General features: G+C 37.0%; 7 protein-coding genes and 1 long non-coding RNA gene across 12 annotated transcripts; 6 read left to right on the top strand and 2 right to left on the bottom strand.

Annotated features, from left to right (window-relative positions):
- Positions 1 to 4,039: 4,039 nt before the first annotated feature.
- On the bottom strand, positions 4,040 to 32,007 carry LOC140152549 (serologically defined colon cancer antigen 8 homolog). 2 transcript variants are annotated; one of them, XM_072174936.1, is made up of 17 exons: positions 31,852 to 32,007; positions 23,971 to 24,287; positions 23,248 to 23,394; positions 21,825 to 21,944; positions 21,234 to 21,314; positions 20,453 to 20,517; positions 19,724 to 19,918; positions 16,909 to 17,047; positions 16,343 to 16,495; positions 15,192 to 15,326; positions 14,640 to 14,756; positions 12,877 to 13,005; positions 12,279 to 12,411; positions 11,624 to 11,741; positions 10,291 to 10,465; positions 8,659 to 8,712; positions 8,092 to 8,186 (listed from the first exon to the last, which is right to left on the bottom strand). In XM_072174936.1, the coding sequence occupies exons 1-16, from the start codon at positions 31,916 to 31,918 to the stop codon at positions 8,701 to 8,703; spliced, it is 2,103 nt and encodes a 700-aa protein (XP_072031037.1). In that variant the 5' UTR covers positions 31,919 to 32,007; the 3' UTR covers positions 8,092 to 8,186; positions 8,659 to 8,700. The 2 variants fall into 2 exon arrangements, with proteins under 2 accessions (XP_072031036.1, XP_072031037.1); XM_072174935.1 differs by lacking the exon at positions 8,659 to 8,712 and having other exon boundaries at positions 4,040 to 8,186.
- A 44,856-nt stretch (positions 32,008 to 76,863) lies between these two features.
- On the top strand, positions 76,864 to 136,762 carry LOC140152548 (uncharacterized). 3 transcript variants are annotated; one of them, XM_072174932.1, is made up of 20 exons: positions 76,864 to 77,003; positions 91,013 to 91,352; positions 93,815 to 93,904; positions 102,224 to 102,304; positions 103,420 to 103,497; positions 107,466 to 107,510; positions 110,236 to 110,271; positions 111,694 to 111,793; positions 114,898 to 115,029; positions 115,800 to 116,170; positions 116,890 to 116,926; positions 118,226 to 118,572; positions 120,758 to 120,896; positions 121,779 to 123,466; positions 125,378 to 125,395; positions 128,858 to 128,996; positions 129,677 to 129,771; positions 130,604 to 130,689; positions 131,259 to 131,398; positions 132,322 to 136,762. In XM_072174932.1, exons 2-20 carry the CDS (start codon positions 91,257 to 91,259, stop codon positions 132,570 to 132,572), a joined length of 3,969 nt encoding a protein of 1,322 aa, XP_072031033.1. In that variant the 5' UTR covers positions 76,864 to 77,003; positions 91,013 to 91,256; the 3' UTR covers positions 132,573 to 136,762. The 3 variants fall into 3 exon arrangements, with proteins under 3 accessions (XP_072031033.1, XP_072031032.1, XP_072031035.1); XM_072174931.1 differs by lacking the exon at positions 125,378 to 125,395 and adding an exon at positions 124,600 to 124,662; XM_072174934.1 differs by lacking the exon at positions 125,378 to 125,395.
- An 11,430-nt stretch (positions 136,763 to 148,192) lies between these two features.
- Positions 148,193 to 164,633, top strand: LOC140152551 (uncharacterized). The gene is made up of 2 exons (XR_011859030.1): positions 148,193 to 148,328; positions 158,668 to 164,633. It is a non-coding gene; the product is annotated as an uncharacterized lncRNA (long non-coding RNA).
- Positions 150,794 to 188,775, bottom strand: LOC140152550 (codanin-1-like). The gene is made up of 21 exons (XM_072174937.1): positions 188,676 to 188,775; positions 179,757 to 180,993; positions 179,187 to 179,370; positions 178,384 to 178,617; positions 177,770 to 177,859; positions 177,452 to 177,527; positions 176,608 to 176,702; positions 175,610 to 175,726; positions 174,685 to 174,736; positions 174,310 to 174,375; positions 173,245 to 173,388; positions 172,255 to 172,421; positions 171,885 to 171,966; positions 170,754 to 170,919; positions 170,208 to 170,335; positions 169,294 to 169,577; positions 168,495 to 168,789; positions 167,905 to 168,009; positions 167,014 to 167,571; positions 153,730 to 153,919; positions 150,794 to 152,817 (listed from the first exon to the last, which is right to left on the bottom strand). The coding sequence occupies exons 1-21, from the start codon at positions 188,757 to 188,759 to the stop codon at positions 152,696 to 152,698; spliced, it is 4,476 nt and encodes a 1,491-aa protein (XP_072031038.1). The 5' UTR covers positions 188,760 to 188,775; the 3' UTR covers positions 150,794 to 152,695.
- Positions 188,776 to 189,021: 246 nt separating this feature from the next.
- LOC140152547 (uncharacterized) lies at positions 189,022 to 201,616 on the top strand. 2 transcript variants are annotated; one of them, XM_072174929.1, is made up of 4 exons: positions 189,022 to 189,271; positions 194,389 to 194,790; positions 197,203 to 197,368; positions 201,477 to 201,616. In XM_072174929.1, the coding sequence occupies exons 1-4, from the start codon at positions 189,154 to 189,156 to the stop codon at positions 201,565 to 201,567; spliced, it is 777 nt and encodes a 258-aa protein (XP_072031030.1). In that variant the 5' UTR covers positions 189,022 to 189,153; the 3' UTR covers positions 201,568 to 201,616. The 2 variants fall into 2 exon arrangements, with proteins under 2 accessions (XP_072031030.1, XP_072031031.1); XM_072174930.1 differs by lacking the exon at positions 201,477 to 201,616 and adding an exon at positions 199,390 to 200,201 and having other exon boundaries at positions 189,023 to 189,271.
- A 14,023-nt stretch (positions 201,617 to 215,639) lies between these two features.
- On the top strand, positions 215,640 to 220,864 carry LOC140152546 (uncharacterized). The gene is made up of 3 exons (XM_072174928.1): positions 215,640 to 215,797; positions 216,129 to 216,329; positions 216,955 to 220,864. Exons 2-3 carry the CDS (start codon positions 216,132 to 216,134, stop codon positions 218,647 to 218,649), a joined length of 1,893 nt encoding a protein of 630 aa, XP_072031029.1. The 5' UTR covers positions 215,640 to 215,797; positions 216,129 to 216,131; the 3' UTR covers positions 218,650 to 220,864.
- A 12,657-nt stretch (positions 220,865 to 233,521) lies between these two features.
- On the top strand, positions 233,522 to 237,861 carry LOC140151762 (uncharacterized). The gene is made up of 3 exons (XM_072174099.1): positions 233,522 to 235,071; positions 235,315 to 235,648; positions 237,778 to 237,861. The coding sequence occupies exons 1-3, from the start codon at positions 233,522 to 233,524 to the stop codon at positions 237,859 to 237,861; spliced, it is 1,968 nt and encodes a 655-aa protein (XP_072030200.1).
- A 22,111-nt stretch (positions 237,862 to 259,972) lies between these two features.
- LOC140151761 (uncharacterized) lies at positions 259,973 to 260,560 on the top strand. The gene has a single exon (XM_072174098.1). It carries the CDS (start codon positions 259,973 to 259,975, stop codon positions 260,558 to 260,560), a length of 588 nt encoding a protein of 195 aa, XP_072030199.1.
- The last annotated feature ends 17,591 nt before the right edge of the window (positions 260,561 to 278,151 follow it).

Below are 278,151 nucleotides of genomic sequence, written 5' to 3'. Positions count from 1 at the left end.
GAAACACACTACAACAAAATTAAAAACATGTTGTGAAAACGTTATTGTAGACATATATTATTTTGGCAACATTGTTCCAACTTAGAATATGTTTTGCAGCAAGTGTTCAATGCTTTTGATTGTTATTTTTAAAATGTTTTAAAACATTTAAATGTTTAAAGCATTTTGTGTTATTGGGTAAAGACCTACTACGTGCACTGAATTCATAATGCATGCGATATAGACAACACCATCAAAACTATTCAGTTTAAAAACAAATGTGTCATACATTTACAAAAATGATATCATAATTGGCCAAATGTTTTTCTACAGCTATAGGCAACCCAGCGCTTAACTTTGCTTTAATTGAATTGCAACAATTGATGATATGAATCCACCTCGAGATAATTCCGTGAGGCCTATAGTTTTGTGACCAAAAGTTTTCCTCTCGGTAAATGGCACTAAGCATGCTAAGTAGGCCTATGGCTATAATAATTGTAGGCCTATTATAGTCAAACACTTCCGCCCATGTCAAACGCTTCGCTTTAACATGTTTAATAAATCTTCTTTTTGGTCATTCGAGTCAGGTGAACATAAAGCTGAAAATAACTCACTTTGTGTAACTTGATACCTCTTTGGCCCAATAGGCTATCTTTGCAGATGACCAAAATACACCAAATTAGAATTAGGCTAAGAATTTTTTAATATTTTTAGCCTTAATAGCTGACATCATTGTTCCTAATTATGGACACTTCTTAGCCTAAGTATTTTAGGTAACTTTTTTACAGTGAAAACTTTCCTGCGTAAACAAACAATTCCTTTTTTGTGGCCATATGCGTAAATGAACGCTGATCCGCATCAGATCGCGCTTCATACCAGCGCTGGCACGCACCAAAATATCCACGCACGCAATTAACTACGCATGGTGTCGCAGAAAAAATGCATTTTTGACCTATTTTGGTCAATTTACGCGAAAACTAGGTCCGGTACCCCCAATTTTTTTTTATATATAATATATAAAATTAAAAAAATTTGTCTCGACAATTTTTTTATACAACGCAAAAGGTGGTATATTTTGGACAAATTGCTGATTTTGCCATTGAAGTGTACAGAGATTTTTGGAAATGTACACCTCTTAAAACGGCTGTAGCTCAAAAGTGAGGTCCGGCACTCCCTGTTTTTTTTCCTGATTTATTATCTACACATATTAATGTACAAAATATGTCAATTTAAAAAAATTTTGTCAATAGGTTTAGTAACGACGGTAAAACCTTAAATAGAGTGGTCAGTTTTGGGGATAAAATTGGGGGTATTTGGGTCCTTGCCAATGGTATGTGGAAACAAACAAAAACTAATTCTGTGTGATAATCATACTATAACACATTGTGTTGTTCTTTGATGCAGTCAGTGCATCGCGCCATGCAGTGTTTGAATTATGTGGTTTCTACAAATCTTAAGGGGAGTCGGAGCCTTCAGGTCATATTTTTCCAGTTTTAGTTATTTTGCTTTTAAAATAATAGCTTATTATTATATCTCTGCAGAATATTGAATTTATAGGAAATGAGTCAAGTCACTGGTCACATTATTATTTCCATATGCATTGCAGTTATTGAGTTAGGACAAATAATAGGTCAAAACAAATGTTTTTGCTATTGCCCCCCCTTCCCATACTTTTCCTAGTGTGTAGGCTTTATTTTTAACTCGGGCACAGCCCCGACTCAGGTCCACTCATCGCGTCCTCGGTGCTTTGCTGAATTCCGGCTTCAGCAACCCCACAATAAAATCACTTTGCTGATGCAATAATACCAAGCTGCTTGTTCCCCTCACACCAGCATCATATCCCAATTGTAATATGGAAGTGAAAAATAAACTGCAGTTTAAAAACACCTATTGAAAAAATGTCCTTGATTGACTGGTACTCAAGAAGATTTATTCAATCTGACAGATGAATATTATCTTTATCAGTCAGGAAACTCACCGATAGAACCACACACTGATACAAAAAGCATATGCCATGCTAAAATAAAAGCCCAAATCTAAACATGGTTGCTAACATCAAAACAAAGTGGACAGGAGAAAACTGGCGATGGAAACAAGTGTTTAACACCATCTACAACAGGGCTAAAAGTGAGTGCCAAGAGTGGTTCACCCTCAAATATTTCCTGTGGATACAAGTGTTACTTTTCATCTAGATGTTTTAAATACATGTTGTCTTCCTTTTCAGAAGAAATGAGTGTAAGCTTTAAAAGTGACCACTGGCCATGGTGACCACTGGCCACATGTGCTTTAGAATATGAAATGTTTTTGACAACAGCAATATGAAACAACATCTGATGTTCAGACCCAGGTGAACAGTCAGGATTCAATTAGAAATCATAAAATCAAAGAAAGTGGTGTTTTTCAAAATGAAATTTAAATATGATTACAAAACGGACAAATTATGGCTCTGGAAATTACATGTGTTGACAAAACCTAAAAACCTTTTAGGGATTGAGTGAAGCTGTAAACCTTACATGTATGCACTTGACATAAGTGACTCACGGCGAGTCTGTTTGTTGCTAGATAACAAAACATTACTGACAACAGCCTTATTTATTCCAGTTGGTTCAAATTCACCATAGAAGTGACGTAATAATCAGATTAACTACCATAGCAATAGAGGAATACAATCTTGGATTGGAATATATTGCCCTGCACTATAAGCAGGTTGCACTCTTCACCTGTGTATGTCTGCAATCATAGATTGAATACAATACCACTCTTTTCAAAGATACTTATCTTTCAGGTGGGAGTGATCAGCATTTCTTTGACATCTATGATTCAATGCATAGGTACCAAGCGTGAACATTGTAGTGCAGGGCTATATATTCAAAAATTGTATTCATCTATTGCTATGGTAGATTATTCAATCAATCGATCAATCAATCATATTTATTTCCATCAAAATTAAAACAAATAACAAAACATGATAAAAAAAACGATGGAGGAAACGAAATGAGAAGCAGAAGCCTGTAAATTGTTATGCTCCCCTGAAACACTCAAATAGTAGGGCCTAAATGTATAATAACAGATACACAAAATGAAAAGATACAATACACCAAACCTATTATTACGTCACTTCTACGGCGAATAGGTACAAACACTAAGCACCAATGAAAATCAATACTTCAGCCTTTCAAACATTTCACCTCTTAGATAAACAGAACACTTACACATTTGACAGCGTTATTGACTGTGTAATATGTATACATCTGCTTTTTTCAAGCAAGTAACAGTGTGACTCATCTCTTTCATTTTGATATCAAATTTAAACAAAATGAAATTATTATCTGTTCCAACTTTGATGACACCTTTCAAAGAGGTATCAGAGTGGTTTGATGAGACAGGTGCCCTGTTCAATTCTAAGCCTGTATTGATTGCATGTTTATTTACTCCATCGCATTTACACCCACAAACCTCCTGACAGTGCATGGAACTTGTCCAGTGTGACGTCACAAGATGTCACCGTAGCTGGAATGTATTATAATTTCTACATAATTTGCAAAGAATGAATGCTCATTTAGAAAAAATCATAAAACATTTTTGAAACCTTAATGCAAAACATTCAAACATCGGGTTAGTTGCTGAAAGGCAAGTCAAGATATTTTTTGCCTGATGGGTGGACAGTGCACGTAACTAGTTAGAAGCCATCACTGACTGTTCCCATATGAATTAAAATTAATATCAATCACTTATGTCACACTCCTCTCAACTGAACCATAAACATTCACTCATCTGAAACAGATAAACAATCACAAAGCAAATTGTATTTTTTTTTCATGGAATAGTTTATTGCTTGAAATATATGACAAATACTTCTTTTCTACAAAAATATATAATAATACTTTCATTATAAATGTTTTCCACAAGGAATGTACATTTCATCAAAAAATTCTTGGGCCAAATTTTTTTTTTATTAATTTTAAAACTAGATAAAAATATCTAGGAGCCATTTTTAAATTTTTTTAATTTTGACAAACTTCACCAAAAATATTTGAAATTTAAAAAAAAATCAGGCTTTTTTATGATTTTTTTGAAAATTTAGCATTTTTTTTACCATTTTAGGTGCAAATTTCGAAAGTTGGTTGAAATTCAAAAAAATGAAAAAGTTTTTTGGGATTTTGGGCCAAAAATTAGCATTTTGGCCCAAATTTGACCTCATAGATGAACTTATCAAGTCTTTGCCATTCTAAATATGTATACTTTTATATACTTTAGACCAACAATTTAGCAGTTGTGAGGCCCGAAAGTTTCCATCATTCCAGGGTTCAGACCAACCTTAAGACATTGGTATTTTCCACAGAATTAAAACCAGAGAACCAGTGGTCAGTTTTGGGGAAACAATTGGGGGTATTTGGGTCCTTGCCAATGGTATGTGGAAACAAACAAAAACTAATTCTGTGTGATAATCATACTATAACACATTGCGTTGTTCTTTGATGCAGTCAGTGCATCGTGCCATGCAGCGTTTGAATTATGTGGTTTCTACAAATCTTAAGGTGAGTCGGAGCCTTCAATCATATTTTTCCAGTTTTAGTTATTTTGCTTAACTAATAGCTTATTATTATATCTCTGCAGAATATTGAACTTATAGGAAATGAGTCAAGCCACGGGTCACATTATTATTTCCATATGCATTGCAGTTATTGAGTTATGACAAGTAATAGGTCAAAACAAATGTTTTTGCTATTCCCCCCTTCCCATACTTTTCCTAGTGTGTAGGCTTTATTTTTAACTCGGGCACAGCCCCGACTCAGGTCCACTCATCGCGTCATTTGTGCTTTGCTGAATTCAGGCTTCAGCAACCCCACAATAAAATCACTTTGCTGATGCAATAATACCAAGCTGCTTGTTCCCCTCACACCAGCATCATATCCCAATTGTGATATGGAAGTGAAAAATAAACTGAAGTTTAAAATCACCTATTGAAAAAATTTCCTTGATTGACTGGTACTCAAGAAGATTTATTCAATCTGATAGATGAATATTATCTTTATCAGTCAGGAAACTCACCGATAGAACCACACACTGATACAAAAAGCCTATGCCATGCTAAAATAAAAGCCCAAATCTAAACATGGTTGCTAACATCAAAACAAAGTGGACAGGAGAAAACTGGCGATGGAAACAAGTGTTTAACACCATCTACAACAGGGCTAAAAGTGAGTGCCAAGAGTGGTTCACCCTCAAATATTTCCTGTGGATACAAGTGTTACTTTTCATCTAGATGTTTTAAATACATGTTGTCTTCCTTTTCAGAAGAAATGAGTGTAAGCTTTAAAAGTGACCACTGGCCATGGTGACCACTGGCCACATGTGCTTTAGAATATGAAATGTTTTTGACAACAGCAATATGGAACGACATCTGATGTTCAGACCCAGGTGAACAGTCAGGATTCAATTAGAAATCATAAAATCAAAGAAAGTGATGTTTTTTCAAAATGAAATTTAAATATGATTACAAAACGGACAAATTATGGCTCTGGAAATTACATGTGTTGACAAAACCTAAAAACCTTTCAGGGATTGAGTGAAGCTGTAAACCTTACATGTATGCACTTGACATAAGTGACTCATGGCGAGTCTGTTTGTTGCTAGATAACAAAACATTACTGACAACAGCCTTATTTACTCAAGTTGGTTCAAATTCGCCGTAGAAGTGACGTAATAATCAGATTAACTACCATAGCAATAGAGGAATACAATCTTGGAATATATTGCCCTGCACTACAAGCAGGTTGTACTCTTCACCTGTGTATGTCTGCAATCATAGATTGAATACAATACCGCTCTTTTCAAAGATACTTATCTTTCAGGTGGGAGTGATCAGCATTTCTTTGACATCTATGATTCAATGCATAGGTACCGCGTGAACATTGTAGTGCAGGGCTATATATTCAAAAATTGTATTCATCTATTGCTATGGTAGATTATTCAATCAATCGATCAATCAATCATATTTATTTCCATCAAAATTAAAACAAATAACAAAACATGATAAAAAACGATGGAGGAAACGAAATGAGAAGCAGAAGCCTGTAAATTGTTATGCTCCCTGAAACACTCAAATAGTAGGGCCTAAATGTATAATAACAGATACACAAAATGAAAAGATACAATACACCAAACCTATTATTACGTCACTTCTACGGCGAATAGGTACAAACACTAAGCACCAATGAAAATCAATACTTCAGCCTTTCAAACATTTCACCTCTTAGATAAACTGAGAACACTTACATTTGACAGCGTTATTGACTGTGTAATATGTATACATCTGCTTTTTTCAAGCAAGTAACAGTGTGACTCATCTCTTTCATTTTGATATCAAATTTAAACAAAATGAAATTATTATCTGTTCCAACTTTGATGACACCTTTCAAAGAGGTATCAGAGTGGTTTGATGAGACAGGTGCCCTGTTCAATTCTAAGCTGTATTGATATCAGATTTATTTGCTCCATTGCATTCACACCCACGAACCTCTGACAGTGAATGGAACTTGTCCAGTGTGACGTCACAAGATGTCACCTTAGCTGGAATGTATTATAATTTCTACATAATTTGCTAAGAATGAATGCTCATTCTTTCACTTCCTTGCACCTCGCTAGCACTACTTTGTGTATATAATATGTAGCTAAGTTAAATTAGAACAAGTAATAAATAAATTAGAAGGAAATAAAAAATAAATTAGAACTAAGCAATATATAAATTTAATAAATAATACTTTTGGCTGCATAACAGCACACATATTTTCTGACCAAAACAAAAATATAAAAATAATAATTACTACAGTGCTTGTTTACCACAGTAAAATTTGAGGTATAAATTCACTGCAGTAATGAGTAATTAATGCCGAAGAATGTGACGGAGAGAACCAGGACTCGTATAGCCCCATGCTATGGGGTATGTGCAATATTGATTTGTAAAGCATGGTGACCATAAGTGTACATTCAGCATTGTTTGGGTCAATTGGCATCTCTAATGGATGTCTTCAAACCTAACCACCAGTTGACCGATCTAACCCTGGCGGTTTAAATTGGATATCAATTATCAGTACAGATTACAAACAAGTATGTATTCACAATCTTTGTAAGCTGGGTGCATTGAGAAACAATGAAAGGACACTACCCCTCCCCCCAATGAATGACACACAAACATGGCAGACACAGAGTCTGGATTCTCCCAGTCAAATTCTCTGATGAATACATATCTGGTTACATCTTACATCAATGGATATCAAGCAGGATTGACATCACTATACCTCAATTTATACTTACTGTTTTAGTAGCAACATGTGGTATCATGCACTTCACATACCTTATTTTTCAGCAGCATCAGCCTGCTACATGTAGATCCATGACCCAAAACACATTTGTCCCTTTTTTTGATTTTGTTCTTCCTTCATATAATTCTTACACAAAGTCAACCTACGTTCAAGACATCTACTGATGAATCATACAGCTTTATTCCATAAGCTGTATAATCCCTTGCTAAAAATCTTGACACTTGGCTAGCTCTGTGTATAACTACATGAAGTCACCCATGAAGTCCAAACCCTTGAGTGACCAAACAAGTCAGTCACACAGTCCACATTGACCAATCAATGTCTACCAAGTTGTGATAATGTTGTAACAATTCTTTCACCTAAGATGGATCTGTTTGTTGTGTGAATTCATACATACTAGTCATAATTATCAATTTGGTAAATTGATAGAAACACCAGATGTCATTATGCTCATATGTGGTAGGTATAATTCTAATTTGAAAGCATCATATGTGCCAGAATTTCTTTCCACATTATAATAGTCCTGGAAGAGAAATTCTGGTACATATTTGTAGAATAATAACATCACTTAACTTGATACCAATTTGCCAATTCTGCCTTACCCTGCTGCAATCACTACACATGAATCACAAGGTAGATATTCTAATGCTGATCAAACTGTAGGATCTTTGTTTGTCTTCCATCACCCTGAAGACCTCTCAAGCTTTTTTTGGGTGTAATATCTAATTCTTCTGTTTGCATCCGTCCTGTGGATCTGATCCCTCTAGAAGCACCGTCTTTAATTGGGGTGTTGTGCAATTGTATCTGTAAAAAATCAACTTCTTTTGCAAGAGTTTGTTTTTCCTGTAGTAGTTCAGTTTGCTTCTGTAATAAACTATGTACCTATGGAAAGATAAGAACCAATAAAAGAATAATTATTATATAAGTCTACTTTATAAATAATGGGTGTAGTTTTAAACCCGAGCATGGGTACCTCCACCGGGTGGGGCAGTGGCCAGATAATACACAGGGCATCCCAACCATCCCTGTGGGCATAGGGTTTATTGCATTGGTTAGTAATGAGGCACAACACAATGGTAATTACAAAGTTGATTAATCACACTTTTAACAAAATATGTAAATAAGCTCATACTTATTAATATGCAGGATTACGACACAAAACTACACAGCTCAAAAAATTGTCATGTTTTATCACATGCCTAAATTTGTAGATACTACATTATTGCATAATAGAATGTTAGCATAGATTAGTCACAATTGTCAAAATATGCAAATGAGCTCATTAATATTCATCAGTGTGCAGACAATCTGACATAAAACTAGAGAACAACCAGAAATAATCATGTATTATCACCTGGACAAGACCATCCATCAGTGCATTAAGGTGGTAGATGGATTAATCACATTTCTGAAAATATGCAAATGAGCTTATCAATAGAAATATAAAGCACAGCGAGCAGTGAATATGCTGTACAAAAATAAGTGGAGTGATACCGCCTCCTCTGCACTGAAAGCTGATGTCCCCTACATCCACAAACACATTTATATTGGTGAATTTTAAGTAGACTGGCCCAAGATTGACACCTTATGTTAAAAAAAGATCACTTTTCTTGCATGTATTGAAACAGACTCTTTTGGAGAAATACTTTCCAATTACATTACACCTAAGGGAACAAACAAGCAGATCAATGATGCCCTTTGCAGGTAACATGTTTCATAACAAAGCTGAGTTAGCTGACCACTCCCTTCCCATTTGAAACAAAGCACAACACACATGCAGGGTTCGATTTACCTTGTGTCGCATCGCAAAATGCGACACAGTTTTCAAAACTTACGAAGCAATTACACAAATGCATCATATAAAAATGCGATGCAACAAAATACCTAGATTTCATAGGCTCAAAAGCCCCGCCAAAAGCTGCCTCAAATTGTATTATGCATATCATTTTCGAAGCAACTGAACCCCTGAAATGTTGAATTATGGCCTAATTCACTTCAATAATTAATATAATGCACAGTAATACTGATTTTTGAAGTGAAATTTTAACAGCAAACACGACCTTAATTATATCGAGAAACTGGCGTGAATCGTGTGTTTCCACCATGTCAAACGTCTTGTTGACATATTCATAGAGGCCGTAGAGGGCAGTATTTGTAAAATATTAAATTAATTATTGACCAGCAGGCGCCGGGTGGTAAATTTCAAACAATTTGATTGAAATAAAATAAAATTAATTACCGTAATTAAAAAAAAAAAAAGAAAAAAAAAAAAAAAGAAAGAAAGAAATAAGAAAAGAAGGGAGAAAAGAATGAAAAAAAAAAAAAAGAAGAAATATAATAAACCCTTCCCCAAACAAAAAAAATAAGATAAATAAGATAAACATTTTGATTTTTTTTTAAATACAATTTTGGGTTGGCATGTATGACTATAGGCCTACAGTATAAGAGCACATTGGTATTTTCATGACTATCTAGATTGATATTTTGTTTTTAATTTTATTTGTGCAATTAAAACAGACTTAAAAAACACCACACACCAGTACTACTCCTCTGAAGTGTTTAATGTTTATGGTTGTTTTTTTTGGGTTTTTTTTTGCAGCTGTTAAATTTGACATTCCATATTTTAATAGTTTAAAAACTCATTAAAACTCAATTCTCATTATCAATATACATTGACTCAATCAACATTCAAGTGACACCATTGCATTAATAATGGATGTAAAAAACATGTTGGTACTGCGGTACTACTGCAAAATGCTATGCAAAGTTTGGAAATTGCTATACAAAGCAAATGTTGCATAGCAATTTTTGCTATGCAAAAAAAATGAGTTAAGGCAAACCCTGCACACATGCCCATCTCCATTTTTGGCTAAAATGAGATTGTGGGCTTCCCAGTGATAACAAAGTTTTATGTCCATTTATAACCCTAATCAAGCCACACACCAGTGAAACATAGCCTGATATCCAAAGACCTAATGATACCTACCTGTCTACTACTCCTTTGTGCATGGCCCTCTAGTTGTTGTAATCTACTTCTCATTTTATGATGTGTCTTCCCATGCTCAATAACTTGTGCTTCCATTTCAGAATTCTGTATTGCTAATCGTTCTGTTTTGCTGCTCAACTCTGCATTATCATGACGCAGGCGTCTCACTTCACCCCTTGAAAGTAAATTGAACAAATAACCCATCTTAAAATGATTTCAATTTCTTAATTTCTTTGTCAGCTATACTTCAAAACAACATCAAGTATAGGTAGTGAAACCTTACATTTGTAGCAGACCTCAAATGTAATTTTCTAATCAACTAACCCATTGGCCCAAATTAGACCAGTTGCTGTGGTCCACGACTGACTCACAACCATTTCAACTTGATTGATTATTTTTGCTGAGTAAAAGAGCCACTCTAAATCATGTTATTCAATTCCAGTGACACCTCATGCATAATTTCCTGGGTAGGATTAGGCCAATGTTCACTGGAGGAGCATGAAAGCTAGCACTACAATCCTGTTATATTGTTTTTTCAAAGTAAAATGCTAATACCTATTCCAATACATCAGAAGGTCCAGTACAATTAATGAGGTGTCATTGGAGCTGGAATAGATAGTAAAATTTGTTGATGTATCTTATGAATCATTATATTATGAATGTTAGGATTGCATCCACAAAAGTTTACAGAAAAACATGCTGGATGTGATGCAAAAAAGATTGTAAAACAAAACAAAATTAAATTATAAAAAATCTCATTCGAATTCAAAATACTCATTGCTGACAATTGAAATGACTCAGCTTTATAGTAAACTCCACTCCAAAATGGTGGCATTGTTAAAATGATGTATTGGACATTTTAATTCTTGAATGGGTGATTTAAATTCACAGACCCGTCAGTGAATTATACACTTCATTTTAGCTAGTTTTATTTGCAAGGGTAATACATTGCTTAGTGGTTTCAACATTGACTATGTGCTACACCACCATAACATCTTGAAAAAAAAAACAATAATGAAAGCTTTTGGACAAGCTCTTTAGCAGCATTTTGCTGTGCTAAAAACAATTCCACAGATGAATTTGAAGGCAAAGCATGTTAACTCACATGAGTGTAAAATCCTTTATTTGCTGCCAAAACTGAAATAAGTGAAAGAGTATGTGACATTACTTACTCAGAGTATGTGATTTTTCAGCCAGGTCTGTGAATTCACAGAAGTCTTGTAAATTCATGGTACCCCCAGAATTCACAGAAGTCTTATGAATTCACAGATACCCCAGACTGTATTACAATGATCATACAAACTGTTCTATATAGTATCTTATTATAATTTACCTGTATTTCTCACTGACTCTGTCCAGTTGTCCAGTCAGCACCTTCCCCTCATCCCTCAAACGATGAAGTAGTGAATTCTGACTAGCCATCATATCTTCCAATTCTGTTACTGTCATTGCTGCATGGTGAGTCAAAAGAAACAAATCACATGATACACCATTAACCTCAGCAACTATTAATATACCATGGGTGTTTAAGTCAGTCATCTGAAGGCTGGGGCATTTAATAGTAACCATATTTTAAAGTCACTCTGGATATTATAATGCAAAACAATGTTGCAATTCAGAAAAATAGAAACAACATAAAGAGAATAAATGTGAGATATTGCAGCTCACTAATGATTTTGCTGGATTCAACTACTGTAGTAGTAGTTAAGCTAATAGAAAAGGTGTATTGAAAGGCAGGCACTTACACAGATGCTGCAAACTAATAACTTTTACCGTCAAAACTTACTTTACTATAAAAACAATATATTTTGCTACAATAGTCCATCTGGCTTCCTCGAGCCAGTGACATCAGTGCATGCTCCAGTGTACATAGTATTAAATCAGGTTTGTTGACTCATAGAGGTATGATAGAGTACATATACTGATGTCACTGCCTCACAGAAGCCAAATGGACTATAAGCATCAATTTCAAATCTGGAAGCACTCACAGTTTTTGTTTTCTACTTCATACAGAGTCTGTTGCAGTTCTTCTTCCCTTTGTTTGGCTCTGCGACTCACTGATCTGATTTCTTCTTTCTTTCCTTTTTCTATTGTATCTCTGGCTATTCTGAGAGCACTTGCCTGTAATAGAATAATGTATCACATCACATTATGGATAAAACAATAATACAACTATGCAAGGGCAAACGTTTATCACTGCCAAGATGTAAGAAAACCCCAACATATAAACAAAGAAATAAGTTAACACCACTTCTGACATGCTACTGCCTAGTGCCTATAGCCATTGCCTTCATGTTTGTGTCTAGTGTCTATTTGTAGTAAATGTAAGTTGACCAAAGAAAATGTTTAAAAAGCCATAACTGAATCACATGAGAGTAATCAACAAATCTTTCAACTCAAAACATAATCAGTATTAAAGGCGTTGCAATTAGTATTAAGACCTTGCAATTGCTTCTATAATTATCCTTCATTTTGGTCCTTCATTTTAGACCACTTATCTTATAAATGTTCATTTGTACATTTATTTATGTGTGAGCTGATTTCCACAGAGATGAGGGTACTAAAAGCTTATTCACTCAGACTAACCTCTTTTTCTACAGCATTGAGCTGCTCTGTTAATCTAATGCATTCCTCTTTACTGCCTGTTGCATCTCTTTCTGCTTCTCCAAGCCGTCTTCTTACATCCCGAACCTCTTTACTTAATCTTGATACCTCCTGAGAAAAAACAATTTGAAATAACATTGGAAAATAATTGCTGGGCATTGGTCCAACATTCCTGGAGGGTTCATGATCTCAATGTTGTCTTTTTTTGTAGACATATATGTAAAATCAGTATCCTGGCACTTTGAGGCTCATTCAAATTATTCAGACAAGTTATCTGTTATCTGTGGGAATTTTGAGGCAAAGTAATGTGTAATACATTAAAGGTGGGTAACCTGATTGACAGCCTCATTCCCCCCACTTTACCCCATCAAAATGCAGATTTTGGTATCAGGTGAAAGCCCATATTTTTCCCATTAACATAATGAAATTAGGTGTTCCAAATTGGTATATTTTTGGAGAAATCATCAAAAAACTGTCAAATTAGTCTCAACTGTGGTATACCACATTTGAGACTAATTCAACAGTTTTTGGATTCAACAATTTATTACATGATCATGATGATTATCATTAATAACTAGAATTTCGCGGTTCTCGACCTGCGCGGTTCTCGACGCAAAGCGTCGGCCGCAATGCCTCCACCTTGACGCCCATCATTCTAACTGGTGCAATTTCACTTGACCTCAAAATGACCTTAACATTATTTGCCTCACTAAGGTGGCGTTCCACCAAATTTCATGAACCTGCAGTAGTCTATGGCAATTTGACCCCAGATGACCTCGAATGACCCCAAAATGACCTTGACATTTTTGCCTTGTTTCAGTGATCGTCCCCACAAAATTTCATGAACCTGCGACAATCTATGGCGATTTGACCTCAGATGACCTTGGATGACCCCAAAATGACCTTGACATTTTTTTCTTCCTACAGTAGTCGTTCCCACCAAATTTCATGAACCTGCAACAATATATGGCGATTTGACCCTGGATGACCCCAAATGACCTCACAATGACCTTGCGATTAGCAAATTTTGCGCTGAAAAGCAAATCAGGTCAAGAACCTCTGGCTGTGCTACTCTCCGCCAAGTTTCATCACTGTAACTCGTACAGATCTCCAGATAATCTGTGCACAAGGTTATTTTGCTTGATATGCATAAATTATGCAAATTAGGTACTTAATTACCATATTTTGTGACGAAAACCTGCTAAAATTTGGAGACCACCAATTGCCACCCCTCCACCAAATTGCATCACAATACGCCTTACCAGTTCCGAGAAATTGCACTCGCAAGCTCGGACGGACAGATGGACGGACGGACAACCAGGAAACATAATACCTCCGGTGGAGGCATAAAAACACTGTAGACTACCAGTATCACGCTGAATAAATGTCAGTAATTAGCTATAATTCCATAAGGAATTAGTCACATTTACAAGGAACATTTACGTGTTCTTTTTGCATGAATGTTTGAAAGGGACAACACATCTTTATGTTATACGTAAATTTTAAAGAATTTGATTTTCAAAATATATCAAGTCACCTTCCTTTAAATTAGTTATTATAAAGCAATACTCAAAATCATTGAAACTTGAAATCCAGACCATTATATTTAGATTTTGACCCAATTATATGATACAAGTGCAAAAAAGTACTGGTGCTGGGCAGAGTGAGTTAACATTAATAACTTGTCTCCTTCCAACTACCATTCATTTGGCCTACAAACATAGACACCTGAATTTTATTCTGACCTGTTCTTTGTCTCTGACTTGTTGTTCTGTAGTATGTCTTAATCTATCCATCTGTCGGAAGGCTTCATCTCGCTGCACTTTGGCAGTAGCTGTCGATAACTTAATGTCCTGGGCCACCTGTGGAGTGTGGATAGATAATCACATTTCAATCAAAGCTAAACATTGATAACAATATACTGTCCATCAGCTTGATTGAAGTCAGAATTTTGGTATCCCCATATGGTATACTAGGAACTGGATTGTTAAAAGCATACCATGACAATATGTCTTTTGGAGGAGACTTGTATCCATGCACAAAAAGTAGACACATCTGTGCGCATAATCAATCCAAGTTACCGGCCTCCCAGGAAATATTACCTATCCAATGTACTAAACATTATCAAGCAGGGTAAATTGGTGCCAGCCAATCAGCTGGGTACGTATTCCATTTTGACCAGCCTAATAACAAGGTTACCAGTCATTGAGGGTCAGGCCTGCGTTAAAATACAGCTTTGTTGCCTACTATCATTGCTATTTGAGGTACAGATTTTTAAAACAGAAACTGTTGCTTACCTGTCCTACTTCCTGTTCATGCTTCATGATCTGGTTCTTGGCCTGCTCCAATTCTGTCATCAGTGCTACCTTTTCTCTACTCACTTTATCAACAATACCTTGTGAACTTACTAAATCTTGGGACAATTCGGCAATCTGTAGACATATTGGAACAAAGAATATAATACATGTCAAAACATGCAATATTGTAACAATTTCAAAAAAATAGATTTTTATTATAGTTCTACCCACATGTCAGTTTTCACTTGATACATCGTCGTCTGTATTCCATAGTGGTGTATAGTGGGCGCCATGAATAAACAACTTTTCGAGAAAATCGGGTTTGAAGAAATGCCAATTTAAAATCGAGTTGTGTAAATCAGACATTCATTATATTTTGTAAATGATGTGAAATTTCTGTAGTAAACTAAATAGATTTTATTGTTATATATTTTTCAAAAGAAATAAATACATACTATTGCTGGCAAACTGAAAATAAAACTATACGTCACTATGGAAAACAAACAAAACGCAATACCCTAACCTAACGTTAACCTTACGCCACCTCGGTCGCCGTGTAATCCCTATGGCGTTACTTTTTCGTCGTTTGTATTCCATAGTGGCGTATAGGTCCGATACGTGTACGCCACTATGACATACAATGTTTTTCATTTTTGCTGATATTTCATAATTATAAAATGTGTATAAAAAGTGGCGTATGTTCGATACGCCACTATGGAATACAAAAAATGTCACTTTGTAACTATACGCCACATTTAATTAATTAATTACAAATTAATTAGCTAAGTATGACTGATGAGACTTAGAAAAAATGAAAGAGAACATCATTAAAAACATATGTGCCAATTTTCAAAAAAATGACCAAAAATCACTATACGCCAATATGGAATACAGCCGACGACATGCCCTTTTAATTTAGAGCTTACATCATCAATTCATGATGTCAATCTGATATACCTTGATGTTTTATGTCAGACTTTGCCCTAATATTTGACTTCATTCACATTGGCCATAGCATAGTTAATTTGCACATTTTTGCTTGTTCTAAAAATGCCAACATTTGAATTTTAATGATATGTAGTGTTCTGGTCCAGCAAATCATTGTCCCTGTAAACTTGCAAGCATTATCCATGCTAATATTGCTATCATACCTTTTGATTGAGTTGTTCAATTTGGCCATCACATTCTTTTCTTGTTAATTGTCTTTCCTTAATCAGTTTCTCTTGATGTTCAGCTATCAGTTCTGTCATTCTCTGCTCAAGCTTCTCCACATCTTCACTAACTTGTTCCTTCTGCACAAGAGCCTACATTATGAAATGCAGTTAAGAAATACACCAGTTACAACGACAACACAACTACAAAGGGATCATCATACAGACCAAAGCTTTGTGATTTTTGGAGACTAGATAGGCTATGGACGACTTGCTCTTAGATTCACAGGTACTTTTAATAATTTGAGTTACGGTTGATTTGTGTAGGAGTAGGTTTTTTTTTTCTCCTTCATTATTTTGCACTCTATTGTATTTCACATCAGGGGCATGTTCAAGTTTGTATATTTTTTTTTTTGCAGTAATAATTTGGGAAATATCACAACAAACATCAGCCTTGGATATGGTATTGGCTGTATGATGGAATCAGGGAAGCCCTTGTTTTGCATTTTGACATATTGCTGCAAAAGTAATACTAAAAGTATAATAATCTATAATAGCTGGCTCACCTGTGTTTTCTCTAATTGTGCTTGCTCAACCATATTAATACTGTTTTTGACTTGTTCATATGCATCAGCCTCTCTGTGTTTTAAGTCATCCATTGTGGTTTTCATTGTAGTTAATGTATTCATCAGATCATCCCGCTCCCTTTATAAATACAAAGTCAAAACATACATGCAATCACATCAGTATTCATTCAAATCTTCAGTGTTTTGCCAAGCTATGCATTGCTGTTGTTCCCTTTAAAGCTCTGTTTGAGCTAAAATATTAATGAAAACAATAAATATCATTCAAATGTTCCATTTCCCAGCGTATTCAATGTGTATGCTTGAAGCAAAAAACAATGCTGAATACAGATAATTTGTTGTATGTAGTTTTTTATAGTTACTTTGCAATTTCTTTTTTCTTATTCTTTTGAGATGGTAAATACATGAATGTATTAAAATTCCATTCTTATATTACATCTGATGTACTATTATTAATTATCTATGCCCGTGTAACGGGCATAGATATTGTATTTGTTCTGTTTAGTCTTCTCCTTCTTCTCCTTCTCCTTCTCCTTCTTAAGACCACTTCTTTGCACTCCTCTAGCTCAAGAACCAAAGAAGCCTCGGGGTCCATACTTGGTACAATGATGGCCCATGACCCTTAGATACATCCTAGGGTACTCCCGACCCCAAAGGTCAAAGGTCATGGGCTACAGGGGGCAATATGTGTAAAATTTCAAACAGCTCTAGCTCAAAAACTATAGCGCCCTCAGGGTTCATACTTGGTACAATGATGGCCTATGACCCTAGAAGTATGCTATGCTAGCCACAACCCCAGAGGTCAAAGGTCACAGGCTACAGGGGGCAATATGTGTAAATTTTAAAACCGCTTTAGCTGAAGATCTATAGCGCCCTCAGCGTTCATACTTAGTACAATGATGACCCATGACCCTTAGATATTTTTTGCAGTAACATCGACCCCAGAGGTCAAAAGTCATGGGCTACAGGGAGCAATATGTGTAAAATTTCAAACATCTCCAGCTCAAGAACTACAGCGCCCTCAGGGTTCATACTTGGTACAATGATGGCCCATAACCGTAGATGTATTATGTGGTAGCCGCAACCCCAGAGGTCAAAGTTCAAAGGCTTTAGACTGCAAATTAGGTACTGAACTATTAACACAGTGTAGCTTAATAGGCCGCATTTTGTTAGCTACCTGTATTTGCAATGATAACGGCCTGAATCAATACGTCAAGGAAACTGATCACTTGACAAAAACTCCCTTAAAAGGGAATGTGTAGGCATTTTGATTTTGGTTCCTTGGACCACCTCAATAGGTTGTCATGATGGGACAAGGAGTGTGGTTGGTTAAGGGGTGGGGTATAAGAGAGAGTGTGGTCAAGTCTGGTGGTGTTTAAGAGAGAGTGAGGGTCTGATGGGGTATAAGAGAGAGTGAAGGCTTAGTAGTGTATTAGAGAGAGTGTGGGCCAGTCTGGTGGTGTTTTAGAGAGATTGATGGTCTAATGGGGTATAAGAGAGAGTGAAGGCTTGGTAGGGTATAAGAGAGAGTGTGGGCCAGTCTGGTGGTGTTTTAGAGAAAGTGCGTGTATAGTGGAGTATAAGAGAGAGTTAAGGCTTGGTGGGGTATTAGAGAGAGTATGGGTCAGCCTGGTGGTGTTTTAGAGCGAGTGAGTGTCTGGTGGAGTATAAGAGAGAGTGAGGGTCTGGTGGGGTATTAGAGAGAGTGTGGTCCAGTCTGGTGGTGTTTTAGAGAGATTGATGGTCTAATGGGGTATAAGAGAGAGTGAAGGCTTGGTAGGGTATAAGAGAGTGTGGAGCAGTCTGTGTGTGTTTTAGAGAGAGTGCGTGTATAGTGGAGTATAAGAGAGAGTTAAGGCTTGGTGGGGTATTAGAGAGAGTATGGGTCAGCCTGGTGGTGTTTTAGAGCGAGTGAGTGTCTAGTGGAGTATAAGAGAGAGTAAGGGTCTGGTGGGGTATTAGAGAGTGTTTGGTCCAGTCTGGTGGTGTTTTAGAGAGAGTGATGGTCTGGTTGAGTATAAGAGAGACTGGGGGTCTGGTGGGGTATTAGAGAGAGTGTGGGCCAGTCTGGTGGTGTTTTAGAGCGAGTGAGTGTCTGGTGGAGTATAAATGAGCGTGAGGGTCTGGTGGGGTATTAGAGGGAGTGAAGGCTTGGTAGGGTATAAGAGAGAGTATGGGTCAGTCTGGTGGTGTTTTAGAGAGAGTGAGTGTATAGTGGAGTATAAGAGAGAGTGAAGGCTTGGTGGGGTATTAGAGAGAGTATGGGTCAGCCTGGTGGTGTTTTAGAGCGAGTGAGTTTCTGGTGGAGTATAAGAGAGAGTGAGGGTCTGGTGGGGTATCAGAGAGAGTGTGGTCCAGTCTGATGGTGTTTTAGAGAGAGTTAGGGTCTGGTGGGGTATAAATGAGAGTGAAGGCTTGGTAGGGTATTAGAGAGAGTGTGGGCCAGTCTAGTGTTATGAGCATTACATGTATATCAAATGAAAGTTTAAAACAAGGGGTTTCACATGGTGCTCACCAAGTTTTCGTTGGTGAATAGGGGATGGGGGTTAGGTGTGGTCATCACGGGCATAGATATTCGTGTTTGGTCAAACACAACTGTGGTTTCTAGTCTCTATTGTCACTCATTAAAAACTGATAATAAACCAAATAAAAAAAATAACAACAACAACATCTCACCACTACACCTGCAACATAAAACTAAATGAGTAATCAAATGAAAATAATAAATACACATGCATATTTATGAAAACTTAAAAGGCCTTCATCTTATGAACACAATATTTAAAACTTGTCTTACTTTGTGATTCTCTCCATTGCTTTGACATTAGGACTGGCATGTGTATTAGCTATAACAGCATCATATTGAGCACATTTAATACAAAGTCCATCCTGGATAATACTATCTTCTCTGGACAATAGATTTGCTGACTCGGCCATTCTTAATTTGCCTCGCAGATCATCACACTCTTTCTCAAATTTATCCAGTTGTTCCCTGAAAGATAAATCACAAATTCAAAGTTGGTTATTATTAGCTATAGATGCAAGTTCAATAGTGAATCATATCTTGACAAAAAAGTTGATAATATCCAAAATCAGTATTTTTAACCATATTCCCTGATGACCAATTTCCTAAAATGTTAATCCCTGTATTTGGAACTCAAGAAAAGGTGATTTTTGAATTGAAAATAACTCTAGTTTTTAAAATGATGGTAAAATATTATTGGAAACCTCAAACGAAATTAGCCCTGTTTACGAGGATATCAGTAATCATTTGGTTTCTTCCCTACAACTACTGTTTATCCTTCATCTGTGTCAAATGCTAGTATACCTTTTATAATCATACGTCATCACCTGAACAATGTTCAAAGGCCCAACATTATCAATTAAAGCCAAACACACATTATGAACTATTTTGCCTTCCTGGGCAAAGGAGTATACAATGGTGGAATCAATTGAGCACACATGATATGATGACTCAATAATTTGTTGTAATACATAATATTAAATGTAGACATCTTCAAAATACCTGGAGTGTGACAGCTGACCCTCAAGTCTTTTAGTTTTGGCATCATGCAGGGCTTTCATTTTTTCCTGAAACATAATTGATAATAAATATATATGAATAAAGTAGTCAAGTCAGCTTCTGAATTCATATACAGAAGAAATAAAAAAAATAATCACTCAAAGAGGCAAGTCTCATCCGTTGATCTGTGATAAAATCAGTACCATGCTTTGACTTGGCAAGCAAGAGCAACCACTACCCTTAATTCTCCTAAACTCTCCTTAGGAGATGGATGTGTAGTAGCCCACATGCAATTGTAAAACTCAATCATATGGTCATTTGTCATCACTCTCCTCATAGCTCTCCCACACATCCACAGGAGAGTATTTGCCCAAATCCCAAATTTCTTTCCATTTCACAAAGAATTATAATTTATCGATTGATAATGATGGAAGCCTATAAGTACAGAATACAACTTGTTTGTGATGAGTCACTTCCGTTCCACCTCTCCGATTGTGTTACACTGTTATAGCTCTCACTTTTTTGCAAATATTTGGCATTTTAAAATTCAGTTTTGTGTAAAATTTTATGGTTACAAATTTGATGCAAAACACAGGAAAGTTAGTTGCTGTTAATCTTCTATTATCCACTTAACAATAGAAAGATGTGGACAATGGACATGTTACGTCGCACTACTTCAAGGTGAGTAATCTTCTACCATAGGAGCAAAGTTTATTCAACATAAAGAAAGATTGTTCAGCACAAACTGTAACACGCTGTATAACTTCTTTTTCTTTCCACTCACCAATTCTTGACCAAATCTCCCAAACACCTGTTTATCCATCAGCATTTTATCAGCACTAGATTCTGCAGCATTTTCTAGATCCTGTAAAAAAAAAAAAATAAAACGACAGTATAGCATTAGAATATCGAGACAGGGAAAACTGCAAAGTTAAAGTCTTTAATTACTTTTACCAATAATCAAAAGCTTACTTACTTTACAAAACAAAATTAACCCTAACACCAGTAAATACAACAAAAAACTACAAGGATAACCACTATGTGCATGCATGCATCCCACAAGATGCCATGACACAATCACCCCAAGTCCTATACGCACAGAATAGCTGGCTGGGCCAGTGAAACACCCTTGGCTACCGGTCGGTGATCATGTGCTTGGCACTGTAACCCGAGGGGTCTAAGAGTCTAATCCGCTTATCCAGGAGGTACCAAGTGACTTCTTTGTTTGCCTTCTCTCCTTTATTCGGTTCTTCTTTAAATTCGATAACAAAAACCCATGGTCAGTGTTAGGGTTAATGCTCACAGTACAAAATTTCCCATTTATTTTGGGTATTTGTTGTTTTACACAGAAATGATATGCAAAGCAAGCATCTACCTGCGTAAAGTGTTCTTGCTGTAACACAGCTTTCACTACAGCCTCCTTCAGTTCTTCATGCAATCTGCCATTCTCCTCCGTCACATTGTAAAGACGGCTCTTCAATAATGCAAGTTCCTCCTGGACATCAAACAAGTCATGTTATATATTTGGACACTTAAAAAAACTACTTGCTTCTGCAGGGCATAATATAGCCAATATCGAATAACATTTTGCTACAAATTGCTATGCAACAACAGAAGTATGCCATATTGCTATGCATGTACAATACAAATGAAAACATTGTTGCGGTTTTGCTATGTAAAATTCTGACACTAAATTATGCCTCTGCAACAAGAATTTATGTTTTATTATCTTTTCCCAAAATAACAGACAATCAAATACCCAAATACATGTAGTACCAATTATCCTGTGTGTAATCTGTAATGCTAGGGCAAATCCACAATTGTGGTTTGTCAGTCATGGAGGGCAAAGTGTACTTCCGACTTTTATTGGGCAAAGTCCAAACTGGAATGATTATTGGAATCTTTTTAAAGCTTTGGGAGCACTTAGGTTTGCGCATGTAGCACTTAGCACCTGTTTTTGGCATTTGAACACATTACACACATAATGCAAACAACCACACACTGTCAGTCTGCCGGGCACAAAGCCACACAATCTGGAGGTACACTATTATAAACCTCATACATATTTTTCTGTCATCTGATTGGTTAAAATGGGGGTCACATGACAGCTGTGAACCACCACAATCACCCAGGAGAGGGTGTCAATAGTGCATACATGGTTCATATTGGTATGAATTAATGATCTTTCAGACCTAGATAGTGACTCGACCACTACATGCAACTACTAGAGAGTGATTTGACCACTTGCCTAGCATCATGCTAGCAAGTGATGATCACCGCCTTTAAAATCTAGACGGCAAATCCTGTTCTTTAATCGGAGATGGTGAGAACTGTTTCCCCTTGGTGATCTTGAGAACATGGGTCTATTTCCCTTCAAAAAATAACTAGACCCATGGTCTCAAGATCACCTTGGGGAAACAGTTCTCACCATCTCCCGAATATAGAATATAATTTGTATATTATGGCCTCAATGAACAAAACACAAACATGGCAGAGTGGGTACTCTTTGGTGCTACTTTAATGCAACACACATTGGAAAAATGTTCAGGGTAAGAATGCTAATTATTTCTCATTGAAGATTCTTAAAAAAAGATTTATGTGCTTCCTGTAAATTGTCACATATCTACATAGTACATGTACATGGATATTTGTGAGCAAGTTCAATCAAGATTGATTCTTGCATTGTGTAACAAACTTCTAACCCTGAATGTAATTAAAAAAAATAATAGCCCCTTTAATCACTGGGAATTATGAATCAAAATTATATGGTATTGATCTTTTTCCTGGTATAGACATACCTTGCAAAATTTGTTTTCCCCTTCCAGTTGTTGGATGTATGTACTCTGGCTATTGATGACTGGAAGTAGGTCCTCTACATGAGGCCCAGGCATGTCCATATTAGCATCATATGGTAAGCCTGACCTATTGGCTGGACTACTCATTACCTGTAAAGTACCAGTAACACAAAATAACATTATAAAGATTAGAGGACAGGATAACATTATAAGAAACACAAATATTTTAAAAACTACATATATGTAAAAGCAATACAACTTACTTTTAAAGCAAATATCATAATGAGCGTGAGCACTGATTTTACCCCGGGCTATAGACCTTTTCATATCGAAGTTTTCCGAAGTAATGACCCAGTTTTTTAAAACGGGTCATTATAACTTTATAAGCAGTCCTTGGGTGCGCACTTACGCCAGTTGTACGTTGCATGAATGTACACAGTTGAGGAGCGTTTATGAGTATTTACACAGGTGTGTAAAGACGCTCGCATCCATGTGATTATTTTGCGAACATTTCCGATGCCGATTCACAAACAGTTTTTTTAGAAAATACAGGAGTGGGTTGCACTGTATTCTTTGAACCCAAAGTATCGCATACTTCCATGTAGTTTCACCTCAAGTTTGGTGGAGATATTCGTTCTTTTACGTGTTCCTATACGCTCGGTGGGATTGGGTTAACATGGTACTGCAACCAATGCACCTACATCACTACCAAACTCTTCTACTTACCCCATATGATGGTATTCTGCTTCTTGAGCTTGGTAAGGAAGCGGCACGAAGCCCTGTTGATAGGCCACTTGGAGTCCTTGGAAGCCCTGGTGATAGACCACTTGGAGTCCTCGGAGACCCAGCAATTGCTCCGTGATCTAGTAAAGTTTTCAGTCTGGAGGCGGCGCTTTTCTCTGAGCTATAACTGGATTGCCGCTGCATACCACTTCTAGGTGTTGTTGACTTTGGAAATGGACTACTGGTTTTTAATGGAGCAGCAACTGGATATGGACTGGTAAAGGTGTGGTGTAAATCATGGAGAGATTCATTTGCTCTATCTGGGGATGAATGGGAAATGTAGGTTACAACTTGCAGGAGATTTAACATTTGTCTACAGTAGCAAAGTCAATTAAGGTGGTACTAAACCCCTTGATAAATTTGTGACTGTTTTTGCATTTTTCTCAAAAAATAATAATACACTGGTAACGAAAGTTATGTATATTATAGGGCAAGGAATCCAGTTACTACACTGGAATTTCAGTGACGCAAGACGAGCGGTACGTTATTTAAGATAAGAAGAGGTACCGTGCATCGCTAGAATGTACCTCATTTCTTAACATATAATGAACCACTTGTCTTGAATTCACTGACATTTCAGTGAAGTAATTGGACTCTTTGCCCCTATCATATACATAACTTTTGTTACAAGTGTGTAGTTATTTTTTGAGAAATATGCAAAATTAGTCAGGGTGTGTAGTCCCACCTTAATATAGCCCTAATGTAAGACCAAATAAAAAAAATAGATTTGTCTCATGTCCCCTGGGTGCATTAGATTTATGCTGCACGTTTGCTCATGAAAAATTGCAGAAGTTTAATTTTATTTGTTTTATTTTTCAATTTAACAAAAATTTATAATATTAATGTTCAGTTTCAACTTTGCTTCCAATTGAATCGTCAACTTCAAAAATGTATTACATACCTGTGTTTTCGCGGAAGGTGTAAAACGGGTGATGGAATGCAGTTCCGCCAAGGCCGAATCATTTCACATTTTGGATGCATTGTAGCCGACGGGGACCCAACTAAAGGCTGCTAGTCAGGTGTAGGAATGCGTGTATTTGGATTCGTCTATAGCTCTCCTTAAAGCCATATTATAACATTTGCTGAGGAGGACGCCCTCACTGATTTTTTTTAAATTCATTTTTTACATGATTATATTGTACTTTATTAAACCAATATACCATGCAAAAATCAAGACTCTAGGTGCTGTAGTTTTGTCAAAATCCGAGATTTTAAATAAAACGACGGAACCGGCGTTTTATTATTCGAACGCATATATACGATGTTCATAACACACAGTACGTACACGGCGTGCAGGACGGTGATCTACACAACAAAGGATCGTATACCATAACATGACCGAAGGAGTGGTACGTATTGGCAACATATGCGCTGGTAGTAAATTCCAATTTTCTTTGCTTTGCCGTAGTAAAAAAAAAAAAAAATAAAAGGGGATATATCTGACAGTAAAAACTAACATTTTATGGCAAAGAAATGCTAATCTATTTTGTATGAAAATGTTATAATATGGCTTTAAGGGGTACTACACCCTGGCCAATTTTAGGCCTATTTTTGCATTTTCTCAAAAATTATAGCACATTGGTGACAAGTAAGATATATATATTATAGGGGCAAGGACTGCAACTAAGTACTGAAAATTCAGCAACTCAAAGCAAGTAGTTATTGATTTATTGATCAAATATTGGTTTTCCCTCATTTTTGACTGTAACTCCACAACTGTTGTCTGTGCTGAAATAAAAATTTCCAGTGCAGTAGTTGTAGTCCTTGCCCCTATAATATACATATCTTACTTGTCCCCAATGCGCTATAATTTTTGAGAAAAATGCACAAATAGGCACAAAATTGGGCAGGGGTGTAGTACCCCCTTAACAACATTTTGAGTATGATTTACAGAGCTCCTGACTACTTGAATCCCTATGTTTTGATACAGATATTAAAAGATTGAGCTCCTTGTTGAGCAGCTAAGTAAACTCAGGAGAGTGATTAACAGAGCTCCTGCAATTTTCAAAAATGAAGGCCTGCAACAAGGCTCCGCTAGCCTAGATTTTGTTAAAATGCACATCAAATTATTCCTCTGGTAATAACGATTGAGAAAAAGTATAGTTTAATCTGTCTGCGACATTCCGTTTTTGAGTTATAGGCCAAAACGTTAAACCAAGGGACGGTCACTATTTTTTTTGCTCCATTGGGGTCAAAATTAAAAATACTCCGATTTTGACGAAAGTGGTCTCAAATTGCTCGTCATGCAATAAAAAGCCAAATCAGAAATTGTTTGCAGTGTCTAGAATGCTTTGTTACCCCAGTAAAATTGGAAAATATGTCACCGTTAATACTTCACAATAGGATTCAATGGGGGTCAACCTTTATTGCCAGATTTTGGTACTAACAAAGCATTCTAGACCCTATAAACTATTTCTGATTTGGCTTTATATTGCATGACGAGCAATTTGAGACAATTTTCGTCAAAATCGGAGCATTTTTAATTTTTGACCCCTATGGAGCCAAAAGAATAGTGACCGCCCCTTGCTTTCATGTTTTGGCCTATAACTCAAGAACGGTATGTCACAGATAGGTTAAACTATACTTTTGCTGAATCGTTATGACCAGAGGAATAATTTGATGTCCATTTTACCAAAATCTGAGCAATTTTGAATTTTGCCCACCTTACTTTAAACATGACCCCCATTTGATCCCCGTGCGCCATTTCTTTTCACTGGTAACATCAAAATTCCTAACTGTGATGTCCTAGAGGTGCTAAAACTCATGTTAGAATTTAGTTATAAGGGGGGTGTTCGTGAACCCCTCCTGGCTATTAGACTACAGCATTTTATTGCCAGCAGACTGTTCTTCCTTGTGTGTGAAAGATGAGCCAAAATCCACTCTCTAAATAGTCTTCCACCTACACTTAATCATGGTTTTCATGGAAGAAAGGCCCAACTCCATGGAGTTGGGCCCTTCTTCCACAAATATTGGGTTAAAGAGAAATTTTGTTCATCCATGAAATCTGCTTTTCACAACAATAAACTTTCTTGCTAACATATTTCATGCTTCATTCTATTTGTGCAAGTAATGGATAATTACCAAATTTCTGTCATGTCTGTAGCTATTTATAACACATCTGCTTATGGGCTATTTCACGATAAGCGTACACTTACAGTCCCACAGAGGGTCAAAATTAGAAGTCCTTAAATTCATAAAAATTCTATGATTTTTAGAACTTCATGATGTACCAAATTCAATTCCAAAATATCAGAGCGTGGGATCATCAATAACATTGTTAAATTCATCACTAAAGTTTCAATGGGAAAATGCATGGCGTCTGGAGAGGACATTTTGTTTAACAAAACAACATTAACCACTTCAGTGCTATCTAGTTCAAATAATGTATGGGTCAAAATTATTTGCATTTGTTTACATTGTTCATCAGATGATAATACACATTTTTAAATCATTCTACATGACATTTTTGTTTAAAAATAAAAGTGCGGGCTTCTGCAAATCCAGAAGCAAGTTAAACGATTGTTGAAAAAACATGAAACTCTTACTTTATTATAACAGTGGGCCTATATCCTCTTGTGTATCATTTTTCTTATCATAAATGTTAGTTCTGATGTGTTTTAATTAAATATTGTCAAGTTCCCATACTTTTTAGTAGAACTTGTGTTTTCTGAGCTTTCCAACGTATGGGTGTCTGGAGAGGACATTTTGTTTAACAATCAGTTTTGCACTTTTTTCACTGATATTCAAGCAGCATACTTATCTTCATCAGTCTAAAAGTTTTCATCAGATGTTATTACACACAAATACTGCTAGAAAAGCATACCATCTCTTGTATTTTACTTTTAATGAAGGCTCCTGTAAATCCAGACACAGGTCACAGCTATTTGGTGAGGCATGAAATCCACACTTTCACCATCAAAACATATCTTGAAAATAGATGTATCTGACTACAAATGTTCACTTTAGATTTGTTGTCAATATCTAGATGAAACATTCACTTGAAATAAAAAATGCTTTTTGTGAGCTGTTACGGACCACAGTTTTTGGTTGTTCTGGAGAGGACATTCTGTTTAACAACATGATATCATCAGATATTGGCTACTTTGAGTATTGTGATTAAAACTAATGCCTTGTCTTGTTAGAGGGAAGGAGAAGGTTAATTTTGTTAAAATAAAGTGAAACATTTACCCTTGATTTTGTGTCAATTGCCGATTTACCCCTGTTCTGGAGAGGACACACTTTTAACGCGGAATCAAGACACCAAAACTGGCAGGTTGTGATATTTTATACAAATATCCTCAGATAGGCTAGCTCACATCACACACTATAGGTGGCATTATTCGTCCACAGGGAAGTGGAATGTGCATGTATGGTCCAAAAATGGCTTTACTGTGGGGCTCAATGGAGAAAATCACTAAAAATTTATTTTGACAACCAAAACCTAAGTGATGTTGACTTATGTTGGTACTGGCATGATACTGGATTCATAAACTATCATAGTGCAATCCATGTTCCACCAAGTTGACACTCGATTTAGCTCAAAAGCAATTTGTGTGTAAATCAAGACCATCCAAAACAGCTTTCTTACAGTAAAGAATAGGAGGTCATCTGGGGTCACATACAGTAGTGTGCATTGTACATGTGCCTGCTGTCACAATTTCACACACAAAATTTTGGGCAATTTGATGACACTATTTTTGTCTGTAACTTCAAAAGTATATGCACTAGAAACATGCAAGGCTCCCGCTGGACGCGAATTCTTGCGTCCAGACGCATTTTTGTATTACTGGACGCAATGTTCAACAAATTTCATCAACCCGTTGCGTCCAGTCGGACGCAAGTTGATTCAGCCCAAAAATGAGTGATTATAAGCTTACCAACTTCATCATCAAAAAAATCGCGAAAATTATGTTGACTGATCACTCCTAATTCTCCTAATAAATTCATAACCAATGGACCAATCAGTAAACGAGTTATTGACCTTTCACATTTAACCACTCCCATTTTGCAACACTTCCGGTCACAGTCAATGTCTGAATGAAAATTGGACAATTCTTACGGCAGCGAGATGTGATAAGCTTTCAAACACGAGAGCAAAAATACAACTTTTTAAACTATCGTACATTGTCAGCAAGTTTGCATTCACGTAATTTGTTATTGACAATAATATTTACATAAATCCTTAAAATCTCATCAGGAATCTGAAAGGAAATAGTCAAATATTTGCATCAAACTGCGATGCAATACCGGCAATCGGGGCTTTGTAAAATTGTATTCCCTGTTGTCCAACACATTAACATACATGTACGGACGCACAAAAATTTTGTGGGATGCACATTTCCCGACCAGGTTTTACAGTTGTGCGTCCGATCGGACGCAGAGTTTTTGAAGGCTAGCGGGAGCCTTGGAAACATGATTGACCCCTTATTGTTTAGGTAATTTATTTCTCTTTCAAATGAAAGAACTTTCAGCTAAAAATATTGAATTTCAAAATTTTATGAACATCCCTACCTCAGAACTAATTGTCCTGTTTTATGATTGCGGAACACCCTGAAGATTCTACAGATGCAAGTTTTGGCAGGAACTACCAATTTAGTTTCAATTTTGATAGTACTTGTTTTGGAGAGGACATCGCTTTTTTTGTTTAACGCAGAATCTACATAATTACAAAAATGGTCATAATTTTCGCAATACTGGACCAATTTATGCCAAATAACTTGCATTGCATTGTGTATGCTTCATACTTTGTTACCAAAGCAATAGCTACAAAGGAGGCTTATTTATATTCCTAAGAAATCATTCACAAGACATGCAAAATATGAAGTGGGACTCCAGAAATTTGTTGAAAATGCATGTAAATGCAAAAATCTGATATACAAAGTTGTCAGAATTTAATGGAAATGCTCCTGTAGCTTCTTCTCCATAACACCCATCTAATAAAATCACCCACATTATATAATGTTCCAAATTCAGGTAACCAGAAATGCTGAAGCACCATTTTGAAAAGTGCACACTTAACGTGAAATAGCCCTTATGGAACTGACACTTGCAGTATATTAGTGGAAGAAGGGCCCAACTCCAGCTCGTTTAAAGGAGTATTTCGTGATCCTAGCATCTACTTTTTATGACATTTTTCAGTACATATCCACGAAAAAAGCATATTCCCAAAATGTCAGTTGATTCCGATTTTATGCTTATGCGAGTTATGCATGATTATGTGTATTACACTGCTCCATAGACAATACGTTGTAATTTCGTTCTGGTGCACCAGAACGAAATTCAAATTTCGCGATATCTTTGCTAAACGAATTAATCTGCAAGAAATATTTTGTACATAAACATTATGTAGCCAGAGTATTCCAGTGATATAAAAATCTCAACTTTTTTGAGAAAAGTGGGGGATGAGGCTGTGGTAGCCATGGTCACATTTTAACATGTGAGGGCGGGCTTCATTAAGCTTCATGTGCACCAAGATCCTGCCTTAACTGTGTAATCCAATAGGAAAATGACGAAAATTTGGATTTTGACCCTCAAAACTCCAACCTAGCATGATTTTTAGAAAAAATGCATTTGTGGAATACTACCGTACTTACTTACTATCAAGTAGTGAAAGCCACATTTCATGAAACATTAGCACATTTTTGTAAAATGGCCCTGCGTGCTCAAAAATGTGGCCCTAAAATACGTACACACATGTTAAGACATAGGAAGCCATTGATAATGCTGGGACACACAATTTGGGAATTTTAGGCGAGCTACTTTTCCTCATAACATTGCCAATTGTAGGCCTACATACATGATTGACCCCTCATTTTTAAGTTAAATGATTCTCTTTTAATGAAAGCAATTTTAGATGAATTTATTAAATTTCAAAATTTTATGAACATGCCCGGGGGTCACTCCCATTGTGGCCTGTACACCATCCATGATAATGAAAAACGCGTAAAAGGGTCGATTTTTTCAGTTGGGTAGGCACGATCACACGCCAGATCGCGTTTAGGGTGTCAAACACATGAAAAATTTGAAAAAAGGGTAGCAAAATTGCAATTTCTAAATACGCGGAAATTAAATTTAGGGTATGAAATTTGATGTTAGGAATGAAATCCTTGTTTAGGGTGTCGTTTTAGCCAAGGGTTAAATCCTTGTTTAGGGTGCTTTTCAAAAGTTGATTATCGCGGATGGTGTACAGGCCACAATGGGAGTGACCCCGGGAACATGCCTAGCTGTGGATCACGAAATGCCCTTTTAAGACGTGTACCGTTGCCATGGAAACATCGTATTTTTCGAATGTATGTTCATGTAGTAATTTGTATGTTATTCAGTTATTCTTAATACCGAATAAAATCAATCAATCAATGTATTAAAGGTCCCCTGAAGATGAAAACATTCTGTCTGTAAAGTGTAAAACTTTTCCCAATATTAAGTTTTTTCTTAATATCTCAAAAACAGTTTTGATGGAGTTGGGCCCTTCTTCCACTCAGTCAGGTATTCAATTTTACAAAGCCCCCAAATTGCCGGTATTTCATTTTGACATGCATTGCCATGCCATTGGCATGTTGGTATTGCATTTGCAAGTCATCAAATGAATCGGCGTCGCATCGTTCGGATGTTGAATGAGATTTCTCCTACTTCCAATTAAGCAACATCGTTTTTGCCTCAGCAATTTGATTTGATTGAGATTTAAGATTATGCCCCTTTATCATGTGACATGTTTTTACCCGATGTAAACAAATGCATTTGGGCAATCCTTCCGAATTTTGCACCTATCCATGTATCATCAGATAAAAATTATTCGAAAACTGACAAATTTGCCTGCAAGTTTACCTCTTACTGTCGACTTATATTCATCAGATGGATCGGTTATCCTCCCGATTGCATCTGATGCCTGCATCTTATTACAAAATCGGGGGAAAAGATTAAGCTTAACCAAAAAGGAGAATTCAGCAGCCTATGAATTCGACGCGCTGAACAAATTTGCATAAATGATTGGAGATGAACCAATCAGAATCAAGCAAACTCATTTTCGTCGTGTCAATTTTCCTAGAAGGGAGGGATACTGCTGAACCTGCTGCTGAGCGCTGACATTCATTCAGTACGCCAGCGACCAGCGACCATCCTCTATTGTTAGGCGGTAGGCCTATAAAAGTCGGTTGATAGGCCTACATGTTGAAATCAGAAATTCAGAAAAATACATCCTTTTGCTTTGAAATTAATTTTCTCGGTCAAATAAAAAACAATAATTTTATTTTTTTCAGTAATGTCGGATAAAAACATAAATAGGCCTATTCCTTTAAAAAAATCCTGTGTGTTAAAATGGAATTGTGAGATTTTTTTATATTTTTATAGGCCTCAACTTCGCCCTTGACCTATTTTGTGGTGTTACCTATAGGCCTATAGCAAAACATCCAAAACAATGCAACTTTTACCATTTCGATTTATTTTTGCCAAAGTAGGCCTACCGGTAACAATTTGAGACCAGTTGGATCAAAATTGGACCATAGGCCCTATGTCAATTCGGCCTACCGGTATAAATGCCCGTGGGCCCAAAATTTGACCTTTGACCTTTTTGCCTGTAACTCAAGAACATATGTCAGATATTGGTCAAACTATAGGCCTACTTTTTCTGAATCCTTGTGCTGATAGGCCTACGGGCCTACATTAGTATCGGATGTTAACAGCTGTTAACAAGATTTTACTAACTTTGAAATTCCACCCCTGCATTAGCGGCCAGTTTGGATTTATGCAAATTATGCACTGTTCCACTGCTTGGATTTTACTTTTGATGGGTTATTAGATATGCTTTTCTGAAATGAATGGTGATTAGGCCCCCTAAATGGATTCTGTTGCCTTATTTTTCTTAAAAACTAGCCCATTTCACCTTTTTTCACTTGCGACTGCCAACTTGAATGTCCAACTCACATCTAGGCCTACTATTTCCATGAACTCAGTAACCTACGGTAGGCCTACTTCATTTCTAAGAATAACCAGCAGAAATAATCGATGTCTATTGTGGATTGTAAAATCATCCATCCATGGGTAGGCCTACATTTTGACAAAATTGGTAGTCGTAGGCCTAATTGAACTAGAGCGATAACCGCACCATAGCTGAACCATGTGGCTTCAGCAGTATATTGTGGTAGGCCTATACCACTGTCACCCGGAGTCTGTAATGGACATAATCTCGAAATGCAGGTATGACCACCCGAGTGGTGTTAATGAAAGACGAAAAGTAAAGAATATAAAATAAACTAGAGCAACTGTGCCCTTTGCAAGGGCACGAAGTAAGTTAGGCGGATGACTGTGACGATCTGATCAAGCAGCAATAGGCCCTACTGTGCAGGATAGTATTACTTTTAATAAGACTGTTTCATTAATAGCCTAGCTATTAATTGCCGTCTTGATCGTGAGAAGCTGGCATTTTGAAAACTTGACTTTTGACCTCTGTATGACCCCCTTAATGACCTTAAATGAATTTTAAAATATTTTTTAAATGTTTAGAATGTCATAAGGATCATTGCATTTAAATTTCAGGTCAATTGAAGCATTTTTGTAAACTTGACCTTTGACCCCTTTATTGCCCCTTAATGACCTTAAATGAATTTTAAAATATTTTCAACATGTTTAGAATGTCATAAGGATCATTGCATTTAAATTTCAGCTCAATCGTAGCATTTTGGAAAACTTGACCTTTGACCCCTTTATTGACCACTTAATGACCTTAAATGGTTAGAATGTCATAAGGATCATTGCATTTAAATTTCAGCTCAATTGGAGCATTTTGAGAACCTTGACCTTTGACCCCTTTATGACCCCTTAATGACCTTAAATAAATGTTTAAAACATGTTTAGAATGTCACAAGGATCATTGCATTTAAATTTAAGCTCAATCGGAGCATTTTCAGTTAAAATGACCTTTTTTGACCCCTATGACCCCTGGATGACCTCCAGCATTTGGAAATATTTTTATTATATTCTTTATGTTTTACTCTTTCATATGACACCACTCATGGGGTCATACCTTCGTGGCATTTAGAGATATGTCCATTTCAGACCAAATGGTTAGTCAGTTAGTAAGCTAGTAACTTAGTAAGTAAGCTAGTAAGTAAGCTAGTAAGTAAGCTAGTAACATTCACTCTTATATATAGGCTGATACCATTTCATGGTTCAGCAAAAATAATGCAATCAAAACCGAAATTCTGACAAAACCTATAGGCCTATATGATGTGCTTTAGAAAGTTGGGAAATATCTTTCATTTATAGCGAATTATGTTACTTTGAAAAGCAAAAACGTTGACTCCAAAGCTCATGGGGCAAGTTGAAGCCTGTGAAAATCGAAACTATCTAACACTAGAAGCCTATTTTTTTTCATACCTAAGTTTAACACCAGGGTTTATAAAACTAGAGCGGTTACCGCACCATAGCTGAACCATGGGGCTTTGGCAGTATATTGTGGTACATGTATATATCATCCCTTTGTGACCCCTTAATGACCTTAAATGAATTTTAAAATATTTAAACATGTTTAGAATGTCGTAAGGGATCATTGCATTTAAATATCAGCTCAATTGGAGCATTTTCGGAAACTTGACCTTTGACCCCTTAATGACCTTAAATGAATATTAAATTATTTTAAACATGTTTAGAATGTCATAAGGATCATTGCATTTAAATTTCAGTTCAATTGAACCATTTTAAAAAACTTGACCTTTGACCCCTTTATTGGTCCCTTAATGACCTTAAATGAATTTTAAAATATTGTAAACATGTTTAGAATGTCTTAAAGATCATTGCATTTAAATATCAGCATAATTGGAGCATTTTTGAAAACTTGACCTTTGACCCCTTTCTGACCCCTTAATGACCTTAAATGAATATTAAAATATTTTAAACATGTTTAGAATGTCATAAGGATCATTGCATATAAATTTCAGCTTGATTGGAGCATTTTTGGTTAAAATGACCTTTTTTGACCCCTAGCTGTGACCCCTTGGATGACCTCTGACGTTACATAGGAAATATTTTTATCATATTCTTTACTTCTTTCCCTTTCATTTGACACCACTTGGGGGTTCATACCTTCGTGGCATTTAAAGATATGTCCATTTCAGACCAAATGGTTGGTAAGTAAGTAGGCCTAAGTTAAAGTAAGTAAGTAAGCAAGTAAGTAAGCAAGTAAGTAAGTAACATACACTCATATAGGCTGATACCATTTCATGGTTCAGCAAAAATATACATTACCAATAGTTTTTTGCCTGACATTTTAAGAAAAAAATCAGGTTTGAAAAAAATTAACCAATTTCATATTATAAGATCGTACATTATGGCACACTTATAATGTCGAACCATATAGGCCTACTAGCGTCACTATAGAATGAGCAATGGTCAATTCTCTTTAAAATTTGCAAATCTTGTGCAAAAAGTTACTATTTTTGCCTGAAGTTTGCCAATGGGACATGTTAGACATTGCATTGTTTTGTATGTATCTTTAAAAGTAGGCCTATAAGTATAGCTTAATAGGCCTATTGCCCTAAAACTATTTTCAGAAAGGATAGCCTACTGATGCAAACCAACTAGCACGGCAGATTTCTGCAAAAATTAATTAATTAAAAATTCTCAGGCCTATTTAAATCTTTACGGTTCTTAGAACTTTTTAAGGTTCTATAGAACCTTGGCATTAGGGTAACGACTGAGTGCAAGAAATGTTATAGGCTGAGACCAGGTATTATGGTCTCAGGTTTAAAGGAGGATTTCGTGATCCTAGCATCCTCTTTTTATGAAATTTTTCAGCAGATAGGGGAAGGTGGGGCATAACGGAACACTTAACTTTGAGGATGCTCTGTGACGTCACCATAAGTAATATGACTGTAAAAATTATATGTTCAGTTGAAGTTTGTATTTACCTTTAATATACCATTAACCAATATAACTTGAATCTTACAATTTTTTATAAAAATGAAGAAATATTTTCAAAAAAAATAAACCGTTTTGCCCCACTATCGGGGCAAAACGGAACCCCCCTATGGGGCAAAACGGCACACTGGGTGTAAACTTATATCAGTTGTTCCATCGGTAGGCCCTAGGCCTAGTTATATGTAGGCCTATATTCAGTTACAATATTAAGTGGGCCTACCATCTCTGTGGAGTGAGTGGTTAACTTCTTATAGGCCTATATAGGCCTATAATATGTATGACCAATATTTGATCAGAAAGAAATATTCAGTAGGCCTACCATCTCTGTGGAGTAAGTGCTTAACTTTTAATCATTAATTCTATCTGTAGGTCTAGTTATATGTCTATGTTTCAGCGAAGTGTTTACCATGTTCGAGTAGGCCCCTAGATAACGCCTACATTTCCTTGAGTGAAGACAAGTTATGTCCAATTGGGGCAAAACGGAACCCATCTGTGGGACAAAACGTCCGGGGCAAAACGGAACCCTGTTCCGTTATGCCCCACACCTAGGGTTCCGTTTTGCCCCATACCCAATTTTTTAGAAATAGGTTGCATGCATAATACATCGTAGCATATAGGCCATGCACTTAATACAGCTCATGGCTAGTACCTTCGTGTTTACAATATACACAATTATTTGGGAATCCGATATTAATGAAGTAAAATTTCAGCCCATTAAACATCTGTATATCTTACACCAGACGGGTAGTAATTTTTTGACTCGATCTTGCTCGAATGTCAGTGGATTGTTTCAGATAAAATTTTTGTTGTAAATCCTCGTAGCCATACTTGTGTTCCTCAATATAATTTGCATAGACGGCAGTATTGCGAAGGCCTATTTTTCCAGGTGGTTCCGTTTTGCCCCGGGGGTCCGTTATGCCCCACCTTCCCCTATCCACGAAAAAAGCTTATTCCAAAATTTCAGTTGATTCCGATTTTGCGTTTGCGAGTTATGCATGATTATGTGTGTATTCAGGCCCGTATACGCAGGCTTTATGGGGGGGTACGGGCCTGTGTGTAGGCCTATTAGGCCTACACTGCTCCATAGACAATGTGTTGTAATTTCGTTCACCTGGTGCACCAGAACGAAATTCCAAATTTGGCGATATTTTTGCTAAACGAATTAATCTGCAAGAAATATTTGGTAGGCCTAGGGCCTACATAAATGTAGCCAGAGGTAGGCCTAGGTCTATCCAGTGGTGAAAAATCTCAACTTTAAGTTGGGAAAAGTGGGGGGATGAGGCTGTGGATCACGAAATGCCCTTTAAAGGCCTACTTAATACATATGTGCATAGCCCCCGGGGGCACTTAACACACATGACCATATGGGTTAGTTCCCCCGGAAAGACCCCCTTTTTGGATTTCGCAGCTCCGCAAAGACCCGGCCCGGAATGAAGCGCCGCGCTTTCAGACCCCAAAATTGCTCATTCCTCGTATTTCTGGGTTTTTTCAGGCGATTTTCAAGCAGAAAGTCAAGAAAGACCCTTGATTTTGACTGTTCGCAGCTCCAAAAGTCCCCAGTCACCCCGGGGCATTTCACCCCTGGCATTTTACTTCTTCAAACATTTTGATGTGCCCCCCGGCAGACTGCGAATGGTCGACACTCAACAGGAACTTTACCCTTTGAAACACTGTGAAAACTGTGTTTATTTCTCAATAAGAAGTAGTTAGTTACGTAGCTGTGGGTTTAAAGAAAATATTACAAGATTTATCAATAGTGGTTGCCTTTTCCATAGTATATATTTAATATCTAAGACTTACGTATCAATTTGTATTACCCAATCAATGAGTAAATTTGATATACCATCTTTTAATTTCCAGAAACACTGTATTGTCATCTACCGCTGATTTCCAACCGCCGGACCGACTTCATGAATAATTAATCCAATGACGTACATAACAGGTTTTCGAGTATCAAATACCTGTTTCACACATAATAATAATACATGCAGTGTGCTCGGTGGTATTACTCAGGTATTACATGGTGCATGGTTATCAAATTGCAATCATGCCGAGGCCCTTGACCTACATTTATTTATTTGGCCTATGTATCTATCAACTAATTAATGTTTATTTATGTATTTATTATTCAATAGCTTATCAATGAATGAATTATTTTATCTATTTATTTATTCATTCATTTTAGCTTCATTTATTTTTCCCGGGCCTATTTCGTGATCCTAGTAGGCCTATACTCTTTTTATGACATTTTCCCAGAAGATATCCCCGATAAAAGCTTACCGTAGGCTATTCATTTTTTTCAGGGGCAAAGTTTCAGGGGTAAATTTTTGTAATTTTTGGTTTTTCGGGGGGGCAAGAGTTCTGACTGGGGGGCATCCCCACCTGAGTTTCCAGTGATACAAAAATCTCAACTTTTTTTGAGAAAAGTGGGGATCATGAAATGCCCTTTTAATTTACAAATAAATAAATTTATCTATTTATTTATCTATTTATTTATTTAGGCCCTTCACGTCCAAAATTGAAAATCTCAAAATAATTAATAAATTTATTTTTATTTCTAATTTTCTCCTTTAAAATAACTTTCAACTACTTCTACTTGCCATTTTCTGACTTTAATAATAGGCTATCAACAATAATGATGAATGAACAAAGAGTAGGCCTACAACTCCACCTTCACTTAGGCCCTATTTATAAAATTAAATATTGTTGTGAAATAATTAAATGCCCGCTCTAGTCAAAACGAGTCAATAGTTGCTTGTAATAGTTCAAACGTGAAACTAAATAAAGAAAATAAAAGATAATTAAAAGTCACCTTGCCCCTTTTTTCAAAATCTTTAACAGGAAACTAATAATCAAGTGCAAAGGGCCTTATCTATTTTTATTTTAAGGTAAAGGATCTTATCCTACATTTATTTATTCATTTTTATTTGTTTATTTTATTTCTATTTATTTATTTACTTATTTATTTATTTGAACAGTTATATTTTTCTTTAATCACCTATCACATCTCAAACTCGGCCTATATGAATCAAGCAAGCAAGCAATCAAAAGTATTGAAGCGGATTTAATCAATCGATCAATCATATTGAAGAGGACTACTCACTCATCCATCACTCTTAGGCCTACTAACCCCTCTCATTACTCACCCCTCTCATCACTCACTCACCTATAGTACTCACCCCCTCTAAACATCACCCACTCATCCCTCCCTCCCTTATTCAATCACTCACACACTCGCTTGCTCACTGCGCTTCGCATCACTTACTCATTCACTTACTCCCTCCTCCTTTCATTCACCCACTCCTCACTCATCCACCAGTCGATCCCTCCCTCACTCACCTCTTATTCACCTAAATACTCTCTTACTCACTAGCTCATTCCTTATGACTCACAAGTTCACACTTGAAGTTGATGCACTCAACACTCACTCATCAACTCACCACTCACTTAGGGGCTGTGCAATAATTATGAGCCTGGGGGGTAAAATTGGGGGGGGGGCAAGATATTTCCAAACGGCTCGCCAAAATCGCTTGCCCCCCTCTCGGCCCGCCAAAATCGCTTGCCCCCCCTCTCGGACCGCCAAAAATTCTTTGCCCCCCCCTTGAACATGCCAAATTTTTGGGATCCCAATTTGCAAACCTTAATGGTGTAGGCCTAGATGTATGGTGTGAGTGCAGAGAGCAGGAAAAATTGCATTTGAAAAAAATTAACCAAATTCATATTATAAGATCGTACATTATGACTTTAAGCGTTTCCTGTTTTCCTACGCCTTTTAGAGCATTTTATTAAAAAGGTGCCCCATGAATGTGTGCCAAAATTGCTTGCCCCCCTCTCAGCTTGCCAAAATGTCTTCCCCCCCCCCTCAAACTCTTCTTGCCCCCCCCACCCCCCGTTACCCCCCCCCAGGGCTCATAATTATTGCACAGCCCCTTATGCAATCAATCGACCAATCACTTCAATCAAATCCTCCATAACTTCCATGATCAAGATAAATTATACTTGCTCACCCATTTACTCGCCCACCTATTCAATCAAAATTTTAATCATACAATCAAGCAATCATCATCCAATCATTAATACTCACTTGCTCACTACTCATTCATTCACTCGATCATGTCAAGCAACCGCTAATCAATAAATACTCAATCACTCACTCAGCCAATCAATCATGATTCCAACATATTCTGTGCAGAGATCCGGGACCGAGCACCAGTGCATGCACTACATGGGCAATTGGTTTATCTGTTTGTCTGTTTATCTGTTTGTTCTGAAAAATACCGGGAAAAATACCAGTCATGACAGTTTAAATGGGAGTTTAAATTATAAAAAAAATATTGTCTGATGGAGCGGGACCCCGAGGAGGGGCCCGCCCCATGAAAAAACATAGGGCCTAGGCATATATTTGATGCTATGTCTACGTTAAATTCTCTGACCTACCTCATAGAGTTTACTCCGGCAACACAATGCAATCATTATACCATGGATTGTAATATTGATACACAATCGAGCACCACTTGTGATTATCAGTTTGAAAATCTGTGAACACACAGGGCAGATTTACGTAATTCCAATATTGAGCAGTGGGGAGGCAAACTGAAGAAAAAAGGTGGGGTGGGGGAAGAGTGCTCCCTGTTAAAGTGTCAAGCGGAAAATTCAGGAAGAGAAGAGAGGGAAAAGAGAAGGGAAAAAGAACAAATGCAAAAAAAAGCCTGAAAGTTATTTATTTTAAATCAGATAAAACTCATCACCCATTCATCACTCAGTCATATGAAAATTCATTGAACTTGGTAACATCACACACAAGAGAGAACCACAATCAGTAATATAAAATTTTCACTGTTAAAACATTGTGTTTATTGAAATGCATTAACACTTTACTTATTTCTGATATTTGCGAGAATTTTGTGTGAACAGATCTGATCAGACTTAGCATCGTAAGTTTGGGTTTGACTAAAATCCTCTTTTTTGTGAATGATCATGAATGATACATATAAAATGTATATATTTCAGAAATATAACTGGCAAGAATGACTAACCATGCCTTTAATTACTATCTGCATGATGTACACACTGAGATCTGAAAGTCTTTTTGCACATATAATTAGACATAATCAGTGACGTATCCAGGGGTGTGCTGAAGCCTTTGTTTAAAATCATGTAAAATCAGCAGTTTTGTTGGCAATTTCAGCCATAAAGTAGATAATATAGATGATAATATTCAACATGTCTGATCCACATCTAAGGGGTGGTGCAAAATTATGTGTTGAATTATAGGGGGTGCAGGCCAAAAGGGGGGTGGGGGTGGGCAAGCATTTTTTGGCAGGTTGAAAGGGGAGGGGTCAAGCGATTTTTAAAAGGTCGAAAGAGTGGGGGACAAGCGATTTTTGGCACAGATATTTGGAGCCGTTTCTATATTACGCCCTGTTTCTATATTTTTTAAAATTTTAAATCGCTGGGGTGGGGGGGTAGATTTGTTGGCACATCAAAGGGGGGCAAGCGATCTTTGGCAGACCACTTTGAGAATTCACTGGCCACCCCGGGGTACACATAACTATTGCACAACCCTTAATATATCAGATATACTGAACAAAAAAAAATTCCTGGTGCCGCCACTGACCATAGGTCTCATACATTAGCTTCACCATATAGCCAAAAAAAAAAAAAAAAACCTTGTTTTTACGTGTGGGCTGGACAGACTTTCTATGTAGAGTCAATTGGTTATATAATTGATCTTTTCTTTTATGGAGGCTAAAATAGCACCAAAATCGAAAATGAGGAAAGCGGTTTTTACAAACACTGAGAAAATAATAAGCCAAAATTGATCAATTGAGGCCAAATAAAGCAGCTGATTTAACATGATTTTGGCAAAACATATTCTCCCGAAACGCACAATCTGGGTCGGTTGGCCCGCAAAACAATGTTTTTTTTTGCCGCCTTAGGTGTATGTTTATTTTTATAAAATAAAGTAACAAAATATATGATCTCACACAATCATATATCTGAAGCCTAATACAGATTCAGCATCACAATATTTTAGCGTGCAGTTTCTATGACCTCACCATTACACAGACTATTCACATATAGGTCTGGTGTCGATGCCTTTTGCATTCTGCATAATATTTTAACCATTTCTGATGCCTTCACAATGAGACACATTTTGTTGGGTTCAAGAGGCTTTCCTATTTCATATTTCAGCCTAGGCACAAGGCAGCACATATTATTTAGATTCCAAAACAAACGCTAATTAACTTGTACTTGTACATACACACTTCCTTCAATGCCCTTACAATAAAGTTACACAGAAATGAATAGTACGTACAGTGGTGAAAAATATTGGCCTCCCTTGCCAAATTTTCACAAGGTTTTACTTAATTAATTTTACTTTGCCTCAAAACAGATAATTTTGCAGCCTTATCCCCAGTGTCACACATGTGATTCCCTCAAGAATATAAAAAGGTCCAGCAGCCTGAGAAAAAAATAACTAGATACATTAGGCCAAAAAAAAAGAAAGTCGGTCTCAGACACATTTAGTAAAAAACCTAAGTGACGTGCGTTTTTTTTAAATTTTGTTAAGACCATGCGATATGCAGTTACAGTCAAGGCACAATATTTATGTACTTTTTGATATTTTAATACAGAAACATAGTAACATACACAATGAATAGTTTTGTTTGCCAACTGCAAAAAAAAAATTGAATACATGGGTAAATAAAAAAAAAACCCATTACAGTCAACGCATAGCGCTAAGCGCTAAATTGGATTTCACATAGTAATGTGCGGTGGTGTCTGAGACATAGTCTTTCTTTTTTTTGGCCTAAAAATAGTGTATGATAAAATAGAATCATTCACACAATATTTACCACAGGTCCAATGGCTTTTCACCATTAGCCAAAACATTTTGCCACATGTCTGATGGCTTCACACACAATATTTTACCACAGATCCAGTGGCTTCACCATTAGGAACAACATTTTACCACAGGTCCAATGGCTTCACCAGTTTTAGGCACAATATTTTACCACAGGTCCGATCTGATGCCATCACCATTAGGCACAATATTTTACCACAGGTCAATTATGGCTTCACCATTAGGCACAATATTTACCACAGGCCCAGTGGCTTTACCATTAAGCACAATATTTTACCAGAGGTCCGATGCCATCACCATTAGGCACAATATTTTACCACAGTTCTGATGCCATCACCATTAGGGCACAATATTTTACATCAGGGTCCATTATGACTTCACCATTAGGCACAATATTTACCACAGGCCCAGTGGCACAATATTTTACCACAATTCCGATGCCATCACCATTAGGCACAATGCCATTACCATTAGGCACAATATTTTACCACAGGTCTAATGGCTTCATCATTTTTAGGCACAATATTTTACCACAGGTCCAATAGCTTCACCATTTTAGGCACAATATACAGGTCCGATGGCTTCACAGTTAAGCACAGTATTTTACTACAGGTCCAATGGCCTCCCCTTACCACAGGCCCGATACCATCGACATTAGGCACAATATTTTACCACAGGTCCGATGGCTTCACCATTAGGCACAAGATTTATCACAGGTCCAATGGCTTCACCATTTGGCACAATATTTTACCAGAGGTCCGATGCCATCACCATTAGGCACAATATTTTACCACGGTTCTGATGCCATAACCATTAGGCAAGATATTTTACCACAGTTCTGATGCCATCACCATTGGGCACAATATTTTACCACATGTCCAATATGGCTTCACCATTAGGCACAATATTTTCCACAGGCCCAGTGGCTTTACCATTAGACACAATATATACAACAGGCCCAGTGGCTTCACCATAAGGCACAATATTTTACCACAGTTCTGATGCCATCACCTAATAGGCACAATATTTTACCACAGGTCCAATGGCTACACCATTAGGCGCAATATTTCTACACAGTTCTGATGCCATCACCATTAGGCACAATATTTTACCACAGGTCCAATGGCTTCACCATTACGCACAATATTTACCACAGGCCCAGTGGCTTTTACCATTAGGCACAATATTTTTACCACAGTTCCGATGCCATCACCACTAGGCACAATATTTTACCACAGTTGATGCCATCACCATTAGGCACAATATTTTACCACAGGTCCAATGGCTTCACCATAAGGCACAATATATTACCACAGTTCTGATGCCATCACCTAATAAGAACAATATTTTACAACAGGTAAAATGGCTACACCATTAGGCGCAATATTTTACCACAGTTCTGATGCCATCACCATTAGGCACAATATTTTACCACAGGTCCAATGGCTTCACCATTAGGCACAATATTTTACCACAGGTCCAATGGCTTCACCATTAGGCACAATATTTACCACAGGTCCAATGGCTTCACAGTTAAGCACAGTATTTTACTACAGGTCCAATGGCTTCACCTTACCACAGGCCCGATACCATCGCCATTAGGCACAATATTTTACCACAGGCCTGTAATATTAGTGGAATGAATGTATACGGAGACACATAAATATAATATTAATATCAGACTTTCAGTTTAGTTTTATTCATCTTGGCGGCCATGCTCCAATCTGCCCCGACTGTTGCCAGTTGATTGCATACGAGTGTGAGTGTTGCTGTTGCTATGTTGATACAAGCATGTACTAGATTCAGAGGATATTACAAGGCCCGATACCATCGCCATTAGGCACAATATTTTCTACAGGCCCAGTGGCTTTACCATTAGACACACTATATACCACAGGCCCAGTGGCTTCACCATAAGGCACAATATTTTACCACAGTTCTGATGCCATCACCTTAAAGGCACAATATTTTACAACAGGTCCAATGGCTACACCATTAGGCGCAATATTTTACCACAGTTCTGATGCCATCACCATTAGGCACAATATTTTACCACAGGTCCAATGGCTTCACCATTAGGCACAATATTTACCACAGGCCCAGTGGCTTTACCATTAGGCACAATATTTTACCACAGCTCTGATGCCATCACCATTAGGCACAATATTTTACCACAGTTGATGCCATCACCATAGGCACAATATTTTACCACAGTTCTGATGCCATTACCATTAGGCACAATATTTTATCACAGTTCTGATGCCATCACCATTAGGCACAATATTTTATCACAGTTCTGATGCCATCACCATTAGACACAATATTTTACCACAGTTCTGATGCCATCACCATTAGGCACAATATTTTACCACAGGTCTAATGGCTTCACCATTTTTTGGCACAATATTTTACCACAGGTCCAATGGCTTCACCATTTTTAGGCACAATATTTTACCACAGGTCCGATGGCTTCACAGTTAAGCACAGTATTTTACTACAGGTCCAATGGCTTCACCTTACCACAGGCCCGATACCATCGACATTAGGCACAATATTTTACCACAGTTCTGATGCCATCACCATTGAGCACAATATTTTACCACAGGTCCAATATGGCTTCACCATTAAGCACAATATTTACCACAGGCCCAGTGGCTTCACCATTAGACACAATATATACCACAGGCCCAGTGGCTTCACCATAAGGCACAATATTTTACCACAGTTCCGATGCCATTACCATTAGGCACAATATTTTACCAAAGGTACAATGGCTTCACCATTGGGCACGATATTTAACCACAGTTCTGATGCCATCACCACTAGGCACAATATTTTACCACAGGTCCGATACCATCACCATTAGCAGGCATGAGACTGCACTTTCCTAAAAAAAACTGAAAAAACTGAAAATGCGCGTGAAATTGGGCAAAAAGTACCAAAAACAGGCTGAAATTAAATAAAGTTGCGGAAATTTTGACTATAAAAAAAACTGAATTCAGTTTTTAAACTGAAAATTCTCATGCCTGCATTAGGCACACTATTTTAGCACAGGTCCAATGGCTTCACCATTGGGCACAATATTTTACCACAGGTCCAATGGCTTCACCAAATAGGCACAATATTTTACCACAGGTCCAATGGCTTCACCATATGGCACAATTTTTACCACAGGTCCGATACCATCACCATTAGGCACAATATTTTACTTCTACATAAGATCATATTAAGAAGTTATGAGACCAAAAGAAATTTTCATTATTTCCTGGGTCTCCACAATCCTAAATGTAACCTTTTTTGGGGTCATTTGATACCACAGTACGGCACACCAGAGCACACTAAGGGAGTGATCATAAACACTTTGTAGGGAAGGGTTAGGCAAAATGGAGGGTTTAAAAAGTTGCAGGTCTTCAAAGGGGACAAAAAAGTTTTACTCCTTATATATACCTTTGGGGTACCAAACATTACACATCTAATTTCAAGTGTCAAAAACAGGGGGGGGGGGCAAAGAAGTTTTAGGTTCTCAAGAAGGAGGTCAAAAAAGTTCAGTCCCCAACCTGTCACCAAAGTATTTATGAACACTCCTAAACTGTTACAAAAGACTCCTAAACATGAGTGGTATAACTAGGCGACTTAAAAAAGGCAAGTTAAAGAAAAGGCAAGTTAAACACAGCCCTGCAATGTTATAAGGTTTTTAAAGTTGTGGTCGTTGTGTTTCAACTCCACGAACAGGCATATATTATGCCTACATGTAGGCTTATCATGTTCGTTTCAATCTAGCAATCAATGACCCAGCTTTGTGCGGCACAAGCTCATCCACATGTGATTCTTTGATGCCGATGCATAGTTGCATACAATAGAAACTATGTTTAGCTTGCTGAAGTGACAAATTATTGTACATGTGTATCATAATTTTTGCCTATGTTATTGCCATGTAAATCATAGAAAGCGAAATGCTAATTAAAATGCCTAAAAATGTGCATAGCTGTTTACATAATAAAAATAATTAGGGCCTATACAGAAGTAACCAATACCATTTATAAAGCTGTATTTTAGGAAAGCGATTGGACTGATGCCAGGTACTGATGCCTAAATCTCGTCAAGGTAGCTCAAATATGAAATAAAGAAACATATTTCTAATTGATTTTGAGCATTAAATTAAATGTTTCAAAATTTAAAAAAGCATAAAATGTGAGTAACTAACATGTCAATAACATGACAGCAATAATTCAAGTTGCATAAACTATTGCTTTCTAAAGAACAAAATGGTTGATAAAATGGTTTGGATTCATCGCACGACCTTCCAGTAAATGTATCCACAGAAATTGCATGGTGCCAAGTTTCTCACAGCTGGGGTTATTTTTGCCGGGAAAGAGCTTTTTCATATGGTTACTCGCAGCTTATTAGGGCAGTTCATCAGACCATGGTGACAATCATTACAACAGGTTTACTGCCAGGGCTTCAAACTCTGGTATACCTCAAACTCTTGTTAAGGCGATCAACGAATGCAGGGCCGTGTAAAAAGGCATTAAGTTACAGAGTTTATGTGTTTTGTCTATTACCCCCACAAAGTAAGCTAAAGATAAGTTATAACAAAGCTTTCATGTCCCATCAGCGAGTTATAATAAAGCCATAATAAAGCGACAGCAAAGCTATCAAGTCCCGCCGATGAGTTGTGACAAATTCATCTAGCGAGTGTACAATGTTGGCGACTGAGTTACAGCAAATGAGCAAATGCACAATAAGGATGCGGTAACTCACTGGGACTTATGGTGAATCTTAAGCTGATGATGAGACTGGCTGTTACTCACTGATAGGACTTGTCGTGCAATTCTTGGCATAAAAGTCTTATAACTCGCCGGTGGTACTTGCCAAAAAAATCCCAACTCACCGATTGGATTTGCTATAAAAATTGAACTTGTCAATGGGACTTGCTGCATTTTCAGCATGCAGGGGTCACTTTTAATATCTGCCGGTGCTGGAGGTAATTTTCTAACTCACCATTTTAACTCGCTTTACATCGCCCATTTTTAAGTCGCCATTTACCTGTCCCCTACTAAACCCAAAAGAGCCTAGTATGCATCCCACTTACCCTTCTTTATTGCTTTCACAATAGGTTTACATACTTTGCAGTACCATTCATTCATCTTGCCCGCAGCACTGGATGGAGGTTCCTCACAGCATGGATAGTGGAACCATTCAAAGCAGTGGGAACACTCCATCATCTTGACACCCTTGAACTTGTTCCATGAGATTCTGCAGTGACAATACACCATGATATTTACGAGTGTTCCAACTTTTCTCCGTGTCGAGCCATTCATTGGAAACGGGCTGACTGTAGCCGATTCTAAGCAAGATTGGAGATGCTGCCGCATGCTTGCTGTATTGTACCTTATCTCACGTGGATCGCGTTCCTTCGCACAGAGGTCAGTTGCGTATGCTAGTGCATACAACCCACAGCTGCTTCCATCCCTTTGCTTCTCCATGCGCTCTAAGCTAACCAAGAAGTGGTCCTTAGTAGTACTCATTAGACATGACAGCACTTCTTTGATGTCAGTGGACAAGGAGGTGGTGTTATAAGAGTCATATACCTTGATCGTGTCATATGGTGGGGATAAACAGGCTACTGTTATCCAGTGACTTCCCCCTACATTTAGGACCTGTACAAATGGAGGTCTGGTATTAAACCCCAATTTCTTTGCAAGCTGGGTATTTTGCAAACCATTTATTGATGGATACTTCCTTTGAAGCAGAATTTGCATGGCATTAACGATATTGTCATTAATCCATTTGCAGGTAGAATTTAAAATGGCTCGATCTTCACTTGTGAGGATGATTTTTTCTACCTCAAGCCATTTCTCATCTTCACCACTGTCATCACTCTCTCCATCATCTACAAGAATAGCTGCTTCAGTTGTAGAGTTGACACTTGTTTTTCCATACTGTGCATACAGCTTTTGACTATCCTTTATAAGTGTCCCTCTTTCTGTTAAAACAGCATCCCCTTTTCCATCTTCTGTTCCACTATCTTTCTCATCGTCTTCCTCGTCCATCAACTCGACGTCTTCTTCCTCTGGCTCTGCTTCCTCATCTGCTTCTGCTTCTTCCTCCACTTCTTGATCTTCCTCTACATGGTCTACAAATATTTCTTCTCCCTCTATCTGTATGGAGGGAGCCACTCTCACATCTTTGTTGGATACAGACAGACGATTCATCTCATCAATGGAGGCACTGGACATGTAATTTGCTCTCATTACCATTGCCTTCTGTCCACATCTCCCTGTGTATGGATGTGCTCGTCTCTTGCGTCTCAATTTGTTAAGAGGGTCTTTGATATGACCAATGTATGGCTTTCTGGTTGTGTTGCTTGTTTGCTTCTTGGGTGATGGAATTAGGGGTAATCCATCCTCTTGTGGAACTTGTTGATGTAATTTTCTGAGGCATGTTGCTAGTGTGCCCTTTAACTCTGCTAGTACCTCGGTGTCATGCATCAGGAACGTCATCTCTCTGATCTCCCGGAGCGTCTCTCTACATTGCTGCTGTAGTTTCTCACTACTGTCATTGGAACCACTAGGCAAATCTTCATTGATGACATCATGACTGTCATCATCATCACATTCTTGATCCATGAAACCTGAATTCGCTGCCATCATGGTGAAATCATCATCATCTTCATTATTGTCATCATTGACTTCAGCACCTGCCACATCCAGGATCAGGAATGGAGACCTTCTATATGCTTCAGGTAGGTCCTGCCACACTGCTGCAGTGTGTGAAAATACAGCAAAAATGTGTTTGCATGGCAATCCATTCCTTCTCCATGTAAAGCAGTCACATGAAGGCTGACCAAGGTCTATACAGTAAAACTCTGTTGGCCTACTTACACTGCGAACCTTGTACTGGTTGTTAGTACATTCTTCAACATCACTGGGCTTCAAAGATTTGCTCTTATCCAGCTGTTTGAGGCAAAACTTGATGACAGCGGGAGGTCTATTGTGGAGGTAGGCTGGTACATCTTTGCTGTATTTTCTGGCTTGTGATGAGGATTTCAAGTTGTTCTTCCTGTACCTGTAGTGTTAGAACAAGAGACATGTTTACAAATTAATTCAGGTTTTAATAAATGCAATTTGTTGGCAATTAGTGTTTTTCTTACTAAATGCAATTTGTTGGTAATTGGTGTTTTTCTTACGCAATGTCTCAGGGCACAGTTAATATTAGGTTAAGGAGAATAACCCCATCATGCTTTTTAGCTGGGTAACCTACAGACCCCTCTTTTTGCATTTTCTATTGCGGGTATTCTTTGCCTGGTAGTATGTGCGTGCATTATGTATTTTGTTCGGCACCCATGCATTTAAATTTACTGGCAAATTTCAAATAGCATGGGATGGCCATTGAACAGTGTTTATTCAAGTATATTGATAGACCAATGATAAATATTGAAGTCATCTATAGATATTTTGTCTTTATATAATATTAGTCATCATGTGACATGGAAGTGTCCAGGAAATCATTGAGGGCATGATGATTCCCCTTAGGGATGCACCATTGGAAGCTATTGGATATCAACTTCCACCATTAGTGAGATGAAACACTTCCCCACCAAAATCTGGATAATTATATGAAATAACAAAAATTAATCCTGTCGATAGAATGGCGAATTCTGTCAAACTTTGCACAGTTATTGGCCCTGACACAAGGGCATCCCCTGTCACCTTTTTGACCCTAGGGGGCAATGTTTAAGGTCCCGCTTATGCAAATGAAGTAGCGAATTTGCATAATTTTGTTACAAATGGCCATCACGTCCAGGCCAAAATGTGTGTGCGGACTATTTATCGGAAGTGGTATGGTGTATCATGATCAATGTGATGTGCTTTAGTGGGTATGTGCATTATTTGGTGGACTACAATTCGTTGGCAGAGTGCAACACTATCGTACGTGCAGTAGAATTAATGCAATAGCTGCCATTTGCAACATTTCAATAAATGCACTTACATTTAACCAATAACACTAGAAAAATCACCCAACTACATGTAAAGGTAATATCTTAAATTGGGTTAGGGGCTGTGCAATAATTATGAGCCCTGGGGAGGGTAAAATTGGGGGGCAAGAAATTTTTGGTGAGCAAAAAGGGGGGGAAGCAATTTTGGCAAGCCGAGAGGGGGGAAGCGATTTTTGGCACACATTCTTGGGGCGCCTTTTAAAAAAGGCTTAGGAAAACTGTACGGAAACAATTATTTTCGCAACATATATATAGACCATTTAAGGTTTCCATATTGGGATCCACAAAATTTGGCATGTCTTGGGGGCAAAGTTTTTTAGCGGCGAGAGAGGGGGAAGGGGGATCATCAACTTAACATGAGGTTGTGTTTTTGAAACATCAAAGGCAAAAATTTATACCATTTAGGTAATATTTGATATTATGACATAACTTTAAATCTTTTCACTCCATAAACCCATGATGATGCATTGAGGAACAAAATTGTGCTAAACCTACTTTTTCCATGAGTCTGGCAGGAACTCCTGTACAAGTATTTGTACCATCTTGCTAAGAGGTAGCGTGTATTTCTTCAGGATGTATTGATCTTTAAAGGCACGATTCTGCCGTTCGATGCCATTATTGGTGTTCACACTCAATAAGAAGCGTTTCTGGCGAAAAGCCCAAACCCATCTCTGCATGTAAGAAAAATGTAAATGTTACTATTTACAGCGCACTATACAGTGGATGTAATCCCTTTTGCTGATGGAATCAAGGGTGCTTTGGTGGCATATTTTTTTTAGTAGTTCCAAAATATTAAATATGTTGATTATAAACATATATTTAGATATAGCATGATGCACACATCTGAACTCTACAAGAATACACAATTAATAAAAGCACTCCCTATTCCAGAAAAATACAGCACTAATTTTTTTAGATTAAAAAAAATATTATCCTGTTTTGCCAAATGAAAGCTGAAACATAGTTAAATGCTAATCCTTTAGTCCTAACTAGCAATAAAAGTCAAATTGTAATGTTTGGTCAATTCTCAGAAATAAGGGCCAAAAACATGCATTTTTAGATTGTTTTTCATATGCTGTGACAATCAAGCCCAAAGACTATTTTTAGTTTATGCATTCTGATTTTTGGAAAAGACATGTTAACCAACCATTAATAATTAAAGTAACACAAAAAAGTGAAAATTAGAGCAAAATTTCGGCATTTACTCAAGATTTTGAATGCTTAGACTTGTTCCAAGTCTTTGATATTTGTGACTTGATCAGTGGTGTAGCGGGTTCATCACATGGGTGGGGGGGCACCGACCGGACCATGAATATTTTTGAAATCCCAAATAAAATTGTATTTTTCTGGAATATGGAGTATAGTCAGCTATCAGCTGCCAGTATGTGACAAGGACACCTTGCAATGGTTTAAAGTGGACTTTTTATAATTTAATGGACATATCATTAAAAGGATGAGGTGTTAGAAGTGAATCCTTACACGATGTACGTGCTGTAATCTGTAATTTGATGAACAAACATATGAGTATTTTGTATGTTATGCACCAGTTAACTTATACATGTTATAAGATCTTAAGACCTCATCCAAAAAAAGTAATTGTTCTCATACAGGGTATATCAAAATGATTGGTACCCATGGGTTGTTGTCTAATGAAACACCTGCTTCTCCCAAATTCAACACTAGATTGTCTTGAAATGACTGCAGTTTACAGTTTTATGACCTTTTCTTACATAAAACTTCAAATAAGGTGGATGTTATACTGTATTTTGATGGGGCAGTCGGAATATTCGGGGCAGTCGGAATATTCGGGGCAGTCGGAATATTTCGGGGCAGTCGGAATATTCGGGGCAGTCTTGTCCAAACTCACTGGATATTGAATGGGTACCCATCATTTTGATACACCCTGTATAATGCTAAAGAAACTAAAGAAAGGCCAGTTTACAATTCAAGATGCATGTAATTCTTACCTGGTGTATCGATAGCCATTCCCTCTCAAACCACCTTCGGAGGTTCTGGTTTGCATTCCACATGCTGCTGCTCTTCAGGCTTTCCACTGCCTCTGTGTACTCCTGAACAGATACTGCATGTGCTATGCGGTTCAACTTAGCCAGTACATCCTTTCTGATGGGTCGTAATCCATTCTCTTGGCGATTAGTCCACCTTTCCCAGGCTTGCGCTCTGTGGAAATCGCAGATCAATACATCACAGCCTATAGATAGAGTGTAAATATATCAAAATGCATGATGTATGACAATAACACTTTTCTGGATAAAAACAGAATCATGTGTGCACATTTTCTATAGTGAATACCTTTTCTTAGACAGAGGTAATTTAGTTGTCAATGAACCGGAAACTCTGAGCTGGGTTGACGACTGTGAAAAAGTAGTGTGCAAAAAAGTGTCAGACTTTTCACCAGAATTCTGGTGATCTGAATATGCGCAATTGTGTCCAAGTCAACCTTCTGACTGTGTTTGATATTGTGCTCATATTTTTAGAACATTGAAAGTGTGATCCTGAGCACAACAGTGCATGCAGACACAGGCGTGTTGGAAGGCTCGCAATGATATGATACTAAAGATGGTTTTGCAGGCCTGTTGAGTGACATTATTTTCAATGGTGATGGGAGTGGGTGGGGAATTCTTTTAATTTGTCGAGTAGAATGGCCAGAAACTACATTGATGCTAAGTAATGACAGGCAGTGGCGTAGCCAGGATTTTTTTTGGGGGGCACAAATGTACAGATGAAAATATTTGAATACAATTACTGGATTAACCTAAACCTGTGCTTATAACTCCCATCTACAGCTTTTGTGCATTTGAATAAAGTGGGAGTCTCACATCAATATCACAATGCCACTAGAAAAGTAGCCTATTTCAAGGCATAAGTGCATCTAAGATAGTGGTTTCTACACAGATACTACTCTGAGATCTTTTGTCATTATGCCACAGTTAATCCATGGACTACCAGTGTTTTCATGGTTTTTATAATATTAAAAATAATATAGCCACAAGTCATCTATGGTCAACCACTATGACCATATGTCCAGATATATGTCACTCTTTCCTTCAGTTTGCACAACAGCAAGAACTCCTTGAAGGCCTGTCACTATATAAAACAGCTGGAGGGGAGGGAGAACATATCACACCTATTAATCTTTAGCACTTAAAAAGAGATTAGGGCAATTAGCAAAGATAACTAAAGATTATTGGCACAACAAGTCAATTTAACCCATGTGATTTCTTGATAAGTATGCTATTTACTTTCTGTTTTTATTCCATGCATGTTGGGATTAATTAGGATGCTTTCTCATGACATTATCTATCAGGCATGGGACTACGCATTTATGAAAAAGTCTGGAAAAGCGCGTAAAATTGGCCAAAAACACCTGAAAATAGGCTGAAAATAAATAAAACTGCAGGAATTTTGACATCAAAAAAGACTGGTTCGAGTTTTGGCTGAAAATTCTCATGCCTGATCTATATCAGTTTTGAAGACTAAATGAGACATAATTATAGTTTGTGACCGGCAGAAGTGTAGCTTCAAAGTTTATGCTGCAGTATGTTGTATATTGGATTTTGACTTTAAAACACCTGCTTGCTTAGTACTTGTAACCAATGGTCTAAGATCCATACCTTGAAACACTTGTTCTATAGCATTGATTTCTTGGTCAGCGCAATCTGTCATAAAATACTTTGGTAACCAACCAGGACACCACTGCTTCAGGATGTCTAGCGCTTCCCTGATTGACTCTGTCTTCTCATCCTGAGTGACAAATGTCCCTACCACTATGTAGCCTGTGTTGGATTTCACTGCAATGAAAAACAGTGGTAGAGCATATCTGTGGAAGAAACCATAAAGTGTGTCACTGTCAATGAAAACATCATAAATTAACCCCGGGAATTAACCATACCAATTTCACTGGAATTATTATGAACGTGTCAACAATAAAATCTGACGGACATTGCAGACACTATGAACCATAACATTATGCTGGTGCTCAAGAACTGTGCTGTTTCGTTATACCACACAAGCCTCAAATACAAACAGCACCAATTTAATCGAGGTTAAGTGGTAGAAACAAGGAAAATATTATGAGATTGCAAATAAGTGAGCAGGAAAAGTAAAGACGATTGGTACGGCATTTCTATAATTATGACATTTATATAAGGCAGACAGTTGGTAAGGTATTTTGCAAATATTGTGGGGGCCTAATTAAATCAATTCTAAGTCTCATGACACCTGGCCAATGGCTGGGTGGGGATTATGCCTCGGCCACAGAACATGGATAAACTGAGCGTTTTGCGACCAAAATCAGCGCTTGTGGTGTAGCCATCCATTTATTTTGTGTGTGAAATTTGATCAACTTCAGGGCTATTTTACAAGAAGTGGAGTGTGTCACCTATACTTTATAAAAACCATAGACAGATAAATAATGGTTCTATTAAATTATGTTTAAAAATCTAGGTGACACACTCCTTAACATTAGATTATTTTGAGTCAAGTAATCTGTTATTTTGTCCGCACCTTATAGTCATGCGGAAGACTCTTTTCATGCTCATTCATCTGTAAAGAAATGTCATTGAGCATGTGAAATAGGGAAATAAGCATAATGGCATATCCATTACGTTTTTACCGGGATTTGTTAGGCTTCATGACCCAAGTACAACTGCACTATTACTACACTTGGTGTGGGCACAGTCATTGATGGATCATCTATAAATTGCAAATCTCCCCCACCCCAAGGCGCGCATGATCTGGGGCCATTATGATTTACACTACTATTACCTGACGGTTTTGTATGTGGCATCCAGAAGACAAATCTCTTGGCCATATTTCATCAAAAGTTTTTTTTGCCATGTGGTCTGATGAACAAAAAGCAAGGTTGATTCTTGTCCTTGGTTGTCCTGTAGTATAAAAGAGTTTTAATTTTAGGAAACATACAATTTCAGTTTTAATACAATAGTCAACACTCTAACTCAAACCCTGTTTGGTTTGTTTGTATATTTGATCAACATATGCGATGCAAGTGAAGGGACAGGGGTCACATCCCCACAAAAGTTTTACTGGGGGATCCCTGAAAATCTTAAGAGCAGGGGAAAATATTCATATTTTAAAATACCTACTTTTAAAAGTTGTAATAGTGCTACCTAACAACACCCTCATGTTACTGTATATTGGGCCTATTACTATAAGGAATGATAGGATATTCTTTTGTCATTAAGGTTGCATACATGTGCTAGGAAAAATCCCTAAACTAGTTGTTATATTTGTTATATTTTATCTTTTACTTGGAAGCAACAATCTAGAAATAAATTATTGTGTGAAGCACACTTTGGTCACTAAATGGCTCACACAATCACATAAGATGCTACGGGTATGGCACTATCGCCAATGTTACAAGGATCTTTTCATTTCATTTCATTTCATTTCATTTTCATTTTCTTTACCTGCTGGGGGTTCAGATACATGACTTTTAACAAAGTGTGGGGGCTTCATCATGATCAGTCCATCATCATGATCATGTATTTGAATTAGACCAGGCCTTCTCAACTAGTTTATTTGAAGCGCCAACTGGAAAATTTCTGTGATCATGAAGTGCCAAAGTGTTTAGGCGCCTGAGGACTTTGTGAGTTAGAGCGGCGCATAGCGGGTGCAGGGTAGTAATGAAGTTTTATCGGGGGTCCAGGGGGCAGCGCCCCCGGAAGCTCATGGATTTTAAGTTTTTTAAAGGCCCAGATTGAGTATTTTCACCTCCTTTTTGTTCAAGATTTAGGTGAAAAAAATATTAAAATTACCGTGCGCCACTTTGACTGACTCCAAGCGCCACAAGTGGCACGCGCGCCGCCAGTTGAGAAGGCCTGAATTAGACACACCCCTATATTAGCCAACTTCCCACCCCATCAATGAATGTTTTGTGGGGTCTTACTGGTCTCATGTTAACATGTAATTTGCTCAAATTTGTTTTTGGGGTTGGAGGGAGGAATTGATGTTAGCACTCTGAAAATGTTACATTATTATTTCCTTAATTGCAGGAAAGCAATTTACTAAAAAAATACTTTAATCTGATACTCGTACAATTTACAAAACCAATTTATTCAGTCAAACTAGTTATTACCTCCTGCAACTTTCTGAAGAAGAACTGCTCTTCATCTGTGTCTTTCCACTCATCTATGAGCTTTTCAAGGTTCTCCTGGTCATTCTTGTGTTTAAGTAAAGCCGTTTCAGCCTTGTTCATGTGAAAACTGTGTACAAGAGTTAAAATAATTATTCAAAAATTATGCATATGAAAGTTTACAGTAGCATCTTATGCTTTTTTTTGTTTCCTAGGAATAATGTCTTTGCTATAATTCCATCTATTACTCTCTAAATTCGAAAGATTAAAATTTCAATCTAAAAGATTAACTTTTTAATCTATTTGAGATTGTCCTGAAGGACAAATCTATTGGGATTAAAAAGTAATCTTTTCTTGGATTACTTTTTTAATCTTTAAAAAGATTACATCAATTATAATAAAATTAATATCATATATTAATAAAACAATATCATATTGGATTAAGAAAATAATCTTTTTTGATTAATTTTAAATCTATCCTACATGTACATTCCTTGCTTCGGTATTGACATTACAATGGATATTACTCAATCTGCTGTAGCATTGATTAACAGGCTTTCCAGTTGCATGAAGTGTTGAAGATTTCAGATGGCATGTTTGCTTGATAACTAGTCTTAAATTGTGTGTGTGATATTTTTACTGGCGTAAGCTTAACTCACGATTCAGCCCTGAAGCGCGGCTCGCTGACAGTTAAGCTTAACTCAAACCATGAAGTTAGCCAACCACACGTCTATCCCACACACACACTCACTATTTACTAGTTATCATACAAACATACCCTTCCAAATCTTCAACACTTCATAAATCGGGAAAGCCTGCTAAAGCAGATCAATTAATATCTATTGCAGTTTCAATAGGTGTACCCTCACCACTGCGCACCGAAAAAATGGCATCGCAGCAACGGTGAAGAAATGCAGAGTCACTGCAGCACATGACGCGTTTTAAGCATTTTCATTGGTCTGCTCCAAGATTAATTTCTAATCGATTGAAAGAGTAACTAATATCGCCGCTTTTTTTATTATAAAATTTTTTAATCGCTAGCTAGATTAGCATTTTTAATCTTTCAAATTTAGAGAGTAAGAGTAAGTAAGTGCAAGAGTCTGCCCAAGCTTCCACCTGATCACACGGGTAATATGTCAATATGCATAGTCAACACCAACGTTCTGGGTATTGGGTATGCATGTGTGTCATTTTGCTTCAGATATCATACAGTCATAAAGTGGTACCCATTTCAAAACATCACCCCAACCTGTTGGCATCAAATCAATGTCAAGTGTAGTATCAAAGGGTGAGGCGAAGCTTCAAACTGACACTTGCTTTAACTTTAATAGACCAGTAGAGATCTTTGACTAATTGTGCATCATAATCTTAATCAGTATGCACCAACACCAAACCATACAGTGCAAAATATTGAACATAATGTTCTGAATGCATTTAGGATGTGTCCAAGGATGTAACAGATTTAGAACATGTTCACAAATTCTACGTGCAATATGTGCTCTAAGGTGTTCTGTATTGAGTCTTGTATTTTCTTGTTCCAAGGCATTCTTGATGTGTTCTGTAACACATCCAGGCATGTTCTTAATATTTTCTTCATAATGTTGAATGTGTTCTGTAGTTTTTGCAGCCGCATACTTAACTTCTGGCATATTTTAAAGTACACTGTAACAATACATACCGTATATCTTTCCGATGTGGGTAGAACCGCCGATTATCTTCAGATGGTGCAGGTTTCAGGTTGAGCTCATTTTGTACAAAATACTTTAAAATGAGCTCCATCTCAGAGGTTGTCCGTACCTCATAGCTGGCAACAACATCCTCAATCTTCTTTATAATGGAAGGGTCAACTCGTTGGGAATCACCATCATCCTGCAGATTAGAGTAGCATACAGTCATTTATTAAAGGTATAGCTGGAATGGTAATAAAAGTGTTGTATTACAGATTGTTGTATTCATGCACATTTTTGTAGTACAAACATAAAATATTTCTATAGCGCTTTTTCGCAGTTCAAAGCACTTCACAGTACAAAGAAAAACAAATGAAATTACAACAAATCAAAAAGGTGGGTTTTAACATGTCTTTTAAAGATCTGCAGTGACAGGGTCTCTCTGATGGAATTGCGCAGTGAAGATAAAATGAGGACTAAAGTATTATGAGAAAAAGTGAGCGAAAGTAATTTATTTTAAAATTATAAACAATTCATAATAAATGCAGTATATGCATACAAATGCATTTACCAGAAATCTCGGAGATTGTTTTATGTTTTTCCTTTTCTTCTCAAATTTGTTGATGTTGTTTGTTTGTTTAGGATTTTTTGCTTGTCTTTCATTTTTTTCCAAATCTGAAAACCTTTTGGGTTAACAGAAATAGTAAGTGCTACAACCAAATACTACTGCAGAAATCCCCAATCTCACCCATACGGTAGTGAGAGTCTGCTATGCCCCTGCCTGTTGCATCACATAATTTTAGCATAATGTGATCGTCCACTAAGAAACGCTCGTAAAGTCGACCCCTGGTCAATTTTGTTTTCTTCTGTGTTTAGAAATATATATATCATAAGGTTTACAATGATATATCATTTGACTTCAAACGATATCCAGAAGCGGAGTTATGGTTTGCTATACTTTGCTCTTTCAGTCAAAGGGTACACTACTTCGGAGCTACATTATTTCCCTTTTAAATATATCAAATTTTCATAATTGGCAGTCACTTCAAAACATCCCCAAGTCAACGAAGTTCAGGAATGTCCCTCCCCGGGTCCTCTCATTGTTAATTGTAGGTTAACCTACCACTTGAACAGGATTTAATCTATAAGCAAACAAAGACTAGAGCTATTTAGGAGTTAGCATAAGTAGAAGCTTTTTATACTCTTCAACAATAGGATTAATGATTGGTTTAAATGGTGTTTGACTTTCATTAACAAAATGAGAAACATGTTGCAACAACTTGAGGTACATATGAATTCCACATTTATGCGCATTTTGTACTGTAAGTATAAAATTTGCTAACTTTACAAGTGGCTTGTGGGGACGGTCACATACGCATATAGGCAGGCTATGCTGTAAACGTTCTGGTGGTTTTATTTTCCCAGATCAATATGTGTCCACATAAATGTTAATTTGAAGAAATTTCTTGCGTATTTCATTATATCATATGCTAATAACTGCAAATTTAACACCTTGCAAAATTGTCAGTGAAACTTGAAACCATGAAAATATCTGTTTGCAAAAAATATAATTGGCATATGCAGTATATAGTCTGGGCATTGCTTGGTTTTTACCATAATGTTGTATGTATAGAAGTGCACATCTGATTCCGGATACAGTAAAATGGTTATCTTCAATTGCATTATTAGAAGCTAACATTGATAGAAAGTCCGGAAAATTGTGTTTTCAATTCACATGCTATCATGCAGTGGTACTATGCTTACCTCACCCGTGGCATGTGTGCCCTTATGATCCTCCTTTGTGGGTAGGTAGATGTAAAATCTCCTCTCCTGTGTTTTGTCGTCACCATCAGCAAGTGCTTTTCTTAATGCCTTCGAGGCATCTCTGCGTCTTCTTTCTGTATTTGCTGTTATCTGTATAGATAAATGATAAACAGGTCAAGGGCAGAATTGGTCAGAGCTTGCTGATCAAGTTGCTATTTCACGTTGAATTTATTTTTCTATAGTTTGATCAGCTCGTAATCGGCGGGCCTTATTACATCGCGAATTAATATCAATATATTTTATTTCGAGAATTGTCTTGTGACATCTCACTAGTAGAAGTATTACAAATTAATAATTGAAGTCCTATACTTTGTCTTCTTTCTTTAACGCACAAAATATTGACCAGACAGATCAACTATATATACATATCACTCTTAACATGGGTCTACTTTTCGGCATAGTGGTAAATTGCCTAATGATTCCCGCCGATTACGAGCTGATCGAAGTAATAGTACAGGTATACAATAATGATAGGCCTAATTGTGTTATGTTTTATGTACTGATTTCAATTAACTATTTTTTAAATATCACACACATGCACCCACCCCTACAACCCCACTGTTGTCCCTGACCCACACACCCATGGTGCAGACCGTGGGCATAGCTCAATATTAATATATTAGGTTCATATGGCATGTTTGGAAAAGTGTCACACAGAGTAGACCAATATGACATTTTGGTTCTGGTACCATAATTAAAATCGCACGCATCATCAAAATGAACATTGTAGTTGACAGCCTTGATAATAATATATGCCTACCAGTTTGATTGTATAACCGATTTGCTAGAGAATATTTGTTACCATGTTTAATAAATTTGTATTTATCCTATAAAAAATGTGGCCAAATGTATGTGTACATAGTGTGTGGATCACACAAATAATAATCTTCTACGGACTTCGCTACTAAGTATGTCGGGAAAGATATTGACCTATGTCAGTTATTATTTTAGACATGGGGACCCACTTATGGCCCACGTCACTGTGTGCGATCATGCGTGAGAGGTAATTCCCAATATCATGTTAAATTCCCTGACCTAAGTCGCCTAACCACAACTTCCAAGTCACCATTTTAGAGCCAAAGTTTGTGAAGGTCATTTTGGGGTCATCCATGGGTCATGTGAGGTCATAGCAAAACATGTGAGAGTCACTTGAGGTCACATGTAAACCTGCACATAATTCACAAACTGCAATGGGAGACAACACTAGCGGTCTGGGGACCAATCTAGTTTTTACATTATATATTTTAACCAGTCGCAAAGAACTATAATAAATTAAATTTACAAGTCAAAAACTAACACACAAAATTTGAAGACAAAGCGCCAAAATTTGGTAATAAAGTTGGTGTAAACTATTGTGTTTCTGGTGATGTTTGTGGCAATATTCTCATTCGGTGACATCCCGCTATCTCTAAGGACCGCTATCTCTAAGGTTCGCTATCACTAATGTGTAAAGTCTATGGAGATCAGAATCCCGCTATCTCTAATAGAGAAAAGGGTTCGCTATACCTAAAAAAGGTCTGCTACTTCTAAGGTTCGATATCACTAATTTAGAATAAGGTTCGCTAGTTCTAAGGTTCGATATCACTAATTATAAATAAGGTTCGCTATCACTAATTAAAAAAAAATAAGGTTCGCTATCACTAATTTTGAATAAGGTCCGCTATCACTAATTTATTGAAGGTTCGTTATCACTAATTGCAATAAAGGTCCGCTATACCTAAGGTTCGCTATCACTAATTTTGTTTAGGGTTCGCTATCCTAATTAATTAAGGTTCGCTATCTCTAAGGTTCGCTATCACTAATTTTGATTAGGGTGAGCTATACCTAAGGTTCGTTATCACTAATCTTAAATAAGGTCCACTATCTCTAATTTTAAATAAGGTCCGCTATCTCTAATTTTAAAAAAGGTCCGCTGTCTCTCATTTTAAATAAGGTCCGATATCTCTAATTTCAAATAAGGTCCGCTATCTATACCTTATTTAAAATTAGAGATAGCGAACCTTATTTAAAATTAGAGATAGCGAACCTTATTTAAAATTAGAGATAGCGAACCTTAGAGATAGCGAACCTTAGAGATAGCGGACCTTATTTGAAATTAGAGATAGCGAACCTTAGAGATAGCGAACCTTAGAGATAGCGAACCTTATTTAAAATTAGAGATAGCGAACCTTAGAGATTTTTAGCGAACCTTAGAGATATCGAACCTTATTTAAAATTAGAGATAGCGAACCTTAGAGATAGCGAACCTTAGAGATAGCGAACCTTATTTAAAATTAGAGATAGCGAACCTTAGAGATAGCGAACCTTAGAGATAGCGAACCTTATTTAAAATTAGAGATAGCGAACCTTAGAGATAGCGAACCTTAGAGATAGCTAACCTTAGAGATAGCGAACCTTATTTAAAATTAGAGATAGCGAACCTTAGAGATTTTTAGCGAACCTTAGAGATATCGAACCTTATTTAAAATTAGAGATAGCGAACCTTAGAGATAGCGAACCTTAGAGATAGCGAACCTTATTTAAAATTAGAGATAGCGAACCTTAGAGATAGCGAACCTTAGAGATAGCGAACCTTATTTAAAATTAGAGATAGCGAACCTTAGAGATAGCGAACCTTAGAGATAGCGAACCTTATTTAAAATTAGAGATAGCGAACCTTAGAGATAGCGAACCTTAGAGATAGCGAACCTTAGAGATAGCGAACCTTATTTAAAATTAGAGATAGCGAACCTTAGAGATAGCGAACCTTAGAGATAGCGAATCTTATTTAAAATTAGAGATAGCGAACCTTAGAGATAGCGAACCTTAGAGATAGCGAACCTTATTTAAAATTAGAGATAGCGAACCTTAGAGATAGCGGTCCTTAGAGATAGCGAACCGTAACCTCTCATTCTTCTGCTTGCTGGAACACAGTTTATGCAACTAACAATGGTTTTTTTATTTGTTTTAAAAAATATGAAAAAGGGACCAAAAACAATGGGTCGTGATGATGTAGCAGTGATTTCTTAAAAGCTGATACATGGCTGGTGGTCAGTGCCCAGAGTGATTATTCCCAGGTTATTATTGAAATGAACTCTAGCAGTTATGACATTAATTAATTTTTAAAGTATATTTATCATGTTTATGGAGCTGATGTTGTCGCATATTCAATATATTATGTAAGATTTTCTCCACACCAAACTTTTATGATTTACTTGAACATATTATTATAACGAATGCCTACCTTGAAATCGGGATATTTCACAACTTCCTTTACAATAAGATATGCTGGGCAATCAAGTTTTTTGGTAGGTTGGATAGTTCTTCTCGATTTTATCCCAGCATAGCCATGTTCACCTGTTCCAGCCTGTAACAAAAAATTGAAATCAAATATAATTATCAATAATATTAATTATTATACATTTCAGAAATGAGCATTATAGCATTCATACACTCATTCTAGAATGAGTGTTATCAATTATGATAATAGCCAACACTGACACAGGGACAATTTGCTGATGATGTAGTGCATTTTAAGACAGTGCAAAACAGAGTTGTTTTAAATATTTTCAATATTAACAACGTTGTTTAAATTTTGAAAGAGCACTGGTTTAAAATGGATCACTGAAGAAATTTTATTTAAACTTTTGAACATCATTTTAAGGGATCTGGAATGAGCGTTTCGACAGTATTTTTTGTGAGACATGAGAGCACATCAGACATATCGAATTGCATTCTGAATACGAAGACCTGTCTTTCTGATATCAAATAATTTTTTGAAATTCACGAAATAATAAAAATTTTATTAAAATTTTATATTTTTCACATTTTTGATAAGTCCTCGAAGTAAATTTTACAAATCTAATGGTGGGTAATTCCAAGCAAAAGTGGACATGACTCAAAAAAATAAAATTGCCTATGTATTTCTTTAACAGATGTAATGTTCAAGTTCTAAACTTTTTTCTGCATTTTTCTAACATTTTGTTTAAAAAAAATAATTTCTTCGGAGAGTATATTTTTAGTGGAAAAATCCTGTTCAACTTAGATATTTTCTAAGTGGGCCTATTTTATTAAACAGGGGCACTTTTCTTTATAATTTGGTACATTTTATATCTATGAAATATGGTCTTCAAGAAATATCCATCACATTTTAAATAACCCCTTGCTAATTTTTTCCTTTCATTGTGTTTTCATAACACTAAATATGGTGTAGCACAAGTTACCGAGAGATGCATTTTTTAATATATTTACAAAATGTTGGCAATTTAATTGATGCCACTTATTATTTTCCTTCTACTAGTAGTACCTTGAATAAAAATAAGAAATTGAAATACAAAACACTATCCACCACATAATAATGACCCCTTAAAAACTGTAGCATGAGTTACCAGTAGCACGAGTTACCGATGTAGCACGAGTTACCATAGCCCACTTCCCCTCGTACCAGCAAAGGTAATGCAAAATACCACTTGGCAGCAATAGAGGTATCTCCCAACTGCATGTACATGTATATGCATTTATGTAACCATGGTAACAACTTTATAGCAGTAGTGTCACCAGTGGGGGGGGGGGGCAGGTGGGGCAGACTTCCCCCTGGCAAACTAGAATTACGCGATTCGTAATTAAGATGACACTCACTCAAAAGTGTGTAAATAACAATGTTTTGTAAATACAAATGATATCCAATATGCAAATAAGCTCATTAATATTCATAAATATGCAAATAACATGACAAACATCAGGTCACAATATCCAATCACCAAACCAAGTTAGTTGATTGGTTATTAATGCATTTAAGCTGCAGAGTGGATTAATTAAAATGTAGGCAAAATATATGCAAATAAGCTCATTAATATTCATAAATATGCAAATAACATAACACAAAACTATAAAGCACATCAAGGCACCATATCCTATCACCATACCTATCTATCTATCTGGCATAGTATACCAAGTATGTAGTTGATCGATTATTGTGTTGAAGCTGCACAGTGGATAATTGAATCAATTTGCTTCTGCCCGAGCAGCCGAACAAAGGGAAAAAAACCAAAGAAACAACCAGGCAAACACACATGTGTGGGGGCCCAAAATTAAAGATAAAAGTGTCATCATGATTCTGACAGAAAAATGAAAGTAAAAATATGGAAGGCAAAGATAGAGAAAAGGTTCAAGGAGCCAGTTCCACCCTGATCATGTGCCAAAATAGTGTAAATATACCAAATTTTTACCAAAATAAAGTCCCTTTTTTGAAGCTCGAAGACTTAAACTTGTATAGTCTCTCTAAAAAAAGCTCTAGTATAATTCCCATTACTAATACCTGGTCAAAATGATGCAACCAAAATTTTTAGTCCCCCCCCCCCCCAAATCTAGCCCAAGAAAATAATATAGATACTGGAAATCCTGACACTAGCTAACACTCAGCCACATTGACATTTCAAGTTGATATACTGAGATTTTGTATGATTGATACAAAATTTGTTCATGTTGTTGAGTATGATGGGTCTCATTTTCCAGGTGAAGTGATTGAAATTGTGAAAACAGTAATGCACCAAGCAGGAAATCACAGGAAATGAGCTCAACCAAAAGATGACCAAAGATTCTATACCGGTACCTCAAAGCAATTTTTAAATTTAAAGAAACTTACAGAGCCGATCATTGTAAAGAACTGCGAATATTACAAGTTTTGTGAACTAATTTAGGGTGAAATAACCTATCAATCTATCAATTGTTGACTGTTTAATTTAACTGTTGAAATTTAAGCCCTACAATGTATAAATATCCAAACAGGATGGAGCAAGGGATGAAGTACATATGTAATGCTGGGATGTAATGTGTGTGGTACATTGTATGCTGATACATGCACTGTATTGGAGTTATTTGTACATAAATTGGGTTATTTTGGGATTATCATGGTTATATCAAAGTATACTTTGGTTATATGTACATAGATTGGGTTATTTTATCATATACCAGTCATTGAGGAATTTTTATCAAGAAATTTTGACATTTAAAAGAACATTAACCACTTTGTATATGGCCGGACAAACTGTAGCACGAGTTACCGTAGCACGAGTTACCATGTTTTTTGCCAGTCAATGTAAAACTATGAGGGACAAAATTTTTTAAGTTATACCAAGATAAACCTTAGCATAGCAGTTACTTATCATATAAGCAATTAGGCTTTAATGTTTTTTGTTTTAGGACACAATCAAAATAAAAATGAGTGATTTTTTAGCATGTCCTTTGTTCGTAGCACGAGTTACCATTTTTCACAGCTGTCCCATACATACAAAAGTTGATATATTCATTTAGCAATACTATGAGGATCTAGTCTTGAATGTTGGGTATTAAAATACAAAAAATACAGATTCCAATCAAATGATTTTAAAAAGCTGGAGCACAAAGTATGTAAAAGGACGCCATAAAGTGCATGTAGCACGAGTTACCGTGGAATTGCCCTGATATATTCTTAAAGTGTGTGTAGCTGGGAGGAAAAGCCTATGATCAATTGAAAATTTGGACCTTTTATATTGAAGATATGGATTTTTTCCCAAAAAGACTTAATTTTTTTTGGTGTTTTGGGGAAAAAAATCCGTATCTTCAATACGATAGGTCAAAACTTTCAATTGATCTTTGGCTTTTCATCCCACTTACATATACCCATACACTTTAAGTATAAATCATCAGGTTTATAAAGTTTACTTCGAGTACTGATAATATCAATTTTTAATCATTTGCCATAAAATGTGTATTACATTGCGAATTTCAAAAAATAATTGATATCAGACAGAAGGACATTCTTCGTATTCAGAATGCAATTTTCGATATGTTTAATATGCTCTAATGTCCCACAATAAATACTGTCCAAACGTTCATACATTGATACATTCAATTGAAGAGCTCAATTGATCCCATTTTATATAAAACTTGGGTCTAGATGCAATATGGATTTTCAGGTCTTTAATGCTACCCCAAATAATATGGTCACTACATTGGAAAATATTTTTCGCCACCAATATTTCATTTTCACCCCTCCACCAATTTTTAAATTTTATGCAATCTCAAGGGTGAAATATGACCCAGATTTTTGGACCTTATAATGCTACCCCTGTATGAGATATTGGCTTAAGGTTATTAATTATTTTAAACTGTTGTGATTTGGTAGTTCACAGCATCTTACGAATGGTAGTGAGCTTTGGCAAAACTGCATTGCTCAATTCATAGCGGCGTGTAGAAGAATTACAATATCACAGATATACTTTTATAGGTGCTGCGGTTCTTGAGTTACGTTGTAAACAGGGCTGAAACAACAACACTTTTGTAAAAGCGTACATAACTCATTAACAACAATAAATCAAGCAAGTTTTCAAAGTATATGATTTGTAGAACTAACTTTTGCAAAACATCAAGGTGTTAATTTTCAATAATATATTGATCTAGATAATAAAAATCGATTTTTAGGTTGCTTCGACCAACAATACCTCGTCTACCCTTAATTGATACATTGAAGTTCACTTAGATATTTACAAACCTGTTTATTAGCAGCTTTCTTCCGTGCTTTGTAATCTTCTTTCCAATCTTTGCCATGGTGACATTCATATCTTGTGGTAGAGACGTAATAGTATGGAATGCCGTCATACTTGATGGCTGCTTCCTGAACTGTTAATTTACTTGTGGCAACATCCTCCCAATATACACGCTTTTTGTGCTCATCACCTGAAATTAAATATCGTATAATTATGATTAAAAAAAATATTAATTACCCCATACATAGTCTTAACATCCCCTTCTCCCTCCCTCTGTCTGAGTCCTTTAGATCTACTGTCAACATTTTACTATTTCTGTAATATTTGATTCAAATTTGTAGTCCGGCTTCTTAACTTAAACATAATAACAGTTGTATAAAAATTAAAATGATTAACATTTGAATAATTAGCATCTAATTAGCATAATATGTGGGGTGGAAGATGATCAGGAGGTGGATGATCAGGAGAAGCAAATTTAATAAAAGTGACCCCAGGGGTCATATGATGCAAGAGGTCCATTTCTTTTTTCATATTTTTACAATTCACTTTCAACTGCATACTAAAACACCATACAATCATAATCATATTCCAGGTAATTTAATTTGCTTTGAGAAGCGATTTTGCATATTTTATTTTCCATTACACATTGAAGTCAATGGGAAAATATGGCTTGAAAGAGGTTGGCGCAAAATTATTTTAATTTTATTAAACCCTATGATGTTATGTAATATATCTAAAGCTCTGGCAGAGGAATTGAATTATGGAATTTTAAAATATGTGGGGTGAAGCTAACTTTTTTTTGTAATTTGTCACATTTTACATTTTTTTCCTAAAATATTTGGTATTTTCCGTTTCATAACTCCTTAGTGCTACACCCTGTGCCATTTTAAAGTACATTTTTGGATTCCTTGGTTCAATCCCAAACTAAAACCCCACCAAATCTAAACCCCATCCACATCCCCAAACTCAGCCACTCCACACCCAAACCACAAACGTAATCCCAAGCCTAACCCAAAACTCAATCGAACCCCAACCTCAACGTGACCCCAAACACAACCTCGCCTCAAACCCCAAATTCAACCTCACCCAAACCCCTAAACTCAACCCCACTCAAACCCAAAACTCAACCCACCCAAATCTAAAACTTGAACCCAACCCAAACCCTAAAACTCAACCTCACCCCATATTTCAAACCCCCAACTCAACCCCACTCACCCCAAACTCAACCCCACCAACATCCTAATCCCCACCACACCCCAAACTAAACCCCATCCAAACTCACCCCACCCACATCCCCAAACTCAACCCGAACCCCAAAATTCAATCGAAGTCAAACCCAAACTCAACCTCACCCCAAATCCCAAACTCAACCTCACCCCAAACCCCCAAAGTCAACTCCCACCCAAACCTACAAACTCAACCCCACCCAAATCTACAAACTCAGCCCCATCCACACCTCAAACCCCAAACTCAACTCCACCCAAATCTGAACTCCACCCCAACCCCACACTTAACCCCACCCAAATCCAAAACTCAACCCCACCCAAACTCAACCTCACTCACATCCCAAACTCAACTCCACCCCAAACTCAACCGCACCCAAAAGTCAATCCCACCCAAATCCAAAATTCGAACCCCACCCTACATCACAAACCCCAAACTCAACTCCACCCCAAACTCAACTCCACTAAAACCCCAAACTAATCCCCACCCAAACCCCAAACTCAACAGCCAAAACCCACACCACAAACTCAACCCAAACCCCAAACTCAATCGAACCCCAAAACCCTGAATCAACCTCACCCAAGCCGAAACTTAATTCCCACCTCAACACCCAAACTCAACCCCACCCGCACCTCGAACCCCCAACACAACCCCACCCAAAACTTAACTCCACCCCAACCCCACCATAACCCCATTGAACTCAATTCCACCCCAACCCCGCTAAAACCCAAAACTCAAACCCACTTACACCCCAAACTTCACCCAGCCCACACACCAAACTTAACACCCAAAGCCCCCCCCCCCAACTATGACTGCATGTATTGGAGTCTTTGGGTGAGAGTTTACTTGAAAACATGGGTTGTTTTTAAAGACATCAAATTTGTTAAAAGTAAAATGGGACCTTTTGGCGATAGTCTCACATTTTCAGAACATTTTGGGTCTTTTGGTGACAAACAAGATTTTTAGAAAAAATATGGGGTCGTTGGGTGACAGGTAGCGGGGGTCACTGGCCTATACACCATCTGTGAACAAAAAAATAGATGAAAAGGGTGGCCTATGTTTTGCATAGATAAGGGACCGTTCACAAACACTTGTAATGGGGAGCCTGATGCAAAACAGGGGGCCCTGAAAATTTGTATCCCTCTGAAATGAAGGGGCCTTTAAAAAACTCACCTTAATTTTTCTCGTAGAACATGAGTTTAATTACTTTTTTCACAGCCAAAGGAGGGGCCCTGAAAATAATTTTAGGTCTGAAAGAGAGCCCTGAAAAAAATATGTGAATTTTTCTCTTTGCATCAGCCCCCCCCCCCTCCTTTACAAGTGTTTGTGAACAGTCCCTAAGTGGGATATCCTGATATCCCTTTTATACGGCCCATACACGTTCAAAATATTGATCAATATTGGGGACCCTAGATGCAGGAGTGGATACAAAATCTACCATTGTACGTGTTCAATGGTAGATTTTGTATCTTGCACTGTTGGTAACCCATGCACACTTTAGAAGGAAAGGGTGGGTTTGAAGGGTCCACAAAATGCTTTAAAGGGTGGGTTTGAAATATTTCTGGTTAAAATGCGTGTCCAATAAAGCATGGTCACTGATAAAAAGTGTGGGTTTAGAAATCAACAATTGCAATCTCAAAGCTTACTGTATAATTTCCAATTGAATGACACTGAAACAAAAAAAAATATTGAAATCACATTAAACTTATGTAATTATCTTTGGATGCAAATCTGCACCTCCTGGACCACCATAACCACTTAGGCCCTTCGCACTTGATTATTAGTTTCCTGTTAAAGATTTTGAAAAAGGGACGAGGTGACTTTTAATTATTAATTATAATTATCTTTTATTTTCTTTATTTAGTTTGAACTATTACAAGCAACTATTGACTCGTTTTGACTAGAGCGGACATTTAATTATTTCACAACAATATTTGATTTTATAAATAAGTGAAGGTGGAGTTGTACTCTTTGTTCATTCATCATTATTGTTGATATTATTAAAGTCAGAAAATGGCAAGTAGAAGTAGTTGAAAGTTATTTTAAAGGAGAAAATTAGAAACAAAAATAAAATAATTATTTTGAGATTTTCAATTTTGGACGCGGGCGATAAATAGGAAACTAATAATCAAGTGCGAAGGGCCTTATCTATGATCAGTTTTCAGTATAGTAACCTTTGAAATAAAAAAAAACTACATGTATGTCGGGTCTTTAAAATTGATCAATAAGAAAAGGGTAGGCCTAGTAAATTAATTTGCAATCCTGATGATATCCGGAGAGGGTATAGGTAAATCGTGACCACTTGTACAATGCTTCTCAAAGCTTTTTGTACCATTGATGTAATCTCCAGGCATGGCATGGCATGATCTTTTCCTGTGTTTTATTCTTCTTAAGGGGGTACTACACCCCTGCCCAATTTTGTGCCTATTTTTGCATTTTTCTCAAAAATTATAGCACATTGGTGACAAGTAAAATGTGTATATTACAGGGGCAAGGACTACAACTACTGCACTGAAAATTCAGCAACTCAAAGCATGTAGTTATTGATTTATTGATCAAATATCGGTTTTCCCTCATTTTTGACTGTGACTCCACAACTGTTGTCTGTGCTGAAATAGAATTTCCAGTGCAGTAGTTGTAGTCCTTGCCCCTATAATATACATGTCTTACTTGTTCCCAATGCACTATAATTTGTGAGAAAAATGCAAAAATGTGCACACAATTGGGCAGGGGTGTAGTACCCCCTTAAGACTTTGAATTAAGTACAGGTATATACTTGTGCATAGTCCTTGTTTGGAGGGGGATAACACAGCCAGGCCCGTAGCCAGGATTTTTGTGGGGGTGCTGATGTATAAAAAGTGGATTCTTTTCCAAGGGGGTGGGGGAGATTTTGCGAAAAGTGGACTTTCTTCCCCAAATTTGGACCTTTTTTACCAAAATAGCTTTAAAAATCCAATATTTTACGCTCACTACACTCGCAGATTCTTTAATTTTGAGACTTTTTGTATACTTTGGGGGCAGAGGCAGTGTCGTCACATAATGCTGAATGCTGTAGGCCTATTGGCCAATTAGCACCCCCGCACCCCCTGGCTACGTCTCTGAATACAGCAGTCCTTGTTTAATTCTGAAAGTATAACATTTGATGCAGAAAATAAAATCCATCTTAGTGTGAAACAGGCGATGTTACCGAGGGGCGTAGCCAGCTTTCTTGGTCGGGGGCAAAATAAAATTTCGGGGGCACAGACACTATTTTGGCCCTGAATTTTGCTAGAAAGGTTTTTTCTTTTCCTGTACCCTCCTGATTTTCTCTTTCATTTTTTGTCAGAGGGCACTTTTTCTTTCTTTTTTTTTGTCAGGGGGGCACTCTGCCCCACCGCTGGCTACGCTACTGATAGGCCTATTAGCCCCCCCCTGTTAAAAGGGTGTCTTTTTATTGGCATATTGGGGGCTTTTCAAAGGTGACCCCTGCCCCCTCGACAATATCTAATGATGGTGTGTCCCTTATGCAGCTTGGCCTGTATACATGTATGTAGTGTTAAATTATATCAGTACCGTGTATTTGGGGAGAGTCTGAGATATATAGGACATACTTGTGCACTGACATCATGCTCCCTTTGGGACAGGGCCGGAGTGCAGTTCTAGATCTTGGTGACCTTAATCATGTTTATAATATATGTAATGGGTCTATGAAGTATAGAACCAAAGGACATACCAAGTATATAGCAGCTTCCCAGAGCAGCTTATAGCAAGAACTCATCCCGATACAGGCTCGCCTATGAGCATAATGAGTGTCATCTCAGCTCATCTCGTACCCGGAAACATATACGGTTCTCGTAGTAGGCCTATAGGGCTAAGCAGGTAGGGCCTGTAGGCCTACAAGTCCAGCTACAGGCCTAGTTCATAATATACCGGTAGGCCTCCCTATATTATAGGCCTAGTTCATAGGCCTGTGTAATTATAGAGATGCTCTAGTTCAATCCTATTATGAGTATGTAACAAATTACAAAAAGAACTGAATCGTATGGAGCTCCTACCTGCTTCATTTTCCGACTGTCTTGTCTTCTGGATCACAAAAGAAGATATGGTTGATACTTCATAGTTTCTAATCACATCTTTAACCGCTTCCTTAGTAAAAACATATCCAAAATTAGCCGATATCTTAACATCAAACTGAGGAACAAATTTCCCCCCAATTCCAATTTGAGCTGCCATGGTACAACCAGCTCTATTGCTTCTGGTTTTGCGACTGCAGGCAGTAGGCCTATACTGCTGCAGGCTGTACGGTACGGAGGACAACGTGGTTAAATTTTCGCGCCGTGTGTGAGAATTTCCAGCCAAAAGAGGCTAAAAAGCACGGGGGAGGGACACTTTCATTTTGGACGTGACGCGTAGGCCTACCGGCCGGGTATGTAGTTAAGCTTTAGGCCTAAATGCTGTTTTAACAATGAGTTCTTAAAAGAACCCCCATCCAAACCCCCATATTTTTTTTTTTTTTCCAAAACAGTGCTCTGTCACCCAAAGACCCCCAATTTTTCTGAAAAATTGAGTCCGCAGAAATCCGGGGGCGGGAGAACTAGGTATAGGCCGGCCTTGCCGATTGATGTCAATCTTTTAACAATTGATGATAGGAATCAATCTAAATAGATTGAAAACTCCCTGCCCCTGCTCACCCCGGGGGCTGATGCCCCCAAAGCCCCTCCCAAATACGCGCATGGTAGGGGGGTCAACCCCAAATTTAAAAAAATGTTGCGCAATCATGGCTTGAACCCCTCAAATGAAGCTCCACCCCGTAGAAGAACAACGTTTTCCTTTGTATTTCTTTGTTTTTGAAATTTTCAACCCCCATGACATTTCCAATCCCAAACAAATTTTGCCAAAGACCACCCTCCTCCAGTTAGCCTATTACTAACTGAAAGCCATAGGCCTATTATAAAATGTTCACACTAAATAGATTAGAATTTCTTTGTCATAAAATGTTAGTTTTTACTGTCAGATATATCCCCTTTTATATACTTCATTAATATATTCTTGTTCATTGATTGGTTAAAAGTGGATCACATGACCAAAAATAGTTCTACCATCAGTAGGGGAAGGTGGGGCATAACGGAACACTTAACTTCGAGGATGCTCTGTGACGTCACCATAAGTAATATGACTGTAAAAAGTATATGTTCAGTTGAAGTTTACATTTACCTTTAATATACCATTAACCAATATAACTTGAATCTTACAATTTTTTATAAGCACATTGGTGACAAGTAAATGAGGCAAAACGGCACCCTGGGTGTAAACTTATATCAGTAGTTCCATCGGTAGGCCCTAGGCCTAGTTATATGTAGGCCTATATTCAGTTACAATATTAAGTGGGCCTACCATCTTTGTGGAGTGAGTGGTTAACTTCTTATAGACCTAGTAGGCCTATGTATGACCAATATTTGATTAGAAAGAAATATTAAGTATATAGGCCTACCCATCTCTGTGGAGTAAGTTAACTTTTAATCATTAATTCTATCTGTAGGGCTAGTTTCATATGGCTATGTTTCAGCGAAGTGTTTACCATGCTCGAGTAGGCCCCTAGATAACGCCTACATTTCCTTGAGTAAAGATGTATTATGTCCACGGAACCCATCTGCAGGGAATATGGGACCATTAAGGACGTTTAGCTTATTTGCATAAAAACTAAAGAAGATATGCCCACAAGATATTGTTATGATGAACAACCTGTCCTTTAAGATTAATAAAACAGGCAATGTATGTTTTTATGTTTGTTTGGACGCTATGACGTCAAAATGACGTCATCGTCAAGTGTCCCATATTACCTGCGTGTGCAGGTAATATGGGACACTGTGTTATCTCTATGGTGAAAATCAAAAAGTTCAGAAAATCACTCTTTTGTTCTAAAAACATTTTTGTTACATGATTTTGAATGTTAAATGCCAATTTCTACAAGAAAATTCAATTTTCTAAATAGTTTTGCTTTTCGCATTGACAATGCGCACAATTTCCTATGTGTCCCATAGGCCTATTACCTGCACCCATTCAGTTGAAAATCAGAGAAAATAATCATTTATAAAAGGAAAGTGCCACTTGTCAGTGGAATTTTACCTGCTGATAAGCTTAACCCATCACCTAAAGATCATAAAAATGACAAATGCCCCCTCAGTACCAGAGTTTTTGGATACACAATCATAAAATGTGACGTCATTGATTTTATATCAGGCCAAAAAACGACATAATTTTTGGGGCAATTTCACTCTTTTAGGCATTGATTTCCAAGAGTTTGATACACAGACTCCAAAACTGCATTTCTAGAAGCACAATTGATGTCTCTAAACACTTAACAAATCAACTTAAAGTGTTTACCTTCTCTAAGCTACTTTTTGTTAAAATGAAAACAGGTGTCCCATATTACCTGCTGTCCCATATTACCTGCAGCTACCCTACTGCCTTTATTCGAAGTTCTGGTTAAAACTATGGTCCCTCGTTGAGATCAATTAATACTATTTTACAAAATAGTACTATTGATCTCACCTCGGGCCCATAGTTTTAACCAGAACCTCTCATGGCAGTATACCGTATATTTGTATATTATTTTTGAGCCGAACAGCTACGGCAAATCAAAGAAAATTGGATTATTAAATAAACAAGCAAATGTATAATCATAAGTAAACCAATAAATAAAATAAACGCAATACGCATGTAGGCCCCCTATACCCTCAAATAAATAAATAGGCCTAAATAAATAAATAGGAATAAATAAAAAAATAAAATAAATAAATAAATAAATAAATAAATGAATAAACAAGCAGCAGTAATCAATTTATTCATTAAATGACAACGATTTACACCACTCCGAAGTAACTAAATTTATAAACAAATAAGGAAACAAATAAATAAAGAAACAAAAACCTTATACACAAATAAACGATAGGAAATAAACAAATTAACAAACACGATTATAAATAAACTTATAGATAAACAAATAAACATACAAATATACAACAAAATAATAAACAAATAAACAAACTTATAAGACATGAACAAAATAATTAACAAAGAAATATACTCAACAATATAATTAACAAAAGATAAACAAATAAACAAACAAATTGACAACAAACAAACAAAATACAGACAAATAAACAAAGCCATTAACCAAAGATAAACAAGCAAACAAACAAATAAATTAACAAACCTATAAACAAAAAACAATGATTAATAAATAAGTAAACAAATTAACAAACTTATAAACAAAATAATTAACATAAAATAACAAACAAATAAACTTATAAGCAAACAAATAAACAATATAATTAATAAAACAATAAAATAAATAAATAAATTAACAACAAACTTATAAACAAATAAACTAATATAAACAAACAAAATACAAACAAATAAGCAAAGTGATTAACAAAATATAAAGAAACAAGCAAACAAACAAATAAATTAACAAACTTATAAACAAACTAATTTAAACAAATAAAAATCAAACAAAAATCAAACAAATAGACCTAAAGAAACTAATATATATATATATATACAAATTAAAATTAATAAACAATAACAAACAAATAAATCAATTGCCCATGTGGTAGTTCGTGCACTGTACGGGTCACTCGTACTGTATTATACTGCACAGAATACCTAGAACGCTAGTATATACGTCATTTAATGAATTATTCATAGGTCGGGCCGGCGGTTGGAAATCAGCGATTACCTTTAATTTGAGCTATCGTAGGATTCGTAACTCGTATTTGACGGATATTTGGACACTATTTTGTTGATCTGAAAATATATCTTGTTTCCAAGAGAATCAAACTCGTGTTTGAGTTGTTTAGACTGAAGTCGTTGGCTTTGGAAAGTGGTAAGTACATGAGTTTGTTGATGGCGACTGTGGGAGTGTGCCCGTCCCTGAGCAGTGCTGAGTGAGTGAAAACACCAAAGCCTTTGGCAAAGGTCTCCCTGAATTTGAAAGGTCTAGCATACTTTGGTTTTAAGTTATGAAGTTTTGTGATAATGTGACCACCTTTGGCCCCCATGGACTAGATCATGTCACATAAACACATACACAGCACTTCTTGGAACTCCCGGACGGAGCCAAAATTTTTGAATTCATTTCAGCATATTCATTATTATCATTCATATTTAAAACCAATGCCAAGGGATCTTGTTGCCGCACATTTCTATTAATTGTTGCCGGTCAAGTTCCATTTTTGTGCCAATTCGGTACAAAGTAAGTGCGCCCACATGATCCCAAGTAGTTCTTGCTTGTTTTCTTTCTACTTGTCACCAAAGAAGCTAGCCTAGACGTAGTCCGAATAATCAGACCCAGAACAAAATATTAATTTCTGACATGATCGTGTACTGCTACTACTGGGTCTGAACTGTTTCCATATGAAATTTTGATGGCAAATTGTAGGTATGCTAGGTGAATTTAAATTTGCCATCAAACTGCATCATTTTATATATCAAATTAAAGCCCTTGAGTAAACAAAGCCAAAACTGAAAACCATTTTTTCATAGCACTTTCCGTAGCAAGGTTACATCTTGTCAAAGATTGACTTTCATCAAAAAGTTTCAGCTAGCAAAATTCCCCAAAACGGCATTTCGGGGGTGTTTCTAGATCTTAGTCTCATTATGATAGCAGCTTTTTTTAATGGAAATGCTATCCAAATCCCTCTAAAATTCCATGTGCGGGTGACTTATCACCATAAAAAATCATATATTTGGGTCAAGTGAAGTATAGAAAACATATTTATGTAGGTTTCTTTCTTCGGGCACTTGTTTTAAATTTCTATGTAAAAATGCATTGACATTGTCGGCGAATTTGACTGACTAAGGTTTGCCTGGGTTACCTACAAATTGGACAATAGAAGCACATGGTTCTACGTGACAGCTTTTTAATCCCTATTCATGTTACGTGAATCACGCTATTGTGGACCATCCTTCTGATACTAGTGATGTTGTCGGCACCGTTTTTTATTGTCGACATGTCGATATAATTCGTATACCGACGTCGACAGTGTGTCGACATAAAAAAATTCTAAAAAAAAAAATTAAAAAATAAAAATTTTAATTTTCAAAAAAAATATTTTTGGCCAGAAAATCAAGTTATAGGCCCAAACTGACTTGTTATTCAAGGTTGAAACCAGAGAAATACTGCTACTCAAAAAAAAAAAAAAATGCCAATTTTTTTTTACAAAGTTGAAAAAGTTGTACATTTTAATTACTTTTGTTTCTATTGAACAGCTAGCAATGCATACTAATTCAATGTGTCCCTGACTGTTCAATAGAAGCAAAGGTAATCAAAATGTACAAGTTCATCCAACTTTGTAAAAAAAATTGGCATTATTTTTTTTTTTTAGTAGCAGTATTTTTCTGGTTTCCAACCTTGAATAACAAGTCAGTTTGGGCCTATAACTTGCTTTTCTGGCCAAAAATATTTTTTGAAAAAAAAAAAAAAAAAAAAAAAAATTTTTTTTTTGTCGACATGATTTTTGATGTCGACATGTCGGCATACGTGCCGACGTCGACATTATGTCGACATAAGGCATGTCGACCACATCACTATCTGATACTCAGTGATACTTGAGTGTTTGGACAAGCGGAACGGTCTTTTGTCTACCTCTCTGTTTGTAAACAAACCAGGAGGTCTTTTGACCACCTTTTTGACGACACCGACTCGACACCGACTCCACCTCAAGTTAGCTTTAGGTCACCTCCTCCGACGCTGATGCAGGATCCCGCTTAGTTGGAGTAATCAACCAGAACCAGAGGTCAAAATCGTCCTCCTCGCCGAATCCGAAAGTCAGCGTAATAGTACGGCACTAGCCTAGGCGATGAAAAAATAAAATTAGGGTCTTGTTGGTTCATCATTTTGTGAATGTGATGCAGTAAAAAGCCCACATTGTGCTGTTCGAGGGAATTTTTGAGGTCAAATTGACCTCCACAAAATAGGCTGAGTCAATTTTCAAAAAATCATTAAATTTAAAATCTGAAGATCAAGAGATCCCAAGCTATTTTTTACATTTAGACAGAGAATTTCTCTGCTTTGATGAGATGCTATTCTGAGAGTCAGGTGACGTTGGCTCGCAGTAATACAGGCATGTAAAAATACTAAAAATGCTCAAAAATAGGGAATTTGACCTTTTATCTAGACCTATTAACTATGTCCGCCATCAAAATCCCAAAAAGTTTTTGCTGGAAAGTGAAACTTACCACGGAGGTCTTTAATTTAAAACTTTTTCAGACTTGGGATCTATTATTTTCTTTATTTTAAAACAAGTGGTCGCAACCTACATCAACCCGTTTTGACTAGGAACATGCATTTAATTATTTTACAACTATGTTTGATTTTATTTTATACATAAGTAATGGTACAGTTAGGCTAAGTAAAAAATAAAACATGTTTCACATCCGGGTTTTCGAAAAAAAGGAGGAAGAGGGGGCTTTTTATTTTCTATTTTTTATCGCAAAATTGGTGTAAATACCCATAGTTACAGCTGTTTTAGCGTACAATCTGTACATACAATAATGCCTGGAAAAAAAGGAGGAGGCCCTTTTTATTTGTTGTTCTGAGAGTTACACCCCTCTAATGATCACAAAACCTTCCTAAAATGTTTCTTGTATCTTAACAAGGCTATAGAATGCATCCCAACTTCCTAGACATATTTTTTGAAAAGTTATAACTGAATAAAAAAAAATAAAAATATATTTGAGGAAACCTCAAAAAAGGAAGCGGGAGGGGACGTGAAACATGTTTATTTTTTTATTTGGCCTTATGTTCTTTGTTTATTCATCATTAAATATAGTTGATATTTATATACATTGTGTATAAGCAAAGTCAGAAAGTAGCAAATGGAAGTCATTAAAAGTTATTCTAAAAGGGAAAATCCAAAATAAAAATAAAATAATTAAATATTTTGCAATTCTCTACTTTGGACGCGCACGGGAAACAGGAAACTAAGAATTAATTGTAAAGGGCCTTAATATGATGCTTTGAAGTTTGCATGAGGGCACTTTTCGTCAAAACATTGGATTTGCTGGGGTTTTTTTTTGCGCCATCAAGATCCCAACTTTTTTTCTTGGTTTTTGTGATGTAACCATTTGGTACTTGCAAAATGCAGGTTGGGATAATGATGAGGGAAGATAAACTTGGACAATAGAGCTGTTAACTAATTGATGGTTCTGTCTTCCCTTAGAATCCCAAATGCTTCCCTAGATACATGTAGGCAGATGTCCAAACTAAAATGAAAATGGATTTTGTATGAAATATGCAAAGCAGAGCTCCCTTAATCCTTAATTTCTGTGTGCTTTATTACCTGTAGTATGACCACTTTGGGACTGCCCAGTTTAAAAAACATGACCAGCTGCAATAAAACCCAATAAGTTAACTTAAAAGGAACATCAGTCCATAAAAAGGCTAGCCTTGTCAGAGAGAAAATCCCAAATCAAACTAGGTAGATGCTAATTTTATGCCTCCACCAGAGGTATTATGTTTCCTGGTTGTCCATCTGTTCTCGGAACTGGTAAAGGCGTATAGTGATGCAATTCGGTGGAGGGGTGATAATTGGCAATCTCCAAATGTCAGCAGGTTTTCGCCTGATTTGCATAATTTATGCATATCAAGCTTAATAACCTTGTGCAGAGATTTACTGGAGATCCGTATGGGTTACACTTAATGATACTTAGTGGAGAGTGGCACAGCCCTTAATCCTTAATTTCTGTATGCTTTATTACCTGTACATGTAGTATGACCACTAGGCAGGGAAGAATTGCTGACCCAACTTTTCCCTGTTTATAATTATTTTTGGGGTGGGAATAAGCCAAGGGACCACTACATGTATGCTAATGCTATGTACCCATCATAATTCTTCTCTAAATTACACTTGATGAATTCACCTAACCTGTAGAGCAGCCACTGCCAGCCAGTGACCATCTATTTCATTCCAAAAATAGCCATAAAACATAATAATACATGTTCCAGTTATACATTTTTCCCCCAAATTTGTTAATTTTATTTTTAATCTTCCTTGAATCTTGTTGACTTTCTTCTGTTTTTCCCCTCTATTTTTTTTTTTTCTTTTTCAAAATGTAAAATTCTTCCCCAAAGGGGTAAAATTATTCCCTCCCCTTTTGGGGGCGATTAACGGAAGAATAGACGCCCCTGAATTCGGGTACCAATGCTTGCTTGGTCTAGCGGTAAGGTTTTCGCCTCCCATGCAGAGGGTCCCGAGATCGATTCCCACTCCCGGCTATAATGAAAAAATTTTCTTCACATTCATTTTGAATCCAAAAATATTTATTTTCATGTGAAAATGTATACATTTCACTGAGAAATATATTTTATGCATTTTTTTTCTGTAACAGGGCCAATAGAGCTAAAAACGCACCTCGGCACGGGGCGTCCAACATCCAGGCAGTGTTGCCGTCATAACGGTCATATTGTCTGTTTTGTTTACGATATTGGCTGTTGCCACATGAATAATGTCGGCCACCATCATCTGGCTCAGAGGGGCTGATATTTCAAGAATTTTTTTCAGCCGAATGAGGGCGCTGTGCGTGCTCATATTGTATACATGTGAGTTGTTGGTGTTAATACAAAATGTATGTACCAATATGATTTTTAGAAATTAAAAAAAAAATTTTTATCACAGTTGGGTAGTACATAAGAAAGACTGGCTAATAATGCACACCAACTTCCTATTGGATTTTATTACTCAAAGCTCCTCCGCTATTTATTTTGATGTTGTCCATATATAGCGTGCTACACAATGCACGGTAGAAATGCTTTCATATTTTCATACGCTGGTTCGCGCGAACTTGGCTGCCTCTCTAATCAGGGGTAGCATTAAGGCCCGAAAGTCGGGGGTTGTTTTCCCGTGTTTTTCACTCCTGAGCTTGCAGAAAATCCAAATACATGGGGTGAAAATTAAATCTCGAGGGTGAAAAAATATTTTGCAGTGTAATCAGGTGTAGGAGTAATGTCCAAAAGTAGAGGGTCAGAGTTCACCCCCGCGCTTGCACATGTATATTTCCAATATAGAGAGTGAAAAATTAATATTTTTTAAATTTAGGGGGTCATTCACCCCCGATCGGGGGTTAACGCTACCCCTGCTCTCTATCGTTCGGGTTTATCAATCAGCGTTTTATGACACAATTTGCTGGCCAGGGTCGGCGTAAAAGTGCTTAAAATACGTCTCGGACGTGAAAGATGACATTAAAACTATCCTTTTTTTTTCTTAAAAACTTGAAAAATGTGAAATAATGAAATAAGGGAAAATCGGCATTTCTTTCTGACCGGAGTCGGGTAACGGGAAACTGGGAATCAACTTTCATTAGCCTAATAAACCCAATCGCCATTGTAACTTCCGGTTTTTGAGAGCAGTTTTGGGACACTTTGACCTCTGACATATCAGGAAAATTGCTGTATTTATTAATTTATTATTGTCATATCTATCATTAAATATTTAAGGGGGTAATACACCCAGGGCCAATTTTGTGCCTATTTTTGCATTTTTCTCAAAAATTATAACGCATTGGTGACAAGTAAGATGTATATTATAGGGGCAAGGACTACAACTACTGCACTGGAAATTTTATTTCAGCACAGACAGCAGTTGTGGAGTTACAGTCACAAATGAGGGAAAACCAATATTTGATCAATAAATCAATAACTATTTGCCTTTAGTTGCTGAATTTTCAGCGCAGCAGTTGTAGTCCTTGCCCCTACAATATACATATCTTATATGTCACCAATGTGCTATAATTTTTGAGAAAAATGCAAAAATAGGCACAAAATTGGCCATGGGTGTAGTACCCCCTTAAATAATTAATTTATTCAATAATAATGTTTTTTTGGATTTGTTTTCATTCTTGTAAAACATTTTAGATTACGGTATTTAAATTTGTACGCACAAAAACTAAGGCTCTCATTTTCGGGAAATTCGGCTCCCGGGTACCCGAATTTTTTTCGAGCGGGTACCCAGGTACTTAAATTTCTAAAAAAAAAAAAAAAAAAAAAAAAAAAATTAAAAAAAATTTTTTTTTTTTTTTTTTTAAATTTTTTTTTTCAAATTTTTTTTTTTTCGGTTTTGTAGTGTCTCTGGACCTAGACCTAAATGCTAGGATCATTCATGGTTGACCTAAAAAAAAAAAAATTAAAAAAATTGAATTTTGCACATTGTTTTGTGTTTTAATCTGAAAATTGATACATAGTTTTCATGTCATACTCTATTAATGATATCAAAATGCATTCAAATTCAATGCATTTTGATATCATTAATAGAGTATGACATGAAAACTATGTATCAATTTTCAGATTAAATACACAAAACAATGTGCAAAATTCAATTTTTTTTTTATTTATTTTTTTAGGTCAACCATGATCCTAGCATTTAGGTCTACAATCAAGTGCAAATTTCCCTGGGACACTTGTTCATATTTCGCGCCTTCTGTTCAATAAAACCGGTCATATGAAGTTCACCATGTGATATTTTATTTGTATAGTTTCCAACCTATTTGAATCCCTCCTCCCCACCAACCAATGTTGGAGCAAAAATATAGGCCATTTACAAAATGAGGCGTTTGGTATACAACATTGCATAAGGGGTGCGGGGGAGGGTCATTGAACTATGAAAGTGTCCCAGCAAATTTGCACTTGATTGTATAGGGATGCGAAAAAATAATCTATTAATATCAATAAAATCGCCATAACTCTCGAACGCGTTGCTCGATTTTCATAATTTTTTCAGTGATGTCAAGATAATTTCATTATGCATTACATGATTAGCCAATTTTTTTAAAAATTATTAAAATAAACATTTTTTTGAATATCAAACCCTGCAATGCATGCATTTTTCAAGGAATATATGACACATTGATTGGTTATATTAGAGTGGACATATAAATTCTCCTTTGAAAGAATTTACAAACATAATAAAAGCAAACCAAATAAGAAATTAAGAAAATATAGAAATAAATAGAACATAATCATGATGTTTGTCTCATCATTGATCTTTCAAACTCATTACCCTATTTCAAATGCTATTATCGGAATGCACCGTCGTTAAACGCTTTAATATAGGCCTTCAACTACCCATCACAGACACGCTAATTCAACGTAACAATGCCATGCCAAAAAGTGTATAATACAATTATATACAATTACACATTTTAAATGTGCTTATTATTGGTATTCAAAAATAAAAAAGAGATAAAGAGCAGGATTTAAAAGGAAACATATCGGCGACAATGAGCTTCGAACCATAGCCCTCATGATCACAGGGCAGTAAGCAAACCACTATACCATGGTTGAGCTGCTGTTATTCATGCGAATTTATTTATAACAAGGATAACAAGAATGAATGACGCAATAACGGTCTACCAGAATAATATAACTTAAAAGGTAACATATATTTATTTAACATTATGGTAGACCGTGCTCATTTGGCTTAAATGGAGGAATGATTACCAATAAACATATCAAAGTTAGGAAGGTATGTATAATGTGACCGTGTATATTCAAAATATACGTTAGATAAATGCTGAATACGACCAAAACATGAGTTTTAATGAATGAATTCATTAGATCGAAGCTCAATAACACAATACAGTAGCATTGCAATGATAGGATTAAATACGCTGAAATCGAATGCAATTGTCATCAGTCTCCCGGTGGCATATAGTTACTGGCCTTGCTTCTCGCCCCCGAGATCTCGAGTTCGAATCCATGTAATGCTATTTTTCTTTCTTTCTTTTTTATTCTTTTGTCTTTCTTTCTTTTTTTTTTTTTTCTTTCTTTCTTTTTTTTTTTTTTTTCTTTTTTCCATTATGTTGCTAATTTACATTTACATTTACCAATGAACTAAAGGGAAACAATTGTTTTGTTTTATTATTTTTTTTGTTATTTCAGTAGGTATTTTTAACCGATTGTACTCTATATTTTCAATATGATTTAATTTTGATTAGTTTTAAATTGTTTTAAAAGTGAATTTTGAGATAATGCGCTTATAATAGCAATCATGTGTCAAATATGCCTTAAATAATGCATATATTACAGCGTTTTGATACCTAAAATATTTAGTTTGACAAAAATGACAATTAAAGTAACCAAAAAATGCGCAATGTTATTTGTTTTAAATTAGTGAAAAATTCATGTCAATCGAACAACGCGTTTATGAAGTTATGGTAATTTTACTGAAAGTAATAGATTATTTTTGTCTTCTTCAATACAATCAAGTGCAAATTTCCCTGGGACACTTGTTCATATTTCGCGCCCTCTGTTCAATAAAACCAGTCATATGAAGTTCACCATGTTATATTTTATTTGTCTAGTTGCCGACCTATGTCGCCCCCCCTCCCTCCCCCACTAACCGTTGTTGGAGCAAAAATATAGGCCATTTACAAAATGAGGCGTTTGGTATACAACATTGCATAAGGGGTGCGGGGAGGGTCATTGAACTATGAAAGTGTCCCAGCAAATTTGCACTTGATTGTAGGTCCAGAGACACTACAAAACCGGGAAAAAATTTAAAAAAAAATTTTTTTTTTTTTTTAATTTTTAAATTTCGGGTACCCCGGGCAGGGAATTTCCTGCCCGGGTAATAGGATTCTCGGGCGGGACTCGAATTCCCGGGACTCACTCAGAGCCTTAACAAAAACCAATTTGTCTGAATTTTCCCAATAGGTCAAAGGGCAAAGTGTCTCAAAACTGCAAAAACCTTCCCATAATGCATTGTAAACTGCCAATGTCGATTTGGCTTATTTTAAACCTAATGGGGTACTACACCCCTGTGGTAAATTTTTGACTATTTTTGCATTTTTCTCAAAAAATAATAACACACTGGTAACAAAAGTTATGTATATATTATTGGGGCAAGGAATCAAATTACTACTGAAATTTCAGTGACTCATGACAAGTGGTTCAGTATATATGATAGGAAATGAGGTACATCCTAGCGGTACCTTATTTCTTATCATAAATAACGAACCGCTTGTCTTGGGTCACTGAAATTCCAGTGTAGTAATTGGATTCCTTGCCCCTATAATATACGTAAGTTTTGTTACCACTGTGTAACTAGTTTTTGAGAAAAATGCAAAAATAGACACACATTTATCGAGGGGTGTAGGCCGCTATAAATATCTGGAAAACACATTAAGTTAGGAGATGTGTAAAGTTTGTTGGTATAGAGGTGAACAATAACTAAACATTGGCTTGATTATATTTTAAGCCTACTTAATTGGGTTACCCTTGAAAGTTTGCCTGGTCAACTGGATTCCTCTTTAAGCTGTTGTAAATACATTTGTTGAACTGTATTTGTTATTAATTCATTAAAATAAGACCAAAACCATTTGTTCATGATAGATTTTAGCAAAAAATATAGCAATAAGAAAACAAAATGAATTGGAAAAATGTAACAGCACCTCCCATTTTGGGACTGCCCAGTTTAAAAAACATGACCAGCTGCAATAAAACCCAATAAGTTAACTTAAAAAGGAACATCAGTCCATAAAAAAGGCTAGTACTCGGGGAGCTAGCACCACTTTCTATGCACCCCCCACAGGACCAAACCAAACCAACTTTTTTAGGTTCCTGAGATGACCCCAAAACATAATCAGGATGTTCCCAAAAATATAAACTGGCCCCAAGGGGGGTAAAAGGTCATCTAACTTTGCAAAATAGGTCAAGGTCAATATATAGGCCTCAATGCTAGGGCCTACTTGACCTATTTTGCTGTGTTACCTAGGTAACAGAGCATCCAAGATATTACAATCCTATCCTTATTTGATTTGTTTAACCAAAACGAACAATTTGATACCTCTTTTGGCAAAATCGAGCACTTTGTTGTTTTCGACCCTATAGAGGCAAAAACGTGACCTTTGACCTTTTTGGTTATAACTCAAGAACAATACGCCCTAGATATGTCAAACTATACATTTTCTGAATTCTTGTGACTAGGGGAATACATTGGAATGGTTTTCAACACAATTTAAGCAAGTTTCAAATTTTGACCCTATGCAAAGTTCGATGACCTTTTACCCCCCCTTGGGGCCAGTTTATATTTTTGGGAACAGTCTTTTTGGTCAGAGAGAAAATCCCAAATCAAAACTAGGTAGATGCTAATTTTATGCCTCCACCAGAGGTATTATGTTTCCTGGTTGTCCGTCTGTCCATCTGTTCTCGGAACTGGTAAAGGCGTATAGTGATGCAATTCGGTGGAGGGGTGATAATTGGCAATCTCTGGTAAAATATGGTAATTAAGTACCTGATTTGCATAAGTTATGCATATCAAGCTTAATAACCTTGTGCAGAGATTTACTGAAGATCCGTATGTTTTACAGTAATGATACTTAGTGGAGAGTAGCACAGCCAGAGGTTCTTGACCTGATTAGATTTTCAGCACAAAATATGCGTAATCTCAAGGTCATAGTGGGGTAATTTCACCATATACCCATATACCGGATCAAATTCACCATATATTATTACAGGTTCATGAAATTTGGTGAAAATGACCACAGTAGCGAGACAAAAATGTCAGTAATTTTGGGGTCATTCGGGACATCGGAGGTCAAATCGCCATAGATTGTTGCAGGTTCATGAAATTTTGTGGGAACCACCACTGAAACGAGACAAAATGTAAAGGTCATTTTGGATTCGGGGTCAAATCGCCAGACTGCTGCAGGTTCATGAAATTTGGTAGGAACGACCACCTTAGTGAGGCAAATAATGTGTTCAGGTAATTTTGTGGTCAATTGATATTGCACCGGTTAAAATGATGCGCGTCAAGGTGGAGGGATTGTGGCCGACGCTTTGCATTGAGAACTGTGCAAGTCGAGAACTGCGAAATTTTAGTTTTAAGTGAAAAATAATTTGATTTATTTGGTTTCAAGTTTGAGTTAGTTTTGTACAGAAATTGGTGCTCCAGATGGGCTTCTGAGTGCCTTAATTTTTGGCTCTTTATGGGAAAAAAGGAAAGAAAATATATTTCCCAGTGCAATATGTACATTTTTAAATGAAAATAAACAATTTTGGGTACTAATGTCACCAATCACCATAGTGGTATGTATGTATTTTCCGTCCTTTCCCCCTCTTTTTCAGCCGTGAGCAGATCCTAAATACCCCATTTTTAACTTTGTGTTGATCTTTAAGACCCCCTTTCAGTATTAGTGTGGTCAGTAAAAACGGGATTTTTCTTGTTACGCATTGGGTGGGTTACATGTAGAGTTTCCTCTGTGTAAGAATTGATCCTGATGTGTTTGTTTGTTCTGGTTCACGGTGCGTATCTCTATTTCCTACTTCAAAACGCCAATTCTAGAGTGGCAATTAAGCAGTGAAGGCCTTTGGTTGCTGGTCCAGTGTCTGGTGTTACAATTATGTTACAAAGTTGTAAGTGTTGTAAACCCTGACTGTCCTATGCTTTACAGCTTGGTTTGAGCCATCTGGGAGAGTCAATAGTGTAGTGATTTTTATGCCATGCCTCCACCGTCCCTCCGGATGCTGTATCTTGTGAATAGATGGGCGGATTGACTTCAGATTTTCAGGATAGGTGGGCCATAGTCAGTAATTCTGGCTACTTTATTTTGGGTGGTGTTCAAGGTCATGATACTGAGGTCAAAGGTCATTTGAAGTCAAACAAGGTCATGATACTGAGGTCAAAGGTCATTTGAAGTCAAAAAGGTTGTAAATTAAAATTTGGACTCATTTGTTTGATAAAACTAAAGCATCTTCAAATCAAAGTTGCTCAAATCATGTACAGCAAAGGTTATGTATTGATTGATTTGATTGATTTTAATTTTTTACATTTTGATATTGGTTGTCAGACACAAATATTATCCAGCAAAAATTTAAGTAGGATCTTCTGCAATGGCCATCTTCCTGAGATCCCAGGATGGCTCTTTCCTTGTGGCATTGGTCATCAAATGTCTATACTTTCCAAAAGGTCAAACCCAGTCTGTTTCCAAACAAGGGGGAGCCACACTCTTGTTATTATTGTGATTCCATGGCAACAAGTGTCAGTCACCTGGATGGAAAAGAAAAACAGGTAGCTGTTGCTTTCAGTTGAATCACCAAAGACAGTGGTCATTGTGAACTTCTACATTTCAAATTCCCATTCAACTTATTGGAAATTTTTTAAATAACCTTACAATTATAAATTTGCTCTCATAACACAGTTTCAGTACATACTTCTGTATACTAGTACCGTAATACTAATAGTATAATGTATACATTGTACTATGCACGACTGCACATATTGCTTGCTGTGTTGGCATGGATGAGTCATTATAGAGTTAGTCATTGATTGATACTGAGGTTGGCTAGCGAGGAAATACCCCTTGTAATATAAATACTGTATACTTGAACTCTGCTCTCTAGTCATCAGCTGATGAGCTCTGGGGATGAGTTGTTTGGTGTGGAGCTAAAGGGGACATGTGAGTAACCCTCTTCAAAACATCCAGGGTATGCTAACTGAAGTAGCTGTATTTAGATGATGATGATAACGATATAGTTCATACATAAATACATGATATTCTTGTACAATGTATGATTGAGGAATATAGCAGTCTGCAGTCTTTTTAACATTTTTTAGGTGAGCTGAATTTCTTTATGTTTACACACTTTTATGCCAGTGGGCCTTGAAACATTCAATTTCGTTTTGCAACCCATGTTTACTTGCATGATTAGTACACATATTTTGCCTGGATGTTTAGCACGCGTACAGTTGGTGAAATTAATTTATTTGTTTGTAGCACTGAAATTGATGTCTTTTATAAAATGTTATCTGTAGAAATGTTTTGATGTAACCAGTTGTGGATTAATTAGTGACTAATTAATGAAGATTCAAAGGAAATTTGAATGGTATTGATTATTTCATTGTGTCAGGTGTCAATTTAGATAGAGCACTCAAAGCATATGGTTTGATATAGAGCATGGGTCAGTATCAATTAATAAATGCTGCATTCAATCGATAAACTCATTTTCAATCAGAATTACTTGTAAGTAAATACCCATCAGTGTTGCATTTTAGTTTGAGTTAGAAAATGATCCACATTGTGCAGCTTAGTGCAAATGCTTCAAATAAAACCTTTTATTTTCGATTGGAATTTTGAGCAACTGGAATCCATAATAGACGAAATGCTTTACATATCACAAATTAACATACATTGTATTCAAGTGACAACTGTGCAAGCAAGTGCCCCCTTTTCAATCCACCTGTACAACTAAATTAAGTTTATGTCTTTAGAAATAAAATTGGGCTTTTAAAGATGATGATTTTGACTTCTGATTCACTGTATTTGTATTGTTTATGTGTTTAAATTCCCAATTTTGACTTTCACTTCATTGACTTGAGCACCCGGGCTGGCACCAATTTATAGGTTGAATATGGTACCTTGCATGTCCCAACTTCCAATCAGGTTGCAAATGAGTAACCCTCCTCCCCCTTGCACTTTGGAAAAAGGTTCATCACTTTTGATGAGTATGGAGTACAATGGGTATGAGCAGTATATTTAAATCATAATTGTTAAGCATAGGCAACAGAATGATTTTACGTAAAAATGTTTCAAATTTAAAATTGGACACAAAATACATGTAAGCAGTATCATTGTGAATAATATCGGGAACTGATGGCCTTTGGCCAATTATAGACTTAATTGTGTCTTTCCCTCCACTGATGTCATAGGTAGCTGAATAATCTCAAAGACCTAAATTGTAGAAACACCCAACTAAATATACACACGTCTTGTCTAGGGCTAGACTACATAGACATCAATAACACAGTATGTCTTTAAGGAGATACATCCAATTGCTGACTGGTTGCACCATTTTTACCATACTTATACTCGTCTATGTGTTTTTCTCTCTACTTGCTGCAGATGTAATTGGTCATCATGAAGTCATTGAAGTGACCAGTCCCGACCAACAGAGAACAGATATGGACGACGGTGGACGAGAACCTGACAATTTGTGATTTCCTATGCAAGAGACTCGACAACCTAGACTAACATTTTCCTGTGTTCGTGTGTGTATGTACATGTACATGTACCATTGCATGGAGTTATGTTGTAGCTGATTTGGATTATATACCTACATGTGCCAGTAGCAACACTTGCAGCAATCATGACGTGGTGTTTAGTCGGCAACACGGGGGCGCTATACATGCTGGAAAACAACATGATGTTTGTGGGTCGAGAAAACTGCGAAATTTCTATACAGGTAATGTTTTGTGTCAAACATTTTCAAAATTGCAAATTTTGTCAAATATAACTCATCACAGAACAAAGAATAGGTCAAAGGTCACAGTATACAAGTATACAAGAGCATCCTAAAGACTGAGGCAAAACTGATAAATGTGGCCTTGAGTGATTCCCTTCCAACAAGTCAGTGTACTGATTCCATGGATAGTTTTATACTGAGGCACAACTGATAAATGTGGCCTTGAGTGATTCCCTTCCAACAAGTCAGTGTACTGATTCCATGGATAGTTTTATACTGAGGCACAACTGATAAATGTGGCCTTGAGTGATTCCCTTCCAACAAGTCAGTGTACTGATTCCATGGATAGTTTTATACTGAGGCACAACTGATAAATGTGGCCTTGAGTGATTCCCTTCCAACAAGTCAGTGTACTGATTCCATGGATAGTTTTATACTGAGGCACAACTGATAAATGTGGCCTTGAGTGATTCCCTTCCAACAAGTCAGTGTACTGATTCCATGAATAGTTTTATACTGAGGCACAACTGATAAATGTGGCCTTGAGTGATTCCTTCCAACAAGTCAGTGTACTGATTCCATGGATAGTTTTATACTGAGGCAAAACTGATAAATGTGGCCTTGAGTGATTCCCTTCCAACAAGTCAGTGTACTGATTCCATGGATAGTTTTATACTGAGGCACAACTGATAAATGTGGCCTTGAGTGATTCCTTCCAACAAGTCAGTGTACTGATTCCATGGATAGTTTTATACTGAGGCACAACTGATAAATGTGGCCTTGAGTGATTCCCTTCCAACAAGTCAGTGTACTGATTCCATGGATAGTTTTATACTGAGGCACAACTGATAAATGTGGCCTTGAGTGATTCCTTCCAACAAGTCAGTGTACTGATTCCATGGATAGTTTTATACTGAGGCACAACTGATAAATGTGGCCTTGAGTGATTCCCTTCCAACAAGTCAGTGTACTGATTCCATGGATAGTTTTATACTGAGGCACAACTGATAAATGTGGCCTTGAGTGATTCCCTTCCAACAAGTCAGTGTACTGATTCCATGGATAGTTTTATACTGAGGCAAAACTGATAAATGTGGCCTTGAGTGATTCCCTTCCAACAAGTCAGTGTACTGATTCCATGGATAGTTTTATACTGAGGCACAACTGATAAATGTGGCCTTGAGTGATTCCCTTCCAACAAGTCAGTGTACTGATTCCATGGATAGTTTTATACTGAGGCACAACTGATAAATGTGGCCTTGAGTGATTCCCTTCCAACAAGTCAGTGTACTGATTCCATGGATAGTTTTATACTGAGGCACAACTGATAAATGTGGCCTTGAGTGATTCCCTTCCAACAAGTCAGTGTACTGATTCCATGGATAGTTTTATACTGAGGCACAACTGATAAATGTGGCCTTGAGTGATTCCCTTCCAACAAGTCAGTGTACTGATTCCATGGATAGTTTTATGTATATTTTATTGGTTTCTTCCTCTCTTCATAGATAATTTCAAGGATGAAGATAAACTATCCCATAAAGCCCTTTGTCATACCAATATAATTATAAACAGCATTGTTAATAAATAAGCTACATTGCCTCTTACAAATGCATTGTGGGTAGCCGTAGGTGCCATGTAGGCTTTCAGTGAGGTTGTTTTGATATTCATAAACCTTATCATTGTTTAGCACAATCTTAAAATGTTGTACAGTTGAGATAAAACTGGTTTCCAAATATTGACAAAGCAGTGTGTGTAAATATAGATGTGGCTTGTATGTATTTTAAGGGCAAGTATCATTCATGAATAATTGCAGCCCTGCATAGACCTAGACAGATGGCAACATTGAGGTAAAGTGATCTCTGTGTGAACAAGTGAATCATATAGTAACGTAGGCCTCTTGTATTTATGTACACAGTATGCATAAGGCTACAGTAACCATGTTTCGGTAAAATAATGTGTCTGTTGATCTAAAAATTTCAATTCTACACTATAGATACATTCATGAAATGTACGGACTAATATTAACATCACTTGTGGAAACTGATATCTTGCCTGCTTACATGTACACTATAACTTCTATACAGGTAATGTGCACTTGTATATGTTGTCCAAGGTGTTCTGACCAAAAATTATGTATCCAAAAGCTATGTGTACATTGTATGTGTACACCATTTCATAAAATAAGGATTTTATGAGAATTACTGCGCACGTTTCTCTGATTCACATTGAGCTGGAGTACAACCAATTTTGAATCAATAAAGGGTTGGTGATCATCACAACATGATGGGTTTTGATGTATCAGCTATCACTATAAAAGTTATCAAACCTGTGGATGTTTCATGTCAAGAGTTTGACATGTATTGTTGGAATGTGTTGATGTCAAGTATATCATGTGACACTGACAAGCAGATTTAACTTTACATTTTATTGGTTAAAATGGTTTGTGTTTTCTTTTCTTGTAGTCACGCAGTGTTGACAAGCGCCATTCGGTGTTGAATTATGACCAGATTGATGAGGTATTCTCTATTAAGGACATGAGCACCGTCAATGGGGTAAGTTGTACTAAGGTTTGCTAACAAGTATTCATGTTGATGTGGTGAAGGTAGGAATCTGATGAACTGACATAATTAATCGAGAAGAAAAATCAGAACTGAACAGGAACGTATCGGCGCACCTTAAGATTTCTGGTTTTAGAATTTCACAGAAAATCAGAAATACAGAAGCGTCCTGGTTTTAACTAAAAATGAGTTTGAAATAAAAGCTTTCAGCTCCTCATGCATTAGCCAACCTTACAATCTGTACATGCTGTAAACATTAGTGCATATATGCAAACCATGAAAAACTGTATCATTTGTGTTTGTCGATGTGAAACAAACATTGATATATCATGTGAAAGTACTGTAAAGCTCAATTTTTGCAGCATGAAACTTTCATAATTTTTGGGAAAGAAATCATTTTTGTGGGGTGAAATGTTTGCAAATTGATTGATTTCTTTGAATGCCTACTAGGAAAATTAAATATTTGGGAGCATGACAATTTCGTAAATTCTAGCCAGTTGTAAAATTCATGACATTTTCAATTTTTCATACACATAAACATTTTATGCTTTAAAGGTAATTGGATGAGATGCAGTAATACATAGCTTTGCACTTTTCCCTTGGCATTGTGATTATTTGTTTATTTATATTTCCCCTTCATTTTAATTGGTTGCCTGGATACAGATTCAGTTGACTAGAAACAAGGAGACATTGATATCATCATCAGAGTACCTCATCATAGCTTGATAACATCATAATGTACAAAATGACTGATTGCTATGATCTGTGTTTTCCTTGATCCTTATCACGTACCACAATGCTTTACTTTATATCCATTCTGGTAGTACTACATATTTTGCATGAAAATATGAGCCATTTTATAATAGACAGAAAGTTCATCTGTGTTGGTAGACATCATAATTAGTATTTTAAACATTTGATTTCATTCTCAACACAAGATTAGACTTACTTCAAGTTTGGAGGTACCCCGGTGTTGTCACTTAACATTGACTATGTGTACGCATGATCGTTCCCAATTTCGCGAAAAAGGGTTATTTTTAAACTATGTTCATGAACATTTTATGTTCGCGATATTTAAAAAATAGGGTTGTTTTTGACGACGGTGTACTCGAAATTAAAAAATAGGGTACATATTTCTGTGAATCATCCTCATCATAATGTTGAAATCCCAAGAAATCTTACCATTTCTCGCTCAATTTACTCCCCGATTTCACTTTTGTGAAACTTTTTTGCCTTCCTAATATCCCGGCCTAAATATTCAGCAACACGCTCGACTCGGTTTTATTTGTTTCATGGTTTGTTTACACCGATTACGTCACTGGGGACTTACCCAGTTTGGCCGCTGATTCCATGAGACTTTTTTCATTGGCTTTATTAATGACGCACCCGGCCTCCGGAGCCTTGACAAACTGGGTACCCACAAACCGGGCCACAAACTCTTCAAAATGGCACCTGATGATAGACTGATCATAAAGGAATTGTTCCTTCTGAACCTTTTGAAGTTGTAGTCAGCAGGGCGGAAACCGCAAATCGCTCACTATTTGGTGACCGGCAAGCTAGAGGTTTTTCTTGAAAATATCTAAAGATGGTGCTGATATAGTGGTTTGAGTGAGGGAATTCGTGGCAAATGCCAGAGTTCGTAATTTTGTCAGTCAGTTTATGTATTGGTCACATTCAAGCTTTATTTTGCCAAAAAAAAAACGGAGGAAAGATTACATTGTTGATAACTGTATCATAAAAAACACATGGATGTATTTGTATATATTTTTCTGTTATTTTCCTCATTTATATATTAAAAGGACAACGGAGTAAAACAATGAATCAGAACAAGTGTTTTTGTGTGTGTTCTTGAAATGTTAAAAAAGGGATACTTTTGTAAAAGTGTACTTGAAATGCAAAAAATAGGGGTATTTCTTAAGGCTAATTTGTACATGTTTTCATGTAAAATAGGGGTAAAAATGACGAAAATGTTCTTAAAACCGCGCAAAATAGGGGGGTATTTTTGACTTAGGGAACGATCATGTGTTACACCTTTGAATGTTAAGTGACAACACCGGGGGAGGTACCAAACATCGAATCTGTTTTGAGATCAGATGTTTATATTCTCAAAAGTCAATTATGACTTACACTTTTCTCCAAAATTGACAAAAAAAATATCTGATTTCACTTGTGCTCTACATTGTATTTTACAGGTAGTCAGGTACATATCATCATCTTATTGATGTACATAGCCTTTTATGTCACACAGAAAATTCACAATTTGCTATAAATTCACAATTTGCAACTATAAATTCTCACTGATCAACATGGATCAATACAAATCTGCGTACAGGAATCAAGTCAGTAATTTTCACTGAAGTAGCCATTGCTGACAGATTTAACATAATTCTATTAACCCCAACAGTGTTGTAAGTTTAATAATTAAAATCTAGCTACTGACAAGTTCTTCTTGATGCAATTAAAAGAGCTATAAATTTCAGTTTCTTAAAAATAAATAAAAATGGGATTCCCTGCGGAATTTTGTAACCATCTCCTGCAAATGAATCACCCATATAAGGCCTCTGGCTATTGCAAGATTTCATAAATATATTTATAGCACACCATCTTCCTCCTAAACTTTAGAAATGCGCAATTCATAAACGGGCTGGATTGGGGTGATTGTAGCATAAAGCAGCACTTGAAATTAGATTGGTTGATAACAATTTGGGCTCATCAAATTTAATGGTGCAGAAATAGTGAACATGTCTTATGAAATTAGATTCTCTTTGTGATCAAGGCTGTAAGCTCTTTAGTATAAATATGGGAAATGGGCAAGTAACAAAATGGGAGTGAGTCAAATCTAACAAGATATGGATAAACCAGATTGCAGCCTGAGTTTGCTGGTTACTCTAAACAGATTAGGTTTGAACCGGCATTCTTTGGGGAAATCATATTTTATACTTTGGATTATGTATGACTCAAGTTGTGGCAGATTTAATAGGTTTCAGATCTGAACTTCTCAAGTGAGCTTAAATGGAATGATTAAAATTCTATTATCATTGCGCAAATTGGAGCACAAGGCATGGACTTGATGTACAATTTGGTTGATCATACTGTGTTATGGCTATTAAACAATTAAAACAATTTGTTTTAGAACAATAATTAGCCTACAATCAAATTTGTACAAATTACTTGCATTATAATGAAAATATCTGCTAAAGTTAGCTGCTACATTGGCATGTGTCCTCAAATTTTGCTATGTGAAATTTTGTCATAGCCATATTGCACATAAATATAAGACACCAATTGATCAATATTACCCTAAACCCTCATCCTAAACTATAAACTACCATAAAGATACAATGCAGTGGACCAAATGGCACAGGGCATAGTGGCAAAAAAGTAAGAATATATTTTGCATTTAAAATTGGTAAAAAATCTTAAAAAGACTATGTGATTCTTGATGAACATAAAGTAATAAAACTATTTTGCTGCATCGTACACCTGTCCAACTACCAGTGTAATTCATTTATGCACCTGCTGATCAAAAGATGCTCTCATTTTGAAGGCAATATCCAGCATATTAATTTGTAAACAGATTCAGGAACTGGTTCATGTAGACATTGGTGATTTCACATTAGTACAACTAATTAGTTCAATTTAATAGTTGGATCTGGAGGTGAGAAATATTAATTTGAAGTTAAGTGATGCCAGCAGTTGTACCACTACTTCTAATTTGTCACTCTGTGAGGAGGCTAGCTAGCTTGGCTTGTCTACATGTGTGTCATGACAACTAAACTATGTTTTGTAAAAATAACTCCACTGTCTATGCTTGTACACATCAAATTGTATAAAAAAATTAAAAATCCCCCTAAAACATGCATATGTTTTGTGAACATTTTCATATCAACTAGGAAATTGATCAGAGACTGACATTTTCAAATGTCATTTTGTGATTATTGGTAACTATATTTCTTTGTGTAGATTTATTAAATTTTGGTCAACAAACCTAGGTATGCCTCACATCAAATTGTATAAAGACCTGATGATTCTTGACACTGAATTATCTGGGTAAGAAGTCAATTTATGGTGATACCGTAGTGAGGGACAAAGCATAGCAGATCCAGTAATTGGTTAAATATACCCAAATTGAGCAACTTTTGAATAGTGGCAGATACACTGAACCTTAATCCTAACCTAACCGGACCCTCAATTGGAATCTTAACATCACAAGTTAGTATCCCTTTAGAATTCTAACCAAAAGCCTAACCCTATTTCTAATCTCTTGGGGGTGTATGTCCATTATTCTAAAGTCTTGCCTTCGCTCCATATAGGATCATCGTTCATATGGTAGGCCTAAATATTATGACAGGTTGCATCTATGAGTCGCCACCCTGTATCCAGTGTTCAGCTTCTATTAAACTTAGGCGGTTTGTGTTCCATAAGGTAAAATCATAATGCCTTCAACTTCCAAAGTTTTTTTTGTTCCCATGCACCCTGTCTCATCTGATTATACATTTATTATGGCAGTCTTATTTCATTTTAAAAATATGACATTTTGCAACCAAAAGCCCCTTATAATTCAGTAATCTTTTAGGTTTAAAGTATATTTTAAGAATGATATAGGCATAGTCTAGACTGCAGAAAGAACCGTTAAATACATCCCAGCTATTATAGACACCATCATGATCATATGATGAAAGCATTTTCGCATTGAAGCAAGGATATTATATATGAGTATAGTATATGCAGGATCACCTGTGTAATTATCATGTGATGACTAGAGACCCCTGCTGTATGCCAGTGTTAAGGTGGTATTGGAGGCATTATAAAAGTGCTCTAAACATGTTTTTAACAGATTAATTGAGTAGAGCAAAGCACACCTATCAATATGCCTTTTGTTTGAAGCAGATCGGACATACGGTTTTCCAAATATATCAATTTATATTTTCTTTATATCTTATTGTTTTTATCAATAATCAATATAGTTAATGAGCTAAAATGACTGGAGAAGCTCATTAACATATAATTTTGCCAATATTTTGCTAAAATCCATGCATAAATGTTCAGGGTACTTTTATTTTGCATATTTTGCCCTGAAACTTGGTCAAAGTGTTTAATGTGTTCTAATGTATTATATAATGAAGCCGCCCCTAATTTGCATATTTGCATAATTAATTAGCATTTATGCAAATTAGCTCATTCATTATGTAAATATGCAAATGAGGGGGCGGCTTCACTATATAATACATTAGAACATATTAGAAACACTTTTGACCGAGTTTCAGGCAAAAGTATGCAAAATAAAAGTACCCTGAACATTTATGCATTGATTTTTAGCAAAATATTGGCAAAATTACATATTAATGAGCCTTTCCAGTCCTTTTAGCTCATTAACTATATTGATTATTGACAAAAACAATAGGATACAAAGAACATATAAATTGATGTATTATGGAAACCGTATGTCCCATTTGCTCAAACAAAAGGCATATTGATCAGTGTACTTTACCCTACTCAATTAATCTGTTTAAAACGCACTCAAAGCATTTCCTAATTTCTAGAAAATGCATCCAATACCACCTTAAGTGTAACACTCGCTTCTAGCATGCCAAGAATAATTGTGATGCTTAAATAAACTGGACGTAGTCAGTGCAGTCAGTGATTTAACCTGCTGTATTATTCAGTGATGAGCAATTGGAAATTTCTATAGAATCAATTTTTATTGTAGGGTGGTATTTATTTACTGTTTGGGCCGACAATTTGTAATATTATTGCAGGTCATCAATTATGATTGCTATTGTGGAAATGTCAGATTGGTTTAAGATATGAAATAGAAAATGGAACATTCATATTAATACCACTTTTGTTGCTATTCTAGTGAAATTTGTTTGGTATATGAGTAACCAGTTATTATTGAGGTGAAATACACAATGTAATTTGTGAACAATAACCTGAAATTGTGTTATTAATTTGTACTTGACATTGACATAGTTTTGTATTGTTTCCCATTGTTTACAGACCTAGTTTATTGGTATGAAAGATTATTGTATGCGTGTGTTGAAGCAAAATATAACATTTTGGCAGTATATTATCATGACCAAACATAAAATAAGGAACATGGTGTGGTGGTATAGACCCTGGGTATAGACTGAGCAATTGTTGGAAAAGTGGTCCTTAATTCTACTTTGCTACAACATGTACTGGTGGAACTCCACAATGCCGTGATTTGAATAATCCCAAATCTGTAGAGAGGCAATTGTAGTATCAACAATATTTTATTGAATCAAGTTTGATTGTGATGTCAAGAGCAAGGTTGTGTAAACCTGCAGGGTCCATACATTCATATAACCCCACAACAATCATTTGGTGTGTAGTACCTGGGTTTTCACACTCCCCCTTTTAAAACTCTGTTCTTTTTATGCCCCTTTGAATTGGACAAAGGTTAATTCAATTGCTGTCAATATACAGCATTAAATTATTCTGTAATAATGTGGTAATAAAAAGTTGCTAATATGTGACATGATCACAGGGAATAATTCAAATGTCAGCAATTTCCAATTAGAAGTTTTTTACATCATTTTCTGGCAGTTAACGAATGCTTTATTTCAATGGAAACCCCATCAAAATCGGACATCTGGTTACAGAGTTATGGGCAATTTATCAATGTCCGAAAACAGTATGAAACAAAAGAATTTGAACACTGTTTTTGGCAATATCTCAAAAACAACATCTGACTCATTCCCCTTGATCTTGTCACATTATATTGCTATATTTTGTGCAAATTGGTTATCTCATTTCAGTTTTGCAGAGAAAATGGGGAATCGGAAAATGAATGAAATCAAAGTAATTGGTTTCATACTCTGACAAATAATGTGTAGTTCAAGTACCGTAACAATTTGTTTTGTGCTCAAAAAGACCTGTGCCTGTAAAACATGAATGTGAACTTTTAATGTAAACTTCAGATTTGCACAGGTACAAACAATTTCGCTAAATACTAATGCATACATTGTGGTGTGAGTTTCAGATTGGGCAAAACAAGGATTATTTTATATTTTGTATTTTTTGACTTGAGGTAGGAACTGTCAGCATGATTTTGTGCCCAAGACCTTAGTGTGTCAAAAATGTTTCAGGATGTCAAATATGTTGAAGGGAAAAATAACTTTTCTTGAATCTTGTACATTTTGTATTCATTTGTACAGTAAAACAAAACAAAAACATTTTTCCAGATTTTCCAGGTTGGGGTCGGTCAGTGGAGGACAAGCAAACAATCTTTTTTTCTTGCCTTAGTTCCAGAAATCATTAAGCGTCAAAAGCTTGCAACATTTTCAACTTGTTTTGCTTTTTTCATAGCTCAATTATTTTTTCTAGCCTATCTGTTGGGTGGAATTCAGTTGTTATGCTACTACCGATAGTAGGCTGAAATTTAATATAATTTGCACACAAACCAAACACTTTTCAAGAATGTGACTATATAAGACTTCAAAATTGTATAATGTTTTTAATAAAAATGTTTTTTAGATCACTGCTTTGTGTGCAGTGTATGTCTGTCAATGCAGTGCTGTTATATACATTTCATTTGTAAGTTAAAGGGGGAACTTAGCAGGAAATGTGATAAAATGTTAAATGGCAATTGGGAAATAGGAAAGTCCCATCACTAAAATTGACCCGCTTAAATGTTTCCTGAGAAAAATCTATAAATAATTCTTGGAACTATACAATGCTCAGCTATATTCCATGCACGGTATACCTCTGCTTCAGTGAATATTAATTTATGATATAGAAATTCTCACAGTGGAAATTCTAATGCCGCCCTAATCATGCTCCAGAGCATATATTGCATTTCTCTGATTAAAGACGTTGATCAATTCTTAATTAAAGTAGAGCATTGCTGAATTGTCAGCTGCAAGACCTTACATCTAACCCTGTATCTTATATCTTGTATTGACTCAATAGTGCAGTACTTACTAAATGTTTACATCAGAATTTCCTAACGTTTTTCTAGAACATGGCCCCATTTCTCAAACGTGGGGCCACATGCAACTCAATGTCGAATTGTGTGACTTTCATCTTTGATGGACAATCTAGTGACCCAGATTGTAAGCTATTGTCCCTAAGTGGGGTCAGAACTCATAGATTTTAAGCTCTTTTTTGTCCCCAGTGGATCAAAACTTATAGAATTTAAGCTATTGTCCGCAAATGGGGTCGCATAATTCATAGATTTTAAGCTATTGTCCCCAAGTGGGGTCACAACTCATAGGTTTACATGAAGAGACTTTTAGGCCTAGTATAACAAATAACAATGACATATTATTTTTCCTTTGTATTTTTCAGACATTTGTGAATGATACCAGAATACCAGACCAGACCTACATCAATTTGCAACAAGGAGATGCCATCAGATTTGGCTATGATATCCTTTATATGTACACAGCTAAGCAAAACAAAAGGACTTAGTTTGTAGGAACAGCATTAGCTTTTAGGGATTAGGTTGGAATCGGCAGAAAGGTTAGGGCTAGAATTGATAGACCGGGATGCTGAGTTATAAGCATTTATATAATTGAAAGTAATTTACATACATACATGCACACATACATTCTTAAAATCATACATTTAGAAGTCTCATTTTATACATTGAGGTAGACTCAATTGTTTAATAACCATAACTCTACCAAACATCAAAAAACCACAATTCACAAAGCATATGCACGGGCAGGTATCCCAGGTGATGCGATTGCATCATCATGCGAACAGTCATATGGTCACAAAACGCTTGGCTGGCAAACTACACCCCTGTAGCAAGGTAGGCCAGTGCACGTGTCTGGCACCCAAGGGGTCAGTGGTTCAAAATCGCTTCCGAGAAACAAAGTTTTCTCTTCTTCTTTCTTTCTTCCTTTCTTCTTTCCTTCCCCTCGCCAAAAAGCAACTAGGGTGTTACGGTTAATAACACCTTAACTTTCCCACTATATGTGTTTAAAACCCTAACCATACCAAACATCAAAAAACCACAATTCACAAAGCATATGCATGGGTAGGTATCCCATATGATGGGAATGCTTCATCATGTGAACAGTCATATAGTCACAAAACGCTTGGCTGGCAAACTACACCCCCATTGCAAGGTATGCCCGTGCACATGTCGGTGGTTCAAAACTGCACCCGAGAAACAAAGTTTTCTCTTCTTCTTTCACTCTTCCTTCCTTCTTTCCTTCCCTCACCAAAAAAGCAACTAGGGCATTAGGCTTAATTGTGACAGGTCCGAATTTGAGAAAAGTCTCAAGTCAAAAAGTGAGAAAAGCCTTCATTTCTTAATTTTTAAAATAATAATAATTTGTTACGTGGCTAATGCAAATGATTACTGAAATATTACTTCCAACTTCAAGATCTTTGTTTAAAACTACATAACAGCAAATTGCATTTATTCACTGTTGTATTGCTGACCCAGCGGTACCTCTGTTTATGATGTACATAATAATGGTTAGATAATGTCATTATAAAGTTTTTGGACTTAACTCTGCATGTGTTTACATCCCGTAACCTACCGGTTTGACCAAGTTGACCCTACACAGATCAGACAGGTGAAGGATGCGCTAGGTGTTACCAGACTGGTAAGTGTTTAGTTCTTCAATTCAGTATATAGTTTGATGTTTGTGTTTGTTTTACCGTTGCGACTAAAGCCCAATGTATACTCCACATTCTGCACTTTGTGCAAAGCTGCGATAAAAAAAATAATTCTCAGCTTCATGCGAAAGGCATTGATGAATACTTCAATAAAGTTAGCGCCAAGTATTGTGAAGCCTGCCCTGTGCTTTCTGATAGAAACTTCACTGGCCTACCCCTAAAGTTGAACCAAATCCAACTCCCGTGAAGCTAAGAAACCTGCTCTGCAAAGCAATTTCTTTAAGTCGTAAAACTTCAGCTCAAATTTCTTTGTGGGCAGCAAAATCGCGGCCGTGAAGTGGAGTATACATCGAGCTTAACGCAGCAGTAATTTTGCTGCTGCATTTTTCGCTTCAACAAATTTGTGCCGCAGCAACAAAATGTGTAGAAGTGGAATAATGACCAGATCAATTGAGTAGAAAATCACTGTGGAGAAGTGTAAATCACAGTGGAGAGTAAAAAGAAAGCAGTATTTGTTAAAATGGTAAAACACACAACAAAATTGGACTTCAAATATATACCATAGACCTGGCCTTAAATGAGTGTCAGAAATGTTTTGAAATCATCAAGGATCAGTGCCTTAGCTTCCACCTGTCAACCCATCATTTTGAACATATTACATGTGTAAATACACAGTCAAGTAACGGTACACTTAATAATATTAATTAGGCAACAAAAAAACCCTATTCTATGGGTGGACCATTTTGCCATGTAGGGCCTGGTCGGTCGGGATTAAAAAAAAAAACATGGAAGAAGTTATTAAAAAATCACCAAAAGCTTGAAAAAGTTGACATATTTTTGCAAACATATATTGAAAATTTTCCAATTTTTTTCCCCAAAAATTTTAGTCAAAATTGATCAACTTCGGCTGAAAACATCTGTTTGATTTATTCCTTCGACTAATGCCTCCAAAACATCTCTTGTAGCTTTATACCATGACCATCCGATAAAAAAATCAGAACTACTGAGATTTATTTCATGTCTAAGCCTTGTTGCATGATTTACACTCCAGCAGGCTATTGCCATTCATCTTCTCCTAGCCAGTATACAGAGATGCCAGTTTTTATTCAGATTTCCTAATTTTTATAAATTCCAAAATATAATTCAGATTGGGAAATAAGTTGATTTTAAAATCATCCCCCCCCCTCATAGTAAGTGTCTTAGTAGCTGAAATTTGGTCATTGAGGACTATTTAAGACCTGAAGCAAGTAGAAAGGGTGGAGGGTGTCTTTTTAAAAGCAGAGTCCTGAGCACAAACTTCATATCCATAAGAGATAACCGATGAAGCCATAAACAGTCATTATAGATAATATACTATATAGATGTATGATATGAAAATATTGCTGCTTTAATTATCCTGTCAAATACACTACAAATCAGGTATCTGCATTTGTGCATGATTTATGCTCTAGAAAATCACTCTATGTATGTCATGCCATCTATATACCACTGGTGTGATGATAAGAATTGCTTGTAGCGTCAGTCAAGCAATCTTACGCAGCCGTATTTCCACATTACTACCCTAAGGTTGCTTTAATTGGTTTATGCTTTCAATATTTGATGGCTTACCTGCTGATATAATTATAATAGTGTCTTAAATTTAAAATATAAAATTAGACTCGTTAAAACTATTCAACTGGACTCACGGTTTTGAGAGGCAACGGTTTCACACCTTATCCTAGGTGCATCTTCAGGCCTTAAAAGTGTCTTAACCCTTTCACGCACCGTGTCCTCATATGAGGACGGATAATAAATGCACAATGAAAAATGTATTAATACCCCCTCATCAATGTGCAATGTTGCATTACAATCTCAAGACAGGGCAGTATACACTCTGAGCTTTTATAAATGCCTACAGGCTCTATTTACCCCCAGGTACATTTCTAAAATTGGGATTTCACAGCCATGTGCTATACTTTATGATCCCTGGATTTGGTCAAATTTTTTAACTGTTTTATGACGTAGGAAAGTGGCTACAATTTTTATTAGTATTTATAGATGTTATAGAACATAATGGAAACAACTATATTGTGACAAATATTTTAGAATACTTGAAAATAGTGAAAAAACATGTGTCCTCAAATGAGGACACTGCGCCATTGTGGTGTCTTACTATAGCGCCCTCCTGTCCTCATAAGAGGACACTGCGCATTTACAGATGTAACATTTACCATGGTGGTATAGGAAAATACATACTTATAGAATGAAATAGGCCTACTACAGAGTGAATGTAATAATGATTGCATTTCAACTTGAGTTGTTGAACTCTAATTAGGCTAGGAATAACATCTAGTTGAATTTAAATTCTAATTTACAAGTTGTAATTCATGAAATCTAATTCACAAGTTGTAATTCGTGAACTTCAATTCATTTATATGTATGTACATGGTTGCAGACAAGTCACTTGTTTCTGTTTTTTGCCTGAATTCCTTATTTTGTAAAGTCCAATAATATTTCTACATCATTTTTAGCCCAAGTTGTTTACATTTTACCCCAATTTCTCTATTATTTCAGAAAATGACTTAAGTCTAAGTTTTTCTATGTAGATGTACCATGTAAATATTGACGTCCTTGTTGCGCAGTGTCCTCATATGAGGACATGTGCAGAATTAATTAATGGAACACTGCCCAAAAAATTGACATTGGGTATGTTCTTGTAATCCCTTTAGATGTAAAATAACACAATATAAAAATTTTTGTGAATTTAAAACTTAATTCGTGCATGAAAGGGTTAAATTGTTTTTTAAATTAAACATTTTCAAATGTGGCACCTTAAATTACAATTTGTAAACTGACTTGTATGGTCCATGCTATATTTGTGCAGATTTCAAATATAAATTGCTTGTGGTATGGATATTGGATATGATAATACTGATATATAAAATTTAGCAGGGTGCAGTGATTAAAATCCTGTCACACTTAATATATTGAGAGGCACTGGTTTAGGGACTGATAATGACACAATGAAATAATCTATTATAAATTAGGCAGTTTAGCGAATTTGTAAGGCTAAAAACTTTTTTACGGTACTCTATTGTAATTCATGTTAAATATGAAAATATGAGTGCTATAGTTAGTGACATGGCCAATCATGGCTGCATTGAAACTTCATGATATCTTGCCTCATACACTTGGATCCCAAACACCACCCTTAATTATATGTTTGCTCCGAAAATATGTGCAATGAATTGTTTGTGACAGATCATGTTATAATCTTCTGAGCCTCATCATATGAATAGGCTGCTTGCTAGATGTGTGTGTGTGTCCTATGACATTTGGTATAACACTATGTTGCATCAACTGTAGGCTTGTAATGTTACCTTGTGACTCTTTAAAGAGAAAATAAAATGTTATTTATTGCTTGCTGTATGTAATGCTGATGGATGAGACGGTTGGAATGCATTACAAGTGATGAAATCAATTTATTAAAAAACAACTGTCTAAATGCGAGGAAATGTTACATCAACATCATAATAGGCTGTGCTATTATATGTTGGTGGCATTTCAAACATTGATCTGGCTTGTATTTATGGGCAAGCATTTATCTTTCATATCTGGCTCATATAAGCCCATTACATATGTTTATAATTGTATGCGCATTCTACAGATTATTCAATTTTAGGAAAAACATTGTAGCTTTTATTATCATACATTGTACACTGTTAACTTTTTGTTTACAATATTTTGTAATGTTTTTATATGTACCCATAGTTGTAATATCTTTTTTTTTTTCAGTCTCTTATATGATGCATGTTTTAAATCTTTCTATGAAAATTTGTTCAATCCTGGATTCCTTTAACCAGCGCAAGCACAAAAAGCCATTTGATGTTCATATTCAATACCATTTCACATACAGCATGTGATGTAGTATATTAACATTTCATATCATACATTTGTCCCCATTTTCCCTCTAAAGGAATACAAAGTTGAACAGAATGGAAACAGTAAACCAGAAGATAAGGTTGGTTGAGTATGTTGTGGAGTCATTGGTGTTGTTGGTAGACTAGCAGCTCTTTCCATGTTTAAGTGTTGTTCATTGCATCATAATCTCTATACTTTCTTCCAGAATGCTATTGGGAAACCTGCCTCTTTCATCTGCTGAACATTTGTCCTCCTCAACTCCCCACAATCATCACCATCAGTCCTATTTAGGGTATGACCTCATCCCAAAAGTGTTGCCTTCCTCCTCCTCCCTCCTTCCCTTCCACTCCGCTTTCCCTTTTAAAGTTTAACAAAATGTTGTTTTCCTTAAAGTAGACTGATGTCGGTCTACAAACAAACTGGAGTCACAAATACACATGGAGTGATATGCGTAAATTACATCGTATTTATTAAATCTGAGGAAAAATGTACACACATGTGATTCCTATATAAATCATTGAAACCCTGATCTTGTTTCAATGGAACATGAGTCCAAACCGAATCTTTGTTAGTGTTTCACCCATCTGTTAATACATGATTCACAGCTGGTATTCAATAATAGATATTCTGTAGTATTCTGATCATTTTCCATATTGTGCCTTTCTGTATTCATGGTATTGTTTCTACTAATTCATGTATATTTTATCAATTTCTATGACATAGTACAGATTAAGCAATTTTACTGTACAATCTTTTGAATAACTAGCCATTCATTTCCCAGTGCTGTGATAGATGTAGGTTGGGTTACTCTATTACAAATTAAATTATTAATTTGTTTATGCATTAAATATCATTACAATCAGAGCCAATTGTCAATTTTACCCAAATTATACTTAGAATATGTATGTAATAATCTACTACCAATGAAAACTGACAATTTTGCTAAACTATTTAATAAAACATCAATTCCAAAACCATTGAAACTTTTGATTGAATCTATAACAAAACATGCTTTACCAATTTCCATTGAAATCGGAAATTAGTTATTCTAGTACCTGCCCATTAAATCAGAAGAATTCTAAAGATTATTTGGCAAAACTATTATTTTATTCATTTGTGATTTTGAACAAAACATTTATTCATTACTTGCTCAAGGCTGAAGTGTTACAAAGGAAAAGATAGTTACCATTAAGAGCAATGAACCCAATTTTTTACATCTTATTTTTCTGGAACTTTCATGTTCCTAAATAGGTGTACTTGTGTATATAAAAAGAGTCTATGAAAGTGCAGCAAATAGAATAAATACCAAACATGGTAATTCGTTTGATATCACATTAACCTGTTTAAGTATTTGATATAAATTGGAGAAAAGTACTAAGTTTTGCACAACTTAATAATTATGTGAATTGCTTTTTAGCAGACTAACCTAGGAATTAATTTTAGGAATTAGGAATCCAGAAACTTAACCTAACCCTAACCCTAAATCAATGCTAACTCTTAAACATGTAAAACAAACTGTTTTTGAAAAGCTTTAAATTTTGCAAATGTGGCCTTCTCACAAAGTTCAGATTATAAAATACCCAGCCACAAAATAAAGTTGTTTTTCAGCTTTTCAAAATTCAATTTAAACCATTTTCATGGTTAACTTTTCACCTTTGGATTTTAAGACCATATTTGTACAATTGTGAGCTTCACTGACCAACTTATTTGTGCAAAAAGTCAGTATTTCTTTAAATAAGTTTATTCTTAGCTGAAAGAAGGCCATTTTGTAATGTGAAGTGAAGCACTCTAAGTGCACAGTGAAAGGGTTTCAGGAAGGTCATGTTTTATCGTGGCTGCCAGTTGCCTTGAAGTGTGATGTCACAAGCTCCACGTTGGAACCTGCCAAAGTCAAACATTTTTAGCGAATTTCTTCAAATGTTTACATCTTAACCTTAGTTCTTTTGAAACAATTAATAATTATTATTAACTATGACAAAAATAGGCAGTCAGTTCCTTTGCTAGAAGTTAGCATTTGTAATTCAAATCAAATTTTGTATTTTTGAAATAAAAAAAAAATCTTTTCAGGCAGCTTTTCATGTTCAATATTATGAAAGGGTGTCATTTTTTTTATCCATTAGTAGCAGATTTATACTGAAGGAAAAATAAGCTGTAAAAAGTTAAATGTACTTTGGAAGGACAATTGGTCTACAGCTAAATTTTGCCATTTCAACTTGGTCATATGGGCACTAATTAAGTGCTATCATTTAAATGGAACTGCTGCTTAAAAGAGCTCACATTTTGTGCTGTTATTTTCCCAGGTGGCAGTCTTTACGACCATCAATTCGTATGACACAAGTCCATTAAACACAGGGGAGGGGGTACTTTACATCATGCCTAGTATAAAATGCTGCTAACATGGCAGCCATGATACATTACATGAACTTGCTTGCAGGGATCAACCTTTACAATCTCATAAATAAATACTATAGCCATCCACCCAGTGGTATTGTGTGGTGGTAATTAGCCATGAAGGCAACTCTAACTGCTTGGATTGTGTCCACAATGAATCAAGTCAACTATGAAGTGTCAAGTTTGTGTTTGGAAAAGAATCGCTACTTATATTTGTGGCGCTGGAATCTTGTCTGTGACGCCCATTGCCAAGATGTTATTTGTGTCATAAACTCTCTTTTAAATATTCACTTTTAATGAGTTGAACCATTCTGGCAGTGAGTGACAATGAATAATTATGTAGCTTAATATTTAATTAAGGTAGATTTAAAACTTGTTACTAATCCATTAACTTCACAACTAATTAGCTGAATGTTGACATATTTTTGTCGCAGGAAGTCGTTGACAGTGCGGCCACAGAGGGTGAAGATGTGAGTGTATTTTCAATGTGTGTTTTAGCGTGACAAGTATACAAACTGTTAAATGGTTTATTCTTTGCTTAATCATGTTAATTTGCTTTTGACCCTTGTAGTCACCTCAAGTTGTTATTGTTACAAATTATATGATATTGTTTGTTCATGAGCATGGTTTGCTGCAAACATGATGAATTTTGCTGTGGAGACAATAATAACCAAATGTAATGTTTTTGGATTTTTAATGCAGAATTGAGAAGTACATAAAGCATGTGTGTTTTTCTATATACTGCCCTCTATGTGTTAAACTGAATACTAGTAATTTTAACTTGATGCTGAAAAGTCAGTTTGGGGGCACTGTAAATTCACAGACCTGTCTGTGATATTACAGGGCCGTAGCAAGGTTGAAAAATGTGGGGCGGCCATCACAAATATGGGGCGGCCGCCCAACATAACAAATTTCTCAAAAATTGGGCGGCCATGGCATCCCCGGCCGCCCCGCTTGCTACGGCCCTGTGATATTACATTCTACTAGTCTGTGATCACTTTTTTTAAAAAGCAATATGACACACGAACTACTAGGGAGTACATTCGATGGTTAATGCTTATTTGCTGCAAATTCATTTTAGCATAGTAAAATGCCAAGAAAAAAAGAATGCCCAAAAACATATTAACGTTTAAGCAATTAAATGAATGCAGTGTGCAATTTTACGGACGGATCTGTGAGTCCCCCAAACTAAAGAAGCATGAAAGTTTTTGATTATACACAGTTGTGCATGGTCTTGTCCAACCCTTTCATTCAACTTGTTATAATTGCAAAGTTTATGTTGCAGTTTATTGTTGTACTACATTAGTGTTTGTGTTAATTACAAGTTATTGAAGTTAATTTATTAAATGTTGAATGCATGCTGGGGTTTCTTTTCTTTGAGTAAATTATATTTATGTAGTTTTATTGTTTTGCTTTTAGCACAAATGACTTATTATACTGTGTTTTATTGTCATTAATTTAAAGCAATTCTTAATTCCCTTCTAAACTGCTTACATGTATATGTGATGCGATCAAGTAAAATCAGTTGGAACACGGAAATATTGATTTTGAGATATAGCCAAACAAAGGAAATAGTTCTTTTTGTTTCCTATTGTTTTGGAAACTCTTTTTAAATTGCTCATATCTGTAAAATTTGTTGTTCAATTTCAATGGGGTTTTCTGCAAAATCCAGCTTTGTAAATGTTTGTTACTATCCTACAAGAAACTGAAAATTTAATATTTCCGAGTTCCGACTGATTTTGCTTGATCACGTCACATATGTTGATATCAAAAGTTATAGGTGCTGTATGCTATTTACTGGAATATGCGGTAAAACACTTGGAACACATATTGCCAACAAATGAAGTCATTCATTCTTAATAATGTAATGTCTCCATTTTTGTTTATACCAGGCATATCTGGAAAGACCAACAACTGTGAAAAAACAATATCTTAGCACAGATTCAGCAGGGCCCACTGACAACGGCAGACACACACACAAACACAAGTCAGGTTAGTAATCAGGGTATAAATTATTAGTCTTTAGTGAACCTTGCTAATTAATTAGTGTTAAGTTAGAAGAAAGTGGCATGCTTGTCTTCATTATTATTCATGGACCAGTTCTGAAAACTTCTCATGTTTATAATCATATAATTCCCAGGAGTCTGCATTTTGAAGGTTTATAGTGTAAGATACAGAAAGCAGACGACAATAAGTCTATTTTTAGTGTAAGATAGCAGCAATTGCTGCTCAATAGAAATTTTGACAATTTCTGCATTCTTTATTGTACACATATGACATCTGGCAGCTATTTGAAGATGTACATGTAGCATTCTTTCACTCAATTTGTTGTCATTCTTGAATAAAGTTAATTTCCCTATAAATTTTGTGAATAACAGTAAATTAAAACTAATTGGATCTGAATCATACCTGTTATGTACAGTTCTTGGAACTTAATTTTCTTGGATTAAATGTAATTCATACACTCCTATATCAAAGCAGCCAATCAGAAAAGCGATTAGAAAAGTATGTGGAGTGCATTGATTGTGTATAATTAATAGCACTCTGTGTACTACATGCAGTTTTTTTTTTTTTTTTACATCCAGGTTGATGCATTTATATTTGGTCCTATTTTCCAACATTTTTGTGATAATTTTGTTATAAAAACAGCAAAAATCATGTGCTTTTTTCTCGTTTATGAAATGAATGTGTATCACTTGTTCCTCAAGAAATTGTACAAAATAATGCACTAACGAGATGTTGATGAGCCTAATGCACTGCCCCCTGCGGAGCGTGTGCATCAGACGCTTCAACATCTCAGTTCACTTGCATTATTTTGTACAATTTCACTCCCAACAAGTGATCACATTTATTAACCTATAGTGATAGGTTTCCGTCTGTGCACGATTTCTCTGTTCATTTCATCAAAGTGAACCAGTTCATAGTTGACATGTTTTGCATCCATATTTCTGCCAGTATGTTTAAACACATGCTTCTACCTTCTGATGCACTGAAGAATGAAAACTTTGATTTATATATACAGGGTGTAACAATAAAATTTGTACAATTTTGAAAATAAATTGACACAAGCATGCCGCTTATTTGTGGTTTGAAATTTACATTTCTATCAAGATAATTTCTTTAGCCACCAGCTAAGCTTTGTTCCAATAGAATTGACGGTATGAAAGTGAAGATATGGCCAATTATGTAACCTAGTCTTAAAACTGCTTGGGCCACTTTTGTCTAAAGTGTTACAAAATTGACTGAATAGAGTTGAACCATCTTATGATAGGTAGTTTTAAACAATGGGGTATTCGAAGTGGTAGAAATGATTACATAATAGAATATCTCCTTGAGTTTTTGAAAGTCACAACTAAGCACTGACATAACAACCTCATTTGCTAGAAATCATGGCTGCAGCTCAAAAACTTCAACCCAAATTCACGTTGGAAGAGCGTATTTGTATGGTTGTGACATTCGGTAACACATGGAGTCAAGCAGAAACCATAAAATTGTTTATAGCTCATTTTCCAAACGCACGTCTTCCATCAAGGCATACAATTACATATAACTATGAGAAGTATGTAGAATTTGTTAACATAAATGATGGCAATAGTGTGGTCGCCCCAGAACAGCTAGAAGCCCAGCAGAACTTAATTTCAAAATCTTATTGTTTTGTACTTATGGATGCAAAAACTGTTCTCAGTTTTACCAATGACATCTCAGGGATATGAGAAATTACTTTATTTATAAGATAATTTGAAAGAAATTTCATGACTCTCAAAGATTTTAGATTTTAAAGAAATATCATATTATTATTAAGTTCATATTAATTATATGAAGAAACACGACTTATAATTCTTTTGTGTCAGTTCTTTGATGTTTAATGCACGATAAGCATATCTACGCGGTTTAAACTTGATATGCGCAAACATGGCAAAAGTGGCCCAACATGTTTTCTTGACGTTTTAATCAATCGGACATAACTTTTGAACCCAAGCTAGTAAATAAACCAACTAAACCTCTTCTTTTAGCCAAAACATTACTGATTGTATTGCATATAATATTTGTGCCATAACTCTTTTAGTTTTTTCCTCACAAGTCAAAATGCAATTGTATAAAGTTTATTGTTACACCCTGTAGTGGTTCTTGCTCAAGCTGCATGCTGTACTATGTGGTACATAACTATGTGCATGTGTTTCCTATATACATGTACCTTTATAACTGTAAACCCCTTGTATAAAGTCAAGTTAAGGTACATTTATTTGGAATTGTAACTTATCCCCATGGGCACTACTGCCTTTCTTACAGTGCCACTTATTGGTTAATTACATGATATAATCATTTAAGTAACCAATCAAAATAGAGCTTTTAGATCTCTTAGCAATTTTAAGCTTAATCTCCTTCAGCCCTACTGACTATTTGTACCATATCTTTGTACATGATACTGTATAATTTTTTCTGTGGTTTTTATTTTTGTGCATTTTGTGGTTTGATATAAGCTAACAAATTTAACACCCTCTGAATGTGCTTGATAATGAGGTATTAATAAGCTTAATTACTAAAGCAATCTACAACTGCCAAATCAGTCATCCTACAAAAATGGTAATGAAGCTTTTAACCACGAATATATCTGTGTGCAAAAATATTGGCTTATACAGTAGTCCTCTTGTGACCAATCAAAATAGTTTTTACAGGCCAATCAATTGGCCAGTACAGCTGAAAAGCAAAAGAACAGTGACTAAACAAATTTTTCTGACACAGAAGATTATCAAAATCCAGCAAACTTATTCAATGTCTTGTGCAGCAGACACACACACACTCAGTAAGAATTGGTGGCATGAGCCAAGCCAATTAGGGTGACATTTAGTACTGTGGGTGTTGATGATTAGCCACTTCCTCGTTTGTACAAGTTGGTGCAAATCTCACTGCATGATTTGCTAGACAGGCACTTTCTTTCTTCATAGTATAGTAATAAGTTCTTGCACTGTGTAGAGTCTATGGTGTGGTACTTCATAGCATGTAATACTATTTATTACTCTTGTTAAAGCACATTGGTTTTTCATTTTTGTATGTATATGTGTATCACTTTGCCATACCTATGTCTATGTCATCAGATATGATCCCCTCCCCCAGGGGCTCACCTCTTTATGGCCAGCCCGAGTGGTGGGGAGAACCCGATGCTGACGCTGAGGATGAAGACGAAGGGTTCAGGTTACGTAGTGGTACTTATGATGCACCAGAGAAAGGTTTGTTCTATTTGCACTCTTTGTAAGAATTAATACTATTTTTCTTGTGGATCATGTGACACTGGACTTCTTGTCAATATTGTGCCAGAAATTGAATGGGAGAATATACAGCCATGATATTTGTTGTGTCACCCATGAAGGGACAAAGAGACTAGTGCATGGATTGCTGCATGATATGCTGTGAGCAGCATATGGAACCATTTTACTGGTGACAGCTCCTTCCATTAGACAATTTGTATGGAAACTGTGTATTCTCCGCTTCAATATCTTTGTTTTTGCTATATTGTTGTATTCACTGCATGTATATTTTTTACTGTGCATGTTATATCTTATAATGTATTACAAGTGTGTATACATGTAATATGAATACTTTGCTAAATAAATTGATCAAGTTTATGGAATAATTGTATTTATTTTTCAAATCTAGATATATTTACTTGAACTTCAGAATAGTCTTTTTCAAGAGAAATGAAACAATTGTATTTTGGATTTCTGCCTTTATTATTAACAGAAATGTTATATATTTGAAATCTGTCTCATCTTCAGTGGCACAGTTCATTGACCTCCATTCAAAAGTAATAGCTCTGAATTTGAACTCAAGTACAAGTTTATGTACCTAACGCATTCAAAGGTCATTGTATGAATGTACACACATATTAGGGTTCAACAAACTGTGCCTGGACAGATGAGCAAGTTTGAGAAACTAGAGCAACACGTTTGACCTACTTCTCACTCCAAAGCAAATAAACTCTGAACCTTTGTGTACACAGATAAACGCAATAACCAGGAATCATCACACACACAAAGACCAACCAAACTAGCTCTTGCTGGTGATAATACAAGAGACATCCCAGTACATATTTACACCAGGAGAACGGACATCAAACCCACCACCCCAAATAAACACGCTGAGCCTCCTGATCAGGGAGATGTAACCTTAGTGAAGACCAGTGAGAAGCATGTAGGGTTCACCATAGAATTCAATGCTAAGGCAGATTCACCTAAGATGTCTAGGAAGGAATCATTACAAGACTTTGTACCAGTGACTTTGAAGAATAGGATCAATGAGAATAGTCGTGTTGTTGGGGAGCTGAAAGCTGAAAGGCTTAGTAAGAAAGGGGGTGACCCTGACAGCTTGAAGGTAAGTTATTATAGGAACATGCCTCTTTATTAATCTCCTTGTGGAGATTTTTTACCTGAGATATGTGGGCATTATAATGCGTTTTTGCACCCTGTGTTTAGGGTTAGGGTTTGGATTATAATATTTTGCTGTAAACCTTTGGTGAGTGCGTGCTACCATGATGTTGCAAAGTCAGAACTATCAACGAGTATGGCGCAAAGTTCATTCATAAATTTCAACCCGGCCAATCAGAGACAAGTGCATTTCAACACAGTAAATTCACGATGTACAATTACAATACGCTCTCTTCAAAAGTTTACAAGATTCGACATTGTGAATCTGTTTATAGAGTTGAGGTGATTTCAGGATTTGCCTGTGTCCAGAGACCTACATAATATGCATAGTTGTATTACAGGCTGACTCTAAGACACAATAAAATTAGGTTGTAATTGTGTGTGAAACTCAAGATTGACCTGTTAAAGTCAAATTGTGAATAAGGAGCTTGTAGAGATTTGCCTCCCTTGCCCCTTGGCAGAAATCATTTGATAGCACACACACACAAACACACCCCACACACCAACCCAGTTCTTCAACTTGGTTAAGAAAACTTAGATTTTTCTTGTTTTTATGTGTTGGGTCACACACCTTTCAAAGATAGGCCTACAGCAAACAGTTTGATGTGTGGATTGTCTACATTCATTTTAACAATTTTTTTTTCAAATTTTTGATTTTTATTTCAGTCTCCAATTGAATCACCGCAGCAACCCAAGAAACATGGTAAGTTGTGAATACTAGGTACATAAGTTGCAAATGGCAGTGTAAAGGTTAAACATTACTCATTATGTGCCAAATATTGTTAGCTTTCCATCCGTGACTCAAACATTACCTGTTTGATATTGACATTTAATACACTGAGGTCTGCATTAAGGTAGTACCAATGAAGTAGTACAAGAATAATTTTTATATATATTTTCTGTAAGATATAAAATTTAATGCACAGTTTTGGTCCAACAGCATTTCAGGTTTATAATCATTGGGCATTTGCTGCTAGATTATGCAATTTGTGTTCAGCAAATGAGATGAGTTGATTCAATTAGCTGAGGAACCACTTCACTGTTGCCTACTTGTGTAATACAGAATTCACAGTTTTCAGATGAAAACAACAATTGAGTTCTCCCCGTCTTGTTTTCTAAACAAATTTCCCTGTATTTCTCAAGTGCCTTCATTTAAAAATGTGTGTTCTGCTTTCTACATGAAGAAATATTGTGGTTCCCCTCTTTTCAAGAAAATAATTGTGTATCCTTAAATTCCTAGTGGTATAAATAGTGACCAGTCCCTTCCACCCGGCCCCAATTCATCCAATCGTATGCAAGTTTCCATATTGCTACTGGCCTGTATACAAGCCTCTGACCTGATCAATGGTGGAAATATGAACAAGTATCCTTTGATTCTTGAGAAGATTGAATTTGATCAAGGGGAAATGAGTCAGTGTTTGGCTTCCCTGCTGTTGTGTGTCCTGCAAGTACACAACATACAGAGTATCATATAAAGACCTGAATAACACTGTGTTTATGATGCGCAGAGTCACAAATCTACAGCAAACAGTCTTCTCTGAAGCAGCAACAGTGATTATCTGGTGGGACATTGACTTTGTATAATTTTGATCAATTGTGTATACTGATTTTCATGTAAGTGGAAATGTTATTTGAAATATGACTCTTTGGTCTTTACGTAACTTTTGTTGAAATGTCATGTGAATGGGAGGTGCCATTTTGCCAGTTTCTGAATTTGTTACAGAATTGGCAACATGCAGTGCATATTTTAGGGATTATCCATGCAAGCTGACAGCTAATTCTATTATGATATTGCAGGCATTGTATCATTTGCACATGGTATTTAAACATCTCGCAAGGTAATGTGTTGAGCACTTGTTTATGTGCTAGCCATATGCTAACTGGGGTCATTATGCTAATTGATTTATGAGATAAGGAAAGCATAGCAATTTGAATTTTTAATTGGAAGTTATTAGATATTATAAAATTGCTTATTCATATACTTTTCATTTTCAAATAATAGGTAGAAGAAGAAGTGGTTCCAACGAGACACCAGCCAACAGAAACAAAGCCAACCAGTCAGCTAGTAAAACGTCTCACCGAAAACAATCCGACAATATGATCGAAGACGGTGATGGTGGCGGTGATAATGTCAGCGAAACAGGCACATACACGATAGAGAGCGAATCTCAGGATGTATTGGAAGCACGGCATCGCATCGATGAGGTGTTTGGTGTCAATGGTAATGTTGATGATGGGGAGAGAGGGAGCGAGGAGGACACAGATAAAGATATAAGTGATGAGGAGATTGTGGAGGAGGCTATATCTAAGGACATTTTGAATGCGGAACATGCTGGATACCATAGAAAGGTAGGTACCATACAAAATAAAATAAATAAATAAATGTTGATATTTATATAGCGCTTTATGCCGTAAACAGCCTCAAAGCGCTTTACATTTATTCCGCCGTCATTAGAATATGTCGGAACCACGTACCCCTAACAGCTTCCCATTGCACCTGGGTGGGGTGAGGCAAGCGAGGCAAAGCGCCTTGCCCAAGGGCGCAACACGGTGGTGGGTCGGGGAATCGAACCCACGCACGTCGAGCAAGCTCTCAGATTATGAGTCCAAGGCCGTAACCACTGAGCCACCGTGGCTGTACTGTTACATGTTTTCTTCTTCTAATAGTACAAGGTATATGGGTTATACAGATGTCTGGTTACTGTTTTAGGTTGCTCACCACCTTGTACAAGAAATACATTGAAATCAAGTCAAAATATTCCGTGGTGAATTGTGACTCACTTATTATCAATTCTCAGGTGTAGTATAAATGCAGACAGTGACTTATATTGACTTCTTTTTCGTTCAGGGATCAACGTGCTCAGTTAGCTTCTTTTTTTTTTTTAACTTGGTATTTTCACAAATTTTTGTTAATTCAAAAATACTGTGTAGTGGTGATGTAAGAATGCAAGTTTTGAAAGTTTTTCAAACTTATTTTGACTGAGTTTTGACAGGCTTATGTGAGAAATAAGTGGGCTGGTCAGATGATGCCTGGCAAATAATGATGCTATTTTGGATTCATCAGTTGCATAGAGTGATAAATGACATAATGCAGAAGTCATTGATAATTTATTAATTTAGCATTCAATAAGAGAAGTGTGACATAATTTGTCATTTCCCATGTATATTAAGGAGACGGATGCATCATGTTGTTATTAGTATGTGACTGGTCTGGTTATGATGAGATCTTTTGGGACAAATACATTTATTGTTTTGCTTTGCATTAGATAAAAAAAACATACTTGTTTTGTTGGAGTAAAAAAAAAATTATTCTGGACATAATTCCAGAATACCCTATGTATTAATTGGGACCTTGTTTTTGAACTGAAGACTTATAGATAATAACATCACTGTTCTTGTCCATCACACTTATTATAGTCCATTTGGATTCCTAGAGATACATGCGCAATCAAAGGTGGTGCATCTTCAGGCCATGATGCAACATGAAGTGACTGTGCCCTACAGATACAACACCTTTGATCATGTATGTATCACATGCAGAAGCTAAATGAACTAGGGCTCAGTTGGTAGAGCACCGTGCCTGTGATCCGAAGGTCCCAGGTTCAAATCCTGGAGGGTCAGTGAATTTTTTTACTGGCTGTCATTTATGTATGTGGACACTAGTGTTAAAAAACCTTTCTCATAACCTCCTTAATGGTTTGGGATTGAGTTTGTTATTCAGTGTTATAATTAGGGATAGGATTTAGGGTTGTGGTTTGTATTCCAAGACGAAAACACTGTTTCAAAGAAGTTTTTCCCTCATGATTCAAAATATATATTTATACACCGCCATATATAATAGATTTATTTTGCACCTATACACAGATCTAGGAGTTAACATAATAAACGAGAAAGGATTTTGGATGTTCATTAATTGTGAAAGCAATTTTGAATCAGATTATGCCAAGAAGTTGCATAATGTATATTAGTTGGCATTTATTATGCTTCATGAGTTCAGTTTAGGTAAATATTATGATCTTGCTGTAATTACTTGTTGCCCTATCCATGTGTTTATGTAGACATTACAATTATTGAAACTCACAGCAGGAAATTCAATAAGGTTAAATTAGATTATGGAAAGGATTTCAAATGTTTTTATTATTATTCAGCTGGGAATATGATGTGGTTACATTACGTTGCACTGACTTTGACATTTATGATATAGAATTAAAACAGAGTAGGTGAATCCATACATTATGTTGCCATGATGGTTGTGGAAGGAAGGCACATTTGTATACTGTACATACATTGCACCCTTTTTGTGACCGGGTGTAATGTCACATTATGCTCAGCTCTATGTATGTAAACCTTTGCAGCAGCATTCATGGTTTTCATGACTCCAAATGTTGTTCAATTGGACCAAATCCCTTTCTTGCAAAATGCTGAGGTCCACCATTTTGGTACTCATAAGTAACAATTCAACATGGTGGATTTTGCATACCTTGATTACCTTTCTGCAGTCTTATGGTTTATGATGTGTTGTTTGTTCATGCAGGGACATGGCCATACACCAGACATGGATTATAGTGGTAACATGTATGTGGGTCAGTGGGCAAAAGATGCTGGAAAAATGGAGGAAACAGTAGAAGACAGCTCAGGAACAACACCATCTAACTCTACAGTCATCAAAAATGGTAAGTCCTTGTTGGCATGTGTATATATGACATTTAGGACAAGTGTAAAACACAAGCTATGTGCTCAATTTGTATACAGTCCAACCTCTCTTATCCAACCATGAAGGGATCAAGCATTGGCTGGATAAGTAAAACATTTGGGTAAGTGAATTATATGTAATTCTGCATTGAATGTCTGAAGTTCTATCATTGAGACAGCAAAAGGTTATTCAAAATGGGGTAATAACACTGAAAGATGGCATTTGAGTTATGTATGCCACATAGTTATGTCCTTCTAAATGCTTCAGTGCATGAAATAAAGCTCCCAAAGCATAAAAAACACATTTGTTTTTCTATGAAAGTCACATATCTGGATAACAGAGACAAGGGGGTTGGACTGCATTAGAGCATCAATTATAATTTCCTTGGCAAAGACATCTGCAGATATGTTTTTAATTTCTAAATTGGGAAATGTGGTATCAATTTAGCTGTTTTACAGGTTGCAAAAATCAATTCGTTTTTTCTTTTTTTTTTTTTTTTTTGTATAGGTCTTATTTTCACACTGGTTCCAAGCAATTAGCTATAAATTTAAGTGACTGCTAAAATGTTTTCAACCAAAGCAGGTGGTGTTAACTGGTTAAAACCACAAAGTCAAGATACCACACAATGTTTAGTACAAAACATGTGAAACATTTACAATTAAATATTCCACTCCGCCACTTATGCCATATAACTGATCAGAAAACTTGGTAAAAGTCACGTTTTGATAACATTTTAGATCCTGAAAATATTTCCATAATCAAATGTAATCAAGGCAATGGGTATGATTGTATCCTTTACTTAAAACTACACTGCATTGTGTGGGCACATTATCCAATTTTCTCACATTTTTATTTTCTTCAGATCGTAGCCCAGCTGAAAAAGATCCTACATCACCAATAAAAACACCAACTCATGCTACCAGTAACCGTAGGTCTGGTAAAGGCAGAAGAATGCTGCCAACTACACCGGTTGAAAGACAAGAGCAAGGAGACTCACCAAGGCAAAACGGTCTTCAATCTCATGGTAGTGCATTTCACAGCCCTAGAGATGGAGACGAAGAAGAGGAACATGAAGAACCAGTTAGAGACAATCATGTGTCGCCAAGAAATGGTGGAGTAAAATATACTCCTCGTAGGAACCCTATGGCCTCTGGTCTACACCAACCAAGGCCACCAATGGAACCACGCAACTCATGGGAGCAAGATGGCACTCCTGATACTGAAATACTGCTTAAAGACACTGAAACATTTATGAGAAGTCTTGAAGAGAAAATGAAGACAAAGACGCGTGAGAGTCCATCACCTGAGCCTGATGTGTCAGAGGCTTTATCACACAGGGATTTTGATGGAGATATTGATACCGATTTGGAATCAGTAAGCAATGTTGGTGTGTCAGGCAAAGGATTATATGCAAAACGAGGCTCTAATGGAAACGCACATAAAAGGACTTCAATTCCAACTAAATCTGAGCCAAAATCTGAGCAATCAGATTCAAAGGGTAAAAGTGGGAAACCAGAGCAGCCGCGTAAAAGCACAATATGGTCAAGATTATCGACACCAAATAAACACAAACGTACGTCAGATAAAGATTCTTCCCTTATGTCTGACAATCAAAGTGAGTCAGAAAATGCTGCTGCATTCCAACGTAATACATCGCTTACTGCCTCTCTTCCTGTAGGGCGCACGGGTCGCAAAACGCCTCTTAAAGAATTGTCTTCCTCAAGTAAGAAAGAAAGCAAAAAAGAAAATGCAAAATCAAAGCCCAAAACACCCAAAGCGGACTTAAGTAAACCTAGGCAAACTCGCAGCACTATGCTACGCAAATCTCGCTTTGGGGATAAGGATCAAGATCAAAGCGATATTAGTCCCACATCTAGTATATCAGATCTGAGTAGTTCAAAACCTGCTTCATTTAAAAAATATGGTTCTTCAAGAGAGACTAATAAGAGTAGCTCTAAAGCAGCACGATCAAAGCCTGTGCAGTCAAAAGTTGATTACGGTCGAGCACGTACAGGCACAGGTACTTCAGGGAGAACCAGTGGAACAGACACAAGTTCACAATTTACACGGAATAATCTCCGAAGTCAGTCTGTACGAGAAGGACGCGCACATGCTGGTGAATCAAGCTCCAGAGTTATGTCTAAAATTGCATCTTCCAAACAATCTTCCAGTTCAAGAAGGAGTTCTGTCAGTTCAACTGATGGTACTCCTGCCTCAAATGTACGCAAGACGTCAAGCAGCAGTTGGAGGAAATATAAAGGCGAATCTGACAATGACGATGTGGATGCCTATATCCAATCAGTGTCATCACGAAGGACAGCATCATCGTCAAGTTATGACGATAACAAAGTGAAGTCGTCGTCCATGCATAATCTAACTAATCATAAAGGGCAACCACAGCAGCAAGCTAGTGTCCAGGCTGCTGGCAAGCTTGGAGATGAGATAGCCCATGTCAGCAGTTCATTGGCACAGAGTTTACAGAGGCTGACCAAGATGACCCAGGGAGAGTCAGGGGCAGAGGCTGCATTGGAGTCACTACCAAAGGAAGAGGTAAATATACATTTTGTATTTTTTACCTAACATCAAACAGAGAATTAATGTGGGTATTTGCAGCCCATTAGTGGCCATCTCTGCATAATATCCAGTTTTTTCATTAAATATTGACAATTGGAACCAGTGTGGTTAAACTTTTGGTGTAGGTTTAATGTGAAATGATCTTGCAGTACTCTGCAACTACATATTTACAAAGTGAAGTAAATGAAAAACACCAGTCAGAGATAAATTCACAGTATATATATATATCCACTATTATATTGCCACCATGCAAATATTTTGAAATGGGAATTATTGCAGTGAATTGTTTTTATTTATATGCTCATAATTTGTTGTATCCTTTTTAGTAATCAGGCATGCAAATTATAAAAACAAGTCTCTTTTTGATGTATGATATATATGCTTGGAGAATTACTTGATTCTCATTTGGAGGAAAGAATGATTGGAATTCTAATATTGCACAATTTATATGTCTTAGTGCATATCAGTTAGTTTAGTGCAAGAAATATTGAATTAGAGCAAGAAAGATTGCTGTTAAAGCTATTAACAAAGTGTATGGAAATTAGCCTGAAATTTGAAAATGATTTGTTCGGAATGGCTTGTAGTTCGCTCTCACACATATTAACCTTTTTCCATAGCAGTGTGGTGAAACTGATCATGAATAGTTTTTCAACATATTCAATTGACAGAATTGAGGTTGCAAAACACAAAGTCAGAAATTCAATATGTCAAAGCTGAAATGCTTTCCAATTTACACAACTAGTCAAACCTTTTAACAATCATTATGAAAGATAGAACAAGCTTTCCAAAAAACTGATATGATATGCATATGAATATCGATTTAAAGTGAAATTATAAGCATACTTATAGTCTATATTATCTATCTGCAGTCACTGGCACTAGCTTAGAAGTGTGTGCTACAGTGGCTTAGCATGGTTTCTTGCGTGTACATATGCGGCACGTTGATCGTGCGCGTAAAAGTATGTACACATACCAAGTAACGCTAAGCTAACGCAGAACACGCTGAACTTCAAAGCTAGTGCCGGTGACTGGCGGTAGATATAAAGACTAGCAGAATATACATACTTAATATAAAGTTTTAAATCTAGGAAAATAAATTTCTGTTGCAGAAGAAAAAGGCTGAATCATTTTTATTGAATTTCATGGGCACCCCTGCCTGGCAGGCTCATCAAGTAAGCTCCTATTCTTGCTAGCCAAAACTGATTGCCTGTGTTATAACATCATGCACTAATGGCATGTGGCATAGCAAACAGCACGGGAATGAGGCTAGTTGATATGGCACTCACAAAATGCAGGAATGAGATTTGTGAACAGGTGAATTGTGGGCCTCCTTACCGATGGCTACTTGGCATGAGATGTCCTGAGAAAAGAACACCTAACTAACCATTAAAATTTTATTGTAAAACTTGGATACTCTATGTTCAGTTTACTATGTGTACAAGAAATGAGTAAAAAGTAATGTAGTCTGTATTTTAGGTTATTTAAATATTGACTTATGCATTGCAAAATTTGATATGCATGTCGGCAAAGAAATGGTTGTTAAAGAAGTACCATAGTGAGATTACCACAAATGTTCAATATGGTAGAATGTCCACATAGCCAAATTCCCCATACAAGGCTCCAGTTTTTATGGAGGGAATTCTACTGCTACTTGCCTACAGACTATTCCAGTTTGCACGAGGCGATTGAAACTTGACAATACATGTATCCTATTACATAATCATTAAGTTTGTGCTAAATTTAAGATACATACATGTAGGAAAGAAAAGAAAGTGTATTTATTTCCCCAAGCTAAACTAAACATCTTCTTTTTACAGCATAAGTATATAATTAGTAGTTGTAATATAACAATATTTTTAATCTTTATAATATTCGCGACCAATGCAGCTCCTTTTCGTTTTTGTGGTAAGTTTGATAGTTGAAATACTGTACATGAAGCCTGCATGATTCTTATTTTGTTTGAACCCACAGTAAAAAATTACCAACCAAATTAGGAATAACCAAGGCTAATCAACAGACAGGCTAATATACATGTATAACAGATCATATGCTAATAACTTAAAAGATCACTACAGAGCTAGGCACTCAATCTCATAATTCAAAGGTTTGTTATTCAGAAAGACCGATTCAAGAAAATTGGTATATAATTCTGAAGTTTCAAAAAAGCACAGGTATTTGTTTCAGAATTCTGAAGAACTTTATATCAGCCACATGTGCATTTTGAAATTACCATTGATGTAGAACCAAAGAGTACAGACTCTGCAATGTCTGTGTGTTGTCCATGAAGGACAAGTAGTGTACCGCTGGATTCGTTATACACCCAGCAGAAGTGCATGCTTGTTTGTGTTTGCATGTTACGTGTTGCGACAAAAATGTGTGCTAAGCACCAAGTGGGCAAACCATAGTAACACTCAAGCTTAAAGATGGAAATTATTGTTAAATTACAGGCTCTTGCGGAAAACTCTGGAGGTACACTATTTGCCCTCCATGAGCAACTAAACAATATGGCAGATTTACCATAGTGTTAGTTACACAGAAGGCAATTTTGAGTCGGTACTGAATGGGTATAATCTCTTTGGAAATTACAGAAACCCTGTGGAAGGAGTAACTGAATGAGGGAGATCTGATGTAATTGTTTCAGGTCTTAATATGTTGGCCAATGTAAATTATACCCTCCTTTAAGTTATGATGTTCAACTCACAAGGAGTCAGTATTATTAAATTTAGTCACTGTGAACCATTGAATGCAATGTTGGGAGATGAGCATGTTTTTGTACATGAAAACCAGTTATGTATGGGTATGGGTCAAATTCCATACTTGTAGTGAATAATAATATATGCTGGAAAATTTCCTCATTTGGAAATAGACTGAACTGTAGTGATCTTAATAATATAAATAATGATAATGTACTATTTTGGAGCTGACATGTTATGTTTGTTCACTATTTTGATTTCTATCTCTAATCTTCATCTCTAACACCATCTTTCTGTATCTTTCTAAGAGTAGATTTGTAACTACACAAGTCAAGTGGCATGTACTAAGCATGAGTATATTTTGTTGTGTGGTAGAGTGATATCTTCACAATAGGTGCAACACTTTAATACCCAGATCATCACAAGTTCCCACATCCTGCACAAAGTTATGGGATCCTAAACCTTTGGTGGGTTTTACCACTTGTGCTCTGCATGGATAATCTTGATGGAGACAAAGAAAGAAAATTGTTGTCCATAATTGACATAGTGAATAGGGAATTTGGTTAGTGTCCCATGTTTGCAAAAGAAATAGTAGGATTGTGTCATTGAAAAGCCCTGAAGAAGATGCCAACTTGTTTTACATTGTATACATTTTACATTGAAGAAATCATATTCAGAGTAATTAAGGTAGGTAAATTCTGGAAATATTCAAATCTTTCATCAAAGTCACGAAAAGGGTCAAATAATCCCTTCCAAATAGTTTTCAGTTACAAGAATGCCAGTCACTTCATCCTGCAAAAGGGCCAATAACAACATTTAGGTTTACAGGTAACTCACAAAGAATTTTCTTAAAATTATATTTGGAACCCAGGCTGAACTTCCCCAGGTTTGTAGTGTCTCAGTTGAGATAAAATGTCCTGATCTAAGGAGAAAGCCTGCTAAATTTAGATACACCATTTGACCTAGTTAACAGCATCCCAGGTACTTGGCCAAATATAGCAACTTATGGTCCATGGTTACTGTCATGTAACTTTAAGATTGTCTTTATGTATGTTATTTTATTAGATCTTTCAACCAAATTCTATGCTATATAGAAGTGCACAGAATTAAGTAAAGAGGATGCTACTTCATGAAGGGGAACAATTTAGGTCAACTGTGGTACCAACTACAGCGTGATATTATTATTAATTGCATGCAGTAGTCAACATGATCATATCAAGTTTTTGTTTTGTTTATTATTATTTGTTAATTTTTTAAGAAGTTAGTTTGTTTAATATAGTCAACTAAGAAGTAAAAACTATTTTTCTTGTTTAAAAAAAATTCTAATTTCATAGTGAATGCTATCAACCTAATTACTGTTGTATCATTTATTTATTAATATACTTTTAAGTATATTAAGTATATACTTTTAAGTATACTTTTAAGTATAGAGCAGTGACAAGTGTCAAAGTATTCTCTGAGAGGTTCACACAACTTGCACGATTTACAGTAAAAAGAAAAGATGTTGGTGTACATATGTGTGGAGGTGGGGTGTGCATGTGTGTGCACAGAATGGAAAGTTTGCATAAACACTTCAATATGCACAAACTACAGTCATATTCCTTAGATACTACAGCAAGCTGTTATTGATAGTCTTAGAGAATGTTTCTCAATATTTCAAGCAATTCACACAATATTATAAATTGCTGCACTGCAAAATCTTCTGTGTATTTGTTTTTCAGCTCTTTACTAGTTAGATCAATTGTTTATGCTCACACTATTATTAAGTTTATGCCACAGCCATTTTATCTCCACAAATATCATGTTTTTAAATAGTTGTAAGGACCTCTTTCGTCTGCCTAAATGAACACCTAGTGACACTAAATCTTGCATTCTGTGATGTAGTTCTCTGTACTAGAGTTTGACAATCCATGAACTGAGAATGTGTGATTATAATAAGCTGCATAAAGATGGAGTGGTGCTTGAATGTCACCAATACTCACTCAAAGATATGACATAGTAAATATACAGTCCAACCTCTTTATCCAGCCATGATGTGACCAAGTATTGACTGGATAAGTGAAACATTTGGATAAGTCACTGCATCATGTAAAATTCTGCATTGATGTCTGAATAGTGCCAAAATTTGGACAACAAAATTACTATTAGTATTACTCAATATATAGGATAATTACAGTATAACACTGAAATAAGGTGTTTGAATGTTGTGTGCAACATATGTCATTCTAAATACTTTAGATTATGAAATTAAACATGTTTTTTTTTTTTGAGGAAGATTACAGATGTACGAATAATAGATAGATCCATATAAAAGAGGGTCGGATATGGATGGTTGGACTGATGGGAATGCAGCTATCAACCACTTTCAGCTGAAGAATTGAAAACACCATACTAATAATATGAACATAGTTATTTTGATTTAAGTTGGTGCATGTTTTTAGACTAAACTTGCATGTACTTATATAGGAACATTAATGTGAAATGTGTTGTATGGTAAATTTGTGAGTAACTTTTATTGTAAAGTCTCAATATTAGTACACATTTTTCACATACTTGTCTATGCTATATTGTGATGCATGACTGGATCCATGGTATTATATTTTGTGGAAACCGGTTATTTCTAATATTTTCTTCACTGTTTTAACACCACTTCCTTGTCACTTTGTACCAACAGAAAGTAATGGATGAACTGTTTTCTGAGGATGCCGTGTTTATTCCCAAGAGTCAGAGTCAGACTAATGCTACTGTGGCACCCCTAGGTGACGATAGTGGCAGTAGATTACAGAGAGCGTCATCACTCAGTTTATATCCAGGTTAGTGGAGTAATATATATAGTATATCGATCCTGCCCTGGGGTGCTCCATAAATAGCTGAAGAGTAATTATACACTGTCAGGCCAGCCTCAACTTGAAGAGTGTACCCAGCAGATTCAATGATCAGAGGCTTGGCTTGTATGTGAACATGCTTGAGGCTTGGATGGGAGGAATAGGAGTTTGCTAACCCTAGGAATTGTAATCAAAGTTGGCCTATATGCAGTTAAACTGTTTCTCCTTTCAAAACACTCTGTGGCATTATTAGTCCACACCTGTGCATAACACTATTGGAAATTATTTGATAGTCAGATATGGGTGACTAGCACTTGTGATAGAGTATGCATTCTTCTAACTTGTGATTTGATATAACAAATATGATCTATAGTAAAGTGCTATAGTAAACTTTTGACGAGAGCGTACTTCCACAATATTGTCAAAGCAAAACTAAATATGCATTCAACATGTAGTTTAGTGACTCAACAGTTGCCAATCCTTTCCATTTAAAAACAAAACAAAACCAGAGGTACACTAGTTTCGTCCAAGTGCATTCATGACGTCACAGTTTTGGATTTCCCCAAGTGTTATTATCGAAATGTAAAATGTCATTGAAATGTTGCATTGTACATGTGCAAGTGTGATTGATTGATGTAACATGTACCTTTGCTTGTTTGTTTGATCAGATGAGAATATTGGGCAAGCATTACCAACTCATCAGATAACAGGAGGAAGTCCACCGGTAGCTCTTAAACACAAACATTGGGGCAAGACAAATGAGGTGAGTCAATGTGCATTTTGAAACATCATAATATATATTTAGTTTTACCAGGAGTTTGGTAGTGACATAGATGTAGGCGGGTTTTTGCTGGTCCCAGTATCAAATAACTCATGTTAACCTAATCTTGAGTTGAAGAGCATATAGATGCATACACGAACAAGGACAATTTGTTGGCATGCTTGCAGCACAACTGTGTAAAAGCACTGACATCGCTACTGAGGTGAAATAAAGTATAGAAATATAGTATAGGAGAACTTTTCATTCTATTAGAGTAGGGAATCAGTTGCACCCTAGACTTACATGTATTTATGATTCCCTGTCAATACATTTTTAGCAATCAGTCCTGTAAATGAATTATATCACATGTAAATCAATGTGGGGGTACAATTGATGGACTGGTTACAACTTATAGGCTTGTATTCAGTCTTGTTTACAGAGTTTATGGCTAGGATTTATGGTTAGATTAGGGCAGTCTTGTAATGAGACTAGTAGGGTTGTACCCGATTCAGTAATTGCTCCAATGTGGGTTAGCAATGTGTTGACATTTGTTGTACATCCTGAAAAATAACAATGTTTTACATAGACCCTGTCCAGTTTGAGTTTAATAACTTTCATAATAAGCTTAAGGACCCCCTGGCACTAATTAAGTCAAATACATGATTCAATAATACTTTGAGCTTGCAAATTTTGAAGGTAGATAACAGGTAGCATTTCTTACAGATAATGCATACATATACAGTCTGGCTGGTGCATGTGGGGGAATAATTTAATGAAGTGATAAATGCTGGACTCGCTGCCACTTTGACATGACATATATTTCACTTTGTTTCAGTCATTTGACAACCTTGTCTTGTCATCAGTGAACCATCTCTCTCTGAAGCTGAAGGATAGCAGTGATAGGATTGCATATAAACTCAAGTAAGTTGTGCAGTGGTAGCATGAAAATATTTTGAAACTTCTCCCCCCTCCAAAAAAAACCAAAACAAAACAAAACAACAGCAACCTTTTTGTGTCCAGATTTGTCTCACATTGTGATTCTTCTAAAGGTTGATTGATTTCAAAACCGGTTTATCAAAATAAACACATCAAGTGAATATTTTTGAAAGGGCATTGTAAGATGGTTAGATTCATTTAGATCCTGTGACATTGCCATGGATTTCCTTGAATACATTGCCATGGATTTTGAGACATTTCTGGATTATTTTTTTTTATGAATGCTTTCATAAATTTGGTCATATGATAAAAATGCTGGATTTTTTTTTATATTTCCAGAATTGGATGCTAATACTTTTTTTAGGGACAGGGTGATACCCCTATCCTATTTCCTGGCCAAGCACCTATAAATGTTTGATGTCGTGCACAAGCACTCGGTCGCCTGGCCATGGTAATTTTCAGGAAATTGAGCAATTACCCACTTGCATCCCTGGATACAAGAAATATGAGATTAGATTACATTTCTGTTCTTGCATATCATTGTACTGTTGCAGGTATTTGCAGTGTCCCAATGCCTCAGAAGATGAGCTAGCTGAAGCAGTCAGAGAATCAGAATTTGCACTACTCAAAACTGGCAACGCAGAAATAGCAAGTATCTTACGCAACATGAGGCAGATGGAAAAACGCCTGGCAGGTATGTATACAAAATCTAACTATATTTATTTATTTATTTATTTATTTATTTATTTATTTATTTATTTGAACAGACGCTTTTGAATCAGCGGCACATGCCTAAATTGGCGGTGCGTTCATATAAAAGACAAAAAATACATTTCAAACAACAACAACAATAACTCATAGTAATCAATATAAATATTAAATAATGTACAATGTATAAAAGATACACAACCCACTCACCCCCACCCCCACGCTCTCATCCCTCTCACCCTTACTCACCCCCATACATATCACACATATATATTGTACCCTCACACACATGTACACAAGATCAAACTTATGTATATAGGTCTATATTACAATAATTACAATCAAAATTACTTACAATCATATGTACAAAGGTAAATCAAATCAAATCAAATCACGCACACCCCCACGCTCTCATCCCTCTCACCTTTACTCTCCCACACCCATATCACACATACATACCCTCACACACATGCACACGAAATCAAACTTATGTAGGCCTATATTACAATAATTACAATCATAACTATTTACAATCATATGTACATAGGTGAATTAAATCAAATCAAATCAAGTTACAAAGTACATTTGATAGGCCTACAGATTTTACCAGCATCATTATTTGTATTAGACCTATAGTGAAACAGATTTGGAATTATTTTGAATTTTAAACTATATTTACAATCATATTATATATGTACAAGAGAGGCCTATATACATAGGTTTACAATTAAACAAATTAATTATAAAGAACATTTAAACAAATTTCACTAGCATCACTTTATCAGTTAATTTTATATTTCCTTAATAATCGATGATCTATATGTCCACACATAGGGCATTTAGCGCCAACATTTCACTAATGTGATTTATTCACCTATATTATTCTCATCTTGTCAAATCTTAACACAGATATCCACGCAATGATTGATCCTCGCAATGAAATCCAGCTTCCCCGAGAGCTCTCCCCAGCTGCGCAAATCCGCAGGAAATACATCGGTGAATACAGTAATCTGGCTGCACCTGTTGGGAATCATTCAAACTCAGTCGGCCTGAAATCACCGTCAGCGACCCATCCAAGGAGGGCTTGGCCTCTGAAATCACCAACATCAGGGGGACGGTCTGTGTTTAGTGATGGGGAAGATGGAGAGGTGTATCTATGATGATAATGATGCATTTCTATTTGCTTTGATACCTTGCATGGCAAGTCGGCTCTTGAAAAGAGCTATATTGGTAGTATATAGTATACTTTTTTAATAACAATTTAGGGTATTACATATATCTATCAGTTGACAATCTATTTGATCATTCCATCGATCAAGTTCAATCAATCAATCAATCAAAATCAACCAATCAAATCAATTAATTTAATCTTATTTTCTGAATACTTTTTGTGAAAATGAAACTAGTCCATTTGGCTTCTTTGAGGCAGTGATGTCAGTGTGTGCTCCAGTTGGTGTAGTATTAAAGCATGTGTGTTGACTCGATATGATCAAAGTAACTGTGACAAGGTAGTGATGTCACTTCCTTGAGGAAGCCGATGGAACTATAGAACAGCTAGTTATAAAAACTGTTTATAAGGTCACCTGATTAGGTATGTCATATAACTCTACTATTGCAATATATAGGGTTTATCCTGAATTGGTGTAAGATTTGTATGAGTTGGACTAGCGTAGAGACTCCATTGAGGAATTAAGCAGCTTATGGAATAAAGCTATATAATCCTTCAATAGGAGATTTCTGTGCTAAGCTAAGTGACCCTACAGACTTTTTATTCAACGTAAAATATTTGATGTAACATAACTACATTATTTAATCTATTCCCATTCTATTTCCAGTAATGTTCAATTTCTAACAAATGTTTGATGACGTAAAATTGATAATATATTTCTTCTAGATATTATACATAACATATTATCGATTTTACGTCATCAAACTTTCATTAGAACTTAAACATTACTGGAAATAGAATGGGATTAGATTAAATAACACAAAGGAAAAACCCAATATGGTCTCTCATGTTGTTAATGCATCTTTTTGCATGTCAGGTGTTTGGTAATACTTATGGTTCCCAAATGATAATAAGTATATAACCTCTCTGCAAGAATCATATTAATATATACAATATGTACCATACCTCAATCATATTATCTATACCTGCTATATATGCAGGAAAAATAGCTTTAATCAAAAAGTAGATTTAACCCGGCATTGGGCAGCATAACACAGTATTACTTGTAGCCAAAATATCTAGCTACGTATATATGCATGGAGTGTAATATATACAACTAGGCACTTCTGTAAGTATTATCTTTAACGTAGAAGTTCAAGCCAAAATATACAACTTATTATACAAGAAATATAAATTCTAATTTAGAATAAATATTTAGAAGATAAGAATGTAAGGACCAACAAGTGGTATTTAGAATTAAGTTGCAACCTTGTATTTGTTAGGATAATCAAACAAGTTTTGCATATTTTCATGTTGAACAATTTTGTATGTTTCTGACTTCCATTTAAAAAAAAAGGTGTGTGGTGTGATTGACTGACTCAATCCCCTTCTTTACCCCATCAAAATGTAGATTTTGGTATCAGGTGAAAGCTCATATTTCTCATAACCCAGTGAAATGTTAGGTCTGAAATGTTTCATTTATGCTGCATTAACAAAAGCATAGTAGTTTGGTGGTACACCATCCCGGAAGTCTTTTTATGTTTCTATGGGACACTGTAACATGAGCAATTTTCATTCAATAGTTGGAAAAAGAATGTTTGGGTGCTGGACCTCAGTGTGAGGTAGAAAGCACAATGTGTTACAGTTGGACCATCCACCTTGAATTTGACTCTCACTATCTTTCTCACAATTTTAGGTTGTACAAGTTAAAACTCAAACAGGATTATACACACAAAATTTGTATGTATTGTTAAGTTACTGACTATTGGAGGCACACAGTTTCAAAGTATACTTTTGAACAGGTGTTAAACTAAAATTTTGGTTTATTTCTGGGTTTTTCCCAGAAAAAGAGTCTGAAATAAGTTCTACAAAATCAAGGTGATCATGCAAATATGATATATATTAATTATTTGTTTCATACGATGCACAAAGTATACAAGTTTAATGCAAATTATATTTGTATCTTGTTATGTGTACTTTTTAGTTTAATTTGATGTTTTAGAGCCTGATAGAATCCTTGTAAACATAAATTATAGATGCATACTTCATCAGCAGTAAGTAAACACTCTACCAAAATCATGGCTGCAAAGAGTATATCAAAATTGAAGCAAAAGAAATATTCCATTTAAGAAACCAACAAATATTTGCCAATTACAAAATGTTCCTTATTTTGCACGAGAAGCAGCATTTTGATGATTAAAGGTATGCCGCCATGATAAACAGGATTCAGCCAAGTTCAGTTATATAATATTATCATTCGTTGTTTAAATTTATTTGTTAAAATCAGTGTACCAAGTTAAGACATTTACTGAATAGTAAAGTGCCAATTAAAAATTGAGGGGTTAGTTCAATAGCTGCCCTATAGACATTTGACAATTTCTGCATTCTATAGTGAACACATCCAAAGATATGACATATGGCAGCTATTGTAGATGTTGCCACTAATTCCAATTATGTTTTGTTCTACAGAAAAATTGCATTGTTTCCATTGAGCAAGCTAAAATAAATGTTTCTGAAATCACACCAAGCTATGCAAGCAGCAAATTATCATAATACTGAAAGGCACATGGGATTAGGTCTATACCTTACAATATCATGATGTGACATGGATCAGTTCTATCCAGGCTGCAAGAATATTTTTTATCAGTTAAGTTAATTTTACATCTAAGAATTTTTTTAATCTTCTTAATTTTATCTAGAGCTGTATCTTAACTTTTTTTACACTAGCCAGTTGGGCTGGAGTAATTAAAAAAGATTACTGGTCATATTGCAACAATAGCCTGAAGGACCTACAATTTAAAAAAGTTAATTAAATAACTATCGGGCTACCATTTGCATTGTTTGTGCTGATGTTACCCAACAAACGAGTAGGCTTTATAAAAATTCCCCCTGCCTGTCACAAATGATGCCCATCACTGGCAGGTGGGCAGGCAAGTGTTAAGCTACAGCTGTAGAACTGCCAATGACTATGTTTGCAAATACTGCAGAGGATGTTTAAAGACATTCCCACAACCCAATGGGGTTTCTGACCTTGTATGTCTGGCTTTTGTACACATATGGTACAGTTGATCATGGCTTGCATTGGAATTGTGTGCAAATATCTGGTGTTTTCATCCTATTATTTAACATTCATAACATCGAGACTTAGGAATAAAATTAATGCAGTGGGACAATATGAATGTTTCCTGTAAGAAAATCAAATATCAGTCCTAAGTCTCAACTATTAGCTCGTTGGCTGCAGTTTTAAAATGACCATTTTGTGTGTGTGGCAATGGGGACTTTGCCTTTAAAATTAGGTTATATTGATCAAATTTCCCAATCATAGTGCATTGTAGGAATGCCTTTAAGCCTCCTCTGCAAATACTGTATTTGATTGGTATTTGTTCAACCATAAATGAGGTCCTACTTTGTTGCATTTTTTTCATATAATGCTGCAAATATAATTACTAGTCTTGTCACTGCTTTCAAATATTGTAACATGGAATGCTGCAGGAGTAGTGATTCAACTAATAAACACTTGCATAAATCAGGACTCACAATACTTTATTAAGTACTAGGGTCATTTTTAACCAATTTCATGGCAAGTAACCCTTTAGCATACTTTTTGCCATTGACAGCTATTTGTCATGAGATTATGTAAAATTTGGGGCAAATTGTCCTTAGTCCTGGTGTATTTGGGCCCTGGTTTAGATAATTTTTGACCATGCCAGTTATAATTTAGTGCAATAGTGTGTTTAGTTGTATATAAATACCAAATATGTATAATTCCTTCATACACTTGTCAAAAAATATACATACATATACTTGTACTGGTCATCACATCATGTTGGAAATCCACATTCAAAGATAATAATGAGATGGGTATGAATAAATAAACAAAATAATAAAAAAATTTATAATAATTATGTCTCAAAAAATAAATGAAAATTACACATCCCACATCAATGGGTGAGGTGTCATTTTAAAGCATAAAAGCAAATCCTTTACTTGATAGAAAATCTAAGATTTGTTTTTTGATGACAACTACCCTATTTTAATGTGATGTGTTATATATTTAGAAACGGGTTATTTGAGACTGAATTAGTGTCGTTTAAGGGATCCAAAATGAGCGTTTATTGCGTTTTGACAGTATTTGTTGTGGGACATGAGAGCACCTCAGACCTATCGAATTGCATTCTGAATCTGAAGCATGTCTTTCTGATATCAAATAATTTTCATTTTTTTAAATCACAATATAATACAAATTTTATGACAAATTATAAAAATTGATATTTTTCAAATTTTTGATATATAACAGTCCTCGAAGTAAATTATATAAATCTAATGATATATTCTTAAAGTGTATGTAGCAGGGAGGAAAAGTTTGACGACGGTCAATTGAAAATTTTGACCTTTCATATTGAAGATATGGATTTTTTCCCAAAAAGACCTAATTTTTTTTGGTGTTTTGGGAAAAAAATCCATATCTTCAATCTGAAAAAGGTCAAAATTTTCAATTGATCGTCGGTTTTCATCCCACCTACATACACTTTAAGTATAAATCATCAGATTTATAAAGTTTACTTCAAGTACTGTTAAATATCAAAAATATCAATTTTAATGATTTGCCATAAAATGTGTATTAAATTACAATTTCAAAATAATCAAAATTATTTGATATCAGAATGGCATTCTTCGTATTCAGAATGCAATTCGATATGTCTGATGTGCTCTAATGTCCCAAAATAAATACTGTCCAAACGTTCATACCCCAGCCCTTAAGGGAAAAGCAGAGGTTGAGTAAAAAAGTATTTTACTTTCATATTCTCATGAATTATCCACTTATAAGTCAGTTCACCTCAAGTTAGGTAGTGACATAGGTGTGTATTTCGCTGGTTGCAGTATCAAATCTCCAGTATAAGGGCAGTTTGTCAACATGCTTGTGGCAGAAATGCGAAAAGGCATTGACATCACTACCAAACTTGAGGTGAACCAATGTATAGTTTGTGTTGGTTAGTTTGACCATAAAAGTTTAAACTTCTTTGTTCGGCAGCTCAAGAACTATGTTCTGTAAATTCCAGTGATCAATTTCATCAGCATCGGCTTCAGCATATTAGCAGATTTTGTGTGTAAATGTTTTTTTTTTTTTAAAGTGGGTACATATTTGACAAATCTTTACATACATTAGATGACATTGCAAGTTTGATACAATGCATATTGGTGCCGCCTTGCTTTTACCAATCTTGAGTTAAATTCAAATTCTTTATTTGGGCGGAAACAAGACCACCTTCAAACTTACAAGTTTTGGACCAAAGCTGTGCATTTGTAATAATGAAGGCGACAAAAAATCCAACCTTGTTCTACAGAATCACCGATTGTCTCTCAAACCAAAATGAGTCTGATTAAATTTATTTTGATTATTATTTCAATCATGTTATACATTCCAGGTAATTTAATTAACAGATAATAATTATGATGTAAGAAATTTGGCTTGAACCTTGCAGAAACACAATATTTACCTTCTGACAACATGGAAAGTCACTGTGAATTCATTTGTACATATCATGCAAACGATGCGAGTAGCTTTTCACAGAAGTGGATTTTGAGATATCGACCAAAACAAGTGTTTAATTTGTATTTTTTTTTTCATTCAGGGATGCAAATTTTCAGGTTATTGAATTCAGGGTTGGTTTTTTTGGGGGTGGGGGGGGGGGTTCATTGCATAATTTGAAGCAATTGTATTTCTTTTCAGTCTAATGTATGGTAATTTTGACCAATTTCATAATTTTTGTTTTCAGTTTTTTCCATGATGTTCACGTTTCCTGTGAAATAATTCAAAAAGAGACTCATTTTGTTGGTCCAATGAGAGACTGCCAACAAACTACCCCTATACTTTCAAATAATGAACTGTTCCATCGGGCTATTCCATTCCATATGAAATCCACCCACCTCCTTGAGGAAGACCATTTTGGATTTTTGTTTGACAAAACCAAGTGAATTTTTACTCACTATAATATTTCGTCCTGCACATCAGAGGACTTCATCAGGTATGACTGATATGGTCATCTGATCCACTTTCCCGGCAAACAAGTTTGAGGGGTTTCCGGTGTTCCTTAGTATATTTTGCATACTTCAGAAGTGGATCGTAGACATTAGTTAAGAGATATATGCCCTCTTCTCTGTTTAGGGTGTTGCGGCCCCGTCGCCATATTTACATTGCTTCTCGAACTTCTCTCGACCTTTTGTCATGCTCCCACCCAAGGATCTTGGATTCTTTCATGGTTAGCCCACATGATCTGATATGGCTGATTTTGTCTGTTCCATTTCTGATGTTCTGCACTCTTTACTTGTTCTCATTAGTCTTTTTCACTTCTGCTTGATATTCAGCAAGTCTAGTGCTGAACATCCATGAGGTTTCACTGACATAAGAGATTCTTGAGGAAGATTTTGGAATTCTAACCAATTCAACCTTTTTAGCCATGCCAGATCCAACAAGTTTGGAAATGGCGTGGAATATTTTGGATCTCCAAACATAATTTCCTAATTGAGGGACAAATTCTATCAAATCCAACTGAATTCATAATTTCAAGTTTCAAGTTGGAATTTAAAATGATATGTATAAAAATATTGCTTCTGAATTAACAATAAAATAGCAATGTCCAGGGTGTTGATTTCAAATGGAATAGTCCATTATGTTTGAATAACTTACTATCATGCAGCATATTGGGTTTCCAAGTTTTTCATCATATGTTTACGAGTGATTTTTAATTTATTTATTATGTACATGAAGATAAGTCTGCCATGTCATTTGGTGATGTTTATTTTTTATTTTGCCTTGTTGTTTTTTTTATATATTGTTTGCAAAAATTATGTTTGTTGTAATTCTAGTCAAGTTGCCAACTCAAGCACTTTCATTTCAAATGTTTGTGTTATATAATATTATATATATCAATCGTGGATGTATTTTGTGTATAAATTTTGTGTTTGATACCAAGAAAGGTATCATAATAGTAATGTTTATCAAATCATCATTTGATTGTTTTATTTTGAACATAATGTGGTGAGCTATTTAATTTATAAAATGACCAAGAATATATGTAGAGTTCACATGCAAAACACAGGCCATTGTCCTGATTTATACTGGTTACCTTAATCTGCTGTAAAAAGTGACTGAGTGCAAACATACCCTGTTGTATTTGTTTCACTGCAGTGTACAATATATGGTTTGCTGCAGTGCATGATATATGGTTTGCACTGCAACAAGCCATCATGCACTGCAGTGAAAATCTGTATGTACAATGGATATGGGAGTATTAGTTTTTATATAACTCATACAAAGTTTCTTGTCATTTGATTGGCCAATTAGTATTGATTATTTTTATTTTTAGTGGCCAGCTGCAAAAGGACTATTGCATCCATGCAATATTTATTTTTCCATTGCACGGACACGGAGCTACCATAGCAATGCTAAAAGACGCGCAAGCGTATAGCGCGAGGTTTCCACCTCGAGTTGCCAATTATGGGTGTGGGTGTTGCTTCTAAAATAAATATGCATTTAGATATCTTTTAATTTATTTTGTTTTCCTGGTGATTTATAAAATTAAGTGGAAGCAAAGGAACTTATTTATGAGTTATGTAAAACAAATATTGAATGTTTTTATTCGTTCAATGGAAAGAATATTTCCATTCGATGAAATATGGACTGTCCCATAAACATTCAATATTTATATACCATATAGCAAGATGAAGACCAGTATTCTGATTTGGATTTTTGCATCTGAACACTTCATATACATTGTAGGTGAAATGGCAGTGTAAGAAACTGAACCATGCACCTACTCTCCTACACCCTCCCCATGCAGCCTCTTATTTGGACTAGGCATTTGCAGGAAGTAAATTAAAACCAAATTTTGTTCTGTATACATCTATTCCTAATAATTTGACATACATATCTGTGTATTATGTTTACCAAAAAGATAGATAGACCAATAAAAAGGGTGTGAAAACTGATATAATTTTTTTTTTGGTTTTGAGCAAAGGTAAATGAGTTCAAAAAGCATTTTTTTGCCATTTGTAGTATGTTTTTTTAAAATTCTAATTAATGCGGTCACTCACACCACTGCAATAAATCACAAGCAATTGTGTTTCTATAATAGTGTTATAAGGATTTCAGCTCATATACTCAGTCTCATTGTAATTGTAATAAAATACAAACTGTAATATCTTAATCTAAAATTATGTTTCAAAAAGAGCAGCAAAGTACTTGTTGACTTGCTGCATCTACACTACACAGACTTATTTATTGACATTTTTCAAAAACGGCAAAAACATCCTAAATCATGAGCATCATTTCATTCAGTAATGTTCAGGCAACTTCTCACTTGCATTACCGTGTACGTCCCATGACCCTGAAAACACTTTGGTCAGCAACATGAGAACAGACAGAAAGAATGCAAATCAGGATTGTGAGTGTCTCTGATCCTTTAATTTTTGTCAGTTATAAATACCAATTACTTAGTATACTTGTATACTTTCACCCAAGCCAGCTTTAAAAAGGCGAATGTGTATACTCTGCAAGCATTTAATAATTGAAGAATCTGCTTGTGAAACATCGATAATGGTTCTGGAGAGTTTATTTTGTTGAATTTAATATAAAATTTTGAGTAAAATATGAGATAAAGAGGGAGGGACGTCTCAGCATATTCACCTTTTTTTATCATGTTAACTTTCATATATGCAGCATGGAACAATCATGTGAATTAAATCTGAAGTAGTATTTGATATTATGTAATAAATGCTTCTATATTGTTCTATAGAAGTAAGTTAAGCTATAATGCAAAATCTTAGCATAAATATATTGTAAATAAGATATTGCTGAGTATTATCACTATTAAAAATATCTGCCAAAGTATATCACTTGTTTGTTTTGTGTTTTAGAGTGAAAGACTTATATAATTTTACCCCAGACGCACTGATTAATTCACCGTTAATCCTCAGAATCCTGTACCAAGTATGTCTTTGTGATTACACTCTGTGAACTGGTTTGTAACATAGTGCACATCAAAAATGACATATTCTGGGTTTAATTAACAAAGGCTTTTTGGATTTGTACCCATGACCTCACGAAATTACTACACATCCTAGGCACCAGGACTCTTTGGTGTCTTAAAGCGAAAATCTTTGCTTAAATTGAAGTAATGGATCACAGGAGTCACTTGATACTTTGAGGCTAGAAAAATGGCTAGTGTGCCTGTGGAAGTACCTAAGTTAATAACTCTGATAGATATGGTTGTAAATTAAGACAAGCTGAAATTTGGCTAGTCATTTGCAGGTTTGGGCTTGCTGTCTTTATGTTACCTACCAAAATGGTCTATTGCAGCCCCTCAATTTAATACCAAAATGTATGAATTACTAAACATTATTTTTCATCAGGTTCGCCGTCGCAAATAATAAAGTAGACAAGTAGAAAAAGTGATCCCGCCTGGGAATCGAACCCAGGACCTCAGGTTAACGAGACTTACGCCTTAACCACTTGGCCACGGGATGATGATGAATTACATCAAATTTTAATTTGTTATTCTTTACCAAATATTATCAAATTATATTAGTAATAACTGTCTGGAAGGGAAGATTTTCTATCCGTTTTAAGCTAAACTAATGAGCTCTGGAGGATTTAACATTTGTAATTACAATATAGGCTATATACAAAATTGCTGTTGTCTTACAAATAACGCATTTGGTTGATTCCAATTATGTGTATGTTGGGACATGGTGTAAACATTACAAATATGCCAAAAAAACAAGTGTAAAAATTTGACCAATTTTATTTTAAAAGTTTGTACGTTATGGCTTTAAGAATTCAATAGGGCAGCTAATCTAAGGCAATTTGTACAAGGGCGCCCAGGCAAAATGAATTATTCAATGGTCTAAAAACAGGCTGAAATTTAGGGCATCATTGGAATACCAGAGGACACCCATAGACTAGAATGGTGGCCCACACAATGGTGTGTAAATAACAATGGTTGTAAATACAAATAATATGCAATAGAAGCCATTAATATTTAATTTTTAAATATGCAAATAGCATGACACACACTTTACAACACAAGATGTGATAATTCTCGATCACACTATTAAGTTCATTCGGAAAAACTGCAAATAAGGTCATTAATATTTAGAAATGTGCAAATAACATGACAAAACTATACATACAGCCCATCAGGCCACCATATATTATACCAAGTTTGATATAAAATTGGGCCGGATTGAGTGTGATACCTGAATTTATCGAAATTGAGCTAGAGTTTTCAAATATCATGCGAGACGAAGTCGAAGCGTGATATTTAAAAACTCTAGCGAGACTGATAAATTCAGGTATCATGCTTAAATTATCCTCATCAATTTTATCATTATTATGTCTTCAGAATCTTTTTGGTCAAAAACATGATTTTTAGTAAAAAAACATGATTTTTGGTCAAAAATGTGATTTTGGGCCAAAAATGCGACTCTTGGTCAAAAATGATTCTTGACATGATTTTTAGTCAAAAATATGATTTTTGGTCAAAAATGTGATATTTGGTGAAAAATGTGATTTTTGGACAAAAATGTGATTTTTTGTCAAAAATATGATTTTTGGTCAAAAATGTGTTTTTTGGTCAAAAATGTATTTTTTGGTGAAAATTTGATTTTTGGTCAAAATGTGATTTTTGGTCAAAAATGTATTTTTTGGTCATAAAGATTTTTGGTCAAAAATGTGATTTTTGGTCAAAAATGTGATTTTTAGTCAAAAATATGATTTTTTTGGTCATGGCTTGTCACATTTACAAAAAAAATCACACCAAAAGAGACTTTTACACATAAAGTATATGAACTATGCACTCTATGATGAGGCTACAGATATGAAAAAACCCTGTAGCTCCAGGTGACCGATACACAAATTGATCAGACAGCCAGGTTATGTACAAAGGTATATGATGCAAGATTCTGAAGACATAATAATGAAGTTGATCGGTTATTGCGTTTATGCTACAGAGTCAAGTGGATTAATGGTTTTGCCAAACAGGCATCCGGGCAAGCAACCATCTGGGTGATAACATACGCCCACATGCGTGGGGCCAAAAATGGGTGTTCGAAGGCTGTCGATGTGGTTACACACCTTTGAATCGAAGGCTACTCTATTGAAATTGGGACTGTTATGCAAGTCATCTACCATCCAATGATCACTTATTTTGGGTCACACCAATCTGCTTTCCACGTAAGATTAGTATAGAAAACTACAGTTGTAACTTGCATGTACATTAATTGGGCTATAGGCACTGACACTCTCTCATCACCAACCCCCATTTGGCAGATTGGAAAAAAATTACCAAAATCCATTAGTTTTAGGGTAGGTGTATACAGGTATCCCTATCAATGAATCAAAATATGCCTTGTCCCAATGGGATTTAGTGGCTAGTTTGAAACACAGCCCCCATTTTGAAAGACCACATCTGCACATCAAAGAAAAGATCAAACAACACATATACCGGTTATTGCATATATGCAACTTTTTATTTTATAAAGCAAGATTTAAAATCCACTTGAAGGCAAATACCTCATTGTGAGTTAATGTATCAGAATGTTGCTGTGTGTGCAATTCTGGAAACTTTCTACACATTTTAAATCCTCCAAGAGGAAGCTCATAGTAATATATTGTTCACTCTACTTTTGACAACCTTTAATTGTTGCAACATTTACAAGACATCAATACAAATGTTTGTTATGTTGATATCTTGCCTGTATTGCAAGATTTGCTGCAATACCAGGTTTGTGATCAGAATAGGCACTTGCAAATATAAACTCAAAATAATATAAATTGGTACATCTTTTACAAACAACAAAAATTAAACATTGAAAAATATCTCTCACTTTTGAAATAACTGTACATGTATTTATCATCATATTGTTTGTGCGAAATTGATTTCTAGAAAATATGTTTTGTTCTTGTACTTTGATTGGGCGCAAACAGCTGGGACTTTACCAATTTGGTACATACCCCTATCAACAGAATCTCTCATTGCATATCTATGAACACACATGCACAATGGGCAATCATCACAAGAACTTAAATTTGCTCTACACGGCACATCTTGCATGCCGTTTCATTGTTGCAACATTTTGAAACAACTGTAGGGCATACATACCAGGCCTTGCCATCTAGATTTTAAAGGCATGATGCTTGGCTAGTGGTCAATTTTTCACAAATACCATTCATTTGGGTATAATCAAGTAGAGCTTCGGTCTTAAAACGGTATTTAGGTTGAAATGCGCGCAAAGCGTGTTAAATTTGTGACTTTCTCCGAATGGAGGCACAGAATCGATTAAATGCTGAATTGGCTGATTCGATGGCTGATTATAGGAGACTCGCAGTGAGTGATATTTAGTGTCAATGGCAAATAGAAAATCGCTCACTAGAAATTGAGTTTCGGCGAGCGGTGGCGAGCGAGAGCCTCAAACGGCAAGGCCTGAATACACATTATGAAATGCATAACATAATGTGCCTGTATGCAGTTTTGCTATAAGATGGTGACAGTCGCAGCGCAGTATTGTGGTCAGCCCATATAGATACAGCAAAGGCCATGGAAGTACATACTACGATGATGCACATTAATGCAAATCTGCTATCCCATGTAGATTTCCCCCATTCCATAGGGACCACTCATATTTAAAAGTGCTACCCATGCTTGTTAATCAACTCTCAAAATAGACTTTAAATGGCAAAATAGACCCTAAATGGTGTAACTGTAAACAATTTAATACCCTGAATGATGTAACCATTTCCTCTTAAGGAATCGGACATTAACGTTTGCACAGTATTTTTGTGGGAGCTGAGAGTACATCGGACATATTGAATTGCATTCTGAATACAAGGAATGTCCTGATGATATCAAATAATTTTGATTTTTTGGCATTCGCGATATAATACAAATTTTATAACTAAAATTTGATATTTTTAAAATTTTTGATATTTAACAGTCCTCGAAGTAAACTTTCTAAATCTAGGGTATATGTAGCTGGGATGAAAAACCGACGATCAATTGAAAATTTTGACCTTTCATATATATTTCATATATACTTTTTTTTTCCAAAAAGACCTAAATTGTTTTGGTGTTTTGGGGGAAAAAAATCATTAGATTTAATAAAGTTTACTTTGAGGACTGTTAAATATCAAAAATTTCAATTTTTAATCATTTGCAATAAAATGTGTATTATATTGCCTATTTTTAAAAAAAAAAAATCAAAATTATTTGATATAATCAGGACATTCTTCGTATTCAGAATGCAATTCGATATCTCTGATGTGCTCTCATGTCCCACAAAAAATACTGTGCAAACGTTGCTACCAGACAGATCATGATCTTGGCCCGGGATCTTGGTCACACAAAATGTTATTCTTTCAAATGGAAATATTTACTTCACCTTACCATGCGCTTTATACTCTACCTCTGCATACCTGGATATGCTGTCTGAATTACCCAAAATTACGTGGCAGCTGCTGCTACTTGATGATAGTTTCAATGAGTTTCATTATCATTGAGGTATAGGACTTTTTTTTTTTTGGAGAAGACCAGGTAGGGCTACTACACTCCTCAAAAGAATTAAAGGATCTTATGAATATATCAGCATTTTTGAAAACATAGGATATGATAATATTATTGATGATTGTACTTGATCTTTCATTACATCACTTGTTCCTTAAGTTCAAAGATGTACAAAAAATATTATGAACTTCTGCCAAATGAAACATAGCTAAATCCTAATCCTTTAGTTAGTTCTAACTGGCAGCAAAAGTCAAATTTTAATATTGGGCCATTTTTTGGAAATAAGGGCCAAAACAATGCATTTTTAGGGTGTTTTTGGTATGCTGTGACAATCAAGCTCAAAGACTTGTATTAGACTAATTTCAGATTATGCATTCTAATTGTTGGAAAACACATTTTCTAATACCTTTTAGAACCAGTTATCAAAATTAACACAAAATATTAAAATTATGAGCAAATTCATAGCCTATACTCATGATTTTGAATGCTTAGATTTGTGCCAAGTCTTTGAATTTTGTGACTGAAATCATAAGAAATCATGCAAAATTGCATGTTTTTGGCCCATTTCCCCTAAAATTTCAAAACTATTAAAATTTGACATTTATTGCCGTTTAGAACTAGCTAAAGGATTATAATTTAGCTATGTTTCATTTGACAAAACATTTGACAAATCATTTTTTTATCCAAAAAAATTAGTATTGTATTTTTCTGGGATGAGTAGCATCTGTTCCTAAATAAACATCACTTTCTTATACATAACTTGTTCAACTTGGCTACTTTATGTGCATTACATTAAGCACAAAAAATAAACTCCATTTTCACATATATAAAGGCAACATGTTTGTATATATATTAATCACATTACATAATTCTCAATCACACTTTTAGCTTGATAAAGTACACATTTATAAATAATCTGATATGGTGTAACAAATTTGACTTAAATAAAATATTAAAACATGAATGAATATAGAGAAGACACTACTTTTACATGTAATACGAATACAAGAGATTTACTGTTACTGAAACTTATCATAGTGCATGTAATCTCAACAGGTGGCCCACAGGCCAAATTCAGCCCACTATCCACTGATAATATTGGCCCTTGACCGACTAGAACATATAAAGGAAAACATAAGAAACTGGGTTGTATTTGGCCATGAAGCACATGTTTAAAATGTATTTGGTTCCTTTGTGGCCCTCAAATAACAGTTGAGAACACCCTGTGCCATAGTGGGATAAAAGATATGTAAAATTCAAATACCATTTTGTAAAAGGTTTTTTTTTAATTTTGCATGTGAAACTTACAGCATTACTTATTGCGGAACTGCTGCAAGTACACAAGAATAATACACATACCCATCACAAATTATTATATGCTAATTAAGTGATTCTATGAACCATTTTGATAGCATATGTTTCTCATGACAACACAGAACAGTATGTGTTTTGCCATACTGCTTCAAACATGCCTTTTACTGTTATCCTGTTGTTTTCACTGAGAGCACATACTATATGTGACCAGCTCCAACAAAACCCACAACAAGTCGCCAGACATGTTTTTGAGTTATAGGCCTTTTAAAGATGACATTCCCAGAAAAAAATTCTGAATCCTTAATTTCACGGTATATGACTGTACGGCTATGAATTGAATCAGGCTACCCTGGGTAAACATGTTGTAAATAAATAAATATATTGGTGATATCCATCTAATATGCTTGCAATATTTTAAAATTACTGTTTTTAGCTACACAAAACTGAACCAATATTTGTTTGTGTTCTGCGAGCATTTACATCAACAATTTCCTAAAAATATCACCCTAACTCATTTGGGGGCATATTTTACTTTTAATTTCTTCCAAACACTCATTGTTTGCTTTTCACACATTTTTAATTTTAAATATTAACCACCAGATTGCTTTGAAACTTTTGTTCCTATTCACCTCCCTGTCTCTATTCACTGTTTTACGGCATATTGGTTTTCAACAGGAGGAATAACAACAGAGAATAAATGAAATATATATGTTCATTATATTTTCACAATAATGACCCAATGACTCTTGCCTGACATTGTTACAAAGATATGCATGTAATGCAGGCTTCCCGGTGTGAGTTTTGGGGTCTGCTACTTGCTAATTAGTTCTCTTCATGCTTTGACGGAGAGGAATCAATCGTCCAAACAGCAACAGGTAGGTGTCGGGTTTTTTGTGTGTTTTTTTAAAATGTTAAAACCATATTGTATGATTTCCATAAGAAATATAATTGAATTTCTTTTACTTCATCATTTTATTCAAAATTACAGACCTTGTCACAAAAAGCTTTGATTTTTGTGGGCATGGTAGAAGTACATTACAATCATGTAAAAATCAGAATTTTGAAAAACCTGAGCAAATGTTACAATATGGCTTAAATACTACCAGAAGATATTTATCACTTCTAAGCTCTTTTAAGGCCAAGTTGCAAACAGCCAATTCATTCTGTTTCATTCTACTTATAATAAAAAACACTGATATTGTTCATTTGTATAGAATATTTGTCTATCTGGGGTGGGCAAATTTCTAAATGGGTTTCCCCCATTGCCTGCTAAATAATCCTTGCCCCACCTTTGCACATCCCAAGTTTTTGGAACCCTATTTGCAAACCTTTTAATGGTCTAGATATATAATGCGAGGGTAGCGAGCAATAAATTTAGCATATTTTAGCCTTTCCACACTGTTTTCTCCTGCTCCCTTTTAACTAGCTAATTTGCTTGGGACAGATGCAATATCCTTTCCCAATAGCTCAGTGTTATACTTCATACATTTTTAGTCGCTGGTAACCAGTATTTCAAAATAGGGTGTAGCTTTGAATTGATGTGATGGGATTCAATTTTATTCAATATCTATGCTGACTAACAGATCGTTCTACGATTTCACGATTTAAATTACTAGGCTCCTATATGGCCTGAGATTGGCAAGAAGGCATTGACACAAACAGTATGCATGTGAAATGTTCCAAAGGTTAATGATCAAGAATGAAAAGAACAGATTAACTTAATCATGTTTGTCTCCCTATGCATGAGTGCGTATATTTATGGCCTTTACAATATTATCTTATGTTCGTGATTAGGTATGGGTATATATTAAAATAAAAAAATAGTAAATCCTAGCACAAATAAATCGTCTTCATTCAATTGTCTATACTGTGTGCATATTTGTGCTCTCTTTAAAGCAAGTAGAAATAGCTTGTCAACTTTCAACATGGGAACGCATATGAAGTATCTTAAGGTTACACGAAGAAACGTATAAAGAACGTATAAAAGACGTATAAAGTTGTTCTCTAAAACATAGTTTTCTCAGTAATCAAATATCGCAGCGAGTGAAATGTTGGTGCATTGGACGTAGCTTAACATTTTTGCGTGTGTTATATACCAATTTTTAGAATAAATTTGAAAATCCTTCGTTTAAAGCATTTTTACGCACCATGTTCACAAGATCAAAAACACGTTCCATGCGTTTTTTTGAATGTGTGCCCGTATAAATCCACGCCGAGTGATTGTTTTTTTCTTTTTCGTATTGTACTACAAATCGATCAAAGAAATAATGTTGCCATGGGGAAGAACCAAATACAGTACCGATTAAATTTTAAAAGCCCGTTTTGGGGAAAATTTTGGAGAATTTGCTTGAGAAAAAGCTGGTTTGTGAAATTATCGATATCTTGATTACGGGACGTTAATTTAGACATCTGAATACCTACATTATTTCTCAACATTCTGCCAATTGCCATTCCATTTCATTTTCACTCCAAATTGAAGCTAGTTTGCAAAAAGCGAGGTTTTTCTCCATCAGGTTCGGTCCAAAATTTCAGCGCCGACATGCGTGTTTATTCTAAGAGCCATTATGCGGACGCAATTGTAATCACGTCATTGCGTCAAATTATAATTATATATCCCTTTCGAGGACAATCAATTGCGTAAGCTGATGTGTGGCCGAGCGGATAGAGCGTTGGACTTTGACTCTATTATGATTAAATTTTGTGGGTTCGAGTCCCTGTGTGGCTGAAATTTCGTTTTTTTTCCTCTTTTCTCATTTTTACTTCTGTTCTTCCCTCTTTTCTTTCTCCTTTTCTTTTTTCATTCCTTTTCTTTCTCTCTTTCTTTCTTTCTTTCTTTCTTTTTTTTTAGTCACTATTTCTTTATTCTTTCTTGCTCCTTTCTTTTTTGTGTGTATATTTGATTGATTCGCTGACTACGGTGATTGATTGTTTTTCACTTTATATAATTCAGAAATTTGTAGTCCTGCTAAGTCTATCTTGTTGAATATTCCCAAATTCGATTTACAAATAATTGCATTGTGATGTTGTTGTTGATGTTATTTATTTCATCAAATACATCAAGGCTCTATAAATTTAATAGACGGTGGCGCATCTTCATGGGGCGGGCATAGGGGCCAGAGGAAGTGCCCCCAATCGATTTTAAAATTTATAAAATCCTCATGAAAATTGCCGAAAACGGCTTGTGCCCCCGCATCACGAGCTCCCGGCACGAGCTGAGCCAAGTTTCATGTCTTGACCGTGGATCGATATTCTATTATAATTATTAAAGTAGGCTTCCTCCGATGCACGCTTGTTCATTTTCTGCATGGCTGTTTCTGTTATGAACTTACGCCCTCTGAAATCAAGCGCATGAAAAACCTTTCGCTAACCTTAAAAGATATAGCTCAGCAGCCAACAAAAAGTAACTGTGCCTAGTAGGCCCTATACGACAAACAAGATTTTCACTTTGAATTGGCTGTATTTTTATGTGTAAGAAAATCAATCGCATTATCGTGTTCACTCTGGCGTTAAGTTTGGACCCTATTTGACTCATTGGAGCGTTCGAAAGGACCCCCCCCCCTGCGACTATCAAGGTAAAATGAATCAAGTATAGCTCTGAATTGGAACAGGCCATTTCTCAAACTAATTTCTTAAGAAAATAGGAGTTTAAAAGTTTAACTCATTCTGAAAAATCAAAAACTATGTGGAAAATAATGATCTTCTGCAAGTTACGTAGCGATGAACCCAATATTTTTAAAACCTAGACTGAAACAAATATATTTGTGCATTGCATGAAAAAAATTCATCCAATTCAATCATTACAATGTTTTCAGAGTCTTTTACAATTGGAAAAAAAAACACATCACAAGGAAAAAATTTGTAAAAAAAAAACATGATTCAGCAACAACAACCCTAAAAAAAACCCTTGAACACCCCTACCAGAAATATGGGAAATCCCTTAAGCCCACTAAAGCTTCTGATTGGTCGTGAGAAAGTGTGAATCCAATTTCCCTGCATAAATATTGTGCAACATAAGGAAATGAATGAGTTAATGGAAATCCCCAGTGAAATCACTATATTGTGTTTTTGGAGAGACAATGCAAATTTGACCTGCCATATTTGAGGATTGCATGGTTCTCTGATCATGCATTTTAATTTGTTGTTGATATATTATGACCTTGTGACTAGTGTTGAACAACAATGATTATTGCGTTATATGAGGAAATAAAAAATATGAAGGATAGTTCCCATGAAATCACTGTATTGCCATGAACAATATTTTTATAATTCATAGCAAGACCTATATTTGTGTGCATTGTGCACAAAAAATTCATCCAATTTTTCAGAATCTTTTACCATGTAAATAGAGCAACAACAAATATTTTGGAAACAAAAAATATCTGAAATATTTTGAAAAAACACATTTTTGAGAAAAAAAATTGAGGAAAAAATTTGGAAACAAAAAAAGTTGAGGGAACAAATTGAATACCCCTACCAGAATTATGGGAAAACCATACCCCAAGCTTCTGATTGGTCATGAGAAAGTTTGTAAGTAGGATCCAACATCTACTAAATTTGGATCTTGTAGAAAAAATATAATGGTTGCAATAGGATTTCAACTGTTCAAATAACACCAAATTTTAAGCAAAAGTCTTATATATTGTTGACACACAGATACACAACGACAGACAGACATATACATGACACATACTGCCATATGGCCTCTCCTTTGTGCGACCAAAACCCAAGAACATTTTCAGCATAAATGTGATTAATTAGCAGGTGTTTACATGTGTGTTGCATTATGGTCCTGCTTGTAAACAAGCCCTAAAAGAAACAAATGTATGTCATATTTAACTTCAACTTTGTCAATGTAATTCCCTTGCATGTTATAGAAGTGTACACATTGCAGGAATAATGCCAAAAATGTGTCATACAGCAGTAACGTTTTACTGAAGCTGCCCCAACACCATAGTAACCACTAAGTCTCCCTTTGAACATAGTTCAGGCAAGACAAAAATTACTGCAAGAAGATTTGATTTTGGTATGCATATGGCTGAAGGTGGTCTCATATACCTTGCTTATTGTCTTAAATTGATCTATTTATCATATGCCACAACATTACTTTATATCATCATGATAATAACCCATCAATATGGCATCATCTGTTTTGTTATGGACTTTGCTTTGCAATAGCATTATAGTTGTAAATGGACTCCAAGACAACTGGCTTATAACTGTATGTAAATGATATCATCTGATATTATGAACTTTGTTTTACAATGGCATAATAGTTGTAAATGGACTCCAAGACAACCGGTTCACAGCATCTATCTGCAATGGTCTGTAGTAACCTATCCATGTCACTCATATCTTCATCAGATTCTGTGAGAGAAAATTAAGGAGGAAAATTTGTCAGAAATGTAATAACCAAAAATGCAATGGTGGGATATTTCTTTCTAAATAAACTCATAGATGGTGAAACACTCTAGCAGCTAAACTGAAATTGGCATAACTCCGGAATATCCTTCATATTGTAGATTTTAAGTAAATATCACAAAAGAAAGTGCATTGTAGAAATTATGTCATTCAGAGCTACAAGGCTGCACATACAATTTTGAACTCTAGCCGGTTGGGTGAGATTATTCTTTTAAGCCCCTCAGTTGACATGAGTTGTAATTTGTAAAAACAACAAAATACCCAATTTTTCAACTGGTCTTAGCAGATGACGCTGGACATACTAGGCAATACTAACAACATGCACACAGGCCCATAGTCACCCCCCTAAATTTGCAAAAGTATACAAAAAGTCCAAAAATTTAAGAATTTGTGAGTGTAGCAAGCTAAAAAATTTGATTTCAAAGCTTTTTTAGGTCAAAAAAAGGTCTAAATTTGGTAAAGTCCACTTTTCACAGAATTTCCACCCCCCTTGGAAAAAAGTCCACTTTTTCAAAATCAGCACCCCCCCAAAAAAATCCTGGCTACAGGCCTGCACACTCAATGATTAGTACCAATCCATGTCACAGTTTCTATGGTATTTAGAAGTTTTTCATCATTAAAAATAATAATATCTTTTCTGGAACTTGAAAAACACACGATACAACTTGGCTATATGAGACCATAAGACTGCAAAAAATGGACAAGCTTCTACATGATTGTACTAAAACTTGAGTTGCCTTTGAAAAAAGTTGTGGCATTCATTGAAATCATTTTAAGATACTCTGTATTATACCGGCTCTCATCTGATCCTTGTGTTATAAGGCCAACCTACATGTATGTAGTACAATTCACACCTACCTTTTCGGCATAACTCTTCTGTGTTACATATTTGAGTGGCAAGCTTTACAGCTGTGATGGCAGTATATGAGGACACAAATATGTACGGTGAATTCAACAGTTGGAACAGGGCTTGGTGTATCTCCTTGGAAGTAGTCAGTGTCCTTTCTAATAATGTCTGTACTATGGCTTCAATGCACTGCCAACTTATCTAATAAAAATAAAATACATTATTTGTAAGACAATTAGGTACATGTAGGAAATTGAATCAAAGATACTTTATTGTGTTCATCAGAATATTTATGTCAACTGTCATCATGGTCTTCAGATTGAGTGTCACATGACACAAGTTGAAATTACAACAGTAGCCTATGAAGCAGTGTAATACACATCATGCATAACTCGCAAACGCACTATCGGAAGCAACTGAAATTGTGGGAATAAGCTTTTTTCGTGGATATCTACTGAAAAATGTCATAAAAAGAGGATGCTAGGATCACGAAATCCTCCTTTAAGTAATACTAAGTTAGAAAGTAAACTTGGTTTGTATTATTCTGTGATATTTTGGAAGCAAAATGAAACTTGAAACATTTATATACAACAGCTATAAAGGAGAGAAAAATCAGTTTTAATAAAATCTTTGTTTTAAAAAATGTGGCTATTATAAGAAATTGGCAAAGTGCCAAAAGCCCTTCCCTGTGGTAATTCAATGGGATTTTCAGACGACAAAAAGTTGCATAAATCAAAAACGCTTTTTTAAAAAAAATTAAAACTTGGCAAGTAAGGTTTTCTCATCAATACACACATCCTATATCATTTTCAAGGAATTCTGAGCATGACACCGTAGCCGATACAACCACCTTAAGGCAGCTGTGTACTCTAGACATTGTTTCTTTCGCAAAATTGAGTTTTTTGATATGTTTGTACTTTGTTATGTTTTTTATAAATACAAGGAATGAAAATCCAGATTTGTAAACTCCAACTGCAATATTTTAAGGATTTTATTTCACTATTCCACTCGTGTTTGAAATTGAAAAGGAAAGAAAATCTTTGTTGTACCAGCAGGGTACACACGCGCAACAATTTGTTAACGCACAAATACGCTACGCATACGCGACGCTTATCTGCATGCGCGGCGCATCTTATGGAAACACCACGGAATCACAAAAACCTAGTGGTCAAATGGCTCCGTTTTAGCTGATAAAATGTGGGTTTTTCAAGTTCTTTCCCCGATTTAAATATCAAGTTATGAATGGATTTCGCTCAAACTTCTCAAGGGGCCGTGGATTTACCCAATGTTTATGTAATGTAAGGTAGAAAAATAAAAACTGCCGCATTCCCCTGCGAGATTCGATGAAAGTGCAAAATGTGACCACTTTAAACTTCAACGGCCATTATTTCAATGTTCATTTTCTCGGTAAAATTACGATTTAGGTACACGATAACTCAATAAATACAGCATCTATAGGTAAGCAAATATGATCATCGTAAAAAGCATGATCGACTCAAGAAACTGTTTTCTCATTTTTTTTATATTTTGGTCTATTTCCGATTTTAGGCATCATTTTGTGCAAATAGGCCTTTGTGAATTTTAAAAAGTTCAATTTGATGCCTTATATGGTCAATATCTCAAAAAATAAGGCCAATATCAAAACAAGGCGGTTCTCGAACTACAAGTCTCGCCTGCTTCGCGACCACCTGCTTTTGCGATTACTTTTGGTAGAGGTAAATGAATTTGGCGGTTATCGGCTGGGCACGATTATCTGGCTGATGGTGACTGTACCCACCAAGTTTCATGCCCATGCAACAGTTTTACTAATTTGACCTCAGATGACCCCCTCCTGGTGACCCTGAAATGACCTTCCAAAAATTTGGCTCTAAATGTTGACTGTACCCACCAAATTTCATGCCTATCTGAAATTTTACTAATTTGACCTCAGATGACCCCTGGTGGCCTCGAAATGACCTTCCAAAAATTTGGCTTTAAAATGTTGACTGTACCCACCAAGTTTCATGCCCGTACAACAGTTTTTACTAATTTGACCTTAGATGACCCCTGGTGACCTTGAAATGACCTTCCAAAAATTGGGCTTTAAATGTTGACTGTACCCACCAAGTTTCATGCCCCATACAACAGTTTGTACTAAATTTGACCTCAGATGACCCCTGGTGACCTTGAAATGACCTTCCAAAAATTTGGCATTAAATGTTGACTGTACCTACCAAGTTTCGCGCTCTTATAACAGTTTTTACTAATTTGACCTCAGATGACCCCTGGTGACCTCGAAATGACCTTCCAAAAATTTGGCTTTAAATGTTGACTGTACCCACCAAGTTTCATGCCCATACAACAGTTTTTACTAATTTGACCTCAGATGACCCCTGGTGACCTTGAAATGACCTTGTTGACTGTACCAACCAAGTTTCATGCCCATACGACAGTTTTTACTCATTTGACCTCAGATGACCCCTACATGACCTCAGTGACCTTGACCCACTAACCAATACAAACCGGTTCTGTCTCGGGTCAAGATGCACCCACCCACCAAGTTTGAGGAACGTCGACTCCTAGTCTCCGAGAAAATAGGCGGAAGGCAAACTTTAACCAAAACTTTAACCAAATTTGTCACATACACACACACATACCCCCCTACACACATACATACATACGGAAAAGTGATTATATAGTCTCCTGCCTTATCAGGCGAGACAAAAATAAAAAAACGTTTTTGGAATGGAGCCTCAAGATTGAGCTAAAAACAAAATAAAATATTTTGGAAAGAGTGTTTTTTGTTATGATGTACCTAACAAATATTGCCAAAAACTCACTTTTTGTGATTTTCTTCATAATTGTTGTTTTTACCCCAAATCTGTATTTATATTAAGATTTATTGATGTCTTGCCTTCATAAAAATATATATACTAGATTTCGCGGTTCTCGGGTCGGGCAGTTCTTGTTATAGGCCTATCTCTAATTGCCCAACACCCGTTACCAATATACCTGCCCTGACCTTTTTAACTACTACGCGTTCCGTATTGAAATATGTGTTTAAAATAGGCCTATTGGTCCGATGAGATGCACCTGGTAGTCTGGGGTAGTCACACTATTAGGCCTAATGCTTTCAGCTGCACACACTGCGCCCTTTGGTACTCGGCGAAAGCGATCCGCGAGCACGCGATAGCGCGTGGACTCAGCGCAAGCTATTGCGTCGCGCGGACTCCGCGATAAGCGCTCCGCGCGACGCGATAGCGCACGGACGGACGGACAGACACTCTGAAAATAGTATTAAGATATATGTCTTGCGCAAATAATTACAAAGTTATTGCACTTTTACTACATGCATGTCTGAGAGTACACAGCCTCCTTAAGTAAACACATGTTTAGTCAAGCACAAAAAATGTTACAATAGAATTTACAAAATTGCATTCATGAGAAAGATTGCATGAGAAGGATACTTTGCAGGGGAATTCCCTTTCAATGGGTTAATTGGAAGTGTAGAAGTGAAGTATAAACAAACACAACAATGTCACCAAAACAGGAATAGGTTCACTGTTGGATGGTACTTTTTACTTCATGATAAAGCTTATACCATAGTTTGTGAGTATTCTAAATGGGCTTCGGGTAACTGGGATTTTGACCTCGGGTAGGTCAAGGATGGGCAAGAGCTCAGGTACCCAAAGGAATTGCTGCTAGCCTTAGAGAAAACAGTACAATGTAGTATGAACCCATGTTTAAAGTTCTGTGAGTTTAAAATGCTTTTCCCAGGTCTTTTCCAGTTGCACAATGCAGGGCCTTGAAAGCTGAGAAAGTTTCTTAGTGCTAGTTTCTTGGTTTAGGCACTATATGTGACATGATCAAGGGGAATGAGTCGGATGTCGCTAATATTGTTTTTGAGATATTGGCAAAAACAGTGTTCAAATTCCTTTGTTTTATATTGTTTTCAGCCATTAAAGGAGCATTTCGTGTTCCACAGCCTCATCCCCCCACTTTTCTCAAAAAAAAGTTGAGATTTTTATATCACTGGAAATCTCTGGCTACATAATATTTATGTACAAAATATTTCTTGCAGATTACTTTGTTTTGCAAAGATATCGTGAAATTTGAATTTCGTTCTGGTGCACCAGAACGAAATTGTCTATAACGCATTGTCTATGGAGCAGTGTAATACACATAATCATACACAACTCGCAAACGCAAAATCGGAATCAACTGATATTTTGGGAATAAACTTTTTTCGTGCATATGTACTGAAAAATGTCATAAAAAGAGGATGCTATGATCACGAAATCCTCCTTTAATAAATTGCTCATAACTCGGAAACCAGATGTCCAATTTTTATGAGGTTTGCATCAAAATGTAGCATTCGTAAACCGCAAGAAAATGATGTAAAACCTTCTTATTGAAATTTGCTGACATATGACTCATTCAGTCATTCCCTTTAATCATGTCACATATAAGTTTCAGGGATTGATTGGGTTGATAGTTTTCTTCATAGGGGATAAGCTAACTAGAGTATTACTACTTTTATGAAATTACACTTGACATACTCAGCCTGATTTTCAGATCGTTGCCTATACTTGTTTGTCGGGTGCATTTTGAACTGTACATGCAAATCTGGAACTACAAAATACACTCAAATGCCAGCTTTTCTTGTCAGAGGGGGCAAAATAAATTGCTATTTAGGCTATTTTCAGTCATTATCAGGATGGAAAGGGCTTGAGCCTTACAATGTACGCCCATATCGCGCACAATTTTTTGTATTTTACACTATTTTGGCCCATCATCGGGCTGAATTTTGGTAGAAAAGGGGCTCCTTGCCCCTTTTCTTTCCCTTTGCCCTCCTGATTTTCTCTGCCTTGAGGAAGGCATACAGACTATCAAAGTAAATCATCATGAACTAATTGATTATGCCAAAGATAATTGCATTTATACATGTACCTATCACTTTTCAATTTCAGATCATAACTCTTCTATCCCTGCTCCATCATCATGGGTTGGTCTCAGTCTAAATACACGTATGGCAAAAAATTGGGCGAAGGTCAATTTGGCGTTGTTTACGAGGGATATAATCCCAGCAATCAGAAATGTGCCTTGAAATGCATCAATTCTAGTGATGGTGATTGGGTAAAAGAAGTGAAAGCATTAAAGAAGGTTGGTGGAAATCCAAATGTAGTTGAAATGCGCAATTACTTCCGTGGTATCCATAACAACATAGTTATTGAGATGGAGTTCTGCAATGCAGGTACACTCAATGATTATGTCATAGAGAGAAAACCTGACAATGCCGTCACACATCACCTGATGATGGGAATGTCTTCTGGAGTTGCCTTTCTGCATTCTTGCAATGTTGCCCATCGTGATTTGAAACCTGATAACATCATGATAAATGAAGGTTGGTGGCCATGGTCATGGCCCTATGCCAAAATAGCTGATTTCGGTCTGTCTAAAGCCTTGGCCGACAAGATGTTTAGCGGCGATCTCCCTCAGTATTACCTGCAGACCCAATGTGGCACACCATACTTCATTGCTCCTGAGGTATACCGTAAACACTACACTGACAAAGCTGACGTTTTCTCTTTGGGCATCATATTTCGTTGCATGGTCCCCTTTGTTAGTTCAGAAAACTTCAACAGGAAGTTACATCTTGTCGTATCATACAAAAATCGCGCCTATGGAGAGTACATGCATTCGACCAACCGTCAAATTGGTTTCCCTGATCGTATGAATAACAAAATCAGTACCAACATGAGGCGATTGCTGGATGCAATGATTCAAATGGAGTATAACGACAGACCAACAGCTCAGAAGGTAGAGACCACGTTGCAGTCCATCTGCCCATCAGAGCTGTCAATGTAGTCTGCTGCACCGAAAAAGGACCCTGATAAATACGCAATTGATTTATAACTTGATTTATAAGTGACTCAAAAATTATTTCTTCAATCTGCAGCTAAAATGGACCAAAATCTAAAAATAATCTATAGACTCTGATCTGACTTTACACAATGAAGAATGAGGTGGCCTAGATGCTTCACCCTAGCATGGTGTACGACAATGGGTGACATAAATAATATATGTGAAAATCAGGAAATAAAGGATACATGTACAAGCCCAAGAAATTGTGATTTATATGACTTTTATGAAACTCAAGCAAACTGACAAATATATAATAAATTGCTTGAAACTCTGAACTTCAGTGATTAAAATCAAAATGTGACTTCAATTATCAAAATCAGTGTACATTGGTATGTAAAATTGTAGCCTTTTAATTGTGCAGACTCCATGACATCTCTATGAAATGCTGTTACATTGCATATTCATTAGGCTTCAGATATACTTTTTGGTGATCTTCCACCAGCTTTCTTGCACGGTACCAACAATTTATAATGCGCGTGTACTACTGTGATGTTGCCAGGTCAGACTTAACAACACGTACGGTGCAAAGTTCATCCATAAATTCACATGACAACAGCAGATCGCCTCAGCAGCCAATCAGAGACAAGTGCATTCCAATGCAGTAAATGTGTGATGTATGTTAAGAGAGTATTTATACCCACACAAAACAGCAAAAATCACAATGGATTGATGAAATCATTGTAAATGTATAATTATTTGCAGTAGCAAAATCTGTAGATGACTGTATTAATCAACTATAACAAAGAAGAAAAAATGGTGTACTCTCTTTTAACTCTTTTAACTCTCTTTTAATAGCAAGAGAGTGAGTGTTTCATACCCAGATAAAACAGCACTTCATCTAAATGGGTTGATGAAATTATTGTAAAACTTTAATGGTAGTTGCATGCCTCTCTGTAGATGACTGCATATATTAACCAACTATTTTAAAAAAATTGGTTACTTTCTTTATACAAATCTGAGAGTTTTTTTTTATTTATACCCAGATACAAAATAATAATGGATTGATGACATCATTGTAAAGCAAATTAATTGTAGCTGCATGACTCTGTAAAAGCATAAAAAAGTAGTGTACTCTCTTTGTTTTCTTTAGCAAGAGTGTGTTTCTTACCTTCAAATTTACAATAGATTGATGCAATCATTGTAAATGTTTAATTAATACCATATTGGTCCGAGTATAGTCCCACCCGTTTTTTAGGTGAAAATTTTTCACAATTGGGGGGTGGGATTATACTCGAATTAAAAAAAAAGTTTTTTTTTTTTGGAGTGTCCCTGGATCTAGACCTAGATGCTAGGACCATTCATGGTTGACCTAAAAAAATATTTCAAGATGTTTTGTATTTTTAATATGAAAATTGATAATTTTTATTCATGTCATACTCTATTAATGATTTCAAAATGCATTGAATTTGAATGCATTTTTTTTTTTACAATTTCTGGAATTTTTCGAAAAATGGGGTGTGGGACTATACTCGAACGTGGGACTATACTCGGACGAATACGGTACATGGATCCTGGGCTTGTCCTCCAGCAGTCAATTTGACCGAAATTCCTTCCCAAAATACAATAATGCGTATCCCATTGCAATAACAAAGGGGCTGGATTAACTCCCAGCATATCGCTAAATATTGTGATGCAATATGTCTACCTTGTGGGAAGGAATTTGGGGTATAAACGAGAGAAACCACTGATCCATATTGTAGCTGCCTCTGTAGACAACTGCCTTAAATCAACTCCAGTCCAACTTCTTTAATTCGGATAAGTGAATTTTGTTTAATTTTGTAGAAACTACCATTTGTTCCATTAACCGCCCAGGGTACTTATCTTTGATATTGTTTACATAATTGAATACATAAAAAAATGGCCCAAAATATGGATTTTATACAAGTGTAGATACATTTTGTAATCATGGTTTTGTGTTTGATACATGGGAAGTTGAATCCTGCACAATGGAGGATCATGTGTAGTTGGATCCTGCACATGAGAGAGGATTCAAGTGTACAGCCTGTCTAAAAACAAATTGTGCAAGTGAAAAGCGCCCTCTTAGGCAATTAGAAAATACCGTTGTGACAGGATGCTTACATCAACGTCAAGGGCGCAGTCTTAGCTCTTAAATGCTGTTTGTTCTGTTCAATTTGCTTGTTTCAATCTCGAGATATGTTTATTTAACAACGAAAGGGCAAAATTATAATTGTGCCACTTTTACTAGGGAAGAGAGCTGTACATCAATGATAGCTGAAGTTGATGTGTCTAATGCATTCCCCCTTCGGGGCTCATGCATTAGACGCATTATTCGAATCAACATCAGCGCGTGTGCATTATTTGGTCTAAGTTCTCTCCCAACTAGTAATATAAACCTATAAGGTCCGTATGAACAAAAGAGTTAGACCGGGTCTAAAGGTAGACCTGGTCTAAGTAGTATTTAGTACCATGAAAAAGGACATTTTCCTTTACATTTGCTTAAGTTATTTTGTATCATTTTTGAACGTTGCATTACAATCTTTAGAATATGCTAGCTACTCTAGGAAGGAAATAATAGTAAAGGACCATTCCTGATGGAACTTAATTCCAGTTAGACCCTGTCTAACTTTAGACCCTGTCTCACTCTTTTTTGTGCATATGGACCTTAGTGTGCAATGTTACTAAGAGAACAGTATTACCATGATAAAATCATTGACGTGTACATGTATTTAAATTTAAAGCAGAATGTGAAATATTTATTCTTTTAATCTGCAGAAAAAGAGAATCATTATTCCTGCGTTATTATAAAATAGTAAGAACAGTAAAAAAAAATTGTATTGTGTAATTGATGCATTCTTTTGATTTCACGAAGGAACCCTTGATAAACTTGATGCTATCACTGATTTACATGTAAAGCCCTCTTCCCTAGTAAAAGTGGCACAAATGTGATTTTACCCTTTCGTCGTTAACTAAGCATATCTCGAGATTAAAACAAGCAAATTGAACAGAACAAACGGCATTTGAGAGCTAAGACTACGCCCTTGATGTTGATGTAAGCATCGTGTCACAACAATATTTTCTAATTGCCAAAGAGGGCGCTTTTCACTTGCACAATTTTTTTTTGAGACAGGCTGTAGTAAAGTCACTGGGTGGGCATGGGCGGTTTATGATGGAAATACGGTATACAGAAATTTTTTTCTCTTTATTCCCTATAGCAAGGGGATGATAAAACGGTACTTCATAAAACATCACAATAGATTGAAATCATTATAAATATTTAATCAATTGTAGCTGCCTTTGTAGATTGCATCAAAAAAAGTTTCTCTTAATATCTTTAGCAAGAGAGTATTTCTTATTTATACTCATATGAAACAGCACTCCAGTAAAATCAAATTTTGTAACTACAGTACCTTATAATATTCAATCTAATTAGTGACTTTTAAGCGATGAGTGATGCATGAGAGGTTGCCCATCACTTTCAAGAGAGGTTGCCCATCACTTTTTACACTTTTCAGCAATTAAGCAGTTAAGCAAAATACTTGGTACAATAAGTGCTTAAAAGCGTTTTAAGTAAACAAATTTGATCACAACAGAGCTCCCGCTTCATGAAATATTGCTTAATGATCATGGCTACCTCTGTGTACATGTAGATTGCTTGTATTTGTATTTTGAGCATGGTTGCGATTGCAATGTGAAAAGTGATGGGCAACCTCTCATGCATCACTCATTGCTTTTATATTTATACCAATCACCACGGTTGCAGATGACAAGTGCTAACCATTTCAAAGTATATTCCAAGTATATTTTCAGGACATCTATTGATGGCGATAATTACTGCATGAATTAATTCACTTCCAAAAGTTCATTACCAACTAAAATATATTAATTAGCAAAATAATACTAGATCCAAATAGTATACAAATATTGACTGCTATGAGGGGCATGGTTAAGAAGATTATAGGCCCAAGGTGATCTCAAAACCATGCTATGACCTGAGGTGCAGCCGAGGGTCATAGCATGGTTTTGAGATCACCGAATATAAAGCAGTCAATATTTGTTTTATATACCGAATGGATACGTGGATGTTGCGATTGCGCAGTTTGATTGGGACGCATGTGACCGGTCCATAGTTCATTTCCATGGACCGGTCCATAGTTCATTTTGCGGGCATAGTTAATTCAATGACTGCACTTTCAACCAATCAGATGACAGGAATCTACATATGAGGTATATAACATTGAATAGTCAATGCAATTTACATGACAATGACATTGCTCCAGATTTGAATTTGTTCAACTTGCAAAAGCTCTGAAAATGGGCATGCACATGATCTCCTTTACAGCAAAAGCAATCAAGTATAGGATGAGGTATATAACAATTTTGTGATGCTTAGATGAAGGTTAAGACCAAAAAAAGTATAAATGTTGCTATTTTCTTATAATAATCCTTTTTATATAATCCTTATATTTAGCCTTTAAAGTGTAGTGCAAAACAGGCAACGGAACCTGATATTGTGAGCAAAGGTCAAAAGCATATTTGTTTCCTGTAGGTGTATTAGAAATCAAGATGCAAGATAATATTTGTATTACTAATGTTATCAAGAGACAATCGTCACTGGGCGGGAAAAACCTCATATGTACTTTTTGCCCTTGAACATGGATGAAGCAAACCATTCAACATAAAGTCTACACCTACAAGTCTTTATCCATGTTCAAGGGCCAAAAGTAAATATGAGGTGTTTCCTGCATGCACTATTGGCGGGGTTGGCCCTTGAACATGGACAAAGCATCTTCTTCAATATAAAATCTACACCTACAAAGCTTCATCCATGTTCAAGGGCCAAAGTACATATGAGGTTTTTCCCGTCCAGTGACGCAATGTTTATCATGTATCAATTAATAACTCAAATTTCTCCTATAAAATGTGAAAAATGTGTAGCTTTTAAAATGAGATACATGTATATAGATTTTAACAAACACGTTTATAGTTACTGACAAATTGTGTTTTTAGGCTTGACATTTTCATCAACCAATAAAATTGTTCTGTTTGTTCATTTGCTTGTTCTGTTTTATTGTGTTTATCTTTTATGACTGGAAAACAATGTTGATAAAACATAGGTGTGATAAGTGGAGGTGAGTGTCACCTTGTTTCTCGCTCCATGGAATAAGACGACCTTCATAAAATGATCCTTTTGACCAAATTGGGTAAAACAGAGACAGCTATACCTGTAAATGCAATTACAGTCAGTTTTGGAAAGAGATGGATGTTAACCCTTGGCAATCCCCAGTTGTTCACGTTTTGGGGGAGCCCATTAGATAAGCATGCTAGCTGATTGCTTATACATTTGTATATATCTGCAACAATGTCACAGTAAATTAGTAAGGGTATTTTGCTCCTTTCATAATTTGACATGCTACATATTTGTTCCAAAATTTAGTGATAATGAAGGCTGAATAGTTGGGCCCACATTAAAGAACACTTTTTGTCTTCATACTTATTTATTTGATATTTCAATTTTTGAAATAAGTTCTGGGGTGTGACCATGATTTTTGTTAGTAATATAGATAACCCACACACACACTTGCTTCAACCAGTATCAAACTCAAGTTCTGATCTGGTCGTAACTTAAAGTGGGCTACAGAAGCACTGCACTGACACATCCAGAAAGCAAGGATATATAGTGTATCAACTATGGATTTGCTAAGGAGGTAGCATCTACAGAGTAACCCCCATCAAGGTGTAGCTTCAGGGTTACACCAGGTGTTGCCGTGCAGGTAATCTACAGCGGTGCTACACCAAGAATGATAATGTGGATGTAACCCCTGGCTCTTCCAATTTGTTCTGGGGGATCCCCTATGATTAGCATGCTAACTGATTGCTTATCTGCAACAATGTCACAGTAAAACATTTTACATGCTTCCAATTTGTTCCAGGCTGTATAGACTTCAAAACAGTTGGCCCCACATTTAAAGTACACTTTTTGTCTTCATGCTTATGATATTTCAATTTCTGATATAAGCTCTGGGCTTAAAAATTTTAGTTAAAAAGGCAACTTTTACACACACATGCTTCAACCAGTATCAAACTTAAGTTCTGATCTGGTTGTGACATATAAACCGGGCTACAGAAGCACTGACCATAATGATATGGAACTCTCTCAGCATGCATTAACCTACAAGTATGATGAATTGTATCAGGTAAAGTATAATGTTGTTTATATTCATACGTTCAATGTGAGTCCAAAGAGTAAGACCAAATCCAATGAGTCCAAAGACTGAATGTTTTATCATTGCCAGGATGTAGCATGCCAAGAAAAACTACCTTACTCAATGCACATTGCCATTTTTACTTTATTAATTTAGTAAGTTTACCACTGCAACTATCATTTTCTTGTGTACAGCTCATAATAGCCCATTGCACCAGTTGTTTTTCAAATAGTGTGATGAGGTAAAAAAAAGTTGTTTTGTCCTCAACGGACTGACCCTAATCTTGAAAATCTGGAAAACCTGTACAAAAGAATACCGACCCTAATTTTGAAAATTATGCGAGTTTTTTTTCCCAGAAGTTTTACCATCTGGAAAAGTTATTTAAACAGTTTCTTTACACATCAAAATAGTTTTAAAACATGAATGAAATCAAACAGTAATGAAAGATCCCAATTTAGTCTTTATTTATTATGTTAAATATTTGGCTATGACCTTTAAAAACAGAAGAAAAAACAAAACAAACAACAAACTGAGCTTATTAAGTAAGCTAAGTAAACTTAAACACAATGGTTTATAACTAGAGCCCACAGTACACACTGAACAAAAGCAAATCCTGTGTCTTTCAGCTACAGGCAAAAAATGTATATCCATTTTGTAATCTCATATAAAGTTGATTCACAAGTTAGTCAACAAAAAGAATAAGTAGTTATCAACAAAGATGATTACTGACGTCCAATTGCTTCAACAAGCAAAAGCAACTCTCTGAATCTCAAAATTAATATTTTTAGTATGCACAAGTTGACCTTAAACACACTATGTTGGTGAAATATGTTACATTGTTATACATTGATGTACAGGCCTATTGAAAACTTCTCTCACCATCCTTGTTTACTTACAAATATGTGCCAGTTACCATATATATTATGGGTCACACACAAGTGTTTTATCCCAGCGCTCTTTTAATGTATTTCGCAGATTTATATTGATTTTCCCTACCACATTTACCAGGTGCTGTGAAAATTAAGGTATCCTGCTGCACTGTCTTAGCGAGCTCTGTGTCACTCTCAGTTGTATCACGGGAGCCAAACAGTGCCTGTCACCCATTTAAACTGAGCGTTGGCTCAGGCGTTAGTCTGACAAGCTGGCCATTTCACCTTGCTTTGGAATCCTCTACTCAGTTTAGATCGCAAACAGTTTAAATTTCAATAAAAAATCTATATACATTACCTGCATACTATCTGCCTTATCCATCAGTACAACATTCTTAGCACACACAAATGCATTCACAGGAACCTTGCCCTGTGTATCATCTTTCCATAGTCTCACAAATGCTTCCAGTAGAGAATAACTTGATCCTTCATGGCTGCTTCTCAAGTCCTTACAAACACTACTCCCACCTGCAGAAGAGTCAGCCTTTATGATGCCACAAGGAGAGTTGTTCTGCAATTGCTCCTTGTGATGAGGCGACTGGTGATTTAGATTATAGACATTAGCAGTTTGAATGTCTGTCTCTTCCGATACCTTCAACTTGTTCATTTCTTGTGAAAGTTCTACTTGCCCAGTCTGTGATGCAATTATGGAAGGATTAGGATGAGTTCTACTGTGGTCAACGCCATGTTGATTTGTTGCATCTCCATCTCTGCTACAGTGCTGTTGCTGTAATTGAGTTGGCTGTGGAGGATACATAAACTTCTTCTCCATAGCTTTAGGTTTAGTAGCAGAGATGACAGCAGCAAGCTCAACTGTCAGTGAATGAATGGATTGTAATCCTACAGGTGTCACATCCTGAACATAAAAACAAAAGACATGATTAAAAGGAGCCACTTCATCCACTGCTGACACTCAATCCAAACTAAAACTTAATATTTAAAACTTTAACCATATCCCTAAAACAGTGATCAATTAAGTTGGGTTTTAAGATCTTCTGCTTTTTCTCTTTTGCCTGTTCAGTCACTAAAATGCTCAAAATGTGATAACCCAATTCCATCAATTATATGAGAACCAAGTTTTCAATTTTCTCAAACTTTTGCTAGATTCAAACAAGTTGAATGATATGCTGGAAATGTACCCCTATCAAATATTGGTCATTTATATGCAATAGACCCCTTTCATTCCTACCTGTCTATAATGTAGTACTGTTTTGACAGTGGCTAATGCAGAGTTGACAAGCTCAGCAGTAACAGAGTGGCTAGTTGGGTCAAGCACCAAATATCTCAGTAAGTCCTGAAAAGAAAATACAATAATTATTTAAGAAATGGATTGTTACTCTATAGTAAAACTTTCATTTGAATGAACATAACTGAAAAATTGATTTACGGCAGCAATCAGATTTTAAAATACAAGGCAAATACACAAAATTTAAATGAAAGTACTAACCAATCAAGAGTGAGTTAGATTTACTTCCACGTTATACATCATATGCACATATACAGGCGTTCATCACACAGTGTATGTGGAAATCATCACATTGTTGGCAGCTGTGTTCATTCAAATAAAATTTTACTATAGTGGTCTGTAGGTGTTTTCTTTATACAGAAAGGTGGATTTCACGAATGGAAGGAAAGGATATTTGGTGACATTTCCTACACAGAGTTAAGGTGAAATTTCCAATTTCCCACTAAATTGATCAAGTTATCTAACAGTGCTAAAACCCACATTTCATCTTTCTAATTCAAATAAACTATAACAGGACACATATGATGACCAACCTTGAGTATTTGAATAACATCTGATGGTGAGCACACCTCCTCTTTGTGCATAGCTGGTACACTGACACTCATCTTCATCTGTGTATCTTTCTTGACATTATTAGCCTTGATGACCTTCTCAAAATTGCTGACAAGTTCCTTCTGTAGTGCTGCTGTAACCTGTGTGTTGACCCACCGTGAGACTCTCTCCATGGCTAGTCTTATGGCTATCCCTGTGGCTGTGTCTTGCACCTGACCACACACTTCATCCAACAGAAGGACCTCAAGACCAGCTTTGCATCGAGATTCCACATACCTTAAATAAAGACAAAACATCCACATCAATGGTTACACTTTGTGAGCATATTTTATTTCCTTCTTTCCCTGTAAAGTCAACCAATCTTGGAAGCAATGTGTTGAGAAATCACTGTGTGAATGCAAGGCATCTTATTTATCAGTGATAGGTGCGTTTAACATATTAACATGCATCAATGCCAAGTTGAAATACGATAAACGCTACACGATAGGTGCGATGCACCTCACAAAACAGGAATTTCTAACAGGTTATATTAGTACCAATGGCGCCATACATGTGATAAAATTTGCGAATGCAACGGCCCTAACATGTCAGAAACTATGCAGTATTATTGTTAAAGAATGAATGTTTTGAGCAAGTTTCATGTAATTTATTAAGGTTGCCTTCAGATTCTGTTACTTAACTGTTGTTTAGCATTAAAGAATAGAAAATTGAAGGTTGAAAATGAAAATACATAAATTTGGAAAACAAAACTGCCCGAAATTTCTCATGCCTGTGACTTACTTTGCAGCCAGTTTATGAGCCTCTTCCTTAGTTTTGCCACTCATCTCAACACACTTATTTCTCGCTTTTTGTAGTAACGCATTCTTTGAGTTTGTTGTTAACTCATCATCTGGACAACTTTTGACCAACTCTTCTACCATGACGATGACTGCTTTCCTGGCATTGCTTACTTGGGTAGCATCAATCGTCTTGATGCAGTTAGAGGCTATACGATTACACACAAATTCTACTGTCTTCTTGAGTGATGGAGATTGATTGTGGAAGAAATTGTTTTCTAACTCCAACTGTTGAACAAATATTAGAGAAAAATCAGGTTAGACTGAAGTATTAAGTTTGATTGTGAATAATTCAGGGTAAAGAGAATATGTTATGCATTCATACCTTTATCATTTATAGTCAACAATCAAACCAAGTGAAATAATAGTATAGTGAGATGATAAATGCATTGGCACAGGCTAAAACAATTATTTCTTTAACACTCTCACTCAAATAAAATATTAATATCAAGAAATAAAAAAAATAACTTTGAATTGATCAGTCCTGTTGTCAGTACATGCAAATCGGATTGCTTTGAGCATTAAGCAACGCATTCCTGTGCGCATTGCAGCAATGTTATAACTACTCATTATAAGATGAATCACTGAAATTGCAAAAATATTCTCGAGTACCATTCAACCTCTTTTATCCAATGATAATGATGGGACCAGATAAGTGAACAATCTGGATAAGTGAATCATGTCTTGTGAGCTCTAAAGAATTCCTTCTCAATGCTTCATAGCATGAAATGAAGGTGTCAATGCAGCATGTAAACCTATTTTCCTTGAAGATCAAATAGCCGGATAACAGAGAGATTTGTATAAAAGAGGTCCAGATAAGGGAGATGGGACTGTAATTAGGAATATGCGGTTTCTTACCTGTAGTTGTTGAGTTGATATGATAGATCTGGTAGGGTTATCAGCAGCTACTGGTGTTATCTTACGGATTGGTGTACTCCGAGATACAACACCTAGGGCTGTTTGTGCTAGCAGTATGCGAATGTCAACTGGAACACACAAAACAAGAATTGTATAAATTAGTTGGAGCATCAACTGAAGCAAGCATACATTGCACCATTTGGGAAACTCTCTGTAAGAAGAGGTAAGCAGAAGTAGAGTGGACAAATAGAGTGTAATATGAAATAATGTCTCATCATGTTCTCGATCAATTATGAGCAATGTAAAGCACAATATTTTTGTGGCCAAAACTTTTCTGTGAAATATTTATGTATGTGAACAATTACAGTTTGACAGTAATATGACAGGTATAATGATCATTTGAAAATTTAACCCAAAACAGTAGATAGAAAATCATTATGTGGAGTTATAACTTGCACTAACCTAAGAATGGGCAGCATTTATATAGAATTTGTTGATCAATCCATGGTAAATGATCTAATGCTATATCATCCCCATTACACTCACCTAAGAATGGGCAGCATTTATATAGAATCTGTTGATCAATCCATGGTAGATGATCTAATGCCATATCATCCCCACCATCATCTGTCCTCTTCAATACATCAGTGTTCAGGGTTGCAAATTCCTCAGAGAATGAAGTAAAGTATAATGAAGCTGGAATGCTTGGGATCTGAAATACAACCAAAATGGTAATTGAGATGATAAAATAAGGATTTATCTGTATGTAAGGTCCAGTGGTCTAGACAGTGCCATGGAAGCTGAAAAGCTTTACAAGGCATAACCTGCTCATCATCATACACATAAATATTAGTAATGCACCAGCTTTGAGACAGATTTTTTACTGCTTTGGTCGTTATGTTTGATTTTTAAAATTTGTTTTTAAAAATGCTGAATTGCAGATCCACCCCCATATAACACAAATATAACATCTTTCTTTCAATACTGTGGAGAGTCCCCCTCTAATAAACGGCCTTGCCATTTTTCTCAACCAAACTGTTCCATAAATGCTGTCAAAATACCATACAGCAATATAGCAATATTCAATGAGCTGTAACCCCCAAAGTGGTGCTTTTTATATGTTATATTTTTCAGTGTGGCTGGACTAGATAGTACTGTACCCAAATAAAAAAAAAAAAAGTTTTGGTAACAGTGTTGCCATAAAGATAGGTATTTTTCCATAAAATAAGAGTTAGACCAGGTTAAAAATGTTACCACAAATGAAAGGAAACGTTCTCACATAGTTTTTCTGGACCAGTTTTTCATGAGCAACAAGAATTTATGAGGTAAAAATAAAAACCGCGTATCCTGAGAACTTCCTGTGAGGGCGCTTTATTCAAAATGGCTGCCAAAATCCAATGAAAAGCTACTATACGTTTAAAAAGGTCGCGTAAAAGATAAAAGTGACTAGATTTCGGATTTGTATTGATGAAAGTAATGTATAACTAAGTCAAGGTATTAATAGAATGATAGCATACAGTACCCATATTAACAAATATGCGATCACCGGTTTCAAGATATCCATGTGTGCGGCCATTGTTATTGACAGTTTTTACAGTATTTAGACCTTTAATCACAATAATTAAGAAAATACAGTAATGCAATTAACAATATGCAAGAAAAGAATGAAACACTTACCTCAAAGAACCATCCTAGTAATATGAGCAGCATGACGACATTATATGGGGCAAGCCTGGATGACAGTTGTACTGATAGCATTCTGAAAAGGTAAACAGAATTAAGTTTGACATACAAGATTAAGTAGAAGGGGTGGCCATATGTTCTGCATCCATTCAGAATTGAACTGCAAATTACTTCAGCTGACCAGCATCTAATGGTAGTATCATTCAATGTTTCTTGACATTTCAATTGCTTGACATCTCAATTTCAAATTTGCCACCTTTGATCCCATGGACTAGATCATGTCACATATGGTTATTCTCATTTACTGCAACTTTTTACACTGAATCTGAGAGTTTAAATTCTCTTACCAAAATGAATTACCTACCTATATATTTGCACAAGTAGTATGAGTACTGTTTGGTAGTGCTGTAGCTGTGGTGCTACCATGTCCATCATACTGAGGTATTCCACTATCCATGGCAATGTCAGAACTAACCGACAGTACTTGTGTGAATTCTTCAGGATGACCAATACATCTACTGGTAAGGCAGACTAAACAACAAAACAAATCATGTGATTATAAAAAAAATATATATTTTTAGAGCTTAAAAATGAAAATAAAAATTAATTGCCTACTACAAGTAGACATCTGAGCTTGACAGAATATTTATTGCTTTATCTATTTATTGTGATGTCTGAGGGAAAACTTTTGAAATTGGTCCAATGTCATTTATTGTCCACACAGGCTGCAAATATATCAAAGGCATTATATAGTTGCAGCCTGTGTTGGCAACAAATGACATTGGTCCAATGTCAATCCCTCAGACATCACAATAAATAGATGAAGCAATTAATGTGCATGAGTTCACTCAAAGCATGTTGTACAAATGTATTGAGTGCACTGATGCATATGTACACCAGCTAATAGTTGTGTCTTTCTACAGCTGAGCCATCAATAATACTGATATCACTTTTCATTGGGATAGAAGTTAAATTCTTCAAAAACTAAAGAGTTGTTCAGTCCAACCTGCCTTATCCAGACCTCTTTTATACACATCTCTCTGTTATCTGATAAAATTATCTTCCAAGGATAACATGTTTTTCAATACCACTACACCTTATTGTCATGCTCTGAAGCATTGGAAGATGTGCAGCACTGTGTTATTGTGAAATGCCTTTTTTCAGTGTTATCACCCTATATGAAGTAAAACATTCTTGCTATATTAATTTCCACTTTGAACATTCAATGCAGAAGTATATATATATATGGCTGGTGCTTGGGCTATCACGGCTGGTATTGGAATGTAGCATTTTAGTTAACTTCTCCAATCCAATTTTTGCAAATCATTTTGTTATTGCTGCAAACCATACATACCTTATTCCTAACTGCAATGACTTCTTCCAGCATTCCTTCTGGTAATTGATTCCCAGCTTGGTAAGGTAGAAAGATGACAAAGCCCAGGAATTTACCAAGAACACGCAGAGTGTGAAGACATGATGTAAAGCTCTCCATTTGTTCCTGTATCAAAAGGAAACAGAAGGCCCTATCTACAATAGCTGCCCCATAGACATTTTAACAATTTCTGCATTTTCTACTGTATGCATCTCAAAATATGACACCTGGCAGCTATTTTGGTGGGGTTTTCTTGCCCCTCTAACCCTCTACAGGTAAATTAAGTAATTCTTGGCCAAGCTCAAATGTACCTGTTGCGTCCATGTGTACGCAATGTAAGGCACATGCATGCTTTCTTCTGTACCATGTTATGTGTGTGTATGTTTATTATGTATCCACTAGCATTCTGAGTGTTTGAGCTTGGCCACGAAGTACCCTATTTACCTGTAGTTGTAGTTACAAGCAAAATCTTCCTAAATATTTCAATCATTAAAAAATGAATAGACAAGCTATCACTAACATCGACATTGACACTCACTGATAAACAGAATCTGTACATCTGGGGAAACAAGTTTGTATCAAACTAAGAAAAAATATTTATGAACTCCAATATCAACTTCACCCTTGTTTCTGCAATTTTCATTTACTATTGATTTTTCGATTTTGATTTGTTTGAGTTTGACAATCTTGGATAACCCAAGGAAACTTCTATGAAGCTAATTTCCATTGGGGTCCATTTGAACACCGGACAGGTTGGGACAGTACAGGTTAACACCCTATTCTTGAAACATACATGTACAGGTATGGCTCTTTTATATACAGGAAGGACAGCTTAGCACCCCACCCCCATGAAATCATCTGCAGCTAAGAAATTTTGACAGAACTTTACAATATGTAACAAAACTTTTAATACTCACAATCATCTGCAGCTAAGAAATTTTGACAGAACTTTACAATATGTAACAAAACTTTTAATACTCACAATCATTTGCAGCTAAGAAATTTTGACAGAACTTTACAATATGTAACAAAACTTTTAATACTCACATCGTCAATAACAGGACTTGGTTGTGTAGTGTCTTGTTCTGGCAAAGGGAACTGCATCTCATTTAGCTAAAAAATGTACATAAATATACAAATGATATTGGAACTAGAAAACTTAACTGTTATAAACAAAATGCAAAGATACCACTAAATCTGATAAAAATTTGTCATACCATCAGTAATTAATTTTAAACATGTTTTGAGGCATTTCAGTTGTTACCCACACTGCAACTCCAAAAAGAAAAGTTTTTTTATTGTTTAAAAAACACCCAAGTGAAAATATTCAAACTATCTTTGCCCTATTGCAGCAAATACCATTGAAGATTACAAGTGTGAAAAGTTCAGAAAATGTTGTGTCTTTGAATATATCAAACTTACTTCCAGTATCTTTGAAGAAAAACTATCTATAAGATGCTGGTTGAAAGTGTAGCTGTGAAAAGGGAAAAGAAAATCAATACACAAATTTCAATTTTTTGACTAACTTCGTCAAAAGTTTCAATGGGGCTGTCTGATTTCATCACATTTTCACCAAGTACGGTAATCAATAAATTTTGATAGGGCAAAATGAAGCATGCTATGAGAATGAGGTGTAAACTTTTGTTAACTAATTTTCAATAAATTTAATGGTAACATTGAACTCTAAGATCGGAACCCATCTCCCATTCCTTGATGTTTGGAATATACTACAGGCTATACTACTTGTCACCTTGAGATTGGTAGTGATGTCACTATGTGTTTTAAGTTGCATAGTCTTGAAATGTGTAAGCTTTTCTCAGAATCATGTGTAAAGGTGGCACAACAGTAAGGGTCTCACACATACAGAGACACAAAGTGACAAGCAGTATCTAGTCCATTTGGCTTCCTTGTGATCAAATACTGTGCATATGTAGCGTGTGATGCAGCGCTAAGTGTCTGCGTCCTACAGATACACCAACTTGATTGTACATGTGGCACACAAAGACACTACTATGTCAAAGAAGTCGAATGGACTATTATAGTATTGAACGCTCATCGCTTCTCCATTAGAACTCAATATCTTGCAAGCATATGACATGCCACATTTATACACCTAGGCAGAGTGAGGCAATCAGGGAGAGGTATCTTGCATATTTAGTCAACACTAGGATATCCAGTGGCTAGGTTATTACTATGCGTCAAAGCTGCAGTGTGCAACCATTATTTGCAAAAGAATAAGTTTATTTACAATACAATTTGTAATAATTATGATTTGTATTTGTTATTAGTGGTGTATAATTTGACTAAATTTCATGTTTGTTAACTCTTCTACATATGATAATCTTACTTGTCAGCAGCTACTATGAATTCTTTGAAGAATTCTTGGCATCCTGGGAATGATGGAGGAGGGCAAGGACCTCCTGAAGATGTTGGCATTGAAAACCTCTCCTCTAGTCTATAAAAGAAACAGAACATGATTTATAAATGGCTACATAAGGATATGATTTTAGCCATTTAACTTACTAAAGCACTGCAATGCATTTCTTAATATTAATACATTGACCGTATAGGAAAGCAAGGAAGCCAATAATTGCATCTATATTTCCATAGATTTTGTGGTTCTTGAGTTAAGGGTAATAATATATCAAAAGAAACGTTTTGGGCATTTTCCCACTCTCCAAAAAATGAATATGAGGTGGAAATGACACCCCTTATATCAAACCTTGGCATCTCCTTTTCAGAACCTGCACCATTCCTCTTATGTTTCAGCTTTATTTGTCTCAAATATTTGATTACAAACACTGCTAGGTCATGCTCCCTCTTTTTGTTCCAGCTTTATTTGTCTCAATATGTGATTGCAAACACCACTAAATCATGCCCCCTCCTACCCATCTTAACACCTTTTAGCAACATATTTCATTTATAAAGGCATAGTATAACCAAGTGTACACACCCCTACACTAATATGAGCGCATTACACACACCCCTGTAAACACAGAAAATGTGGACAGCCATACACCACTTGGTAGTTATCACAATTCAACTGTGGACACACACATTCAAGTTTGTTTTATTTGCCTAACCACACTCTTGCATATTCCAAGAGGGGATCGAGTCTACACCTCTAACAGTTGTTACTTATAATTATTTTTTATGCTTGTTTTGATCTAGTAACAACACTGCCCAACCGTGGATGTCCGCAGTTTCTGTGCATCTAATGTTACACACACAGGTATATGCCCACAGTACACATGCATGTATTATACCTGCACATTACAAAATACAAACACTGATCCTTTTTTTTACTTCATAGTAATCTCTTTACAAGGAATTTTACCTTTTGAATTTTCAGGATTTGTTTTCTTGAGTTGACTCAGAAACCCAAAGTCTGCAGTTTCATCACCATCAGCCACTGCTATAGACAGATCACCTTCACACATCTGAGAACGAAATACAATTAATAAGCTATCCATCAGTTAAAACCAGTAAATGATAAGACTATAACTACCTATCACTAACAATGTGCATAAATAAATCTGTTTGATACACCTGCACGAAAAATTCTTAACCCAAAATGAACTTTCGAGTAAAAAAGTGGACTAATTTCTGTATACATGTTCTACATTTATGTTATGGTATCACAGAAAGTTGAAATTAATTTTAATTTCTGCTGCAGTTAAAACCATGTCTAATCAGCGCTGCTTCCTGGCTTGTCCTGCCTCAACATGTTTACTTGATGTGCACAGTAAAGAAGTGTTGTTATAACAAGCCCAGTATCTTTCTTCTTTCCTGTCTATACTACAAATCTCTGCCGCTGCCCCTGACTTGAAACAGGCAGCTGTCAGAGTGGGTTACATGCTTTGACCTTGGGGACCCTCCCTATCCAGCTGCATTGGTGTTAGCACCTCAGGTTTCTCTACCAACTCCCAGCTTCCAAACATCTTGTTGCTTCTAGCCAACCAGATTGTGAAGGTTGCTCTTATGACATATCCTCTACTCACTTTCGTATTGCTTTGTTTGATAGGTCCAAATTACTTGAAACATGCTCTGAGGGTTTGCTTGGTGAACCCTCTGGACCAAACTTCCACAGGAACATACTCCAATCCCATCCTGCTTCTTGACATTGGTGGATGAGGTCAGTGTATTTGTTTCTACTGTTGGCTTATCATTAATATCATGATTTACTTACCCTGATGAGTTGAGATCTAAAAAGCCTAACAAAGTGTGTATAGTTGGCTACTTCTGCTGTCTGCTGCACCAGTTCCCTGCAAACAATATACATTAACATAAAACAAAATCTTCAACTATCTTTAGACCAATAACGATTAAAGCATAAGATATATCTAAGGAGATGAAATGGTAATGCATTGAATGTTGCTGCTTGTGTAATGAAATTGTCAACATATTTTTTGTGTCGATTGATTACTCTCTCAACAAGTATTACAATAATCAACAAACACAATGTCTATTTTTTCCTTAAATAGAGTTAGCGATATAACAGTCTTACTTGATTTTCTTTGACATGGCTTCTTTCACTCTCCATCCAGGCTTGGTATGAAATGCTTGCCATTCTCTTACCAACTCATAAAACTTGTCTCTATAAATGAATGAAAACAACAGACTTAGTTTTGTATATCATGCTATTTCAATCACACACATGGTTGCAAATATGATTTAAATATTACCTGCAACAAATGAATTGGAAGTTCCTTCTGTTATCCGTGTCTGCTAGGAATGATACTACCTGTATAGGTGAACTGACATCTGAGAATGCTGATGATGGCCCCAATGAATCACAGAGTACCTCAAGCTCTGAATGCAACACATACATCCAGTCTCTTGTATAAGCTCCCAAAGTGTTGAGTTTGTGTGAGTTTCTAACTGTGGAGTTTCACACACACACACACCCCACACACCTAACCGTGTGAGTTTTTGAAGCTCAAACTACATTTATGGAGCTCCCCAATGGTGATAAGGCTCCACAGTTAATATGTGTATACATCTCAGCGCATTGGGGTCATATGACAGAATGCGCTTTATAAGCATGCCATTCATTCATTTACCTCCACAGTTTGAATGCAGATGCAAATGCACATACCCCACCCCAACTCTCACACATACCTTTGTTTCTTAAAGCTGTGAAAAGACTTATCAGTGGGAAAGTTCCTCCTGTTATCTGTGTCTGCTAGGAATGGTACCACTTGTATAGGTGAACTGACGGCTGAGAATGCTGATGATGGCCCCAATGAATCACAGAGTACCTCTAGCTCGGAGTGTAATACAGGACTGAACTCACTGATGCTGATGTTGTCTGCTAGAAGACGTAGTGTGCTTTGATCTAACAGGGATAATAGTCTATGGAAAAAATAATTCAGATTTTCAAGGGTTTTTTTTAGACTAGGGCACTTACTGATGTTATTAATTGGAGCTGAGAAGTTAAAATTGGCTGTTGGAAGGTATGTATCTGCTGAGCTCCCCTCTGATCTGCTAGTGCATATTAAGTCAGAATATCAGAATAAAAGTGACATGGCATAAGAGGGATAATCAAAGACATTTGAAACTGTCTACCTTTCCTTCAGTAAATAGTAAAATTTAATTATAATGTACTGGTATAATATCAAATAGGAAAGCAAAGGGAAATAAAAAAATACCATTATATTGAATGATACTGACATTTTCAAGCTTTTCAGACTCAGTAACTGACCCTAAGGTGTTCAAACATGTTATAAAATAATCTGTGGTACTGTGGTACACACCAGAATCACCTTAAGCTTACCCTTCATATACTTCAGAGTTAACACTGGAAAGAATCTCAATCAAGAATAAGATCATAGATCATGAACATACAATCAAGATGGCAGTCAAAGCAAAAATATGAAACAACAAAGTTGACTGATTTAGCCAATAAAGTGCAAATAACTTACCCAAGTTGCTTGTGCAACACAGTGACAGCAAAATGCACACAATTATGAATAGTACACAGGTAGTTGATATCTTCCATATCCCTGCTCATATTAAGCTCCATTTCATCACCACCTGTAGCACCTTTAGCTGTAAGTAACTGCATCAGGAAATACAACTCTACAACCAAATTGGAAACTAAACATTCTGAAAAACAAGATCAACACAAAGTTACGTCAAAGTAGGGAATTTATATCATGAGTGTGCAATTCATACACACCACTACCTTACACACACGACATACATGTACACACACTTTCAAAGAAACACATTGCACCAATACTAGATATCTTAATCTTATGATTTGCATTTAATGTGAATACAATATTCATTCTCTCAGCAACATGTACACTCAATTACTCAACCACTTGTCACTTTTACTACATGTGTATAGGGAGTCTTACTTTTGTTAGTTGCTCACAACTGTTCACGGATTCACTCACAACCTTAATCACTCACTCTCATCCACCCACTTATGTACTCGTCACTTTACATTTATGTACTTGCTTTTATAAATTTTGAATAAGTCATACCTTGCAAGCATGCTGAATAAAACTCGGCCAGTAGATTCAACTTGTCTTCATACGTGACATTGTCCCTACTAGGTAGCATAGCCTCTGCCACTGTAAATAGTCCACTTCTTGCAGGTGATGACTTGGTTGGTGTTTTGCTTGGAATAAAGTTTTGTTTGGGTGGTGTAGACGGTATTCTTTCCTTTGGTACAGTACTCGCATTAGGTACATAGTCTCCATGCTTTAATCTCTCCAATCTCAGCAGTTCCCTCTCTTTGTCCAATCCTCTTGATGAAACCGGCTGAAAATGACTTGACGACAGAGTTGATGAAGTAAATGTCAATCTTCCTGATGAAGATGAAATGGATGGTGATGTGTCTGTTCCATGAGTTACGGTAGATTGCATGGATTGACTAGAGGCCTGGGAATACATAGGGGCATCAAAGGTTTGCCCAGATTGACTCCTATCACAGGGAGTAACAGCAGTTGGTGTAATTCTCCTTGGGGCCACCCTGGTTGGAGCTGGTGATGGTGATGTTTTGGCCCCCATAGCTGGGAATTCTTCCAAGTTTAACGCAAAGATGGGCGGTGGACCGGTGTTCTGCTGACGGGTCTTAAATTTGTTTTTCTGTGATGATGATCCATCGCCACTTTGTCCACTTCTTGGTTTTCCACCAGACCTTCGTTTTGAACTTGCTGGTGTGATATATGCCATATGGTCATCTTTTTGATTGCTATATCCAAACGCTGGGCTCTTATTACGCTTTCCCCTGTGATGATGTCCTTCTGATTTACTCACAAAGTCCCCAAGTGTGGCTTGTTCCTCTTTTCGAAATGGTGATACTCTTTTCCCCTTGGTTGAGTCTGTATTTCTGTCAAAAGGATTTCTTTTCCAATATTTCAGAGTGCTTTCAGCTGTCTGATCCCACATTGGGACTGGACTATCATCCAAGGAATGCAGCGACTGAAATGAAGCATCTGTAAAGTCGGAAACATCAGACCTAAATGAACTCGGACTAAACAGTTGAGTTCTGTTACCCCTTTGTGGTGTAGTCCTAGGTCTGGGTTTCGGTTTAGAGCTTGACAAACTTGCTCTACGTAACTTGTGCACACTGTTTGGTGTCTTGGCAGGAGTTGCTGCGTTGGAAGAGCCTTGGTATATGAGATGGGCTGTCTGGTCTCTCAAGTAATTGATGAAAAATGGAAGAAATTCTGATGCTACACTACATTCCTGTAACAGTTCATGTGCTTGGTCATTCTGTTGATAAAGACAGAACATATAATTTAATTTCAAATGTTACTTTTATAGCAATTATTATCTTACAGGTATGAGTGATCAGCATTTTTTTGATATCTATGGTTCAATGCATAGGTACAGCATGAACGTTGTAGCGCAGAGCTATATATTCAAAAATTGTATTCATCTATTGCTATATAGTTAATCCTGTTACATCATCACTTCTACGGTGAATTACTGGGCAAGTGCAATATCTGCCATGTGTAGCTGTCATGTGTAGATGTGTACAATATACTGCTGTAAATTGGCAAATGTACACAGGTCAGCTATTGTACTTACCCAGTGTTTCTAAAATTAAATTGAATGAAATAGTACCGGTAATTAACAAACTGATTACAACAAAAATAATAACATAATTATCAGTTTTCGGAATTTTGTTGTCCGTTCGCCCGGGACAACCAAAACATGCACCGGACAACTTCTTTCTTTGTTTTCTCTCTTTATTCCTTCCTTCTTTCCCTTCCCGTCACCAAAAAGCCCCTGGCGGCGGGTTAGGAAATAAAAGGCATATGCGTTTTCATTGACATTGGTCAAGCCTTAATGTACGATCTTTTTAAATTTTTAGATTTTTCTTTTTTTCTTCTAAAATGCTAATATGCAATCATTATGAAAGTTCCCAATACATTTGGACGTGAAAAACATTGGGAATTTGCAAAGAAACAACATCATAAACTTCACCTCTCGAAACATCTCGCACGATTTGGATTAGGACAGCGAGTGCGGCCTCAGAGTTTAGTCTCCCACGCGGCCAGTTTGGTTACGCTCCTCCACATGTTGAGGAGCGTAACCAAGCTAGTTTTGTAGGAGACTACGGTTTATGATCGTGTTTTACATAAAGTCATAATCTAAAAATTATGACTTTATGTCGGACCAACAGAAAATCGCCCCGCTTTTACTACAAATAGGACTAATTTGACAGTTTGCTCATAGATTTAAATTAGAACATGTGTAAGTATTACAAATATGCCAAAAAATCGGTTTTGAAAAAAATAAAGGTAAATTCTGAAAAAAGATCGTACATTATGACTTTAACCGAAATGTGGCATATATCAAATTCAAAACTTTTTCATTTTAAGGACTTGATGTGACAAAAAATATAAATGATTCATTAAACGTTGTGTTGTTTATAAGGCTTCTGTGTTACTTTTTAATATTTGAGTGACTATGAGAGTTTTTGCCAGTTTGCCATTTTTGCCGGTTTAAACCAGGCAAAAACAGGTTTTTGCCATTTGCCAGCAAAAACATATTTTTGCCAGCAAAACTGAACCCTAGATCATTGTTGAAGTTATTATTATTGTACTTTCTTAGTCAGTGGGAGTGTTCTAGTTTGTAGACACATAATCTGATTGGACATCGCATGATTTCGGGTGCTGTCTATCAGGCCGTAGGCGTAGATGACCCCACGTCATCATGAGTGTTGTTAACGTGTAACACGCTTGTAGAGTTGCGCGTATGTATTGTGTTGTATGCATAGACTAGTGCAGAATATGCACACGCGCTAGTAGTACGCGCAAAAGAATACGTGAAGTTGTTTAACAAGTTTCATTTAGGTTTTTCCAGGGAGTTTTTTATGATGGTAACTTAGTTTTTGCTTTAAAAAATAGTTTACAGTTATCCAAATAATATTTAACTGACTAAGAATGAGAATGAACAATAGGAATTTTTGTTTTTACTATCCTACATAATGCAGTCATCTCCACGGCAAATTTGTCACAACCCCTACCTCTCTAACCCGGATTAGCGTTATCATAAGCCGTGCTCCAAACCATAAACCTGCCGTAAACAAACAGATATTTGCATAACAACACCCATTCATCTCTACATCACAGCACAGGGCCTGCACAGGTCGCATGATCAATTTGTGTTTCTATATTCAGATGTGGAAAATGTGAAGAAAAAACCCCGGGATATTACAGAAATTGGCATCATCATTTTAAGATTGTAGAAAACAAATAAAAAACAAGAAAATAGAAGATAACAGATGTTTTTAATGTAAAAGTAAGCAGATTCTTGCATTTGTATCCATTAATTTAGACAACGGCGAAAAAGAGAGGAGAAAACCAATCGATAATTACGCACACTATGTGTGTACAATGAATGGTGATGACATCTGCTAACTCAGGTAATTCGGTCAGGAAAGTCATTTACATATGACGTCCTTCGCATATATTCCCACCATCCAATCGTATTTCTTTTTCACATACCATATAAGGATATAGTGGGCGTACCTGAAAAAAATTCCAGGGTTTTTGGTCAAGGCATTTTGCTCCTACGACCTGATGAATATAGCGGCACTTTGAGGCGAATTTGACATGGAATTGAAATGCTTTTCTGAGAAAGATTGCGCTGACATCGTCTCATACATGTAACCCTTCGCTATTCTTCTGAATAATACTTTTTTATGAAAATTACAGGTGTCTTTAAAAAGTATATTTCCTAGATTATGTGAGAATTCCAGTAAATATGAGCATACCGTTTTTCACTGACGACACTAACTAGTCACCCTGAGTAAGGCCAAACACTTGTGTTGAACGTCAAATTGGTCACTGATCGCTCACTGTTCAAAATGTGACATCTACACCAATTACAGTCCCCGAAACGGTCTACTTTTTAGCCGACCTCAATTCCGAAACATTTAGTGATAGTTAAAAAAGTCTGAAATTCCCCGGTACAAACATCGAAAATGTCGCCTTTCTCATCAGTCCCGGTGGTGATACTACATGTATATCCGCATTGCTGTTTTCATACATGAATATGCATATCTCTGACCCCTGTAAGGTCAAAAACGTGGCGTTGTTTTCAACCAATCCGATCCACCGATTGTGACCACATGGTCAGTTTCCTGATTATTTTAAGCAGCTTGATACTGACGTCATATCTGAGGTGACCAGGAGGCAGGAGCTAACATTTTGGTCAACTGAACTTGACTCATGCGTTCTTTTGGTTCACATAAATCGAACAAAATTTTCAATAACGGGTAATAGTAGGATTTCAATTTTTTATTAATGAAGTTACTTGTAGTTTTGAAGAATGACAAAGTTGTTTTTGGAAACCAGGGTTCATAGGTTTTTGCCGCAGATGGAAAAACCCGCGGTTTTAACCGCGTTTTTAACCGCTTGGCAAAAACAGTTTTTGTCGGCAAAAATGGCAAAAACTAAGAAAGTGATTTATAGTTCAGTTTTTTCATCTCAAAACAAATTATTAAGTTACAAAAATTATTTCCTGAGTGTAACAAGGCCAGATTTTGTAATTATAAGTAACATATTAAGAAAAGGTAAGGCATGGCATGCGTTTTCATTGCTCAAGTGCATTTAACCGAAATGTGGCATATATCAGATTCAAAACTTTTTCATTTTAAGGACTTGATGAGACAAAAATTATGTTGAATGATTCATTAAAAGTTGTGTGCTGCTGTTTATGAGCTTTCGGTGTTATTTTTTAATAGTTGAGTGACTATATGTGAGTTTTTGCCAGTTTTGCCAGTTTAAACCAGGCAAAAACTGGCAAAAACAGTTTTTGCCACTGGCAACGGCAAAAACAGGTTTTTGCCGGCAAAAACCGAACCCTGTTGGAAACTTTATAGATGTTTGTTTCAACTGATGATGTAGGATCGCAAGGTGAGTGAATTTGTGAAGAGATTTGCTTGTTTGAGTGATAGTAGGATACGGGATGTAGGCTAGTCCTCTGTGTTTGACCAGCTCCGACGTCTCAATTCACACGGAATTATTCGTACCTGCTTACCAGACAGCAGTATGGAACCAGACATAACTAACTAGTAACTCCTCCATACCTTAACACATGGATCTACGCAGTGTAAATTCGGAGGTCACAATGTATTGTGCGGGCTCTGTGTATAAAGTATCGGGAAGAGGACAATAACTCTCATCCATATTTGGGGGTTCAACTAGCCAACACATTAGAATGGGACATTCAAACCCAGCAAGCAGTTAAAAAGGCCCAGCGAGTTTTAGGTATCGTCAAAAGAAATCTTTGGAGTTGCCCAGAAAAGGTGAAGACAACTGCCTACTTGACGCTTGTTCGTCCCCACTTGGAGTATGGTACAGCTAACAGCTGCATGGTGTCCTTACTTTGCAAGAGGGACTACACCAGAGAACCTGGGTCTATGACCAAGATTTCGCAAGAACTCAACTGGAACACATTGGAAGAAAGAAGAACAGGGAAACGGCTCACAACCTTATGGTCAACAAGCTCATCGATGTTCAGATGGATGAGTACCCGTATTTAACCCCAAATACCAGGCTTACCAGAGCGCACCAACTCAAGTTCAAAGAGACATCAACAGGGTTAGCGGTGACCTGCTGAGTCCAGGGGTCCAAATTAGCAAATAAAGGGGTCCAGGCATCTAATTCTACACATACATACAAAATTAAGGGGTCCAAATCACAGGGACCTATCAAAACAAGGAGTCCTGGACCCCAAGACCCCTTAAAACGCTACCCCTGGACATCAACCAGGCTAAATAGTTACAAGAACTCCTTCTTTCCAACCACTACCAAGATGTGGAATAGTATGCCCGCATCTGTTGTCAACTCAGCCAGTTTAGAATTTTCAAGAGTAAAATGTTATGGAGCATTACACCCATCGAATGTGTGTCATCAGCCCTCAGATCGGCCCTCAGACACACACACACAGGCATAGAGTTGTGCAGTAGCATGTTTTGTTGACATTTTTTGTCAATGTTTACATCAATGACAGAAGTACTCCCATAATTGAAAACTCAAATACAAAGGACATCAATTGGCAATCTTAATGTTATGCAATCAAGTTTACAACACATCAGTCTTAATACAATGGGCAGAAAGTTAATGAGTCACGCCATTCAAGTGCCAATATTGATTACTTCAAGTGGCCTAGTGGAGTGACCAGATATAACCCTACATGATTTCCATGTTATTTTGCAATAACAAAACCATGTTTTCCTTGATTTTGGTATGAAATTGAGCAAATAGAATTCAATGTCATGTCAATTTGGAGTTATTAAGGGCAACTAAAACTGATGTGAGGTAAGTTTTATCTGTTTGGAATCTGTATTGACTATTCTGAAGGAATTACTGCAATGTAAACAAACTAAGTCATGGCCCATATGTAGACTGCCTAACTAGCCTGTATCTCGTTTCGGCCAAAGGACGTCTGTAATACATACCTGTTTTTAATGACTTTGCAACAATGTTTCTATTGTCAGCAATAACAGCTTGCATTCATACTTTTGAGTTTATATGGTGAATTTTCGTACACATCATAAATAAGTGAAATCAGAATATCCTGAAAGGAATTTAGGTAACTAATTCAACGACACTGACCTCGCAGCAGCTAATGTTTTCATGTAAACATGGCGTCATTAGACATTTTAGCCTACGTTTCAGTATCCTACTATCGGATCGTTGAAACAACAAGACCTCACTCCCCGGCCTCATTCACGAATTCACTCACCTTCCTACACCACCAGTTGAAATAAAACTCGAAACATCCCGTGTTATTCCTCAAAACTACATGCACCTTCATTAATAAAAATTGAAATCCTAGTAGAAATCCGTTATCGAAAATTGTTTGATATAAAACGTCAACAAAAGTAATTTTTCTGAAGAGTAGATACCGCGTGTCAAAATGGCGGCCGCAGTCGCATCCCCCCAGCTTTGTACGTGTACCCATGTCACGCTATGTCTACGTGACGAACAGTCAAGGTCAGAGGACAGCGCAACCTGTGTGCTGTCATGCCGTAATATAATGGCTCCGCCCAATGAACGGCGCTGTCAATCATCCTTATTCACAATCGCCTTTGTCGAACAGACTTTTACGCAGGTAAGAGCTCACGCTGTCCTTACTTTAGCGATTAGGATCGACGAGCGTCAGGCCGACACAATCTGGTTGTGTAGGAGACTATCATCGTGATGCCCACATTGGAACCATTGGATTACGGAAGAAATATTCATACCAGGACTGAAGCAAATGTGGCCATTTCTATGTTTGTACCGGGCAAGTACCGGACATTTTTCAACACGGAGCTAGCGGAAATTACTACAAATTCGTCCAAGGTAAGCAAAGGGTTGGGGATCGCATTTTTAACTTTGACTAAACTGTTTCGGAGTTAAGGCACGCTAAAAGTAGACCATTTCGGGGCTGTATTTGGTGTACATGTGACGCTTTTGAACAGAGTAAAAACGACCACTTATTCGCTATTGCTGAAGTATACGCGCCGAATCATGTACCAATACACGAGGTATTGGTACATGAGATAGGTATGTTCATAAAATTTTGATGTTCAATATTTTTAGCTGGAAGTTCTTTCATTTGAAAGTGAATCAAATTACCTAAACAATAAGGGGTCAATCATATTTCTAGTGCATATACTTTTGAAGTTACAGACAAAAATAGTGTCACCAAATTGTCCAAAATTTTGTGTGTGAAATTGTGACAGCAGGCACATGTACAATGTACACTACTGTATGTGACCCCAGATGACCTCCTATTCTTTACTGTAAGAAAGCTGTTTTGGATGGTCTTGATTTACACACAAATTGCTTTTGCGCTTTAACGAGCGTCCACTTGGTGGAACATAGATTGCACTATGTGATAGCTTATGAATCCATTATTATGCCAGTACCTACATAAGTCAACATCATTTAGGTTTTGGTTGTCAAAATTAATTTTTAGTAATTTTTTCCATTGAGCCCCACAGTAAAGCCATTTTTGGACCGTACAGGCACATTCCACTTCCCTATGGACGAATAGCGCCACCTATAGTGTGTGATGTGAGCCTGACTACATGAGATCAGGTATAGCCCATATGAACATTGTGTGCTGGTTTTCAGTACCCTGTTTTCCATGGGTGACTGTAGGAACCCATGGATTCGATCCATGTAATGGAGCATATCACAGGAAATAGGAGTCAAAATTAATTTGCGTCCTCCATGCGAGCGAAAGGTCAACGTTGGTTTAGATGTGTTGCAGCAGCTTGCCGTTACCGACAAAACCACATTGAGATTGAGAACTGCATAATGACCTATATAACATGATAAAAGCTAGACTGCGGAACTCAGTCCTCAATGATAGTCAGTCATTTATCTTTTGGTCGTTAATATATGACTATCATTTGAGGACTGAGTTCTTACCATACATCTTCCGAGGTGCAGTTTCAGACAATAGCTTGGGATTATTGGGGCAGAGGTTATCTATTGAATCCTTTCATGACCACTGAAGCATATAGTCAAGTCTGCCAAGGACACTCGGCACGAATTGAAAGACCATGTCACCCTCGACAAAAGAATACATGCATGTCTGGCTTTGTCAAAGGTCATACGACACCAATTTGGTGGTTTTTTATGCACCTCGAAATATGTACCTTAAAGTCTGTGTGATTAAAAGCTATATGGCTACTAACTATGCAAGCTATAAGACCCGAGTCTGAGTCTATTCTTTAAGCAAATCACACATTCGTGCATTTTAATATTGCTTCATGTGCTTGTTAAATCTTTTTTTTTTTAATTGAATTCTTACGGACAGCTCGTAGCCCATTAGTTGTAAGCTTATACTAGTTTAGGGTCAATTTATTCCCATTCACCACGGATTTTAAACCCAAAAGTTACATCAAGTACTTAATAAATGTTAAATCTACAAACACCTACATTACATTCTTTATTGCAAAGCCAAGACACGATATTTTTGGCTGAAGCTTTGCCGTCCAAGAGAAGTTCCAAAACTGCAGCCATTTTAACAGCTGTTGATCTTGAACTGCTTCCGGTTTTCAGTTCTAAAAAATAATTCTGATTTAATTATAAGTTCTTACTACGAAGAAAAATGATATATAAAAAATACTATAAAATAAATATTTAAAATATTGTGGTTTTAGATTTCGTATTTCTCATGACAGAACTATTTTTAATTTGTAAAAAAAAAAAAAAAAATACCCAGTGGAGTTCACAAAACTCAGTAAACAAACATTTCCCGCCAAATCATTCTGTTTTGTTTTGATGAACCCGTGGCAAGTCAGGTCACATGTTGTTTGTCTCTTTAAATTTGGCAGCTCGCGACCGAATTTCAACATTTAGAGCAAGATTTCTCTACATTTTGATCAGAATTGGTTGAAAATATTTTACAGACAAGATGCCAAAGCGTCCAAACCCATTTGGAGACCCTTATGCGACGCAATTCAAAATGCATATAAGTCAGAAAGAGGTCGATTTGGGAGTCAACAAAGAGCAGAACATGAAAGTCGTATACGGTAAGCTTTAGTAGTACGTTGTTCGAAATGTTCTAACTTTCGTATGAACAACCGATAGCTTGTGATACGAAAGTTAGAACTTGCAAGGATGTTATCGTATGTAACGTACTTGTTTACATGTACGTGTGATACATGTACGCAGTTGCCATACATAAGAGGGCGAGATGGCCGAGTGGTTAAGGCGTTGCGCTGCCGGCCGGGAGATACGATCGACGAGGGTTCGAGCCTTGCATGCTTGGGCTTGCCTTAGGTGAAAATTCTCTTCCCTCCCAAAAAGTTCCTATATGGTCAGAAATCCTTCAATTCAGTTCAGGTATTAATTTCAGAATTTAATTGAAGAATTTCTTCTCGCCCCCATACACTGCTTATCACATGCAGATATAGGTAGTGTATGTGCTTCGTCCGTGATTCGGAAGTCACGTAAAGCCGTTGGTCCCGTGTACAGGAAGAGTCAAACCCTGTGCACGTTAAGTGTCAGAGCTATTCGAAAAGAGAAGGGGGACCATCCCCGGTTCTGATATCTGCAATCAATCCTAGGTTCCAGGATCGTGCATAGGTAAAAAAACTATGCACGTTAAGCCCGTGCGACAATACTCAATTTGAGGTATGCACGTATATATAGGAAGGAAGGAAAGGAACAGAGTACAATTTCATGCATATGAATAAAAACTTCTTCCTCAAGTTAGTTGTTGTCTCCAAAATATCATGAAATAGTTCGTGACATATTACTGACACACTGTACTATAATATTTTCTTAAATTTTCATACATGTACTTACAAAAAATCATCAATATTCGTTCTCCGAACGGCTTCGATCAACGCCGTGTTTCTGCTGTATATGCACCCACTGACCTCCAGCAGTGTTGCCAAAAATGTTAGCCCAAATCGCGAGTCAAATAAATTAAAAGTCGATCGATTGTTTTTAAAATTCATACATTGGTATCTATGGGATAGCAAAATACCATAAATTGCCTACGCCAGATTTGAAAAGTTGCTCAATTACTTTCTTAACCATCAATTGGTGTCTATTGGACAGGAAACTGTAGTGTGGAAAATCTTCAAAAGTCATCCTATTGGGCTACTAAGTCGCTGCTTTGCCAATCCTGAACTCCGTGACGTGCTTATTCCACCAGCCGTCTACACTGCGCATGTACTGTGACCACTGATCAGTGACTGTGACTGATTATGACCCGGATGTACCCAATTGAAAAAGGTCGTCTCTAGCGTGTACATCGGTGACAGTAAATCGGCCATGATCATTCCTCGGAGCATCGCACTGCTGTGACCTAAAACATCTCCAGAATGTACTTCAAAGTAGGGGTGTGATTTTCAGGTAATTTTGTGCCCGGGTACCCGGCGCATTTTTCGGGCTGGTAACCGAAATTGCCAAAAAAAAATTTAAAAAAAAAAAAAAAAAAAAAAAAATTTTTTTTTTTTTTTTTTTAAATTTTTTTTTTCCGGTTTTGTAGTGTCTCTGGACCTAGACCTAAATGCTAGGATCATGGTTGACCTAAAAAAAATATTTAAAAAAAATTGAATTTTGCACATTGTTTTGTAATTTTAATATGAAAATTGATACATAGTTTTCATGTCATACTCTATTAATGATATCAAAATGCATTGAATTTGAATGCATTTTGATATCATTAATAGAGTATGACATGAAAACTATGTATCAATTTTCATATTAAAATTACAAAACAATGTGCAAAATTCAATTTTTTATTTTTTATTTTTTATTTTTTTAAATTTCGGGTACCCGGGCAGGGAATTTCCTGCCCGGGTAATAGGATTATCGGGCGGGACTCGAATTCCCGGGACTCGCTCACACCCTTACTTCAAAGATGTATTTTTTCTCTAAAAGTAAGCAACCTTGAATCCGAAGATACATTATGTTAGTCCAGGAAAATTGTAGCCAAAAGTGACATCCGGAAGAATGTTTTTTACTTGCGTTATAAAAAGTATCATGCAGACGCGTTTTCAAATAGCAGAAAGTTCTATCTTATGCACACATAACTCTCGTGTCGTCGTGCATAAAAGATAGATTTTTCGATCAAGTAGTACGTAGTGTAACTGTAAATAGTTATAACTTCATGACTTACACTTAACTCTCAATTGTAGTAACTACAAATGAATTTTCGAACGTTGAGGACTTGTTCACAAGTTGTAGAACCTTCGGTAGGATCAGTGGCGTAGCGTCATAGGGGCACGCACGCGCACGGGGGGCACGTGCGCCCCAATCCCAATCGATCTGAAAGTGTTAAATCCCATAGCATACACATTAGTACATGTAGGCAAGAAATTGGAAAATTGCTGAAAAACGGCTTGTGCCCCCAATCAGACCCAGTGCCCCCCCTCCCAATCATGGTCGGTGCCCCCCCCCCATGACATGTGATGACCCGCCACGCTGCACGCTACGCCAGTGTTCATTTTTGCTAAGTATATCTAGTAGCAAGGCATGTATTATTTAATATATTTATAATACTCGCATTGGATTTGGAAACCTGTGCCACTGGATTGAGTTTCAGGGGGACAGTCTGAGACTGGTCATTTTTGACATTGGATGTCATCTCATCTCATGATCTGTGATTGCTCAACTTACGATGCATCAGCTTTTGTCCACGAGTCCAAAGAAATACTTTTTTTAAAGAGCAGGTAAACGTCTATTATATTGAAACTTCAGTCTTCAGTCTTCAGTGGTTATACCCCTCAACAGTCTTGTAGACTAAACTAGGAGTGGTGGTGGCCAATGACCTATCAGCCAGTGCGGTGAAACTCAAGGTGCCACAAACGAAATCACGAAGTGCCTTAAAGTGGAGAAGTATATACAAGGTGCTGGTGCTACAATAGATTGGTTTTTAAAGACATCTGAGGCTGGGCGGTGGACGCAGATCCATGATGACTGGGAGTACTGTCGACCGGAACGCTGAAATTGATGGTGCATTCACTGCAGAAGCAGGAAGTTTATTCCAGATCCTTATCGCCCTTGGGTGGAATGAATAGCAGTATGCATCTACGCTTGAGTTTGGTTGTTGATACCGATATAATCATGTTGGTTACGGGTGGATGATGTTGGCAAAGGAAGGTATGATGGAAAAGTGATGTTGACTAACTGGAATTGAATTTTATAAAACATAGTGGCTTGGTTGACAAGACGTCTTGTATGCAGAGTGTCCCAGGATAGTTGTTTGAAGAGTGGGGTGACCCGAGTTGTTCTACGGTAGTCTTGGTGGACAAAGCGAACGGCTTGACGCTGCACTTGTTCAAGAGCCTGTATGTCCTGGTGTATGTGTGGGTTCCATATTTCGCCACTATATTCTAGTTGGGGACGCACCAAGGACAAATAAGCCTTCGCTTTCACATCTTTGTTACAAGGTGATAAGGTCCTCCTCAACATACCCAACGTACGACTGGCTTTGGCGATCGCTTTCTTGCAATGAGTTGACCATTTTAGGTCGTCTGAAATTGTTACACCCAGGTAGTCATGCTGTTTTACTCTTTGAAGAGCTTCTCCTTGAATGTTATACATGTATGTATGGAGGCTGATCTTCCTTTTCAGGGTGATAGACATGACTGCACATTTTGCAACGTTAAAACTCATGAGCCAGGTGTCTGCCCAGGATGCAAGTGTATCCAAGTCGTTCTGCAATACAGCATGGTCAGTAGGGTCATTTATTTCCGTATACAAAATGCTGTCGTCAGCAAAGAGACGAATGTTAGACTTTATGTGTTCATTGATGTCGTTCTCTTCAAATCTCTGGTTAGACCACACCTGGACTATGCTATGGCATGCAAGCATGTAGCCCGCACATGGAAAAGGACAAGAAGGTCATCGAAAAGGTGCAGGCAAGAGCAACCAAGCTCATCCCGAGTATCCAGCATCTTACATACATACGGTACGGAGAACGACTAAGGAGACTCAACCTCACCACAATGGAGAAGAGAAGGGAAAGAAGGGACATCATCCAAACATACAGAATCATGAATCAAATCGACAGGATCAATCCAGTATACCCTTTTCCAGAAAGCAGACTACCAGGGTAGCAGAGGACACTCCCAAAAACTGGCCAAATCAAGATCAAGACTAGATACAAGGAAATATTTCTACAGTCAAAAGAGTGGTGGAAAATTGGAACAAATTGCCTGAAAGTGCTATTCAATTGCCCACACTCCTCTGCTTTTAAGCAGGAACTAAGCAAATTGGGTTTTTAATGGGCAAAAAAGCCCCCCAAACCCTGCCACACTATTATCATCTCAGAAGAAGGTGAAGGTGTTGGTGTTGTCAACTTTTTGGAATTGCTTGGCGTGAGACAGAGGCGTACTGGGATTTGCCAACTACAATGTTCATTTTGACCCGTGAGCTCTCGATAATCTGAAAAGCAGGGAGAGTGGGGGTGGGGGTAGGGAAAACGAAAGCCCGAGTAAAAAATCCGACTACATTGTATGTACATTAATTTTAAGCAGAAATTTACCCCGGGACTTTGGTCTCTAAAACACACTGTCAATCATACTTGTTTATCAATCCAATTTAACCACAAGAACTAAGCATGGTAGTACATGACGCGATAAATGTACGTTCATGCACCACTGCACTGAGAGTTTAACTTTCGCGCCACCAAAAATGTTTGTGTGAAATATAAGTATAACACATGTTTTATAAAAACATTTTTTTTTGTTTTTTGTACTAAAAATATAGTGCACAAATTGTAATTTGTACTGGGATTCTTTTGTAAAAATGTGTCATTTTAACAGTTGCATTTCCTACCGTCTAAGTTCACATGTCCTTCGTATTGAGTATGTTGAAACCCAACATTGCAAATGTGGTAATTTTACGGCCGGCCAGCAGGTGTCAGACACGCTGTTTCGCATCTTTTTCAGCATTTTTTGTCTTTTCTTTTAATGGGTCATTCTCAAACATCGGGTCGGTCGGTGGAGTACAAACAAACTTAATTTTTTTGTCCTTATGGCATGCGACCAATTATGTTCATTCTTCACAAACTTAACCTTTTCTGACGGTGTAATTCAGTAGTACGCACCGCATAAATGTTAGAATGAAAGTTCATCTGTGTTGGTAGTAAACATAACCTCTTTGTTGCTCTTGTGATATTGAATTACAGAAAGGACACTAGCTTTAATGTATGGAGTTCCAAAGGATCCGGCTCTTACAAATGGACATGATATGAATGGTCAGCCAAATGCTCACCATGGTATGAATGGTCATTGTGGTGTGAATGGTCAGCTAAATGGTCATCCTGGCATAAATGGTCAAGCTAATGGACATAGTGTGAATGATCACCAAAATGACATAAATGGTCACGGAGCTACCAATGCACTGCAACACCTAATGGATCGTGGGCAGCAAATGACCAGTGGTCATTCTGAGACTGGTCCAAGTGAAGCTATGGACATTGATATGACGGACAAACAAGAGCTGGTTTCTGGTCAAAGTTTCTTGGATTCAAAATGCAGAGTAGTCAATTCCTTTCCAAATGGTGCTATGCAGAGTAAAGAAGCAGCAGGTAATGTGTTAATCCTTAATACTTGTATGAGTTGATTACCTTATGACTCCTTTGAAGCAATCATAAAGTACTAGATATGTACGTGTATGTAATGTATTATAATCAGTGTTGTAGTCGAGTCCTCGTCATCCGAGTCCGAGTCCGAGTCCTTGGTGTCCGAGTCCAAGTCCGAGTCCAAGTCCTTGCCAATTTCTGATATCCGAGTCCGAGTCCGAGTCCTCAATGTTCGAGTCCGAGTCCGAGTCCGAGTCCTTATGTATCAAATTCAAGCCCTGGGGTTTTGACCAATACTTTATTAACGTAGGCCTATATTTAACCAGAATTTTAGTTCTATATTATTTTCATGTAAATACATAATTTGTTAGTCCCACCTTGCATGCCTAATATAGTTTTGGGGCTGTGCAATAATTATGCGGAGCCCGGGGAGGTGTGAAATTGCAAGAGATGCTTTTTAAGGGATTTTGGCGGCCATTTTGAAAAACGCCCTCTAGCGAGAGTTCCCCACATTTTTTGATGGGTCAGACCTCTCTCATTTTATTCACCTTCAAAACTTCTTGTACCGTACTCAAACCGAGAACGGGACTTCCATTCTGGACCCTATCCCCTCTCGGCCTGCCAAAAATCGCTTGCCCCCCACTCCCGGCCTGCCAAAAAAATTTGCACCCCCTTTGCACATGCTATTTTTGAGGATCCCAATTTACAAACCTTGGATATATATTGGGAGTGCAGCGAGCAGGCAAATTTGCACAATATGTAAGCGTTTCCGTACTGTTTTCTAAGCAATTTTAGAGCGTTTTATTTGAAAGGTGCCCCATGTGTCAAAATTGCTTGTTCCCCCCTCTCAGCTTGCCAAAAATTGCTTCCACCCTCCCTTTCGATCGGCCACAAAATCTTGCCCCTAATTTTATCTTCCCCCATGCTCATAACAGAGTATAATCACAGACTCCCCCACCCTAACTTATTAGGCTTGTGTTTTAAAGAGGCAAAAGATGCAATATGACAATCAAAATATGATGTCACTACCAAACTTCAGGTGCCAAGCGAAAGGGTGTTGGATCTGGCTGTAGGCCTATGCAGTATTATTCCGGGAGTGGGGGGAATCACTCACATGTAAAGGTGGTACGGGTAGGCTATGTGCGGCGGTCAAGGGTCCCTTTTTCATGCTCTCTGGAAGTTCCTTGAGACCCACAGTTTGCATCATGCTCCAGTTCATTGAGCCTAACACTCTGGAAATTGTAGCTCTTTAGCTTAAATTTGGAAACATTTTGAATTTGTTAGCTTTAAAGCCTATAATATGGCCCAATTTTAGTTCACAGACCTCCACAAAGATGTTGAAATTTCAGTTCATCAAGCCCCTATTTTGCCCACAAATTATTATTCATGTATATTCTATAGACTTGCGCCTAACCAAGCAGTCATGCTGTTACAATGTCCGATTGGGCTTTCCGTAGATTGGACTTTCCGTACAAAACAAACGATTATGATTAAAATCCATTTACCAATTAAAGATATAACTGAAAGCAATCTTGCTTTTTGGTTGTACTTTTATTTAGAATCTGAATTTATTTGCATGTAAAATTACTTAAATTAATCATGTGATGTGATCACTGATCAAGCATAAGAAGAAGTTTACAATGAACGAAAATAAAAGACCTAAAAGACCCTATTTTGCGGACTCAAGAGGACTCGAAGCCGAGTCCCCGAGTCCTTGGGGTCCGAGTCCGAGTCCAAGTCCTTAGCTTCCGAGTCCAAGTCCGAGTCCGAGTCCTTGAAAAAAGGACTCGAGTCCGGACTCGCGTCCGAGTCCGAGTCCCGAGTCCTCCAACACTGATTATAATGGTCAGCCCAATATCTGTGCCAGTGCAAGTTTTAAAATGTTGTGTGTTTTTTCATATTATAAAAACATGTAAAATATAACAAGACATTTAAATGTGATCAAAATGTTTTGACCAAAACCAAAACTTAATCCTGTTTATAATGTTTTCAGAACATTTTCATGTATGCTGGGGTGTATGTTTTTTACCAGTATTATGATCTTCCACTTCTTGTCATCACCTTATCTTTGCACCAACTAATCTCACCCGTCTTGCTTGATATTACTATAAAAGTGGAAATTCTCATGCTACATTTACACCCATGCTTTTCGCAACACGTAAATAACAACACGTAAATATATATTCCTTTTGTGTATAGTTTGATTGGCATGTTAAAATTGCAAATTGAAAACAATTGAAATGGTTCACAATTGGTCAAACGCAAAAAATTACATGCGTTAAAAATGTCCACTTTTACTGTACCAGTATTTGTGTCTCTCTCTAGTGTTTTTAAAATGTTGCACAATAATCAGCCTGACTATAAAACTTGATTACATTGCATTTTGTATTGAATCATATGTACATACTCTCTTTGCAGGTTGCCATAACAACAACATCTCACCTCCATCCAGCTGTCAGATGTGTAAACAGGGTAGAGCTCCAAAGTCACATTGTAACTTCTGTGATAAGCTACTATGTGCACATTGCATCAGAAAATGTGACAACTGTGAAGACAATTTCTGCTCTATTTGTACAACAGTCAAGTAAGTAATAGTCCCGTGTATAAGGGGCTGTGCAAAGATGTTCCCCCGGAGTAGTGAATTCTCTGAATGGTCTGCCAAAATGCTTGTCCCTGTCCCTTTGACATACCAAAAATATCCCCCCTTCTTTTGACATGCCAAAAAATATTTTCCCCCTTTACACAGGGCAGATCTTTATTTATTTAATCATAAGCCTGCCAGAAAATATTTGCCCCTCCCTTTTTGGTTTGGCCTCCTACATGTAGACTAATTCCAATCAGCCGTCTACACTTCGCATGTACTGTGTATGCTTCGTAGTGACGACTGATTATCTGACAGTCCATATCGTGACGGACTTCTGAAAACTATTCAATGCGACTTTGGTTGTGCGCTGTAGCGCGACCGACTGGCGGCACCCGTGTACCACGTCGCGGTACCACGCCGCTGTGAGAAGATCGTGCTCTGAACTTCTAAAAACAACAAACTCGGTCAAAAGGTCAATTTGGACACAACTGCGCATGCTCTATGCCACAGGAGTCCTGTTGCAAAATCTGTCACTTTTTTTCCACGTAGTTTTCTCAGTCCTCAATCCAGACGGTTGATGAATGAGGGCGGCAGTCTACTCATACCACCCTGGGGTAAAAATGATAAATTATAAAAAGTAAATTTGATAGTGTGTTACCTATTTTTATGAAAATATGGTTGTGATTCTTGTAGGGGTTGAGATTTCATTTCTTGGCTCTATTTAACTAGACCAGGGTTCGAATTCGGCTGTATCGCATAGCAGTTTGCTCCACATTTTGAAGTTACTGCTACCCAATTTTGCATTTGTATAGCACTTTTCATAGTGCTTTATATACATTGTAGAAGTATCCTGATTATGATGAATTAGCCAAAAACTGCTACGCAAAATTTTTAAACGAATTCGAACCCTGAACTAGACACTCCTTTTATTAACCCTAACCGCCTAAGGGCTTTTTGGCGATGGGAAGGGAAAGAAGGAAGGAATAAAGAGAGAAAAGAAGGAAAGAAGTTGTTTGCTCTGGGTGGGATTGAACCGAGACCCCTCGCATGCCAGGCACTGGGTCGGGCGACACTTTGCCATGGGTCTTGGGCTTCGCTGGCCAGCGAAACCGTGCCTATATATCACTTGGGGCGATTGCGTCATCACACCACGTGGGATGCATGCACGAACAGCGCATATATCAAGTAGTATTTTGTAGTATACCGTCCTGTTAGGGTTAATCAAGAGATCTGGAGGAAGAAATTTTTGTGATATATCAACCAACTTTGTTTACAGTGAGTTGATTTGAATTGAATGAAACTCAATTTTAAAATGGTTTACCTTCAACTCTTCCTATACCTTTTGACCAGGAGCCAAGCGTTGATAATCGGTGATGAATCTACAGGCCAGTAGCGTATATGTGAACTCGAGTTTATGCGTACGCGTTACAAGTTGATTGGCAATGTCAATGACAAACGGACATTCCAAATGAAAGCATCATGTGAATTACATAAGCGTTAGCTTGACTTTGTTGTTAAAAAGGGATTCAATCATGTTTCACCATTGTTCATCACCGACTAGCAACCACGTCCGGCGCGTCTGCATGTTTTTTTTTTAGGGCTGCCAAAGCAGACGACACGGACGCATCGTTGTTAATCGGTAATGAGCAACAGTTAAACATGATTTAATCCCTAAAACTTTCATTTTCTTTCCCAGAGGGCTTTAAAATGGTACAGGATGTGTGCATTGATTAAGAAAAAAAAATGTTTGTGACTTGCAAAACCCCACTGAATTAATACAGGATTAAAGGTTTTTGGCACTTTGCTTGCAAATGATTTGACCTTTTGAATTATATTCCTGTATCAATCCACACTCAAAAACAAACAAATGTTTTGAGCTTTGAAGACCTTCAGAAACAAAAGAAATATTTTGCCTTTAATAATTTTATAATATTTCTCTCAATAAACTTATATTTTTAGAAGTTGCCTGTATGTATAGATGTTTAAAATACCACTTTGTTGATTTTGTTTGTCTCCTACAGTTATGATGAAAGATACGAGCAGGTATTTTGTTTCAGCTGCACGGAATAATTGAACTTGGACATTCCACCCACCTACAAAGTCTTCAATATAATATGACAATCACATTTTGATGATGCATTTGATGTCAAACAATATTTTGTTCAGTGTTCAGGCAGTGACATATGTTTTGCAGTTATCTCAGCCGGTATTTGATACTGCATATTGATATGTGTGCATCCCAATGAGGTAGAAACAAAGAGGACCAACTCCGCCATGTTTGCTAGTTACTCATGGAGTCAAAATAGTGTACCTCTGGTTGTTTGCATTCTGTGTGTAAAGCATTGGTCCAAAACATGTGTCAAGCATAGGATGTGCAAACCTTTGTATTGCTCAAGCCTGCCATTTCAGGCTTTTGCCGACAAATACAAGAGGTACACGATTTGCCTCCCATGAGCAACAAATCAATATGGCAGATTTACCATAGCATTACACACAGGGCAAATTGAAGTCGGTACTCTTTAGGTATAATCTCTTTGGTGCATGCTCAAATCAGACAGCACATAAGTGCATTGCAGCATTTCTCAGTCTTAAGGTGGCTGTGTACTCTCAGACATGCATGTAGTAAAAGTGCAATAACTTTGTAATTATTCGTGCAAAACATATAAAGGTATACATTTTTATGAAGGCAAGACATCAATAAATCTTAATATAAATACAGATTTGGGGTAAAAACAACAATTTTGAAGAAAATCACAAAAAAATGAGTTTTTGGCAATATTTGTTAGGTACATCATAACAAAAAACACTCTTTCCAAAATATTTTATTTTGTTTTTAGCTCAATCTTGAGGCTCCATTCCAAAAGCGGTTTTTTATTTTTTTGATATTGGCTTTATTTTTTGAGATATTGACCATATAAGGCATCAAAATGAACTTTTTAAAATTCAAAACGCCTATTTGCACAAAATGATGCCCAAAATCGGAAATAGACCAAAATATAAAAAATGAGAAAACCGTTTCTTGAGTCGATCATGCTTTTTACGATGATCATATTTGCTTACCTATAGATGCTGTATTTATTGAGTTATCGTGTACCTAAATCGTCATTTTACCGAGAAAATGAACATTGAAATAATGGCCGTTGAAGTTTAAAGTGGTCACATTTTGCACTTTCATCGAATCTCACAGGAGAATGCGACAGTTTTCGCTTTTGTAACTTCTATTACGTGAACATCGGGTAAATCCACAGCCCCTTGAGAAGTTTGAGCGAAATCCATTCATAACTTGATATTTAAATCGGGGAAAGAACTTGAAAAAACCCACATTTTATCAGCTAAAACGGAGCCATTTGACCACTAGGTTTTTGTGAAATCAGTGCTTCCGTGGTGTTTCCATAAGATGCGCCGGCGCATGCAGATAAGCGTCAGCGTATGCGTCAGCGTATTTCTTGCGTTAACAAATTGCGCGATCACGCAACGCGATGAGTTGTTGGCGTGTACCTTGCTGGTACAACACAGATTTTCTTTCCTTTTCAATTTCAAACACGAGTGGAATAGTGAAATAAAATCCTTAAAATATTGCAGTTGGAGTTTACAAATCTGGATTTTCATTCCTTGTATTTATAAAAAACATAACAAGGTACAAACATATCATAAAAACTCAATTTTGAGAAAGAAACAATGGCTAGAGTACACAGCCGCGTTAAGTAAAAATGTAGTATCAGCTTAATAACACAAACTGCAATTAACTCCCCCCCCAGCACCACCAAACATGGGCTTTGCCTCCTTTCCTGGTTTACTTCAGTCAGCAAAAATCACAGAAAACCCAATATTTTCAGCAAATTCCCCCAGATTTCATTCTCCCTACATGTACCTTTCCCCTAAGAAAAATTAAATCCTGGTGCCACCACTGATCAAAACTGGCATCCAAATAATAATGCAGTAACTATCTTCTTGCAACTACTGCATGGTTACTTGGGGGAGCAGACTAAAGATACCTGCTTCCCTTAAAAGAGTATCTACTTGGTATCACAAAATATGTCACTGCCTTGAAGGGTAAACACTAGAAAGAAATGAATTTTCTTATTGTATTTGATTCACACTTTTGCAGTAGTCAGCTTCAGCCATGTTGGACATCACCCGCCAAGAAACCAGCTGTCAAACGTAGCACTGGAGCTTTGACATACGCTCCTTTCATGTAAATTGGGGTGAGAGTAATATTGAATGTCTCAGCACAAGTTAACGCATTAACCCCAAATAACATGCACATGATGCACATCTTGTCTTCTTTATACAAGAGGATGTATTTGTTCAGTAACTTTAAAAACTAGTTTTTCCTTTGCCATCGTTTGTGTTTGACAATGACACCATGACTGTGTACAAGGTGAATGTTTGGAGCTTCATGAGCAGCGGTTCCCAAACTTACTAAAATGCTTGTTATGTGATCCATTTTGAAAGACCACTTCAAGTCTAACATGGTGTTGTCACACATTGGTTTGTTTTTGAGAAGAACATGTATTGAAATGTGTCTCCTTTGATGCTCATTACATGTTTACCAGTGCTCGTATTACTTGGATATAATGTGAAACTTTTTTGGTACAATTACCGAATATGGTGCAACTTGCTAGACTTAAGTCCAGTCCTCGTTTACGGAGTTTAGGGTTAGGGTTGGAATAGGGCAGTCTTGTAATAAGACTAGTACATGTAGAGTTGCACCCTATTCGGCAATCGCTCCACTTTTTTAACAGTGTGTTCAAGATAGTTCTACTAGTACAAAGAGCATGCATAAAAACAGAGTGGTGCTGATTGGCAGACAGTTTGATGATCTGCTGAGAGCTGGCAAGTTCCACACAAAGCCCCACTTTTAAGTTACAAGTGTTGAAGACTTCTTTTAATTTGAAATAATAATGATTCAAATGGTAACAAAGGAAGTATAAAAAGTCCCCTTTGGCCATAAAAACTCTAGTTGACAAATGAAGAGCTTATTTCCAAACTGTGTTAAGTCCACAACCACATGCTTCTCATTTACTTGTGTGATACAATCACAATTACTTTGACAAGTTTGACATTAGCAACAATGAGTTGTACCATCAACAAGCCATTATTTACCATTACAATGCTGCATAACAATATGCAGACTATTGTTCTCATCAGGAACCAAAGGCTTTGCACAGTATTGTTACTGTGCATCCATCCACTGTTTGCTTTGTAATTGTGCGTCCAACTGAAATTATAATACCTATAGCATCACAACCCATTGAAATATTGCACAGGTAAATCAGAAACATGTGTTTGTGGACTTAAAACGGTTTGAAAATAAGCTCTTCAAATAGAATATTTGTTATAAATGGTAAACTATTTTGTGAAGTGTGCAAGTTGTATTTTTTGAAACAAATGAAGTTTCATATCAATTTGAGGGTTAAATGCCTGAAAGCTGTATCTGCAATAGCTGCCATAGACATTTTTTGCATTCTCTATTGTACATATTTAAAAGTATGACATCTAACAGCTATTGCAGATAGGGCTTTATTTCATCAACCCCTCCATATATCAGATGAAATTGTGCCTTGTAAACACACAAGAGATGTATGTATTATATTCTATAGAAATTGTAAATTATGTATAGTGTACAAGTAGTTGAATATATAGATTATTAAATTCAATTACTGAAAGTTGAATATTATATTACATGGTAGTATTAAGAAAATGAAAAGTATTCAAATCTATCTGAAAATCTGAAGTTTATCAGAAAAGTGCTAGATTTTAAATTGATATGTATCAGGCTCTAGTCAATACTTTGTTTTATAACTTGTAATACATGTAGGTGAAATCATTGGCTTTTGTTACTGCATGCATTAAGGGGGTACTACACCCCTGACCAATTTTGTGCCTATTTTTGCATTTTTCTCAAAAATTATAGCACATTGGTGACAAGTAAGATATGTATAGGGGCAAGATTTACAACTACTGCGCTGAAAATTCAGCAACTCAAGGCAAGTAGTTATTGATTTATTGATCAAATATTTGTTTTCCCTCATTTTTTACTGTAACTCCACATCTGTTGTCTGTGCTGAAATAAAATTTCCCGTGCAGTAGTTGTAGTCCTTGCCCCAATAATATACATATCTTACTTGTAACCAATGCTCTATAATTTTGGAGAAAAATGCAAAAAATAGGCACAAAATTGGGCAGGGGTGTAGTAAAGTCTCAACATAATAGTATGGGTAGGGCATATGCATAGCACACTTGACATAGCATAGGTATATGTGCCCAGCTGCATGTGTATGCCAAGGACAGACTTAAGTTTCAGTTTTCTACTAGACCTCAAGGCCAGTGAGATGGCAAATCTACTGGCCCTGCAATCAACTCACTGGCCAAGCTTTTTCTGATCGGCATCCTAGAATAAACACAGGCTGACCGGATAGAACATACACGTAAGAGGTTGGAAGTAGTACGTAAGCTTACTGTCGCTGTAAAAAGAGGCTGTATATTACCAACTTGCTTGCAACACAAGAATAAGTAAAATAGAAAAAAAAAACCTCATTTAAATAAAAATATAAATTACACACAGGTGACGGGTGGAGCAGAAACTGTGTCCAATAACTTCCAATATGTCCATCACTGATTATATCTTGTCTCATATAAATTATATCAGGCTCAAAAATCTATTGGCCCGCCGGGTCAGCATTGTTGGAAGTTTATTAGCCCGACGCAAAATCCTCTGCCGCGGGGCTACCAGTTAAATCTGTCCCTGAGTGTAGGCCTATGCTATTCTGTATCAATCCATGTTGTTAGGAGGCTCACCTACATGTATTGTAAGTTAAGCAAAGTAGAGACTGAATTACCTTGTCTTCCACTGTTTGTGATTTTTGAATTGCTTCAAGAGTAACAAGAGCAAATACATGTTTGAACATTTTGTTTGGTTTGGTTTAGTTTGTTGTCTAAAAGTATACTTTAGCACACAGACTAATAATTAGGCCTAAAAAAGTAATTTATATTACCTTTAGAGCTCCAAAGTCAGGGTTGGTCGGTTTACGGTTATGACAGGGTGTCCGTCCTTTTGCCATCTGCCAGGTAATCATCCTCCATTCCGGTGTGCTTAGCATTGGCCTGTTATCAAAATACTGGTTGAAACACCAGCCACTGAAGTGTGAGGCTATTATTTAGGGTTGGGAAAATGAAATACATGTGATTATTGAGCATAGAAAATGGGTCAAAGTCAAGGGGTAAAGTGGTATTGTTCTTAATCTGCAGGTAAAATATTTTTCCATCACCAACTTATTTAATAATTGTTAATGCTCAAAGTGTACATACAACAGTACTTAGTAGTAGCTTAATTTACGTACAAATGTAATGTGCTATCTTAGGTAGATAGCACTGCTATCTTAGGTGGATAACCCAAGACCCAGTTGTAGCTTGCACTTGTCAACTCTGTCAAAAGTGAAATATTTGCCATTGTGAAATTCAGAACCAAACAAAATAAGGCAACATTAATAGTTTGCTTTGTCATAATGAAATACAAGCTGTATCAAAAGTTTTAGTATCCATCATTTTCCAATGATTATGGCTACCACTGCCACATCAAATTGCAATATTGTATCCAATTTATTGCTAAATGTATGAAAATAATGAACTAATAAATTCTGGTTATTTCAAGTACCAAAAACTAATTAGCACCTATCATTTGTTTGATATAGCCTGTATGCATTCAAGGATTGATCCTAATTGTTCATTTAAATGTGCTATGTGTCAAGTGTATACAAGCGTGAATGCAGAAGTAATTAGCTGATCAATAATCATGACAACAAAACAGCTGACCCATTCGTCATCAAGCACATAGAAGGGGTGGAGATGTTGCCTCTTCTACACACTGTACACACTCGTCAATCACCATCATGTAACATGAACTTGGTGAACAATAAGGAAATTTACTTATAGGATGCCAAGTATTCGCTAGTCGCTACTTGCATGGTTCCACCATTATGCCCTATGTGCAGGGAATTGAACCAGTCATAACATCGTATGGTTACATAATTCTTCCTTTCATGTATGCTGCCAGTTCGAGGCTTTCCCCGCACATAGTGCATAATGGCGGAACCATGCAAGTAGCTGTTATTGATGACACAAGTGACCAATGATGACTCGTCTGATGTAAAAAATGTAAAAGTTCTTTGTCATGTGTTTATTTTCAAAAAATTATTGTCAAAAAAAGAATGTAAGATAGTATTTTTGCTTGTAGTCATTTGACTTCATTATTTTTGTACAATTTGTGTGTATTGCCAAAAAACATTTATCCCATATCAGTGGATTGTTCGTGATTAGGCTTAAAAAGCCCATCATTATGTATTGTAATGAATATGAAAAAGAGGGAAATAAAACCTTTTAAAATTGAAATATGTTTCTTCTTCATGCTGTTACATTGACTTGTTTGATCTCAAGTATCATGTAAGGGCCATTCGGAGATCTGTTAATCATGTCATGTCATATCCCGGGGTCATATCCCAAATTTTAGAATGCTCTCTTTTTAGAAAAAGAAACTTACCATTTTTCACAAGGTCATATCTTAAATCCTGTCCATTAAAATGAACCAAAATTCACACATGATTACTTAAATACTCTACTCTAAACACATGTCAGTAACCAGCAATTGCCCTACTGACACAACAGCAAAATACACTGACATGGAACAACTTCATGGACGTCACAGATGTAAAGCAATTGTAACAACAATGTGGACTTTCCTGTCTCAGGATTGCCTCCCAAAAATAACACTTGTACCTAGTGAGCATAAACACACCCCGACATATACACGAACACACAGACACCTGTGGGCCCCAGCAGTCTCATGAATACCTTCATTTGTTTTTACTTTCTTCACGTATCTTGAACTCTTATGTTGCCGAAATGTCCAGGCTGTGACGTGATACAGCAAGCGGTTCCATGCCAGTGTATTTTTGCAGTTGTCAATAATTTAACCGTTTGGATATTGACATGTCATTATTGAGTATTGAAATAATCCTGTGTGTAATTTTGGTTCCATTGTGATGGACAGATTTTCAAGATATGACCCATGTGAAAAAGGTTTTTACAGGATTTCGTAGATGGATGTGGATCATGTATCCTTTCAGTTTTCTTCATATTTTGTTGATATTTCTAGCAAATAGGAAGCTTCAGGGATGTTTCTCGATTTATCAACCATTTTCAAGCGACTTGATAAAAGATTTTTAGGAAATCGTCAGGTCTCTGTAAGCCCCTTTAATTATCAGATAGACAGTTTCATTAGATTACCCTTCACAATTTTAATTTAGAGATCAGAAGAAAGCTCAGTTGTTGCATGTCATAACCCCGGGTAAATTTTAGGCCCGAGATGTTTTCTTCAGATGGTAAGAACATAGAAGTGGCAGCCTCAACACCTTGCAGTGTACCACCACAGTATGTGATATTGCCCACTGAATGTGTTAATTGTGATCACGATTTTGTTTTTGATATCCAAACGACTTGAGCAGTATTTAAATAAGTGTTGTGGTGACATGCCTCCATGAAAGATTATTATTGTTATCAAAACATTAATAAAGCGCTATTTTCATGTAGCTAGGGAGCATCATTCAAGTCATAAATTACTTAAGTTGAACGATAAGTCAATAAAATTGTCATTTGGTAACAGCAGTATTGACAAGAGTTGAGCCGTATTCAAATACAGTCATGTAGCTTATTGCGCTACTTTAGTAGAGTTCTTACACTTTGAAGTAAAAATGCCCTAATTTATCTCACTGCTCGTCATAACAAATAACAGGTTATCACATGCTTACAAAGGTGCAAAAACTGAATTTTGATGATTTTTGTTTACGATTTTCCGAATGAGCAAATCTCTGAACAAGCCTTTAAGGGATCTAGAATGAGCGTTTATTGCGTTTCGACAGTATTTTTTGTGGGACATGAGAGCACCTCAGACCTATCGAATTGCATTCTGAATACGAAGCATGTCTTTCTGATATCAAATAATTTTCATTTTTGAAAATCACAATATAATACAAATTTTATGACAAATTATAAAAATTTGATATTTTTCAAATTTTGATATATAACAGTCCTCGAAAGTAAATTATATAAATCTAATGATATATTCTTAAAGTGTATGTAGCAGGAGGAAAAGCCGGCGGTCAATTGAAAATTTTGACCTTTCATATTGAAGATATGGATTTTTTTCCCAAAAAGACCTATTTTTTTTTTTGGTGTTTTGGGAAAAAATCCATATCTTCAATACGAAAGGTCAAAATTTTCAATTGATCGTCGGCTTTTCATCCCACCTACATACACTTTAAGTATAAATCATCAGATTTATAAAGTTTACTTCAAGTACTGTTAAATATTAAAAATATCAATTTTTAATGATTTGCCATAAAATGTGTATTAAATTGCGAATTTCAAAAAATCAAAATTATTTGATATCAGAATGACTTTCTTCGTATTCAGAAAGCAATTCGATATGTCTGATGTGCTCTAATGTCCCAAAATAAATACTGTCCAAACGTTCATACCTCAGCCCTTAATGCATACGTAATACAGAATTTTGCAGAAGTGTGTTTTGAGACACTTTTTGAAATGTTCAATTTGTAAGTGCGAAGATCAAAAGGTAATTGATTCCACAGTTTATAGGTTCAGAAATGCAAAAAAGATAAAACGTTTTGAAATAAATCAGTCCAGCCACCTTTTTGACTGGTTCTTCGTGTCCTAAAATTATGGCATCCAAAACAAAGATGTTAAATGGTAGTTAGAAATCATTAGGAAGTCATGCGTGGACCCTAAGAGCACGTGATATTTGTCATTTTGCGAAATTTGCGTGGAACCCTGGGAGTCCTGGTAAGAGCACATTGTTTGTCATTTTGCTTAACTGTGCACAAGAAATCATTTTATGTGGATTCCCGTATAGAAACAATTTGTTTTGACCTCCAACATGCAGTCGGCAAGAGTGCATTGGTTGCCCATTGCTAAATTATACACATCCACTTCAGGCGGATGTCCGGGAGACGGTAAGAGCACATTGTCAGTCCCTTTGCATAACTGTAGACATAGATGCATCTTATGATGTGGATCCCTGGGAGACGGTAAAAGCACTTTGTATACCCCTTTGCTTAACTGTACACATAGAAACATTTTACGTGGATCTCCGGGAGACGGTATAAGAGTACATTGTTTGTCCCTTTGCATAACTGTATAGAAACATTTTACGTGGATCCCTGGGAGACGGTAAGAGCACATTGTTTGCCCCTTTGCTTAACTGTACACATAGAAACATCTTATGTGGATCCCTGGGAGACGGTAAGAGCACATTGTTAGTCCCTTTGCATAACTGTAGAAATCTTATATGGATCCCTGGGAGACGGTAAGCGCACGTTGTTTGCCCCTTTGCTTAACTGTACACATAGAAACATCTTATATATCTGGGAGACGGTAAGAGCACATTGTTTGCCCCTTTACTTAATTGTAAACATAGAAACATTTTACGTGGATCTTCGGGATACGGTAAGAGCACATTGTTTGCCCTTTTGCATAACTGTAGACATAGAAACATTTTATACGTGGATCCCTGGGAGACGGTAAGCGCACATTGTTTGCCCCTTTGCTTAACTGTACACATAGAAACATTTTATGTGGATCCCTGGGAGACGGTAAGCGCACATTGTTTGCCCCTTTGCTTAACTGTACACATAGAAACATTTTATGTGGATCTCCGGGAGACGGGTAAGAGTACATTGTTTGTCACTTTGCTTAACTGTACACATAGAAATATTTTATGTGGATCTGGAGCACATTTTACGACTCGAGTCCAATTTCTCTCCAGGTTTTATATACAATTTCTTAGCATTCTAGAATAATCTGAACTATTTATGGTAAATTACATCATTTAATCACCTCACAATAATTATGGTACATTACATTATTTCTTAAAATAGATCATTACATCACCACAAGCCAGTCAGATCATTACTTTGATGTGTAATCAGTTCTAAAAATAACACATTACCGTTACCTCAACACAAACCAATCACAATCCTTTACCTGTGTGTTATTATAACAATAGGTTGAACTACTTCACAATTACAACCCCCCAAAAAACACCCAACAACAACAACAAAAACACGAATTACTATTTCAGGCGTGATCTTTTCACAGAAAGTACATAGGCCCTAATGGTGAATCAATGAAGCTTTTAAAATTACGTATAAAGTGAATTTCTTCCCAGTCTAAGTCCTGCGAATCATCAACCAACTCATGCAAACACCAATACGCTTTTCGGGTGCATAACATATGCCATGATCTCTTCCGTTTTTCTCTAAAATTAAGCGAAATTGCACTTGCATAATTTCTATTGTTACAGTCTGTGGCTTCGAGTGGATACGCGGGCTTGAATCAAGACTATTTCATATTTAGGCAATCACACCCCCCCCCCCCACACACACACAAAACATAATTACTCTTTCAGGCATCTTTTCACATAAAGTTCATAATGGTGAATCCATTTTTTCAAAAGTCCACTTTTTCAAAATCTGCCCCCCCCCCAGTCCAAAAAGGTCCAAATTTTGAAAAGTCCACTTTTTCAAAATCAGCCCCCCAAAAAAAAATCCTACTTCTGTGTATAATTTTTGTTGTTACAGTCTGTATGCTTCGAGTGGATACGCGGGCTTGAATCAAGACTACGGTATTTCATATTAGGTTATTCAAACCGGATTTCACAGGATAAACGTTGTTCCCAGCAAACACAAAACGTTTTCAACATCATTCACAAAAGGTTATAAAAGGTTGTCAGAAAACGTTTAAATGTCGGGTTATATGAAGGGTACATTAATGGTATAAAACGTTTTCATATACATTACAAAACATTTGTTGGTAATTTACTGCACAGCAAACACAAATGTTTTACAGAAAACATTTAAATGTCCGGTTATATAAAGGGTATAAAAACGTTTTAATAACATTCCAAAAATATTTTTGAAAACTTGGCACAAATCATTCTAAACAGGATGTTATTTTGGGGTTGAAAAAATATTTTGCAAAAATTGTTTGCCCAAAATATTTACAGTAACGTTTTTAAAATGTTTTCACGACCTTTATATAACCCGACATTTAAATGTTATTAAAACGTTTTGTAAAAAACATTTTAAGAACATTTCTATGTTTGCTGGGTGCAAATATTTTAACATAATGTTATTTAAGTGTAGACAAAATATTTGGCCACAAATGTTTGCAAAAATAGTTTACAATGACATTTCAAAAACATAAAAATATTGTTGTGGTGTGTTTTAATACAAAACGTTTAAAACGATTTCATGACCTTTATATAACCATGACAACCCGACATTTTAATGTTATTAAAACGTTTTTACCTTAACCAAAACCCAAAATATAACTTATGTAAAACGTTTTAAAAACGTTTTTGTGTTTGCTGGGTTGAAATTTAAGGGTAGACCAGGTATTGTTGGTCGAAGTAGCCAAAACAAAAATTCATTATCTAAATCAATACATTATTGAAAAACAACACTTTGATGTTTTGCAAAAGTTCATTCTACAAATCATATACTTTGAAAACTTGCTTGATTTATTGTTCTTAATGAGTTATGAACGTTTTACAAAAGTGTTGTTGTTTCAGCCGTCTTTACAAGATACTTTACTTTTCATTGAACCATATGACCTTAAAAGTATTCACGCAATGTGATCACAATAATTTTACGATACGTGATCCGCATTGCGTGAGTCATAAGATTGCATGTTCAATGTAAAGTAAAGTTCATGCAATGGTTTGAATACTAGACGGGCGTTATATGACCTTTAAAGTTATATTGCCCGGAGTTATTGTACCTATTTAAACTGTTGCGATTTGGTAGTTCACAGCATCTTATGAATGGTAGTGGGCTTTGGCAAAAATTGCATCGATCATTTCCTAGCGAGTGTTCAGAAGAATTAAAATATCACATATATACTTTTATAGGTCATATGGTTTTTGAGTTACCTATCTTGTAAAGACGGCTGAAACAACAACACTTTTGTAAAACGTTCATAACTCATTAAGAACAATAAATCAAGCAAGTTTTCAAAGTATATGAACAATACGTCCTAGATAGGCCAAACTATACATTTTCTGAATCCTTGTGACTAGGGGAATACATTGGAATGGTTTTTAACACAATTTGAGCAAGTTTAAAATGTTGACCCTATGCAAAGTTCGATGACCTTTTACCCCCCTTGGGGTCAGTTTATATTTTTGGGAACATCCTGATTATGTTTTGGGGTCATCTCAGGAACCTAAAAAAGTTGGTTTGGTTTAGTCCTGTGGGGGGTGCACAGAAAGTGTTCCTAGCTCCCCGAGTATATACCATTGTATTTGTTTATGAGTGCACAACATAGCCAACAAGAATTGTTCTATGTAGGCCTACTGAGCTGCATAGACATGATAAAATCACATCGCTAATACACAGCACCGGAGTTAAAATCGGTAGTCAACATAGAAAGGCATTTTATAGTAGGGTAAGTAAAACTTTTTATTTCAAGTTAAGTGTAATGTGTGTATACTATTTACTCAGTTCAACTGGGAATGATCAAAGGATGTCACCAATCAAAATGTCACCAATCAAAATCATCATTAAAGGCCTATTCAGTGATTTGCTCAACATAAGATTTTGGCACATTTACATCATCAGGGAAGTGCTTAGCCAGCTAGTGGTTAAGCCGATAGCAAGTTATTAAATCGCTCATGCTATACGAGTATATGGGTGTTCATTTATTCTTTGCTTACAAACGATCTTTCAAATATGTTTCAAATATGAACACGTTTGTACATTTTGATTCAGAAAATGGATATTCCAAAGGGTCATTGCTGGCGTTGTGAAGCTCCCAAGACGGATGTCTCGTGTCGGAAGTGTGGTGTCGCAAAATACTGTCGTCAAAAGTGTTACATCGAAGATGTAGAAAGACACCGGCCGCAATGTGAGGTTTGGACCCCAAAGATCTGCGCTAATCCAGGCTGTCAAAAGACAGACGGCCTGAAAGCTCCTGAAGGAGGTGAGACCAAGAATATGACACTCAGAGTGGCACGCCTGGAAGGACGAAACAAATTCTCTCTTGCAGCTTAAAGTTTTGACAATACAGTTACGACAAAACACTAATATCCAAAATGAGTTTAGCTTTTCATTCATTGATGTAAATCTGACCCGTTTAACATTGTTTAATGCTTTGGTTTGGAGAACTTTTACTCGGGGAGGGGGCACTCACATGTAAAGGTGGTATGAGTATGTGCGGCGGTCAAGGGTCCCCTTTTCAAGCTCTCTTCGGCATGCAGTTCCTTAAGACCCACATTTGGATCTGCTCCAATTCTTTGAGCCTCAAACTCTGACAATTGTAGCTCTTCAAGCTCAAATTTGGAGAAATTCAAAACTCAGTCATTTAATGAGGCAATACAAACGATCGAATTTGGTATTCAAATGAACAAAATTTTGAGTTACACCTTTTCAGTGTAAAATTTTTTTCTCGGCCAAATAAAAAGCAATAATTTTCATTTTTCAGTAAATGTCAAAAAAACTGTAATGCTTGATACTGTATTTTTTTTCAAATCTTAGTGTTACACTTAGGCGTGAAATTCAATCATTTAGTGTAAGATTTTCGATTTTGATAGGCTTCAACTCTGCCCGCGAGCCTTTTTTTGGATCAACCTTTTAGCTTTTCAAAGTAATATAGTTGGCTAACGAAGGATTTTTCCCAACTTTCTAACGCACATCACCGCGAGCGATATATCATAGTTTTGTCAGAATTTCCGTTTTGATTCCACCTTTTTTCACTGCCGGCTGAAAATTTTTCAAAATCAACGCGTGAAATCCAAGGCATTGTAAATCGATATCCCCGGGTGCCATATGCAGTGATATGAAGACCGGCCTGGCTATTGTGTTGCCAGAACTTCAATATAGCAAAGAAATTCCCAGGCCTAGCGGACCAATGTGTTGAAATTTGCTTCTCCTCAAAACAACTTTGCCCAGCATTTGGTAAAAAAATCAAGAATCTTACATGCAATTGGGCAATATTTTAAACAAAACTTTCATTTACAAAACATAAATAGGCCCTACTACGCTGTATATTTTATAAACTGTTTGGAACACACTTCCAAATACCCGGGTCCAAATAACCTTCGTATTAACATCCCCAGACTTTCGTTACCGTATTTAAACGCGAGCTCAAAACCAATTTTTGTAAATTGATGTTTTTTATGTGTGTTTGTCAATTTCGTGCTTTACGCGCTTTGAGTTCCTCATCGGAAGATATTGTGCCTTATAAGAACCATTCATTATCATTGTTAACTTAAACCTGTTCAAGCAATTAATTAAAGTGCTTGCCTAAAAACAGAATAACTTGGATGTTAATACTTGACCTAGTGTTTCAATTGTCATGAAGGTGACTGGGTATGGTGCCTTTTGTTTGTGTTTGTTTGAAACTGCTTTTGGAATAACAATACAAGGTTAAACATGGAAGTTTATAAAAAAAAAAACCTATTAAATAACCTAAAGAAAAAAAAAACACATTTGTGGCAACAATGAGCCTTGCATTGAAAGTCATATTTAAAAAGTGTTGAGTACCACCCCAAAGTTTCCCTATATACACCCCCTACTACCCACCTCACACACCTCTGCACCCATCCCACGCCTGATAGGCCTATAGGGCCTACATAATATTACATACCGGTATAATAATATTTATATAGCACGTTATAGCTATACATTTAAAAAGTATAGCCCTATTATGACAAATAGGCCTACATGTCAAATTAAAAACAAACCCGAACACAAGCCTGAAGGGTGTAATGAAAATGCCAACCCGCGATGGGGGGGGGTCATACAAAATTCACCTGGAGATAGGAGGGACAGAAAAATAAAATCCCCTATAATAACACACTCATCTTTCTAGGTTTGGACAGTACAACGTGCGTCTCTTAATACGGACTAACCTAGGTAAACAAACAAACAGACAAAATGGTCGACATAATCATGGAAACCATATTTGCCATTGCAGAGGTGGGAAATATCTTTCCTTAGCGAATTATATTAGTTTGAAACGCTAAAAAATGAATTCCGAAAAAAGCTCGTGGACGGATGTAAGGCCTATGAAATTCATAAATCTTACACTAAACGACACAATTTCATACCTAATTTTAACACCAGGATTTTTTTTTAAATGTATATCCAAGCACAATGTTTTTAACTGACATTACTGAAGAAAAAAAAATATTGCTTTATATTTGACCGAGAAAATTAATTTCGTAGCAAAAAGGTGTATATCTGAATTGTGCTGATTTTGACATGTATCGATCGACTTTTAGCGCGACTATGCATTTCTAAAGAATCGGTAGTCCAGCGTTCTAGCTGCTTTGCTTAATTGTACACATAGAAACATTTTATGTGGATCTCTGGGAGACGGTTAAGAGTACATTGTTTGCCCCCTTTGCTTAATTGTAAACATAGAAACATTTTATATGAATCTCCGGGAGACGGTTAAGAGTACATTGTTTGTCACTTTGCTTAAGAGGTGGGGTATGAACGTTTGGACAGTATTTATTGTGGGACATTAGAGCACAGCAGACATATCGAATTGCATTCTGAATAAGAAGAATGTCCTTCTGATATCAAATAATTTTGATTTTTTGAAATTCGCAATGTAATACACATTTTATGGCAAATGATTAAAAATTGATATTTTTGATATTTATCAGTATTTGAAGTAAGCTTTATAAATCTGATGAGATATTCTTAAAGTGTATGTAGGTGGGATGAAAAGCCGACGATCAATTGAAATTTTGACCTTTCGTTTTGAAGATATGGATTTTGTTTCCCAAAACACCAAAAAAAATAAGGTCTTTTTGGAAAAAAATCCATATCTTCAATATGAAAGGTCAAAATTTTCAATTGATCGTCGGCTTTTCCTCCCAGCTACATACACTTTAAGAATATATCATTAGATTGATAAAATTTACTTCGAGGACTGTTATATACCAAAAATGTGAAAAATATCAAATTTTAATAATTTGTCATAAAATGTGTATTATATCGTGAATTTCAAAAAATGAAAATTATTTGATATCAGAAAGACATTCTGCGTATTCAGAATGCAATTCGATATGTCTGATGTGCAATAACTCCGGGCAATATAACTAAAGGTCATCACGCCCGTCTAGTATTCAATTAACCATTGCATGAACTTTACTTTACATTGAACATGCAATCTTATGACTCACGCAATGCGGATCACGTATCGTAAAATTATACCATTGTATTTGTTTACGAGTGCAAGAATTGTTCTATATACTGAGCTGCATAGACATGATAAAATCACATCGCTATACACAGCACCGGAGTTAAGATCGGTAGTCAACATAGAAAGGCAGTTTATAGTAGGGTAAGTAAAACTTTTTATTTCAAGTTAAGTGTAAAATGTGTGTATACTATTTACTCAGTTCAACTTCAACTGGGAATGATCAAAGGATGTCACCAATCAAAATGTCACCAATCAAAATCATCATTAAAGGCCTATTCAGTGATTTGCTCAACATAAGATTTTGGCACCTTTACATCATCAGGGAAGTGCTTAGCCAGCTAGTGGTTAAGCCGATAGCAAGTTATTAAATCGCTCATGCTATACGAGTATATGGGTGTTCATTTATTCTTTGCTTACAAACGATCTTTCAAATATGTTTCAAATATGAACACGTTTGTACATTTTGATTCAGAAAATGGATATTCCAAAGGGTCATTGCTGGCGTTGTGAAGCTCCCAAGACGGATGTCTCGTGTCAGAAGTGTGGTGTCGCAAAATATTGTCGTCAAAAGTGTTACATCGAAGATGTAGAAAGACACCGGCCGCAATGTGAGGTTTGGACCCCAAAGATCTGCGCTAATCCAGGCTGTCAAAAGACAGACGGCCTGAAGGAGGTGAGATCAAGAATATGACACTCAGAGTGGCATGCCTGGAAGGGCGAAACAAATTCTCTCTTGCAGCTTAAAGTTTTGACAATACAGTTACAACATTAACAAAACACTAATATCCAAAATGAGTTTAGCTTTTCATTTGATGTAAAGCTGACCCGTTTAACATTGTTTAATGCTTTGGTTTGGAGAACTTTAACCCGGGGGGCACTCACATGTAAAGGTGGTATGGGCATGTGCGGCGGTCAAGGGTCCCTTTTTCAAGCTCTCTTCGGCAGTTCCTTAAGACCCACATTTGGATCTGCTCCAATTCTTTGAGCCTCAAACTCTGACAATTGTAGTTCTTTAAGCTCAAATTTGGTAACAAAATGGATTTTTTATAATTTGGCCCTAATTTCAGTTCATCAAGCCCCTATTTTGACCAAATATCAGTTCTTAGTTCCCATAGCTCTGCGCCGCACACCCCTACCACTCTACCAAAATTGAAGTTGAGTGCCCCGGACTTTTAATACGATTTTTAAAATTTTGTTGTGGAAGCTATTATAGGCTAATGTGAAAATAATAGACAAAATATTTTAAAAATTCGTGTAATACGGTATTCCCATTAATACTATGCTTTCTTTCCTTACAGTGTGCCAACTGCAACAACACAAGTTATTGCACTGCTACTTGCCAACGTCAACACTGGCCAAATCACAAACAAGCTTGCAAAAAGAGTGTGGAGTCGGTAAAATCGACCTCGATGTTTCTGGAACAGCTCTTCTTTTCTAAAGTGGGCATAGCACCCCACGGCTTAGGTGCACCTTATTACATAGGAAATGCAATTGCCGTGGATCTGTTGAATCTCCAAGAAGAAGAGATGTCGGGTTCCACTGAGTCTGCCGACAGCCATGTAATCAAAGACTTTTCTATTCTTTCCGCTGGTTGCGGTAATCTTCGGAACTTGATATACACCATCACATCGCTACCAAAAGAGTTTGGCGGAAAGCTGCGTGTAATGTTGAATGACATCGATCCATTTGTTCAGGCGCGCAATCTACTATTCCTCTTCATGTTGACTCATTTCTCCAATGATCCTGATATTGCCTCCATTGTTACGACCATCTGGTATTCATTGCATTTATCAGAGAAGACCTATAAAATATTAATGGAAAGTCTTCAAATCTTGGTCGCCACGAGCAGTTCAAATCTGAAAGAGCTCAGTCATGGCACTATCAATGTGAGCCTCGATAATCTTGAAGTGCTGAAGCAAGTCTGGCAAGGTTGGTTAAATGTAGATCAACAAGAACCATCTTGGCGCTCGGTATCTCTGAGTATACAAAGAAAGCAAATGTTCACAAATGACCCCCGCGCTGCTGAAGGAATGGAGTCATATTGCGCGATGCTCCCACGACGTCACAAAAAATCAGCTGTTTCTTGGGTTGATAATGGCGACTTTCTTCCATCTGGAATGAGCACACAAAGTCGGTACGAGAATCCAACTTTAACGGGAAAGAGATCATCGCAAGCCGGTCACGGAGTCATGATGCGTAAAACGACCTTTAAGGATATTATAGCAGAATCTAAAAAGACGCCAAATGATGTAGAATTTCTGTACTGTATCATGTCGGACCTGATGCCATTTGGAGAATGGGATTATCTAGAAGCTTCTAGATTTTCCAATGACGACTCACTTATAGTGATGTATCACGCCTACATTACCAATCAGATTCAACAAGTCATTGAATTTATCCAAGAAAATCGTCTCCATACTGGTATCCTTCTTGGAACCTGTCTGGCGATTACAGAAGACGAAGTAAATGGAGAGAAGTTTGACAGGATCTTTACATCCAATATCAGCGATTACGTAGGTACCAAAACACTTCTGAATGTAATGAAGCCATTGCTGAGTACGGAAAACAAGAATGCCGTGATCGTCACACAAAATTGGAACTGGATCAAGTTCTTCGAGATGGCGTATGCAGACCATCCCATGTACCTACTTGATGGCAGTTGGAATAAATGGATAGCTGCAGCAAGAAAAGACACAGGAGCAGATCATAGCATACGACCAAGACACTGGTATCAGGAATACTTCAACAATACTTCCTACTTCGTTGATTATTTGCGCGCCGATTTGATGGCGTGTAATCGTATACACGAAGTTGAAGACACGCAGGGAAAAGTGGCTACATTCCAGCAGGTAAAAGGTCAGTGTAGTGGACTTCGTATGAGAGATTTCAGACAACGGTTGAACAAAGTCGTTCCTTGGCGATACCGGTGTAACGCAAGAGCAGTTAACATGCTACCTGGGATTTCACGAATGTTGGAATGGTATATTGGATAAAGAAATTGGCCGAACACCGCGGTAATGTCGTTTGTTAGCGGCTAACTATAACTTAACTTTTATCTATACATTTGCTTTCATATGGAGCATTTTAAAACCTACATATTTGAACGACCCAATGGATATTTTCAAAACGTTAACATTTTAGGTGTAAGAGACATATTGCATCTTCTTGGATACTTAATATACATTAGTTTTCTAAAAGAAAATCTGTAACTAAATGAATATGTACATGTGTAGCTATACATAATAAATGATATGCTACATTTTTGTTTTATATTATAGGGCGGTACAAATGTATGAGATTCGAAATCCGAGGGAATTAGTAGTCGAATATTGTTTAGAAATGGATTTTTTAGGTTGGATTGCTTGTATTAGTCTGTGACTTGATTTAAATTGTCAATAACGTAAACTTGCTATTAACATCACAAGATTCAATGTTATCTCGATTACGTTGTGATATCTCAAAGACTGACCCACTAACCTGTTTTACAGACAACAATCCATCAATCTTTATTTTCATCAATCTCATACAAACATTATAGAATTATTATATACAATTATTGTGTATTAACAAGATTTGATGAAGGTAGGTACATCACAAAGCCGAGGCCTGATAACGATGTACCACCTTTTAACTAACAAATAATTATAATTTAATCAAAGCAACGAATCTACACATAAACATAAATAAAAAAACAAAGAACCCATCTTAATTTACCATAATACAATTTTAAGCAAACAAATATTTTAGCAGTAGTATAATATCAAGTAGTATAGTGAATAACATAGAGTCAGCACAATATGAATTATAAGAACCCATCTTAATTTACCATAATACAATTTTAAGTAAGCAAATATTTTAGCAGTAGTGTATATCAAATAGTATAGTGAATAACATAGATTCAGCACAATATGAATTTTGACATTATTTGTTATCTTTTAGATACCTTAACATACTATTTTTGAATTCATTTACCAGTTTAGCTTCTTTAATTTCACTTGGTAAACTATTCCACAGCCTAGGACCAAGTGTTAAAACATCAGTGACTTTATGGATGTCAGTTCGATAATTCTCTTTCTTTCTGGTATTATAATTGTGAATAGACTTCATGTTTATGAACAAGTTGTCAAATGAACTTGGTAATAGACCCTTATGATATTTGTACATAAATATACCCAGTTCTTTATTATACAGATGGCATACCGTATATTAAAGGAGGATTTCGTGATCCTAGCATCCTCTTTTTACGACATTTTTCAGTAGATATCTACGAAAAAAGCTTATTTCCAAAATTTCAGTTGATTCCGATTTTGCGTTTGCGAGTTATGCATGATTATGTGTATTACACTGCTCCATAGACAATGTGTTGTAATTTCGTTTTGGTGCACCAGAACGAAATTCAAATTTGGCGATATTTTTGCTAAACGAATTAATCTGCAAGAAATATTTGGTACATAAACATTATGTAGCCAGAGGTATCCAGTGGTGTAAAAATCTCAACTTTTTTTGGGAAAAGTGGGGGGATGAGGCTGTGGATCACGAAATGCCCCTTTAAGTAAATTGTACTTTTCGAACAATGGTTTGGTGTGGCAAAGATACGAACTATTATTTATAATTCTTACTGCTCTTTTCTGGAGCTTCACAAGTCTGTTTAAATTATACTTATTAGTAGAACCCCACAATATTATACCGTAGCTTAAATATGGTAAGATTAGCGTACAATACAGCTGATACAGACTTGTTTTTGGTAAAAAAAAGTTTAAGTTTGTTTAGGACACCAATATTTCTAGAACATGTTTTACTAATGTTGTTAATATGTGACCTCCAAGTTAGGTTTTCATCAAGTGTAATGCCCAGAAATTTAACGTCATATACACGTGAAAGTTTGCATCCATCCAGATTCCAGAAATACATTGTGGACATCAGTTATATTCTTTGTTTGATGAGGTGTTCCAATAAACATAAGATTTGTTTTACTGGCATTCAGGGATAACTTGTTACACTTAAACCAGTTAACAATCTCCTTCAACTCTTTAGGCCTATTCATAATATTGTCACAAAGCCTTTGAATATTGTTATCAGAAAGAAAAACAGTTGTGTCATCTGCAAATAATATAAACGATAGAATTTTGTATGTTCTGCTAATGTCATTCATATATATAATAAATAGTAGTGGCCCCAAGATGGAGCCCTGTGGCACCCCACACTTCACACTGGTACAAGATGATTTTGCAGAATTAAAAGATACATATTGTTTACGGTTTGACAGATAGTTTTCAAACCAGTTATACGGTACACCACGAAAACCATAATGGTACAACTTTTGTAATAAGATGTCATGATCAATAGTATCAAAGGCCTTTGAAAGGTCCATGAAGACACTTGCAGTATACATATTTTCATCAATAGCCTTGTTTGTATCTTTAATCAAGTCTAATACAGTCATATACGTAGAATGTTTATGACGAAACCCATATTGCCTATTGTACAGTAAGTCTTTGGCATTTAAAAAGTTACTACATCTTTCATGAACAATTCTTTCAAGAATTTTTGAAAAACAAGGCAACACAGATACTGGTCTATAATTACCAAATAATTGTGGAGAATCTTTCTTATATATAGGTACAACCTTTGCTATTTCGTCAGACTTTATTAGATCATAACCTGGACTTTTTCTATTACCTAAGTTGTTAATAATCTTCAGGATTTCATTTTCGTCTGTCGGTTTGAAAAAACAACTAGAGTTGCAACTATTAGTTAGATACTCATCAAAATTTTTACCTTGGTGTTTTATAGAGGCAGCTAGAGTAGCTGCCTGTTCAGGACTACAGCCAACATCATTAGTTCCCCAACCACGATGACGACATTGACTTATATCGTCTTCATCTCCTTCACAAAAACACTTCTGTTAGCCACATTAGTTGCGTCCTGTCCATTTCATGTACAAAGCCAGATTTAAAAGTGACCGTGTGAATTTCAGGGAAACCCAGACTCTGACATACAACCCGCCCAACGTGTATGAGCCAAAAATGATCGCAAACATATCCCCATTGATTCGTTTCCTTCATACAGACCTTAATAGTTATGATATTTTAAACGGATCCTGCAACATGACACGAGTAGCACTTTCATTAATTAGCTAGAGAGCTATTATATTGACCAACTTGGTGTAGTTTTATAATAATTAGTTTAACCAAAAGAGTAAGGAGGTTCGGAGCCCTTGTCTTGGCTTCAAGGCAAATGGCTTATCTTACCTGGGCTAATTGCATTTACTACACTTGAAATTTGAGAGAATAAACTAAAAAAAACACACACAAAACGTTTTACAGAAAACGTTTAAATGTCGGGTTATATAAAGGGTATAAAACGTTTTAATATCAAAAAAAGAAAAAGTAATGCAAAATATTTTAACATGATGTGTTGACAAAATATTTTGCAAGAATGTCTGCCAATAATATCTTGTTATTAAAACGTTTTGACCAAAACCAAAACGTGTTTATAACATTTAAAAAATATTTTTGTGTTTACTGGGAAGAATTGCCAGATTATTGGCATATTTATCTTAGAGGTTTGGCATGACTTATATTTTTATTTTTTCGGTCTTTAGTTGATGTCTTGGATGCATAGAGAAGAGGGAATCCTTGTGCAATTGACGAATTCTAAAGTGAAAGTTGCACAGCAATTGTAAAATTGCTCATATTTTTACAACTAATACCATGATATTCCTCCAATTATAAAGATTCAGAAAAATCTTTACTTTGACCGATACCGTTCTGTAGCTAGTTATGAGCGAAAAAAGGTCAACGATCGTATGACATTAAAACTGCATTTATACATGCTTTGATTTGCAGCATAGGAAAGATTATATGCAAATTCCTGGAGACGGTAAGTGCACGTTATTTGCCTCTTTGCAGAAATAAGAAAATTTAAGAGCGCATATGTGACGTGTCATGTCAAAAGGAGACACTTTTGGGCAGGATCGTAAATGGAGAAATAGCCAAAAATCTACCCGGGCTGATTTTTTCACAATTTGAGTTTGTTGCGCATTTGTGATGTTATTAATGTCTAAAATATTGTCTGATAGTTTCAGACCGGAATATAACTGGTATCTTGCATTTTTGAGACATTTTTCAAGTTAATTCCTACTGTCAACATTGCCAATAATATTTTTAAAGGCCGATATCTCAATTTCCAATTTTATAATACCATAACTTACGAACTCAATATCTTCGCTTAGGAATGTCCGATTTCATTGTGGAGCAAAATATCTCGTTATTTAATATAATGTAAAAACCTCAAAATTGATAACCTGCCCAAAAGTGTCTCCTTTTGACATGACACGTCACATATGTTTTCATTTTCCTTTCCTTAACTATACACAAAGAAAAAATGTATGTACATCTCCGAGACACTGTAAGTGCACGTTGTTTGCCCTTTGCTTACCTGTACACATAGAAACATTTTAGACTCTAAGTGCACGTTGTTTGTCACTTTGCATAACTGTAGACATAGAAACATTTTATGTGGATCCCCGGGAAACGGTAAGTGCACGTTGTTTGTCCCTTTGCATAACTGTAGACATAGAAATATTTTATGTGGATCTCCGGGAGACGGTAAGAGTAGGCCCTACATTGTTTGTCCCTTTGATTAATTGTACACATACCGTAAAACCCCGTCTACAAGGATATACCTAAGAAACGCCCTCAATAAAATTGGTTGCTTTTTGTATTTGGAGTTTGAGCAAATATATACTGGCACTGGGTGGCTATGCATTCCATCGAAGTATGTTGTAACACCAATCAATTGTATTGACATAATAACGACTGTTTCGTATATCAGGATCGTATAGCTCAATTGATAGAGCGTCAGACTTTGGAACTGAAGACATGCTGAAGAGTTTTTTTTTTTTTTTTTTAGTTTTTTTTATAGTTTTTTTTTAGTAATTTTGTGGTTTTATAGAAACTAGTAAAAGCATTTATTCTAAATAATAGCGAAACCCACGGTTAGACAGATGTGTTGTAACTACTTGTCTGTCCTCGTCTTTGCAATAATAACCTATGTTGCACCTTTGTGTCATCCCAATTCTTGAGGAATGGTAGGTAGGGTGCGTTTTTGGCTTAAGCACGATTTTGTTTCTACTTGAAATGAAATTAAAATAAATATTGTTCTGTTGCCACAATTGCAGTTTTTAAAAAAAAAAAAATAGATGAGGAATAATAATTATTCCATATTTGAATCTATTGTCCCATCAAGAATAGAGTGTCTTCAAAAACTTCAATCAATTCATCTGACAAAGGAAACTATTCTGGTCATTCAATTTTGTTTCGCTTGCACCTGTTATATCACAGGCGTTGGTAGAGAAGGCACACTTCTCTTGTCTTCACCGAAGTAGTGATGTAAACACTAACATGATTAATTACCATAGCTAGCAATGGACATACACTATTTTTGTTCCACTTGAACCCATACTCATAGGCTATTCGCTGTCGATGTGACGTAATTAATCGGATTAACTACCATAGCAATTGATGAATACAATTTCGAATATATAGCCCTGCACTTCATCGTTCACGTGGCACCTATGCATTGAACCATAGTTGTCAAAGAAATGCTAATCACTCGCCATGTAAGATTAGTATTTATGAAAAGAGTGGTATTCAATCTATGTTTCGTGACATACGCGGGTGATTAGTGCAATCTGCTTGATGGTAGTTATTGCGATTATTACGTCACTTCGACAGCGAATTGTAGTATAGACGAATCCAACAAGCCAAGTGATGGTCAGAATTTATTCGGCCATTATACGCTGGTGAAGTTGCGTAATTAATCGGATTAATTACCATAGCAATAGGTGAAAACAATTTTGAACATATCGCGCTGCGCTACAAGCAGGTTACACTCATCACCTGTACTGTGTATGTCTGCAATCATAGATTGAATACAATACTGGTCTTTTCAAAGATACTAATCTTACAGGTGCAGCATGATATGGTTCAATGAAGAGGTACCGCCTGAACGTATCAGTGTATAACGCGGTATAATTATTCAAAATTGTTTTCACCTATTGATATAGTAGTTAATCCGATTATTACGTAACTTCGCCAGCGTATTGAAATAAAACAGGAGGATGTGAGTTCATAAGGGCAATGTCGGGGATTATAGGTCACAATCGATGTGGAGAGATGAGAGGTCCGACCAACAGCCATAGCGAATGGTTCATGTTCAACTAATTCCAGCGGACGGTCTGTGGCTAGTAAGGAATCGTCTTTGACCACATGCGCAGATCTGTCTCGTCAGGAAGATATTTAATATCCCGAATTTATAATAGGCCTATGCCTACCAGTTCCATCGTATAACCGATCTGCTAGAGAACATTTGTTACCATGTTTAATAAATTCGTATTTATCGTATAATAAAATGTAGCCAAATGTATATTATGTGTCACACGGTTTTCTGCTGAACCACTAGCAGGCTATGTTACCACATCTATGACAATGACAAAGGTGAATTTTGATGATTTTTACGATCGTCCGGATGAGCAAATCACTGAATGGGTCTTTAGTTCCCTCCTCTCCTTATCCTGCCAATATTATATGAATCAAAGAAAAATAAAAAATAAATAAAATTAAACAAGAAAAAAAGACAAAGAAAAGAAACAATAAAAGAAAAACAATAGAATACATTAAACTAAATATGAAAAAAATGATCACGAAAGGAGTCTTTAGAAAATGCAAGAAAATATAAATGAAAAGTTTGAACAATATTTTGTTTATAAAAGTTTGTGTGACCGTGATGAGGCTCGAACTCACCATCTTCCCATCTAAAGAACCAAAGTCTTATGCCTTGCCAAGTGAGCTATGCTCGTGAGATGCGAAATAAAGATAAAATAATACATTGTATACCTGCTTGTGTCGGTAAATGATTTGCTCAAATTCCATAATGATATAATATTGTGGAGGGCGCTAGCGTGAAATATGCTATCATCACAGACGCTACTATTCCTTATAGACGGGTTTCTACGGTATAATAATTTTCTGTGGATCTTCAGGAGACGGTGAGAGCACATTGTTTGTACCTTTGCTTAACTGTACACATAGAAACATTTTATTTTGATCCCTGGGAGACGGTAAGAGTACATTTTGTATACCCCCTTTGCTTAACTGTACAGATAGAAACATTCTCCTGGGGACGATAAGAGCACATTGTTTGTCCCTTTGCTTAACCGTACATATAGAAACAAACAAATGCGCGGAATATAATGCGCGGAACAGGTTCTTCAGATTCTTCTGAACATTTTGATATATGATTTATCCATTTGAAAGGTCTGTCCAATGACGCGAAAGTTTCATGGGCTGACCTGCACGTTAATAACTGTTATTTGTAGATTAAAAAAACACACACCTATGTCAGTATTTTATTTGTATAACGGACAAGCTATGACATACTTTGCTCGTTATTTCAATTTGTTACACTGAACAATATTAAAGAAATGACTTGTTAAAACGTTGCGATAATTGACACTTTCATAAGATTGTGATTATTAACAAGTATATTTGGGACAATCGAACCTTTTTAATTGAAATTTACTTAACTACGAAAGAAAAAGGTCACAAACATATATTTTTGCAGTTTGAGAACTGGTGATCATTTAGAAAAAAAAACATTGCGAGTATAACAAAATATTTTGGTTAAAACCAAAATATTTTTTGGTTAAAACCAAAATATTTTGGTTAAAACCAAAACATTTTTTGGTTAAACCAAAATATTTTTTGGTTAAAACCAAAATTTTAATTTTTTTACTTGGCAGTAATACGCTTCCGTAGTGTTTACATAATCAAATTTAATTAGGATTATTTTTTGTTAAAGTAGTGCATATAATTTATCACTTTGGGTCATTCGAGCAAATTATTTGCGAAACACTGATGATAATAAATTTATATCTAAGAAAATTTAAATAGTAACATAAGGTTTATTTTATTAAATGACTTGATCATTGATTTTGTGCTAAAATCATAAATGGTAAATTTGTGTGGTTGTTTTTTGTGAAAAAAGTAAATGCTCATGTATACAGATGAAAAAACCCACATAATAATATTATGATATTTATTATTTTCTGGTATAATTATGTCAAAAATTACTAAATGTTCCAATATAAACGTGAGAGTAGCGCTGCTGCTATCGAGTACCTACGTCGGCCACTAGGCCCATGTGGCCTGGGTCGCCGACTGTCAACACTCTCAATGCACAGAACGTATACATGTACTATTTTTGTTATCAAGTATTACAAATTTAATGTTTTTTACACATACGGATAAAATAAGGCCGTTTATTTATTATATATTAGTAAATTGTGATATGACAATTCATATGTATATCAACATAATGATAAATACTTGGACTAAAAAATATAATTTAGATAAATTTCACAGAACGAGCTTAGAATTTGAGCATGATATATATATTTTACTGTGAAGAGTTTTCTCCACGGAACCTAGCACCATATTCTGTTATTTGCTTTCCGTTGTACAATGGTACAGTTGCTTAAACGGGCTCTCCATTAATGCAGTTGGGGTTTGCAAATCTGGACTTTCTTTGCTTGTATTTCTATAAAAAAAAAACATTTCAAAGTACACACATATCGAAAAAGCTCTATTACTCGAAAGAAACAACGTCTATTAGTGCACAGCCGCGCTTAAAAAGGTTTTACAAATCAAACAGAATTAAGAATAACCATTAAGCTAAATATATCGCTGAGCGATATCAATTGGTTTTCAGCCAATCAAGTAGAGCACTTTTTGTTGCGTTCCGAAAAGCGCGCTACCTTATTGGTTAAATGCCTTCGCTCGTCGCTCAGATAGAGTATAAATTCAGCTTCACTTGCATAGCCAATATACTTGTTTTGCATTCCATTTTTGATAAACCACTCACACCAGCTATGTCATTCCATAAAACACAAGTTAAACAATCTTCGGATTCCTTAACTGAAATGCTAGAATGCCACACATGACAACAATTTGGCATACTCAAAATTGATCTTACATAACCACTGTAAACGACACACAACTCTTCACTATCAAAGCCAAACCTCTTGTCCCACTTGAGGTTGTCCTGAAGATAAATGCCAAGGACCTTGACCTCCGTGACGTATGACAGTGGTTCTGTTCCGATTCTCAAGTCGCCAGCCCGAGGTTTGTTTTTACTGAAAGACACTTGGAGAGCCTGACATTTGGAAGAATTTAACTTCAGCAAATTACCCTTGGACCACTCCGTAAACTGATCAAGATCAGATTGCAAGAAGCTGGAGGGTTGTGATCCATTTAGATTATCTGTAAATGTGGTATTTTTGAGGAACAAAACCTTCAGCATCTTCAGCAAAATCTGAGGTGAGTGGCACTGGTCTCAGTAGTGGGGGCAGCTGCTTAGGAATAGGCACAACTTTCTTATTTACACTGTTTACCTTTTACTAACTGTTTTATCAGTCAGGACCCGCAGCTTCAGTTTGCCAAGCTCAGCGAAAACCTCCCACGGATACAACTGAGGAGGTTTTTTAGCAGGTAAGTAAACAGGCAGATGACTAAAAATTTAAAGGGTCAAGCCCCTCGGAGACATGAGCAAATTTGGAATTGATGGCATTAGCTTTACCTTTCAAGTCAGAATCTTCACTACCCGGGATGTCCAAGCTGAGCTTAGTTTTACTGAAGTTGGTAACAACTTTTATCTGCTGTTGCCATTTGTTAGGTTTAGTGTTCTGTAAATACCTGATCATATTAGCATGGTAAGACTCCTTGGTCTTTTTTTTATTTCATGTTGAACCCGATTTCTAAGTTTACGCCACAGCTCATGGTTACCTGATGCAAAAGCATCTTGTCGCTGACAGGGCCGGATTTACCATTGGGCCAGATGGGCCCGGGCCCAGGGCCCCCAAATTTTGAGGGCCCCCAAATTTGCCCTGTGCATTGCGCATCTTCCATTTTAGACGGAAAACACCATGTTTCGGGTCAAAATAGCCTACAAAAATTTTGCGCGCTTCACGCGCACTGGCCTGTTACATAGCAAAATCAGCCTCAATTCTGGCTAAAATAGTCTTGAATAGTAAATTTTTTTTTTCACGCGCTTCACGCGCAAATGTCCTAGTAAAATCTAAAAACTGGGCCACTTGAATGCACATGCCTTCCTCATTGTTCGTTTGGGGCCTCCAATTTTTGGCCTGGCTCAGGGCCCCAAAAAGGTAACTCCGGCCCTGGTCGCTGAGAAATTATTATTTTTTTTTGTTTTAACAAGAGGAAAACACAAGCTCATAGCCGGGCTCATAGCCTGTTCAAGCGTTTCAAAGAACACATTGCATTTTTCTTGAGTATCTCTAGACTGTAATATTTCATGTCAATCACTCCAAAAGCTCGTAACCCAGACTCATGTAATGGTCGAGAAACACGCATCTCTTTTTTGTGTTTCAACCTGTTATGAACACTTGGCGTCCACAAGACACACAGATGGTCACTCTTGCCAATTGGTGACAGGGTTTTTTTGTAGTGAGTCTTGAGCATGTGTTGTTCTGGGGCGTCGCAGTTTTCATATGGGAGCGGTTCTCGTTATAAACTTGCAATCATTGTGAGATGAGTAGATATGAATTTCCAAAAGGGACTATGCAGTAGACTACATAGCCAATCGCTTTGCATTAGCTAACCTATATTGCAAGGCCGGCTGGCCAGCCTTCGTACTACCTTGTTGATGAACATGATGAACTAGAAAATATTCTTCTTGTGCCACTTGTACTTTCTAAATACAAGTACGTTGGTAGCTACATGTTTTGCTCAATTGGTATCACGAGTTCGTTGGTAACATGATGGTAAACTAAACGTGTTTTTTTTTCAAATCTGATTTGATCTATACACAGCACGCGCGTCGCTCGAACCCCGGCGCTCGAATACCTGAACTGTGGCAATTTATTAGCATAAAATGCATGTACATAGTTGATGTATTTATTATGTTCCTGTGTGCGCGGGAAATTATCGAATGTGGGCAATTACATTTTCTGTTCGCTCGCATCGTGGCAGACATCATGGAACTCACTCCAATAGTTTTAGTAAAAACATCTGTCTTCTTCATTTTTGTTTTTTCATCAACAAAGCAAGGTATGTATTTTTATTATATCATTTATGTGACAATATTTATCACTGTAAGTTGGTAATATCAGGTAGGTTTTTATAATGGAGTGGGTCATCTCTGGGAGTGGATACTAAAGCCACTAATGTAGTTTTGGCCATGCAAACACTCTAATGTAACAATCTTCTATCGGGGGCGTCGCTATGCAATATATCACAAAACTCCAATTTAAATTTTTAAATTTGTCCAGTTTTAATTTCACTAATAGTAATACACAGAGGCTGGCATTTGATATTAACGGTATTTGGAACCGAATGGTCGCCATTTTTATTTTTGGTAACTACTTGCCACTGAGTAAAGTTATGTTTATAAAATTATTTTTAAAAGTTAAGACTTTGCAAGAACGTTCTACCAATACATTTAGCTTTCCCATGGTTTGATTGATTTTGTACTTACAAGCATTGGAATAAAGGTATTTACTATTTCTCTTATTTACCTTCGTTCGCCATTGTGCAATTTCTATATTTTTGTTTATGTGACGTTTCCGAGATACTGTAGAACCAAGTTTGAAAAAGGATGAAGACACAAAGGAGAATATTTTTCAATGTTGGGGCTTCTTTTAAGTTTGTAATGTGGCTTTTTTTAAAATTCTTTTATTTTTGTGAAAACGTGATAATGATGCGACGAAAATGCACCACTTCTTGTTTAGACTATGCCATAGTCGATGTTTGATAAATAAAAATATGTTATTAATCAGTTGAACTCGAAATTATATTGATATTTATTTATTTATTTATTTATATGGTTATGAAAAAGTTTATATAATTATATTAGTGACAGTAAAAGTAAAGTATACGTAGGCTTATATTATTGAATGCAACATATTATAATGGCATAATTATAATGGCACTTCAATACTGAACAATTCTGATTTTAGAATCTACCAGTTTATTAATCGCGAAAGCTCGAGTTAAAAATCACTTGGGAAGCCAACAAACAGAGGGAATACGGTGACTGAAAAGATCGTGAAAATCTATCAATTGTGCACAAATTAATTAAATCAGAGTTTTAAGCTTAAATGCAATAGCCAGAGTATGCACAACGGGCAAGTGGACTACGGAGAAGTCTACTTCTTGTCTTGATTAACACTATTCTATTTCACCCAAACACCCTAATAATAGAACCAATTGTAATTTTTGTCAAAGGATATTCAATAAATACACCGGATTTCATTCATCAAAAAAAGATAGCTGGCTTTTTATTCAATATCTATTATATAGACCTAAATGGTTATCTTTTTTATATTGACTATTTAAGCGCACATGCGAAAACGTAGATTCTTTCTCCCCATTCTCCCGACTCTAACGAGCTCTCTTTGTCATATTTTCTGAGTCTGAAAACCTCTTGAGATATATATCTAGGGTTGAGAGCCACAATCACCTGCTCCCACAAAATGAGCAAAAAGTCGCCAGGGCACTATAGAAGATTCTATTCTACTATTTTGTCCATTAATCGTGACAAAATTCAATAGAAAACAAAAGACATTGTGGAGGAAATATTGATCTTTGAAGTCCAAAGCAAGGAGCCAACTTTATGCTCATTTTGTGAGAGCTGGTCATAGTGAGTTACGGCTTTCTGGTTCTGAACCCTCGATATTTGGATGGCCCACTTATGTTTTGAATTTTCTATTATCCATACAACGAGTTTTAGAAGCACGGCCAGGCTATAATAATTGTAAGAGTATTTGAGTATTTTTGTTGCAAAACGAAGGAGGTAGACGAAAATAACGCAAATATTGACAGAAAAAAGAATACAATGGTAGATGTTATTATAGATTTGAGGTGTTTCATGATAACTCCCTGTCGGGAGAACTATCGATGAGGCCGGCCACGCAAGACCTGGTGAAATAATTGGGAATTCAAAGATGGCATTAGCTTTACCTTTCAAAATTACGTAAATTTCCACTTTTTGCAGCTATTTTGAGCACAATTTTGCCCCCCCCCCCGAAATTCACACCAGAGGTTGGCTTGTCAAATATTTTTTGAAAAAATGGGCCACAAATATCGTGTTCTTAAGTTCTATATCCACTCACCCCCCCCCACACACACACACCCTCATCATCCATCCCCCCACACACACATGATTTAATGATTAAGAGACTCTGTAGATAAAAGAACTTTTGAACCCTTGCTTTTAAAGTAAAGCAAAACAAAATATTATTTAAAAACGATTACGATGTAATGTAAAGTAAAAAAAACCAACAACAACAAAGGTGTTTGCCAAACAGATGTTTAAACATCCCCACAGAATTCAATGTTATCGTTGTTGTTGTTTATCTCAACACAAAATTTGTACCTCAAAAAAGTACCTCAAATTTTCGGACACAACTTTGACCTTCATCTGGAGATTGGCAACTTTAGTTCAGGATCAGTGACCTTTTGAACACTTGACTCCAAAACTCGGTCGTACACTGTAACTTGTATCGGCCCCCTTCGCGGTTGAGTGATGGTTGGTCGACTCTGATATAAATTGACTCAATCACACCCTTTCAAAGTATCAAGCGTCCCGGTCAAGAATTTTGACGGTATCCAAATCAACTTGGTGGCCGGGGGATTCAATGTGGATGTGCTGGAAGACGAAGTTGTATTCGGACGACGGTGTTTTAAGAATCTGGTTTTTAATGATATTTCTGTCTCACCAATGTAAGATTCTGAACACTGACCCTTCAGGGTTCTTTGGGCCGGTATTATCTTTCTTGTCGGTTTTGTCTTTAGGGGAAACAAGTAGCTATCTCAGAGATTGAGTGGGTTTAAAGAATCTACGTTTTGGGTGACTTTTTGTCACAGGGGTAAGTGATGCGTCTAGTGCACATAGTTGTAGTTGTAGATGTAGTTTGCTGCTGTTTCCCTATCCTTCATTCTTAGCTTTCTACCCTTCTAACATTCTCCTAGCTTCTCTTCTATCATTCTCCTCGCTTCTCTTTTTTGCTTGCTTGAAACGCTTCTATACTGCGGACGAACCCAACTTGTCGCTGGCTAGCCGAAAGGCGAAAAGTGAAGCAAATTATGTAAGCCTTCTCCTGCCAGTACATAGCCTCTCCTTACTCAAGACTCCTCATGGCCTCCCAGCGGTCACTACTGGGCAACTGGCATCTTGCGATACCAGGCAGACATGAGGGGATCTGGGAGCAGCAAAGGGCCCCAAAGGTGTGGTACGCAGGCCCACCGGCGCGTGGACACGCCCTGGTTACACACCAACCTTTGCCCCAACTATGGGTCAAATAGTTGAGGTAGTTCACTACCTCAGGCGGACAGTCTCGAGTACCCGGTATTGTTTCGGCAGAAGGGCGCCATGGATTACATTCATATCGCGGCCAGTGAACACAAACAGGGAGTCCTGGGACCTGTACTACTTGCCATATCTGGTTGGAGACGGGATGGTAAGAGTGAAGGGCGATGTGGATCAGATAGTTTCTCTTTTGCTTCGGCCACTGGACAGCTGTGAGAAGGTAAACTCCAATGTCAAACCATTCTGTAGGAGTTGCGACCACAGATATTATAGAGCAACAGAAAAACTATGACAGCAAACCCATATAACACTAGGGTTAAAGTCCCTAACAAAACATCAATTCCTGGAACTGACGCTGATTCAAAGAAATCAAATGACGATTTTTCCTCAAAGCCTTATGGAAGGGACAAGTCTGATAAAAGCGTTTGTAACAGGAAAAACCTAATGAACTGCAAGAAAATCATCAACATCTCCACAATGAATGTGAGAACCATCCGAGAGAACAGATGTAGAGAAGAGCTAGTGTCAAACTTGATAGAATACAACATCGACATCCTGGGGATCCAGGAGCACCGCATAGTGCATAAAGAACCAGTCAAATTTGAAGACATCCTGGGACAGACTCTTATCACAACATCAGCTACCAGGAATAGAGCAGGTGCAGCTACAGGGGGAGTAGGAATAGTGCTAAGTGCAAATGCAAAGGCTTCACTGGCTGGTGTGGTACCACATACAGAAAGAATATTGGTTGCCAACTTTCAAGGAAACCCTGCAACTACTGTTATCGTTACTTACTGTCCCACCAATGTGGAAGACGAAGACAAAGTAGAAGATCACTATGACAACTTGAGGAGAACTATAGATTCCATCCCTGCGCACAATGTCTTGATGGTTATTGGAGATTTCAACGGCAGAATTGGACCAGAGGATGCAAAGTTCACCTACCATGACATAACTAATAGGAATGGGAGGTTCTTGGTTGATCTGGCAATTGAAAAGAACCTGATCTGTGCTAACACTTATTTTAGGAAGAGAAAAGGAAAGCTATGGACTTTCTGTAGCCCAGCAGGAAACAAGTACCAACTGGATTATATCCTTCTTCGCAAAAAGTGGAGAAACAGCCTACTAAATACAGAAGCGTACAATACCTTCTCAAGTGTAGGATCAGATCATAGAATTGTGACATCAAGGATCAGACTCAGCCTAAGAAAGAACAAGACCCTGCCTAGAGGGAAGAACCATGACTGGAAAACACTCTGCTCAGACTCCAAGCTTCAGGAGTTATATACTGTTGAAGTACACAACAGATTTCAACCCTTGGAGGAAATGGAGGAAACAGCCACTGAGAGGTATGAAAGATTCATAAAAGCCAACAGGGAAGCAGCAGAAAAGGTTATTCCAGTCAAAAAGAAGAATAGGAAGGTACGGCTTTCAAGCGATATCAGAGTGGTGAGAGCAAGAGATGACATCAGAGAAACCTATGATGCGTACCAGTTGGATGCAACTGAGAGAAACAGACACAGATATAAGGAAGCCAAGGCGAACTTAGAGGAAGCATATAATACTGCTACGGAAGAAGATCTCAGTAAAAGGCTAAGAGCGGTTGAGGATGCGCATGACAACTGCAAGCATGGACAAAGCTGGAAGCTAATTAATGAAATAACTGGAGGGAAAGCATCAGTGAAAGGTCAGCTGAAAGGAGACACACAGAATGAAAGAATTAACAACTGGTTCACCCACTTCAAAGATCTCCTAGGTAGCCCTCCAGAAATAGATGGAGAAGATGAGGATATTGTACCGGTGGCCAAGGATCTAAACATCAATGTGGCACCATTTAGTCAGGAGGAATATGCAAAGGCAAAGTCTGCACTGGTAGAAGGGAAGAGTTGCGGAGAGGATGGTATACCACCAGAGGTACTGAAAAGATGCGATCTGGATGGCATAGTTCTGGAGTTTTGCAATAATGCACTGATTAAAGGAAGCAAGCCTGACCAGTGGTCTGTTCTCAACATAGTACCAATTCCTAAGTCAGGAGATCTTAGTCAATCAGGGAACTATCGAGGGATTAGCTTAAGCTCAGTTGTTGCCAAGATATTCAACAAAATGATACTCAACAGGATCAGGCCTGAAGTAGACAAAGTTCTTAGGATCAACCAGAATGGTTTCAGGGTTGGCCGAACAACAGTAAGCCACATACTGGCCCTAAGGAGGATCATAGAAGGAGTGAAGGCTAAAAACCTGCCTGCAATAATAACCTTCATAGACTTCAGGAAAGCCTTTGATACCATTCATAGAGGAAAGATGCTGCAAATTCTCAAGGCCTATGGAATCCCTAATCAACTTGTGGAGGGCATAGCAAGGATGTATGAAAATACCAAGGCAAAAGTAGTTTCACCAGATGGAGAAACTGAACCGTTTGACATTCTTGCTGGTGTACTGCAAGGAGACACCCTTGCCCCATACCTCTTTGTGGTGGTATTGGACTATGCATTGAGGGAGGCAGTTGAAGGCAAAGAAGAGCAGCTTGGATTCCAACTGGAGAAGAGAAGGAGTAGACGGATCGGACCTGAAGTGCTAACAGATTTAGACTTTGCAGACGACATAGCCCTATTGTCTGAGGAAATCCACCAAGCACAAGAGCTACTGCAAAGGGTTGAATCATCTGTTGGAAAAGTAGGCCTCAAAATGAACGCTTCAAAAACTAAGTTCATGTCTTTCAACCACAATCAACAGATATCTATACAGACAAACAACGGCACCAAACTAGAAGAGGTGAGCGACTTCAAGTATCTGGGTGCATGGATGGCTAGTACAGAAAAAGATGTAAAAACACGCAAAGCAGCTGCATGGAGAGCATGTAACAGCCTCAACAAAATCTGGAGGTCAACTCTCCCAAAGAAATTCAAGAGCCGTTTATTTGCTGCTACCGTCGAATCCGTTCTAACCTATGGATGTGAAGCGTGGACTATGTCTCCCAGACTATGTAAAGAACTTGATGGTTGCTACACAAGAATGCTTAGATCAGTATACAACATCAATTGGAAACAGCACATCACGAACAAAGAGCTATATGGTGACCTACCGAAACTTTCACAGAAGATCAGAGAGAGAGGAGGACACGTTTTGCTGGGCACGCATACAGAAGCAAAAATGAACCTGTAGCTAAGCTGATCCATTGGACACCAAAACATGGAAAAAGAAAACCTGGTAGACCCCCTCTAACATACGTGGATGTATTGAAACAGGACACTGGACTGGATGTTATGGATTTGGGAACGGCCATGCAGGACAGAAGGGTTTGGCGTGCTGTTGTAGTTCGAGGACACCACTCATCTTAAGCAAGTAAGCAAAGCAATCTCTGTAGATTCTGTAGCTGCCAAATATTCTTCGTAGGGCTTTGGAGGTTCCTTTTACGTAGGGCAGAACTACTTGTCCTTTTGTCTCAACGTTTGTATTTCTCATGTTACTGTTCTTGGATTTAGCTTCTCTTGCTTTCCTCGCTTCGTCAAAAGACCAGTTCTCCTCCGCTATGTCCTCCTGTTCAGATATGATGTTGCCCGTTCTGTGGTGCAGGGTCTGGATTACACCCAGTTTATGCTGGCGGGACGGTTTGATTCAGAGTTCAAATTCTTATCGGCGTGGGTCGGTGTCCTGTAGATTTTTATTTTCAGCATACCATCTCCTTGGATGACTGTGTGAGTGTCAAGAAATGCAAGTGACATATTTTCCTCGTCTTTTCTTGTAAGCTTCCTGTTCTAATTGTTCCTTATAGACCCTTTTCCCTCTTTCCCATCAAGTACTATTCCAGGGGGGGTACATCCGCCTGTCGGGTGTCGCAAAACGCATCATCTCCCCGGGGGTGTAATAGAGTTTTGTTCATTACATTCTGGAATACGGACATTTCGGCTAATGCCGTCATCGGAAAAAGGAATCTCATATAATGGCGCCGATGACTCGTACCTTTCCGGGGCAAAAAAACAACAACATCATTTCTATGCGTTATTGACATGGGGTCGTCACGAAAAAAAGTTTCCTGTTATTGAAACCTAACTTTGTATACGTTTTATAGACCTAGAGGTGAAAAACTAATGACGGGACACTCGGTCGACGTCCGAAAAAAACCGTAAACAATATCTCTTACACAGATGTTCTACATGTCCTTTTTGTCCTTTTGCTGAATTATCAGTTTCATTCCAAACTAACACAACATCATAATCCCTGTTTCTTTCATTAAACAAAATCATCACTCGCCCACTGAATTTTTTGACCACCCTCATCCAACATAGCGTTCAACCAATCATTACTAAACCTACGCGCCGAACTATCAACACTAAATTAACGCAAACTTAAATGGCATACTTGGGCAACAACAATGGGGCGACGAATACAATACAAATGAAACACACTCGGCTTACAAGTTCATTAACAGATACTCCAATTCTTACAACTGAACGCGTTTCCATTAAAGAAACAAATAACAAGCAAGTAGCACTCCATGGGTCTATCCAACCATTGTTAAATCACATAAACTTCCAATTAACTATAAAAAAAACTACACTACTAATAAAGAGCTTAAATACAATCAGCACAGAAATAAACTCAATTATTTTCTCCTCATTACATAAAAGAAACTTTAATGCGACATTCAAAAAATCACATCTTTAAGAAGACGAAGAAAACTTTGATAATCCTCAACAACATTATTATTTAACTCATTACTCATCACCCACTAGAATGGCAAACCTAAACCACTATCGTCCAAGGTCCCTCAAGTATCTATCCTGGGTTCCTACGCTTTACCTCATCTACATCAATGACATCATTAAAACAAGCTCCATAGTTTCATTAATAATCTTTGATATTAAAGCAGCAATTAATGATTTGCATAAAGATTAGATTCCTACTTAAATGTTTATACTGATCACATTGTCCCTTTTAATTTATTTTTGTGTTTTTGTATATGAATTATTTATTTATTTATAACAATTCGGTCAGAGACCAGGCGAAAACCCAATAGTGCCAGATGCACTAAATTAAAGGGTGGCCTAATTACACAAAACACAAAATAAAAGGGACAGACATAAAATAGACAACCAAATGGATGAGAAAGATAAATACAAGACAAAACAAATGAGGTGGAGGAGGAGATGCAAACCTGGTCACTGATGGCAGATTTGAAGGCAGCCAGGGATGGAGATTTGACTACAATGTCAGGAAGGTAATTCCATAGCGTAGGTGTATATGGGAAAAAAGATTTTTGAGACAGGGAGAGACGGGAAAACGGAATAACAAGGGCGCAGGTGTTGAGATTGCGAAGGCCAGGGCGTGGGTGCAGTTTAAACGGGTTTGGCGAAGAGCATAGCTTGTGAAGGATTTTGTACAGGTGGCAGAGTGTGGCCAGATCACGACGTTTGGAGAGGAGGGGGAGGTCTACTTTTGAAAGTAGATCCTCATGGGAAAGCTTCCATTCTTGCAAGATCACGCGGAAGGCAAAGCGCTGGGAGAAATTAGAAAGACAAAGATCGTTAGCATAGATAAGAAAAAGAAGAGGGCCCAGGACAGAGCCTTGGCGTACTCCTGAGATGACAGGGGCCGGATCAGAGGTAACGCTATGAACTGCTATTACCTGCGTTCTGTTGGAGAGATATGAACGTAACCAGGACATGAGTGGACCAGTGATGCCAACAGATCTGAGTTTCAGCAGCAAAGGACTATGGGGTACTCTGTCGAATGCCTTTGTAAGATCGAAGAGGGCCACGGCATCTCCAGAGCATTATACCAGTCATGAAGGGCCGTATGTATGTAACAGGAACGGAAAGCACTCTGTGTTTGGACTTACAAGTCGATTTTTCTTTCCTGAATTACCATTTTCGAACTTATATAAGTAGTATACGCGTCTGTAGGGACGTTTATGAATATTCATGAACTCATGAATATTAATGAGGTAGGCGTGGCTAATTAGCATATATGAATATGAATGAGGGGCGTGGCTAATTAGCATATATGTGGGCGTGGCTAATCGTTCAAAAAAAAATTCCCCAAAAAAATCCCCAAAAAAATTTTGAAAAAAAATTCAAAAAAAAAAAATTATAAAAAATTTTCAAAAAAAAAAAATCATGAGGACGCGGCTAATTGCCACAGATGGATATGAATGAGCGAATGTAAATAAAATACCGGCATTTTGAACCGAGAAGTTGATTTTTTACCAGCGTTCATATTTATAGGGACGTATTTATGGATGTTAATATTTAGGGACGGTGATATGAGTCGATGAGCATTGAAATGAGCGAATGAGCATTGAAATGAGCGAATGAGCATTGAAATGAGCTATTGAGCATTGAAATGAGCAAATGAGCAGGAAAATGAGCAAATGAGCATGGAAATGAGCAAATGAGCATCGAAATGAGCAGGGAAATGAGCAAATGAGCAGGAGAATGAGCAAATGAGCAGTGGAATGAGCAAATGAGCAGCGAAATGAGCACTGAATATTAATGAGGAGGCATTTCCGGTTGACCTTTTCAAAATGGCGCTATATCCGGTTGACCTTTGACCCGGACAGGACCTTGTGCCCTTTGATGAGCAAGTGAGCAGTGAAATGAGCGAATGAGCGGCGAAATGAGCAGCGAAATGAGCAAATGAGCAGGGAAATGAGCAAATGAGCAGGGAAATGAGCAGGGAAATGAGTCAAAGAGCAGTAAAATGAGCAAATGAGCAGTGAAATGAGCAAATGAGCAGCGAAATGAGTCAATGAGCAGGCTATAAAAATGCCTGTTTCACCCCGTTCTTGTCATTTGGAGATCAGCTCTCGAGGAGTCGACGCATGGCTTCTATTTCAGCGTTCAAAACCCACCCTTGTCACGCGTGCGACAAACGTTTCGTTCGATCATTCAACTTGAGGAGACACATGAAAACGATGCACGGCGAAGAGGAGGAACGCTCCGAGACGGACGATTCCGAACCCGAAATTTCGGAGCCGGATGATTCCGAGCGGGGAAGCGCGGCATCAGGAGAAGATAGCGACGTGGAGTTGGAGGATAATGCCACGTATCGAGAATGGCTTAAACGGGCCCGAGTAGCTACTCGCGAGATGAGGGCCCAAAAATACGAAAAGTACGTCAACGAAGGTATGGCTGCAGACCTGGCTGAAGAAAAGGCCAATATGAAAACCGCATGGGCCGTTAAACGTGATTTTTTGACAGCTACGGGACATTTTGGCACATAACGTCCATTTGAAATATGACGAAACTCATCAGGATATCGTGATCGATCTCGAAGAGAAGACGGATAAAGGCATGGACGTAGGCAAGGCGGTAAAAATAACGTTGGCTAAACATCGATCTCAATTCGCCGGGCTTTTCCAACAGGACGAAGAGGATGTCGAGATGGAAAGCGATGACTAAAGCGCGTTAATCGACCGCACTTTTCTGGAAGTTGCTAATAAAAATTTAAAAAGATAGAATCTTACGTTTGTAGTTTCATTTTACGTGCTCATTGACTCATTTCCATGCTCATTTTCCTGCTCATTTGCACACTTCGCTGCTCATTTGCTCATTTCGCTGCTCATTGCACTGCTCATTTGCTCATTTCCTTGCTCATAGTGCTCATTTCGCTGCTCATTTGCTCATTTCCCTGCTCATTTCGATGCTCATTTGCTCATTTCCATGCTCATTTGCTCATTTTCCTGCTCATTTGCTCATTTCAATGCTCAATAGCTCATTTCAATGCTCATTTGCTCATTTCAATGCTCAATAGCTCATTTCAATGCTCATTCGCTCATTTCAATGCTCATTCGCTCATTTCAATGCTCATCGACTCATATCACCGTCCCTAAATATTAACATCCATAAATACGTCCCTATAAATATGAACGCTGGTAAAAAATCAACTTCTCGGTTCAAAATGCCGGTATTTTATTTACATTCGCTCATTCATATCCATCTGTGGCAATTAGCCGCGTCCTCATGATTTTTTTTTTTTTGAAAATTTTTTATAATTTTTTTTTTTTGAATTTTTTTTTCAAAATTTTTTTTGGGGATTTTTTTGGGGGATTTTTTTTTTTGAACGATTAGCCACGCCCACCTCATTAATATTCATATATGCTAATTAGCCACGCCCCTCATTCATATTCATATATGCTAATTAGCCACGCCTACCTCATTAATATTCATGAGTTCATGAATATTCATAAACGTCCCTACAGACGCGTATACTACTTATATATGTTGTATTACTATTATATTGTTTGTATTTTGGTAATTCAAATAAATATTATTATAAACTCAATTATTTTCTCCCCATTACATAAAAGAAACTTTAATGCGACATTTAAAAAATCACATCTTTAAGAAGACGAAGAAAACTTTGAAAACCCACAACAACATTATTAAACTCATTACTCATCACCCACTAGAATGGCAAACCTAAACCACTATCGTCCAAGGTCCCTCAAGTATCTATCCTGGGTTCCTACGCTTTACCTCATCTACATCAATGACATCATTAAAACAAGCTCCATAGTTTCATTAATAATCTTTCATATTAAAGCAGCAATTAATGATTTGCATAAAGATTAGATTCCTACTTAAATGTTTATGCTGATCACATTGTCTCCTTTTAATTTCGAGCCAAACACATGAGGTAAAACGAAGAATATTTAGTCCTGCAAATTGTCTATTTTTTGTTGTTGTTGTTGTTGTTGTTGTTGTTGTTGAGTTCCAAGTAAAGTAAAGTTTGATTTACCTGCGTTTACCGAGAGCTTATTCGCTCTAAACCAACCAATAAGTATTTTTTAGTTCGGAATTGATTAGATTTATTTTGGAGTTAATATTCTTATGTGACAAAAAATAGAGTCCGTAAGAAATACGAAATCTAAACTTGATGACGTATAAACAATATTGTTGATATACAAGATAAATAACGGCCCCAATATTGATCATTTAGGGACGCACCTTATTTCTTTAAGTTCTGGAGCAATAGGCGTTGTAAGTAACAAATTGTTTCCTATTTGACAAGAAGCTTCTAAACCATTCTAGTCAATAGGCCTCAATGGAATTGGAACTTGACCTATTTTGCTGTATTACTGAAACGGTATTGGTAAATCAAGCCAACACATAATATTATTTTTAGGTAATTCCCATTTCATTTTCCTATCCCCAAGTCGCGTGTATCCCTTTAAATTGGATTTCTTGTAATTTTCAGTCAATCAATTATCTCTGTCAGCCAATTAGCGTACGTATCCAATCAATTAACCGTTCAGCCAATTAGCGCGCCGTACGTATCCAATCAATTATCTCCGTCAGCCAATTAGCGCGTCCGACATGCTAGCCGGCTGGGCGACCTCATGTCATTCTCATCCTTGCTGTCAGGTGAATATATACAGCTTTTCTTTGTCGTATTTTTTAATATTCATTATTTTTAGAGTATTAAAATTGTTTTCGGGATTAAAGAGTTCCAAATTAAGTTAGGATATTGGTATATAACGCGTGGAGGTGGTTTTGAGATCGTGGAATCAGTTTTTAAATGTGTTTTGGACGATTTTCTTCATACGTAAGTTGGGTGATTTTGGCTATGTTGTTTCGCACGTGTAAGCGGTGTGCATAGCGCTGCATCCAAATTTCTTGTCGTTCATGGTTTCAAATGCACCTCCAAATTCAGGATTTCTCATTCTAGTATTTTATCATCATAGGTCCTAAACCAGACAGCATACCTTTGCCCTTACTATGGTGTGCAATTCAGCTTTCTAGGTAAAGTGGGAAGTGAGAAAGAGCTGAATTAGTTTGGTGTTGTGAATTATTTTATATTTGAAATTAAATATGGGATCCATCATTGTGTGGGTGCTTACGTGCGAAGGTGATGGATGGCCTTTCTTCGAGGACAAAGGTGCGTGTACAGTACATGTGCATTACTGGGAGTGCATATACAATGTACATGTGCTAATTGCATCAATACGGGGGTTCCCCGTTTTATATTTTCGGATCTTGGATTTAATTAATTATTTTAGATGTGGCATGTTGTGCGTAATTAATAGGGGTCATTATATTTTCGCGTTGTATTATTTTCGTTTGGAAAATAATACTCACACTCTCTCTCTCACTTTTCACAAATTATTATGTGTTTGCAATGTTGCCTGACCTTTGGCATTATTCATGCTTATTATCTAATATACAAACTTAGGCCTCAACCAAAAGTAGTCATGTAACGAAATTATAATTTGTTTCAAATCATAGAGGCTTTAACGTTTAGATCATATGTACAGTCACACCCAAATGCTACTTCAAGATAATTAGGTTTTTATTATGAGATTGTCATGTACAGGGCCTATGATTTATTTAGGCCTATGCATTGTGTGAAAAGGTATATTTAAATATTCATATATATATTTATGTGAATATTAAGCGTTCACGGAAAGATGTGGTGAGTTGATTTGGTATATCGATTATTATTTATTTTATTATTGATTCCAACAGAAATGTGTTATGGCTCCGTGTACGTGATGTTTGCTTTTCAGTGCATCAAAAGATTGCGGAGTAACTTAAAAGGCGTAACATCATCCTGAGGGGGGGTGTTATACCAAGATTGCGGAGTAACTTAAAAGGCGTAACATCATCCTGAGGGGGTGTTTATACCAAGATTGTGGAGTAACTTAAAAGGCGTAACATCACCCTGAGGGGGGTGTTATACCAAGATAGCGGAGTAACTTAAAAGGCGTAACATCATCCTGAGGGGGGGGGTGTTATACCAAGATTGCGGAGTAACTTAAAAGGCGTAACATCATCCTGAGGGGGGGTGTTATACCAAGATTGCGGAGTAACTTAAAAGGCGTAACATCATCCTGAGGGGGGGTGTTATACCAAGATTGCGGAGTAACTTAAAAGGCGTAACATCATCCTGAGGGGGGGGGGGGTGTTATACCAAGATTGTGGAGTAACTTAAAAGGCGTAACATCATCCTGAGGGGGGGGGGTGTTATACCAAGATTGTGGAGTAACTTAAAAGGCGTAACATCATCCTGAGGGGGGGTGTTATACCAAGATTGCGGAGTAACTTAAAAGGCGTAACATCATCCTGAGGGGGGGGGGTGTTATACCAAGATTGCGGAGTAACTTAAAAGGCGTAACATCATCCTGAGGGGGGTGTTATACCAAGATTGCGGAGTAACTTAAAAGGCGTAACATCATCCTGAGGGGGGTGTTATACCAAGATTGCGGAGTAACTTAAAAGGCGTAACATCACCCTGAGGGGGGGGGGTGTTATACCAAGATTGCGGAGTAACTTAAAAGGCGTAACATCATCCTGAGGGGGGGTGTTATACCAAGATTGCGGAGTAACTTAAAAGGCGTAACATCATCCTGGGGGGTGTTATACCAAGATTGCGGAGTAACTTAAAGGCGTAACATCATCCTGAGGGGGTGTTATACCAAGATTGCGGAGTAACTTAAAAGGCGTAACATCATCCTGAGGGGGTGTTATACCAAGATTGCGGAGTAACTTAAAAGGCGTAACATCATCCTGAGGGGGGGTGTTATACCAAGATTGGGGAGTAACTTAAAAGGCGTAACATCATCCTGAGGGGGGGTGTTATACCAAGATTGCGGAGTAACTTAAAGGCGTAACATCATCCTGAGGGGGGGGTGTTATACCAAGATTGCGGAGTAACTTAAAAAGGGGTAACATCACCCTGAGGGGCGGTGTTATACCAAAAAGAGACACATCAGAGGTTTGAGGAGGTCTGGGGGCCTACCCACTGAGTAGAGTACCTTTTGGTGAGTTTATATTTTATAAACAGGAGAGGATTTTTATTTGGTGAGTCATGTATATTTTTATTATGTATGTGATTAGTGCACATTCTGTTGGAATCATATTGTTTTATTATGTGTATATGAGATTTTATGATGATACTTTACCAATACATGCTTGCATTTGTTCGTAAGTGTCATTACTATTAGCATGCGCTGAGCGGGGCTACTATGCCCAATTTTTCATTTAGTACCAAAATAACTTAGACTTTTGTAGGCCTTTCATGATAAATTGTATTAACACATTTTTCCTATTGATTCTCATCCTTGCTGTCAGGTGAGGGAGGGTGCCAGCTGAGTAGTATCACAGAAGCCATTGTAGGAGTGGGGTGCATTGAATAGGGGTGTGACTGAATCCTGTATGCGTAGTCTGGAGTTATGTAAATAAAATATTGTTGGAGATAAAAGGACCAATACTACGTGTGTTATTTAGATGCACTTCTGTTTATAAAAGGTACTCAGACGGTGGGGTTCTGCCCCACGACTTGCCCACGTCTCATACAAAAATTATCGTGTCCCCATTTTTGGGAACTGGTGTCAACCCGGCCACCTGACATTCATATACCAAGTTACAGCTAACCAGGTATTTATGTTAAACCCACATTGAGACATTCACGTGCTTCTCTCTCGGCAATCGGCCGTCCCGCCACAAATTGGTGTCAGAAGTGGGATTTGAGTGTTATAAGCAGTACTATAGGTGCACAACAATGTTAGGAAGAGTAGGAGAGGAAGGGAGAGGAGGAGGTCGTCGTGGGAGAAGATTGGGGAGGAGAGGTAGAAGGAGGCATCGGAAGACTTTGCGTAGTCGTCAGGAGGAGGCGTGTGATGCCGTTGCGGTGGAAGGAGACGAAATAGGTCTGTTTATGGAGATCATGGCAGGCATTTGTGATGAGGATGGGGCAAAACATAGGGATATGAGTAAGGAGGAGGAGAGAATAGATAAAGATGACATGGATGATAGAGGCGAGGAGTTTCCACCGAGAGTAGGGGATACTTTTGAGCGCTATTTGGAGCGCAGTGACGGGGAAGACAGTCACGACAGTGGTATATATCTTTTTAGAGACTCAGAGGTAGAAAGTGTAGACTGGGGGAGAGTAGGAGAGGCAGAGGAGATGGGGGACATATCTGTTGTGGATGCGGGGAATAGTAAATCTGAGATGGATCCTGGGGATAGCACAGAGGAGGGGGAGTATAGAACCGATCACTTGTGCGCTAGAGAGGAGAATGTGTATGATAACCCAGATTCTGGTAATTATGACATGAATGGTGAGGTAGATTACCAGTTGGAACTTGCTAATGTCGTAAAGGAGGCAGAGGAGCAAATCAACGTTGAACTAGAGACGTTGACTTCGATGAAGAGAGGGCATAGGATGGAGGTGGAGTTGTGGGAGAAGAGGAACGTAGAGGAGAGAAAGGAGGTGTTTGAACAGATGGTGTATAACCAGCAACGGAGGAGAGAGTTAGAAGAAAGAGAGAGGGCATGGGAAGGTGAAAGGAGACGTGAAGTTAGTGAATTGGAAGAGCGGCGAGCTGCCTTTGACTCACAGGTGGAGGCCTGGGAAATAAGCCTGTCTGACAGGAAGGCCGGGATTGAGGAAAGAGAGAGGGAATGGGAAGTTGAGAGGGTACGTGCAGTGGCTGAATTGAAGAAGATACGAGCTACCGTTGATATAGAAGCGAGGCTGAGGGAAGAAAATACAAGCAGTGAGAGGGATAGTGCCCTGTCTGACAAGAAGGCTGGGATCGAAGAAATGGAGAGTGCCCTGTCTGACAAGAAGGCTGGGATCGAAGAAATGGAGAGTGCCCTGTCAGTCCGGAAAGCTGAGTTCGAAGAAAGAGAGAGGGCATGGGAGAAAGAAAAGGAGCGTGAAACTAGTGAATTGGAAGAGCGACGAGCGGCCTTTGAGAAAGATATGTACGTCCTCAACATACGAAATGATAGGCGGGAGTGGGAATTGAGCTGTAAGATGAGTACCCTGTCTGATAGGAATGAGGAAATTGAGGAAAGGGAGAGGATGTGGGAAGCTGAGAGGCAACTTGAGGTAACGAAATTGGAGGAGCGGCGAGCTGCTTTTGACGCGCATAAGGAGAAATTGAGAGATAGGATAGCAGAGATACATGATAGGGAGGTGAGGTGTGAGCATGAGAGAGAGGAGTGGGAAAGAGGAGTGAAGGTGTGGGAGGAGACGAAGAGTAGGGAGTTGGAGCAATTGTATAGTCAGAAGGCAGGGTATAGCAGACAGGTTCAAGAATTGGAGGAGAGAGCTGTCAGTTTGAGTAGTGAAGAGGAGAAAGCTGAGAGACGGCGTGAGAAGTACTTAGCTGAGAAGAGATCATGTGAACAAGCGTTCAAAAAGAGGCAAACAAATTTAAAGAAACGGGAGGCGGTGTTGAAGGAAAGGGAGCAGGGACTGAGAGAATTGGAAGATCAACTAAAGGTGAGATCAAAGATGGTGGAGGAGAACCAATACTCTCATGCTGTTCATGATGATTCGTCTAGCGATCAATTAGTCGAGGCGAGAAATGAGAAGAGTCCGTTGGAATTTGGTGGGGGGACCCCATGGAAGGATTTTATCATACACTTTGAGGCATGTAGGGAATACAACCAGTGGACAGAGGAGGCTGCCAAGTACCAACTGGTTACGTGTTGTAAGGATGATGCCCTGGCGGTTTTGAGTGTCAATGATGTAGATGCGAGAGAGATATCCTATAAAGATTTAGTGGCTTTATTACAGAAAGAATTTGGGCCCCGGGAGTGCCCGGAGAGTTACTTTCAAAGGTTATCCCGGAGAGAGCAGCTCCCAGGGGAGCCCATTGCTGCCTTGGCCCGTGAGATTTTAAAGCTGGTGGGGTTAGTTTACCCCGAAATGAGCCGGGAGAAGAGAGAGGAGATAGCCAAGCTGCATTTTGGGCGAGCGCTGGGGACTGTGGAGCTGAGAGAGGAAGTCTTTCGGGCGAGGACTAAGACTTTTGAGGAGGCAATAAGTAGTGCAGAGGCCATGGCGTCATTTCTCCACAGTGAGGAGGAACGGGTGAGGAATAGTATTCGTGGCAAGGAAGAGGGGCCAAGGGGGTCAGTGTCAGCAGGAGTATATGTGAGACAAAAGTGTGTGTCTCGGCTGTTGACCGTGGAGGGGGATAGTAGTGTCAGTAGTGACACGACTGAGGTAGTCGGAGAGAGTCAGGGCAGCATGGGAGGTGATAGGAGGCTAAGGAAGAAGGAGGTAGTAGGAAGGTCGGAAGGAAGTGTGTGGAGAGGAGATCAGGACTGGGAGGGGGCAGTAGTAGAGAAGGAGGTGTACACGGTGATAGGAGGCTAAGGAAGAAGGAGGTGATAGGAAGGTCGGAAGGAAGTGTGTGGAGAGGAGATCAGGACTGGGAGGGGGCAGTAGTGGAGAAGGAGGTGTGAGAGGAGTTACTTTGGAGAGCATAAGGGACATGCAATTACGAGATAGGGTGATTAGCCCTATGTTGAGGGGGAAGATAGAGGGCAGAAAACCAGTGTGGGGAGTAGTGCCGCAATGTTACATGAGACAGTGGGAGGTTTTGGGTGTGAAGGAGGGGGTTTTGGTCCGGAGATGGGAAAGTCAGGATGGTAAGATGGCGAGGTGGTTGATTGTGTTACCACGGGGACTACAGGAGCAGGTGTTGGAGGAGTTGTGTGTAACGGGGGCTGGTGGAGGATTAAGAACTAGGAATGTATTGGCTGTAGTGAGGCAGAGTTACTATTGGGTGGGGATGGGTGATGACGTGAGGGATTACTTACAGTACCGGGGGTTTGACTTGGACGGTGTGAGGAGAGCTGCAGTGTCATATGATCGCAGTGTAGTAAATAATGGTCTGAGACCAAGAGGACCAGGTGTTCATGTCAAGCCTGGGGACTTTGTGTGGGTGTGTGGTAACCAGGTACCAGGGAGAGTTGGTGGAGATTCCGGAGGGCCTTACATGGTGTTGGCTAACTTGCCAGGAGGAGCGGTGCGTGTGCAGAGGAGTAGGGGTAGTAAGCCAATGGTTGTTAGTGTGAATAGGGTAGCCACGTGTGAGGGACTGGACTTGAAGCCTTGGAAGTGTGGGATCCCTGTGATGGAACATGAGCAGGGGCCTATGGTGCATGCGAGTGCGCTGAAGAGTGGGGCTAATTAGAAGTTCGGTCAGACACGCAGAGTAGTCAAAAGTGGAGCAGTTGTAAATAAGTTATGTTGCAGTTTTCAGTGTGTTTTAATGTTGTGTTGAGGTTGTTGTATTTTCAAGTCAAATCAAACGTGAGGCTGAAGTAGTTGGGGAGATTGTCTTCATCGGTGATTTTTGTAGCTGTGTGTAAGGGATGAGTTAATATGGGGGCATGGTTCTTCAAATAATATGTTTTCTACGGACGAGACAGGGAGACTGTACTTTGGGACTTGTCACACTTATTTCCTTATAGGAGTAAGGAAATGTTGTCAGGACAACGGGGAGTCGGTGATAGTTTCAGGAGTTATATGCTATGTGTTGTGCCAAATATAGATGGTGGTGATGTCTCTACGTCACCGGACTCCTTGGTAGAGCCTTGAGGACGATAGCTTGGGAGAGTCAAGGACACTGGTTCGGAGTGAAGGTCCAAACCGTCCTATTACCAATGCAATCAAGTAGAGATGAGCTTATCAACCAAACTCCCATGACCATGACTTACGAAGAGAATAGAGGGGGAAATAGAGAGGCAACCAGTCGGCGAAGAGACGGAGGAAAGGAAGACGGGGAAGCAGAGTAACAGAAGTATCGGGGAACTTATGAAATTCTGGTGGTACATGCATGTTGGGGTGATAGGCTGGTCCTTTACCAGAGAGAGGGGACAAGCTCCCTCCACCGCCTTAGCCGTCTTTGTACTACACCTTCTGCAGTACCCTTTATTATTTAGTTTTTCTTTCCGAGTAACGTTTGGTATTAGCAGTAGTTTCTTGATGTTATGAATCACAAGAAGGAGTGTTCAGAGCACTAGATTATTCTAAACTTATGTGTATAGCTGCGGTGTTTGAGGATACTTACCGTGGTGGGACCACCAGACTCTCATTCCAGCAGTATGGCGATAACTTGGTAGAGTGAAGGCTACTACCAAACCGTCTCTTCTTCCAATGCCTTTCTAGCCATAGATGGGCTGACCAACCATTTCCCCACGACCATGACGTACATACTTCAGAGGATGGTAGCAGTTAGACATTCGAGTGGTTTAATGATGACGGACAACCAGCATCGCAGATGTCAGAACTGACAGACTGATACAGACGATAACTATGAAGACCGCAGTGCAAGATTGAAGACTTAGGCCATTTCCATTAGCTAGGAGTAGAGTAGTGTAGTACTAAGATAAGGCAGCATTTACCAATGCCGTTTTTATTTTTTTTTCGTCCATGTGCCAGGGACGGCACATTGTGGGAGGGGGGCTGTGAAACGGTATTGGTAAATCAAGCCAACACATAATATTATTTTTAGGTAATTCCCATTTCATTTTCCTATCCCCAAGTCGCGTGTATCCCTTTAAATTGGATTTCTTGTAATTTTCAGTCAATCAATTATCTCTGTCAGCCAATTAGCGTACGTATCCAATCAATTAACCGTTCAGCCAATTAGCGCGCCGTACGTATCCAATCAATTATCTCCGTCAGCCAATTAGCGCGTCCGACATGCTAGCCGGCTGGGCGACCTCATGTCATTCTCATCCTTGCTGTCAGGTGAATATATACAGCTTTTCTTTGTCGTATTTTTAATATTCATTATTTTTAGAGTATTAAAATTGTTTTCGGGATTAAAGAGTTCCAAATTAAGTTAGGATATTGGTATATAACGCGTGGAGGTGGTTTTGAGATCGTGGAATCAGTTTTTAAATGTGTTTTGGACGATTTCTTTCTTCATACGTAAGTTGGGTGATTTTGGCTATGTTGTTTCGCACGTGTAAGCGGTGTGCATAGCGCTGCATCCAAATTTCTTGTCGTTCATGGTTTCAAATGCACCTCCAAATTCAGGATTTCTCATTCTAGTATTTTATCATCATAGGTCCTAAACCAGACAGCATACCTTTGCCCTTACTATGGTGTGCAATTCAGCTTTCTAGGTAAAGTGGGAAGTGAGAAAGAGCTGAATTAGTTTGGTGTTGTGAATTATTTTATATTTGAAATTAAACTAGAGGCAAATGGTGGTCTTAGACCACAAACCTAGCTGGGGCATGTTGGTGTTTTGGAGGTATCTGACCCCTGCAAAATGGTCCAAGAATGTTCCCCTTTGTTGTCACCGAGTTTGAGTCCCGTACTCCTTACATATGTCCAGAAAATGAAATTCCAAGAGATGACCCCAGATAACCTTTGACCTGACCCATGCACAGTGTTCCCCTAGTCAGTAAGTTTGTTGTCACGGAGTTTGAACCCCATACCCCTTACAGATGTCCAGAAAATGCATTTCGAAAATTTGACCTCTGCATGACCTTTGACCTGACCCCTGCAAAATGTTCCCCTGGTCATGATTGAGATTTGTTTTCACTGAGTTTGATCACATACCCCTTACAAATATCCAGAAAAAGAAATTATAAGATTTGACCCCGGTTAACCTTTGACCTGAACCTTGTAAAGTGTTCTAAAATGTTCCCTTGATCCTTAAGTTTGTTGTCACCAAGTTTGAGCCCCGTACCCCTTACAGTTGTCTAGGAAAAGCATGTCTAAAATTTGACCTCTGCATGACCTTTGACCTGACCCCTGCAAAATGTTCCCCTGGTCATGAGCAGACCCTGGTCATGAGATTAGTTGTCACCAAGTTTGAGCCCCATACCCGTTACAGATGTCCATATATGCAATTGTAAGATTGTAGGATGTTGCTTGTGGCAGAAGAAGCATTTAATTTATTGACAGAAAGAAGAAAGAAAGAACGGATAGAAAAACAGTACCTAGCTCGGGGTGGGGGTTGGCAGAAATTAAGTGGGTCATGGTCAGTGGAGTGAGTTGGCAGAAAATATGGCTAAGTGGGTTATAAAGGTCAGGGGAGTGAAACTAAAACAATTCATGCAGGACCTATACTTCTATGTTCAACTGCAGTAGTATTTTGTTTATCCGTATCAAGTTACTATACACACAAATATTTTCACTGGCCATAGACATACCCCGAGACATACAATTCCATGACATGACTTTTCAGTGAGTACATTTCCCTGCAAATATTTGTACAGTTTGGGGTGACAAAAAGGACATGCCACCTTATATCATGCTTATGTTGGTCGGTTGTATACCCGGGGGCCACTCCCATTGTGGCCTGTACACCATCCGCGATAATCAACTTTTGAAAAGCACCCTAAACAAGGATTTAACCCTTGGCTAAAACGACACCCTAAACAGGGATTTCATTCCTAACATCAAATTTCATACCCTAAATTTCATTTCCGCGTATTTAGAAATTGCAATTTTGCTACCCTTTTTTCCAATTTTTCATGTTTTGACACCCTAAAAGCGCGTATCGTGCCTACCCACGAAAAACGACCCTTTTTACGTGTTTTCTTTATCGCGGATGGTGTACAGGCCACAATGGCAGTGACCCCGTTGTATAGCATCTGCATTTTCAATTACTTGTCAGTATACCTACTTTGGGCAATTTCACTGGTGCTTATTTGACCCACCACTTGATGTTTAAAACAATAATTCATACAATAACAGTGAAGAAAGTGGCTCCACCAAATGCCTTCAATTAGGTCTTTACTTTACAACATTTTCTCACTTCTGAGCCCCCTCAGACAACCACTGCGTGCGCAGCTTTATGGGTACATAATTATAAAACAATGCACAATAAAAGTCAACACATCCACAAATGGCTTCAATTTGGCTTGTCTTTTCGCAAATTTTAGGCTTTTTCAAATTGAAATTTTACACAATAATAGTGACAAAATGGTCAACCAAATGCCTTCAATTGGGTCTTCATTTTCCAAAAGTTCCTAACTTCTGAGGGGGGGCACATCAGACACCCCTGCATCGCACAGTAAACAAGGATTTAACCCTTGCCTAAAATCAATACCCTATACAAACAGGTAACACACGCTTGTTTTCACAACCATAAACGGGGGTTTCATTCCTTCAAATTCCATCAAATTTCATACCCTAGTAAATTTCATTACCGTGTATTAGCAATTGCAAGTTTGCCACCCTTTTTTCCAATTTGACATGTTTTGGACACCCTAAACACGGTACGCGCGTATCATACCTACCCACGAAAAACTACCCTTTTTACGCGTTTCTATTATCGCGGAAAGGCCACAATGGGAGTACCCCCCAGGTAAGGCTAACCATGTCTTCAACCTACATTTATTCAACTAACTTAATAAGGGACTTCACTTACCAATAATAAATAATTATCAACCCGGGTATCAACCCCCGGTATCAACCCTGCTCATCATTGGAGAGAGTTCGTCCGATATCATTTGGATATTGTGCCACGATATTACAAAAGACAGTGACCACGAAAGACAGGTGACTGCTACATACAATGTATTGTACAATGTATACAAGTGTATTACTTACCTTCAAACGCAATCCACTTTAAAATCTTAAATTATAAACTGATATATAAAACCAGGAATCCACAACAAAATGACCAACTCCAACAAATTCTAGGTCAAAGTCTATACAAGTATCCAAATTCACAGTCCTCACATAGATGTCTAAGACCTTGGTAGTTTTCCTGGATTGCTCACAGCATCAAGACTTTATTTCTGCTCTGGCGGTGGGCGGTAACCTTCTGAAGAGAAAATCTTCACAACCTGGTGTTCACCATTTAAAATGCTCACAACAAGATTTTCCACAAAACAGGTGCTATCCAATTTCACCTTGATTCATACTAGGGCTACTACATTTATAAAAAGGAAGTAAAGTTCCCCTCCTATACATTAGGCCAAATATAAAAAAATTCAAAAACCCGGACATAAACATGTTTTTTATTTTATTTGGCCTTATACAAAATGATACTACATTTTAAAGTTCCCTACAATGAAAATAGCAAGACCACTACTTTACACACTTCAATACCACTGCAGATGTCACTAACTATTATTAAAGTGATATTTTAATTGTCCTTGCCATATTCAGGTCATGGTTTCAAAAAGTCCAGCACAATTTATACTCCAACCAACAAACACTATAAACCAGCCGGCAGCCCCTACCTAATTATATGTGACATATACTACATCAAATGTAAGGTGATACCACAGTGCTCCGGCACCGAATTACCTAAATGTATCATCAGGGAAGTACTCCTGCACTTTTCCAACAGACATATCATCAAATGTAAGGTGATACCACAGTGCTGCTGCACCGAATTACCCAGTAGATATTCCAATTACTACAGTTTTAAAGGCTTTCATACTATTGGCTTTCATACTATTTCCACCAACCTCATATTAAACAAACAAACAAAATAGGCCAAATTAATTCATGTCCCACCTTCATGCAAGCCCCCCCCGTTTAACCCTAGTCCATTTGAAAGCTATTTTTGTGTTATAACCATGTTTGATAAAATTGTAAAATACACGAACACTAATTGTTAATGTTTTTAAACCACACAAATCAGGAACTGTGAAGCAAATATAAAACTAAATGTCACATGTTTTCAATCAAACAAAATAAGCTACATAGCCTACTCTAAGATATACATGTACGTATAAAACAATAGTTTCATATAATTATACTAGTACTAACATTGCAATTACTCATCAGCCCCAAAACACCTTCATTACAAAGAAAGAGACAAGAAAACACTACAAGACCATTTTAAACCTGCCACATTAATCAACTGTTTCCAAACATACAAAGCAAGCAATACTTCCAATCACGGGCTTCAAATAGTAAACACAATGTTTAAATCCAGAAATTTCCACTACAATTACTGTGAAGTAGAGCCTTTAACACACCTGGTTCATATCAAACATCACATTCCTATTACAAAGCCCCTATATAAATATGCCTTTACTGCTTCTCATATTTTGTCACAGTTTCAATACATAAACAAACTCTGTGTATCCATACCTTCAGCCTCACTCACAGGAAACAGACACATCATTTATCGGTATGACATTTTCGTATTGGTGCTGCCCTATCTATCTACCTATTGTGCAGAGCTACTATGGTATGGGTTCCTCGTACTAACTAACGGGCAAAACAGACACATCATTTATCGGTATGACATTTTCGTATTGGTGCTGCCCTATCTATCTACCTATTGTGCAGAGCTACTACGGTATGGGTTCCTCGTACTAACTTTGTTGCCAGCGGAAGAAAACAGGAAGATTACAGTGGTTTGTTGCCAGCGGAAGAACCCGACCGATTACAATACCTAGCTGGGGGGTGTAAACCCCCCAGCTAGGTAATATGGGATCCATCATTGTGTGGGTGCTTACGTGCGAAGGTGATGGATGGCCTTTCTTCGAGGACAAAGGTGCGTGTACAGTACATGTGCATTACTGGGAGTGCATATACAATGTACATGTGCTAATTGCATCAATACGGGGGTTCCCCGTTTTATATTTTCGGATCTTGGATTTAATTAATTATTTTAGATGTGGCATGTTGTGCGTAATTAATAGGGGTCATTATATTTTCGCGTTGTATTATTTTCGTTTGGAAAATAATACTCACACTCTCTCTCTCACTTTTCACAAACTATTATGTGTTTGCAATGTTGCCTGACCTTTGGCATTATTCATGCTTATTATCTAATATACAAACTTAGGCCTCAACCAAAAGTAGTCATGTAACGAAATTATAATTTGTTTCAAATCATAGAGGCTTTAACGTTTAGATCATATGTACAGTCACACACAAATGCTACTTCAAGATAATTAGGTTTTTATTATGAGATTGTCATGTACAGGGCCTATGATTTATTTAGGCCTATGCATTGTGTGAAAAGGTATATTTAAATATTCATATATATATTTATGTGAATATTAAGCGTTCACGGAAAGATGTGGTGAGTTGATTTGGTATATCGATTATTATTTATTTTATTATTGATTCCAACAGAAATGTGTTATGGCTCCGTGCACGTGATGTTTGCTTTTCAGTGCATTAAAAGATTGCGGAGTAACTTAAAAGGCGTAACATCATCCTGAGGGGGGTGTTATACCAAGATTGCGGAGTAACTTAAAAGGCGTAACATCATCCTGAGGGGGGGGGGGTGTTATACCAAGATTGTGGAGTAACTTAAAAGGCGTAACATCACCCTGAGGGGGGGGTGTTATACCAAGATAGCGGAGTAACTTAAAAGGCGTAACATCATCCTGAGGGGGGGTGTTATACCAAGATTGCGGAGTAACTTAAAAGGCGTAACATCATCCTGAGGGGGGGTGTTACCAAGATTGCGGAGTAACTTAAAAGGCGTAACATCACCCTGAGGGGGGTGTTATACCAAGATTGCGGAGTAACTTTAAAGGCGTAACATCATCCTGGGGGGGGGTGTTATACCAAGATTGCGGAGTAACTTAAAAGGCGTAACATCATCCTGAGGGGGGTGTTATACCAAGATTGCGGAGTAACTTAAAAGGCGTAACATCATCCTGAGGGGGGGTGTTATACCAAGATTGCGGAGTAACTTAAAAGGCGTAACATCATCCTGAGGGGGGGGGTGTTATACCAAGATTGCGGAGTAACTTAAAAGGCGTAACATCATCCTGAGGGGGGGTGTTATACCAAGATTGCGGAGTAACTTAAAAGGCGTAACATCATCCTGAGGGGGGGTGTTATACCAAGATTGCGGAGTAACTTAAAAGGCGTAACATCATCCTGAGGGGGGGTGTTATACCAAGATTGCGGAGTAACTTAAAAGGCGTAACATCACCCTGAGGGGGGGTGTTATACCAAGATTGCGGAGTAACTTAAAAGGCGTAACATCATCCTGAGGGGGGGTGTTATACCAAGATTGCGGAGTAACTTAAAAGGCGTAACATCATCCTGAGGGGGGGGTGTTATACCAAGATTGCGGAGTAACTTAAAGGCGTAACATCATCCTGAGGGGGGGGGTGTTATACCAAGATTGCGGAGTAACTTAAAAGGCGTAACATCATCCTGAGGGGGGTGTTATACCAAGATTGCGGAGTAACTTAAAAGGCGTAACATCATCCTGGAGGGGGGGGGGGTGTTATACCAAGATTGCGGAGTAACTTAAAAGGCGTAACATCATCCTGAGGGGGGGGTGTTATACCAAGATTGCGGAGTAACTTAAAGGCGTAACATCATCCTGAGGGGGGGGTGTTATACCAAGATTGCGGAGTAACTTAAAAGGCGTAACATCATCCTGAGGGGGTGTTATACCAAGATTGCGGAGTAACTTAAAAAGGGGTAACATCACCCTGAGGGGCGGTGTTATACTAAAAAGAGACACATCAGAGGTTTGAGGAGGTCTGGGGGCCTACCCACTGAGTAGAGTACCTTTTGGTGAGTTTATATTTTATAAACAGGAGAGGATTTTTATTTGGTGAGTCATGTATATTTTTATTATGTATGTGATTAGTGCACATTCTGTTGGAATCATATTGTTTTATTATGTGTATATGAGATTTTATGATGATACTTTACCAATACATGCTTGCATGTGTTCGTAAGTGTCATTACTATTGGCATGCGCTGAGCGGGGCTACTATGCCCAATTTTTCGTAGGCCAATGGGTAGTTGTGTTTTATAGGATTTCTGACAAATATTATGATGATACTTTACCAATACATGCTTGCATTTGTTCGTAAGTGTCATTACTATTAGCATGCGCTGAGCGGGGCTACTATGCCCAATTTTTCATTTAGTACCAAAATAACTTAGACTTTTGTAGGCCTTTCATGATAAATTGTATTAACACATTTTTCCTATTGATTCTCATCCTTGCTGTCAGGTGAGGGAGGGTGCCAGCTGAGTAGTATCACAGAAGCCATTGTAGGAGTGGGGTGCATTGAATAGGGGTGTGACTGAATCCTGTATGCGTAGTCTGGAGTTATGTAAATAAAATATTGTTGGAGATAAAAGGACCAATACTACGTGTGTTATTTAGATGCACTTCTGTTTATAAAAGGTACTCAGACGGTGGGGTTCTGCCCCCACGACTTGCCCACGTCTCATACAAAAATTATCGTGTCCCCATTTTTGGGAACTGGTGTCAACCCGGCCACCTGACATTCATATACCAAGTTACAGCTAACCAGGTATTTATGTTAAACCCACATTGAGACATTCACGTGCTTCTCTCTCGGCAATCGGCCGTCCCGCCACATTACCTATGTAACGAAACATCTTAGATGGTGCAATCAAAACGAACAATTTGACACCTCTTTTGACCCTGTTCGATGACCTTTTCCCGCCAAAAGCTACTCCTGTTCAATTGCTATCAGGCATTTTTGTGTAGCCCATGATGTCAACTATCTCTGGTAGCAGTGCAGCTTTGCCCCCCCCAACTGGTACCAAACACCCCATCTGAGTGGTCAGGCTCACACACTATTAACATGAATCAATCTGTAAGAGAGGTCAGCTACGACTTGGGTGAAGTGACCTAAGTGTACCATCTACAAATTCCAGGACGGTTGGATAGGAAACTGATTTGAAATATAAATTGTCGGTATTGAATTTTGTTACTATATAGCGAACTTGAACTGAACTGAGAACTACATTCAATGAACAATTGTCAGCTAGACTCAGTCCAGTCACTAACTGAAGAGACATTTGAATTTCGTTAATCATCGTCAAATATATGCAATTTATTTGACATTTTGGTAGAAGTTTAATTAAACTGTACCCAACGAAATTCGTTCACTTACGTGAGCTTTCGACACAGATGTGTCTTTTTCAAACTGATAGAAATAGTTTTATTGACATTGTTATATTTGTGTATGTTAAATATTTAATTTTGAATTACACGGCATTGACTGAGGATTTGATAATGTGTTGATCACAATACTTTGGCTGAATTTTAAATTTGATTGAGTAACTTCAAAATAGGTCATTTTATTATCTAATATTATTTTCGGTTGTCATTTCTGAAATTAATTGCTTTTTGAGTCATGTGAACCGTTCATATAAGTTTGTATTTAAATTTGTACTTTCTCGATATGAATAAACTACGACAGTTAAACATTCACGCTAACGATTACGGCAGAGAGTGCCTAAAGAAATTTCGGGAATTGTAACTTTTGGATAGGAAAATCGCGATATTCAGTTGTCATCTGCACTTCTCTCTCCATTGTAAACATCGCAATCACACCTCGCAGCATCAGGCTAAAAACATCGATCGCAGGACATAAGGCACATAACATCATCCCATCCAACATGCGGAAACGGCACTTTTGTCTGAAAGGATTCGTCAAATCAACTACAGAATCAGTGCTCTGAAAAATGAGAAACTCGATGTGGAGGAATGGTTGTTTACTCGTATCCCAGCTGATCGCTATACGATGACGTAGTGGCATTTAACCAGCATGCCGCGCGTGCGGAGGCCGCCATTTGCAAAGACTGGCTACGAAGGTAATTCGCTGACCTGGAAAACAAGTTGTCTAAAGAGTCTAAAGCCAAAACTGTGGAAATATCGCAGGATGAGATCAAAGCGGTAACGGGCAGATGGTAATATCTCGGACCACAAGTTGGAAGATAATGAACTTTCACTACTCCAGAAAGCCCTTAATTTCGTGGTCACGCCGGAGGAAATCAGATGAAATCATCACCGCGGTGGAAACGGCTGCCAAATTCGTAGGGCTTGCTTCGGAACATGCGAATAACATGAGGGACAAAACTGCTACGTTACTTCGCAAAGCTGTACCACCGAAAAGCAACATTTCCGGTGAAGAAAAAGGCGCTCTCAAGTGTTTGAAAGACAATCGGGAGATCATGATTGTCCCCGCGGACAAAGGAAGAGCGACGGTAGTTATGAATACCAAGGACTACAAAACTAAAGCAGAAACCCTGCTTAGCGATGACAAGACATACAAGAAGTTGAAATCCAACCCTACTAGCAATATAAGAGCAAGCTTATTCAAACTCTCCAACCGTTAAAACAGAGTGGTGCAATCAGTGACTTTAAATACAAGAAATTGTATCCTAAGCTATCCAACCACCGAGGAGACTCCCAAATTCTACGGTCTCCCCAAGGTACACAAGACCACCATGCCTTTGCGCCCCATTGTTGCATGTAGAGGAGCTATCTCGTACGAGACTGCTAAATTTACTGCGGACATTATTGGCCCGCTGGTTGGGCGATCGCCGCACCATTTGAAGAACAGTAAGGAGTTGGTAGAGAAATTACAACATGTTCAACTTACCAATGACGAGATCCTCGTAAGTTACGATGTTACTGCTTTGTTTACTTGCACACCGGTAAATGAATCGTTTCGCATTATTGACATTCGCCTGAGAAATGACATCACCCTTCATGAACGCACTGAACTTAATGTTGATCAGATCATGATATTGCTTAAGTACTCGCTTACCACCACGTACTTTCAATATGACAATGTGTTTTACCAACAAATTGAAGGGGCAGCCATGGGGTCCCCGGTATCCCCGATCGTAGCGAACCTTTTTATGGAGAATTTCGAACAGAAGGCACTCGCTTCGTTTCACAGCCCCAAAAAATTTTGGGGTCGTTTCGTGGATGATACCCTGGTGATCATCGATAAGATCTTGATCGACGAGTTTACTGAGCACATCAATAACCAACATCCCGCTATCAAGTTTACCTTGGACAAAGAGTAGGAAGGCTGCTTACCGATGCTTGATGTATCTGTGTCGCGAGATGATGTGGACAATTTGAGCTTCAAAGTGTACCGTAAAACAACACATACGGACCAGTATCTGGGTTTCTCGTCCAACCATCCACTTCAACACAAACTTGGAGTAATTCGCACCTTATGTGATCGCGACAATTCCATTGTCTCCAAGGAGGAAGAGCGGACACAAGAACTTGCCAAGGTTCGCAGATCCCTGGCCATTTGTGGCTATGAAGATTGGAGCTGGGTTACTGCCAGATAGAAAAGAGAACCAACCCTCAGTCCAAGAAACAATCAAATCAACCGAAGGGGGGTGTCTCCATCCCTTACATTCCGGGACTATCGGAGTCCTTTCATGTGGTGACTGTACTTCATCGTACATCGGTGAGAGTGCCCGCTCACTTAGGACGCGTCTCGTCGAACACGGGAAAACGCCATCATCCCCAGTGAATGAACACGTTTCTGGCTCCACCTATTCTATTGATTGGGAAGGGGTCCAAATTTTGGACAGGGAAGAGAACTGGTTCCGTAGAGGCGTCAAGGAAGCTATCCAAATCAAGCGAAATGAGAGTGATTTAAACAGAGACAAGGGGCGTCACCACCTCCCACCCACCTATGACTCGGTCATCCATTCATCTGTCCGTCGGAGGTCAACATCCGTTGCTACTTCCGGTCAGATGACTCAATCTCCCGCTACCAACAAAACCAACATCAGTCGGCATTGAAGACCAGTGGATGCTGGTAGCAGGCCACCAACCTCCACAGTGTAAGTCGTGAGAACTTTGATTAAATTTGTACTTTCTTGATATAAAGTTTGTACTTATTGACTTATCTGAAAAAAAAAAAAAAAAAAAAAAAAACACAACTGGTTTAAAATTTAGAAATTGATCAGTTGATGTAGAATACAACTAAAGGTAAAAAGGCCTGATTGATTTCTTATTGCAAGTGAAGTGGGATAAGGATTAAACACCTCTTACCCAATTTGAAATTAGATTATTTGGGAAATAATACTTTATAAAATTGATATTATAAATTATAAATTTTGATTTGATTTGATTGTATTGGAGAGATCCACAACTACGCGAATGGTCACATTCATCGAGTCTCTCCCACCAATTTTTTTAACGCGTAATTGTAGAGCCGTTCTCTTCCCATGGCATAACGCATAACACATCTTCCAGGCAGATGTCTCGAGATCCAGCACCAAAACAACACCCGTTGATGGCTGTCCCCGAATCTCCAGAAGCCAGGCTGTTTTTATTTTTCAGCGAATGTTAGCCTGATGTAGTAACATCCGATATATTCCAGAGTGCTTTTGGTTTAAAAATGGTTATACAAATCAAACAGAATTAAGAATTACCATTACTTTCATAGCCAATCGATTTGCATTGGAAACATGTTTGATTAGAAAAAAGAATTTCCAGTGTGTGTGTTTTTCCCTTTTTTCCTTTATTTTTAATGACACAACCCTATGGCTGGCCTTCGTTCGATCTTGTTCATAAACTAGCAAATATTCTCCTTGTGCCACAAAAAGCAATTAAACTGTATAGTGCGTGAATATCAACATTTATGTTCAATTGGTATCACGAGTTCGTTAGTAACATGGTGGCACACTAAACGATTTTTCAAATCAGGCTTATCTACACAGCACGCATCGCTCGAATATCTGAACTGTGGCAGTTTATTAGTATAAACATAGTTTCATTCAGTGTTCCAGTGTTTTGTGCAGGAGTACGCGGAAAATTATCGCCTCGTAAAATTTAATGTGACCAACTACATTTTCTGATCGCTTGCAACTTGGCAGACATGGAACTCACTCCAAAAGTTTTAGTAAAAACATATGTTTTCTTGATTCTTGTTTCTTCATCAACAAAGCAAGGTATGTATCTTTATCGTATCATTTTTGTGACAATATTTATCACTGTGCTGTTACATTTGCTAATATCTGGTAGCTTTTATAATGGAGTGGGTCAGCTCTTCTGTGAGTTGGGTCCTAAAGCCACCGATGTGGTTTGGGCCATGCAAGCACTCTAAAGTCATCATCATCATCATCATCATCATCATCATCATCATCATCATCATCATCATCATCATCATCATCAGCCATATTCAGCCCACTGCAGGGCGAAAGCCTCCCCAAGTTGGCACCAAAGTTTCTTGTCATTTGCTTTTGCCATCCACCTGATCCCTATGAAACTTGCGATCTCATCCCTCCATCTGACTTTCTGTCTGCCTTGGTGTCTTGAGCCCAGCCAAGGCCTCCATTCTGTGACATTCTTTGTCCATCTATTATCTGTTGATCTTGCAAGATGGCCAGCCCAATGCCACTTCTTCATCTTTATTGTGTGGATTATGTCTGTAACTTCTGTTTGGCTCCTGATCCATGCCACTGTTTTCCTGTCCCTCTTGGTGTAGCCCAGCATACATCTTTCCATGGTATGCTGTGCAGTTTTCAGTTTTTTGCTCCATCCTCTTAGTAAGTGACCATGTTTCAGCTCCATAGGTCATGGCTGGTAGTACGCATTGGTTGAAAACCTTTCGTTTCAGACAAGTTGGCATCTTACTTCTCATGATGTCATTGAGCTTGCCAAATGCACACCAACCAGCCCTAGTCCTCCTCTTTACTTCATCCATGTGATTGTGAGTCATGTTGATTAGTTGTCCTAAGTACACATATTGGTCCACCTTTCTATTTCTGTGTTCCCTACCATGACCAGCTGTTCTGTGGCGAACTGGTGAACATGACTTTTGTCTTTTTCATGTTTATCTTTAGTCCCACTGTTGATTGCTTCTCTTAGGTCTTTAGCATTGTCTGTTATTATGACTATGTCATCTGCGAAGCGAAGGTGACTCAGGTTGTCTCCATTTATGCTAATGCCCTTACTTTCCCAGTCTAGGTGACGTATAATTTCTTGAAGTGCCGCATTAAACAGTTTAGGTGAAATGGTATCACCTTGTCGCACCCCTCGTCACTGTCCTTGTGGAGGCGGATTGTTGAAGTGCCCTTGTTGTAGATAGTATCTATTATCTGGATGTATCCAGGATGGACGCCTTGCTGTTTGAGGGCGGTGATGACTGCCTGGATCTCAATGCTATCAAAAGCTTTTTCGTAGTCAATGAATCTAAGGCATAGTGGCTGTCTTTATTCACCCATCTTTTCAACAATTTGGTTGATGACATGAAGGTGATCCATGGTTGAATAACCGCTCCGGAACCCCGCCTGTTCCCTGGGTTGGTTGAAGTCAAGGATGTTGGTAATCCGATTTGTAAGAACTTTGGTGAAAAGTCCCGGGGGGGCACTCAACTTTGGAAGTGACGGTATGTGCCTGTCAATAGGCCCCCTCTTTTGAAGTCGACTATACCCGATGACCCCCTTTTTTTAAAAGCCATACCCGATGACCCCCTTTTTTATAGTTGCGGCTACCCAATGACCCCCTTTTTTTAGTTGAGGCTACCCAATGACCCCCTTTTTTCTAGAATAGCATCATCAAAATAGAACAAAAAAATGCAGAAACTGTCAAATTTTGCTCAATTTTTTCAAAATTATGCTGAAATTTTCAAAATTTTGCTCCATTTTTTCAAAATTTTCTACCCGATGACCCTTTTTTAAAAATCTTATACTCGATGACCCCCTTTTTTCAAAACATTGTACCCAATGACCCCTTTTTTATTTTGTTTGTACCCAATGACCCCTTTTTAAAATAACGCTTTGTACCCGATAGGCCCCTACTTCGCGACTCCGGTAGGCACATACCCGTCACTTCCAAAGTTGAGTGCCCCCCCCGGGTGAAAAGTTTGTATGTGTTTGAGAGTAAGCTGATTGGTCTGTAGTTCTTCAAGTCTTTGATGTCCCCTTTCTTGTGGATGAGAATTATAAGGGCATTATTCCAACTGTTCGGTGTCTGGTTAGTCTGGATACATAGTGTGAATAGCTTTGCAAGCTCTGCCTTTACTGCGCTGCCTCCATCCTTGAGAATGTCGACTAGCACTCCATCTTCTCCTGGTGCTTTACCTCTTTTCATGTCATTGAGACATTTGTCAACTTCATCCTCTCCAATTGGTGGTATATTCTCTTTTGCACTTTCAACGTCTATAATTGGTGGAGTTATTTCGGGGTCATCGATAGGCAATATATCACAAAACCCGTATTTTAATTTCACTAATAGTAAAATATACCAATAGGCTGGCATTTGAAATTAACGGTGAGTGAGTGAGGTAATTCCCGAATGGTCGCCATTTTTATTTTTCGCTACTACTTACCACTGGGTGAAGTTGGGTTTACCAAATTATTGTTAAAAGTTATGACTTTGCAAGAACTTTCTACCAATACATTTAGTTTTCTCGTGGGTTGATTGATTTTGTACTTTAATATTCACCTTGGAATAAAGGTATTCACCATTTCTCCTATTTACATGTACCTTCATGCGCACACTGTAAACAGATGTAATTCTTTTGTGTGACGTTTCCGAGATGGAAAGAAGTTTGGAAAAGGATGAAAACACAAAGAAGAATATTTTTCAATGTTGGGACTTCTTTTAAGTTTGTAACGTGCATTTAATCATTGATGTGCGTTTCAAATATTGAGTTTTGGTTTTGGTCACATGGTTTCCTATTATCTTACCTAACCTCTTGACTTACAAGATATTGATATCTTTGTTTCTACCTTTTGTTAAAAACTTGTAATTTTGTATCAAGGAGACTCAGTTTTCATTTCAGTTTCTTATATAATGGTGTGAAGAAGAAATCATTTGGTTTGAAGTTATCTGATCTAAGTATACAAAAGACATGTTTAAATTTCGCAGTGCGATATTCACGAGGAGAGAAATCGAGCATGTCGATCTACATAGTTTAGAAAACCCAATAAGCTATGGCTATTTTAGCTGTGAAAAAATATAGACCATCGAAATATTTGCATTCGACATTACAAAAGGGGCGACTCAGGTGCTATAAACAAAATCGATTCATGTCCTTAATCTCATGTACCAGAATCGATGGAAGGCCATTATATGACTTTCAATATAAGCTAATGACTTTTACTGAAGCAATTTTTACTGGAAAAAAATTAGAAGATAGAGGGGGAAAGAGAGAGAGAGAGAGAGAGTGCGTGGGGGGAAAGAGAGGGTGTGTGTGTGGGGGTAAGGGCAGGGAGAAAGAGAAACATATGGGAGAGAGCATTGAAAAGGGATGGGGAAAGCTCGAGATAGAGGAGATATCGAATGTAGGGGAGGCGAGGAGGGGGAGAAGGAGCCACTTAGGGAAGAGGATGTTATATAGGTGGGGGAGAGGGGAGCCTATAGGTAAGAGATATGGGTTGTGCTTACCGGGGATAATAAACTAATTCATAATCAAATCATCTCCATGCATCGTTTATGTTTCATACAAACAAACAAAGCCCCCACCTCACCCCCACCCCTCAATATACGCGCATGTATATGATTTCTAGGCCTAGAACTCGGGGTGTAATGCCACCTTCGACAGAGAGCATCAACTGTCGTCCGCGAGGATAGATTTTCGATAATCATGATAATAATTATGTTAGCACAATAGGCAATTGTATACTTATGGTTATATACCCTATGCTGTGTCCTCCCAGCATAGTAGTGTTATGATTGCAGACCAGATCTGCTCTACTTTTTAATCCCTTGATTTTTGGTTTCTGAACAAAAGAGAAACCAAAACTTATGATTTGAAATGAGGGAATGTACTCAATACGCCAGTGACCATCCTCTACTCTTATCGCTTTTGTTTTAAGTGTACGGATACTATTTGTGCGCAGTATATTAACTATATACACCAGCCACAAAAAGAAACTCGGCAGTTATAGTCACCCTTGCTATTCAACAATCTGATAATTTTGGATTATTCTGAAATATGTATTTTATTAATTGGACTTTGTTTTCTCATTTGACACCCTGTTCGTGAAAATCGAACAAGAATTGACCAAGATATGTGCTTCCAATCCCTCAAACCCCAAAATCAAAAGTTGCAATTTCAACGATTTTCAATGGAAACGCATCGTTGTATTGCACATAAGCACCACGGGCCAATCAATAAAACACACAATGTAACAGGCACAATTGAATCGGTAAAATTGTAACATTTGATTCTGGGGGTTTGAGGGTTTGGAGGCGCATTTCTGGGTCAATTCCTGCTCGATTGTCACGAACAGGGTGTCAAATGAGAAGGCAAAGTCCAATTAACAAAATGTATATTTCAGAATAATCCAAAATGATCAGGTTGTTGAACAGCAAGGATGACTATAACTGACGAGTTTCTTTTTGTGCCTGGTGTATGTTAATATACTGCCGATCAGACTGTGACTCTCTTAGCCCTGCCTTTAGACCGTGACAATCCTTAAAACCTACTGTACCCCGAGAACTGTGACCCCCCCAAAAAAAAAAAAACCCCACCGACTAAAATGATATTAAAGCTCAATTGCGGTACAGTTTTATTATACTATATTATAATGTAGGTCCCATCGTTTTACTAAATCAATTGGCCATTCGAGTATTAAGATTATTTTCCGACAACCTGTAGAATTGCTCCCTTACTATTTTATATTGATTGTCAACTTCCAAAATAAGTTTTCCTTAAATGATATGATAGGAAATAAGGTTTCTAATATAATATAATATTTGTTTAACAGGTATTAAATTCCCTTAAATTCAACACACTATTTTTAAAATACATTTCATCCCTTGTATTTGTATTACAAAATACCTTTAAGCTGCATTGTCAGCTTCTAACTATAAGTGTTATGTTAATTTTCATGGTGTACATAATACAAATGATACCAAAGTACTCCGATTTTTCAAATCATGTCATTTATTTCACGGAAGAAACAAATAATATTTATGTACAGAAACTTGTTTCTATACGTATGCAATGTGTTTATGTTTCTTTATAGTAAACACCAGTGTTAAAATCCGTCTAGCTGGTGGTTCGCGGTCTCATGAAGGTCGAATTGAAGTTTATCCTGGTGATTTATCAGGAGAGTGGGGGACAATATGTGAAGACTACTGGGGATCAGCAGAAGCTTCAGTGGTGTGTCACCAACTAGGGTTTGAAGGAGTCGCCTCATCTCTCACGCGAGAGTTCAATCCAGGATACCACTTACATTCAGCATTAGACAACGTCAGGTGTCTTGGGAATGAAACTGATATTGCTGAATGTTGGCACAACGGCTGGTGGCTTCATGGATGTCGGCTGGAAGACGGCGCTGGTGTAATTTGTATACCAGGTGAGGTTTTAAACAACCGGGTCACCGGCTGTTTATTATCCTGTCGTTTCTTTCTTTCTTTCTTTCTTTCTCTTTTCTGTCAATGCTTTTGTCATCGATTTCAACCAAGGCATCAATGTCCGTGATACATGTCACATGACAATTATGGGTTCAAAGTCACAAAGTGTCGTTGTGACCAAAATTAAATGTGCACTTACACATGTGCATGTGTATTTACATTACCTTTTCTTTCCAGAAATAAACCTTCTAACCTGAAAACTGGTGTTAATATTGAGTGTTTCTTTTTGACTCGAATAACTAGTTTGAATCGCCCAAAATTAAAAGAAAAAATGTATGCTAAACTTAAATTAAAAAGCAGTATCATAACTAATTAAATTATGTAATGCAGTTACAATGTGGTCTTTTTCTGAATAGCAAGCTACGTACTTGGTAAGTAAATGTTATTGACTTAGAAAATTGTGACCTTTTTCTTTCGAAGTTAACTTTTTCGGCGTTAACTAAACTTTAATTCAAGGCAATACTTGGAAAAAATAGATGTGGAAGTGATGGTCTAACTAAACCAGTTATAAAGCGAATATAAGACCCTAATTCTAAGACTATCCCTGTGCTCAAGGTAACATTTACACCTATTCATGTTATTATCTGATTCTAAGACTATCCCTGTGCTCAAGGTAAAATTTACACCTATTCATGTTATTATCTGATTCTAAGACTATCCCTGTGCTCAAGGTAAAATTTACACCTATTCATGTTATTATCTGATTCTAAGACTATCCCTGTGCTCAAGGTAAAATTTACACCTATTCATGTTATTATCTGATTCTAAGACTATCCCTGTGCTCAAGGTAAAATTTACACCTATTCATGTTATTATCTGATTCTAAGACTATCCCTGTGCTCAAGGTAAAAGTTACACCTATTCATGTTATTATCTGATTCTAAGACTATCCCTGTGCTCAAGGTAAAATTTACACCTATTCATGTTATTATCTGATTCTAAGACTATCCCTGTGCTCAAGGTAAAATTTACACCTATTCATGTTATTATCTGATTCTAAGACTATCCCTGTGCTCAAGGTAAAATTTACACCTATTCATGTTATTATCTGATTCTAAGACTATCCCTGTGCTCAAGGTAAAATTTACACCTATTCATGTTATTATCTGATTCTAAGACTATCCCTGTGCTCAAGGTAAAAGTTACACCTATTCATGTTATTATCTGATTCTAAGACTATCCCTGTGCTCAAGGTAAAATTTACACCTATTCATGTTATTATCTGATTCTAAGACTATCCCTGTGCTCAAGGTAAAATTTACACCTATTCATGTTATTATCTGATTCTAAGACTATCCCTGTGCTCAAGGTAAAATTTACACCTATTCATGTTATTATCTGATTCTAAGACTATCCCTGTGCTCAAGGTAAAATTTACACCTATTCATGTTATTATCTGATTCTAAGACTATCCCTGTGCTCAAGGTAAAATTTACACATATTCATGTTATTATCTGATTCTAAGACTATCCCTGTGCTCAAGGTAAAAGTTACACCTATTCATGTTATTATCTGATTCTAAGACTATCCCTGTGCTCAAGGTAAAATTTACACCTATTCATGTTACTGTCTGGCCATTTTACTGGGAAACGGTAAATTGCGATATGTGCGGCATAATGTTAGATTGTTCTCAAACATAGCCGGAATCTTGTGAAAATATCAATTATCACAGACGCAGCTTTAAAATTTAAAAATTTAAAATTTACACCTATTCATGTTATTATCTGATTCTAAGACTATCCCTGTGCTCAAGGTAAAATTTACACCTATTCATGTTACTGTCTGGCCATTTTACTGGGAAACGGTAAATTGCGATATGTGCGGCATAATGTTAGATTGTTCTCAAACATAGCCGGAATCTTGTGAAAATATCAATTATCACAGACGCAGCTCCTTAAAATGCATAAGAAGTCCTCCTTTCCTTATAAGCCACCGTACCTTTTCAGTATTAATAATTGATTTGAGGTAATTTATTATGAGGTTGATCGTTAAGCAAACATAATACTGCCATGCAAAAGTCCACTTAGATAGGCAAGCGTATATTATATAGCATTGCTAGCATTAATAATTTTGTATAGGCACCGGCTTTGCAAGAAGCTGTCTCTTTTTGAGAATAATTTGGACCTACTTTTCACTAAAGAATGAACCTAGATCTAAAAGGTTTATTAGTAGGGTAACAATAGATGCAAGATGTGCTCTGAACTGGACTTAATGTCAGATAATGGCAACATTTAGCTAAGTTTTGTGCTTACTTGCTTTTCATTAAGGAAGGAATCAAACTATAATGCTCTTATCGGTATAGTGTAACAGAAGTAAAAGTTAATTTTGTAGCTACCTGCGTCATAAGATGTTTTCTGAACTGGACTTAATTTCTGATAATATAAGGCAAAACATTAGTTTCTTGTATATACTTGCTTTTCACTCAAGAAGGATTCAAAATTGACAAAAGCTTTTACTTGATTGGCATTGTTTAAGATTAGCAAAGCTAACATTCCCCAATGTTTGTCAGTGTCAACATTTTGATATTTTGATCAAACTGATGTTTATGTCTCTGATTAAGTCAAACTTACAGGAAGAAATTCTTCAAGTGAAGGAAAAGCAGAAGTGTTTCTACAAAGTAAATGGCAAAATATATGTTATAACCAATTTGCTGAAGTAAATGCCCAGGTGTTTTGTCGTCAACTTGGATTTAAAGAAGTATTAAAGACATATACACAGAAGATAGTAAATGGATCAATTAAAATGGCAGCTATGGTGAGATGTCACGGGTTGGAGATGGATATTATGGAATGCGCCATTACAGCGTCTGACAATTGTACTGAGCATCTCAGTGTTATATGTGCAGGTAATATATTGCAATTAAAATTCGTCGTCAAAATGCTATTGCATCATTTTCTATCGATATTATTAATTAGTCTGTCTTGCTGTTTGTTTTGCTTGTAAACAAAACATGGAGTTATGTACTCGAACTCGCGTACTCCAGCATAAATCATCAAAACTGCACTTTCTCTGCGCAAATATGTAATTGTGAAATGATCAAATAAGTTAAGATTCTGGGGGCGAAACACAGTATTGATATTCAAATAACCGTGTCCAAAAGAAAAAGGTTTTTGTGGGTGCAAATAAGATCCAAAATTCGGTCGATTCACACAATATAATACGTCTCCAGCGCAATGTTATTGCATCATTTTCTATCGAGATTATTAATTAGTTTGTCTTGCTGTTTGTTTTGCTTGTAAACAAAACATGGAGTTATGCACTCGCGTACGTACTCTAGCATGAAACGCCGATAATGCACACTCTCTACGCAAATATGTAATTGTCCAGAAATTCTGGGAGCGAAATATAATATGATATTCAATTCACGGTGAAAAAGGTTTCTGTGGGTGCAAATCATATGCAAAATTCGGTCGATTCACAATACGATGCGCCTCCAGCGGTTGCTAGGGAAAGGCCAAAATACGCAGTGCAGTGCATCATCATAGGAAAATGTCGCCATCCAAAGCCCGCGTAATACGAATACAACACAGGAACAAAAATGTCATTTTGTGCTTAAATCTCAATACAGACGAATCTCATTTCACGCATTCCTACACCTCACTGGCAGTTATAACTGGGTCCCCGTCGGCTACAATGCACCCAAAATGTGAAATAATTCGGCCTTGGCGGGAATTTTAAACTGCATTCCATCACCCGTTTTACACCTGCGGCGAAAACACACGTAGACAAAGGAATGATGAAAGTTTATAACACAATAGAATTCCCTTCGGCAAAACAAACATCTTCTACATGGTCTATTGCCTTTTACGTGCGGTACAAGGTTAGATACCACTAATTATGTATTACACGGGTTTCAATGGGAAAATGGCTAATTTCGGGTGGAATTTTCTCATATTCAGAACTCTCACAGTTAGATGCCACTAGTATCAGGTGAAAGTATATGATTTAGATGCCAAATGATCAAAAACTCAACATAGGTTGACCTGGGACTTTTCTTGTTTTAACGCACTGAACCGTAAACACCTTAAAATGGCAGTGCGCCCTCGAAGTTGAAAGTAACAATATGGTAGAGCGAATATTTACTAAAAACCGAAGCCGTGCGTATAAATTTTGGTACTATTACAACAAAAATGTCATATAAGGAGAGAAAATATACCATTTTGAAGCATCAAACCACTAAAAAGTACTTTTTTGGCTATATAACTTGATCAATTTCAGCGATTTTAATGCAGTCTTTTCAGATGCCATGCAAACAAATAGTTAATCGTCGTATTTCCATGTATCGCCCAGGCCTATATCATATCCCTGGTGGTATGTAACCACAAAGAAAAAAAAGTCATACACCATATCAAACGCTACTTCAAATGGATATCTAGTACTTGCGAACAAAAGGACTATGTATGAATAGATGCGACGGGATTACCTGCGGAATTATCTCTATTGTGTATATTATTCTATCAACCCTCCTCGCCCTTGCATCTTCTCTAGGCAATAGGTGGCTTTTATTCGCACAATTGGGCGGTCAAAACACCAGTTTGGTGCAGCGGGGATCCAGTAATGGCCGACAAAATCCTGACCATGACTTAATTTGGCTCGTGAGATTCGTGTATAATGATGTTACACGCGAATGCATACTAAAACAGCAATTTACAATCATAGTAGATATATTAATAACGCGGAATCCTTCGTGGAGCTGTTTTCAACATTATGTTATCACACAAAATCCAATGGTGGCCAGAACGGCTATTGGAATGGCAAGGGCAACCGCTGGCGGCGCATGGAAATGTAAAATGAAATAAAAACAAAACTTTTTAAGACTGTAAAATATTTGGTGAAATCAGTCTATGGTGGCACAGCATGTGCATACTTTATGTATATTTTCACTGCACATGTATTGTGTGCTTTTATCCTGAGCATTTAAGATGTTTGGTTTGTATTTTATATAAACTCTATACCGGGTTTATGCCCCCGGTATTTTTTTTTAATTCTATATTTTACATGAGCATCTTAGGCATGTTAGGTTGTCTCATGAAATAAATTTAGGCATTTATATAGCGCCTTACCACAGATCACGGAGTGTTCAAAGCGCTGTAATTTCGCTGCCATGGTGAATCATCACAATCAGATCGCATCAACTAGGCATTGTGCAGCCGGAATAGCGCAAACCTATCCGTACTTAGATTGTAACATCCACCATTTATCTGTGTGTGCAGCTCCCCAAATTCCATTGGGTGAAGGAAGTTTTTGTTAACCAAACAACTAATCACCGATTGTTTGAAAGCAGGAGGAAACCGGAGATCCCGGAGAAAACCTGCGAAAGCGAGCATGGAATCGGGATAAACCAAGTGCACATGAGTCCTTGGGCCGCGCCGGGGCTTGAACCCGGGACCTCAGTGGTGCAAAGCGAGGGAGCTACCGCTGCGCTAACTCTCCCTCATGGGACATGGTCCTATGGGACATGGACCTATGCTCTTGAGTGATTTGTGTGTGATGTTTCTAACACACAATTAATTACTTACTGGAACTCACTGCGCACACCAAAGCTCTCTTGTTTTGCCTTAACCTGAGAAGTGTTGCCGAAGGAAAAAAGGTTTAACAATAGCCTATTTGATTGATCTTCCTAGAATTAGATATTCTGCAAGTGCGTCTTGTGGATGGACCAAATCAATTGGCAGGTCGAGTAGAAGTATATCACCAACAACAATGGGGAACTGTTTGTCAAAATTACTGGGACATATCAGACGCTACTGTAGTATGCCGTCAGCTTGGCTTTTCGGGATTCGGTGAGGCCACCAAAGGGGGCGTTTTTGGTGCTGGATCTGGAGAAATCTGGCTAGGAGATGTGTTCTGCGACGGAGAGGAAGTGCAGCTTGAAGATTGCGAATTTAATAGGTGGGGGAGACTCGGTGAATGTGATCATTCTCAAGACGTGGGAGTATCCTGCAAATATGGTAGGCGATCTTCTTTTCAGCTTAAGAAACATTATTTCGAGGAAAATAAACATGCTATTTGAATGATTTTATTATTTCCAATTTAATTTTATGTGTTGCGTTAACAGCGTGTTTAAGTTATACTAGAGATAAATTTGTGAATATTCTCAGTCATCCAGGTAGATAAACATAATAAAATGAATATTAAATCTGTTCATCTGGACTTACTATTTTTGATAGCGACAGTATCGCTAGGAGGGGGACTTCGCCACAACCTGTCCAGGACCTACGACGCAGCAATCCGGAAGCTACCCCGGCGACTCCCCTGTGACGTCATACCATCAAGTACGTCACAGGTCAATAGTCAACAACCTGGTCAGTCAGCCTGATGATGCGTCTTGGATGAGACGCGATACTGTCGCTATCAAAAATAGTAAGTCCAGATGAACAGATTTAATATTCATTTTATTATACTAGAGATAAAAATGCAAATCATCTAGTATAGCTTTTAAGTTTACTCTCTCTCTCTCATTTTTTCATCAGTGCGATTAGTTAATGGTACCAATCATTTCAATGGACAAGTCGCAATCTACACTAATAACACCTGGTATACAGTGTGTGGAGATTCGTGGGATAAAAGTGAAGCTGACGTTGTTTGTCAGTACCTATGGAATGTATCCGCGCTGGTAACGTCTAAGTAAGTGTGCTTATAAATTACATTCAAGCATTTGTCAAGTTGATGGTTTGAAGTAACGAGTAACCCCGTAACATTTTGATGATGCACGATTTATGTTCGATCATGAGGTAAGCAATGATACTCTTTTGTTTGACAATGTTTGTTCTGTACGTATATCTTCTCTTCTTTTTAGGCATCTTAAAACTGAAAATCGACTTACAAGTATTGAACTAAAATGCCTTGGAAATAAAACCAATATTGATGACTGTCTTTCACATGAACTCGAGCGCAATGAATGTTCAAGTGTAGCAAATGTAATTTGCCAAGGTAAGATAGGCTTGAAACCATGACAAGGGCTTCCTTATATTATTTTGGTTAAAATAATTAACAATTAAATAGCTCTCTAGCTGTGTTTGATTCATGAAAGCGCTACACATGCCATGTTGCTAGAGCGTCCGTTTTAAAAACAGCATTTACACTGCACTGATTTTGTCTCTATACCTTAGATCCATATGAGTTAATACAAACACGTTTGGTCGGAGGAAGAGGACTGTATGAAGGAAACGGAGAGGTATTTTTCCAGAATCAATGGGGATATGTGTGCGATCATTATTGGCTCATACACGCCGGGCGGGTTGTATGTCAGAGTCTGGGTTTCCCTGACATTCACACAGTAACCTATAAATCTGGCTTTGTACATGAAATGGACATGACTCAACCAATGTGGCTAACAGAAGTGTTTTGTGAAGGAGATGAAGACGATATAAGTCAATGTCGTCATCGTGGTTGGGGAACTAATGATGTTGGCTGTAGTCCTGAACAGGCAGCTGGGGTTGTCTGTAAAACAGGTTAGTGGGACAGTCTTTGGGATATCACTACGTAATCGAGGTAACATTGAATCCTGTGATGTTAATAGCAAGTTTATGTTATTAACAAGCCAAGTCGCAGACAAATGAATTTAACCCTAACTAATAAACATTTCTAAACAATTTTCTGCAACTAAGTGCAAACTCCCTGTGATAACTCCCTTCGCGCACGGGGTAAAATAATGTACAAATCAAAGGGGTTTTGCCGGGGGAGTTTTGTGCTCTCACTCCGTAATCAACCAGCACATTTCAAAATGGAGGAGTTTGGTATACAATCATTGAGCAAGTCGAGCAGAAATGATATCTGAACTGCGCGAGTGTTCAAGCAGATTGCATTTTACTGTAGTTGAAAGGTTTAAAGGAGCATTTTGTGATCATAGCATCCTCTTTTTATGATATTTTAGTGCTTTCAGTGGTTTCCGATTTTGCGCTTGCGAGTTTTGCCTGATTATGTCTATTACACTGCACAGTGTCACCGACCCTATATCTTCATGGCAGGAATCGCCATGGTAGGTTGAATCCACAGCCACGATTAGCCATTTGGTTCAAACCTTTAAAGCTCTTTAAAACTAATAATTAGTCGAGGGACATAACTAAGGCTACTCACAATAGCCTGGTAATCGATCTTGGTTGTGCGTGAATAAGCTTGTATACCCCATTGAGGTCACTGGTCATCGCCTTTTATACTGCCTACAGTGAGTGCAGCTGTACTACACGCTGTAGTCCAATAAGTCCATACAGGACCAACGCAATATAAAATTGTCAGATTTTGAGTTCAAAGCGCACGGCCAATTTTCAAAGCGCATTCTAGCGACTATCGTATTTGTTTTACACGTATTTTTAAGTGTATGAGACCACATCTGGTTTCTTGAGAAAAATTCATTTGCGGGAGATATTCATCACTTTCTAACCCAGTATTCGAAGATTTTCGTCTGATATTAAAATCGTGCATAGCAATTCACGTGTATCGATCCCGTGTATTCATTTTAATGTCTCTGCTCCACCAAGTAATTATTAGCCAGGCGGTGTCGGTGTGCACTGCTCCATAGGCCACTGTGTTGTAATTTCGTTCCGGTGTACCAGAACCGTTCAAATTTGACGATATTTTTTCCAGTATGTAGCCTTTTTGGGAAAGTGGGAGAATGAGGTTGTGGATCAAAATTGCCCCTGATAACGTTGCGGACATCCTTAGAGTGTGGCTAGTGCAAAGTCACGAAAGAAGCTGTTGAGGCGTTCGTGATTCAAACCTTGTTCACTGCCGTAAATCACGTTTTCTGTCATCTTGACTTTCGTTGCCGTTTAAAAGTGGCATAATTGTAATAAAACATCAGATACGTTAATGTCCCTCATTATTTGTTTCCAATAGTTCGACTTGTAAATGGCTCGAACCCATTAGAGGGGCGACTTGAAGTGTTTCTAAATGACAGATGGGGAACAGTTTGTGATAAAGAATGGGACATTCGCGATGCTAATGTTTTCTGTCAAGAATTAGGATACGGTCTTGCCATGGAGACTACTTGCTGTGGAGAGTTTGGACATGGGGCAGGTGATATTCTTATAACAGAAGTATCTTGTGATGGGAATGAGACTGATAGTAAGGATTGTAATTGGAATAGAAACACCTCCACGTGTGCTCATCATCAAGATGTTGGTATCGTTTGCGCTGGTAAGTGTTTTATTTAAAAATTAAATCTATATCAGAAACACTTACAACAGGTTTGGAAAGAAAAGAACAAAACGTTCCAAACCGACAGCCTTCACTATGTTGAACCGTGACCCGAAAAACGTTCATTGTACAAAAATAATCTCTACGTTTTTTTGTAATAGATGTGGAATGTTACAAGGGAGCCAACGGCCATGATTACAGAGGCCATGTATCCACAACACGACTCGGATCAGTGTGCCAAAAGTGGTCATCACAGACGCCTAATGTGCATTTCAATAGCCCTGAACGCAGACCTGAGGCCGGATTAGGTGATCATAACTACTGTCGTAACCCGGATAGTGAGCCCCGACCATGGTGCTATACGTTAAGTGAAGGCATTAGATGGGATTTTTGTGACGTGGGAACGCCGAGTTTTTCCTGTAAACCAGGTAACATTTTATATTTTGAACAACAGTATATAATTTTAGTAAGTATAATGTCAATTATTGGGATTTCGGCGGTCATTTTGGAAAAGGCGCCCTCATTGTTTAACCAACTACTGACATTTTCGCAAACTATCTGATTCTATCAATCCTATGGGTAAGATGTTCAAAATGACAAAATCTCCAAAACTTCCTAGAGGTGGGAGGCTGCATGGTGTATAAATATATTGTGCTGCAAAAGGGCAATGAGTTCAATAACTAGAGCTACAGGTACAAACACTAGTATTTCAGCATTATCTTATACATTGCTTCTATTATACGACTCAACGACTGCATTTTGAATGGAAAAATAACTAGTTTGGTATATGTTTAAGGTTTTCTTTTTCTTCGAAACGCAGTCACTAATTAAAAAGCTAAAATATTCTTTTAGGATAGCTCAATAGCTAAATTAATGTAAATAATTGTCATTATCATTATGGTGATTATAGTTGTAATTCATCTTTTAATTTAATATTATGCTTATGTGATTATTTAGTGCTATTTATTCGTTTACTTCGATTGGTTTATTTTTCTATTTTATTTTGTTATTTATCATACAGATTGTGAAAGAGTTCAGTCACTATTTACACCAGGTAAGTAAGCTTATTTTATATCATCATTGATGTAAAATATACAATTGCAGAGTTCATACGAGGGGCGGTCAGTAAGTAATGAAAGTT

Source organism: Amphiura filiformis, chromosome 5 (assembly GCF_039555335.1).
Source record: "Amphiura filiformis chromosome 5, Afil_fr2py, whole genome shotgun sequence".
In the NCBI taxonomy this organism is placed as follows: domain Eukaryota; kingdom Metazoa; phylum Echinodermata; class Ophiuroidea; order Amphilepidida; family Amphiuridae; genus Amphiura; species Amphiura filiformis.
This window is presented reverse-complemented; position numbering and strand designations above follow the sequence as displayed.

Coding starts and splice junctions, on each gene's coding strand:
- LOC140152549 (XM_072174935.1), bottom strand. CDS start 31,918: ATGCAGGCATCAGATGCAATCGGGAGGATAACCGATCCATCTGATGAA. Junction 12,412..12,876: donor TCAATGCTGTAGAAAAAGAG/GTTAGTCTGAGT, acceptor ATTCTATTACAG/GCAAGTGCTCTCAGAATAGC. Junction 11,742..12,278: donor TGAAGTAGAAAACAAAAACT/GTGAGTGCTTCC, acceptor CTCACCATGCAG/CAATGACAGTAACAGAATTG.
- LOC140152548 (XM_072174931.1), top strand. CDS start 91,257: ATGACGTGGTGTTTAGTCGGCAACACGGGGGCGCTATACATGCTGGAA. Junction 120,897..121,778: donor CTCTACAGTCATCAAAAATG/GTAAGTCCTTGT, acceptor TATTTTCTTCAG/ATCGTAGCCCAGCTGAAAAA. Junction 129,772..130,603: donor ATTGGGGCAAGACAAATGAG/GTGAGTCAATGT, acceptor ACTTTGTTTCAG/TCATTTGACAACCTTGTCTT.
- LOC140152550 (XM_072174937.1), bottom strand. CDS start 188,759: ATGGCTGCAGTTTTGGAACTTCTCTTGGACGGCAAAGCTTCAGCCAAA. Junction 175,727..176,607: donor AAGAAAACAAATCCTGAAAA/TTCAAAAGGTAA, acceptor CATGTTCTGTTT/CTTTTATAGACTAGAGGAGA. Junction 152,818..153,729: donor AGAAGAGTTATGCCGAAAAG/GTAGGTGTGAAT, acceptor TTTCTCTCACAG/AATCTGATGAAGATATGAGT.
- LOC140152547 (XM_072174929.1), top strand. CDS start 189,154: ATGCCAAAGCGTCCAAACCCATTTGGAGACCCTTATGCGACGCAATTC. Junction 189,272..194,388: donor GAACATGAAAGTCGTATACG/GTAAGCTTTAGT, acceptor ATTGAATTACAG/AAAGGACACTAGCTTTAATG. Junction 194,791..197,202: donor GCAGAGTAAAGAAGCAGCAG/GTAATGTGTTAA, acceptor CTCTCTTTGCAG/GTTGCCATAACAACAACATC.
- LOC140152546 (XM_072174928.1), top strand. CDS start 216,132: ATGGATATTCCAAAGGGTCATTGCTGGCGTTGTGAAGCTCCCAAGACG. Junction 216,330..216,954: donor AGACAGACGGCCTGAAGGAG/GTGAGATCAAGA, acceptor CTTTCCTTACAG/TGTGCCAACTGCAACAACAC.
- LOC140151762 (XM_072174099.1), top strand. CDS start 233,522: ATGAATGTGAGAACCATCCGAGAGAACAGATGTAGAGAAGAGCTAGTG. Junction 235,072..235,314: donor AACATAGTACCAATTCCTAA/GTCAGGAGATCT, acceptor CATAGACTTCAG/GAAAGCCTTTGATACCATTC. Junction 235,649..237,777: donor TAGACTTTGCAGACGACATA/GCCCTATTGTCT, acceptor ATCACCCACTAG/AATGGCAAACCTAAACCACT.
- LOC140151761 (XM_072174098.1), top strand. CDS start 259,973: ATGCCTTTGCGCCCCATTGTTGCATGTAGAGGAGCTATCTCGTACGAG.